The sequence below is a fragment of the Pempheris klunzingeri genome, chromosome 20 (genome assembly GCF_042242105.1).
Source record: "Pempheris klunzingeri isolate RE-2024b chromosome 20, fPemKlu1.hap1, whole genome shotgun sequence".
In the NCBI taxonomy this organism is placed as follows: domain Eukaryota; kingdom Metazoa; phylum Chordata; class Actinopteri; order Acropomatiformes; family Pempheridae; genus Pempheris; species Pempheris klunzingeri.
In genome coordinates this window covers 14,203,592-14,444,002 of record NC_092031.1, presented here as the reverse complement: position 1 = coordinate 14,444,002, position 240,411 = coordinate 14,203,592, and the positions used below count along the sequence as shown (strand labels likewise).

The window sequence follows — 240,411 nt, the reverse complement described above, 5'->3', positions numbered from 1 at the left end:
ATAGACGAATCTGCATAATACAAATATCATGGTTGGCCTGTATTCAGGTTTGACTGTAAACCCTTACTTTCTATCTTACACATACAGTAAAGAAAACATGTTTCAGAAATACAACTGTGTAAACACATTCGAAGCATACGCATAATGGGCCAGAGAGAGCAGGGGAAGTACATTATTTGTTTTGTCTGGGCTAAAATACTGAAGGTCTGTTTGAGTAAGGCTGGATTACAAAGTAAGCAGAGCAGGCAACTGCCCCAGGCCACGAGACCTTCAAGGGCCCCAAAAACATTCATTCTGGTTTGTGGTAATTTGATTAATTGCAAATTTGCTTGTGAATATGCACCACTAAATCAAATTATCAACTGCTTGCATAGAAATGCCACAATATCACTGACCTTAGCGTGACCACTAAATACAATTTCTTTATTAGTGTCACTGTAAAAAAAAATCTTGCAATGAATCTTGCAGTCATGCTGCAGGCTGCTGACAAATATTTTGTGTCACAGCAATGCCGGGCCTCATGTGACCTTAGATAAAAGTGATTCCAGTCCCACACAATGAGCTGTACAAGTTTAATTTTTTTTTTTTTTAATGGAGCATTAATATCTGATCGGGGCAGCAAAGTGGTGTGGTGGTTAGCACTGTTGCCTCACAGCAAGACGGTTCTAGGTTTGAATCTGCTGACCATGGGACCATTTCTGTGTGGAGTGGGTGTATGTGTGGGTTTTCTGCCGGTTAGGTTAATTGGTGGCTCTAAATTATTGCCTGAGAGTGCGAATGGTTGTCTGTCTCTATGTGTTGGCCCTTTGATTGACTGGTGACCAGTCCAGGGTGTACCCCACCTCTCTCCCAGTGTCAACTGGGATTGGCTCCGGCCTCCCCACCCCCTTCAGAATAGTGAATGGATGGTTAGTATCTGATTGGTGCTCTTTATTGGCACATACCCTGATATCAGAATCAGTATTGGGAGAGAAGCTGTCTTGTTGCATCCAGATATGTTGCCAAAGTAAAGTGTTTGAAAAAGTTTCTAAAACCAATGTTTAGGCCTTTTTAATATCTCATCTATCAGATAGAATAAAAACAACATGTCACATGCCTGACTTTCATATGGACTCAGTGGTGGAAAGTCAAGTACTGCACTCAGAGTGCAATTTAAGGTTATTGTACTTGATAGTTTCCATATTATGATGCTGATCCACTTCGGAGGGAAATATTATAGCCTACTGCACTACAGTATTCAACAGCTACTGCAAATGAGTTAGTGTGGATGCAGTACTCTTATTTGAGTATTCTTATATTGTAGTGTTGTTCAGTAACCTAAATAAAACACCTCTGCACATTTGCTCTATATTTGCACTACTTTGGCACTACATAAATGCACCACACCTACCTCCACTCTATATACTGTTGTTATCAGTACTTCTATTGTTCTGTTCTGTTCTTATTCTTATTGTTGTAGTTGATTTTTAATTTTCTTACTGTACATACAGAGACAAGTTTCGCCGGGGTCAAATTCCATGTTTGCTTGTACAAACTTGGCCACTAAAGTTGATTCTGATAAAGTTGATTCTAATAAAGGAACTGAATGGTATAAATAGATTATAAAATATTACTTCCTCATTTGCATGATAGCTCCCTCTTTAGGCCACTCGGAGCCAGTCCCCCTGTCGCCCTGCCACAATAAACCACGTCTTCAGAGGTGTCTTCATGCTCAGTATAACGCACAGGGAGAGTCACACACTCACATCACAACACTACACGAGGACTTCAATTTGCATAACACCTCTGGTGACGTCACGGCGCCCTCCCTCGCGCTCCTCCGCCCTCCTCATCGGCCCCCTAAACTCCCGGGGAAGTGTGCCGGTGCGCAGTCAGCGCGTCCACCGCCAGCTGCTGCTGCTGCTGCTGCTGCTGCTGCTGCCGCCGAGCGTCCCCCTGCGCACATGCACGGAGTGAGGGTCCAGACAATCCGTGGGATTTATGAGTCGGAGTGACTGAACACCTGGATTACAAAGCATCCGTTGTCATTGTTTTCATCCGTTGGTTATTTTTCACTTGTTTGGTCACTTCTGGGCTGGAGAAACCACCTGCCACCATGTCTCGGGCTCCGGAAGATGTGAGCAAGCTCACTGAGAGCACATACAAGGTGAGTGAAGTCACACAGCAAATGAGGCAATAATTGATGGGTGTTATCCCTGCTTTGTGATTAAGGTTAAGAGGGGAATCATTTTCACAGTTGGGTTATGATTCAGGTCTGTTGCACTTCACCCCTGACCCTAAATCACTGAAATAACAATACATAAAATTACTAGAGAATTATAGTGCACCTGTGCTTTGCTCTTACTGGGACTTTTGCTTTCACACTGTAAAAAAAAAAAACACACCTAGTGGAGCACCTGACACTTTCTGCTGTTGTTTACAAGACAAACAGCTTGTAAAAGTCCAACAATGACAAACGACACACCCTCAGTTACACCATGATTAAACTATTTCAAGACGCTTAAATCACAGCACAGTGCAGCCAGGGCCTTTTGTTTGACAGGAGAGAAGAGGGTTTCCCCTCATCAATCAGCCTGCTGTAGCTTGTCACTGATTTGATCAATAATCATTTGATCATGGGATTTATCTCCAGTCTAGATTAATCTAATCAAGTTTATACCACTGCCTCTCACATGTGACGAGCTGGTGAGAGTGTGTCTGCTTCTATGAGGACCGCATTAAGTTAAAATCTGAAAGGAAAAAGTTTAGAGTAAAAAGTTATTTTGGGGAAATTTTTTGTAGCAACATTTGGGGCTAAGTGGAATGATCTCTGGGGTTAAGTGATACAAAGTCTGTGCATGTGTGTGTGTGTGAGAGAGAGAGAGAGAGAGAGAGAGAGAGAGAGTCGTAGCTGTAGTTTACAGTGTGCCACAGTTTCAGCTGGGAAAGAGAGACATAGACAGAGAGAGAGAAGAACACAAGGAACCAGTTTCCCTTTTTTTTCCCTCTCCTCTGCTCTGTTCTTCATGTAAAGTCATACCTGTCCGTTCATTGTTCCATTGAGGGCGTGCCAGGGGAATAGAGACGGGGAGGTGAACAGCTCTTGATTGTTGTGGCATTTCAATAGAGAGAGAGAGAGAGAGAGAGAGAGAGAGAGAGAGAGAGAGGGAGAGAGAGAGAGAGAGAGAGAGGGACTGGGGGGGGTGGGACGGGGGAGAGGGATGAGGTTCGTGCTGCAAATAGCTGTGACTTTGTGTGGGACTTCGCTCTTTTCAGGGACCTGCAAAGCATACGTGAGGGGTCAAGTTAAAGATTGAAAGTTTTATTGTTCTCACATGGTGGTATTTATAGAGTAACAGCACAAACACTTGCGCTTGTTTTCATGTGTTTCTCTTCTCCACCCACACCCACAAAAATAGCCTTATGAGCTGTATTATTCTTGGCATGCCCCCTTTTTTTTTTTTTTTTTTTTTTAAAAAGAAAGAACTTTAAGACATTTATGAGTAAGCAAAAGAAAAAGTGACTTACACAAATGTGTGAAACTATATGATTCGATCAGGAAAGGATTACTTGTTGCTTGTGTCCACGACATTTAATCTCTGCTCTTTGTTCCAGGTTGTGATGGAGCAGTTCAACCCCGGCCTGAGGAACCTGGTCAACCTCGGGAAGAGCTATGAGAAATCAGTTACAGGTAACCACAGCTTTCCTAAGCCCACACCGATCTATAAGTTTTGCACCTCAATGTCACCAGTATTTCCACTAATCAAAGAGTTTGGTTTGAATGAAGCTTCGCCGGAAAATGATGTTTGTCTCTCTGCCCACGCAGCGATGACTCTTGCTGGAAAGGCCTATTTTGATGCAGTCTCAAAGGTCGGAGAGAATGCTATGGCGTCTCCAGTCTCCAGAGAGCTTGGTGAGTTTCATGCGAGCCCAGGTTAAATCTACCTACAGCGAGAGAATATATTAATATCATTTCTGCTGAAATGAACTGTGAACAGTTAAGTATTTTGTGAAATACGCTTATTTCGCTTTCTTTCTGAGAGTTATATGACAAGATGACAAGATCAATTCCGCTCTTATGTCTGTACTGTAAATAAAGAGCCAGCAGCTGGTTAGCTTAGCTTAGCACAAAGTCTGGAAAACAAGAGAAACAGTTAGCGTGCCTGTCTCAAAAGGTAGCAAAACACACTTATCATCCCCTCTAAGGGCCACTAATTAACACTCTATATCTGATTTTCTAATTCTGCACAAAAAACACTGTGTAAAACTGCTATTATGTGGTTTTAGGGGTGCTCAAATATTTCAGCCAAGACATAAGTCCCTGTAAAATCATGTGTTGTTTCATATTAGTTAACAAACCTGATGTAACCTGTTCACTGGTGAGGTTCAGAGGTGCAGACCTTTGGACAGAGCAATGCTCAGAGGAATCTCTATGCCGAGCTAAGCCAACCTTATATATCGTACTGACATGACAACGGCATTGATCTTCTCATCTAACTCTTAGCAAGGACACGAATAAATGTCTTCCCCAAAACGTGGAACAGATTCTTTAAGGTCACCATGAAAGTGATATTTTTGCTCACAAACATCTTTTCGATTAATGGGAGCTGGACAACATCAAAATGCTGTTTCTAGGCAACTTCTCCATGGTGACATATTTTGTCTGCATGCAACCCTCATCCCAAATACGAGTCAATTTCACAAACATCTAGAACCACCAATACCACTGATTTAATGCTGGTGGCAGAATAGCACCAGATGTTCTTTATTGCCTGCTGTCCACCTCTAGCTGCTGCTTCCTTTCCTCTATCTCCTCTGCCATTGAGCTTGTACGGGTTGTTTTTTTTTATCCAACCTGTGACTCAGGTTCCCAATTATTCTGTTAGTGTGAAAATTTCTCAAGGGGTCTTAATTCTGTGCCATTATGTTTCATCGAGTTGTTTTTTTTTTTCTTGTATTTTGCTGCGTCACCCCTTAAAGTGGGGGTTTACACATTTGCATGTGAGCTCAGGTTGATGTGACAGACAGGGAATCAGAGTAAGGCAGGAAAAAAGGAAAGATAATAATTTATTATATTATTTAGCCTTTGGTCTTTTAAAGACAAACTGAGACCACTGAATATTCCATCCATTTACAGCGTCATACATGATGATGATCGTACATGAGAAGTTCTCTTCTTTGACATGGCATTTGAAATATTTCCAGTCATAAACGTAATTCTATGATGGATGAGGTGAGTTGATGTTCACAGAGGTGTCACTGTGTGAAAAACGCATGATTGGATGTAAGAAAAGGAATAAGGAAGTTAGTAATACATGAACATCACAGCAGCGTCATGTCAGTGTTTGACGAATTAATGAATATATATCGTAAATAAAAACCCAGACATCACCTGTCCCATGGCAGTCATTAAGATTTTCTGCCTTTTCTTGTTTATTTTCTGAAAACTCACCAGAATTATGCGTAAACTGAGCAGACATGTAGATACACAGGTTAGACTAGAGATACTAAGAAGTAAGCTTTTCTTACTATGATTATGATACCTGACAGAAATCTCCATACCGCAAGAGGAAATCTTATTTATGTATTATTATGTTAGTCTGGCACAGTCCTGTGACTGGAGACGCTCTCCATCCTGTTGTGCAATGTTGATTGCAACATCAACATCAAATGTTGAGAGTGCGTGGGGGCCGCACCTGTCATTTAACAATGCCAGTGCTTCATCGCTTCATTAAATAATATGTTCATGTTACATGATTGGTCGGTGAGATTTTTACTGCATACCAAAAACAACCGGGTGAAACTACTTCACAAGTGCCACAGCAGATGCTGCGTCCCTTTTACTTTTGAACACGTAGAACGTTTGCAGCTTTAACTGGAAAATGCTGCATTCCCAAATAAAGTTGTTTTTTTTGTTTAAGACAAAAATACATATATGTAATTATTTCTAATTCTAACTTGCTGCAGTCTTACCTTATGGCTAGAATAATAAGATAGGGAGTCAGACAATGTGCTCCTCCAGTGTCTTTTAATAAAAGAATGAGACATGATCGAAATTTAGTAGAAAATGGATTATTCATAGGGACTAACAGTATGTGCTTGTCACTTCATCTGACCCTAATCACGAGAGTCCATCTCAGCATTAAAATGGCTTCTAATAAAAAGTCACATGAATGATCTGTCAGTTACTCCTTGACTGCCCGGGATAGACGACAGCGAGACAGTGTGAATTCTCTCACACATTTCAGCGAGCAGAGTAGCAAATACACTGAACAAACAGACGAGACAGAGGAGACTGTCTTCCCACCACTGATCCTCCTCATCCCCTGTTCCTCCATCTGCCTCACCAACCCCACTGCTAGTCTTTACTGTCTGTTTGTTGGGGCCAGGGAAGGCTCAAAAGTGTATAGATATAGGGCTTTACTTTTTACCACATTTCTTTTTTATTGGTACAGTATAACGAAACAAAAGACATAAGACAGAGTTAAACAACAGTGGACGTGCCAGAACGTACAGACGTCAACAAAGAACAGCTTTCTTTCTCTCTTTAGGCATAACAGTCAAAGGATTGAGCCTAATTTCCTTTAAACTGCATCACTGTCCGGTACGACAAATCATACTGTGTTGTTATGACTAGCCTTACACTGTAGACACCTGTAAGGATTTATTTCTCTGAGGCGACAGAGTTTTTTTTTCCTTTCCTGGTGAAGGCTGTGGTGTAAAAAGCACTTGCGTCACAGCGGTTAGCAGGTATTTGCAGAAAGCTACCTGAGGCTTTTACTTCATTCCACGCTGCTCCTTTTCCAGGGCTACGGTTTGTCTGCATTTACTCTTTCAGACTGATGCTATGATGAAGGTGAAAATGTAGTTTTAATAAGAGTAGTCAAACCTCACAACTGCCTTTGTGATTTTTGCCTTTGTGTGTCTGAAGCCAGAAAGATGAGTGAAAGTGCATGGACTGGGCAGCGTGAGCACCAGACTGCATAGAAAAAAATTGTTACTTTATCAGCTAGTTACTTGCAGAGTCTCTGATGAAAGCCAGCTTTTGATTACCCCTAGATGAGATTTTTTTCATCTTGTCCCAGCTCCTCCGTCTGTGATCATGTAATGAGCTACCGCTACCACGTAGGCCTATTTATTACCAATTACTCCAAACATTTTAGAGGTTTTTAAAGTTCAGAAACATACCGTAAAGTAGTGTTATGTAACTTTTCAAAGAAGACACAACACAAATTCTTCTTACAAATTAAAAGTTGAATTGCTAAACAATAATTTACATCTTGATAGATACAATATAATTAGGGGTTTTACTGCACTACTTGGTCTGGTATCTCCATTAGCTTGTGTGTATGAATATATATAGCATGACATTAATGAAATGATTTGCTCTTGTTGTCATCCATCTATAATCCAGTGCCATGTCAGTGTGGATGGTGTGCCATATATCACTCTGTGTATTTTATTATTAAGTCATAGTTTTCAGTGGGTGTACAATTAGAAACTTCCTGTGCATTAGTGCCAGACTGGACTCTGCAGGGAGTTGCCATTCCACTCTGAAAAGCAGCAGGTAGTGAGGGACTGAAAATGTTGCGGGAGAAAGAATAGCACGATCCCCACCCCTTCCACCTTTTCTCTGTGCTGTTTGTCACACCTCAGTCGAAATTGTTTTTTGAAATATTGAAGCACAGTCAGCATTTGAAAAATGGTAATGTCAGCTAGAGCCATTTTTTCCTCCCCAGAGAACAAGGATTTAGAACGGAGAGGCCGCTGTTTCCTGCCGATAGCTTCTGCACCGGGTTTCGGCTTTTGTGAGGAGGCATTTATTCTGAAGGGAGGTTGATGTTATAGTTAATAAGACTTCGTGACATTTTAAACATCTGGCTCAGAGCCATTTCACAGGACAGAATTGCCTGTGTCATTGCTACACGATGGCGCTTTATCTTTCATTACAGACACAACATCACCAGGAACATCAGGGAATCATAAATGGTTCCCGAAAGTCAGAGAAGGTACGCCTCTCTTCATTTTTCTCCCTGCATTCTATTTTGTGTCTGCAAACACCCGGAGCAGACTTATCTGTCGGGCCCCAAAAAACGTGTCTGGTGCAAAATTTGTTTTAGAGCTTCTAAGACTATCTTCTTTGCCAGAGTGTGTTGTCAGTGTCAGAAGAACACGCTCATCATGAGTAGCAAAACATGTCTCCATCATGAATAGTGAATCATTTAGACCTGAATTGGTGGTCTTCTTGAGCCTAATGTGTTTAAATGTGAAAACCATGTTTCTTAAAATCATTTAGTTGCATCATTTCTGCACATTTTGTAAAAATCTCAATATCTCAGATGACTTTTGTGACATAAGACATTTTGGAGGCTAATCAGAGTAATGACATGTCATGTTTCCTGAAGTCTCATTAGAGGAGTAGTTTTGAGAAAAGAAGAAAAATGGTGGTGGTTGGAGGAGAGTCCACTTCTCTGGTCACGCTCCACAGGTCTCTAATGATCCTCATACACCCTCATCCTGCATCCACCGTTTAGCTAAAGGCTCTCCAGTACACTGGGTCTTTCCTCCAAGGGACTACACACTCACTTACCGTTCTGTAAACCACGATGTTGGAACATCTGAATCCTTTCAGTCCTTTCACAAAAATCTCCCATAATTCTCTTTGATCCCTCCTTTACTTGCTCGGCATCTGAAGTCGTTTATCGGCTGGTGAAAATCTCTATTTATAAAATCCTAAGACCATCTTTAATTTATCTACACAACATATAAAGCGTACATGCAGTTTTTAAGGTTATTTGAGGTTTGCCTTCAGTTTTATGTATTAAGTAAACAGAGATTTATTGTTGATGCTCAGGGCTGCAGACAGTTTTATGTGTTCTAGTAATAAATTATGTTTTGTGCTGTGTGTGATGGCAGGTCATCGCTCTACATTAAGGAAGCTTTCACAGTTATTGATCTACAGACAACACAACAGACATGTTGAATGACAGTAGACACTCAAATCACTAAACAACAGATTAATGCAAACCAAAATAAGGTCACATTTGATCATCATTAGTGTGATAAACTGATGATCAGTATTCAAGGTGGCATGTTTGCCCGGTAATGACGACTTCAGAGTGCTCTCCATAGTGCTCCGAGCACAAACACATGTCTGTTTAAAAGCCTTTTAGTGTTTGTGTGTGAATGCGTGAATCATTTGAAAGCAAAAGTAGTGATAAAATGCAAAATATTTTATGGTTCCGGCTTTCCAAAATAAAAATTTAAAGGTGTTTTATGCAGTTGTTGACAAAACAATCTCACCTCATGGTCCATTAGTTTGTCATTGGTGAGCTTTCACTCAAATCACATGATCTTCTTCGTCAGATCAAGCTTGCCCAGCTGTCATTTTCAATACATTTTCCTCCATGTTGGCTCATATTAGTTCTGGTTCATTCTTCATCTTGCAGTTTACAAAACAATCTCACCTCAAGGTTCATTTATTGGTCAGTTGGGTGTTGGTGGTTGTTTCTACCATAAGGTTCTGCACAGGCCTCTCCTGTGGGTTGTAAGATTTTGTTTTGTTAGGCTCAAAAAGATGAAGATCATTAAAAACTGGAGTTATAAAGCTTTTGTGATGAAAGTGACTCCCATTTATCTGCGAGGTTTCGCCCTGTTGACAGAAGACTTATCAAGGTCTGAATTCTCTTGGAGCAGCCTGTTTCATAATGACCACTGAGTCCAGGAGGAGTTCAACCACAGTCACCTCCCCATGTGTTTCTACCATTGCGCATTCAGCATTGATCACAGTGACATCATTATGATAACAAGAAGGGAGTAGCTCATCTATGGCAAACAGTTTCCTTCCCCACCTGCACTGGAATGTGTATGATTGAGATACCATTCGATCTTGAGTCATACAGGAAGGTCATCACACACAGTACGAGCACCCAGTGCGCATCTCAGTATCTCCGTGATGACCCCTGAGACCCCTGCCAAGTGACTCAGACGGTGCTTCCACAATAGAGGAAGGATTATCAGCTATAGTGATGAAATAAAGGTGAGCCAGCGACGAGGTGCCAACAGGTCACCTGCCAGGCTTTGCCCTGCCAACGTCACCTCGTAGTGTACAGCTTCCTTATCTAATACCAAGTAGGCATGGGTTGGTGTTGGCACAGGGCACTCCCGGCTCACAAATGACATCACTTGTTCACAATGTCGAAGGCGTTGCTCTGCCTATCAGTCTTGCAAAGCAGGCCTTTGATACAGGTGTCACCAATAACTCATACATTAATCATCTTAACTGGACCAGTTTTTTTTTTCTCCCCACAAACTTTGTTATTAAAAGGCTAAGAAAAAGTCAAAGCACAGTTGGGTTATATTTTAACTCCCTGGCATCCAGCCAGGCTACATGCTTTGGATAGAAAGGTTAATTTCATCTAGGTGTGAGCTACAGTATCTGAATCAGTATACACTGTGATAAACCTGTGGTGAGCTGGGAGGGAGTGTTGGACGAACAAGTGGAGCAGAGAATAGTCAAAGTATTCATAATAATGAATCATGAATGACATGAGTGAATCATGGATGGTGTAGTTTTCCACACAGATCTTTTATCAACCCTGTACCAACCTCTGAAGAAACTCATGTGACCATGGCGTGGTATGTTTGAAATGTTTGAGGTGAGATTAGATTATTTTAGTGCTTCAAATCCTCCAAAGAGAACAAATCACCAGGAACCAACAGAGACAGGAGATAAGATAACCTGAGAAAAAGACACCCTGTGGAGTTGTTGTTCTTTTAAGGAGATGAACCTCAACTTTGTGTTGGCAAGTAAGTTTTATGTACAGTTTCTTATTCACATTAGATAGATAGAATCCATTTTTGACTTTTTACATCTGGGCTCTCACACCTTATTTCCAAAGATAACAAAGCCTACGAGCATCAGGTGTGGGACATCTTTACAACATTGTACTCTGTCCCTCTCAACTCCGATTCACCCTCCTCAGCTGTTCATGTGACAGATTCATGATTCACCGTACAGTCTATATATACCGAGTTGTGATCATTTTCTGTAGCGTTTACCCTCCCTCGGGCAGGCTTTCACACCTTGTTAACCCCAAAGGTGAAACCTGCAGGTGTACAACGGCCTCTTTGAACCCCCTCCCGGCCTTTCTCAGCCTCCCCCTTCCAGTCTGTTGTCGGGGCTGTACAAACAGCCCCTGAGCCCAGCGCCACCCCTCCCCTTCGAAGCACAAAGGCAGCATTTACCAGTACGTTCTGGTGACCTTCAGAGGGCAATGTTGTTGTAGCTGGACTCTGCCTGTCGGATCACAGGAGTACAGCTCCGTATCAGCAGGTCATTACGTTTGTTTGCTCTGAGTGGAGGCGCGAGGGGAGGAATGTCAGGTGTTGGGTCAAATGTGTAGGTGGAGTGTGCTGACATGAGTAACTTTTAGAGATTTTCACCAAAAAAACACAAAGTGAACCAGACCCCTGCACTTTTTTTGCTGTCTCCTGACGGTGTTGCAATTCTTGCAGGTTGTTCACTGTTGCTCTTTTCCCTCACAGTGACACTGTCACATGCCCACATATGATCACGGCCCACTCTGTTTTTACAGGTTTCACCAGAACACCGTGCCCTATAGTAAACCTTGAGTCTAGATTTCACCCCATTGTGATAGAGGTAGCACTATAAACTGCTTAGCTACAATTGTCCACCTCTGTTTACAGTATTGACTCACTCCCATTGTCTCGTGTCATACGCTGCTCTATCTGTGCTGTAGCCTGCCGCTGAATGGAGACTGTTCTGTATCTGACCACACAATACCAGAACGTTTCATAGAGATTACTTATTGACAGCTGTTCAAATATTGAAAGAAGATAAGTCATCAGTAAAATACGGGCTGTAAAGATGCAAGGCTTGATGAAAAACAGGTTACATTTATGCATGAAATTTGGAAGTAGTTCTATTTCATTAATAACACTTCCTTTTGTTGAGCATCTTGGTTTCTGATCTCTGTGTCACCTGCCTCCCTTAAAGGAATTCAATATTTTGAGAAATATGCTTATTCAGTTTTCTTGGCAAGAGTTAGATGAGAGGGTTGAAATCACTCTCGTGTCTGTATGTTAAAGGTTGAAGCTACAGCTCCCTGCTTAGCTTAGCACAAAGAGTAGAGACAAGGGGGAAACGGCTATCCTGTGTTAGCTCAACAGGGTACAAAACCACATATTAGCACCTGTGAAGTTCATTAATTAACATGATAGATCTTGTTCGTTTGGTCTGTTCAAAAATAGAAAAACAACACTATCTGTTGTCAAGGCGCAGTCACTTCCTGTAGTGGTGTCACTCCACTTTTCTAACTCTCAGGAGGAAGGCGAATAAATGCATTTCCTTAAATGTCACATACATTCACAACGACTTTCTCTTTCTTTGCAATGATCTTTGAAATACTAAAAGTTGCTCCTGATGTCTTGGCAGGTATGGTTCTGATGGAGATGGCAGAGGCCCACCAGAAGGTCCAGAGTGAACTGGAGGAGAACGTGAGTGGCCTTAAAATATGTTTGGTGACTTTCTGTGTTTTTGTTACTGTCAACAATCAGAGACCAAAACCTGCTACAAATTGATCGTACAAACAAGTGTGTCCTGTGGAGGCAAAGCCTGATGAACATCCCACATACACCTGCTGCAGGAAATGCGGCACCTACTAACCAAATCTGCCAGTGAAAATAGTCCCCAATAAATGCACAATTTACAAATGTATGAGTAACATTTGATAAAATTTTCAGTGCCCAGCTGTTTGAGGAAATTGTTTAGCATTAATGAAAACATCTATTTGTTACCTGTGTTGTGTCTTAAGTAAGGAATGAGAGCCACAGTCTTACCAAAGTTAGAAAGTATTTAGAGACAGACCAATACATTGATGGTTTTGGTCTTTTCAGAGGATTTGGTGACAATAGGAAAAACATAGATTAGTCTGGTGGTTGAAGCTGTAGGTTGTTGCCTTCATCTTTATTCTGTCTGCTCCAGAATCAGAAAAATGAATGCAGCATTATGTTACAGGAGAAGAGCATAATGGATGTGAAGTCTTCCCTGTGTTGTAATTATGTCATTAAAATAATTTCTTGCATTAATGCATGGGCCACCTGTTGAGCCTGTAGCCATGAAAAATAATCATTCCTACTCTTTTAATCTTCATAAAATAGACAGAGATTTTCCATTTGCTGCGCTGTCCTCTCTGGACACGTGACCTCTACAACCCTTTGAGCTCATTCTTTTCATTTTAGAGAGTTTGAACCCATTGTAATAAAAGGTTAAAGAAAGTTTAACAAGAGTGGGAAAGCTACAGACTCATTCCTGGCCCTGCTGCCTTTGGGTAAAATGCTTCAGATACCTGCTAGTGACAAGAAAAAAACTGACTTGTTGCCAGTTTAAATATGGTTGCCATATTTAAACTGGCAACAATTCAATTTTGAAACATAATATTTAGTCTGATGTGAGAAAAGTGTGAGAAATAACCACCATTTTCTAAAATGTAAGTATCCACATGACTATCCTGGACTGGTGCAATCTACTTCATCTGTGCAAGGGAGAGGTTGTAAATATTTAACCTTAACAGGCTGATAAGAAAATCCCTGGTGGGTGGAATCTCATCCTCTTAGAAACCCATTATGATGCATTCCACCAGGTCACTCCAGTCTTATCGTAACGTTGCCATTGAACCATGTGACTGAGCAGTACATCATGTTTGGAACAGTGTGCATGCAGCATGATGTATGTTGCAATGAATTTGAGGTGTGTGTTTTCTCCCTGCAGTTCAAGAGGTTCCACAGAGAGGTTATTATCGAGCTGGAGAAGAAGACAGAAATGGATGTCAAATACATGAATGTAAGTGTGATCATATATCCCTCATATTCTATCGCAAAGCTTAGATTTGCAAATTACATTCTAAACAATGTTTCCTCAGTTCAGTGCATAAAGGTTTATTTCAAACAGAGAGATTTTTCCATCTTCTGCGCATCTGAGGAACGTTTGTAGAATGAAACTGGCAAGCCGCTCATCACTTCCTCCCTCTCTTGTCAAACATCTCTCGCAGGCCACCTTCAAGCGCTATCAGTCGGAGCACAAGGTGAAGCTGGACTCGCTGGAGCGCTCTCAGACAGACCTGAAGAAGCTCAGGAGGAAAAGCCAGGGAAAGCACTCGTCCAAGTATGAGATTAAGGAGAATGAGGTGAGACTGAAACCGAACGGACCCCGGTCTTTCCCTCCCTTCGAAAACATTGCGCGCCCTTGTCTGAAATGCACGGTGCTGTTGCATGCTTATGCTCTGATGCCCGTGCAAAGAGTATGACAAGTGTATACAATTTGTGTGAGGGAGGCGGAGAGATATGGAGATATGGCCAAGATTGTTCTCATGATAATCACATACTAGTGCAAAGGAGAGAGAGGGAGGTGTGGAGCACATGGGTTTCATGTATGATGAAGGTCCTTCATGAGGCTAACATTCCAGGTTTTGCTTTCCAGCTGTACTTTAATATTACGTAAGAACATGGCATCATTAGGTGCTTTTCCATTCACCTGTTTTTATACGCATTTCCAATATGCGCATATAAAAACATGTGAAAACCCATCAAATGTGCCACCATCACATCGGCAGATTCTCTGGTTTTACATGAAGTAGAATAAGTGCATTAAACCTCGGCTCACTGCGCTCAGCTATAGACAGAAGATTGTGTTTTTGCTGAGGGCGTACACACCCAATATGCATGAATGCTCACGTGCGTGCACGCCATGCTGAGCTCCAGGTTGTATTGGATGCCACAAGTAGGATTAATCTTGACCTCAAGGTTTGTTCCTGGAAACCAAAAATGTTGTTTGTCATATAATGTCCGAGGTCGCAGATCAACTCGTATTTCCAGTGTAACTCGATTGTAGTATTATTCAAGGATGCAATATGGAAGGTGCAGGAGGCAGGTGTGGTACACCAGAACACAGCTGAGACAAATAATCCAATTCTTTTAAATTGAGACCTTGCTGAAAACTCTGCCCACAGATGATATCACTGAAACTTCCAAAACAGGTTCCTAACAGCAGTAAGTCAGTGAGAACAACATCTGTTGCATCTCAAAAATCACAGTGAAGCAACAACCAAAGCCAAAACAAGTGTCACTGCTGAGTGAGCCGGTGTACACATGTGAGCTTTGAGGTTCGCCTCGCTTGAGTAAGTTTGTTGTGTGGCGTTCAGTGACCCTCAGTATATCGGTTAAAGTGCCTGATTCCAAACGCCAGATGAGTGCTGCACACTGTCGGGTGTTTATGTCTTGCTGTCCACCACTTTCAAGCAGCTTTAACAACTCAGACTATAATTTGCTTTGTAAATCAGTGTAGTGGGATGAAGGAGGGACTGCGAAGCCAGAGTAATAATTCCTGTCTGTCTCTTGGTGTCATTTTTTGGACTGTTTTCATGGCTTCACTTTGATGATGGATGGTCTGTAAGCCTGGAATGCTTCAAGAGAATTCGTAAAGGAAACCTTTAATTGGAAATGTAAGATTGCTGGTTGTAAAATGGTTGTTAAGATGCACACTGTGTCAATTCAGAGTCAGTCTCCTGTTTATCCTTGTATTTGAACGGTGCCTTGCACAGTCTTATCTGGGTGGAGCTCGATCGCCTGAGCCTGGCTCTCAGTCTGAACTGAAACTTGGCCCCCTCCTCTCTCAGACGCAGCTTTTCCATTATCTGATAAAAATGACACCAGTTGACTACAAAGGAGGCTCGGCTAACTGCCCAGCTTTCTCATAATTGTGTGCTTCACTGCCAGTGATGAGCTCAGTCGTGTCTGTTTGCTCTCCTGCTTCTCGTCGAGGGCCTGGAAAATTGTTTGTTGTGAAAATGGGAAATGAAGAGCCTTGATTCAGCGTCTGACAGGCTATCAGAGAGCAAGAATGAGACCAGATAGTGGTGGAGGGTCTTTGGCAGAATAGATGTGTCGAGAAGTCACTTTTTCAAGAGCTTGATATGTGAGGTTCAGTGACCCATCTGCTCTGCCTGGCAGGCAGAATCAGCCTCTCTGCGGGGAAGGGTTGTCTGTCAGCGCGCTGATTTGGTGTCCCACTGTGCCTAGATCGATCCACGAACAGCAGGAAAACCAAATAAACTGGTAGCTAAGTGCAGAAACTTTGATTACGAAGCTCATTACTGCTTCGGTTTGTGAATCTGACCTGAGCACACAAACATTGAGTTGTGGCCATGACTTCGCTTCTACTAAAAAGGAGACGTCAAGAGTTTCCCCCTCAGTCGGTGGTGAAACAGCACATCCCGCCTGTGATTCAACCTGTGGCACAGCGTGTACTGCAGAGCTGGACGTGCTGGCAACTGCAAGATGTGCATCTAGTAAAAAGAAGGTCTTACAGCAAATACGTCAAAACAGCAGCTACTAACCGTGTACTAATTAGTGATGGTGCAACTGTGTTAATAATACAACAAACTAAATATCCAAGACCAAAAGAAATCATTAAATTAAACTAATTAAGTTAACATGAAGTGAAGCTAAAGTAAATTAATAATAATTTTATTTATTTATTTCTATAATTTTTCTATAATTTGTTATTCTATTTTTTATTCATTTCTGTTTTTTAAATTTCTATTTATTTTTCTGTCTATTTATATAGACAGAAATATATATATATATATATATACTTTGTGGTCATTTGTGGAAAATCTTCTCCGAACAATATAATAAACTGCAGCCTGTGAAACCTGACTAGTTCCCGTCACATGACTTCCCATCACCGTCTCCACAGTATTTGGAGACCATCTCATCGCGTCAGATGGACATGCAGAAGTTCATCTCGGACGGCTGCAGAGAGGCCTTACTGGAAGAAAAGAGACGCTTCTGCTTCCTGGCGGACAAACACTGCATGTTCTCCTATCAAATCAGCAACTTCCATGAGAAAGTAAGCACTCACAGAAAAGGTAATCCTGCGTTGCCGGAACCCTCCGCGGTATAGACTGTTTACCGCTTCTTTTGGCTTTCCAGGCCAAAGAGACGCTGTCCTCGAAGCTGCCCAGCTGGCAGGAAAAGTGCAGTGACATCACCAAGGTGCCAAGCGGGCTGATGACCATGATCGAGGAGCTTTCCTCCACTCCAGAACAATCACCGCAGGTCGAACGCTACAACAGGGTGAGTTTTAGTCGGTAGGATGTGGATTCATGCTGATTTGTATTAAACCATGAGGTGGCATTAAAATGACACCCATGTGCTCTGTGAGATGTGGCTGCAGTTCAGTTCAATGTTTCATTATGAGCTTTATTCACTTATCTGTTGACTATGTGTCGCTTTTCATCACTAACTTTGATACTCATCTTACTGTGAGATGCTTCAGGTAGAAAAGATCATGTAGGAACGACTGGAGTGTTTTATCTTGTCTTGTTGCTTGTAGTTTATGTTGTGGGCAGCAGGGTGCTGATATCTGATGGAGGCTGTTGTGTGTAAAGTGGCTATCATTATCTGGCTATCAGCCATAGGAAATCCTGTATGTGCTCTTGTTTATCTTTTAAAGTCCACTGAGTGGTTTTTGGCCACGGCTGTTTATTGCTGTGTAGGAGGTGGACCTTTAGTTTCAATCACAGTAAAGGCAATCAAGGTAATGACAAGGACTAAAGGACTTTAGTCATTCAGACAAAATGCTTTGTTATAATGTCATATTTGGTCACATGTTGCACCTGCTAATCATATTCGTTTTCATTTTCTCAGAACAACATGGAGTCATCAGTGCCTCCGCCAGCACCGCCACTAAAGGCACAGATCAGCCCGCTAGCCAACATGTTCAACCCAGACCCCAGATCTCCACTCACCTCTTCTTCAGACCACAACTCAGGTACAGAGGGCGTCTCTGAAGCATAAAACATGAACATACCTGCCAACCACCACTGACTGTGGCTGACCAGATGCATCACCCAGTCAAGTGTTCATTAGTGATCAGTTGACATGCAGGTTTTTTTTTTCTACCAGAGCCAGGCTAGACTCTGACTTCATATTCCCCCCAAAATCAAACTACTGCTTCAAATAAATTAACTTTGACCTGAAGTTTTGACAGGTAACAGATGTTACCACGTCTCTCATCTCTGTCTTTGTGATCCCCTGCTGTCTCCAGATCAGGGCAGTCTTGGAGAGGGCAGTCTGTCCCGGTCAACGTCCCAGTCGTCCGGTCTCAATGTGGGCAGGAAGCCCCGAGTTCGGACCATCTTTCCCCACACGGCGGGCAACAACCACACACTCCTCAGCTTCGACGACGGCGACATCATCACCCTGCTCATCCAAGAAGAGAAGGACGGCTGGCTGTACGGAGAGCTGGAGAAGACGCAGCAGTAAGTTTTGAACTTTTCTCATGTCTGGGATGTGTTGATGGCTAATTGACACCCAGCTCAGTTGACCCAACGTGTTTATAATTTTTCTCTGGAAATATGACTGATTTTTGTTGGCTTTGGCAGCTCTTCGCCTCATGCTGAGTCATCTTTTTTATTCATCTCACCATGTCTGATTTTAAAGGATAAATCTGGTGATAATATACTTTTCTTATTATCCATAAAACATGAAAAGACCAAACTACAATGGAGTGAACCCACTGAGCCTGTGTAGCAAAAGTCTGATAAGGTTTATTCATCTATGCTATAGAGCTCCATTTTTGTCTAATGAAACACATCAGTGGGCTACACTGTTGCACCAGGTGACATGTTCCTTCAGTACCACACACACACACACACACACACACACATTGGCCTGCCGCTGTAACCACTCCCTAATACACAAAATGTGTATTAATCTGATTCATCTGATGAAAATAGTTGATAACAAATGCACAATTCCTCCTGTTTTACTAAAGACTACAATGCCCAGCTGTTTAAGGAAATCATTTAGCCTGTTCACTGATTTGTGATCTGTTTTTAAAGATTTACGTCTTCAGTAGGAACCAATCACCTTGGGTTGACAGCCACAGACATAGTGGTGAAGTCGGTTGTTGCTTTTGGTCTTTTCCTGGATTTATTAAAAAATGACAGTATTATCCTTTAACCGTAAGAACTGGATAGGAATATGAACTTGAAATGTGGAATACAAAGATTCATTGTGAAATTCCTCTCGCACATCCTTGATTTAAATGAAGCTAAATACAACCTTTGGCACACCCGCAAGAGGCAATGTACTTTCATTCCAACAAATATGCAGCAGCACTGACACACAGGCGTTTTTCACATAGCTGAGTTTAGCACCGCAAGTTTCTGCTTTGTGTTGGTGAATATTTTGCTGCGCTAATACATCAGGTAGAAACAGAGTATGTCAGGTATGTTCAACATGACAGTCGTAAAGCTTCTCTCTCTCTCTCTCTCTCTCTCTCTCTCTGTATCACGCCCTGCCCAACAACACCAAACACACATACAAAAAATCCAACTGCACACACAAACAACAGACATCTGGTCTTTTATATTTCACTCAATAATGAACATATGCTTAACTTTTCTTCCCTCTGACATGATAAGGAGTGCACAAGATTAATATGTCAACTAAATAAAGCAGTTAAGCAATCCATGTCACACCTCAGGATGGCAGAGGAGGAAAAATGTTCCCTTAATGTTCTCCTATACAAACATAGGTCGCACCTGTTAGCTTTGTGTGTCTTGTTTGCTCAAATTAACAGGTTGGAAAATGTTTATGTACAAGAAGTCACTTTGGTAAATGTAGCAACGGCATATCCGATCCATGAAGTAGCCTCTGAGTCGTCTGGGCAATTACAGTCATCTTCAGTTCCCCGCCAGATCAATTAGAACTCATAATGCAGGCGAAAGGATTACGGAGTGCTTACAGAGCCTCGTGTCGAATGTTTTTTCATTCCCACTTTGAGAGAAATTAACGTAAGCCCTATCTGCTCCGTGTTTGTGTCATTAAGTGGCCTTTTAGATTGAAGGGGTTTTAATGCAGTCGGTGGCAGTTTGTCAGGAGGAGGACATGTTGGGATAAATCACACTGCATTCTGTTTCTTAGCAACAAATCCAGTGCATTGGTCTGATAAGCCATCTTTTTCTCTAGACGTGACTTGGAGACAACTTTTGAGTCTTAGTGAGCAAAGTCTGTCTCTCTCTTATATAGCCTACGTCTGGTATGTTCGTCTGATCGTCTGATCCTCTTGCAGTCTCTCGTATGCACACAGAAAGGTGAAAGTCAGTGTTTCTGCTCTGATTCTTTTATATGACTAATTATTGACGTCCAGCAACTGAACATATTTCTGAAGTGGGATTCATCATTTTAGCAGAATTGATTTTCTGACATATTATCATATTATAATATAACCCACCCAGGCTGAAAACATTGATGCAGAGTCATCATCTGATATTCTCAAACAGATTTATATTTTGGCTAAATAATAAGTGGCAGGACTTTCTGTGAAATATATTGTTGGAGACTCCAACACCGAGAAGTAATCTGGAAATTAACTCCATAAAACAAACTCCATAAAACCACAACATGTCAATTTTACAATTCAGCTTTTTTGCAGATTATACATATGAGTTATAAAGTGCTTATCAGTGAGCTGGGAGGTGGATTTTGTTACCTTTGGACACCACCAGGCCAGCTGTTTTGCCTTGTTTTGTGCTAAGCTAAGCTAATCAGCTGCTGGCTGTAGCCTGTACAGGCAGGAAAACAGGCAGCTTCATATTTACTGATTAATCTTTAGACATATATATAATCTTCTCCTCTGACTCCAACCATGTGATGGAATTGTGTAATTTAAGTATCTGTTAATGCTGTATGTATGTTAGATTAAGATAACAGCGAATGGGTATCCAAATAATCAATGAACAATAAAGATAATTGTTTATGTAAAAGGTTTTTATGGTGTTTCTGATATTGCGGTGTGTTTGTCTCTCCTACAGGCGGGGCTGGTTTCCCTCATCTTACTGCAGGCCTTATAGTGAGCCGGTGATATCTATGAATAGGTAAGAAAACATTACAACATGCTGGAAAGCTGATAAATGATTTGGTTTACAGCTTGTGTTCTAACCTCTATGTCATATGTCTTTGCAGCAATCTGGGCACGCCGGTGCGTAGACTGAGTGTGGCCAGTGTGCCAGAGCAGGAGGAGGAGCCGGTGCTGCTGCCGCCACCAGACTACAGCGACGACGCCCCCTCTAGCCCCGTGGTCTCCTCAACACCCTCGCCAAAGAACATGCACAACATGGTCAGTCTCGGCACCAGACCAAGCTTACTGGCAATTAAAAAAATGTTAAAAAACACTTTAGAAGCCTAGATACTAATGAAAACTAAGGATAATCAAATCAAACAGAATCCAAGTACATAACAACTAAAGCACACTACTCTTTAACATGGATTCAGTGTTGGTGGTTTGTCTGTAACACTATTTCAAGCTTTTTCACGCTGCTGCGGGAAGACACGAGATGCTGTCCAGTTGGTGTTGTTGGATGTGTATTACTTAAAAACATTATTTACTTTTACTTTTTTTTACCTCACCCATTATATTACCTTTAATCCACAAGTCCTCTTTGTGATGAGAATGCTAGTTTTCTTTTCTAATAACATGGAAGTACCTAAAAAACCTGCAAACCTAAAACCAAACAGACAGATAAAGTTAGCGGTTACCCAGATATTTCCCTCTGGCTGGAAACTAAGAACATTGCAAAAAGGAGAGTGAGTATTGGACATACATCCACTAAATTGAAAGAATATAACTCCAAATGAATGCTCACATTGCTTCATAGCTGCTGGATATGTAATTAGGCAGCTTTTTGCCAGCAAGTTCTCCGTGTCAACTTAAAAGATAATAATTTGTCAGCTTTTTTTTTTTTTTTTTTTCACAACTTTTATGTTGCTAACTGCAATTCTGATTTAGCTAGCTAATTCATATTTATGCTATTTATATAAACATTTTCCTAATGAGTTTGTGGACTCAATCGCTAGTTTTAAGTCTTCTTCAATACAGCCTGATGTTCATTTTGCACATTATTCTCTCATTTAGCGTGAAATAGATGATAATTCGGGGTATGATTTAGGGCGGGGCTTCCCTTTGACTAACCAATCAGAAGTGAGTCACGCCTAAACCTAACCAATCAGAGGTGGGGGGAAAAAACTCATCGGTCATTAGTTGCTCCAATATCAAGATGGTGATGGCCATAAGCAAAAATGGGGATTTAAGAATGCCAAACTTGAGGTTTCAAAATGGCAGTCCACCAACCAATGAATGACCAATGAATGTTGGTGCTGTTTCATTCAGTCTGTCGACAGCACAGGAGCTACATCCACTTCTTATATACAGTCAGTGGGTTGTGCTAGACGGCTGAATGTCTATGAACAGGCCATCTCATGTTCCAGAAAACGTTGTATGGTTCCTGATAGCTTTACCGAATTCATCCCAGATTCCACAGTCACACCGCAAAATGCCATCACACACGTCGAACTTGTAGTCTGACTAATCACGTCTTATCAACATCCTCCTCCTTGCTGCATAGTCATCTGCTCCACACCCTCAGAACAGAGCACAACCAGAAACACACCTCAATTCCTGTAACCAGGAAACGTGTTATTGTATATGTACTATTTGTCATAGATGATCATTTCCAAAAAAGGAAGCGTGAACCTGTAAGATGTTGTGTTTGCATCTGACAGGAGCCTCTTTTGAATTTTGCTCCTGATGCATATTTACACTCTGGAAAAGTGTGAAACAAACCAGAGAAAAGAAAAATTTTAATTCGTGTGAAAATGCTCTCAGTCAGTTTTTGTTCAGGACTGAAGAGATCAGAGCAGGAGAGAGTTATAAAGAGAGACATAGAGGAAAAGAGGGTACACGCACAGTTTAATTTCATGCCCGCACTGTGTCAGCTGATTGAGAATGAACTAGTAGCTGTCCAGCCGGCAGACAGACCCAGGCACACCTCCCTCTCCCTCATCATCACCTTCCTCACTGCTCGGTCTGTACTCAGTGTCCTTTATAACTGCTGCCTCAGGCTTTCACCGTGAAATAAATCACAGTGAGGGACATACCTTCCCAACAGGAGGAATCCCGGTGCTTTTCACTCCTCTTTTCTCTCATCTCAACCTCATATCACTCTAATGAATGTTCTTTTTAAAATTGCAGCCCAGCATGGACAGAAACTTTATTAATGCCACATACAAAAAGTCCTGACGATTTGTTGGCAGAGTGCTGACTGGGCTCTTTAGGTCTGTTATTGTGACTGTGGGCCAAAGGTGGACCTTGACACCGCAGCTCAGGAGACTTTTATTCCCTGAGTTGAGCCTCCCAGGCACCATTCAGATCCCTTTTCCTGCCGAGGGGAACCTAAATTCAAGTGTCTCAGTTTCAGTGATTGGCTTTTTAACTCAATATTTTTTTAGTTTGTTGTACAAACATTTTTTTGCAGGTTTGGAATGTTTTCAAATCACTGAAAAGAGTTTTCTGAATTACATTTACATATTTCTGGCAATTTCACTAGAGACAGACTATGGTAATTACAGACTAGTGTATCCCAGTGGAAGTTAACAAGGATTCTCAGTAACTCAGTTTAAGCTCTTTAATGCTGGGAAGCCAACAATGGCTGTAGCTGAAATGCTGCTACGCTTATGATTTATCCTTAAATGAACACTGTAAGTTTGTGGAGGGCAAACACAACCCTGTTGCTCTTATCAATATGTGGCTGCATTTCTGGTTACTTTTGGATGTTGTCTGCTCTCTAATGGAAGAGCAGGGTAATGCATGTTTTTTCTGCAATTATGAATGCAATGACCGCCTTTCCTATAAGTTTTATAACAATGGTAAAGTGTAAAGATTTGCATCTCTGCAGAAGAGAATAAAATCAATTGATATCACTGTAGTAAATATGTATCCTTGTCCTTGTCATGCACACTGAATCAGTTCATGATAAAATCTCAGTTTAGATACATGGTCTCATCTGATCTAAAACGAAAACAAGATCCTGAACTACAAAATCACAGGTCGACACTAGTTCCTCTGACATGTTTTGTAACCGCTGTTGCCTCCCTATAAACTTTATTTACAGCATTTCAGAAGCAAATGGGTGCTACAGTAGCACTGAGGGTTCATTGCGCAGGTATTTATGTTCCTCAGCTTTATTGTCCCCTCGCTCTCACCTGGCTGAGGCCATAAGCTCATCATCGTCCTCAGGTGAGAGAAAAAGAGGAGTGTGTCTCTCGCCGGCCTTTCTAGATTGTCAAGATTCCAGACCCGCTGAGGTCTGAGGCTGCAGCTTATAAGTATGTGTCAAAGCTCTGATTAGGAAGGAGGGACGGGGGCAACTGTTGATGAGAAATCTTATCAGACCAGTCTGGCAACACAGACTTTCTTCACAGCTGGAGCAAGGGTGTGGTTTCTTGTTAACTGCGGTGGTGTGTGCTCAATGTTGTGTGTGGTTTCTCTTTGTCTTCTGGATCTTTAAGGGTCTTTTTTTCTGTGTTTCTGACAACAGGTTTCTTTAGTAAATGGGACTGCAAAGGCTCCCTTTCTAGGGTGAGTGACCTAACACAACTAACAAAAACTTACATTTTCCCACATTTGTGTGACTTATCAGAGGCTGGTTTGTGATCAGATGATGTAGAATGTGAAGTCGTTATACCAGCATTATGATTTTTACTCCTTGTTTTCTTCCTGTAGAGGAGGGAATCCGTTCGCCACGGTCAAGCTGAGACCAACTGTCACGAATGACAGGTCGGCACCTAAGGTCTGACACAGACGAGGAGGATTTTACACCGCTGCCATGCCCTCAGGGCAAGCATGCAACATGGGACCCCTGCGACACACCGAATATCACCCCAACTCACCAGCCTGCATGCGAGCCTCTCTCAGTACCAGACTGATCTATTAACAGGATCCATTGTTTCTCAGCACAAGTGTGTGTTTTACATTAGCCACGACACAATTAACACACAGAGAAGCAGTATTTTTGAAAAGTTTTGTAGAACTGTACAAAGAAAATGTTTAGTGCTAAAGTAACAATTCACCCCAAAATGAAAATGTATACTTTATCTATTCACTGAAAGTTGTAACTACATTGACGAACACTGTGTTTTGTGTAGCTGCTTCACAATAAAAGTCACCCTGAGAACATTTTCAATGTGAAGCAGCAGGAAATTTTATTGCAGTTCTCACCCAACTTAAAGACAGTTTCCAAAGTACAGAAAAGGAGCTTTGAAGCTAATTGACAGTGGAAGTGTAAAAACCAAAACCAGTTTTCAAGCTTTCTGGTTTCTCTAGATTTCCTCAAAGCACCCTTCCACCACAAACCACAACAAAACACTCGTTGTGTCCTTTTACTACAAATACTGGGGCTTATTGTGCTCTGACAGTCCCACAGATACCAGCAGAGTTTCTGCTGACATGTTAACACGGATTTAAAACCTGAGTCTCCATTTTTGGGTGAACTGTCCCTTTAGGAAAGGAGAGCGATGCTCGGACAGTGTCATAAGGTCTTTCCAGACTTGTTTGTGCTGCAGTCAGTGCAGTGTTTAAACACAAAATGAAAGGATCCAGATGTAGATGATAGTGACCTGATGCTGATGAAAAGGACCAGCACCCAGGCTGTCTTCCTGACCTGTCTATAAACTCTATTTTTATTTCTATTTTTACCAATTATTTTTGTCTTTTATTTTTTTCAAGCGTTCTGATATTAAAAGGTTGTGAGAATGAAGGGAGAATGACGTGTTGGGGAAAAAGGGGTTTGTCATTTGAGTGGAGGCAAAACAGTATGTCGCTGTTTAAAATGAGAAGGTTATTTATATAGATTTAGTTTGTATGAGATATTTAAATAAGATATGTATACAGAAGTCCATTCTGTGCAGACGCCCGCTTGAATACGACAGCCTCTGTGCTCATGATCCCACACTGGTTTTGATCTGACTGCTGGTATGTAGTTTAAATGGGCAAAATGACCTTTTGATGAAGGGAATATTTTTCACTCCTCATAGTTTCACTGTTGTTTAACGTGGATTCTGTGTACGATGCACAGTGGATGCAAAATTGAAATGTACCCTATTTGTAAACATCTGTATGAATCAAGTGGGTCATTATTTGAAATCTGCAAAGTATTAACTGTTTTGTGAGGAAAATGACCTTTTTTGGCATGAATTTGCTTTACAGAATGTAAATGTATGATGAGGAACTGATTGATGAAACAGTTTATTGATCCTGGCCGACCCACTGATATTAAGTATGTAAGTGAACCCATCGTACTGACAGTTATTGCCTCATGCTTTCTTCAGAGTACCTTGTCACTGTGTTGACCAGTGTAGTCTTCTTTTCTCAATAAAACAGTAAAAGTCTGCATAATTAATGTTCATTTTTTTATTTGTTTATTTTTTCCTCTCCTTGGGTTTTTTGCTTGTTTTATGGTAGTTTTGATCAGGATTTCTAATGTGTTAGCTGTTACCTAGATTCTAAGAAACTCATAGAGACATCCAAAAGCAAAGGCATTGCATGCATCAAGGATCCAAAAGGAACTAATATAAATAGGTGAAAATATACAAAAATAATACACAATCATCAGGAGCCTGAAACCAGCAGGGGTTAGATGCATCCTGCAAGACAATTTCATAAGACTCTCTCATGGTTAGAATTTATTCTTACATTCAACCTTACAATTAGATTTTGTTTTTTCCCCCCAGTTTTTTATTCCAGAGTGACCCTGGCCCACATTTTCTACTTTTCTCTGAGGATGATAAAGATGTTCTCCTGCTGTGAAATGTTTTTTGATGTATTGTGTAAAATATTAGCAGTGATGGGAAAAGTATTCAGATCAGTTACTTAAGTAAAAGTAGCAAATACACAATGCAAATATTCTCTGTTACAAGTGAAGTTCAACATTCAAAACTTTTACTTGATTGAAAGTTCTTAAGTATTACAAACAAAATATATTAAAGTATCCAAAAGTATCTAGAATGATGAATTATGGTGCTTTTTTATTTCAATCTTATAGTATTTTGTGTTCACAAGCTTTTCTGTTGTAAAACAAGATCCTTAATTATCATTTTCAGAGCTCTCCTGTTAGTTTTGTTGCAGGATGGACAAGTTAAAACTGTATCATCCTTACTCAGGTAAAGTAAATGCCAACCAGAAAACTGGTAGACAAAAGCAAAATTCTTAAAAAAAAAAAAAAAAAAAAAAGATAATCAAGACATAAGACTTAAAATAACGCACACGTTAAAATATAGGAATAAAATGCAATATCTAAAATAAAATATAATACTTTGGTAGGCAACTATACAGCAACTGTAAAGTAAGTACAGTGTAATGTGAACAGGATTTTCAGTAATGTATATGTGCACAATGAGAGCTGGGAAGGACAAGAACAGAATATATAGAGGTAATGTAATAATAAATACATACATTACTGTTGTATATACTGCTGCAATGGAGAGTAACTTGTAGCTATAGATATTATCTACATGTGAGTAAATTGCACAGTATTCCCCTCTGAAATGCAGAGTACAAGTATAAAGTAGTAAATTAAAAGCAGTGACTAACGTGAACTTAATTCAGTCTGTGCTCTGAAATATGGACCAGCAGCGCCTCCTGCTGGATCTTAGAGCTACTGCAGCCGCTGAAAACAGCCAATAGGAGCCCAGAGCCAGCAGCACTTCCTGTTTCACGTAGGGAAGAGATTTGGATGTTTGGATGTCGGAGAGCACCGGGACACATTATGATTTAGACAGCTGGTCATTCATTTCCACCGGCTGAATGAACAGCGGGGACACTCCTCCGGCGCTGTCTGAGTGTTTATGAGAGGAAACTCAAGGTTGGTGCGTTTGAACGCCGTTAATTTGCTATTTCTAGAGGGCTTAGCCTGTAAGCCTGCACCAAAAAACAAGCTGTCGTTAAAGCCCAAAGCTGGTTTTACTGCACAGTTTGTTTAGGGGCATTTTACAGCTTATATCCACTCCTCTAACATTCATACCTGCAGTGTATTATTCAGGTAGACTCATTTGTAGCTCAGTGCTAACACACCGTGCTGTACACCAACAACCATGACGCATATATAAAGATATTGCTGTTAGTGTTACTCTCCTGGTTGTGTGTATGGTGTGAGGTGTATGTAGCCTCTCTGTTTCCACTATTGTAATTATTACCCATATGAGCCGGGGGTAGGTGACAGAGGATACGCCTCTTAGCAGCAGCATCACTGCCTGTTACGAAGTGTTGTGAAATGGAGACCGGCTTTTTGCAACCCCTGCACTGTTTACTGTAGTAACTGGCAGTTTCGCATTTGCCACGCAGGCCTAAACACTGTGATGACATTGTGCCATTGTGGGATGTAGAATATGGGTCAGTAACTTGGAGGTATTAAGGCTTTAGGGGCAGATCTGAGAGGTGGAGCACAGGTGGTGTCAACAAACACAGTGAGCATGGATCTGTGCCACCTCAACACATGACCCTGATAACAGTGGACAGTTTTAAAACACTGATTTAACCACTTTATCCATGATTTACCAAAGGTATGTGGGCACACAGTCATGTACATGTGTTGTATTGTCATATACAATACACATGTTGTGCTGTGAATATATCTCTTTAATCTTTGATGGACAAAATGGGCCTTTTTAACACGTCACAGTAAGAAAAGCACACGTGTGAATGATAGAACCAACGACGGCTGCATTCCATTTAGCTGCTTCAGTCACTTTCAGAGGCTCTATGGAGGCTCACAAGTCAAGCTGCCATCATTGCTTTTCCTGCTGCGACAAGTCAGAATGTCAGCCGTGAAAAAAAAAAGGCCCATTCTGCCGACAGCTTTCTTCATCTTTATCAACGCTGTAAGAGAAGAGGAAGCACAGAGGTCGGTTAAGGTGGTTTAGCGGCCCTCACACATGCATCTGGGTCAGTGTGTTAATGTCCCGGAGAGCTGCACTCTGTCATACCATAATATCCCCCTGGGTAGCCGGGTCATCACTCTGTTCTACTAACACTGTGAATATTTGTTCAACACACCACAAATGTATGTTATTCTGTGACAGAATTAAACCTAATGCTTCCCCTTAATTCTTAATCATAACATTTCAGCCCCTAATATGTTTTTATGGCCTATTAAATCTAGTTTGAGCTCTCTGTCAGCCTTGTGTCACATGACAACCTGAATGATTTTATCTGACACACTGTCGTGATGCAGCTATAAATAATGGATGTATCTGTAAATCTCCATTCACGTCCTCTCCTCTCCTCCTGTTCTGCAGGTTCCCGGTGCAGCCATGCCTGTCTCCCTGCTATGGGCGGTGGATGTGTATGGGCGGGTCTACAGCCTGTCCACAGCGGGGCAGCAGTGGGAGCAGTGCCGCGACGCCCAGATGGAGTTCAAGCGGGTGACGGCCGCTCAGCAGTGCTGCTGGGGCATCGCCTGTGACAACAACATCTACCTGAACGTCCACGCTTCAGACCTGCCGGTCCGCTACCAGGAGGAGACCTACGAGAATCAAGTGTGTGTCGTCAGTCATTGTTTGCCTGTGGGGAAAAAAAACGTTTTGAAAGAAGATACTTATTCAAGTCCAGATTATAGACAAAGAAAGGAAGCTATGGTATTTTAGTCAGAAATACCTTTATATTTTTTACTGTGACAACCCCTTATTTCCTGCACAAAGTATCTACGGTGAAATAGAAAATGTGGGGTTCCCCTTGAACTTGTGCTATGTGTGATTGAGAAACTGAAAAAGTAAAAACTATCCTCATACAGGAGATTCCCACTTCCTCTGTTGTAAACTTCAGCACACTGTCAGCTGTTTGCCACATCAAGCAAATTAGAAGCATGTGGAATCAGTTTTTAGCATTACAGTAAAGGTTTACTGCACGTGGAGCTCAAATGGTAGAAAAAATACTGATTAGATTCATGCTTTCTGTGAATGATTGCAAACATTTTGAACCAGCAGGTCACATAGCTGTTGTGTGCAGGTCTTGCAACTTCCTCTCCAGGAAACATCAGTGACAGTAAAATTGGGACAGGAGGCGTTTGGATTGGATTACGAGGAAAGGACACAAGGGGACAACAGGTTACTTTGACTTTTTTGTCTTGACCGTCTTTCTGTCTCTCTGTCAGCGATGGAATCCCGTCGACGGTTTCTCGGAGCGTTTGTTGCCAAGCGACCGCTGGCAGTGGAGTGATGTCACGGGTCTGCAACACCAACCTCTGGACAGCTTCAGGCTTCCCTCCAGCAGCTGGGAGTGGGAGGGCGACTGGTATGTGGATGAAAACTTTGAGGGAGAGCCCACAGAGAAAGGGGTGAGTGTCCAGTAATTTTTCCTGCGCTTGTATCTAGTTTGTGTCTTTTTTATTCCTGCCTTGTTTTAATGATTGACACGTTCATATCGCCAGGGATGGACCTACGCCATTGACTTCCCTGCCACCTACACCAAAGACAAAAAGTGGAACTCCTGTGTGCGTCGCAGGCGATGGCTCCGCTACAGGAGGTACAAAGCCATGGACACGTGGGCGAAGGTGAGTGTTATACTGAGTGTTATACTGAGTGTTATACTGTGTGTCATACTGTGTGTCATACTGTGTGTCATACTGTGTGTTATACTGTGTGTTATACTGTGTGTTATACTGAGTGTTATACTGAGTGTTATACTGAGTGTTATACTGTGTGTTATACTGAGTGTTATACTGAGTGTTATACTGAGTGTTATACTGAGTGTTATACTGTGTGTTATACTGAGTGTTATACTGAGTGTTATACTGAGTGTTATACTGAGTGTTATACTGAGTGTTATACTGAGTGTTATACTGAGTGTTATACTGAGTGTTATACTGTGTGTTATACTGTGTGTTATACTGAGTGTTATACTGAGTGTTATACTGAGTGTTATACTGTGTGTCTGTGTTTGTGTGTGTGTGTGTGAGAGAGAGAGAGCGCTTTCAGTCTGTTCAACTGCATCTCTCTTCCTGGGCGTGCTCACAGATCCCCTCGCAGCAGACAACTCTACCAGATCCCTTCAGCGACATCAGCTGTGGAGGTTGGGAGATCAGTGAGGAGCCCAGAGGGCGGCTGTCACTGTGGGCTGTGTCCCTGCAGGGCAAGGTACAGCGCTCACACACACATGCAACACCCACCTTAGCCTTTGGTATCCTTGGAAACGTCCTTCAAGTCTTAATTACTTTGTAATTTGCACATATTAAGTGAGTGACAGCGTGGAAAAACACTATTGTAACGTCCTCTCCTGCATACTGTGACACATTTTCGGATTTATATTTACTGCTGTATCAGAGCAATAATATCTAAGAGAATCCATGTTAAGGTTTTCTGTTATATACACACATACTAAGGATGTGTTTGTGTGTGGTTTTATTTTTTGACCTTGTTAAGGACCATAGCAAGGTCACACACACAGTATTTGCATTTCTTGATACAGTTCTCTTACTGTCTTACATCACGCTCCTTTTCTCTCCAGGTGTGGTTCAGAGAGGGAATCTACCACCACAATCCTGAGGGCTCTTTGTGGGAAGAGATGCCTCTCCCTGGGGAGGTGGTCCAGATCAGCTCTGGCCCCGGGGATCTGGTCTGGGCGGTGCTGTGGGAGGGGCAGTTCATTGTCAGGGAGGGCATTGGCCGAGACTGCCCCAAAGGTACACAGGAGCCCTGTTGGGAGCAGGATATTGTGTGTGTGTGTGTGATTGTGTTTATTGTCTGTGTTGAGGGTGATATTTTCTGCCTGTCAGGCACCTCCTGGGCGGTGGTGGACTCTCCCAGTCCTGATGTGGGAGCCATACATGTAGCCGTGGGAATCAATGTTGTCTGGGCTTTGACCAAGGACAACAAAGTAAGAAAACCCGTAATGAACACAATAAAAGACACAGTAGATGTTTATAATGCAGCTGCAAACATGTAAAAAAAAAAAAACTCTAAAATATCTACCAGCTGCCTTCAGTAAAAAAGCCATCCCAATGAAGTACTTCTTGTTTTATTGTTATCACCATTATCCAATATCTTCCATGATTATTACATATACATTACATATTTTACATACATTTCCATAACTGTGTACATTCACTCTATAGTCATTGAATGAATCTCCTATGAAGCACCTTGCCATATCATTACCAGACACTATACAGTATCTGTTTCACCAAACAGCACTTTTCTCCTCACCCTCCTCTCTCACTCTGCCAGGTGTGGTTCAGACGCGGCGTCAACTCCCACAACCCCTGCGGCTCTGGCTGGATCAGCATGGTGGGAGAAATGATCATGATCAACGTAGGACTCAACGACCAGGTGAATTCCTGTCACATGACATCACATCCTGCATAAAACTGTAACACACCAAGTACCTTCCTCACTGGGTTACTTTTAGTGTCAAGTTACAGGAAGTCTTTTAATACTGCTACTGTTTGTAGGTGTTCGCCGTCAACTGTGAAGATCGGGCGGTCTACTTCCGGCAAGGTGTGACCTGTAGTGAACTGAGTGGGAAAACCTGGAAGGCCGTCAGCGTCCCTCGAGACGGAGACCGATCCCACTCCAGTGCCAGCGCAAACAGCCTGCAGAGGTGGAGAGGCCTCAGTGGACACACACACACACACACACACACACACACACACACACACACATACACACGAATGTAGACTGATTTCAGCCATAATTTAAATCATTTATTTAAATTTATATAATCAGGGTTCTATAATTCTTTACCTATTTGGATACTTCTCCTGGAGTCCACACACACTAAAGACATGTAAAACAAAACATATAACACATGTAAAAAATCTCTAAGAACACATTAAGAATAAGTACGAGTCTAGTAAAAAGAAAAACGGAAACAAAGACAGACAAAACAAGCAAAAACAACATCATAACAGGTCGAATTGCATACTCATGAGAAGGCACAGGAAGTGTTTTAGTTTAGGCATGTCCACACATATGTGATATTAAAATGTTTGCTGGGAAAACGGCATTAAATTCATTCAGCTCCTCTCTGTCCATGTCACAGCGCTGGATGTTTCTTCTGTGGTGAGGTTCGTGCTCAGTCAGTAGTGAGTGATGTGGAATCGGACACAGAAAAAGGATCCACAGATGGAGCAGGCCTCCTTGTCACCTCCTCCTCCCCAGAATCCTTTGTTGATGCCCCCACAGACCAATCTGACCAACCTAGTGAGGCCCCCAAACCCCGCATCCCCAAAGTCACCAGCGACAGCTTCATCTCTGAACTCGTCTCTGACCGAGAGCCGGGAAAGACCTCAAAAGAGGGCGGGTCTGCCCGTCCGGCTGTTCTGGAGGAGGAAACCATTCCCAGTGAAGGAGGGGTTAAACCAGCCTCTGCTGGTGAAGCTATTTCCCAGAGCAAGTCTGGAGGTCCTCTTGACCCCCAGTGGAGTAACGTGGATCTGGAGGAGGCGCAGGGCCAGCGGACCCAGCAGGTCCAGACTGGAGCAGTGATGGACTCCGCTGACACCTCCAGCTTGTCATCAGTGGCCACATACACTCTGGCCATGGAGGACCCCTATGGAGCAGATGAGCACCCTCTGTGGGCGTGGATCAGTGGAGGAGGATGCTCTGTGGACAGTCACTCCCAACTCAGCTGGTTCAACTACTCCATGAACACTTCATGTGAGTTAAATAAGAAATTGTTTGTATCAATTGTTTTAGTATAAGAGTGATTGGCAATGTGACACCTTAGCTCCAAAATCAAGATTAATTTATTAATTATATTTCTGCAGGAAACCTGTGGTGCAGTTAAGGTCAGATGTCAGTCCCATTTTGTTTCCCTGTTATTGATTTTTCCTTTCTGTCCTTCCCAGCTTTGGTCCAGTCAGTCCAGTCCATGAGTCTGTCTGTCACACCAGCCCAGACAGCAGCCTGGCGGAGACAAATCTTTGAGCAACTCAACGAGAGGACCAAAAGAGAGATGGACAACTTCAGACATTATGAACAAGCCATAGAACAGGTACATGCACTAAAGGGAAAGTTGTAGCGCGCCTGGCAGCAGGAGCGTTTATACTTAATCTTCTACTTATTTCTGTCTCTGTCATTGTGTCATATGTCTTACCTTCCTCTTTTATTTATATTTGATTAAATGCTACAATGCAGTCTGTGTGGGTGAAGAAGGGGACCATGCAGTGGTGGAGAAACTGGAAGCCGCACAAGTGGGTAGATGTACATTTTGCCTTGGAGCAGTTCTCAGGACCAGAGGGCAACAAGGACGGCATCCTTTTCATCTATTACAACTTTTATGAGGAGAAGAAGGTGAGGAAGAAATGTGTGTGTGTGTGTGGAATAGTTGTCGTCATAATTCAGTGCCAAGGTCAGATAGTCACAATGCCTGAGGCTGGTATCTTCTGGCAATGGAATGAGTCATTCAAATGAATCAGTACTGCTGCTCCTCTCCTGCACTCGTTACCACTTCTTCTTTCTTTCTCTGTTTACTTTTTATTACTTTCTCTCTACTTCCATCTCCGCTGTCACTCTCTTCAGTACCTGCATGCCTTCATCAACGAGGTCACCATCCTGGTGCCTGTGCTAAATGACTCCAAACACACTTTTGCCATCTACACTCCTGAACGGACCAAACAGAGGTGGCCAATCAGACTGGCAGCAGCCACAGAGCTAGAGATGCATGACTGGGTACGTACATCTTTTATGTACTGAAATAACTCCTACAGGTTGTCCAGATACCCACACAAATGTCCACACACATTTCTACCATTTCCCTTTTTATTACCTTCTTTCTGTCTCTTCTAATCGGTTCTCATTTGTCTCTCTTTCCCTTTCCAACCCAATCTGTCTGCCTTCACCTCCCTAATTGTCTCAAGCTGGCGTTGTTGAGTGTGTCATGCTGTGACTCCAGGGGGATCCAGGGGCCTCCCTCCAAACAGGCCATCTGGTCCATCACCTGCAAAGGGGACATCTTTGTCAGTGAGCCCTCTCCTGGTCTGGAGGCCATGCCTTACCCCACACCCTGCGACCAAATGTAAGAATGATCGTCACTGCAGGTGCTGAAGTTCTGATAGTTAAGAATGCAAATGTTTTTTTCTTTCCTGATATTTGCCACATTGTTGTTAATCACTGAGCCTTTATGAAGCATGTTTACCTTTTTGTCCAGGTTCTGGCGGCAGGTTGGAGGTCACCTGCATGTGGTGGAGTGTAACAGCGTTGGCATAGTGTGGGGGATTGGCTACGACCACACTGCCTGGGTCTACACCGGGGGCTACGGAGGAGGCTTCTTCCAGGGACTTGCCAGCAGCACAGATAACATTTTCACACAGACGGATGTCAAGAGTGTCTACATCTATGAGAACCAGAGGTGGAACCCTGTCACGGGCTACACCAACAGGTAGAGTACTTGCTCCAGGCAGCGCTGAGATTCAACTGAAAGAGGGGAGTTTAAACTTTCACATCTGGCAGACATGAAAAACATCTGCCTGTTTTTTGTCATTATAGAAACGGTTGCTGTGATATTTGATTTCTTTGGCAGCAGAATTGCATCGTCTCCTACACAGAACTATTTTACTGACTGTGTGAAATGTCTAATGTCTGAATATACACCAGGGAGCTTACAATAATTGGATTTAAGAACTTTGATGAAATTGCCGTGTCTACACATTTCTGATTTTGCTGTTTACCGTTAATATCTGGTTAAAATAAAGTTTGACAAATACTGTCACCAGACCACCTGTCACAGCAATTTGATGAGATTCCAAGAGTGTTTCACATCTCATTTTATTTCCTCTAAAAATAGAAAACCTTTACCAAATTACTAGAATGTGACACACATTACACAACATTACTACTACAGCTAAAGTACATGTTGTATTCTTGAATCATTTAAAGTGTGTTTCGCTTGTTTTAGAGGGCTACCTACAGACCGCTACATGTGGAGTGATGCATCAGGACTACACGAGTGCACAAAAACAAATACAAAACCACCCTCCCCTCAGTGGACATGGGTAAGTCCAGCTCCACACACACACACACACACACACACACACACACACCGGGACATTCCCTGTGGTGAACTGAATAATCACAGATAAGGTGTGTAACCGAAAACACAGATGCATTCGCAGCGTTTCACTTCCTCGAATTTGCTGTTTTCAGGTGTCTGACTGGGCTATCGACTACTCCGGGGGTACAGACAGAGAGGGCTGGCAATATGCAGCTGATTTTCCAGCGTAGGTTTCATTCGTCATTCCTCAAACTTGCGTGCTGTTTCTGTTGGTTCAAACTATGCTGCTCTTGTAGTCATGACATTTTATTTGTTCTTGTTTCCTCTTCCCCGTCTCTCCATGCAGGTCATATCATGGCCATAAAACGATGAAGGACTTTGTGCGTCGCAGGCGATGGGCCAGGTACTATAAAAAGCAACAGTGGCGTATTAGTCTCTCCAATATATTTGCTCAGCAGGTACACGGTGGTCAGAGACTGCACTTGACATTTGCTGTTTTTGTTTGTGAGACTCAGAATAAAGACGTCTGACAGGAGAAGATATGTTTTATGATTAACCAGTGGGCAGTAATTAGCAAAATGTATTAACCTGCTAATAACAGAAAGATTTATTACTATAGATCCAGAAATAGTAGTGAATATGTGACTGATATTTATAGATGTTTTGATGCAATAAAAGCTTTTCAAGCTCTATAAATTGTGGATAGGTGATGAATTAGATTATATAACAGTGCACAGCTGTTGTTGTTGTTCTTTTACTCAGGAACAGGTGACCGTAGCCTTGGAACGTGGGTATTTTGTCATGTTGGCTTGTCAACAGAAGTCGGCTGGTTAATTTCCGCTGCAGATCTGGGCTCCATTCTTCATACAAAGATAACTGAGATACAGATACAGATTATAATGGTGAAAATTTGACACAAGTCTGTATTTTTGGTTTTGTTTTTTTTGAAGCTGGTTTATAATCCGTCTGGAAATGCTGTCCGATCAGCAAGTCCTTAAACCCAAAGCTGCAAAAGCACAGTTTATGGATAGTTATCTGCATCATGACCAAGATTTACAGATTATGTTCAGATGAGAAGATTTTCAGATGCACATGGATGCACACTCACACAACAGAATGTAGTCTGAGAAACTCAACTCAGAGACTGATAGTTAAAGGACTAACAGAGCCAGAACATGTAGCATTTAATTTGACATTAAAGTGGGAATTTTAACACAAAACTTGAGAATAAAGAGGATTATTTTAAACGTATTTTGAAGCATGTTAGCCTGAATTAGACACATTTGAAGAACATGATTCTGCTTCCTCTAGCGCACCTCATACTAGCAGCATCTTTAGCGTTTAGTGTTCAGCATTGTGTTTTTCCTCCTGCACAGGAAGTGTAAACTGACCACCACAGGACCCTGGCAAGAAATTCCACCCATACCACTGAGTGATGTGACCATCCTGCCTTGTGCGGCTCAGAGCAGTGTGGACGTGATTCCTCTGTGGGCCATCAGCAACAAGGGAGACGTGCTGTGCCGACTGGGTGTCACCGCACTGACACCTGCTGTGAGTAACGTTTACTGTGCGCATGCAGACACCCCATGAACAGGTTTAACACCATGTGGTGAGTCACCCTGCACATCCAGAGCCTCTTTCCTGCTCTCATTGTAACTGTGCAGAGCAGCACCACATCGTCCTTCCTTGCTTTGGGCAGTGTGTGGAATTTTTTTTTCTTATCTGTAGGGCTCATGGAGGCATTTCTGACCCCGCTATCATTCATGACTTTGATAAAGGAGTGCAGGATGACATCCTAAGTATGCAAAGATACTTCTGCAACAAAACAATTTAAGAAGCAGTTATTCCAACACCCTCTGGTTGGTTTCTCAGGGATCCTCATGGCTCCATGTGGGAACCGACCAGCCTTTCAAGTCCATCTCAGTCGGAGCTGCCAGCCAGGTCTGGGCCATCGCCAGGGACGGTTCTGCCTTTTACAGGGGGTCTGTCTCTCAACAGAGCCCAGCAGGTCAGTTGGACAAAATGTGGGATTCTGCATGGAAGGACAGAGAAAATCATTCATGCCAGTGTCAAAGTTGATTAAAAAACATTCTAGTCAGCCTCTGATCCTGCAACCAGATGATTTTCCCTCATACAGTATCATATATGTGTGTGTCTCCCTCTGCAGGTGACAGTTGGTACCACATCCCCTCGCCGTCCAAGCAGAAGCTGAAGCAGGTGTCTGTTGGGAGGACATCAGTCTACACTGTAGATGAAAATAGTAAAGCAATTGCATTTGTGTTTTACAGCTTACATAATATATCTGATATTCATGCTTCTTAGTAGACAAATTCTGTTTGATGTGGCTGTTTCCTGTCCAGGTAACCTGTGGTACCGTCAGGGTGTGACTCCCAGCTACCCTCAGGGCTCCTCTTGGGAACACATCTCTAATAATGTACGCAAGGTCTCCATAGGGCCTTTGGACCAGGTCGGCAACAGGATTTACCTTTTCTGACTGTCTCCATCAAAGTGAATGTTAGATATGGATGTGATAGCCATCATAGTATGTATTTCTGCAGTTCTGAGCCTTTTTTGTTTGATGATTCCACTTTTGTCAATTGGATATTCTATGTTGCTTCACAGAAAGACTGGGTTGGTAAACATGAGCATGCTAGGGGCAGTTTATAGATTGTACCTCATATTTTCGAAACAATCATTACATGTTTGGTGATTCATTTTTGTTGTTGTGGGCGTATAGGTGTGGATCATAGCGGACAAGGTGCAGGGCAGCCACAGTCTGAGCTGTGGAACAGTGTGTCACCGACTCGGAGTCCAGCCTATGGAGCCTAAAGGCCAGTCGTGGGACTACGGCATTGGGGTAAGGCACCAAAGAAACTATATATAAGCACTGGGTTCAGTTTCCTCCAAAAAGGCCTCAGAGGGTATTAAGTTTACTTGCAAAAGTCTTACATACTTTATTGTGCATGATGTCGGTAGTAACGTTAGTTATAAAATGTTTGTGAATCATATTGCAGTCTGTCAGGAGCCGTTACATACTTACAAACTAAGAGTTGGATACTTTTGACAGTAGATTGTGCTGCAGGTGGCTGTTCGATCCTTAACTTAAAGTCAGATAGTAGATAGGTTGACCTGCCTGGAGCTGATCTCTCCGTCCCTCCCTTCCTGTCTTTTAGGGTGGATGGGACCACATCACAGTGAGAGGGAACTCCATGGAGCCACCACAAATCCGTCTTCCCTCTCTAACAGACCCGCCCGCCTCGGGCCCCCAGAGCCCCCTCCCTGTCAGGAACATGGAGGTGAACAGCAAAGCTGTGGGAAGCTAGAAACACACATCAACACGTGCACAAAGGTGCACATATGTTGTACATATACATCCTCAACCATTTTGCGTAGTTGTAAAATTTTGTTGAGAAGTACTTTTTAGTTTTAACTCTAGAGTCGACCCTTAGTGTTCAAATCACAGAAGTCAGTGGGACAGACAGTTGTGACTTTTGGGTATCCAGAACGATCTTAAAGGCTGAGCTGAATATTTTTGCTCTCTGGAGAGTTTTAGTTTTCTTTACTGACTTTTGTTTATTGTACCAAGCATTCCTCTCTTCGCCACCATTTCTGTCTAATTTTTGCCATTGTTGATTGTCTGGACATATTTAACCTGATGGTCTTGATGCATTTTTGTCTTATTTATTCAACAGGATGTGATGTTTCTGTCGGTTTATGTGGTTTCAGTCTAAAATACCATGCGTAAGGTGAGGGTGGAAAGGGTAATGTTTTTTAAAAGATACTTTAAAAAAAAAAAAAGGGAAAGTTAGTGCACTTAAATTGCCGTTAGCTTCTGAACTGTCAGCTCCGGGGCTTGTACATTTCATCTAAGCCTGCAGGCGACAGGTTGACATGGTCCAACAGAGGAAAGCCTGATTGTTTTGGAAACAAGAAAAATTGATAGCTGGATAGAGCGGGCTGGACAATGTTTGATACCGATACCACAGACTGCGAAAAAACAGGGCTGGTTTCTCATTTCATGGGTTTCTGAAAGGACTTCTAGAAGCCTAAATTTCGGTTTGTTGCGCGCAGCAATCGTCTGGAGCCACAAAATCTAATTTAGGGTATAAAGTTGTGAAACCTGTGTGAAGCTGCGTGGGCTGAGACTTCTGTAAGTTAAGGCGAGCAACCTAAAACACAATTATCTGCAAAAATAGTGACATTTTTGAAGCCAGCATGTAGCACCTGTAACAAGATCTGCACTGGCTTCATCTACCTGTGGTGGCTGCTGCTAGCCTTGTACAAACATTTGAGTGATATTTTATAAAGATTTTAATGTTATTTTCTAAAAAAAAAAAAACTGATGCTGTCGTTATTATGTTATTGTCATGGAATATGTGCAATGGTTAGCGTTGAAATAAGGGAAAAGCGTGGAGTACTTGTCTTGTTGTTGAAAAACTGATCCTTCCTCTTTCTCAGGAGAACGTTTACACTTGCATGCCGTCTACTTCCTTTGGACTGATGGTTGTAGAATGAAAAATTATATTTTTGTTATAAATCTGTAAGATACTGGTATTATACAGTAAGTATAGTGGTTGCTGCAGTGGTGATATAATAAAATGGAGTAGTGTTTGTACATTTGATGAATTGCATCAGTTCAAGCATTAATTTATGCTAATAGCTGCTTAAATTCCCCCACATCATAATGTACTGTCTAAATATCAGGCAATATTTGGAAATGTTTAAAGTGTACAGAGATCTGTCTATATTATGTGTGAATGACTAACGTCATGCCGTGCTACTGTAGCACATTGGTGCTGTTGACATTGTGGAGTGCATTTCTCAAGTGTTGTGCATGATCAAAATAACAGTCCTTGTCAATAAATAAAATGTGTTTATTGATAATAACTCCTCAAATAGTTTATCTTCTCCTTTTTTTCAACGACAACGTCCTGCCTCGAGACACATGGTGACACAAAAAGTCAATCAACACATACTTCAAACATCATCGGGGCCTTCCAGCTATGGGTGCACAACCTGTAAGAGAACAAGTAAATCGTGTTCTCAGATTGGCGGTAGATTATCCTCGTGACCAAATGAGCAAACACACTTTCTAGCTTCAACATTTCAATATTTATGGCCTGTTGCTTGCTTTTTTCTTTTTTTTTTTTGCCCTTCCTGGATGTGACAGTTGTGACCAGAAGCTACACTCAGCAGGTTTCTCAACAGAAAACACACAAGAAGATCACAAGATAACACAAGGGAACAAGTTCCTTCCCCGGCTCAAACAGTAGATGAGAAATAAGAGGCAGGCTGGTGAAAGATTAGCTCTTCCTCCTTCCTGAGCACAATAATAAATGAGTCTTTTTCACTCTTGATCACCATGATCCATCTGGTTTTCACTGTCCAGTCTTCAGTCTTTGTGTGCTGCTGCAGGAATGGTCCTCAAATCATATAAAACCATATTTTGCTCAAGTTCACGACAGCTCACCTTTTCTTATAGCGAGCATGGGTTTATTACTGGAGGTCAGCGATCTGTATCAGCACCCAGTTCCTACAGAGAACACCACTTCTGACCAGAATCCAGAGAAGTGGACTGGATATCATTTGAGATTTGGCCCTAAAAGACCACCCACACCTCTCTTCTGCTTTGGATGCAGCCTCCTGGTGGCTCTCCTTGCAGCCACTTTGCAGCCGCTGCTAGCTGTGCTGGCTGAAGTTGTGCACGTGGGTGAGGTACTGGGTGAGATCGTCCTCCCCGTCCTCCTCCAGGTGCTGCTGGTAGCACTGGAGCAGCTTGGCAGCGCTGGCCTCTGACGGGACCCCCCCAGCGGGCAGGCAGGCCCCTGACATGTCCAGGATGATGGTGGTTAAGGATTTGATGTAGTTCTTTGCCAGGGTCAGTGTCTCGATCTTGGACAGCTTCTTGTCAGTCTTGACGTGGGGGATGGCCTCTCTCAACGCTTGGAAGGCGTTGTTGAGTTTGTGCATGCGCTGGCGTTCCCGCTCGTTGCTCTCCAGTCGCCGGACGCTGCGTTCCTTGTTGCTGGAGCCGTGCTGCCTGCGCCTCCGGCCTCCACCCGCTCCTCCTTGACGCTTGCCCGCCGCACCCCTCAGCGACCCCCTCCAGGAGCCACCGATCCGGACCGAAGCCTCTGAGCCTTCCTGCTCACTGGAGCCTGGTTCTGCTTCTGTGTCTGGTTCCAGTTCTGGCTCTGGGTCGGACCAGGTCCTCCTGGATGGTTTCACAGCCTTCCCTTTGGACTTCATCCTGCAGCGTAGATCTCACAGCTTCAAACGAAAAGGATAAACATGTTAGAGAAAGGAAGAGAAAATTGAACTTGTGTTTCTAAAATATACAAAAGTGGCATTTTAAGTGTTTTTCTTCAAGCAATCCCCAATTATTTAATAAGCCTCTCTCCAATTCAAACAGACGTGCATCCTGTTGTATCTAATCAGCCTCTTGCAGTGTGAATACTCCATGATGTTGGACTGTTAATCTACGCCTTTCTTATCCCCACGGCCCTGCGATAATTCCCATTTCAAGGTTACACTCACAAAAACGCAGAGACCAGCCAGCACTCGGCTAATTCACCTCCAATGCTCTTCCACTTCACTTTAACCAGTAGACGTTCAGCTAATACTATTCATTCGATGAATGAATTTCAGTCATGCTGAAATTGGCTGTAGCTTTAGTTGTGGATTGATTGATTGCTCACAAGCAATTGAAATGCCTTTATCAAATATGTTAATATGCTGAAACTGCAAGAACTTGTAAGATAAAGTCGTTTTACATATTGGAGATTAGTGCGCACAATGGAAAGTATTCCTCTATCCCTCTGTATTTTCCTAGTCAAGTTTTATCACCCTAACGGTAGTGTGGTAACTGATAGGCAGGCAAAAGTCAGCTTCATCCACCGTAGTAATGATCACACACACACACACACACACACATACACACCCAGCAATCCTGAGAGTGAGAAACAGGATGATGATATTACAAAAGAAAAAGCCTTACCTTGGAAGTGAAACTAACTTTCCTCCTCCTGAGTGTTTACAGACTGATGGGCAGCATGCGGCTGATCGTTCAGAGCACCATCCTGTGAAGCGAAGCGCGGAGAGAGCGGCGCAGCAAGCGGACACACGCTCACAGATAACTGTCACATGTGAGCTACCTGTGGCTGACTGATGTACACGTAGCGCTGCTGAGCCAATCAGAGGACCGGCCCACTCCTCCAGCTGTGTGAGCCAGCGGGCTGCTGCTGCTGCTGCTGCTGCAGCGATGTCACAACACTACAAAAACTGCATCTGACAGTGACGATCAGTGCAGTGCAGCCTGGAAACATGGAGAGAGTGACTTTTTGTTTTTTAGTGTATTATTTGGTACTTGGTGGATGGATCATTTTCTTAAACTAAGTGTATATATAGCAATGCAACACTATTGAAATGCTAGAAAAAGTCTTGCATTCAAGTGTAAAAGTCTCATCAGCGTCATTAATATTGATGCAGTAACTTTACTGTTGCAAATTTGAACTGCCGTGCATATTGTGGGTTAGTTTTATTTGTGTTCATGCATTGCATTTTACAAACTGGTGCAATGTTTGTGCATACAATCAAAGTGCAGTAAAAGTGACATAAAATGGAAAAAGTCAAATGAAATACAAGTGCCTTAAAATTGTACTGAACTACAGCACTTCAGTGAGTAAGTTAGTGCTGGTGAGCAGCATAAAAATCTGCATAAAATCCAAACAAAATGCAATGATCCTGTGTATTCCCTCCACATATCATATATATTATTTCTGAGGGAGAAACATGGCAGCATTATATTAACACCACGGTGTGATATCATAGTGTTTGTCTCCGTTGACTGATGTTCATTTATGTGATTTGCACCTCTTTAAAAGAAAATGAAGGCAACAAAATGAATTTGCAAGATTTTGAGAGAGAAAATGTCAGAGGGTGTACCTTATTTTAAATTCTTTTTAAAAAAAGCAATGCAGGCCCCATCTGTGCTAAGATGAAATTGTGTCTCTCTATGTCCAAAGTTACATTTGAAAAAACAAATGCTGTAAAAGTGTAGTATTTTATTCCTCAGTGCTCCTCAGCTAAACATAAAGCTTTTCTTCAATCTAAACTGATTTCTCGGACTATTGTAAGGTGTAAAATTATGCAGTTACCAGAGTGACACCGCCTTTTGGTTTCCTCGCCCTCCTATAACACAGAGCAGTTAACATAATTTCCACTATGGCTTATCACCTTCCACTGCTTCATTTGAATACAGTCCTCCAGGCTACACCTGAATGTAACGAAGCAGGGCCGGGTCTCATTTCTCACATTATTTACTTTTCACCAGACAAACTGTTTTAAAGCTTTTTGTGCGGCCCTGTTGTTTTCCCTGTACGCAGAGTACAATATAGACCAAAGGATACCTTCAATCTAACTGAGCAAAGATCCCAAACAAGAAAGGACAGAATGTGAGTAACAAAATAAACCTTTCTGAATAATCTTAACACCCACGTGTCTGTTTGACCTGGGGGCCCAAACACAACTGTTAGTGTTTGGGATTATTGCCCTTATCTACTGTTTAGGTCTTTAGACCTGTTGTAGGCTGTTTTTTTCCACATGTTTATTCTTGAACTATCACAAGCCACATTTACAACTTCATATAACTATATAACTACTAGACTTATCATATATCTATTCATTTCATCATAGGACTGCAATTAAGGTATTTTTCAAAGTAAAGTTCGCTAAACCTCTAACTTAAAGAAAGGAAAATTAAAGAAATATTCATTTTTAGAAAAGTAACTATCATAGGTGTCATTTGTCATAATTTAATGAACAGATTTTCTTCTTAAATTGTTTCAGAAATGCTTTTAATTATTCTAAACAACAAAGGTTTTAATGCTACTGGGGTTTGAAGCTAAGTGGCATGTTAGCATAAAGGAAAACCAAGCAATTTTTTTTTTCTAGAATAAAAAGAAGCATCAGAATGTACTCAGCCGATAATAAAAACACACTTTACGGTTTACAAATTAAGAATAGGACGTGACACTGGAGTATTTTATGAGCAAATTCAAAGAACACCTGTGTTATTCGGTTATTATCATCGGTTATTGGCGCTGAATATCACAAACTTGTTACAACAATAATGTGCAGGTGTGACGCTCCCAGCTTTTAGGGGCAAACACTTTAACTTTTGGTGTCCTTGAACTTTGTGTATGTGTGTGTGTGCGTGTGTGTGTGTGTGTGTTTGTGTGTGGGCCTGTGAACACAAGGACTAGTCCTGCCAGGTTTCCTTTCCTCCTCAGGTACACTGTATCTAATCAACCAAACCTCGCTGATGCTGGCTCTGTGGAAACATTATCTTTTACTTTTAGTTTGTTCAGTTTCTGCCTCCACTGGCCCTGAGGCTTACACTGTTTATTTAGTCGCAGCCCCTGATAAATTCTGAGCTGAATACACTCCAGTAATGAGGCAAGCAAACAGGGCCTCCACAAGCATGCTGTGTTTGAGCAAAACAAAGTGGATAAACAACATGAATTACAAGATTAACCTGGAATTTGTGGAACACAAAAATGAAAAGATATAACAGGTTTTCAGACACAGATATTTTATTAAACTCATGTAATCTGGACAATATTGATGTTTCTGCTTCACAGCTCAGGTCCAAGGACACAACCTGGCATGGAGAGCAGCTTCCAAAAACGGTTTTCAGCTGGAAAGGTACCAGCGCTGTTATGTAACTGGCTCTTTTATTGCATCATAATCATGAAAGCCGAATACGCTGTCATACAGTCCTGCGCGGCTGTGATGTCATGAACGACAGGTGCTTTGAGTCCATTTGGAGCAGAAAGAGAAGAAAAAAAAAAAGCCATTAAAATCCCTGACTCATCATAAAAGAGGAGGGAGGTGGCGAGATGAGTTAGAGGTGAGGGAGACGAGATCTGGATGATTAGTCAGTTTTTCCATGAGGCCAAGGCTGGCTGTCTGAAAGGAAAACAAGTGTGGATGTCACATTAGGCCACCGTGACAGTGAGGTGGCCTTTGGCTGAATGCAGACAATTTGATAGAAAGGTTGCCACCACTGTGTCATAAAAATAAGCACACGCACCTCAATATGTCTGTGTCACTAACCCTTTATCTCACAGTTCAAGGTCTGACTCGGTGACATGGGTGAGGAACAGGCAGGTTTGGGGGAGAAAGAGTCTCTCTGGCCTGGACAGAGCAGTGCAGCTCTGTGTTGGCAGGGAAAGGGTGTAGCGCTGAGATACCGAGTCACACTGAAACACAGGGACGCACTGAAAATGGCAGTTCTTCTCCAAAGCTGAAAAGTCGTCTTCCCACTCCAAGCCTGCAGGTAAAACCAACCAAACACACATTAGTGACAAGGGAGTGTCAATAGCCTGCAGAATCTGGGTTTAGCTTAGCTAGAGTCACAAACATCAACGTTTGCGAACCCTTGTGGTGTCCCGCCCTGATCTTGTTACATTGTCAAAAGCTTTTTACTTTGAGGTGATTGAAGCAAAAATGAAAAATAACTTTGTAGTTTCCAAATTTTGGTGTCAAAATGTATCTTACATATCAATAAATGACAAAAATATTATCTTTCTGGGTATTCAAGCTTTAACGGTAAAGTATTATGTATTCCCAACCAAAAACACCATCACAAACTTTTGAGCAAATTAAATCAGTCAATCAGAACAGTCTGTCTTTTTAAATAGTGAAATATCTCCTAACATCATGTTCCAGCATCCTGTTTCACCTAAAAATCCATTAGAATATTGAAGACGTGTGCTGATCTTAATACTGACACAAACTGAAACCACTGACTTCCAGAGAGGAATCAAAGTTATGCAAATGGTACGCTACAACACATTACTTGAGTAATGTTACTTTCTATCGGTCCAAAATGGTCAGCACTAATGTAAAGTATGCACAATGTGTAGTCAGTGTGGTAAAACATGCAGAATCACTAGTATAGTCCTTCAAAATAGTACCAATGTCTTCCATTGAGACATCTGGCTGGTTGCAGGAATAGCTGCTTGGCAGAGATGTGCAGGGCCCAGAGTGCAGCTCCACCGTGGGGCTCTCCTAAGAAGAGTAACAGTGGACAGTCGGTAGAAATTAAACAGAAGTGTCATATCCTTAGTTAGAATGATCAGTAAGTATTTAACCTTAATATCTGCAGTGCAAAGCAAAGCCCAAACCCACTACAGTGTAAAGACAACAGGAGAAGAGTACCTGATCAAACAGGTAGACCAAGACATCATCATCAAAGGACACGCTCTTCCTCTTTTTTACATTCTTGTCCCTCCCAGAGAATACGCCAGGAGCATCATAGATTTGACAGGATTTCAGAAGACCTTTAGGGTTGCATGTGTTAAAATCGTCTGTGATAACCAGGTCGTGCTGAATCTCTTTAGAGTTGTTGACGTTGGGTCCGTGGGGCCAATAGGCGGTGGAGCTCAAATGGCTTAACATGTTGTTACCACCGCTATGCCAACCAGTATCCTCTACAAACGTCCTACAGCCCTCAGTGTGGCAAATCTCGCCAAAACATTGAAGTGGTATGTCCTCATCACAGAAAATGATAAACCTTTTATGTGGATCCATTGTAACAGTGTCCTCTTGGGTCCCAATGTTTAAATCCCTCTTGATCCAACTAAGAATGTCCTGCATATTTAAAGTAAGTCTTGTCCACGGGGCCTTCTTTGGGCGCTCTGGAAGACCACCGTGTCGAGGGGGGATAGAGAGGAGTGGAGACCGTGTTACCAAGCTTGATCTACAGTCACTGTTCCTCCATAACTGCCGGGCTGCACTTCCTCTTTGGTCAAGGATACAGAAGCAGGTGATCAGCTGCAGCTCCTCATCAGCCTGGATCATCCGACCTGAGGACATCAGCACCTGGAGCTCCGCATCCCTGTACGAATGATTCACAATGACTCATTGAGACTCCATTGTTCTTAAATTGATCCTGTTCATCATCTTGTAATGAACAAGTAAATGAAATCAAGCTCATTTTGGTAATTTTAAAGCTAGCCTTTCTGTACTTGCTGTGGTTGTGTGTGCACACAGGATTTCCTATCATTGAGGGATTGACATTTCTGGTGTGCTAATTTTCTGTTTAACTGTGATGATCTCGTAAAACCATTGACTTACACCTTTTCTGACTGTCTTAAAACTCGTGTTTTGTTGCCACGATGGACTAAGTTACAGTGATGTAAATGTGTTCACACCTTACAGCAATTATTGGTAAGTACAAAGTTAATATACCCAATAAAATGATGAGCAAAATTACAGAAATGAGACACCAGTAGTATTAAATCAGAATTTTACTTCAAAGGCATGACTGAAGCAATGCGGAAAATGTAAAACAATGCAATAATGAAAAAGGTGTCACTTGTAGATGAACCTACAGATTTATCACCTGAATCTGCAGCTCCCCTTGGTTTTATGGGCTCATCGTAAAGCTGTTTGGCCCACAACTCCACTGCCTTGGTTCATTCTCACAGCTCTCATCGCGTTGTTTTTAGCTGCAGCAGACTAGCTGTTCTCCGTGGAAAAAGCTCTAAAAACCCACTGTGCACTGCCTGCTCAGCACCAAATAACAGATTCAGTTAGTAACTATCTGGGGGACATTGTGGAGCTTTAAGCATCTTAAGATATTGCCCTCAGGATTTGGTGGAGACCAAAAATCGAGCTAAAAGAGAGTCAATATTGAGCGTAGCGTCATTAGGTGGCCAGAAACATGACTCCAAATGAATGTTAATGTTTCTCTGTTACTGCTGAATGTGTAAATAAGCAACAGTTTGCTCATGTTAGCCATGTCAACTTAAAAGGTGACATGTCACAGCTTGTTTCTGCTGCCATCAAGAGGTCATAAAAACAAGCTACTGCAGGGTTAAACGTAAGAAAACAAAAAATAGTCAAATACATATGAAATTTAATATTACTGAGTCTCACAGCCTACACTGGCTATGTTAACTTATATTTAGCTTGGTCATCTTAACTAGCTTAGTTACCATTAACATATCAAACATATGAGAGCTATAAGCCATACGTTTTAAATGGCACCTGCAAATGTAGTTGTGTTTCGACAAAATGCTGTTTGTACATTAACAGAAATATAGAGTCATACCACTAGTCACTGGTGTTGGTGACATATATTACCTAGTATTCTGGCAATAAATGCATTTTTAAGTATTATGCTCAATACCAACAGCAGTTTACATCTTTAAAGTGACTGATCAGTGCCTGGCCAAAGGGCACTTGATTGTATTTTGTGTAAATGTGCTCGTTTGGGGATGGAGAGGCTCAATAATGACATGGGCTCTGTAACATGGAGCCACCAGTTAACCACAATTCAACAAGCATACATTTGGGACACTTTGACCTAAGCTATTATGTAGGCCTTGTCTAGAGGTAATGTACTCTTACACCCCAATATAACCCCATTTTAATGTCTGCTTTGCCTTTTTTTAATCCACTGGACATTTTAGGAGGTCAGCTACAGTGCACAGACGGCCCTTCAGTGTTCACAACAGGATGTACTAAAACTGATTTGTCAGCCTTTGTCCATTGGCTGACACAGTGCACACACAAACGCATGCATGCACACAAACACATAGATTATTTGGCCACTCACTACTGAGCCTGAATAAATATCGAGACCCATCCATCCGCGGAGACAAAGACGCAATAGGAAACTTTCACCACTCTGCAGTAACCAAGCAACCGCTGGATGAGTGACTCAGGAAAGGAAGAGAGGAGCTGACTCACAGCAGCTGTGACGTAAAGGATGTAAAAGGACACACACACACACACACACTCACCACTGTAGGGTCTCACGCACACACAAAAACACACGCACACATGTATGCAGTAGGCCGTGAAGCCTGAAATCTGCCCTGTTTCAGGTAAATTGACACCCCACTGTGTAACAGGTGGAGGAGCTCAGGGGAGAGGCAGATTATAATAACTTCTCCAAATAGCCAATACACAAACAGACAACCTCAGGTGCCAGCACCACAGGAGGGAAGAGCACGAACACATCAAACATTCAAAGTCACCACAGGGATAAAAATCAAAATAATACCGTTTCTGGATTCCTTTGTCACTGCATCTCCTTTTAGAAAGCCAATTCAAACCATCCAATGAAATCACCACTGTAGCTCCATCCCTGAAGTATCTTAACTCTGTTTAAAGAAAGAGAGGAACATGCTTATCAGCTGATATGCATTGCTCCAAAGCCTTGCTGCATCATGACGCTGCAAAAAAGTGTTGCAACATGCTTAATCTCTCTGCATCCACCACGCATGACGCCAGCACATTTGTTTTCCTACCTTGCATCCTGCGAGCCGCACTCATTCCCCTGGCTTTGACTGTGCGACAGAAACCTCATTGAGGGCATCGACAGAGATGAGCTAAACATATGGAAAAGAAAGAGGAGAGGGAGAGCGAGATGCACAGAAAACGAGAGGGCGGTGGAATCGGATAGAGGATGGAGGGTGAATGAGTGAGGGGGGGAAATGAAATAAGGGGAGTAGATCAGAGGAGGTAACAGGGGATGAAAGAGGAGCAAAGGAAGGTGATAAAGAGGATGAGATGAGAGAGGGTGTGAGGACAGACAAAGGACAAAGAGCTCGCATATACAGTACAACTCCCTGGAGGCTGCTGGCCTTTCTGCAGCAGCAGAGTGCAAGATGGGGATCAATAACTTATCTGGTCTAATGTAACAGAGCTGCCTGAATAGCTCACAGCAGAGGGGATGTCACAGTGACACAGGCAGCAGTTCATGTACATTACCCTTCATAATTTGACCATATATGCATTATACTTGGTGCAAAAATGAATCCACTTAATCCAGTAAAACTGACGGAAGGATTCTTCTAATTTATTGTGCATCCTTTGCCATTTACAAAGTTAGATTTTTCTCTTCAGGAGCTCCTCCATACTGTTTGAACTAACAGAAGATTTTAATAAAAGAAGGGTATGCATTGTGATATGTACAGTGTCACGTCATGCCAATAAAGCCCTCTGAATTATTGACAGCTAAATCAAGGACACATATGAAGCTGATGTCATTATTATGATATACTACAGAGTTGGGAGGCAGGATGCAGGAGGTCTGATGATTCTCAGTCAGGCTCTTTTCATCCAACAAATGATATGAAGGTCAGAGGTTCTCAAAAGGGGACCCAAGGTCCAGCAAGGGTCCTCCAGGATATTACCTCGGTAAAACGAGTTTTGTTGTTGATGTGAATGGTCATTTGATTTTGAGTCATTCTGAATCTAAATCTGGTGTTACAGTGTAAGATCTGCCATTTTAACCCACCTTTGACATAATTAATCAAATTTAATTTGAATGCATCTTTAAATACACGAGTGCAGCCTAAAGGAACATCATCATCTTATCTGATTGTAATTCATCGTCCTGATCGTGAAAATTAAGTAATCAAATGGACGATCACATTAATATAATGTGATCAGCAGCAGAATATGATATGAATAACAGAATATGTTCAATCCTTTTGCTTCCTTTTAAAAATACAATTCCGTACAAGTCAAACAAAAAAAATGTTCTTTTCAGATAAGGTTTTGTGGTCTCTAAGTGAGTCTACTGTATAGGTGGGCTAAACCTTTGGGAAGCCCCTCAGTCCATGTTGTCATGTATGATCTCGACAGCTGAAACAGAGAGAACATTAGCTCTCTCAAGAGGCTGAAAGTAGAACTGCAGGAAAGAGAAATAGGAGATATAATATTTGAACACAATTTAACCACAACTGTTACTGTAGAAATAGAAATAATCCTATTACTACTACTGCTAATACTACAGCTACTGTACATGCTCCTTTACTTCTGCTGCTTCTGCTACTGTTATATTCGTCATCATTATCATCATTATGTAACTTCCCGCTGCTATAGTCCTCCCCCTGGCAACAAAATCACTGATGCTGGAGTTCTGCTTTACACACCCAGACAGCATCAGGATGTTGTTCCCAGGAGGCAACAGTGTCACCATTCAGTCCACCTCTGGTTCCCAAGAGAGGGGCAATGAAAGAGAGAGGAAGGGTACGGAAGTGAAAGAGACAGGAACAGAAACGTAGAGATGGACAGATGGTGTTTCCATTCAGAATGAGGAAGGTGACTGCATTTCTCTTCTTCTTTTCCTCATTTTGCTTTTTGGCCACCTCCTCCCTTCCCCCCACTTCCTCCCTGCATAGTCGTCCGGTAACCTGCACCACACAGACCCATATCAGGTCAGCCAGGGCAAGCTGACTGCTTACAGTACAGTGTTCCAATATAGTCAACTCTTTTTTTCACTGGACTGAGCAGTACATATGAGGATGTGATCGGAGCTGAAAGCCTTCTCACTGGCACAAAATGTGAGCGTGTTCCGGTCTGTCCCACTTTCTATTTTCACATTGGAGTTGTGATTGATGCGTGTGGTCTGAGTTGCTCATAATCTGATATCTCCACAACTTGCATCCAAATGTCAGATGAAAGAGTGGTGCATCTTTGGTTTCAGGCCATCAGACTGATTGGGTAGAAGCTGAGGAAGCCTAATAGTTGTATTTTATTATCCGCTGTAGTTTATTTAAGCAGGATAAAGCAGTGAATATCATTTCTCCACTGATCTGATCTGCTCCTTTAGTCAGAGGTGCTGAAAGCCATCCAGCTGGCTAATTTGGTCTCCAACAAGTGGTCCAGCCAGCCAGCTCTCTCGTCATGCCTGCAGAGGAACGGCTCAATCCCACAATTCTCTGCAGCACACAGGGAAACCTGATCTCAAGGGGCATCACCAGGTGAACTAGAATAAAGAATGTGTTTGTTTTTGCTGAAGAAGGTGAGAACAAGCCCAACCACCGAGGTGACACTTCAGCTGGAATTTTTCAAACCAATTAATCGGTTTTGGTCCTGCTATGTCCTACAGCTCAGATTGAGTTGTAACGTGCACAGTACATGCCAAAAGAACTGTAGAACTATCCTTTTACACTGCAGCCGCAGAATCATCATATCCAGCCGGCAGACGGGGGAGTGACACCAAACAATCCATGAGAGGAGTGTAATTGGAGATCATTGGGCTTATTCTGAGCATGCAGAATACACCATGCTCAAGGCCTGAGGAAGGACATATGGAGTCTCTGAAGTCACTGTCAACCACCAATGGAATGGGACACTGCAATGCGCTATGGGTGATATGGGAAAATGAAACATCCAGTCAGGGAGCTGTTAGTTCTGTTTGCAGCCTTAATTTGGACACAGCAGGGTCTCACGGCTGCAGGGGCGAGGGGCTGAGAGGGGGGTGAAATGTGACACTAAAACATACAGAGTGGTAAATATGTCACTGTTGTGTACATATTTATTCAAGGTGCGTGGCTTTAACGGTAATAAAACTGTAATGATCTCCTCTGTAAGCGTGTAAAGGACGCTGGAGAGCTTTTTTTGCTGCCTTTAGCCTTTCAATAGTAGAAGTCAAGGAGCAGCTCTGCATCTGGTTGTGAACTGAGTGACTAATTAGTTGCAGATCAGCACTAGTAGTGTTGCACAACGGTGAGCCGCGCCACAAACTCACTTTGTAGGGAGAAAAGACTTTCCCATCGGCAGGAGATTACAAGGTCTCAAAGGTGTTTGCTGACAGACAGTCTTTAATATGATGACATAAAGTGTAATCCATCTCAGATCTCTGGCTGAGTATTTATGAGCCTCTGTTGACAGCAGTACACCTGCTCTTCCCCAGTCCAGACTCGGGAACACTGCCCGCCTGAACTAGCACCGCTGCTGCCAAGGGCACTGCCATATTGGGAGAAGTGTGATTGTGTGCGAGCGTAAAGAGAGGCGGAGTGTGTGTTTGTATCAAGGTGTAGAGAGAGAGAGCTGTGTGAGGGGGGTTAGTGTTGGTGGGTGGGGTAACATAAAGGGAGTAAGTCTATCTTTAAACATTTCCTGGTGCCATAAGAACACAGCTTACTGAGAGTCACTTATTACTCCATCATTCACCATATGGAATCCATCTCATGACAGAGGGGGACATAAATATCTTGTTTAAACAGAGTGTGTCTGACCCGACAGAATAAGACCCTGGAATACAATGAAAAAAAGAAAACGCTCGACCACAAAACTGTTGTTGTAGAGAATGCATGTTTTTTACAGTAAGCTATTTGTAGATATATATATATAGTATATACACCGTGTTAATACATTTTTGATTGTGTTTAATAAAATATGAAAACTGTAAGAATTTCAAAATAAAAGCTTGCATCACGTTCAAGAGCTGCACTTACATTGATGGTAAGTGTTTCTGCATCCAGATACTGATGCATGCAAATGCAAATGAGTCCGTCAAAAGCAGAAATGTTGTTATTTGATTAGCCGAAACCTTTTCTGCAGCACAAGTCGTTACAGTTTTATACCACTAGATAGCAGTAGAGTGTAGCAGTTGGCCTCATCGGGGGAAATGTAGTTACAGCTTTCACACACAAGCACTCACTCCGACTGTAAAACTTGTTAGGAAATATAAAGATACAGCAATGCTTGAAGTCCTCTGCACCAGCAAGACAGACGACAGGCTTTAACACTAAAGCGTTATACCAGTCTGGCACCAGCGCCAGTGGTGAAAGGCCTGCGTCTGTCTGTCAGCTCCATTTCTCTCTCTGCACTTGTGCCATTTAAAAGCAATGACTGCGACTTAAACACTTACCTCACTCTGTCCTGTAACCAGACCACAGCTATAAGAGCAGGTAAGCAGGGCGAAATCATATTTCAACGGCAACATTAAGTGAACACATGCACGACGCACGCACACACATGAATGGGGAAAGTGTCAAAAAGCGGGGGCCGTGACCTCTGACCTGCATGAACACACTCGCATAGGCACACACTTTTGAGCACATGCAGGACGAGACAGCTGTGGGATATAGTTTAAAGTGTTTATGGTGGAGCTGAGTTTGAGCGCTCGTTGACAGAGCTCTCATTTACACACACACACGCACAAGTCCGATCAGATAAGAGGAGATCTGTTTCAGCGGCTAATCTTAAATGTGATGAGGTTTACAGGAGCCTGTGGCGATGGAATATACATAAATATCTTTATATGGGCACTGCCTGGAGTTATATCACTACTTCACACTATATATACAGGAAACAGGACACTATGCTTTAATGTCAAACCCTTACTTTTATATGGAGACTTCTTTTGGCTTTTAAATCAGGATAAGAATATGGCCTCTGAATATTTTAGGGACGATCTTAGCTTGATGGTATATCATTGTCTATCGTTCCCAGACATCCATCGGTTCAGCACACCTTGAAATCCATACCAAGACTCTCTGCCTGACACCACTATCTTTGCTCCAAACCCCCCCACCGTCCTCTCCTCAGAGATGCCCGAGGGAGTCCCTGACTCACTCCCCCCCCTAACTTCCCTCCTGACTCTCCCCTCCCAAACCCATCACCCTGTCTTGTCCCAGCACAGATCCTATTGCTTGCATCTTAAGCTGGCTGGTATTCATCAGGCCCTGATTCAGTTGCACAGCAGCGACTACATTTAAGTCAAAAATGTAATGAGTCAGGATTACCCCTTAGTTACGGCTCAAACAGATAAGAAACAGAGGGACACATAAGATAGAAATGGCTACAACGTCTCTGTGCATTTCATCTTTAGTTAGTCTTTTATGTTGAGAAGGACCAACTAGACAATGACAGTGACAGATCATTGCTGCCTTTCGCCAAGGCTGCAACATACAAGCACATCTGTTTCTGAGTTTTTTCTACTTTATAGGAAAAGTTTTAGGAAGAGGTTTTAGGAAATAGTCTTATTCTCAAGATTCATACATACACTCTCATGTCTGCGTGCTAAATATGAAGACCCCAGCTGGCTAATGAAGCTCAGCATAAACACTGGACACGGGGAAACAGCTAGCAGGGGGTTATGTACCAGACTATTTCTTGGCCTGGACCAGTAACTTCCTGGAGTCTCCCCCTGATTGTTTGGCAACTGGTCCCGGCCAAGAAATAGTTTGGATCATAACCCCCAGTAAAACAGCAACTTGTTGTTATTTTTACAGTTGTTTTTTTTGCTATGGATTAAACAAACAAGAGACATGGTGTTAATTAGTGAGCTTTAGAGGTGCTATTTTTGCCTTTTGACAGTGCCAGGCTAGCTGTTTCCAGTCTCTGTGCTGAGCTAAGTCAGCTGATTGTTGGCTGTATCTTCATTTTTACTGTAACTGTAACATACATACATGAGATTGATCTTAATCTTGTCAGCTGTGGTAACTCCCAGGAAGAAAACTCTAAATAAATGCATTTCTTACATTTTTACAGGCCTTTTCACATAGATTCACATCATACTTTTACAGTATTTGAGTAATATTTGTGTTTATGTGAATACATGTGTATCATTTGCACTCATTACTACATTTTACTTTTATGGTGAAGACTAAAATTAGGTTTTAGATCTGCAGATTTTGCCACAGGTGGATCTGAAGTATGAAAATATAAAAACTGGTAAAAACAGGAACTAAGGAAAACCGGGGGAAACCCAAAAAATATAGTCAGTATGGCATGGTTAGTTCAGGAAACTACCTTTTGCAGGGTTTTTTCTTATTTTATTTTAGTGAACTCAAAGGCAGCGAAATGTGAACTGTAGACACATGCACTGACACACAGTCTTGCATACATGAACAAAACAGATTCATGCACAGACGCAAACTCACACACATCCAGTCCCAAGTGATTCATGTCAAAACAAAGCAGAAGGGAGAGTCACACACATGCACAGACACACTGAATGCCACAGACAACCACACAGATTAAAAGACTGGTGCCAGACCAGAGGAGTGAGATAAAACTGTTAGCGAGAGTGGAGGTTGGTGGTGGAGGGTGGAGCTTAACGTGTGTGCCGGTGGGGGTATCTTGGCTGAATTTGAGAGCATCACTGGCATGCCCACACACAGCTGGTCAGTTAGAAATAGACGGGGCAGTAACTGACCCCAGAAAAAAGGAGGAGCGACCACTTTCCTCAGGGATTCATGCAGGGATGAACAGGGTGCCTCTCTTCTTCACTGTCTCTCTGCCAGAGAAGCCAAACATTTCCGACATCACAGGGGGGATTTAAAGGTTTAGTTTAGCGGAAGATTACGTCTAACCTGATGACATTAGCATCCATCTGAATTAAAATGGCTTTCAAGATAAATTGTTTCTACTTAAAGGTATTACACAGAGTGACTTTTTGAAATCTGACACAAGCAATTCTCACCATCTTTTATATTTATTCTTTCCGCACAGAGAAGGTTAATGGTCACTGTGAAAACATCAAGGACAAGGCACGATATGAACATCGTGAAGGTTCAGAAAAATGTATTCACTGATGTTAAGAGCTTTTCCGTGATGCAAAGATGTTATCCAACCTGAGGAAAGCAATCCCCCATCATCATGTGACTTTTTTATTCACAGTGTTTGCAAAATCACATGTGACAGCTTACCAACAGTTAACAGATTAGACTGGTCAATTATATGAATAGAATGAAGCAGCCAAATGTAAATTATGTCGCAGGAAACCAAAGCTTAACACCAACTGAATTCATAATAAAAGTAGTTTCTAAATAAATGTTTCTTTGGAGTAGAAATCCTTATCCAAGGCCAAACTACAGACGTGGCCTACAAATAACCCAAAAGTTATTCAGAGCAACATTTGGAGCTAAACTAGTTTGGAACTGCTCATTAAACTGACTAAATGGTAAATGGGGTGTAATTTAACCTGAGATGGAAAAAATAATAAAACCCAGCGATCTTTATGGTTGTTTATTACTGATAAGAATCCTTTGCTTATTAGTAATGATAAAATGATGACTGGCACTACAGGGGGAGAAAATGCCCTAAGCCAAATCTCACAAAGAATTCCCACAAAAGCCAGTATGTATTAATACATTTATGATACATCCTGTGGAAGTGTCCTGAACATATACATCTACTGTAGATATATAGATATAGATATATACAAATACATACATGTATATGTATCAAATTATGAAACAATACAACTGTCATGTTCTTTTATTTGTGTAAAATCCAACTTACCATCTGTTCATGTAATACTTACCTCTGCTGGTTTCCTCACCACGCCAATTGTCCCATTGCTTAGTATATCCCAAGAACAAAAACGGAAAGTTAGGCTCTAAAGCATGTAAGAAACAAACCTCCAGGTCCAAGTCTGTACATGATTTCTATCTATACACATAATGCACTTATTACTCTCAAATTAAGCCCAGTAGCACAATAGGCTACTCCCTGTCTAATTTGCTGAGATTCTATCTACGCAGAAGATTTGTACTGAAATCTTCCCTGTTCTCAGACTCTCTCACCACTGTCTGTACCTGTCACAGAACCAACCAGCGCATCAAACTCCCCCAAATACTACGTGCACAGGACCATCACCCCATCGCTATCCATCTCTTCCCCTGTCTGTCTTTTCCTCTCTGTCCCATCCCCCTCTTCCTCCTCTCATCCACCGCTCCATCACGCAGGAAGCCTGGTCTTCCTGAAAACAAGCATGGGAGTGTGGAAAGGGACAAGGCTGAGGGGGGCAGGTATGTGAGGGGGAGTAGAGGATGTTTTTGTCGTTCCTCAGCCCCTCTGGTTACTGCAGGCCTGACTGTCGTCCATCCTGAGGAAGCAGGCTCACGTCACTCTGGCCAGGCCTTGGGCCCACACGTGCTGCCTCTTAGGGCGGGTATGACGCAGTAGCTACAGCGCTCCTGCAGCCGCTCACACATGGGAGCTATAAAGACATATGCGGATTGAAACTGTGGAAAACACTGCTTTTTCAGATTATAATGGCATTTGAAAGCAGGAAAAGACCACACAAAATCACAGAGGGCGTTCCAGTTACACAAAGGGGGTCAAATGTGGTTTGAAGAGATACTGTGGGGAGGGTTTGTGTTTGGCCAGAACAAAAGTCCATAACTTTGGCCGCTAACCACACTCCATTTCCAGTCTGTAATAGTTGCCAAACCACCTGCATGTGTGAGAATTCCTCAGCGGTTGTTGTTTTTTTTCTAGTTTTCCAGAGACTCCCATCAAATTATTTAGAACATATCAAAAAATGTATGTATACCTCTTGTAGATGCTGCATTTTGTTTGCAGTTTCAATATGAAACACTGAACAAAAGACATGGCTTTGCTTTCCATACCAACATGGCGATACTATAAGATGTTGCCATCAGGTAATACCTTTCACTTCCAATCTTGAAGTAAACAAATAGCTGGTGCATCAGTCTTGAAAAAATATCTGATAACTGTATAAATGATGCAGATGAATGATAATTTTCGCCCACTATGTGTGGGTGTGACTGACTTATACATTAAATGTGGGAACAAGGTGACTGTGAGTTAAAACCGCTCTGTGGAACCGAGCCTGTAAGAGACAGAGGCCATAATAACAGGATGTTTACAGCCTGTAGAAATACTGCCAAAGATGACCACGAGCAGGCAGCGAAGAGGAAATGCCGGCCAGCCAGGTTCCCTCCAGATGCACCAAATATAACCTCACTGACTTGCTCTTTTGTTTACAGACAGACGCGACCCGACTGTTGTCTGTTTATGAAGATTTAAATCCACTATGGCCTCTGACCCCTGGACTCTAGAAAATACAGTTTTGCAAAGACTTTAAGCCTCGCTTTTCACACACAAACACACACACACACACAAAGTTTGCTGAAGTGGTCAGCTGCAGGTGACAGCAGACAGAAGGACACTGGTGGTTTCTGACACCAGTGGGGGGATTGAAGCCTATTCACTGTCACCAGTTGATTCTTTCTGCCCATCAGTGGTCACACATCTCACCAGGCTGCAACATCCACCACAACAGTCTCCACCACCATGGCCATCACCGACTTTCTTGCTGCCTCGGACATCACCTCGGCTATTAATGCTTGTAAAGGTGAGCAGATATATGTGGGATTAAAATGAATGTGTCTAGAGTGAAATTTGCGCTTCTTATAGCATGTAAGCCCTTTATTTTTTGCATTTCTCTGTTGGGGCATTGAACCTTGAAGTATTTGTTTTTACTGACTGAATCATATTAAGTCTTGTCTGTGGTTTTACTTTCAGCAAAGGATTCCTTCAGCCCGAAGATGTTTTTCAAAACAGTGGGTTTATCCAAGAAAACTCCAACAGAGATTGAGAGGGTATTTAAGATTTTGGACCAGGACAAAAGCGGCTTCATAGAACAGGATGAGTTACAGTTGAGTTCACAGAAAATATCCCATATATGAATTTGTACACTTCTGTTCCATCCATAATTCGTGCATCAAGCTGGATTTCACCAAACTGTTTCCTAGTTGTTATTTGAGTTCATTTTTTTCTCAATGTGGTGCTTCATCCCTGCTCTTCGTCAGACTATTCCTGCAGAACTTCTCCAAAGGAGCGAGGCCCCTGACTGCAGCTGAGACCAGAGCTTTCCTGCTGGAGGGAGACTCAGATGGAGACGGGAAGATCGGCTGGGAAGGTAAGCAGGTCTGAGGGGCACGTAGCCTGTAGATGGTATCAGGGATCAACTTTTTTCTCTGGTTTATCAGACATGGGTGTTTGGTTTTTCCTCTTGGGTTGTCATGAAGAGCCTGTCAGCATTTAGTCTTTTTTTTATTATTTTAAATCAAATATCAAAGAATTACATATAACAATGTTTTCAACTTAAGAGAAAAAACTCCTTGCTGATTGTGAAGAATAAGACACATTTATCAAGCCATTTATTACTTTTTACAGTAAAGTGTGGGAATAAACCTTTAAGAGCGCCTCAAGGATTATATGACACCTATCATATTGTTCATTCCTTTCAAAGAAATTCTCACATTTCACTCAGTGATATCTTATTCTGAAAATAAGTGAAGCATGTAGCAATTGAAATGTGACATTAATAACAACATGTTGTATTTATTGTATAGAACAATGCAATTATGGAAGAGATAACAGGATATTTACTGACAAACAAACAAAAACACCACAGGAAAAAAGAGATAATATGAGAAATTTAGTGTCTCGGCGACAACGTGCAGACAATGAAAATGCACTGAAAGTCACTGCAAACAAATTGAGTGCCAGATTTATTCATGCTGTTTGTTTGCATCAGAAAGGACCAGGCTCAACCAGCATATTAATAAAAACTGCAACAAAACCTTAAGTTGTAAATAGTTATAGTTATACTTTATTGTAAAGATGCAAGCAAATGGCGAATGGTGGACATAAAGTAGAAGAAAGTAAAGTAGCCTCCAGTCAACACTCCTTCACCCCTAGCTGTGTTGCTAGGCAACTTAAGTGCAGCTACAACAATCACCTCATACAAAGTGTCACTACCAGAGCTGCACACTTCAGTATGATCGGTGTGGTTAGTAGATGTTGAATTCACTGAAAAAGGAGGATGGTTATTACCAGATGAATGTGAAAGGGTCTAAGATTCTGTCATTCTTTGTTTTTCAGAGTTTTCTGCACTGGTCAAGTCCTCGTAAACCATGTGGGATCCCTATGATTTGTCATATGTTGATAATCTCAGGATGGACCTCTTTTTATAATGAAGAGAAAGAACATGGACGACTCATCCGGGGATTCTTATGTCTTTGTAATAATATAGATTGTAGTTTTAATAGCAAGTAATTACATAAAGTACAGCAATTAAAGTAAACCATTAATTACATCTTGCCTCTCTGCTATGTGTCTTTCCCTGCCAGAAGAGTGTATGAATAAATATACTTTTCTCCACGAGATGTTCGTAGTTTCCTGCTGCTTCTATCCAGTGAGGCTTGTGCTAACAGAGGAGCAGAATCCTCTTGAACTCGTGTTATGATGTTATATCGAGCACTGGGACAAGTCCAGCCTGTCCAGGGGGGCTGGGACGATCTGGTTTCTCCAATTAACGACATGAGCAACTTTCCACTGTGCAAATGAAGTGTTTGTCATTCTGGCAACCCCAAATTGACACCTTAGATGGAGTAATTTGGTGTAAATTATATGTTTACAAAGAGACAACATGTACACAACATTTAACCCGTTTTCTTTGAAATATTTTTTTAGAACTAAAACATGTAAATTGAAAGATCATAAAACTAAATCAGTTTACACTTCACTCGTGCCGGCTTGATATAATTTCAAACAAGCTCATCATGGCCAGAAAACAGTCACAGCAGGAAACCCAAGTGGCACAATAACACAATTCACAGCAACACAGGTAATGGGCAGCATAAAGCTGAATACACAGCAGAACCATAACTAGAATATCTTCATTTGTATAGCACCTTTAAAAACAGAGTTTACAATGACAAGCAAAGCAAAGCAGGATACTTAGAGGGCAAAATAACTACAGAAAGCCAAATAGTAAGGCCAAAGAAAAACAGACAAAAGTTAAAAAGTTAGGGACGGTAAAAGAAAAGACAATAGAAAACATTCGAATAATCGTATAGTATAAGGACCCTGGTGGCAAAAGCACAGTCACCTTTAACTTAAACGACCTGCAGGGATTTATGGCTGTGAACTGGCTCATATGACGTCAACATTTCTGCCATGTAGCTCCTCCAGCTCAGAGTTTGAGAGCAGCTGTTCAACTCTGGAGGCTGGAGACTAATTTGGAGGAAGCTGCATGGGACAACTCTTTTGATCTGTGGTTTAAAGTTTAGATCTGAATCAAATAGTAGACTTCTGGCAGCGGGCTTCAGAAAAGGGACCAAGGCTACTCTGAATGAGACTGATCCTGTTTGGGAGACTGAACAATAAGATTTCTGATTTAAAGTTATTGAGTTGAAGGAGATTTTGTGTCATCCAACAGTTGATCTCACTGAGAGCGTCAACAACAGCAGCTAGACTTTTTAGGTCACCAGGTCTCAGGGGAAGGTATATCTGTGTGTATTCTTTGTGAAAATAAAAATTGGACCCAAAATTGAACCTTGCGGCATACCACAGGTAATGTGAGTTATATAAGATGAGTAATTACCCATGGTGCCCAAGTAGGCTCTTTCTACAAGGTTACACAAATATCTACAAGAAAAAAACAACACTGCAGTGTTCTTAATGCCAACCCAGGTTTTAAGATGGTCAGTTAAACTGTCTGTCTCTGACAGGCCGGCACACAGTCACCACCACCATCCCCTACTTAGACATAGCATGTCCTTCTTGTGTTTCACTCAAAGACCGCATGAGTTAATATTCATTAACAATGCATTTTACATCATTTTATTACAATACTGTGAAAGACTTCTTGTTTTAAAGTATAGCAAGGAAAGATGTATTTTGGAGAACATAGCTTATGTTAAATTAGTATGGACGGACACAGGTGATAATTGTGAGGTTTTTTTTTTTTACACCAGTTTTATATTTGAATGTCAGACAAAATACATTAACTGTAATCTGTTGTAACTATAAAATACTCATTTACTGAAGTAAGAGGAAAAGTGTTGGCAACAAAATGCATTTAAAGTGTTTCAGGTAAAACTTTTTGTTATATTGTGTTATTATTATTATCTTTTTGGATTGTTATTATTGATGCATTAATGTGTAAGTGGTGGCCTATGTTGTAGTTGTGAGATGGAAGTAATTTTACTTTTACTTCTTAGTACTGATGGGTAGTTATCTCAAACTGCTAAGTATGTGTAGCAATGTAAGTATGTAAGGAGGCAACAATATATTTCCCTCTAACATGTAGTGGAGTACAAGTGTAATGTAGCATAAAATGGAAATACATGTACAAGTAAGGTACAAATAGAGATTAAATGCCATCAAGCTTTCACTCTTTTTTTGCATCATATTTCCAGGGATGCGATTTATTTTCCTGTAGCAGTAAATAAATGGCATCAGGACAGGATTCACTGGATCAATACTACACCGGGCTCAACCACTGCAGCCCAGAAATGTTTATTGGTGTTAGTTGCAGATCAGTGAGGCGGCACAGGCAGGGGGACACAGTTGGATCACAGGCAGCTCTGACAAACAGACAAGTAGCTCTGTGACGGGAAGACTGGCTGGCAGAGGGTCAGCAGCGCTGGCCTGACGAGTACTTGCAGCGACCCGACAGAGGAACTCTGGAATGGGATAGAGTTTCTGTGCCAGTACATTTACAGGACTTCTGTCAATGAAGCACATTTATTTGCAACTTTCTCTCAGATGGCAAGCAACGGAGGCAGAGAATATAGGTCACTTCTATTTCTGCTGCAGCATTAGCATTATTAAAATACGGGATATTACGGTTTAGCTTTCTAAATATTCCCCAAATTTATTTAATATACATCTCAAATATAAAGTTCAGAATATGGTGGGGGATCATCGTTCGCTGTCTCAAATTACAGACGTTCATAGCCTTTGATGGGTTTCATCCCTGCTGTGAGATATTTGTAATTTAAGCTTGATATTGAAGGAGGGCAGGAATAGTTCTAGTATCTATGGTCGAGTCGTTTGAGGTGAGAGACCTCATTTGACCACAGCAAATGTTAAAGGCCGAAGATTATCTTAACAGAGCTTTTAAGATCAGAAGTGGAGAAGAAGTAGAGGGAAAATCTGTATATACACATTTTGTAAGTACTCTTGCTGGCAGCTGAGGCATCACACACCTGAAACCACAGAGGAGAAGAACGTGAGAACTTAGACAACATATTGAAGATTTTGAAAACATCAGTTTATGTACAATTGAAGCAGTTCAAAATGAGAATTTATTACAGGCCCATATTTTGAAAACTGATGGTTTTCATGAGGATTTATACAGATTACTAAAACCTGCTAATATTTAAGTATTACTCTACATTAAGCCAGTCACAGGATCTGCTCAACACTGCCGCCTGATGTACAATGGACACATCACAGCCCATGGTGGGAGCAAATATGGGCATGGAAAGGCCCCTGGACAAGTTCCTTGTCTAATTTGATTTGATTATTTGGATGCAGTGTGAGAACTCGGTGTGGTTATGCAATCACACAGTGCCGCACCGAAGTGTGATGATAATGACGTTCATGATGATGATGATGATGATGATGACGATGATGTTGATGATGATGTTACTTTTCAATGTTTCCTAAAATAGTATTACAAATAGTTTCATCGCCATAAGGAGAAATGGTTTGAATGGGTGTAAGAGAACCAAAAATAAAACCTGGCAGATGGTCCTTGGATGCATGCACTGTGAGTAGGTTGTAATTATGTACTATTAAATTAAAGCATCTAAATGAATCCCACTGGCTCTCCTCTTTTGCACTGCAGCTCATAGTGAGCTGTTAAATGATCTGGTTTCCGTAATAATTATCATATTTCATTTTTCCCTTTTACGCTATCTCACAAAGACTGACTTTACGTGAATAAAGATGCATTAAAGAGCCATCGAGCGTTATGCACCTAGAAAGAATCCATTCCAGGCTGCAGATTTGCAACATCTGAGCAAAAATATGCACAAACTTTAACAACACAATATGACAATAAATAAAAGGTCATGAATCCTGTTTTTCTTTCTTCACTTGTGCAGCTATTGCTTATTTTCTGTTTGTAATATCCCAGTTGGTCAAGTAAGTTTCATGCAGCTTGGTGTCCACAGATGCTGGCATTATACTCGTTCAAACACAAGACCAAATAAATGTAAGTTATTGGATAAATTCCTATTATTCAAATGAATTAAAACATGTAAACATAAGACACCAGTCTAAAAGTCTTCTAAATTGGTCACAAAATTACCGTCGCCTGTGATAATCAATTACAACAACTAGACATTTCTGACACTGGAATGCCAGCAAAGACATAGCAGACATTTTACGCACGCCGATCGCGCTCATGCTCGTTTTCACTAAAAGCGTTAGGTAGTTAATCACCATGAGTGAACAGGGTGTAAAAGTACAGGGTAACTTGAGCTTTGCTATTGGTCACATAATCAGAAACAATGACATTGTATTTTATTAATACTTTTTATTATGTAAGTCTCTCAGCAGTACTTGAGGAGACATGCGTATTTGGCTAAGAAGGCAACATGAACTGACATTTAAAAGAGACATGCAAAGATTATATTTTACACACATCCCAAAGCTGATATTTAAAAGCCCGATTAGAAAATTTGGGCTTGGCATTATAAAAATCTTTACAATACTCATGAAAGAAGCCTTGAATGTAAAACACTGATATTAAGGCAGTCTCAGATACTAGGTTCATAACAACAAGGCAACACAATTATTACTAAACAAACCTGTCTGATAACAGAATATATAGCTGTAGTAACTCAAACTCTGAAAATCTGCTTGATCTGTCTGCTAAGTTGTAGCACACAATGTAAAAGTTTACCTCATTCTCCACTCCGTGGTGCTCTGCACAGTTTAACGGATCAAAACTACATGGCTGCAGAATACGTTTCACCCAAATCAGCAGCGTATATTATTAGCCATATGCAATATCAAGCACTTTTGCATAGGCCCTACACTTAGCCTACCATTTAAGCATCTTCATTTATGTGCATATAAATAGAACAGCTCTGTCTACTGGACACATTTTTCGACCGACTGCTTTGACTGCTTTGCACACAGTGTCTATTACATCCAGCCTATGCATCATATTTCGGGTGACTGAAGGTATATAAGCTTGTGAGACTCCCAAAGGGCTTCACTGCAGTGAGCAGATTCATCTGAGCGAATCCTCTCTAGCCTTAGAGATAACCCCAAGGTGAGTTTCACTGAGGAGCTGCAGACCTTTAGGCACTACTGCCTGACCCAAAGGGTGTTTCAGGGCTTCAACCTCATGCAATTGGATATAAATCGAGGAAAGGGCTGCACAGGGCCAGATTCTGAACATCAGAGGCTCAGAGTTTGGCTTTGGACTAACTAAGGAACCAAATGGGAAAAAATCTATGTGCCAACCAACCACAGCTGCAAAGGATATTTGATCTTTTGCCTTGGAGAGCTTGGTTTTGGAAAAATTGGACTACCTTTTCTGATCATTTGTGCCTTGTCTTTTGGGGCTGCCAGAGAGGAATACTCACAGAGAGGAACTGTAAAAATATATTGCATGGCATAATGGAGATCACATGTAGCTCTTTAACTTTGAATGTTGTATTGTGAGGTGCAGAGAGGGAACTTAGCATGCTTAGATTCAAAGTAAAACTGCTTCATCCTGTCTGACTTGCCCCAGCTGACCTGTCCTCTGCTCTCCTCCCTCAGCTGAAAATGGCATTCGCAGGAATTCTCACCGAGGCTGACATCACTGCTGCCCTTGCAGCTTGCCAAGGTACACCCCTCCGTGGAAGTGACACAGCATGCAGTATTATGACTTAGGAAAGCATAGACGGTTGCTAGATGTGCACAAAATCAGACCTGCTTCACAAGGAAAGGACCCAAATTCTTACTTTACTCAGTTGTAGTTTAATGCCTTGCAGATTTCAGTTAGAAGGTGCTGCAGGATTGTCTTGGGGCAAATATGGGTGAATAGTGCAACAAACATGCAGAATGGTACTTGGATGTGATTTCTGCATTTCTTGGCAGCAAGCATTTATTATAATTTGTATGAGTGTAGCTACTATAAGAAGAACACCTCTACAAATTAAGTTAAAGTGCTGAAAGACAGTCAGAGCAGAGGTTGGGACCAAATAGCAGCCCACTGCCGGGCCTTGTAAACCAGAAGCAGTGCAGCTGCAACATATACCTCAGTGTGTGTGTGATATATCTACAGCGTCTGATAGGATCTCTTCTCTGCCCCCTCACAGCTGCCGAATCTTTCAAGCACAAGGACTTCTTTGCTAAGGTCGGCCTGGCTGCCAAGAGCGCTGATGAAATCAAGAAGGCCTTCGCCGTCATTGACCAGGACAAGAGTGGCTTCATTGAGGAGGATGAGCTGAAGTAGGCACCATCTCTTAGATTTCACCTCAAGCTTCTCTGAGCCCTGGTAGTGCAGGGATCGTCTTTCTTGGGCCCACACTGAATTCAGAATGATGTCAGTGCCCCAAAGCACCTGAGAAGCTCCGGCTACCGGGTGCTCTCCTCAGGAGTAACTCAATGCCATCTCCCTGCTCTGGTGTCTCATGAGCAAAGGAGAAAAAAAAAAAAAACAGGCATAGCCATCTTGGAATTAAGTTCCAAATTAAATCAATTTTATAGAGAAATCCCAATTTATCTAGAACTCAGTAGAATAAAAAGGATACAGTGAGTAATCAGTTGGAGATTTTCTGAGAGATGACCTCAACAAAACTATCAAAACCAGTAATTCAGAGCAAGAATTGCACTGTGACAAATATTTACAGGCCTCTTTCTGGTCTGAAGGCATATTTACTGCATTACTCAGTATCTGTTTGTGATCGTCCTCTCCAGGCTGTTCCTGCAGAACTTCTCTGCCAGTGCCAGAGCTCTGACCGACGCCGAGACCAAGGTGTTTCTCAAGGCCGGTGACTCCGATGGCGACGGCAAGATCGGAGTTGATGGTGAGAAGATGTCTATTTCTACGAGAAGATTTTACCTGGAATTTGAACGGGCTTCAAATAAGCATGAAGCCGCTCAAAGGTTTTGAAATAACACTCAAAATTCTCTCTTTCTTTGTCTCCTTGCAGAGTTTGCAGCCATGATCAAGGGATAAATGAGTAAACTGACCAACATCTTTCTTCACTACTCTAAAGGAACAACTTGAGCCAAGACATACTCCTCCTCTCTTCTCCTCCTCTTCCCTCTCACTCTCTCTTCATCTCTCCACACCACTTTTATACACTTGACCTTTCACCCCCCTGGCCGTAAACACACCGCTCCCTCGCTCTCTCTCTCTGGCCGTGCTCACCCCATTTGCTGTCCACGATGAATGTACCTGACTAAGTGTATAGCATGGTTGACTTGTGTCTTTCTCTCTCTCTCTCACTTCTGTCGTCGTTTTACTACGTGACTTTTGCTTGTGATCAGTGATGATGCACTTTTATGGTAAACGGACGGACGATGAGAAAACAATAAAGGTTCTTTTTCAATAACACAAGTCTGACCTGGGTCTTCTATATGGTTGTGATTCAGCAAATCAAACAGTCACAAAGAATGGTTCTGACAGTAAAGGTAACACACTGAACCACTTAACACCTTAATCTTTTAATCTACCAAATGATCACATCAGGAAGTGTCCAGAAGTAATTAATCTCTCTCTATAGCATTTTTTCATGACAATCTTTGAGGTCACTGATAACAGTAGTCACTGTGCCTACAAGTGACAGTAATGCTTTATGCAAAACATTTAGCTGAAATGCTAATCCAATGTAACAGCAACACAAGTGGAGAACAATTGTAAAGTCAGCAATTATATAGTTAATTAATACAGCAATATTTACCTAAAGTTTGCTAACATTTGCCACCATAAGCTCCTGGTCACACCAGACCAAGTAAGGCTGCAGCAATAAAACCCCAGAAGGTCTTGAGCTAAACAATGGCTGAATTTGTTGCTCATGAATTCAATTTTTCATTCATAAGTGTCACTTTAAAAGTTGCTTTTATGCTGTTAACAGGGAGTCCAGCTGAGGTGATGTAATAATATGTGACAAACTTCTTAATCTAGACTCTGATGCACAACACACAGTTGCCAACTCCTGCCCTACGTAATCCAGCTCTCATCTCATACAGCATGTGATGAAGCTTTAACTCCCCCACATAATGTCCCCCGGTAAAGACGGCTCTGCATTGATGGGAAGCAGCCACAGGGTGGCGCCTCTGATATGTCAATAAGTCAGGAGGGTTTCACATGTTTGATGGCTTTACATTGCAAACTCGGAGCCTTGGAAATGTAGTGAATTTGTTTTCTGAGCTTCGCAAGTTTAATAGCTCACTTTTTCAGCACAACAAGTAGCTGTGAGAATACTGAAAACGGCGTCACTCACAAAGTGTTAAGTCAGAGGTTCACAGCGTGCGATACTTCAAACAATAATGAGATTTATTCCCTTGGTTCTTGTTACAAAAAGCATCCCTCCCATCTCTGCTAATGCCATTAGTGCTGACTGGATTCACAAGAGACGCTGCTGTGTCAGATGGTTTGAAAGGCTTCCCTTCGCAGACAACAAACTCAGTTTAGAGTGACCAGTTGTCATGGTGACCAGGTGCGAACCCCTCCCTCCTAAAAAACTCAACCAACCCCTCACCTTACAGCAGGCCAGGTGTGCACTGTGCTGTGTTACAGCATGAAAACCTTCATAAGACAAGAAACTGCTCGTGTTACACATTCATGGATGAAGAATGATTTGAGTTTATGAGTCAAATGTTTTTTGTAATGAGATGAAAACAACAGTGATTTAACTCAACTACTCATATTATTTTAGATGATCTCGTTGCTTTTGTTATATTCATCCTCTATTTTGATGAAGTGGTTTGCTTTGAAAAGTTCTGCTTTTAGTGCAAAATCAGTAATCATATTCCATAAAGTATTTCCCATTTTCCCCTCTTTACAGTAAATATATCAAAGCATTTTTCACTTGCCGTAGTTCCCAGATACACTTTAGGTTAATACAAGTTTTACTTCAGCTTAAATAATATGCATGCCAAAGTTGTCTTTGGGCCTGTTAAGCAGGCTTGTGGGTAAATAGAATACACCCAGGCAGTGAGCTTTTCAGTCCTTTGTTTTTACTGGCTGCAGTTGTAATATCAGTGTGACACATATTGTAAGATTACTGATGAGGATAACAGTCCCCTGGTGAGTCCTAAGATGATTTATGACCTTCTGCTCTCTATGTTCATCTGAACTTAGGAGATTATTCTCTAAAACCAAAGAGAGAAAAGGGGCCTGATTAAATTTGAGATGTGTGTAAGCTTCCATGTGCACCTGCAGAGAGAGAGAGAGAGAGAGAGAGGGAGAGAGGGAGGACGGGGAAAGGGGAGGGAGGATGGGGAGAGAGAGGAATGTAACACAGGGGAAAAGTTGATTGGACAAAAACCACAGTTTTATGACAGTGAGGGAGAGAGGGGGAGAGCAGTGCGCATAGCGGATATAAACAGTAAAGGTTAATTGGGCAGGTGAGCAGGTGAGGAACACGAGAAGGAGCCTGCAGGCTGCGGGAAAATTTGATCTGCAGACAGGTTGGAAACTCAAGCATCCGTCGCGCATCCAGCCCGGCCTATATAAGACTGAGCCAGCTGTCAGCAGGCATCACAAAGCCTTATCTGCTGCTGCTTTGGACCTGGACAGAGAGGAAGCCGAACCAACAGCGGTGAGTCCCACAGCTGCATGGGGGGGTGGGATAGAGGTGCTGGCCAGGTGTGCCACCTGTCTGCTCTGTGGAGCTGGCAGTGGAAGCATGTAGCCTATAATAACTTTTATTTTTCAGTTTTGCAGGGGTTTGTACACGTTTTAAAGAGTATTTGCCTAGTCTGAAATCCTTTGTTTGTCAAAATGAACCTGATCCTCCAACCAATTTAGTGATTTAATGATTAATGTTCTGGGTCATTAATAGGATATGTTTTCTGGTCACCAAACATTTATTCCTTTAAGATGATGAACTTGACATAGGGCATAAAAAAACAGCACACATAAAAGCAAGATGATATTTGAACTCCTCAAGCTTTAAGGGACTGAGTTAAAATTATTAGGTGGTGGCACAAGGTCAGAAAAGTAATGTATTGTTGATTTAATCTAAAGGGAGAGGAGTCTATATCTATTTGGAGAGCAAACTCTGATGTTTCAACCTTTACTGATTTTTTTTTCATTCAATCTGGGGTAAAAAATCCACCAAAAGAGGCATCACCAAAATTAGAGATGGGTTGTATTTTCATTCATTTGTTTAAGGGGGAGGTCTGATAGATATTAATAACAGTATTAAGAACCTTTTTTACCAATATTTCTATATGTTTAAATACAGGCTTCACCCCCCCCTCCACACCCCTATAATTTGTGTACAGTCCCTAAGCGACAATCATCTTGCACAGCCCTGCTGATCCAATTAAGTAGCACTGGGGCAGCAAATAGCAGCAGTAATTAAGAGGATGCCTAATGAGTCAGGTATAGTTCATGAAAACAATTTGCCAAAATACATCCAAGTTTGTGGTTTCACTGAGTCTCTATATTTACACTTGACAACTGGACCATATTTGCCAAACAGTACTGACTGGAGTTTTGATGGGATCATAATATTAACCCAGATACATCTGCAAAATCATACAGAATAATAATAATAATGATAATCCACTTGTCCACAAAAATCAACTGGGAGCAAATCACAAACCCTGATGAGGAAGAAGAAATCATGTGTCAGAGAGAGAGAGAGAGTCAGAGAGAGCGTAAATAACTAACACAGTTTTTCTTACTTGGACCCCACAGAGTCAACATGTCACTCACCTCCATCCTTTCATCTGAGGCCATTGAAAATGCTGTCAAGGACTGTCAAGGTAGCATCTCCACTCACACACACTCACACACACACACACACACACACACACACACACGGACCAAGGACTGTCCTCCCTCATTATTCATTTAAATGGCACCAGCTAATTATACAGCATGCATGGCTCATCTATCCATGATTTCAACATTATGATAATATCTTCACTGGATCAATTGCTTTAACATTAACTAACTGAATTCACACCTAATTATGATTAAATGCACAATAACCCTCATCCACGATTAATAAATCGACCCACTCATAGTCAGCGTTGCATTCAGTCACTCTCAGATCTTAAAACACTCTCCTGCAAAAGGTGCATAATCTTCTCTATGCCTGCGTTGTTTCCTCTCCACTAAAGTCGTCTCCAGCTTTAACTGAATGGTGATGAAATGTGAATTTGAAAAGGTTTCCAATCATCTTGTCTGAGTCAGCAGAGGCATGTGTCCACTGGACTTAAAAGATAAAAGCAGGGCTGGAAAATCTCCCACCTGGACAGCAGCCACCTGTTTTAATCTCCACATCAGCTCCCAACACGGTGTAGCTGGTGGGTCATCTCTAACCCCGTCCTTCCCTCTTCTTGCCCTTTGTGTTTGTTTTGTGTTTCCAGCTCCGGACTCATTCTGCTACAAAAAGTTCTTCCAGCTTTGCGGCCTGTCCTCAAAGACGCCCCAGGAAGTCAAAGACGTCTTCCAGATCCTTGACGATGACAACAGCGGCTTCATTGAGGAGTCTGAGCTCAAGTGTGTGAAACAGAGAGTCAGAGAGTCAGGATGTCAGAATTTAGGATTCCTTGGGACACTGTGCCTAATCCTAACTCCTCTTAATCTCCTGTATATGGACCATTATCCTAACTGATGCTGAAATACTTATGTACCTTTGTTCCTACAAAGAGCTGCTTTATTTTTTCATAGAGATTTTCATATAAGATTATTTTTAATGAGTTGCAGAGTTAAGTAGACAGTTTGTATGTATTTGTGTGAGTCTGTCAGAAATAGAGATTTAGTAAAGTGATATTATTGGGATGGCACCATTAAGCCGTTTCCTAATAATCCACTATGGGCAAATAGTCACTATTGCATTTGTGTTATATAATACGCCTTCATGTAATTGTGTGACAAGAGCTGAGGGTCAATGGGTCGACTCAAACTGTGCAATTTAGGAATTGGTGTGGTTTATGTGTTTTTAAATGCATATCTGTGTGTGTGTGTGTGTGTGTAGGTTCTTCCTGCAGCGGTTTGTTCCCGGGGCGCGGACACTGACCGATGCAGAAACCAAGAGCTTCATCTCAGCAGCTGATGATGACAGTGATGGCAAAATTGGAGCAGAGGGTCGGTATCTGATTTCTCAGATTGCATTTGTACAAACTCATGATGTGGGCAGAAATGATCTCATTGGTTGGACTAAATCTCAGTGGGTGGAGTCAGCCAACGGCAATGTGTGTCGACCGAGAAGAGCGCCTTTAACTTGCAGGGAAAATGTATGTTATGTAAATATATTTAAACAAAGGCAAACTACAATTTAGCTGGTGAGAAATGAAGCAAGTAGTTAATGAAAATGATGGTGTTTTGGATCTGATCATCAAAGTTCCTACCTAAAGTTTTTTTCTATGTAGCGGCTAGGCCTGCAGAAGAAAATGTTAAAGGAAAATCCAGTTTGTAGCTGTAGCACTCAGGTGCAAATACAGGAAACGGTGTGAACATTTAATAAGGTTTTAAGGTTTTGTTAAGATTTTCTCTTCAGACACTGTTGACCCTGATAACAGACTATGAAATAAGTATAAATCAGGTAGTACCTGGTGGTGCTTTGCTATAAAGTCTGTGGACTGATTTAATCTTCAGTATTAGATGCATAAGACCAGTAACACAAAAGAGCAGCAACTTAAGCAATTTTCCTGCAGAGGCTTGGTTAAACCCATTTCTTGAGTTCAGAGTTAAAATAATAAAATGTCTCTTTAATGTTTATTGGGTGCAGAGAGCACCTGAAATGGTATATGTGTCTTGAGGATCTTTGTTTAGCCATGTTGTTTAAGGTTTATCAGTGTAAAAATGACCCCCAGATGCTCGTCCCAGTTTTGCCCATCGTCCAGTTGCCAGCAAAATCTGAGCTCAGCTGTCTTATATAATAGGAGGAAGGATTTGGACAATCCAAAAAACGAATAATTTTTTGTCTGTTTCTTTTATTTTCCAGTGGTTGGTCAATTAAATGTTTAGAGCTTATCCCAGCGTATCGGTCTTAAGGTTGAAATTTAATGATTCGTGGCTCATTTCAGCCTGTTTTTCTCATTTCTTTTCTAGAATTCCAGTCTATGGTCCTGTCCTGAGGTTTACAGATGAAATGTCTCCAGGTCTTCAGTTCTCTCCCCACCTCTGGAGTCTCCTGATCCCAGCCTCCTTCTCCAGTGATTTCTTTTGTTTTCTACTAAATTCTGTGTGCATTAATTGTTTTTAAATGACCTTTTGTCCATTTAAAGACAACAGACTTATAATTTGTCTCTCCACTGTGTTGGCCTGTGCTTTCTTTTCTGTGTACACCCCACCTCGGACCTCTGTTGTGAACGATGAGATAAATAAATATGTGGAAACACTGATCAACTGTTCATGGGTATTTCTTTCTAAATTATGAACAATGGGTGAACAAATTCTTTAAGAACTATTCCTCATATTATATTCCAGCAAAAAAAAAAACCCAGATTTATCTAAAACACTAATGCATTAATGCACTGTAAAATAAAAACTAGTTGATTCCTCTAGTATAAACCACATGAATGAGATTAAGAAATAAAAGCATCATGGGAGAATTTAACAGTGTCGCATGCCTGAATATGACACAACCAATGAAATGTCATTGCAAGATAAAGTATACAGTCATTTTAGATTTTTTCCCACTTGAAAGTTATCATGCAGCATTTGCTTCTTAGTGGAAAATTGAACAATTGTAGATATTGTGATCATCACAATTTCTTCAAAGTTCTTCTATACAAACACTAGAGAAAATTGTGTTTAGAGAGAAACATGGATGGAGACTAATGTTGTTAACAGTGTAATGCATATATATATATATATTTATATATATATATAAATATCAACTACTTTGAGTAATTTGAACTTAGTATTAGTGTAATCAGTTTATACGTTTTGTATGTGTTTATAAATAAAAGATACATGAGACTGATGTGAGAGTACATTTGTGGTGAATAATACATAACAATAAAGGACTGAAGGTGGAGAATAAAGCAACAAAAGACCAATGCAGTGTGCCATCATCATCCCCAGTGTGCAGTGAAGAGTTGCAGAAAGATATCAACAAGGACAAACAAGATCAGGCCCATGATAAAATGAAAATTAGATCAAAGACATGTTTAACTGAGTTAGGGGGAAGTGGACGAAATTTGTCGAAATCTCTTTTTTTTTAATTTAAATTAACAGTGTCATCATAATCCCCAGTGTAAAATGCTATCTGAAAACTATTTACAGCGTCAAGTGTCTCTTTAAAAAAGCATTTTAAACCAAACACTATTGTATGAACATCATTGCCTATTCCAAGTCCATTTAATGACCCAGAAGTTTTTCTACAAAACAACATAACTCCCTTCATGCTCCCTTTAGGAGCTCGGAACCTTTATTTGACGTGAAATCGATTGCACCCGAACAGTTGAACTTGTGACACCGCGCTGTCAAAAGCAGGAAGTTAAGATTGTATGTGTAATGTGTGAAGTATGCGGCATCTCCCCTCATTGATCCCATTTCCTTATTTCTTATTTTGGTTACTCAGTCTCTAACCACGAGCACCTGAACGTGGTGGGTTGTGCTCCGTAAGGTGAGTGTTGTCGTCGTGTTATTGTCTTTACAGTCGCGGTTCACTGAGCTTTTCTCCGCCTGGATTTCTGCAAACACTCCTCCACTGCTAGCATAGCCGGCTAACCAGCTAGCTGCTCTAACTGACAGTAGCTTCAGTAGCGTTAGTTGTGCCACAGACGGGACCCGGTGTGGTTAATTCTGTAAGTCGTGACTTACAGAAACCAGCCAATGTGTAAAGATGGAGGGGATTTTAGCTCAGGACGCACAGACTTCACGCTTAACGACAGCAGTTAAGTTGCTAAATTTAGTGCATCACAAGTAACAAGTCGCACTAAACAAACGTGCCTCTTAGCTAGATGCAGAATCAAAAAGTATGGAAGGACACTAGTTTCAGTGCTATACTTAAGTAAAAACACGTTCAGCTTATTCCTCCAGTGAATTTATTCAAGATCAGATGTGATTTAATGTTACATTCAAACATTCAATAAGCTCATATAATGTGAATGACCTGGTTAAACTACCTGACACTGTTGTAAGTTGCACTGTTCATGTAGTAAAACGTACATGAATCCTAAAAGGGGACTACTTTTGCTTTTAGTACCTTCAGAGCATCATCAGTTTCCAGCTAAAATCAGTGTAGTCTTAACACAACAGCCCCTCCTTCATGGGTTATAAATCTATTCATAATATATTAGTTTAGTGCTGACATTTTGAGGATCTTCTCTTGAGGAACTATGTGATATTGCTACTTAAACACTGACTGACATTATTGCTCCACCACTTTTCCACCACTGTATGAATTGGAGATGCACATATCTGGTAATGCCTATTCCATTACCACTGCTACCATTATGATACCAGTGTTCACCAGTTTGACCAAATCTAAAATCTGTACAGCTCTCCGCATGGAATTATTTTTCTGTCATGTAACTCGAGGCCATTGTCGCCTTCCATGACTGAATGAATGCAACAGAATTTTGACATACTGTTGCTACGTAAATTTGCAATACCTGATCCACCTAATACGATCAGTATTGGGGAATATACCGATCGGACACACGAGATCAGCATATATGCTGTCCCTTTCAGCTTTGCCCTCATTCACATCAACTACACTTGGTGTGTGTGGAGTATCCAATTATAAGTCAATGGTTATTATCTCTATACTTGACTTGCTTCAGTATATGATGTGCTTGTCTTCATTCTGCAGGCACACGGCATGATAACCAAACTGCCTGTGGAGCAAAAGAAATCCAGACACAAGTTCCACTAATGCTCATGATTAGGTAAGGCGTTTTTTTTTGTGGGGATCCCGGGCTGACATTGATGTAAACTGAAAGAAATCTAAAGGTCTTTGATCTGTTTTATCTGAGTCTGTCAGCTGTCTCTTTGTGTCTGTTACAGTCCCAGAATGGCCGCAGGAACGCAAGAGAAACAGTACAAGCCATCTCTGCTCAATTTTTTCGTTTATAACCCGACATTTGGACCCCGAGAAGGAGAGGTTGGGTTGATTAATGGATAAAAATACATTTTGTAGCTGCACTGGTCGTTGATTTTGATAATGTCATTGCCTTGTTAATTCAAGGTGTTATTATTTTTTTTTTTTCAGGAAGAGAAGAAGATTCTGTTTTACCACCCAAGCGATGTGGAGAAGAATGAGAAGATCCGAAATGTCGGCCTTTGTGAAGCCATTGTACAATTCACCAGGCAAGGAGTTGATTACTGTACTTGAAACATCTTGCACAGACTTAGTGTGAATTTCTGAAGTGTCTAACATCAATTACATGGCTTAGTTTGTGACAAGTTTTAAAGAGCAGACGAAAAGGAAAGTGACTTTTCCTTGGTCAGATCCATACTGATGCATATGTAATGTCTGTACAACCGCAAACTAATGGGCTGGTCTTCTTGTTTGTGTGTGTGTGCTTTCTTTTCACGGCCTTGACTTTTGTCTCCTAGGACGTTCTGTCCAACAAAACCAGCTAAATCTCTGCACACCCAGAAGAACCGGCAGTTTTTCTTTGAGCCCGAGGACAATTTCTGGATCGTCATGGTATATTTCCGTGTACATTACTTATTCAGTGCTTGCTCTGTTTGTATAGACTTTGTTGACCTTGAACTCTCTAATCTGCTGTTTGTATTTCACTCCTCAGGTGGTTCGAAACCCAATGATCAAGAAACTAAACAAAGATGGCAAACCTCCAACAGTAGAGTATCAGGAAGAGGAAATGCTTGTGAGTACTGATGGATCATCTGTATTTCTCTCATGTTGCCAGTTTAAACCTTTACTGACCATGTCCTCTTGCCTCTGTAGGACACTGTGTATGGTGCAGTGGTAAGGCAATGCTACAGTATGTACAAGGTATGTTTTAGAATTTGTCATGCTTTTAACAACTTTGTACTTTTGCACATGTAAAGTCGGATATTTTACGGATATTAAAGAGTTGTACTTTTCACAGAGCCATATAGATACACTCCTACCAATGTCAGGCCTTTATAATGCAAAAAAGATGATCTTCTAACTGTGATTATTTTCCTTGCGCTGTAGCTCTTCAATGGCACATTTGGCCGAGCAATGGAAGCCGGTGGCGTGGAGCTGCTCATTCAGAAGCTTGAGAAGTTCTTCTACAGGGTAAAAAGTTCTTGCGGATCATATTTCTTCCTTAACATGTTGTGCGTATTTGGCCTTGCTTTGACAACACGATTCGTTTTAATTGAATAATGATATATGTTGTTGTTTATAAAAATCCAGTAACGCCTGAAAGTCAGTGTTTTCACAAGGGCTAGCCTCCAGTGATGACACTTAAACATACAAAGACAGTGTTTGTGTCTTCGTAAATACCCCTGGGAAAGCTGTCGTGAAAGAAGCTTGCAGCCATGCCTGATTTCTTGGTCATTATCTGTGTACATAAGCTGTCTTCGCCTCATGCTACAGTCTCCTCGATAGAACGATAAAAGCTGAAGCAAAAGTATAAAAAATTCATTTCTAATTAGGGAATACCCTTCTTAAGTAACACAGGCTTCCCTCCACTGTGTAACCCAAAGACGTAGAGAAAGAGAGAGGTTGCGGTGTGCCTATCAGAGGTTGAATGCCACCGTGTCTCTGCTTCTAGATGATGCAAGCGTCTCAAGAGCATTAGAGAGTTTCTTATTCCTCTGTCTTTATTGCACTGTAAGCAAGCACTTGTTGGTGGGTAAACTAACCCCTTTCTCCTTTCCTTCTCCTGTGTCTCTCCCATTATTTTCGGCGCGTGTCTGTGTGTGTGTGTGTGTGTGTGTGTGTGTGTGTTTTATTCTGGGCTCCACAGTATCTGCAGACTCTCCATTTGCAGTCCTGCGACCTGCTGGACGTATTTGGAGGCATCAGCTTCTTCCCACTGGACAAGATGACCTATCTGAAGATCCAGTCGTTTGTCAACAGAGTAGAGGAGAGCCTCAGTCTGATTAAATACACGGCCTTCCTGTACAACGACCAGCTTATCTGGTACTGACTGAAACTTTGCTTTGTTTGAAACTTTGCGTGTGTCTGTCCCCAAACTCCACCTGTGGCTTTCTAATTTTCTGTGTTAATGCACAGCCTGTTGTAGGCCACAGGGCAAACAGAGGTGGGTATAAGCAGACCTGTAATCCTCTTTGCGTTTAATGGGCTCACTGACAGCCGCCTGGCTCAGTGTGTAAGCACGGGCGATTACATGATTGGTAATGTCCAAAGAGCAGTGGGATCTTTCATTGTGAACTGTCAATAGACACAACACAGAAGAGCTGTTTTTAATTAATATCCAAATTAAGGTATTGCTTTGGAATATTCATTGTGGTGCATGTACAACCTCTGCTGAACAGTAACTAGCACCAGGAGACTGTTTGGGTTAATGCCCAGCCCGTGACGAACAACACGATCGACAGCACTCTGTGAAATACTGTACACGGCCACGCATTTTGGTTCCTTATTTTGATTGAGTGTGTTGTGAAGGTCATAAGGTGTGATGGTGTTTATTTTGTGGTTGGGCCTGCAGGAGTGGACTGGAACAAGACGACATGAGGATCCTGTACAAGTACCTGACCACCTCCCTGTTCCCCAGACACTCTGAGCCTGAGGTGAGGAGGTGGGAGTGCACAAGTGGCAGATAAAAAGGAGAGCTAAAGGAAGTATGGGAGAGAAGTGGGGGATGTAATGAAAGAAACGAGGGAGCAGGGGATGTTTGTGTTGGATGGAGACAAGAGGCTCAACTGTACTATGCTTTTTCCCTGATGATATACAGTGTAAGAATGTAATGTGATCTAAACAGTTTTTTATATTTATGATACAGACAGAGACTACTGACCGGAATATGAGCTGTAGATAATACTTGCAAAGCAAGGCCACACATTTTCACGCTAATCCCTCTTTTCTCTCTGTTCCCTTTGTTTCCCCTCAGTTGGCGGGCAGGGACTCTCCCCTGAGGCCGGAGGTCGCAGGGAATCTGTTGCACTATGGAAGGTAAGTCCCTGACCCCATGTTTTTTATTATTCTGCAGAGGGAAGGATGTAGTACAAGAGGATTTGGATTTTGGTTAAATGTCTGTCGGTGCCGTCAGTGGAATAGTGTCAACTAGGGACAAGGTGTCAAGAAGACTACTCTGGATGTGCACATGAATGTTTGCTTATGCATTGTATGTGCAAGCATCGCGTGGTTTCGACCCACTGACAGTAATGAGCTTTCCTTGCAGTCAACCAAATAATTTAAGACGGTTACTCCCTTGGCTAACAGAGTATCACTGCAGCCTGTGGTCTAGAAACACTTTCTGTTCAGTTTCTGTGGACATATGTAACAAGCAACGGTTTACTCATGCGTTTGCTTTCTGGCAAAATGTGCCTGCACGATGTGTGAGGTAACTAGTGTCTGAAGGTTAAGTGGAGCTGCTGCAGTAGTTCACGTCTGACTCCTGGTGACATGTCATGGGACAGGAACACAGTTTTACAACTCTAATTGGATGACACAAAGTAAAAAGAATGTTTGGTGGAGGCCAGAAATGGTTAAACTTAAGATAAAATAAAATATAAAATGCACTTGGATATCTCTGCCACACAGCAGAGGCATATGTAGCACAGTCATGTCTTTCAATGCAAATGGTTCCACTTAATATTAAGTGACATCCTTGGAATCCAGTGTATTAACAGTCCAACAGTGAATCCCTTGTTCAGTCTGCGGTCTTATCTTGTGTGTGAGTCATGGAGGAATGAGTGAGCGGCCTCTGATCCATTTTAGAGCTGAGGAAATGAATCTGTTCTTGTCCTTTCATGCTTTGTATCCTAATTGCTTGATTAAGTTTTGTTCAGTCCCTCTGTCGTTTTGGTCCAACATGTCTTGATAACTAGTGGCCGTGTTGCTGTGAATTATGGTGTGAATCTTCGTGGTATCTAGACAATGCTTTGGACACCTTGGCAGCCCCCTGACCTCTCCTCTCGTCACCATCAGGCCAAACCCTCCTCCTTGAGAAACACTTAGATCATCACATGATGCCATACAAAATAACAAAAAGCCTGACGTCCCTGCAGTTTGCTGTAGATATTCAGGATGAATCCAGAGCGGAAAAGATTTGTCAGTTAGTTGAATTAAATTAACTTTCAACGATTTTGATAATCAATTCATTGCTTGAGTCATTAATGCAAAACTTTAAGAAAAAATCTCTGGTTCAAGCCTCTGTTATGGAAGTATTTGATGAATTATTACATATAAATTGAATATTTGGGTTTGGATTGTTGGTCAAACTAAATATGACATTTGGACACAGCACTTAGGGTTTAGGGAAAAGTATGGTTTTATATTTTACAGTTTTCTGACATATTAATATAAGAAAAGAATTGGAAGATGAATTGATAATGAAAGTAGTTGTTGAATCTACTCCCTTCAGTCAGAACCAAGTTTCCACTTGTGTGCAAAGAGTCTACAGCCAGTAGGCGCAGGAGTGCTTTGAGCTAAATGCTATCAGAATGTCATCATGTTCACAATGATGATGATGATGATGATGAATGATGATAGCATCCCGATGTTTAGTAGGTATAATGTTTACCATGTTAACCATCTGAGCATTAGCACGGTAGCACGCTAATATCTGCTAATTAGCACTAAACACGAAGTACAACTGATGCTGATGGGAATGTCATTAGCACTGGACAGACTAACATGCTGACCTGCTGGTGGCGCCAGAGGAAAGGTCGGGGGATCGCTAAAGTCGGTATGCTTCATCCCCTGGGAACCATGAATATCTGTACAACATTTCATGGCATCCGGTGGTTGTTTGGATGCTCGGCGGCCCGTCATCGCCAAGCTCACAGCCAGTATTGAGTACTTAAACCACCCTTAAACCAGAAGATGGGGACACCCTATCAGCTTTTCTCTTGTGCCACCATCAGGCCAAAATGTCATCTTTTTTTCTACCGTATATATATTATAAAACAGTAGATTCACATGAGTTATTTTGATTTTGATTCTTGTTTTGTGACGACTCTCTCTCACCCGCTCTGGGAATATTTAGCCAGCCATGCCCTCCTCTTGTCTCTCCAGGTTTTTAACAGGACCCACCAATCTCAAGGATCCAGAAGCCAAGTTCCGATTTCCAAAAATATTTGTCAGCACAGAGGACGGCTATGAGGAGCTGCATCTGATTGTTTATAAGGTAATGTAGAGTAAATATTCAAATCCATACAGGAATTTCTCTAATGTATTATAATGGAGGGGGGGGGGGTGTTACTCATCTTTTAGGATGATTTTCATAATCTGACTGAAGGATTTGTTTATGAAGGGTAGATTTAGGATGAAGTATTTCACTATCACACGATATGGATTTTTGGGATTAAACAGCTGAATTTTAAAATGATGAAGGTCGCCCCACGATGCTTATCATCACATTAATGTAATTTCTAACCTGTGCGACCTTGATTTCGCGTTTAACCGGCACTGATCTGCTCTTTTCCAGGCGATGAGCGCGGCAGCTTGTTTTATGATCAGTGGTAAGTGTGCACCCAGTCACCACCCACTTAAATGATGGGGTTAACTTTCATTTCCCTTTTCCCGGTGAATCTAAAGTTTCGTTATTTCAGCATTTTCTAGTATTTTGGCTGCTCATATGAAGCTTAAATATTACTTTCTCCTCAGCTCGTGTCCCATAATGGCTGACTTTCTTCTCTCCTCCGTCTCTTTCCAGCCTCTGTGGAGCTGACGAGGGACTTCTGTGAGCAGCTGGACAGCTTGGTGGGCCCTCAGCTTACTTTGCTGGCATCTGACATATGCGAACAGTTCACCATCAACCGCAGGATATCAGGGTCAGTTGAGAATCCACCGCCCTCCTAATTACCAAGTCTTGCTGCTAACTGGTGCTGCTCAAATTGTGCTCTAATATTTATGTTTTGAAGATGCCGTCATGCAGGTTTATGTCTTTTCCCTGATAACACGCTTACGGCTGTAAGGCTTGAATGTTCCACATTAAAAGAGTGCTGATGATCCCACAGTGTAAGACATGCTGTGCAAATGTGTTTCCTGGGGTTGAAGCTAAATCTTGTCATGTGTTTTCCTGCTTTATCCCCATATCGCTTGTTGCTGCTCACTGTCTAATTATGGTTGCAACTAATACCATAGAAATTGTCAAACAATTGTGAAAATTAGCCGGCTATGTTTAACATTTAAATTACTTGATAGATATGTTTGTTATCTATGAAACTGATGAATTTATCAACAGAAAAATACACTTTTTAATCAATTCTAATTAGACAACAACGTATTCTCTAGCTCCAGCATCTTAGTTCTAAGAAATGACTTGACTTTTCTTTTAATTAGTTTTTTTTTATTTCAGCACTACATTATATACACAAGTATAGACTGTAGAGAGAGTGTAGAATAAGGGCAGTCCCATTATTACAGTAGCCATTCAGTCATCAGTGTGCAGCCAATCCTTCGTATTAACGCCTCTTGGCTGGCAGCGATAGATGAGCCTCTAATACCACTGGATATCGTCAGGGCACTACTTAGGGGTAACTCAAGCAGTGTAGCTTTAAAGACTGGCATCCTGGCCCGCTCTCCTTTAACCCCAGCAGTTAGCTTCACATGCGTCCTCGTCTGTAATCCAAGACAGGACTCCCTGGCCCGGGCAATTTGATGGGCTCCTTTTTTAATCACCCTAGTGAAGAATCCACTGAATAAATAATGCCGTCCCAAATTCCTCAGCTGGCATTCAGGTCTGTGTCCTGATTTGGCCTGGTGGAACTGTAAATAATTAGACGCAGCATAGATAAAAATCTGTTGCATGGCCTGATTGAATACATACATTCTCTTCCAGAGATGCAATTACATCTCAACTTAACATGGTTGGACAATGGAGAAGGCTTAATTAAACTTTTTGGTGGATGTTATTGTCCAAAGTGATTTTATCATTTATTAATGATTTTACTTGCCCCAGAGAGACCCGACACTTTGAACTGGACATTGTTTATCGCTTACGAAGTTATACAGATGGAAACTAACTTTTTGGTTAATTCTGGCATATTAACAGCAGTGTCATTAATATGCACTGTACCTGTTTAATAAATAGAATTAATACATGGGCCACGGGTCCAGTGTCGGTGATAAGCAACAGCAAGATGAGTCTTTTCTCCAGATCTGGTCCAAATTGTGATTGTAACTTCCTCTCTTGCTTCATATGAGATGAAAGCAGCACCTCAGAGAGCTTTGTCAGTGTCCCCCTGAAAATAAAGCAGCATCCTTCAAAAGATGCATCATTCTTATCCCTCAAACACTCATCCTTGTTTTTCACAAGATGTTGGGCATCCTTCACTTGTTTAATCATTTTTGGATGCGTCTGTTGTTCAATTTCGCTCCCGTTCAGGCCGGAGAAGGAGCCCCAGTTCAAGTTCATCTACTTCAACCACATGAACCTGGCGGAGAAGAGCACCATCCACATGAGGAAGACCATCAGTGTTTGCCTCACCTCCGTCCACCCCGACCTCATGAAGATCCTGGGAGACATCAACTGCGACTTCGCCAGGTACAGCAGAGAACGTCGGCTCTGTAAAACCGTAGCTGTGTTTTCCTGCCATTAAAACCATCTTGAGCTCTTAACCAGCAGCTGTTTTCACATTTCACAAACACAGGAAATAAAAGCTGTGTGTCTCCAGCTGTGTCACTTTCGTACATATTGTGATGCCTGTGGTAACTTTTGTAAACACGCTATGTTTTGAAGCAGACATGCAAGCAGTCATGTGACATTGACATTCAGAGCTTTTATTCCAGTATCAATATCAGTTCCTTTTTTTGTACACATGCTGTCTAGATGCTCTTCCCTAACCAGCACACGCAAAACATACTCGTTGCAATTTTGGCAATGTGGTGTGAATCTCATTTGCTTTCATATGAAATGATTTACTATTTTAAGTACATGTGAGACATTCCTGACACAAACAGTAAGAAAGATTAAATTGTAGTACTTTTATAACTCCAGTTGCCCACAAGTTACATAGTTGCCTTTATTTGGTGACGCTTACCCCTCCGTCTCTCTGCTCTAGGGTGGATGAAGATGAAGAAATCATCGTAAAGGCTATGACAGACTACTGGGTAGTCGGCAAGAAGTCAGACCAGAGAGAACTGTACGTGATCCTGAATCAGAAGAACGCCAACCTGATCGAAGTAAACGGTATGTCTCCACCACCTGGTAGTGAGTAAATCTGTGTTATTACAGTCCGCCCTGATATTTAATCTCTCCTTCACCCTTAATGCCCCTTTGTCTTTTCTCTGCTACAGAGGAGGTTAAGAGGCTTTGTGCAACGCAGTTCAACAACATTTTCTTCTTGGACTGATGCAGCAGAAGACAGACAGACAAAGACTGTTTCAACACACTAAAAACTGTCAGTGTTGCAGGGTATCATGACAGCATCAGCGTAATGCAATAATTGCATTGTAAAATAATAAAAAAAAATAATAATAAAATGCTCTCTCACCAAGTTTTTTTATTTAACCTATAAAAATTGTAAGTTTCTCTTGTAATTAAGTGTAAATCCAGATTTTTACTGTACATGTACTTTATTTTCTTTCGTTTTCTTTGTACATACAGGTTTTGTTTCTTTCAAGCTGCAGTCTGTTCATGCTTTTTTGTTAATGAACACGTCACGGCAATGTCTCAAATTAATTTAAAAACTGACATGCACAGAGCTGTTTACTCCGGGTTCCTTTGGTAATCAGTGATGGTTTTAAAATAAGATGTCACCATGTCACAAGTAATATGCTTTGTAAAGAACTGCTTTAACTTTAAATAAATTGAAAAAGTCATTTTACTTAGTGCAAGAAATGTCTTTTTTTTAGTTGAAGATGCTCATTGAGTAAAAGCTTCGACACCCGTCCAAATGGCAACCTCAGATCATGTTTATCTGAAACCTCTGGGACACATCTTTAGATCACAAGAATAAAACTGGACTCTGAAGTTTTACATTATTAGAGCTGTGGTTCATCTCTGTCTACCAGTGGGCATCCATGTAGCCTTATTTTATAGACAATTTAATTCCTGCTTTTGTTCTGGGATCCTTTTTTAGAGGAATGGTGCATTTTTTTTTTTTATCATTGCAATATATATGTCTGTATCTAAAACAGGCAAAAGGCCAAAAGAACTAATTTGAGGAGTGTCCTGAAATGTTTCGTTCCGGGGCTCTTGAACATGCCAGGACTTGAGTATTTCCTGTTTCAGGTGCCCGTTTGAAATATTTTGCACAAGTCAAATCTTTTGTTTTCATGATGGATGATCTTAAGTCAATTCTGTAAGATCACAGCGCAAAATTATACCACAGGCCAAAGAATTTTAATTTCAACCCATATTATCCCGTTTGTCAGAATGCCTTTCATTTAACCAAGGCAGAGTAAATTTTATAGACTGTAAAAACAAAAAAAAAGTGGACATAACCTTAAATCACCCCTTGGTTTGTGGACAGCCGTTTTGAAGCCACGAGTTTCGATCAATGGGCGTCACCAACTTGGTTATTAGGAACTAGATGTGACGTCAGTTCCACAAAGACCGCCTCTGGTTGGTTAGTAGTCACAACACAGTCCCGCCCTAAAACATACCCTAATTTATAGTCTATTTTCCTCTAAATGGGACCATGATTTACTAAATGAACACAATGCAGTGTTGAAGAAGACGTAATAGTAGCGACGGAGAACATAAACTCAACAGGAAAGTTTTTACTGAGGTAATAAATCAAGTGAGAATTAAGATAATTTTCCCATAAACTTCTATATAACCAGAAACCTTTTTCGCAACCAGCATAGCTGCGTCCTGCTGACACTTCCGCATTGGCTTCACTTTACAGACCCGGAAGCTACGTCTACTTCTTCAAATAGTCTATGAGTAAATTATAGACAGAAATAATAAACAGTGATCAAATCCAGCACTTAGTGAAAAAAAATACAGATGTAAAATGCAAAATTTTGGGCAAAACAGTAAAAACTGTAACAGAAATGTTACAGAGAAAATCGTGCCAAACCCACTACAAGTGCTAAAGTGACTCCAGACTGCTGGGGGGCATTAACTCTTACCGTCGTTACCAGCCACAAATAAGCCGAAGAAGAAGAATTCAACCAGCCAATCAGCGCTCACCGTTCCTGTCCGAGTTGCAGCCAATCAGCGTCGCCTTAGATGATTTTCAAAACGTCAGGCGCCATGATTGTTGTGTTTCTTTAGTCCGTCCGTTGCGCAGCAGATAAACTTCTTTACGGGACGGACAGAAAAGGAAGTTTGTTTTTATACGTGTTGTTTTTTTTGGGGGGGAAGAGCAAGGTAAGACATGTAACTAATTACATATAATCTAAATAGCTAGTTTAGTTCTTTGGCTGTTAATTGAACAGGTATCTCTTAGTTCTTCGTGATAATCGGTGAGGTGGTGAGCTAGTTTTGATGGCTAAGGTGTTAACACAGCTAGCTAACCTGGGGTTAGTGGACGAAGTGAAATTGTGATAATATGGGCTTTGATAAACAATGTGATTACTCACATTGTGGCCCATTTTCTCCCCTTCATGTCGGTCCTTTTAGTATCGTTTGGTTGATGTAACGTTAGTGGCGTTTTGATTTTTTACTTTAATTCATTAACTTCAAACCAACTGTTTGCTAACTAAGGTTGGAGGCAAATCTCCCAGGACAGAAACGAAGCTACTTTGTTCAACTTTTAACACAAGAAGTCCCGTAATTAGCGATTATTGAAGATCAGTAAAATTAAAATTTTTTTTTAGACCGAGCTGCCTTTTTAATGCCATTTCTGATGTTTATTTGCCATTAGTGTTATGACTTTTGTTGACTAAAAGTAAGTGATCCTTTGTTGTGTTATTTTTGTTGATTTGTTTTTCCTGTCCACACTCAAGAGATATTAGAGTTGAGTTGTAGTGGAAGACCTTAGTTCAAAACAGATTTCCACTACAACTTTAGTTTTTGACTCCTCACTTTTTATTTAAACCCTGTTCACTTTCATGTTTGTCTCTTTGTTTTGTGCCAGGTGGCACAACCACTATTACTCCAATATGATGTACCTCAATGCCTCTAATAACTGTCATATGCAGTGTGTCTACTTTATCCTCCTCATGTTCCTCTTCCTAACAATTCCAGATACCTGAATATGGAATCCAGATTTGCCCACCTGCGCCAGCGGGATGCTAGCGTGTCAATGCTGAGGGTAAGAATGTCCCGTAGGAGGTCTCAGTCCCAGAAGGAGAACCGAGAACGGGCCATAAACACACGCAGGCAGCTAGACAAGCTCCCAGAGCTGGAAATGTCGTGCCTGGATGCTTCCATCGCGATGGCCAACATGTCGACCATTCAGGAAAAGACGCAGAACAAAGGAAAACCTGCTAAAAGTAAGGCTTCATCTTCCACCACAGCGACAACTCTTCAAACATCTTCACATATTAAATGAGGCACCCACAGCAATAACCATTTAGATACGGTAGTCAACTGGCTACTCTGCTTTTTTGTGCCCACTGCTCTGTTATTTATGTCTCATCTCACACCTGTTTCTCCACAGATGTAGCTGGAGAGGAGAGGCTGAAACAGCTTGAACGCTGGAAAGAGCGTAAGGCTCTTGAGAAGGAGAAGGAAAAAAGAGAAAAGCAGTGTAAAGGGATATTTAAGACTGGCATGTATCATCCAAACGACACCCGTTCACTTGTCTCTTTGCCTGTTGTGCCAGCTGCCTCAACCCGAGCTAAGGAGGTGAGGGAAGACTCATCATTAGACTAGTATACCGTATTTACTGTCAGTCTATATATTCCAATGTTCCGTTTGTTTCTATTGGATATGATGACATGAGTTATAACAGAGGAACACCTCTTTGCTTCACTAAGTTGTAATGATGAATGACCCAAATGATCAGTATTTAATGCTTTTTTTATCTCTCAGATAAATGTGCACAAGGCTCCATCCCAGAGTACCAGAGTCACTCGTTCAATGAAGCAGCAGCAGCACCCAGTGCAGAGGGTACTACTTTCTCTATGGTGGCTTTCTTATATGTTCTCATATAAACTCCCATAAAACTGAAAGCTAATATGCACTTTTTGCAATGCTTTTCTCTTGCCAAAATTTCAACAGCCCCTGAAGACGCAGGATCTAAATCCTGCTGCAAGGAAAGGTAAATTGACTGCATGTCTCTTTTTAGTTCAAATACGGCATACCATCTTCTGCAACCTGGTGTGTTTTAGATCTGACATCTCACCCCTCCTATAGCTCAGCCTGCTGTAGAAAGATCAACCAGGAGTCGGGCAGCTCCTGTGAAGCCAGCACCAGCTATGAGCAAGACCAAAGTTTGTGCAGGTGACTAATGAGAAGAAAAATCCTTGTGCATAACTTGACCGCCTATCCTGTAGGTTTCACCCTATTGTGTTTCCTCATTTGCATCTCAATCTTTGTCTCTGTCATGCCATCCTACTGTAGTGGAGCCTGTCGTACGAGCTTTGTCGACCAGATCAGCCAACAGGCCTCCTGTAGCAGCAGCAGCTCCGATGGTGAAAGACAAACCTAAGGACAAATGTGCAGGTACACACTGAGCCAAGACCATATCCGTTATTTATTATTTGGCATGGAAACTAAAAGCACTGGAGACTCATCTATTCTTAAATGCCTCTCCTCGCCCTCAGATGTAAGAACCACAAGGAGCAGAGCATTTGTCAACGTTGTGGCCCCCTCTTCTAGCAGAGAAAGGAACAGTAAAGGTAGCGTTAAATATTGACAGCAACATCCAATTTCAGAGACTGTGTCCTACATAAACAATTGTTTTAATTTCTTCCATCATTTTTGTGCATCTCTCCTTGTAATATGCAGTAACTGTCGACAACACTGTCCAGTCTGCTGTGCCCAAGGTGAGCATTTCTACACTCAGCGTGTTGAACCCACGACCGCCTTTTTACCAGTAACTTATTGACTGATTAGTTTGCTGTTTCTATCCTGTGTAGGAGCCCGAGCTGAAGAGGCCTGAGATGCAGGAGCCAGAGGAAGAGCCTCGTCCCCCGAGCCCGGCACCCTGCCCTGAGGAGGAAAACATGGAGGAGGACCAAGCTCCAGCTGACTCTGTCCCTGCCGTGGATCCTGTTGAAATCCAGTCTTCTGTGTCTTCTTTTGCTCCAGAGGGTTTCATCTTCCAGGCTCCCAACGGCTTATCTTCCTTCAAGTTCGAGCCTCTGACTCCACGCTCAGCAGATGCCTTCCTTACGCCAAGGTCTGTCTGTCCATCCTTGTGTTTTATTTTTTTTGTTGATGTTATATAAAACACTGGAATTATTAACATTGTTGCATATCGATTTGCATATAGATTTTTGCCTTTAGAGCCTCAAATGAAATGTGTGTGACTAAAACCTAAGTCGTTTCCCATCTCAATGCCATGCTGTCGTTCTTCCCACCCAGCTCCAGCTTCGTTTTGCCACCACCCCCCACATTCAACGCTGAGCCTCAGACTGAGCTAAGCGAGCCCTCTCCCCCTAAATCCCCTCGCCGCTCTCCTCCTCGTACATCTCCCACAGTGGCCCCCCCAACTCCAGGCAGCCCCCTGGAATCAAAGCACGATGTACCATACTTCAGGTGGCGTACTTTATTTATATGTGGAGTCATCTATTGTTCCAATTTCACAATGAATTTTGAGTTAATGCGTTAGTGTTTTTTTTTTTTTGTACATTATTCAGATTGGAAATTGCTAAAGAGACTGACAGACTGATGGCTCTGTCTGTCCACTGGGAGTCTAGAGTGGAGGACAAGTCTATCCCAGAAGAAAGTGAGTGTATTTTGAATATGTGACTATACTTCAGTACTAGTCAGTACTATAGAGAGTGGTGGTGTTCATACCTGGGGAAATAATACATTATTCAGTAATTGAATAATTGTAATTTAGTGTCTTTCTTGTTCTTGTCTATTTAGTGAGAGACCGTATGCGAACAGCGGTGGGCCAAGCGAGGCTGTTGATGAAGGAGCGCTTCAACCAGTTCGGTGGTTTGGTGGATGACTGCGAGCTGGGCCGAGGGGAGAAGGTCACCACCTGCACTGACCTGCAGGGATTCTGGGACATGGTTTATTACCAGGTGAATGCCTCATAAGAGAGGAAGAACATGTGGTTTCAGACACCAAACATGTAAAGAGAAGGATAACTGTATATTTTGCACTTCTCGCCATCTCTCAGGTAGAGGACGTCAACAAGAAGTTTGACGCTCTCAAAGAAGCAGAGAGCCGAGGCTGGGTGGAGGAACACAAGCCACTGCCGCGACAGAGGAAAGCAGTGAAGGTGAAGACTCTTTTGGTGTATATATTCTTTTTCATCTTTAAAACAGACTATACGACTACAGGTACCAGCTATCTATTTTCATTTGGGGTCGCTGTGGGTGGGGGAAGTGTTGTGTGAACATAAAGACATTGTGCCTGTCCTGTTCTTTTGGCAGAAACCAGCAGCTGCACCGGCCAAGCCAACGGGAACCAAAGCAGCAGCCAGGTCTCGCCTGGCTGCTGTGAAGGCAGCCATGAAAGCCAAACAGCAGGCAGCCGAGGCAGAGAAAGCAGCAAAGGATGCTGGTAATGATGAGGACAACGCCAGCCTGAACACACAAGAAGCACAACCCCAAACACAGCCTCAGCAGACTGACACGGTGGTCTTTGATGGAGGCTTCTTCCAGGTGGAGAGCCCACTCAAACCATCAGGTGAGAGGCGTCACTTTTCACATCATTCATTAGTGTTTACTTGTGTACTTTCCCCTGCTGTTAGATTTAAACCAATAACTATGTCGTGTCTGTAGGTTCAGTGAGGAGATCCAGTCGTCTGAGTGCTGCTGTGCTGCCTCAGGCCTCTCCCTGCTCCAACTACCTCTCACCTCGAAGAGTCACTCGACGATCCCTTGCTCTGACTCAGACCCCCGTTCAGGCCGTTGCCTCTCCTGCTCAGCCCCTCCGTACTCCTGCTCAGTTCTGTCTCCCCCTCGACCAAACCCCAGCACAAGCAGCAAAGTCTCAGGGTGGCACTCCTCAGCCATCCCAGAACAGAAAGGACACTGTAAACGTCTCTCTTTGTTTCTCACCTGTCACGAAAGTGCTTTCAGACGACGTCCAGGCTGAGGAAAGACCTGCTCACCAATCACAAACTGAGGAAAACACCACCTCTGCTCTTGAATTGAGCACACCCGTGCCTGTACATTCACTTCCATCCATTTCTGTAGTCGAGGAGCAAGAGGAACCAGCTGAAGCTGCAGATGTTGACCTCCCCGCCTCTCCAAGACTCTCCCTCTCTCCATGCAAAACACCTCTTCCAGGCTCCCAGGCCCCTGAGCCCTCATCATCTCTGAGTTTCACACTGTCACCCTGTGTAACACCCAGCCAGCCTCCCATTTCCCTCCCTGCTGCTGTGGCCCAAGAGTCCATGTGCCACACACCAGACAGCTCACTTGTTGAGGTAACACACATTTTCAATAGAGTTATGTTTCTGTATTGAAAATTACCCGCCTCCGTTTTCTCTTGCTCCACAATAAACAAGTTATTCTCTCATAATTATAGGAAGTTCCTGGGTTGGACTTTGAGCGTTACCTCCAACCTTCACAGAGATGCAGCATGTCACCGAGGGAGCCAGTTGCCATAGAGACACTGTCACCCATGGCAGTGGATGTAGAAATGGAGAGTCCCAGAGGTCAATCTGAGGACCTGCTTGCTCAGCAAGAAGCAGGTATGATTGATGCCCACAGGTACTGTGCATGTGGACACCTGGGCTTTCTACCATAACAACAATAATATATTTTAAAGCTGCAGTGACAGGAATTTATATTGAAATTTGTTTGAAGCAAACAACATTATAATTTATATGGAAGGAATTTGAGTAGTGGTGGTTCTTAAAGAGCAACTAATGGTTTTACTTTAATAAGTTGTCAGTCCCAAAATATCCTGCACGCTGCAACTTTAAGAGAAAATGTTGTGATTGCCTGATTATAGGGGAGGCACCACACTTGGTTTTCTTCTGGAATATTTGAAACTGATATTACAAATATCACATTTGACTGTCTCTACTCACTGTTTTGCTCACTCTCTCACAGTCACCACAGCACTGCCAGCGGTGCCTTCAGTATTAACTCTTCAGTCACAGCAGGTCAAGGTCTTTCCCTTTTTTAAAATTTCTTTACTTCCAAATATTGACTTTTTAATCCACACCGAACCATTATCTAGGCTTTTAACTATTACTTTTATTCATTGCTGAATCTTCTTCGTGTATTTTTCAGGTGGAGACAGCCGAGTCTGCCCTGCTGCTCTTCACCCCGGAGCTGAAGAACCGGATCCGCCAGTCTGTCTGTCCAAGTGACCTTATGGTCTTCACCCCTCCCTCTAATATGTAACAAAGACTAAATCTTTTTTTTTTTTATTTTGACGCATATTAACTACTTTTGTTACCTTTTAAAAAAAAAAAATGTATCTGAGTGATTCTGACTTATTTTTAGATCAAATGGAAAATAGTTTTGTCTCACAAGACAGTCTAATTAAAGTTCTAGTTACAAGGACCTGGCCAGTACTCTTCATTGACATCCAAGCACACATCAGCACTCAGTGTTTTTGTTTCACTTTATTTAAAGGCTCCAGACATTTAGTTTATTTTTGTACAGTGTGGATAGTTCAGGTAGAGAAAAGTTTATCAGGTTTCTGTGCTGACAACATTACTGAATCTTTATCATCTGGTCATTCATCAGCCTCCTAATGTCCGTTCTACCTGTTACACAAAAGAGCACTACACACGTCTGTGACACAATCCTGTGAGTAGACCAGCTGGAATAAAAGCTACAGGGAGAGGAAGTGATTGATGCCACCTGGTGGCTGTGTTTATGCTTTAAAAGTATGGTCTGAATTATCAATACGAACATCAACATAACATAAATTGAAACACTGTAATGTAATGCTGCTTTGAGTCTGACTGAGCCAACCTAAATGGATGTTGGTTATATTTACACAGTCAGAAAACGCTGCACATTTCCACCTCCGACTATTTCTACTAATACTCCTAAGCGACCTGATAGAAATCACTAAATGTTATCTGTTAATTGAAGCTTCTCTTCCTTCATGTTTCTGGAGACTGTCTGGTTATATTCAAATGCAGGAAAGAAAAAGTGGTTGAAGAATTGATGGATCGCCTGGATCCTCAAGTCCAGTTCATGGTCTTTGGCCTCGGTTCCTCTGGTTTGCACTCCCCATCTTTCACCTCCTTCTGTGTGCTCTACAGAAAATATGACATTATTTTATGAGTCAAAACGTAATTTATTTGAAGATTATGGTTTTCTAGCCAACACTACCTGACCTTTAGACGGATGCACTTTCCCATCTCCATAATGACTCAGCATGACTACAAGTTTATATAGTCAAGGCAATGAATTTTATGTGCTTTAACTTTCTAAACATATCATGCTGACGTCCTTTTCCCTTCCACAATTTATACACTTACGTATATAGGGACATGGACATACATTTAATACATCATTTGAAAGAATTACCAGACAAAAACCAACAAAACAAACCTGTAGGCTGGGTTCTCTCATTGACTTTAGTCTTGACATCTTCCCGAGCAGCAGATGATTCTTCTGTGCTACTTAATTCTTCTGTCTATGATAAGATAAAACAACAATTATATGTTATTAAAGATTTCAAAGGTCATGAGAGGTTTGGGAATGGGTCTGACAGACTGTGAGGTGCTGTCTGTAGTAACCTCCACCTCAGGCAGATCCTTCCTGGCCTCGGCTGCAGGGCTGGACAGCGACTGGCCCTCCTCCAGGCCTTCAGAAGCCTGCTGACACTTCACCTCAGCAGAGCCAAGTAGTACCTCAAAAAACTCCAGGAATGTAATCTGCAGTAGGACGAGTGGGATGACGACAAAGGTGATACAGAGGCGGAAAGAAATACACGCAAAAAGGTTGAGTAGATTAGCGCCTATCCCTCAACAGAAAATAATGACAGCCAACAGGTGTGAACAGTACAGGCAGACCTCCAGATCCAGACAGGACATGTTGCTGGGGTCACGGCTCTCTGCAGCGATGATCTTCAGTAATCTAGCTGTAGTCAAGTTATTATCCAGCAGATGGAAATCCTGACAGGGGTTGCCAGAGAGAAAAATTAAATGTTGGTAAAGGTTTGCTGTCTTCCCAATCATATTTTGTGGATGTAATTCTTTCATCAAGTCACTCAAAATAGGGCAGCCCTCTGGTTTCGTCAGAAACTGCATCCATTTCTTATGTTGAGTGAGTAAAATATAGAAGAAGCAGTTAGCTATCATGCATGGTGATCTTGGTGTTAGTCTGCTGCACCTTGAACATCCACAGTAGCTGTCGGTAGGTCACGGTCTTGTCTTTGCAGTGGGTCTTATAGGCTTCCCAGCACTTCTTCAAGTAGTTGACAGCCACCACTGCACAGTCTGGCTGCCGAAACAGGAAGCCTGGATGAACACAGCTACAGTTAAAGAGCATGCGAGGAACCTGCAGTGCACTCAGTCATATTAAATAACTGAGTTCCCCCACTTGAGGCTTCTTCTCCGGTAATAAATCAGTTTGCAGGTTCCACTGCCATCTAATAAGTGTGTGCACATCAGCATAATAGCACCTTTTACATTCTTAGCATTAGGAAGGATGTTGTCTGTCATCAGTTTGGAAAAACAGGCAGCCAGAAGTTTCTCTTGTGACCTGTGAAAAGAGGAGAAGTGATGTTTCTCCACTCAAAATCAGCTACCAAGGATAAAACAAGCATATATTCAGTCGTGTCTTTGTGTTATTCCTTGCTGGGGTAGTTGTTCTGTGCGCTTATGTTGCTTTTTGATTGAAAATCTTGCAATGATGAATGCTTGATACATGAAAAAAAACGTGCATTTCCAGCCGTGCTATGAGCTAAATGCTAAAGTCAGCATGGAAACATGCTCACATTGACAATGCTAACATGCTGATGATGTTAGGCAGGTTTAATTTTTGCCATGTTCACCAACTTAGTTAAGCTTGTTATGATGCTGAGTTTTTTTAATGGGCACAAAACACAAAGTACAGCTGAGGCTGATGGGAATGTCATTAGTTTTTCAACAATTGGAAAACATAGTTTTGACAATCCATCTCATATTTGTTAAGATATTTCATTCTGGACAAAAGCAGCAGACTGATTGGGATTGCCAGGCTTGTTGAGTGAGTTAGTGGATCATTCCTTACACCATCTCCTCATGGTAGATATGATAGGCCACAATCACCAGACAGCTGAGGAGTCTACAAAGAAGCATGGGAGTGAACGGAGAGTGGATGTCCGCAGATGTGGCGTCCTCTGAGACACACAGAGTAAAAACACTCACTGTCCATGCCTCTAAAAGTACTGTAATTATGAAGTTATCAATGTCTTGTATATGTGAGGTGGGTTGAGTGTTTAGGAGAGACTGCCGGTCCTCCTCACCTCTGGTTAAGTGGTCTATCTGCATCAGAGTGATGCCGTGATGGTGGATGTTACAATCTTTGAGCAGGCGCCAGAGCTGCAGGCGGGTCAGCAGGAAGGTGTTTTCTGGGCAGTGGACACGGCCGAGTCTGCTGTAGAAACTATAGACAGACTTCAGCTCTGTGATGTGCATCAGCACCACAGACTCCAGCTGTTACACGTGAGACATAGTAGGAACTGGGGTGAAAATAAGGATGTGGGGGAGGAAAGATCATACGTTCAATTTTGCAGCACAAAGCAGGACCAGACCTGTTCACGCTCAGCGTCCTGCTGTGTCGCTGGTATTTTATCCAAAAGATATTCAGTATTCAGAGCCATGTCCGACCCCAAGGAATCACTACCTGACAGAGGAGTTACACCTGTAACAAGATGCAATAACATAAGCCATTGTACCAGAGGATTTCAGACTGTATCACTGAGCATTTAGAATGGAGCCACAGTACTGTAGTGTGTTTACCGCACAGAGGACTGGGAACTCTGTGTCCATCCTGGTTGTGTGTCATCATCTGATCGTCCACAAACTCTCCCTCCAAAACATGCCCATCCCTACAAGTGAATTTTCCCTGTGAACCGCATTGTAAAGCCACTTTTAGAATCTCTTGCGATGACATAGAGGTGTATCATGGGTGTGTTACTGACTTGGAGTCCAAAGAGCGGCAAAAAACATTTCCAAAGTTACCTACAGAATCATCCAGAGAGAAAAACATAAAGCTTGCAAAGAGTGCCGCTTTCATTGTGATGCTAGATGCATTTCTAAAGCATTAGTCAAAGGTGTTTGCCACTTCCAAGAAAGCTTTTTCACTTTGATATTCACTGAATTTGCGTGTGTGTGTGCATCAGCTGTGAAAGGCACTACTGTGTTATTGATTCACCTTTCCATGTTTTTTATTGTTCCTCCATTCTCCTTCATAGATGGCACCACCAGCGTAGTAAAAGGCCCCCTGTCCGTGCCTCTGACCCTGAACAAAGTCCCCGATGTACTGATTGCTCAGGGAATACTGGGATCCATCCACTCGCTTCAGGATCCACACGTGTGTGCCTCGTCCATGCTGCCAGAGAAGAGAGGTGTTTTAAGGGGGCTAAAAATCTGCTGTCCTGGAATTAGAGCTATGTCTGATATAAGATAATGAACACACTGTGACACTTTGGCTCTGCTAGAAAAGCTGTTTTGAAGAATTTGATGAATGTTTCAAGCTTTGTTTTGGTATCAACAGCTGGAAACGTTGATGTCAATAGTCTGGGAAAGGGCCGAGATAATACCACAGGAAAACTTTCATACCTGGACTCCGCTCTTCCACGTCCCAACATACTGCTGTTCCAGTTTTAACCACCTCATTGTGCCCTCTCCGTCTCTCAGGTTGTTCTTCCACTCACCACAGTAAATGTTACCAGAGGGGTAGCTGTTAAGACACAGACATCACCCTCTGGACTGTTCAAATTCAACAGATTCGATACTCCATACATACCATCTCACTCCCCATCCCTCTCTGGTGTTCTTCACCCAATCTCCTTTGTACCAAGAGCTCTTATCCTGGTTATAATACACTTCCCCCTAAAACAAAGACGGCCGATTGAAATTAAAAGCTTTAAAAGAAGACTATACCTGATATAATTTGGTGGATCATACCTTTCTGTGCCTCTTGCCCTGATCCCACTGCCCTCTGTATAACACTCCAGTTTTTGCACATTTGTAGGTTCCAGTCCCTTGTCGTATACCATTGTACACCTCCCCCTCATAGGAGCTGCCGTCCGGCCAGGTGTAGGTGCCCCGGCCCATGGGCAGGTTGCACACAAATTCCCCCTGTTAGGTTAGAAATTCACTACAAGATTAAGTTGACAATGTCGATATATGTATACAGCATGCGTGTTTAGAAATGTTACGTACACACGGGTTATTGTAAAGCACTTTGAATCTAAGTTAATTACCGTTATTATAATATGTCATGATTGAACTGTACCTCATATTTTAATCCACCTGCCAGTGTGAAGACACCAGGTCCATTCATAAGTCCACTGGAAAACATCCCCTAAGGGGAAAAAAAGTTTTAAACATCCTCATGGAAGTTGGAGCAAAGGACATTTAAATGAATTTCTGGTGCGCTCTCAGAATATATTTGTATTTGTCTTCGCATCAACAGCATGACCGCTGATTGTAGTAATAGAAATATATTACAAATACAATTTCAGATGGTTTCAAATAATTAGAAAAACTAATTGGAATATATTATTATATATATATATTGGAATTATGGAATTATTTTTAATGTGTTTTAAACCATTTGAGGTTCATAATCCCATTTTCCATTCAAAAAATGAACAATTACTAAACATTGTAGGACTGCAATAGGCTGAAGAGTGCACTCACTGTGTTTTTCTATCAAACATATCGAACCAGTGTTGTGTTGTTACTTTGAATTGTACCTTGTACATGTGGCCTCCTTCAAAACAGGCGACCCCCTCTCCATGAAGCTGGCCTTCACAGGTTTCCCCTTCATGTCTGTAAAGGATACAGCAGAGCTTACTGTTCAGATACAGCCAGTCTGCCTAGCTAGTGTTTCTGAGTGATGCTTTACCTCAGGATAACTAAGGTAAACAGAGTGGGGAGTTGATGGGTGTCCTCTGGCGGGTCGTCACTGACAGCACGGCCTCCGGTGCTGCTTCGGTTCACTTCCGCTGGATTCACCTTTAAACCAGCGGGGCAGCTCGCTGCCTGTTTTCTCTCTCTTTCCCCCGCTGACTGCGGCAGCTCTGCGTCTCCGCACCTTTCCACGGTTCCACCGTTTTCTATCGCCGTTTTCTCCTCTTTCCCCTGTGTCATTTTGTGCTGTTTATGTGGCGTTATGTCTCGGCAAAACTGGAGTATCTCCATGGCAACGGCAAAGGACGCCTGCAACTACGGGAGCCTTTACCAGTCAAAAAGTCAAAGAGGGTCATTCAGGGAGTGATATCATCTTAAACAGTATATAACTGAACGTCTAGTACTACCTGTGTTAATCAGTAGTGGGATAAAAATAAGTTTGTTTGCTTGGGCTTTGAATATTTTATGCAACTTACTTACTTACACTTACTTTACACATACTTTTACTCCTCTACTTTTGCATGACAGCGTTAGTTACTCTTCAGATTACAATTTTTCAAACCCTTCCAACTCAAACCATGAAAACTAGTTTAAAACCCTCGTAGTCACAAAGCGGAAAACAGGGCTGTTTTTCTCAGCTCGTGAAAAGTTTTAGAGAGCGACGCCACAAACATATGATGATCTTATAGACCATGATGTGTTGCTTGTATATTAACCTACCCAACAAAATACATTGTTAAAATTAAATATAATAAATACTTTTTCTGTATAGCAATTTTGAATGCAGGACCTTTACCTTCAGTGGAGTATTTTCACAGTGTGGTATTAGTACTTTTACTTATGCAAAGGATCTGAATACTTCCTCCAGCAGAAATGTGAGCAACCCATGTTACGATTTATCTTGTTTATTTGCCCCATTAAATGGGTGTTAAAGTATAAAAAGTAAAATAAGAACATGTCAGATATTAAGAAAAACACACTAAACAGTCAGATCCAAACATCTGAACCATACAAATATACAGCATCTATGGTTTGGATTCAGGGGTGATATCTAACAGAAATAAAGTGGAAAGAAAGCCTGTCCCAGCTATATAAAGCCAGTCTAAAGTGTGATTCTCCGACACTTGAAGAGATCAGTCTTGTGAGATGATGTCCAGGTTGGCGAGGTGTCTCATGGTGGGCCGGCCGTGAGGACAGTTCCACGGATGCTCAATCTCCCCCATGTGAACCAGGAGCTTCTTCATCTCACTGACACTCAGAGCAGTGCCGATCATCACCTGAGGAGGGACACAATAGACAACAGATAACAATATTATCTTATGGCAGGAAAATAGTGATGTAATATAAGAAGTGGTCTTATTGTAGAGGACCACAGAGGTTTTGCATTTTAAATTACAACAAATCACAAACACCTTACACTACAGTAGTTTTCTTATCATTTGATATTCCATGCAGCCATTTGCTTTAAATTCAGCTTGTAGAAGTTAAAAAGATTTTTGAGATATGTACAGATCTACATTCAAATTTACCATTGCAATGGCAATCGAAGTAACAGCACACATTGAATTCAAATCTGTGTTCAGTAATTGGCTGTAAACTGTCTAAATATCTAAAGACATTTGTGTTGGCTGTGGTAGAAATACAACATTCTGATGATGACTGCTGATACTAATCTAAAGCCAAAATCTGGTCTGTGTAAATATTAGAGCTGATTTATTGATTAGTTATCAGCTATTAAATTGATAGTAATCATTTAGATGGTTTAAGTAATTTTTTTAAGTTAAAACGGTCAAAATTCTCTTAAATATGAATATTTTCTTGTTTCTTTACTTCTCTATGACAGTAAACTGAATATCTTTGTGTTGTGGACAAAAAAAAGAGATTTGTGAACACTGATTGACATTTTTCTCCTTTTTCTAACATTTTACAGAACAAACAACTAATACATTAATTGAGAAAATATGCGACAGATTAATCGACAACGTAAGTAATCATTAGTTGCAGCCCCAAATATCTGAAACTGCTTCAAAGCATCTGTTTATGAGCAGTGTAAACTCACAGATTTTCGACAGGCTCGGGAGGCAAACATCTGCCTGACGCGGGACGGTCGGCACATGACTCCTGGGCTGTCACTCAACATAAAGATTAGCTCTTCGATGTCAGCTGGGCCAAATGTCCAGTTTTTACTGGTGGGCAGAGACACCAGCTTGACCCTCTCCATCACCTGAGCTGCAGTCACAGTAAAAAAAATAGTTGGTTTAGTGTAAGTGATCATAAAAATGGGAAATAATCATTTTGCACTAGAGCTTAAATCAACTCATGTTTATTCACTCTTATTTAAAGGTTAAATGTTCATACCGTCCTCGTCGACAAGAAATTCAAAGCCATTTTTTCTGAAAATCTCAATGTTCTCTATGAGCACATTTTCACTGACAGCAGGGAGGTGAAGCTTCTGAGGGCTGCAAGCATGAAGGAAAAAACAAAAACAGATCACTGACCAGTAAAAAAAAAAAACTCATTCTGAACAACACAAAGCAAAATTAATCGACTGATTAAGATTCTTACGCTATGAGTTTCTGTCCCTGGAGCACAGTGTGCTGCTGCAGCATCTCAAAGTTGTATTTCTCATCTGTGGCGTGCTGGTCGATCATGAAGATGTCCGAGTTGAATTTGGTGATAATGAAGCCCAGGTTAAATTGTCCGATGATCTCCATCTCTTTGAACGTGTCTTTACTGTAGGGATGAGAGACGGACAAGTTAGGTGTTGTGCCAATTACACTCCAACACTGACAAATTCAGTCAGTAAAATCTGACCTGATCTCTTTCTTGAGCTCTTCCTCTGCACTTTGGTTTTCTCCAGGGTTGATCTTGGCCCTGAAGCGTCGATAGCACAGATTCTCACTCTCACTCCTTTTCCGCCGCTCCTGTAACCTCTTCACGTTGGCTGCCAGCTCTTGTAGAGAGAACTGCAGAGGCGTCGTCCTCCTCCGTAGGCAGACTGGAACATCCACCGTCGAGGAGGATCTCTTATAAGCGTTTGAGAAAGTGCTGGATTCGTGTTGTGCGGGGAAATGTGGTTCCTCTGTCCTGGCCCTCTTGGCGTCCGGGCTCACAGTACGGCCCTCGTTGGAAGCGCATGGCTCAGTCTGTAACTCTGGAACCTCAAGATCAGTGTGACCGTCGTCTGACTCTTCTTTGAATGTTTTATTTTCTACGCTGGGTCCGTCAGAGATCGGTTCGGGAGAACACAGAACATCTGCTGTTGCCATAGCAACATCGCGACTGTCTTTCTTGGAGTCTGTGCCCGTGCATCCGTACCTGAACCCGTCTAGCACCGACTTTCCCACTGGGGAGCATGTAGCCAGGTCTCTCCTGGATTTCAAGGGAGATTTTGAACTTGAGTTGCAGGCGGGAGGTTTGACAGTGCCCTTAAAAAAAGACTGCAGTGTTTTTTGTGTCGAGCCACTTTTGGCAGCACTTGTCACACTTGACTTGCTCCCAGAATTGGAGCTGTGATGACTTGAAAAAGCCGCTTTTAGACCAGCAAGGTTTAGGGAAGACTTTGGGCTCCGAGTCACTGGGTCCTCTCCAGGCTCTGGCATGTTCTCATTTGACGAGACAACCTTACAGAAATCAGATGTTGCATCTAGACACAAATGACAGACAGTCAACATAAAAGCACTCAACAATATCTACTCTGATACTGATTCCACTCTCATATAATGTCAGTCAAATGTGTTGCTATGCAGGCTGAACTTGCTGTGCTTACTGGTGCTGGGTATGGGTATATAGTTCAGGCTGATCTTATTGACGCCAGCCTCATACATGTTGATAAGAGAGGTCTTTAGAATAGCCAGCAAGAGTTTCTCCTCCTGAAGGAAAATCTGACGTTTGTCTGGAGTTACGTTCACATCCACACACTCTGAAATAAAACCACAAAAATGCTCATGTAGTGCAGAAAATCAGCAATGAGTTTCAGAGACAACTTTGGTTCAGCAGGTTTCTTACCGGAGGCAACAGTTATGTTCAAGGCGACAAATGGATATTGATGTCTGTTGTACATATGATACACTTCGTTCACAAGTTTGGTCACCTGCAAGTTGGGAATAACTAGAGATTAGATTTAAAACTTAATAATACTATTATTACTATCCACCAATAACAGCTTAAAATGTCTTTAAAAACTAGATTATCGTGCATCATAAACCACTCTTAAATGTTTCCTATGCATCAAACAAAAGCAAACATGAATTACCTTAAGGGGATCACACGGCCGGTTGTTGATGAAAAAGAACTGCCTGTCTGTGGCACTTCTTCCAACACCATGGTCTGCTCGTGATACAAACCCTGTCAGGCTGTCAACACAGAGATTTGTTACGTTTTTTTTGTTATTTAGTTCTTTTAAAGCACACAGATAATTCTATCTCATGTGTCTATCAAACTTGGAAGATACACCTTTGACATAAGTATATTACTACTACTACTAGTACTACTACTATTGACTTTAAAAAAAAGATGTTTTGTTTGCAGAGAAGGCCTGCATAGGACATCCAAGCAACAATGTCACTCACGAAAAAAGCTGTTTGGGTAGATCTGCATCTTTGAGTCCATATTCCTCAATAACATTTTCTGTAGGAGACACTTGCTGAAAAGGTAGAAGAGTCTGTAGCTGCAAAACAAACAACAGACAGTGAAGTTAGATATTAAGCGAAACAAATAAGGTGACACAACAATTGGCATATTTTATATCATATTTTAGACCTTCTGCAGGTTGCAAATAAACAGTATATTAAATTAAAGTGTGAAAGCAATGTTCCAACCTGTTTTGGCCCATATATGGCCCCTATGTTGTCTCTCATACTCTGGCTGCCACTGGTGCTGACGACTGTGCTGCGCTTTCCCTGCCCATTTTGATTGGAGCAGGTAATGCGCACTCCTGTAGAGATGATACAGTAGGACTGCAGGACGTGTATCATTTTGGCGTACTCCTGAAAATACAGAATGATGAAATGTTGGGGATTAAAGATGAATAACATAGGAAGTTTAATTAGCCACTGATTAGCTCTTGCCAGAGCGATCCTTTAATGACGAACCTTCTTAATATTGCGTTGGAACTCCTTGTGTCGAACGGGCAGGGTGTAGAAGAGCTGCTGCAGGCTGACTGTGCAGCCTTGCTGCCGAGGATGGGGTGACTGCTGCACTAGGTGGCCTTTGTGGTCAAACACCAGCTTGGTCCCCACCTGGCTGGACTCGTGGCATGTCACTACACTCAGGTCACTGGAGCAGGGGGTCAGAGGGAATTTTAGCCGATGAGGTGACAAGTAATTTAATGTTCATGTGCCAAGTTACTGTGGCTGTTGAAGCGTTTTACCTCAGAGCACATAAAGAGCTGAGGGCTTCACCTCTGAAGCCAAATGTCTCCACATTGATGAGATCAGAGAAGTCCCTCAACTTTGACGTGTGATGCTTCAATGCTGGGGAATCGATACAAGAGGTGTCAATTAACCTAAAGATTGGACAGTCCTTGAATAAGAATAATTAGATGGACAAAGTTGGCACTTACTCAGTCCTTCAAAGTTGGCCTCTTCCACTCCTTTGCCATTGTCTGACACTTCCACCAGTTCAACTCCGCACTCCTTCAGCCTGACATCTGAAACATACAACGATGTGATACTGAACATAACATAAATCAGTATCTACTACTCTACTGACCTATAAAACAAAGACATCTGGTCATTTTTACAAAGATAGGATAGGATCATTTTGACAGCACTGACAACTGAAGCCCTCGCAGGTAGGCCAGCATCTTAATTGGAAAACCCCAGCATCACACTGTGTGCATCATAACTTACCAACACTGGTGGCCCCTGCATCGATGCTGTTTTCCACCAGCTCTTTGACAGCTGTGGCCAAAGTCAGCACCACCTGTCCGGAGCAGATCTGGTGGACTGAGTGCTTGTCAATGGCCTTGATGGCTCTGGCAGGTTCACCGCTGCTGAGAAGAAAACCAGCACTCAGTGACAATCATGGACCACTTTACCTTCTGCTAAATTTATATTACAGCAACAGATTTATGCATGCACAGCTAGCTGGAAAGCTGAGGACTGTGGGTATACCAGATCGGCTGTATAACTGGTGTTGTAAGAGTGTTTTTTATAATACAGTGTGTTTACTTGGATAAAAGTCTGGATGCATAATGCAAATGCGCTTTCAGATTTACCACTGAAGAGGGGACGTGGGGTGTTAAATGCAGTAAATGAATAGCAGGGTAGATTTGCATGATGTAAATACGCCTGCAGGCAAGGTAAATGAATGTAGTAGTTGCTAACTTACCAAGCTTCAGACATTTTCAAAGAGAGAAAAGCTTCAGGGGGAAGCCATTTCTGTCCGCAACAGTGGAAGGAAGAGACACCTTCTAGTTATTCGCCATTGTCAAAAAGCAGCTACTTTGTTCTCACTAGCTGACATTAAGGCATCATGTTGTAAACACAAAATTGTACCGCGCGGACTACGCAGTTCGTTCGCGAGCGTCACTCGTGCGCAAAAACTGCGCCGCTTGAGAAATAAAAGTAATAATATAAAATGTTGAGTGTGTCAGAAAAAACAACAACCTTATGAAACGCAGTAGTGATAACAGCGTCAAACTAATCACATCGTTGTAAATAAATAAATATAATCTAAACCGTTGCCTCAAACTGTTCAGATATTTCATCACCGGAGACTTTCAATATTAGGGTACATGTACAAGTATGTGACATTGTAAAAAAACGAACAATTAGCTTTTTGTTGCGGGGTCGTTGCAAATGCTTTGATTTGAAGCTTTATACTCATATTCAAATTAAAATACTATATTATTTTGGTTGTTTAATGTTATTTTGAGTGAAATATTTTTTTCCTATCAGTTGGTCTTGTGGCAGGTGAAGCCCTTACATTGTCAGATGGTCCCTTACTCTCCCCCCTGACTGCTGTTGAATCATGGCTGTCTGTTAGCATGACCGTGTGGGACATCGACCGAGCGAAGCTTTCACTACCTCTCCTGTGAAATTCATGCCATGCAAACACTTGAAAAACCCGGTGTTTAACGTAGTTTGACACAGCCTACCGCAAATATGACGTATCTGTTGTGAAATGGGCCGCGTTTTAAAACAAGTACTTTTTTTTTTTGACAAGTCATCGTTTTTACAGAAGCTACAATAATGTACAGTTCAGCAGCCAACAAGGGACTCCTGTGGCCGGAGGGAAGTTCTGGCAGCAGCAGTAACCTTTTAGTCCGCCGCAACATTAAACCCATCAGGAGAAGTGAGGATGAGAGTAACCTTAGTCTGTTAAGTTTGGCGAGCGAAGAGGACGATGAAGTCCAGTTTGACAGTAAGCAGCTTTTCTTCTTGGGCTTAAACTGCGTTAAGTTACCTTTAACTCATCCCTACTGAGCACACGTGGATGGCAGCAGGCCCACATTACCTGGTGTCATGGTGCCACAATAAAACGTCTAATTTCGAGTAGTTTTAAGTGTTTGGCTCTCTCAACACTGAGAAAGTGGCAGGGGTGTAGTTAAAGGTGAACATCATGGTGGCTGAGCCCCCCCCCCCCCCCCCCACCTCTCCTCCTGCCCCAGCTGAGGTGTTGATCCCACCCATGAACAACAACCATGTGCACGTGTCAGACCACTTCTTTGCATGCCAGTTCATAGACTGTGTAGTTTGTGCAGGTGTGACAACGTGACATCGAATCAGGTAAATGGTTTCATAACAAAGAGATTACATTTTTATAAAACATCCAAACATCTGCCAGCATCTGTGAAACATGAATTTAAACAGACTCATTCCCAACATACAGATTACAGGGTTATGACACCAGCAGTCCCTCATACAGAGTCTCTAAAGCAGGACAAGCTTATCCAGTTTGCACACACACACACACACACAAACACACACACATATATATATAGCCACATTTTATTGCAGTTATATTAATCATCTACTAGCACACTTATCGTTGCACCATGTTTTTGTGCTTGTATACTTTAGTGTAATACTGTTTTAATACCGGTATGGTGTTGGTTTTTACTGCTTTTCTGTTCATGCATGTTTGTTCCTGAGCTAAGGACAGTCTGTTTTCCTTCACAAGTCACGATCATGTTCTTGGGTAACCCAGACTGCAGACTACAAGCCTCTAAGGATCCACTTATATCATAGAAATAACCTCTTTGGACAATCAGATTATGCCAGAGATGTTATAAACGGCAACTAGACAACTTGACACTTTTTCCATTTCTAAACAGATATGCAGTATTTACCACAGTATATTGATATATACTGTTGTATAAATTATTCTTAGAGGAAGGTGGTATGGGTGCTATGCTGTTTCTTTCTATGCAGCCCAATCCTAACCAACAGGCTTAAAGGGGTACTCCAGCAATTTGATATTGCGCATTCGTAAGGCAGGAGAACTTGTGCCAGACGGATTGAAAATAGAATATTCAAAATTGAAGCAACAGATGCCTGGACGTTTTAAGTATGAGTCTAGATTCAAAATTGGTGGATCCTACATTTCCCATAACACAACTTAATAGCGACCAAAATGTATCCAGCATGAAGTGGTGGAGCAGCCCCCTTTTTCTCAATCTGGCACAGTGACGGAGAGCCTCAGCTCGGTCATGTGTTTCTACAGTACAGTAGGTGGAGGAGGCTGGGACGCGCTGTAACAGGCAGATAAGCATTACTGCTGTGCACACCCCCTTATGTATAAACAAGATGAGCTGCCTTGGAAGTGAACAGGATAATCATTAGTTCAGTTTTTGAGTGCTTAATATTGGACCGAAAGTGTTTTTATACAGAAAATGGACCTAGGAGATAAAAACATTGTTGAAATGATAGCAAAGGTTATTGAAGAAGGTAAGGCTTTAAAGGAGAAATATTATCATTATTTGTGTCTGCGGTTTTAGTTGGAGATCAACAAAGTCAAGTGTAACCTAGAAACTGTTGCTTAGTGCCACGATCTCCAGTTTGAGCCTTTGAAGGAGAGTTTTCATTGTAAAAATGATTTATCACAGCTTCCTCTTCCTCTTTTTTTCCACATTCAGCTACCGACACCGATGATAACCACGAAGTGTTAATGGCTGGTAGACATTACCCATCCATCCAGGAGTTTGCCTCAGCGATCCCCAACCACCTTCTGCTGGGGTCTCTCCTGGAGCACCTGTGCTTCGTCTATGAAAGCAATCCAGCACGCTCCCGTATGCTCTTTAAAGGTATGCTCTGAGATTTTGCTCTGGAATTGGAAAAAACACCCCCGCTAAGTACATAAAGCTTTGTGAAGTCGTTTTTAGATCATTGTTTGTTATTAATTCCAAGTTTAATTATTAATTAATTAATTAATTAATTAAAGTTATGCTGCTGTTCCTCTGACAGTCATTGGCCAGCGTTTAGCCGCCATGAACCTCCTCTCTCCTTTGGCCATAAGTGATGAGTTCAGCACCGTCAGACTGCAGCACAACCGGGCCTTCACTGAGCTGCTTCACGGTGCCAGCTCCTCACTGTATCCACAGGTGAGATACGTCTTGTCAGATTTGATGTTGGGACTAGTTTAATTTATATGCCACGGCGCCGATGACAGCCATAATTAGAGGCATTATTTTTTCTTGTTGTCTGTATGTCCATACGTCTGTCTCTCTGTCTATCAGCACCATTCTCGTGAAGGCGGTATCTCTTTCTTAAATTTGGCACAGACTTCTACTCGACTCAAAGATTAACTCATTAGGTTTTGGTGGCCAACGGTCACTGTGACCTCACAAAACACATTTCTGGCCATAACTCAGGGATTCATTCATTGATTGTGACAAAATTTCACACAGACGTTTACTATGATGAAATGTTGATGTAGTGATTACAGTTTATATTCTAAAGGTCAAAGGTCAAATTCACTGTGACATCGTAACACTTTTCTGGTCGTTATTCAATGCCACAGCTGAGGAAAGCAAGATTGTGACCATATTTTACATTTGGTTGGATATTTTTAATTCTTCAGACTGTACAGACAGTCATGTAAACTGCAACTTGACTGTTTAGCCGAGTCATACAACCGCAAGGTGGTAAATCCCGTTTGAGTGAGAATTTATATGAGACATAAGCAGCAAACTAAGCGTACAGTTACTACCTGATACAGTCTTGTGTTATGTGTTATCACGTCTACAGTGTTGTCACTGTGTTTATTCTCATCTCATTTTACAGAGCCAACAACGCCACAGCTCAAATACGCACAATCCTGCCTTAAGGTAGGCTGTGCCCTGGATAGTATTTAATGTTGAGTTGCTTCAAAGGAATATTTAAGTGTTGTGTAAGAGATGTTTGTGTTTGCCCTCCCACAGACCAAAGGAGGGACTGTTTCAAGCGCAGACGTCCCGCTATGTTAGTGAATTTGAAGAAATATGTAGACTTGGGAAAGGATCGTATGGAAATGTTTTTAAGGTATTTTATTTTGTTCTACTCCTCTACACTATTTCATAACACTAACTCCACTAAAGAAGAGCTTATGTTTTGGTGGATAAATGCCGTCATGTTATCTGTGATTTTGTAGGTTATGAACAAACTGGATGGACAGAATTACGCTGTGAAGAAAATTCTCATCAAAAAAGTCTCAAAGGATGACTGCATGAAGGTGAGCCATCAGTGTTTTATCAGTGGATCCTTTCTACGCCCAAATACAGCGATATAATAGACTAAAGACTGTTTGGTCTAGACCTGCTCTTTATGTAAAGCGTCTTGAAATAACGCTGTTATGAATTGGCGCTTTATAAATAAAGATTGATTGATTGATACAAATTCAATTATGTTACTGTGATTTAGGTCCTGAGGGAAGTCAAAGTGTTGTCTAGCCTGCAGCATGAAAACGTTGTGGGCTATCACACTGCCTGGATGGAACATGTTCAGCCTACAGCATGTGAGTATTTAACTGCTCTCCTGCCACAAGTCGGGCTGAAATTAGTGAAATGTAATTACTATTCATTGAGTTAATGAGCAGTGACGCTTACTGTTCTTACCATAAGAGAAGCTTTATGTGAAAAATTACTGTGTTGCAGATCCAGAGTCTCTGCTGCCTGCACTGGAATCACCGGGACAAGACAGGTGGGATCCAGCAATAACTGATCATACATTCATTGTTATGTCACTATTATCTGGGAACCGAATGATCTTCAAGAAAATAACCATCATGTTACAACAACACTACATCTGTCTCTGCTCTTTCATTCACAGCTCTGATGAGAGCTCTGACAGCTGCAACAGCTCCTCAATAGTTTTTCAAAGCCTCAGTGAAGCACAGACAGACACTGCTTCAAGTGCCAAAATACCCCTGAGGGAGACCCAGCTGATCAGAGATTTGGTTCCAGCCCAAGAGAGGGGCCAGGTGGTGTGTCCCAAGACGATGCGGCGGATTCCCAAGAACTACGTCCCCTGCGTGTTCCTCGGACAGCGAGGCGCCGTGAGCGCACAGAGCTCCAAATGTCCTGCTGTGGGTTTGGACAGTTCGCCGCTGCTAGAGGGGGAATCCAGCAGGAGCAGCATCGAACTGAACAACAACTCCTGCATCGACAAGGACGGTCAGCAGTGGACGGACATTCGCACAATAAAGCCCTCCAAAGAGGTGGGTGCTTCAAGAGGCTTTTAGTGATCAGACAAGTTATAAAAAGATTGCCATTTGTATAGCTTACTGAAAGTGATTTTGTTGTTAGAATGTGTTAAAAAATGTGAAATGTGCATTTAAAAAACGTGAAGTTTTCATTTATGTTTCGGCTGAATGTGCAGGTGCAGTTCCACCTGATGCTCTACATCCAGATGCAGCTATGTGAGCGCTCGCTGAAGGACTGGGTCTCTGACAGGAACACCAAGCCCAAAGAAGAGCAGACCTCAAGATGTAAGAGCTAAACGCACGCATTATTTTACAATATTGTAAAATTTTCAGATTATATTCATTAAAAGCACACAGCTAAAGACTGGTAAGCAGTTTCTCACCATTTACAAGTGAATGCTAATGTAATTTAAATGAAATTATTCAATGAGAACTAATTATTTTTAAAATAAATATATTACTTGTATGTTTTCAGGTCCTTACGGGTGTGTTGACAGCGAACACACACTGTGGCTGCTAAGAAGGATACTGGAAGGAGTGGAGTACATTCACTCCAGAGGAATCATACACAGAGACCTGAAGGTAAGGTGCTGTGAGAGATTTCATTACATCAGCATATGTTTGAGGTCAGCTAGGAGTAATACCAAAAAAATGATCAAAAGAGTCCTGTTCATCTTCTGTCTCAAAGGAAATGTCGTGCACATCCTCCCAGTGGTTGAATATAAAGTCATATAACCTCTCAGGCAGGACTTTTCTCAACTCATCTCTCTTGTCATGGACATGTTTTAGATAAATGTCACTCTTGCAAATATCCTGAAGCCTCCTCGGCTGCTGAATGAGCTTGAGGAGCTGGTCTCTCTGTTTGAAGAAACATGGCAGCTCCAAGGTAGAGGGCAGATGGCCGCTCTGGTTGTAGACGGTGAGCGGGGAGGTCAGACAGAGGAGTTTGACCAGCAGAGAGCTGTTCCTTACATTTGGCCTGTGGTTCAGGAACAGGAACAGACAGTTCTCCCCTGCTTTGCTCAGCTTATTGATGTTGGCCCCATACCTGAGCAGCAGGTCCACCAGCTCTGTGCTGCCCATGCTGCACGCCTCCTGTAAAGGTGTCATTCCGGCTTTGTTCACTCGGTCGACCTCGGCCCCCCGCTCAAGCAGCTCAGAGATGCAGCTGATGCTTTCCTCCAGGGCTTTAGTGATCTTCATAGCCATTGCCTCAGCGGCTAAGTGCAGAGGAGAGTTCCCAGAGTGCTTCACTCCCTTGAAAATAGTCAAGAATTTACATGACTTTAAAGCAGGACAGATGTAGAGTCTAATTAACTCATTTCAACACCATGAAAAGCACTGAAAGAACAGCAAAGGTGAATCACTGGATGAATTCGTGCATTTCTATTCACAGAAATTGCATTCAGACTTTTGCGTGTGAAGATCTTTGTAGTCAGGATCACTGATCGACAAAAACATTAAGCACAGGTTAGGTTGGTCTACCTCTACATACACTGTGGATGATTTGCTTCCAATAAGCCATCGTTTTTGTCTGTAGGCAGGCACATGTCCTGGATTCAGCATTCTTTTTTTTTTTTTAAATGCTTCAGTTTCTTTCTTTCTTTCTTTCTTTGGTCTGCTGTAGCAGAAACAGTACACATGATACTGATAACATTAACAACCGCATTATCCAAAAACAGAGGATGAACACGAACCGTGTTGATATTCGCTCCCTGATCGATCAAGCTGGCTATAATGTCCTTATGGAGGGTCCCAGCAGCCATATGCAGGGGCGTCATCCCACTGCTGTCCACAGCATTAACATCAGCACCATAGATGGCCAGAATACGGACAGCAGACAGAGCCAAGTAGCGTACTGATAGGTGGAGAGCTGTCTGGTGACTCTCCCCCTCCACCTAGACAGGAACCACAAGAAACACACATTTGGAAAAAGACACAAACAAAAATCGTAATATCTGTCTGAATTTCACAGAGAGGAGCTAGACTTAAAGTAGCTTAAAAGATTGCAGTAAATGTTGATTTGCAATATTAAAAACTTCATACCTCCGCATTGACGTTAACGCCGTGCTCACAGAGGAGACGTAGACAGGCCTCTGCCTGTCTGTGCATGCTCATCACAGCAGCCTGGAACTTGGAACCTGGTTTCGGCTGAGTGGTCAGGATGCTCGGCCAACCGGCGATCACCAGGTGCAGAGTGGTGCGACCGAGCTGGTCCCTGTGACAGAAGTAGAGACAGTGGAACTGGAGATAAAAGGAACCAGCGACATACGTGTCGTACTCAGTTCCACTTTGCATGAGTTACACTCTTACTGTAAATGTGACCTTATTTGTTTTAGGAAACAAATTAAACTCAGTTGAAATTAGTTTATTTCACCAACTCAAGTTTTTATTTTCATTTTATGAGAAACTAAAGCTACAAGAAATGTGGCTCCGTACTATCGATGGGTGCCGTGTTTGGTGTCAGCGTGTATGTCCAGACCTCATTTCAGGGTCTGCCCCCACTGACAGCAGGCTCTGCATGCTCTTTACTCTTCTGTAAGAGGCAGCCAGATGAAGCGGAAGGATAGCAAGGCCCTGAGGCAAGACGAGACATTACGAAATAAAACGGAATTCAGTGCAACACAATTACATTGTAGTCTAACACACAAGTACTGCTCTATTGTTTTTTGTTTTTCTTTCTTTTATTGTCATAAATAGAATGATCACAGTGGAGCAACAACACACGACAGTAGTGAGTAATCATTGAGCTTTTTGAGGTTATCGCCATCTATATGCTTTTTGATTTATAGATGATTTGGCGATATTATAATAAGTAAGATGGTATGTCTCTGTCAGTGCAACAATCTTTTTTTTACACGTTTCAATTCTTTTAAGTAATTTTAAAAAATGGTGCATTTACCTTCCAGGAAACTTGTCCGGACACACTGTCTTGTATCTTGATGAGGAAACTACTTCCATACTTTTTTGACATGTCTTCTATTCGTCCCAAGTCTTCATCCATGATGGCAGTATAGAATTCATTGTATTGAAACTTTATAATGTTTCTGCTTCTATCCTGATGCTCCTTCTTACCCTTCAACATGACCAGACACTGCAGCTTCACTGGTTCCAATAAGTAGTTCTTCAGAGGATGTGTGATGGTTGAGATCTGGTTATGCTGGTTTAGTGTGGCAAACCAACATAGGCACATCAGGTAACTTGGCAGTCTGAGGAGGGAAAATTGAAAATGGCCATCAGCTACTTCTGTTTTGGTGGCCAGTCGTATTTCATCATGTTTGTTTGAGAGTGTCTCCTGTCACAGCTGATAACATCTAGCTGCCTGTGAGGCCAATTAAGGGGACCAGTGACACTCCTCTGAGTTATTTACAGGTTGTTCATGTATTTATGGCACTTCAGTATTTTACTGTTAGGAAAGCAGGGAATTATTACACAGCAAAAGCTCACATGCTCACAAATCACTCTTTTTACATACAGTATTTCCTCATTTGAACAGGGGAGTTTATGTGATGTGGAAATAGTTGATTTCTTCCCTCAATATGTTGTATGAAATATTGCAATCTCTCATGCTGACACCGTAGACATCTGCTTTACACTAGTGACAGATCCTGTGGAACTAATTAGAACGTCTTTGTCTTTTTTTTAATCAGCCAAGGAACATTTTCCTCCATGGTCATGACTGCCATGTTCGGATTGGAGACTTTGGTTTGGCCTGCAAGGATATAATAATGGATGGCCATAAAAGCACCAGCTCTCCCAGCAGTGGTAATACTGTACCTCTGAGCTTTGACACAGTACCTCACAGAATCACCAGTAGATGGTGCTGTTTGCTTTAAAGTCACTTTTCTGGTGTATTGCAGATTCCTCTCATACCACAGGTGTTGGTACATTTGTATATGCAGCACCAGAACAACTGAAGGGCTCTCATTATGATTCAAAGGTAAGCTGTTAACAGGATGACAACCATATAATGATGAATTCTGACTTGTTTTTTCAATACAACACAAACATTGGTGCATTACTTTATTTCATCATCAGTTACCAACTTCATCGTTGTCAGTCTAAACTTTATTTGTATTGTTGTTGCTTTCTCAGTCAGACATGTACAGCATCGGCGTGCTGGCCCTGGAGTTATTCCAGCCCTTCGGGACAGAGATGGAACGTGTCCGGACCCTTGGGGACTTGAGAGAAGGGAAAATCCCAGACTCATTCTGCCACAGATGGCCAGTCCTGTCTACGTACATCCTCAAGCTGACGAGTAAAGAGCCCAGTGTTCGGCCCACGGCGAGCCAGCTTCTACAGAGTGAACTCTTCTGCAGTAAAGACATAGTATGTGGGCATAAATGAACACATTTGAGCTGAAAAAAATAATTTCAACAGGATTATAATCATACCTACATAAAAAGTATGCAACTATCTGAAAATACAAAAATAATTTCATCACAAATGCATCTCCAGTAAAGCTCTTTAATTAATTTTAATAATACTTCCCCCCCCTCAGGTGATCCATGGTTTGCAGAGAAGGGTTGAACAGCAGCAGGAAGAGATCATGCAGCTGAGGAGACAGATTAGTCGACTGCAGAGCTCAGAAGTCACGGTTCATTTCTCTGAGTCGGACAAGACCTGAGCCTTAAAAATCCCAACAGTCAACAAACTGTCAAAACTTGATTTATTCAACCACTTCTGTACTGTGTTTTGGTGACTTGGTACAAGTGGTAGAGCGTGTGTGTGTGTGTGTGTGTGTGTGTAAGCGTGCGTGTAAGAATTTGAGTGTACACCTGGATGTAAGGGAGCAATTATTTATCTTCATTCAGCTGTTCAATAAAACCTATTTCTGCTATGTCTGATTTCTGGGATGCAATATGTAATTATTGATCATTTCAGATGTTGCTGTGAACGTATCACAATTATAACAAATTGAAAAACGGACCTACAAGCAATCAGCAAATTGAAAAGCAATTGTGGACCCAATAAGTTTTGATTTTATACGGACATGGGTGCATTTATTTCTGTGCATGGATGTTCAAACTATTTTTTTTGTTCTCTGGCCTTTACATGTGTCTGATGGCAGTTTAAATGTGGAGCTACTGGTCACAGGGAATGCTCTCTGTCATATTCCCAAAGCCTTTACAAGGGAAAATACTGTGTGGGCATTTCAGCCTAGAAACAGTCAATCTGACTGTCAGGTTAAAGCCAAATTATTGTGATGGATCCACCTCTAGTGTAACTGGGGGTATACAGCACACAGTCTTGGTAGTACAAGATGTACACAAAGGTCAGAGGTGTGTACATGCGACGGATCTTCCCGAAACACGTTCCTCACAGAGAAACTGCGAATGGGCCAATCAGAAGCCTCGTTTCATCACAGGTACCCGGATGTACCCGTGGGGCAATTAGCTACGTCATTGTTCACCGCCGGACACCCGCTGGAAATAAGGAATGGATTTACAACCGCTATTAACGTATTCATAATAGATTCCAGGTAAGTGTGTTGTAACTTTCGTGATTGAGTGGCACTTTAAGTGTGTAGCGGTGATATTTCCGACGGCCTGAGCCGCTGAGATTTGTTGTAGTAGCCTTACACCGGTTCTCTGTCATGTCGGAGCGAGCAGCGCAGTGAGCACACACGGCCGCCGGTGTCGAGCCCCTCCTTTCTAAGCTAGTTGGACCTGCCATTACTCGGGCCCACGCACTGTAAATCTAATTCATTTCGAGGTGGAAACAAAATACTACCATTTAACAACTATGTTTCACAGTTATGTTGCTCCCCGCCATGTCGCTCAGCCTCCATCGTGCCGAGCTAGCTAGCAGCGTTAGCATCAATGTAATGTTAGCTCGGCTCGGTAGCTCTGTGTTACGTTCGCCGTTTCCATGGTGTCGGTGGCCTCTGGAGTCACTGGGTCCTCATCAGTTATTCTCTTCCAGTCCTCGGCCAGAAAAGAGAGGTTTTAAAGGGTGCTCCATCTCCTACACCGGCCACCGACGGGTTTGACGCGTGTTTTATGGAGGTTTAGCGGCGCTGCGTGTGAAGGGCCTAGCAGCCGTCTGCTAGCCAACATGAGCCAGTCTGCCGGAGCAGGTGGGAGGGAACAGCTGCTGTTGTAAACGTGCTTCCGACCAGGACATTTCCTCCTTCGGGCTCGTTCACTTGGTAACTTAAACACGGCGAAATAAATTTCATGTTAGGTCTCACAAGTTTGTTGATTTGGACATGTTCAAACTAGAAGAGAATAGCTTGACATTGTCTTCTGACGTTTGCTTATTTCAAAGGAAACCTTGCAAAGTGCTTATATATGCTTTCAACAGAAGCTGAGTGGATCTGGTTTTTAGAAACAAGCGGTGGCTGAATAATAAATATTACTAACCTAGTTTCAGGCCCTGCTATTGTTTTGTTCAAAGCTTTTGTAAATTGATCCGCTTGCTAAGTGTGATCAATCAGCCAAGACTTTTTCTCCAACATCAAGCCACTACGTCTCTTGTTTAGTCCTAGTATAAAATTCTAGCGATACTAATAGCATGCTGAGAGATTTAGTTATTCCAGCCTGCTCCCACTGACTTTGTTATATGAGTAATCTGCAATACAGTTGCTGGCACTTTAGTGTCCTCTGGCAATGTAGGATATCCCTGACATCCCAAGGCATCTATAATTTAGTGTGTGTTTCATTTATCCAGGACAGTCGAAGAAGTTGAGAAAATATTATCATTCTATATATTAATTCAGCTGGTCAACACCAAGGCATTTAGATTGTGTCGTGTGCAACACACAGATATGTCTGCATATAGAGCAACAACAGAAATGTAAAAAACAAAACGAAACCTTGGACTTGAACTGTATTTTCTGCCCCTCATACAGCAATGAACAATGACCATAGTTGACAGATCTTCAGAAAAGTCTGACCACGAGTCAGTCGGGTGTAAGCGATCTCCCTTCACCAGTGGAGACGTGGGGATGGAAGGCAGCTGTTCCAGCAGCTGGGCAATGGGTCCCACCATGCCCAGTGACTCTCCGAGGCTGAAGGCTCCAGGAGGCTGCCTGGGCCCAACGCCCGGAGCTGCAGTCTACAACAGTACACCCTCCTCTGTGGATCGGCCCAAGGAGCAAGGTAGGAGCAAGGGTTTTTATCAGCTGTGTATTTAATGCATGTGTCACTGTGTTCTGGGAGGAAACTATTTAGGATGTTGGCTGGTTACACATATTCCATTGCGTGCAGACCTGGGCTCAGCCAAGTTATACTCTCTGCTTTATTTATCCTTCACCCCTCACCCCCTGTTATCAAAGAGTGATGTTGTGAAGACTGATGTTGACTTTGTGAGTTCTCAAAACAAATGCAGGTTCAAAACATAATGTTTTTTACCTGTGGCTATCTTAAGTAGTTTTCACAAAAAAGACCATGTTGCTAATTTCCATTTTCTGTTGCAGAACAGGCTGTTGTTGGTTTTAATAACACACTCTTGCAAAGCTAATTGTTATGTGGAATCTTACACATAAACAATACAAAGCTGCGCTAATGAAGCTAAGCTTGTTTCTACTGTTGAGTGTGACAGAACCGTTTAGTGGGTGTTGTGCGGCTGCTTTCACTCTACTTTCATTCATCCAGTTGCATAACCAAGCCAGTTTTAAAGTGAGAGCATGATCAATCAGCTTGTGACGCAGTTGGTGTTTTGACATAAAGATCAGCAGCAGAGTTTAAGCAGGAACAAAAGAGAAAGTAAACTCTATCTGGTCTTAACTTCTTCAGCTGGTTTTACAGTCAGAATCTCATTATGTAACTGGTTAGACTGATAGCTATGCCTGAAAGGTTCTGATATTCCCTTACTACGTGCTGGTGTGTACTTAAACAGGCACTCGTTGATGTCCTTGACCTGGCAAATGCATTGAATCTAATTTTAGTAATGATGTTGGCTCTGTGTGTCCAGTGATAAGCAGTGATGACGGCATTGACTTGCCCCAGAAGGTCCTCTTCCCTGCAGAGCGGCTCAACCTAAAGTGGACCCAGGTTCACCGCATTGGTGCTGGCCTGCAGAACATGGGGAACACTTGCTTCCTCAACTCAGCCCTGCAGTGTCTCACCTACACCCCTCCGTTTGCCAACTACATGCTGACGCGAGAACACTCAAAAACATGTACGTTTGTGTTTTATGGTGCTTCTTTGTGCAAAGGAGATGATTGTGTAATTGTACAGTCATGTAATAATAACAATAGTGTGTATGCTGTGTTGCAGCATTCACACACATTATTGCATCTATCTTGGTCACTTCGGCACTATCTATGAGCTGCTTTCTCGCATGATTCAGGTCTTACTCATCAATATTTTGTCCATCTGTCCTGCTGCAGGTCACGAGCCGGGATTCTGTATGATGTGCACCATGCAAAACCACATCATTCAGGTTTTTGCCAACTCTGGGAATGTTATTAAGCCCATTGGTGTGCTCAATGAGCTCAAAAGTAAGTGGTTGTTTGTGGATCTGAAACACTGAAGTGGCACCTTTTTTCTAAAATTGTTTACATGAAATGAATGACAGGAGGCGCTGTGTAGCTGTTTACCTTTTTAATTTTGGAGGGAAATTTGGTGGTGAGAGTTTGTGGCTTGAGTTTTTAATTTTCTATCTACATTTAAGTAAAATACATTTATCAGCCTCTTGCATGTCTCACTAATGTGTGTTTTTTTCTCTCACAGGGATTGCAAAGCACTTCCGCTATGGAAGCCAGGAGGATGCCCACGAGTTCCTGCGGTACACAGTGGATGCTATGCAAAAGTCCTGCTTACCTGGAACCAAGTAAGTTTCATCCATTTGTAAAACCATACACAGCTTAGGATAACACAACTATATGCTTACCTGGCTTTTCTTTAATAATTAGTTATTTAATTTTCACATTGGTCATAAACTGTGAAGGGTAATAATCATATATTCCATGTATTCCGTATTGTGCTGATATAAATCTTGGATGAAAAAACTATATGTAGACACTTTCGTGTTTTTCTGCTGTCGTGTATAAAAATCAGTGTAGAGTCATTGCCGTCTAGGTTATGTACACACATGAGGCACACATGCATGTTTAATAGACATACTCACCACTGTGGTTCTCAAGGGACGTGTAAAAACGGATTTTAGGAACCTCAAGTATCAGGTCGATCCTTATTCTGTAGTAACAGGTGGCCTCTCAACTAATTACTCTTGCTCTAATTCCTCCCTTCCTCACTCCTGCTCTCTGGCCCGTAATGTGCTGTGACTTGTCAATGAACAATACTGTAAAGTGACATTGCTTTCTCTTTAGTCAGAGAATATTTGTTTGTTGGATTAATAAAGCAACCAATTATATCATTGATGTCACTGTTTTTTTTTCCCCTCCTCATATTTGTCTTTGTGAAAGATTGGACAGGCAAACGCAGGCAACCACTTTCATCCATCAAGTATTTGGCGGGTATCTAAGGTCCAGAGGTAAGTTATTAGTGTTGATTTGTTTTCTTCATTCATCTTTCTACGTGAGGTCTTGTTTTTTATAAATATAAATACTGTTTTTTTTTTCTTTTTCAGTTAAATGTTTAAACTGCAAAGCAGTCTCGGATACATTTGACCCTTTTTTGGATATTACTCTGGAAATTAAGGTAAATACACCAAAGTCTGTCATCTGTGGGCCTGATGTCTCTGTTTGCTGCAAATGTGTTACAAACTGATCAAGATATTTTTGCAAGGATGTTAAGAACAGTATCAAAATCACATTTTCTCTCTGCGCAGACGGCTCCCAGTGTCTCCAAGGCTCTGGAGCAGTTTGTCAAGCCAGAACAGCTGGATGGAGAAAACGCCTACAAATGCACCAAGTCAGTTGTTTTACAGACAAAAAGAATTTACCAAATAAAACAAGAAAGAGCCATTTATTTGATTGTTCATATATGTGCTTGCCAGCTAGTTAACTGAAAATCTGTTTCAGGTGCAAAAAAATGGTCACAGCCTCAAAGAGATTTACCATCCACCGCAGCTCCAATGTGCTCACCCTCTCACTCAAACGCTTTGCAAACTTCAGTGGAGGCAAAATCACAAAGGTAACATGAATTGACTCTAATATTCAGAACCCATAATTGAGGGTAGCTTGATATTAATCTGCAGTTTTTTGGTCATCAGGACGTGAAATATCCAGAGTACCTGGACCTGCGGCCCTTCATGTCTCAAACCCAAGGGGAGCCCCAGGTCTATGGACTGTATGCTGTGCTGGTCCACTCTGGATTCAGCTGTCATGCTGGACACTACTTCTGCTATATTAAGGTACTGGCACTGATACGGACCACTGTTCTTATCTGTCAGGGCGTTCTGCTGCCAAGAACACATACAGCACATATATCTCTCAAACACTGGGTTCTCACTGTCATGGAAAACTTGGAAATGTCATGGAATTTCAAAAGCTTGTTTTCCAGGCCTGGAAAAGTCATAGAATTCATAAAAACCTTGAAAGCTTTGGAAAACTCATGGAATTTGTGAATTGACATCAGTTGTTTTAGAAATGATCGCAGATATACTTCTATGTAATTTAACATAATGGCAAACTCATTTTCCATAGCTGTAATGTAATGTCTTTGAAGTGGCTTTCATATAATGTTAGACAGAGACTCTGAAACAATGCCAAAATACAGTGTATCACTACATAGGCCACAGAGGACACACCTCCTGTATTTTTAGTGCTTGTTGTATTTTACATTATTTATTGTGGAACATTCCTGTTTTAGTTAAGTAGTTTCCATATAATGAGATGCAATAAGTCCAAAGCACAGGGCAATATAAAGAGATGTCTCCTGTTTGTCCAGTGTAGTAATAATTTCTGACTTCACATAATATGGAAATTTTATTTTGAGTCTTTTGAAAAGTCAATTTTGAATTTGTGTCAACACAAATGTGTGGGAACCCTGATAACATTTGAATTCAGTATTCCTGTGACTCTTAACAGACCAAGGTCTTAGTTTGAGTGTGTACAAGCATACAAACATGAGCATTATTCTGTTACGTATATGTATGATAACACATTTATATATGGTGACTTTTGGACAGTCAAAAGTTCTGATATTTGTAACGCCTCAAAGCCAATTCAGAAACTGAAACGGAGAAAAGTAACATTTGCGTAACAATGATGAGTCTGTTCAGCAAATATGTTAAAACCTGCCAACTGTTGTGTTGTGTCTAACAGGCAAGCAATGGGCAGTGGTACCAGATGAACGACTCCTCTGTTTCTGTCAGTGACATCAGGTCTGTCCTCAACCAGCAGGCCTATGTCCTTTTCTACATCAAGTGAGTAAACTGTTCTTTTTTTTTTTTTTTTTAATGTTGTGGTCATAAGTGAACTTGGATTCAGAATTAATGGGTAATAAGAGAATTATAATCAAAGCAATCATGTAGTGTCTGTTTGCCCCCTCGTGCTCAATAAAGTTTAAATACAGTTTAGCGTTGAATGATTCTTTCAATTATCAACTTTGTGGTAACATTTCAGCTCAACTACTCACACAACTAATATTGCAATACATATCCGCCCCCCGTTATTGTTAATGAAACATTAAAGTCTCAAGATCTGTAACATGAACCCTGTCACCCAATTAACATTGGTCATTTAAAATGTTTCCTATCGCTAATGTTCCCGTTTTTATTTTGTGTCATCAGGTCCAGTGACGTGAAGAAAACGGGGGACTACAGCCACATGAGCCATAACCCAGGCATCCCTGGTCAGTCGTCTCCACGACCGGTGGTGATACCACGCATCAACACCACCGTCCACCACAACAACATTGGCTTCATAGGTCCCCAGTTGCCGCCACACATGGCCAAGGTACTGCACACTTGCTTACATCTAAATACATATTTGAATGCTATCAATTAAAGGTGTATAGTCAGTGTTTGTCCTGAACACTCAATCAATGTTCTTGTGTCCTTTTTGTTTCCTCCTCAGAGCACGCTGCATGTTAATGGGAATGGATCTCTGAGGGACTATCCCACCAACTCCAAGCCCAGCACCAGCAGCAGTGTTGTGGGAAAGCCTAGCCATGGACTGGCCTCTTCCTCTTCCATCTCCCACTCAATTAGCCGCCCCACAATGATCCCAGACCACGACAAACGCCAGAAGCTTTCATTCTTCATTGGACAAGGCAAACAGAACCGCCCATCCTCCTCTTCGTCCTCTTACAGCCAGCCGTCCTCTGCCAGCAGCAGCAGCAGCTCCTCCTCCTCCTCCTCGTCCTCCTCCTCCTCCTCCAGCAGCAGCTCCTCCTCCTCCAGCTCTTTATCCTCCTCACAGTCTACCTCAGACGTCCACTCAGACATTCGCTTTGTTCCACGTCAGCTAAACCACGTTAACGGCACATCTTGCAGTAATGGGGGTCACCACGCTGGAGGGAATGGAGCGTCATTCTTGGTGCCATACGGCCAAGAGTCCTCAGAGGAGTCGGACCAGGAGAACTGCGGCACTCTGGATAACGGCTGTTTAGCCAAGTCTCACCTTAATGGAAACAACAGAACGGGAGAGGTCTTTGATAAATCTCCTCAAGCCACCAACGGAGAGTCAGGAGTGCACCACAATGGTAACAGACTAAATGGATCGACCTATGGCCTCTCTAAATCCAGTCAGAACGGACACCATTACGGACACCACAAAGTGAATGGACACAACAATCCTGATAAAGTAATTTAGAATCTTTGTGGTTTTGCTAACTTCTAATAATATATTGATGAGATCAAGAGCCGTAGTTGTGTGTCTAAATTGTCTCATGTTTTTGCTCCTCAGATCTCTGGCAGTAATCACAGCAGTTCATCCTCTGTGGCTACTGTTGCTGCTAATGGACTAGACAGTGACCATAGTGAAACAAGGTAAGTTCACTTACACACTGTCACTGTCACACTGAGCTGGAAAAAAGTGAATAATCTGTCAACCACATATTGGGTAATTAATCTTTGAGTAGTGAGCTTAGGTTACTGTAATTGGTTTCAAACTAGTTTATTACTTAAATCAGTTTCAATGCACCTAAAAGTGTGGTAGTAGGAAGTATTTATACGCTTGTATGTTCTGTTTGTTTTTCCAGCAAAGAGACACGTACATCTGGCTCATCCCAGGCCAGCTCCTCCCAGAGCAACCATCCTGCTGCTAGTGAAAGCCAGCAGCTCTCCACTCCTGACACAAGGGCTAAAACTGTGTCCGAACCGCTGCCTCAGCCTACAGCATCCCCCGCTGTTAGCTCTCCACCTTCAGCTACTGCTACAAAGACCCATTCCGTCACAACCAGAGAATCTGCTTCCTCTTCTGCTCATCATGGCAGCATCAGTGCGGCCTTATCCATCCAGCCAGACTGCTCCCAAAGCACCACCTCTGCAGCTCCACGGAGGCTCAGCAGAAGTGGGGATGAAGCAATGGATCCACCACAGACCAGTGGTCCGTCAGCAGGGACTGAAGGGCGTACAGATGATAAAGAGCAGCACCAGTCCAAGCCCAGTTCTAGAGGCAGTGAAAGACAGTCTTCCCGAGACAGGGAGCGACACAGACCGTACTCTGATCGGAGCAGAGACAGGGAGAGACACTACAGGGACAGGAGTCAGGAGCGGGAAAGTGACGGTGATCGTTACCGCTACAGACGGGACTACCGAGATTCCAACCAGTATCATCGCTCCCACAGGGATCGTTTGCCTCCTTACAATCGTTACTACAGGGACTGGGAGCCTGAGCGTCGCTGGGAGCGGGCCGTCGTCTACCATCCCAGGGAGCGCGATCGTGACAGGTGCTCTCACCATTACCACCACTATCACCACCACCGGTCCAGAGAGGACTGGGACCGTGAGCGGAGGGGGCACCGCGAGGAGTCTAATAGTCGCTGGAGGTGGCAGGAGGAGAGTCGAGAATCCCGGGTGATGAAGGACAAGAGCAACGGCAGGGAGAGGGACTTTTACCAGTCAAAAGAGGAGACTTCCTCGCCTGCCACAGAGCCAGAAGCCTCCACGAAGGCCAAGGGCTCGCCCCCTCAGGCTCGTCCCTCCACGCTTGAATTGGCTCAGAACAGGGAGGATCAGAGTCACCAGAGGACTGCTGACCCTCTGAGCAGGGAGAGCGACGACAGCTCTGAGGCTCGGCGCTCTAAAAAACACAAAAAGAGCAAGAAAAAGAAGAAGTCAAAGGATAAAGACAGACACCACGAGAGCGGGTGGGTGACACCTTCATTCTGTAGACACTTCTTTGTGTACGCTTTGTTTTAGTAATATTTACCATTTTTCACAACCATTCAGTGTTGGAGGATCACTGTCACTATCCTACATTACAACATGAATTGCATGATTTCATTCTCATTATTTTGGCCCCAAAACAATTACTTAATTATTCAAATTCTTGTTTTAGCACATTTTCAATAGTGGAAAATCTGCTGAGCATTTTTAACTTTTAGTTGAAGAAACAAGACATTTAAAGACTTTATCTTCGGCTCTGTGAGGATGTTATTTGGCATTCTCTCACTATTTGATATTTTCCAGCCCTGTTGTGTTTTTTAGATGATGACAAAGCCTCATTCGGGTTTGGATTTGATTGGGATTGTGAATAATCATGCTTCGTGTTCTGTCTTCCCCCAGAAGCTCTGATGTGGATTCAGGGCGAGCCACTGAAACAAAAAAGAAGAAGAAGAAAAAGCGGAGGCAGCGGGACAGCGAGGCCGAGCAGCACAGCCCAGGAGCAGCTCAGAGCCACAAGAACAGAAGCAGCGAGGAGAGGGAGAGCCGCAAGCGACGCTACTACGACACAGAGGACGCTAAACGCGACAATGGTCTCTCGCCAGAAAAACGCCGGCGCACAGACTGCGCTGACGGCAGCAGTGACCATCTACTGCTCTCTCACCACGCCTCACCCACAAACGGTTCAACACACCGCTATCTCAACGGACACACAGGTACGATGGGTTTTTCACATTCAGTCGGCCTCAGAAGTCACTAAAGAGCTGAAACAAATGCTGCTGTGGAGCTTGTCCATCTAAAGTGGTTTTTTGTTGTTGTTCTTTTTCTTCCAGGAAATGGTTACAGCCAAACCAATGGCGACTCCCACAGATTCTCCAGTGGCTTGAAACACTGACTCTGTGAGTGGGCGCCTTTTTTAATGATTATCACAGTATGTTCTAGTACAGTCACTGCTAATGAATAGTAGGAAGTCATAGCTGTGCAAACCGATTGTATTGAAGGCCTCTTCTTTTTCGTTTCAGACACATCAACACCATTTTAACAACAGCAGAGGAATGACATCAGATTTTTGACGTGGTGCTTCTTCATCGGGAATATAATGTATTTTTACCACAACTAAAGTGTTTTAAATGTTCAAAAATCTTTTTTTTTTAAGGCATTGATTTGTTTTGCGTAATTCTCCTAACTATGGTTAAAAAAAACTGTCACCTGTTGAACATTTATGATGAGAAAAAAAAAAAAAAAGAAGTTAATATATACTTGTATGAACACAAACAAAGCCTGGAGCTTAAACATCTCAACTGCTGCTGATCAGTGGAACTCAGGACTTGAAAACTTGTTAACATCCATCACAGATATCCACCTGCTTCAAATCAGAGCAAAACAAAAGGGAAACGTTTTTGCCTAAGAGAAGAACTGAAAGGCATCATGTTGGCTGCAAGTTTAAGATGTCACCATATCTACAGAGCCGATACGCTTTTGAGTTTTTGATCCCACTGGGAGCGGACAAACTAACAGAGGGAGATCTTCATGAATTGGACAGTGCAGTGGTGGAAACAAGGCTTCGCTGACTGATACCTCCACGTTAACCCTGGACAGACTTGAGGACATTTCCCAGCTTCTTTTTGTTTTTTTCTCATTTCCATGTTGCTCCGAAGCCTAAGATTCACTCTCTGTAATTTTTAAACTTTTTTACAGAAGCGGAGGTTTTTCTCTGGATCACGCCTCTCCCTCCTCTCACATGTTTTTTTCCTTTTTAACATTTAAAAAAAAAAAACACACATCAAAAATTTGTCATTATGGCTGTGGACCATTTGTGTTTGCTTTTTAATGAAAAATACAGTTTGTGTCTTCTAGCGTCATAAAAATACTGTGAATTTAATTTTGAACTGTACTATCAGTTATTTTTATATGTAAAAATCCTGTATCAGGGTTATCAGTAGATGTTTTGCTTTGTTTTTAGAAAAACTGTTAATTTTGACCATATTTTCTGGACAAAAATCTGTAATGAGTATGATTTTTTTTTTTTTTTTTTTTTTTTTTTTTCTTCAACTTTAGACAGAAGTTGAAAAACTGCTGTTATATCTTTAGTTTAGCATGTCCGAATTTATACATTGTATAAGGTAAAAGCCTTAAAATACATTTGTTAATGTCAGAAATTGTAATTTGTTCCAGTTTCTTTTGACTTCATTTACAAGCTGCGTTGAAACGAATGGAAAAATGCTGATTGAGTTGCCAGGGATTTTTGAACAGCTCCTGTCTGCCTTTTGTATTATGTACTAGGAATAGATTGATTGTATTCGAGCCTCTTGTTGAACAAGCTTTCCACTGCAGTTAAATTATGTAGATACATTACGTGAGGGTGGAAATTGAGAGCACTTCTGTATTCAGGTTTTGTTAAATACACACACTTTTCCAGCTATTCTGATCAGTTAGACTGCTCAGCTTGACTACCTTTTATTCACAGCACTGTTTCCATGTTAGGAACAACCAAAGACCGGGTAAGTTTAGCGAGTCAAGCTAAGTTCTCACTAAATTTAAATGTACACAAAAACTTTTTGATCAGCATGAATTTTTATTCAAAGTCTTCATCAAAGTATTGAGGAGCTGTTTCCCCCAAACGGAGCTCAAACCATATTTAAACCTCAAAACTCAGCTGCGAGCTGGCTTGATCAGTTTGGGGAAAAACAGTTCTCAGATTCCAGTCAGCTTTCACACAATATTTAAGGGTGTTTTTGAGCCTGTCTGTGTCCTGTGCTCTCCTGTCGAACTCGGCACAGAGCGTTTCCTTTCATATAGCATCATGTATTATCTGATCTCCAGTAATAACAGTGTGAGGAGGTCTCACTGCTCCGCAAAGAGCTCCGCAAAGTCCCTCCTCCACTATTGTAAACTGTCAGCTGTTAAACTAAAAAGGTGAACGGGTATAGGCTACGGCCGTTATGATTTACATGCTACATAAACACAACAAAGGGGAAATAAAATGGTATGTACATCATATACTATACATGCATAATGTAAATCGTGGGGCTGCCTCTTTTGTTTAACAACTTAAGAAAATAAATACAAAAGAAATGAACTTGATCACAGAGGTGGATCTTCAATATATAAGATGAGTCACTTAAAAGGGTCATTACACTCGTTATTATGTAAAGTATTATTCCTCAACCTGCATCCATTTCTTTGCCTTCTATGAGGAAATAAGGGAGCGTACTCTAAATGAAGTATGAGTTTCATTTTCTAGAATAAATCTGAGTGTTTGCATATACAGATTCAGTCACTTGAGGGTTAATCAGACCAGCTGATTTATGAGCTTGAGGCTTTCTGTAGTTGCAGGATACTACAAAACATTGTTGGTGTTGGCAGTTGTCAGAGGACATTTGAGGTGAAGATAATAAAACGTTGACTGGCATCTGGGAGGCTCGCTGGCAGGTGACCAACCAGGCGAGCTGGTCTGGACGAAAGGAATGCCGTGTGATGAGGGTGGATGCTCAGGTTTCAAATCCTCATCCTGCACTTGCACAGTGCAGGAGATTTGAATCCTTGTGCGTCCAGCAGAGGGCACTCTTGTCACAGCCGCTCCTTTCCTGTGGCTGCGTCCATTCCAGTCCCGGCTGTTCCTCCAGAAAACTGTAGTCCTCATCCTTTTGTTCATTTTTCATCGTCCAGCCCAGTAAAGATTATGCGCACAGTTCCCAAATGGCACATCAGTGTTCAAAGTCTGTGCCGGATTGAGTAAAACCTTCATATCAACTGAGAATTGCGGCGCAGACAATCTTCAGGTGGCAATAAACCTGATCCATTGCAGTCTGAAAAACTCCCACCTGTGTCTGCTGCTTGTCCTCCAGCCCTGACAGAACAAACGGGAGGCCTTCATAACACACACACACACACACAAAACGTGAGGTCTCTGCTGGTCACAGACATGGTGGCGATGCAGATGTGGCTGAAGGTGGGCGGTCATCATTTCTTATTGGCTATCCTCCGCTTCCTGGTGGCCAGCATGTCGTAGAAAGGATCCCTGCTGATGCTTGCTCTGTGGAGAGAGGACAGGAAGTATCGGATCACAGATCGACCATTTAATCCTGCGTTCGCTGTCCAGATTATTTTGTCGTAAACATCGAGGACAAGATGTATTTTAAATACAGAGATTCAGAAACGTCTATTGCTATCAAGAGATGAAGAAAAACACTGTAACACGTGATCAGTTTGTGATGTCCAGAGCACTCCGAGACTATTTTGGGATGAAGTCCAGTAATTTCTCAGTGTACTAACTTGACCTTAATCTGTCGTGTCTCTATCAGTCAGTGCATCTTACCCAAAACGCATCACGTCTTATGTCTGCACTGCATTCTGCAGGGATGTAGAGAGAAACCTGTTTGATTCAGCGTGATCAACACCAACACCTGACATTTACTGTTTGTTACACCTCTCAAACCTGTCCCTCAATCAAACCCCTCTTGCTACACTATAAATAGTTCCAGACCTCATTCTTCATGTCATCCACAGAAAAAACAACACACCAAACAACAAAACCCACTCAATGATGCAACAAATATGGCTTCGACTAGTCAGTCGAAAGCCGTCTTAGAGGAGAAAGCTGTGAATCGAAATGTACGAAGTAAAAGAAGCCTGACAGGATACAGTCGCTGCTGATTTGTTTCCACTAGTGTCTCCATGTCACTATGACTGCTTGTTTGTTAACTTTCAGCCCTGCAGATTTCCGGGGGGAGTGCACACGTGATAGTGTGCTAGTTCACGGAAAGCTCTGGTCACCACAAAACTCTTCTTTAAAGTACTATAAAGAAAAAAATATAAATGCATTATTGGCTGCCCTGACTCCATAACTGGGATACTGACACATTAGCAACAATAGTCCCTTTCCTTTCAACTCTGCTTTGGTCTCCACCAGCCCCTGAGGGAAATATGGGGCTAAATGTAACATTATGTTCACCAGTTGCTGACTTTGCCTCCTGTTTTGTGTTTGTCAAGGTTTTCTTCCTAAGAACTGTTTAGCCAAAAAGCAACTCAGTGACAGTGGTTACAGTGAACCACAACAGTGAGCTAAAATACTCCTGAGGAGACCTGCAGAGTCAGATGATCCTTATTTGTCAGTAAGAGTTACACAACTTTTACTTTACAAACATTTGACACACTGCTGTTATAAAAGCTCCATCTGAGCTGCTTTAAACTGCTTCCTGTAGGAAAGCTCCACACCCTAAAGTGTCGTCACTGACACACACTGAGGATGGGAATAACGCTGAATAACAGGCTGCTTTCCCAGCAGCAGAGCTGAGGTCTCCAGTCTTTTATGTGTGTGTGTGTGTGTGTGTGTGTTCACAGAGAACAGTCACCACAAGAGCAGTTTCCAGCCTCACAGATGAGTCAGGTGGGACTGTGTGGATACACCGTGTGTGTGTGTGTGTGTGTGTGTGTGAATCTGCTGACCACAGGACAGTCTGCCGCCCCAGCAGCTGAGTCAAGTGAGAGTGTGTCTGAGGCAGCACAGCTCCGTCCCGCTGAGTCCAATCTGTGATCCCCACCGATCCAACAGTGACGGGAAGAGACTACATACTGCGATATGTGGCTGGACTAAAACACACTCCTGGTTCACACTAAAAACGCTCCGAGACCTGCATCAGGGGTGTGAAACGTGTAGTGTCGTGTGAAGGTCAACCGACTGGATCTCCCAAACCTAGAAAAGTGACCACCTCTCTCCTCTTTCCAATCACTTTAACTGCACATGAAGCAGCCTCACCCGGACAAGATTTCCAGTAACTTCTCTGAAAAACCCACTACTTTCATTAATGGATACACATATGTCAATGCAAAGTGTTTTTTTAATATCATTAGAGCATGGAAGCATTGTGTAATATGATTTCTGCTGTGATATTGATCATATTTGCCGGTGGAGCTGCAGCTGAGTGGATGATAACCAGCCGGCTGATCAATTTCCCACTGGGTCCAATTTACTGACGCACCTCCACTCTCCTTCCTGGTTAACAAGGTAGCTTTTCCACTGGACAGATCAGGTGTGCGTGTTGCCAAAAGACTTCTAAGAGCGCGGCAGCATAGCAGCATTGTGCCTGAGTAGCTCTGTGTGTTTGCATATGTGTCTGTGTGTGTGTGTGTTTGCGTGTGTGTGTGTGTGTTTTTCTTTGCTCTCTGAGCCCTAATCGAAGGGAAGTGAGCTTATCCAGCAGAGCAGAAATCACCTCTGTGTGTTATCTGTGTGCAAGTGTGAGAAACGAGTCACGTTTAGTCACCAGCCTGTGTGTGTGTGTGTGTGTGTGTGTGTGTGTGTGTGTGTGTGTGTGTGTGTGTGTGTGTGTGTGTGTGTGTGAGTGTGTGTGTCGAGGTCTCACAGTCAAGGTCAGACATGAGAAAGTCCCACATGGGAGCAGCCCGACATTGGCTAAGTGCCCTCTCAGTGTAAATGGATCCTCGCTAACACGCCGTCCCTTACTTGATGGATTTGATCCACTCCTCCTTCTCCTCCGGTGTGGGGGCCGATATCCTGTACACTACGTGGTTGCCCTCGACGACTCGCCCGTCCGCCTCTGTCTTGCAGGCCTTGATCACCTGACCTTTGTGGTTGGGGTTGTAGAGCTCGAAGCAGTTCTGTGGAGACAACAGGAGGCAAAAATAACATGTCTGAGAAACATTTTTGGGTTTGTTTATACAAAGCTTATGTTCTCTGTGTGAACTTCAAGGTGATTTAGGGGGACATGACTGTGTCTGGAGTTTCTCCTTACAGGTTTCCTGGGCTCATCCACCTCTCTGATGCTGAGGTTCTCCAGAGGAATAATTCCACGAGGCTCTTTATCCTGGAAAAAACACACACATATACAGAGAAAACACTCAGCACCACATTAGTCATTCACTACGTACATGTCTCTTAACCACCGTCCAAGATGGGAATCAGGACAAAGGACAACATCAGCATGTAATGAGGCCACAGTGACACATAATTAAGAAAGGATCCAGCCAAGATAAGGGCATTCCTTAAATGAACAGATCATTGTCAAATTAGTTGTGATACCTGTTAATATTCATGAGTAAAACCATAGTTAAGATGATGGGTAGCCTCTTGATCACACCACTCATTACTGCTCATTTCTCAGAATTTCCCATGAACGCCGTCACCAACAAGACATTTACTTCTAGATCTTCCTTTGCCTGACTTTGTCCAAAACGTACCCAGTATTTTGGTTTATGACCAAATACCCACAAAACTCCGCTGTTCTTTGTGTTCAGTGCTGAAATGCTTGAAAGACGGTGAACATGGTAAAAACATAGAGAGTCTAACATTATACCTGCAACAAGCATGTAACAAGTATGTTAACATGCTGCTAGCGAGGCTGCAGACTGTTAGTCAGAATACAATACAATACAGAATACAAAAGCAGTATGTGGTTTTTAGCGTCATTTGGTGTTAAAATGTGTTGGAAATGACTGATTTTATTACTTACTATTATTATTATTGTTGTTGTTGCTCAAAGCCATTTTAAATTACTATTTATAACAGCTACAAATTAGAAGAAAATAATGACACAAAGTTTTTCAGTGCGACATGCAGCACCTTTAATCTCCACTGCGGTGAAGTTCAGTATTTTACTGTTATAGTTTCTACTATATTGCACCTGACAGCACCAAAGTAAAAAACAAGGTGGTGATGAAAGCACCCTGGAGGTTTTTATTCATCCTGGTCACGTAGGGGACAGCACCCGAGGGAGACGTAACCCTACACTCTCCATCCTCCGGCGACTGCCATTGTGTCGGCAGGGCCAGATGTGAGGTGTGTGTGTGTGTGTGTGTGTGTGTGTGCACTGAGGGGGACCTTGAGGAACGGCCCTGTGTCCTGCTTGTCATCTTCCTACTAATGAGGGGGCACAGCGGGGGGAGGAAATGCCCTGGGACAGCTGCTCACAGCTGGCTGTGTGTGCGCCTTACTGAGCGCGTGTGCCCCCGCTGCAGTGTGCACGTGTTCGTGCTGAGGGATCAGTGCCTGTGTGTGTGTGTGTGTGTGTGTGTGTTTGAGGGGGTGGGGTGTTCTCAGAAATGGGGGTGCTGGGGTGACAGGCAGCGGGTTGGGGGAGGCACTTAGCTTGCGGCTTAGTGGGGCCAGATGTGTGCCGTAGACTTTGCAGATGTTTCCCATGATGCCTCATGTTAATTGCTGGAGTGAGGTTCATTCAGGTCAAAGGGGCTGCATCTGTTAAAGAGGCAGAGCTGGGGGCAAAGACCTCTGTGTGTGTGTGTGTGTGTGTGTGTGTGTGTGTGTGTTTGAAGGTGCATGAAAAGATAAAGATTACATGTGCGCTCTTTATTTTTTTATGTTTCCACTTCACTTACAGTCCTGTCGCACTTCACCTGTACCATTATATTTACACATCAGCTATTCCACACACTTTGCTAGACTACCAATATTAGATTAAATATTTAATAAATATTAAATATTAAATATCACAGCCTGGAGACACAGCCACATAATCCCCTGAAAACCACATAAACGTTAGTTCAGATTGTACAAGCAACATGTAACGTGTTAAGTAGTGAACATCAGAGGTGCTGGTAAGTACATTTCTTTAGCTTCAGACACAGCCAGGCTAGCTGTTTCCACCTGTCTCCAGTCTTGATGCTAAGCTAAGCTACCCATCTCCTGGCTGTAGCTTCATATTCAGCACACAGATGTGAGAGTGGTGTCAATCTTCTCGTCTAACTCAGCGAAAAAAAGCAAATAAAACAATTTACTTTATTCCTATTACTATTTCTTTCACATCCACTTCATTAAAAGTTTTTTTTTTGTTCTGATGGTAATCTGCAATAAATATTTGTGTAATATGCATTCAGGTGAACAACCAAACCCAGATTGAGTTTGCAAGCAGCTGTCATGTGCATACGATACAGTCGATCCACTAACTTACCGTTGTGTATTCAAAGTAATAGAGGCAGTTGTCAGTCAGGATGAACCACCGCCTCTTCCACGTCTTCACCCTGCCGCCTGTGGAGAGAAGCGCACACCATTTGAGCTCAAACTGAGGAGGTGATGGCGTTTGTGCACGTAGAAGCTAACCTGCAGGAGACCTCAGCTCCACGTGCCACATCTGGTTCTGATCATCAGCTCTCTGCAATATTAGGCTCAATCAGAGGCCTCGTAGTCCTTTCTGCACACTCCCACTGCACACTACAGCACCCCCCCTCCCAGTCTCAGGAGATTGAGGCCTGAGGGCTCTGCAGCCGAGAGTCGGGGTGGGGGGGCAGCTTGTAAAAAACTGTTCCCTCATATGTACACGCCACACAAAATACATGTGACGACTAAAGCAGGAGTGAGTACAATTAAAACGTCTGATTGTGGGATATCCTTATGAGAGACGCAATCTCTCCATCTGCCCCCATCATCAGATAAAAGTAGATTATTGGGATTATTGGATTTTCTGTTAATTACACCATCAGTGAGAAAATTTACCTATGTAATCAGAAAGGCATAATGTGGCTGATGTCAATGTACAGTCTGCAACATGTGCACCATAATAACACGTTTGCTGACTTCACAGAACGAGCATGAAACAGCCGTTACTGATGTAATCAATATGTAATGTTCACTTGACCCAGATTTTCATTCTATACTGCTAGCTGGAGTAAAATCCCACATCTCCATTATATATGAGCAACGTTTGTTGTTCAGATGCATCGGCTGCATTTTAGTCACTGAAATGGAGTGAGCTTTTAAAATCTAGTTTAAATTGTTGGATAAATCCAAAATATATGTTTTACTGCGGTCAAACAATATGGCAGTCTAGGTAGCTATTTATCCTCCTCAGCCATGTTAAATTTTATCCTCAGAACCTGACATTTATCGTGTGCTTTCTGCAGCACAACCATCCGTGTTTGCTTGTTTCTAAGGCAGATTTATCATTCTGTTGTTTGTTTATGGACACCAAGGAGAGGGAGTGCAAATAAATGTGAGGCGGCTCAAAAGTGCGAGGGAGTCAGAAGTCTTGCATCACTCAACTTTCGGAATTTATATTATGGGGCAGGATAAAAAAAAATATTCCCCATGAGTGTAATTTAGTCAAAGTTTATTTTGAGGATGAATCTGAAGTCCTCACATGAAGAACTCCACACCGACAGCCATTTGTCTAATATGAATATTAATTAGATGGTATGATGGTATGTATGTCAGTGTACACCAGAGTCTTAGCCATGTCTCTGCAGATCTTATTCTTCTGAAATATACCGTGAGAAGGTTTAAATAAGTGGCTTTTATGACATGCTGTTCACACTGAATGATGATGTATTCAGGCACAGCAGCAGGCTCAGCCCTGGTTAATAGTGTAGTGTAATGAGAGCTTACAGAGCTTCACAGTCTCATAGCAGTGCAGAAATATGTCATATTCAGCCACCAGACAGGCCAGCAGAGTGCTTCATTAAAACAAAAAAAAAACATCTTCTCTCATTAAGCAGGGACTCCTTTGATGGAGCTAAAATTAGCATGGAATTCACTAATGGGAGAAATTGGACCTATAATGATGTGGCAAGTGAAGCTGGTGGGATTGAGAGCAAAAAAAAAAAAAAAAAAAAAGAGGGATCTGTACTGGAGGAGGAGAAGCAGCAGTGTGGGGTACTGAGGCCTGTAGGACAGGAACAGAGGGAGAAGAATGAAAATAGGCGAGGGTCTCCACTATTTCACCGCATGACCAGCCACACAGTGGTAGATACGCATTCCCACAGCGCAGACTCAAGCAGCCCATTCACCGAAGCTGGAGCATGACTGTGTTTCGTGGCAGATAGCTACACAGGAGCTGTACGACACACAGGACGGTCTCTGATCACCTCAGGGTGTATCGTGGAAATCTACGAGGAGGCAAAGCTCATTTATGTGGAAAAAATATTCCAAAGCATGCTGCGGTTTTCGTCATGAAGAGTTCGATTTAGTCAGTTGCTTGACTCGCTCTGTTTTAATACAATTTGGTGACTCAACAGCTTTAAAGTAAAAGCATGAAATTCTCAGAAATGCACTTTTCACTCTCTTGCAGAGAGTTAGCTGAGAAGACAATCTCAGAAACCATCAGCTATCGTCTGACCACAACATAGCCTCTGGGGACGTGGGACAATTTTTCGGGACTAAAATGTGATTGATCAATACCACTTAGACTACTAATGGATTATAAACAGAAACCAGAACACTTGTGCTACTAAAATCTTACCCTTTGGCTCAGATTCTGTGTTCATATGCAGATATTTGTTTCCCTCTGTTTCCAGATATTGTGCTAAGCTAAGCTAACTGGCTGCTAGCAGTGTTCATATTTACAGTACAGACATGAGAGCTGTGTTCATCTTCTCATTTAACTCTTAACAAAAAAGTGAACAAGCACATTTCCCCAAATTTTGCGCTATTCCTTTAAACAAGCACAGTTTAAATCAATTGTCCTGACCAATATGGAAGTGAACTCGACGGTGGAAGCACCCATTATCTCCAGTATAACTGTCCATTGCACGACATGCACGGCAACGACAGTGAATACAGAATAAAGTAATGTTCACCTTCATTATTAAGGGGTTTAAATAACTTTAATCACTGAGGGCTTGTTTAAAACTCACCTGATCACTAATGATTGTGACCTACTATTGCATATGCTTACATTCATGCCTTTTTCTTCTTTATCCCTTAATCATTGTACATCTTTGTGAAAAGAGGAAGGGTGATAAAGGGGATGTACTGAGTGGTACTGCGGTTTGTTGAGGTGAACAGTTATCCTGTATGCTAAGGCTTCTTGGGATAAAAACTTGCGCTCTGTATGCGCACCAACCGAGACGAGACCTGTGTGTCATCCAGCACCTCCGGAGCCTCAAGAAGAGTGCAGCCAATCCCCATGCAGAATGAGAGAGATCACTGACCTCCAGCTCGCCTTTAAATGAGATAACCCATCACCTCACGATGCTGTTCTTTTTTGGCCCAATAACATCTCTGATACAATAAGCCAATTAAATGAGGTGGCTAGCATGTTCAGGGGCCCGGTGTGCCAGGGAGATAATGGCAGCCAGTATGAGGGCACTCTGTGATGAACCGGGAGGATGGAGGAAGGAGTGTTACCTACCTCCTAAAACAGAGATTTAAGAAGGAACGGCCATCACAGAACAGAATGAAAGAGCAGAACAAAAGGTGAAAGGTTGAAAGGTTAGAGAGAGGAAGTGGACTTCGAAAGACACAACAAGCACAAAAATCACCATGCCAGAGAGACAGAGAGAGAGAGAAGGTGAAAGTGTAATCACGCAAAACGAGCATGCTTTAATCGAGAGGAGAAGGAGAGGAGAGACAGTACGAGACGCACAAACAAAAACGAGAGGTCACACGATGAAGGACAAAGAGACAAGTCATTTTGCAGCTGCGTCACAGATCTAGCAACGTAACACCATCGAGAAGGTGGGCAGGTTTCAGGTTGCGTGGGCAGAAATCATGAGCTAATCCAAATTTGTTGTTTCTGTAGTTTTGGCGTTGTTACCAACATTTAAGCCTGGTGAGGCAGGGGTTTTCCACATTTTACTATCGGAGACAGCATCACCCGTTTCTTGAGAAGAAAGTTAAATGTCAAGCTCTTAATCGGTGAAACTGGTGTTATTCATGCATGACATCTGTCATTGTGTCATTTTACTAATAGAAATTAGTAATAGAAACATTAATAGAAATGTAGCATACAGAGACAAACAGGGACTTAATGTTTAATTCTATTGCAATTGACAAATTCTAAGCTATGTAACGGGTATTTTTCAGCCATTGTTGCCCGAGCAGTGTCGACCTCCAAATGGCCGCCTGAAAGCCCATCAAAAACATGTTAAAGGCAAAGAAACAACAAAAAAACACTCAACACCAGGGAAATGAAGAACACTGCTCATCAAACTGATGTTGAGGCTCTGCTGACATAAATGAGCACAATCAAGGCCACTTTTGTGGCTCTAAATGCACATACCGAGCTTTAAGAGCCAGCCTTCTCTATCGGGGTTGAAGAATGTGTGCGTCAGATCGTTCCCATCATCCTCTGGGATTTTGAAGGGCTCATTTTTGATGCTGTCGTAAAGATTCTGCAGACAGAGGGGAGGAAAACTATTAATCAGAAAGGGAAACAGTGGAGAAGATGCCTCATCCGTATGGGGTGGGTGCAGCAGAACGATCACAGAGATCAATCATCACACACACAAACACACACACACACACACACACACACACACACACACTCATTACAGATAAATCCTCACCCTGAGAAGCTCCTCTGGTAGATCTCCTCCTTCATTAATGCCTCTGTTCATGGAGATAAAGCGCTCTACAGGGGGCTTGTCTCTGACGTTGGGGTTATGTAGGCTGGTGTTCAGCATGATGATAGCGAATGACAGCACATAGCAGGTATCTGAGAGAAACAGTAAGGGATTCAGATGCGTTACAAAAGTCTGTCCTGCCATAAAGACCCCATTTATACCTGTTGTTACCCACATATTGCGTGTTATTACCAGGTCTGAAGAGATCAGAGAGTTGCACAAATTACTCAATGCAGAACACTGGATAGGCGGAACGAGTATTAACAGATAATGACATAAGCTGCCCACCAAGACCAAAAATAGGACACATTTACCATAATTCCCATAGTCACTGTATTATCTGCCAGTGGCACGTCCTTTCCTCATAAGATTTATAAATAAAAATAATAAATACATATCAGATCATTCAAGTCCAGGTTATTGGACAAGTTTTTATTTTCCTTTTACTTTGTAAATGGTGTAACATTTTGAGGTTTCAATACATATAAGAGGATGTCATCAGCATATGGTGATATTTTGTGGTCATTATGACCTTTTGTGTGTCTATTAGCCATTTGTTTTTGTAATTGATTTAAAGGCATTTTCTCAGTGGCTGGTAGAGGTGAGAAGCATACAGGCACAGGTTTAGTCTTTCTCTCTCTCTATTTTACAAGTGGATTACTTTTAGACTCCTGCAAACCATTTTTTTTAATAATAATTTTGAATTTATACTGCATTTGAAAAAGTGTGTGTGTGTGTGTGAGATCGAGAAAGCAAAAGTAAGGGGGGTGGGTAGCAGTGTTTTAGTCTCTCCACTGTGTGTTAATGTTCAGACACACACGGGCCAGTGGCTGCCTGTAAATGAATCATTCATTCTCGTCTGTCTGTCTCCTCTCACTGACACACTTTGGTCCTGGCTGTCGCGCGCTGCCTATTGTCCGCCCGCTAACACACATTCTCTCTGTGTACTATGGGGCGAGAGGTGCTGGTAACTGCCAAAGGAATGCCAGCGTAATCAAAACATTGATGAGGACGATGGATGAGGCACTGACAGAAATGCTCCGTGCCCCTGGTAATTAAAGATCCCTGATCATTTTATGTTTTAATGGGCTGACTGTGCAGTTACTGTTACACACATGGTTCAAAGCTGCTGCTCTGCCCTACAACCACAACTGTCGCACACACAAAGATACTGTACGTGCCTGCACAGACTGTCAATGAGACTTTATGAGGCCACTGACAAAAAGAACACACAGTTGTGTTATAGTTTAGAGCAACATGGCCTATGTGGGTGTGATAGTTTGAAATATTTCATCATCAACTGAAAAATCTACAAGTCGTGTCATTTCATCCTGTCCCTAGACAATCCCATATCTCTAAAAAGTCCAAAAAAATCTTGTGTGTAGCTTTACCATCACACATCATTAAATTTTGAGATGGTGATCCATCACCTGAATTGACAAAACTTGGGAGTATTCCCTCCACGGAACCACATGCATCCTCAACAATTTTGTACGCAGTAGGTTGCTCTCAATCGTCTTTAATTATTTACTGACTGTTGTAGTTGCAGGATTTGTTTATCACAACGCCATGATCACTCAGGCAGATTGAGTCTTCCTGAATAATGGATACCCCCTGTTTGTTGCTGGTTGCTTACTCTGAACTCATCTGCTGCGATCTGTAGTTACTGTAATCTGGTTAATCCTCATTCTGCTTCACTTACAGTAACTCATATGGCTTAATGATTGAAATGCATTAAAAGAAAAAACAGGCCATCGCTCAATGCACCCTGGACCCTCGGGCAGTACTTCTGTTGGCACATTAGACTAGACTGCTCGTCAGTACATTGACTTTTCGCAGCATAATGGATTTCACACTTTGCTCATATTGTATAAACAACTCAACAATTGTTGACCACTGATTCCCAACATGGGCGACTTCTCCCAGGGGTAACTTCTGCAGTTTCCAAGGGACGAGTGGTAAGATTGGCTCGACTCATTTGAAAAAACTGAAGTTACGAAGAATTCTACATTGGGTCGACATCATCAACAGTAAATGGTAGTAGAACGAATGCAAACTTGACAAACTAAACACTGACTGTTAAAAGATATACATTTTCATATTATTTTTTTTCATACTATTAATAGTGTTAAAATAGTGTTATATTTGAAGTATGAGGGCCAGTGTCGATGAAGGGGCACTGGAGCTCATCTGACAGGCCTGTGGGGGTTCATCTGACAAAAAGGTTGGAAACCAGTGATTTACGCTTCAGTAGCTGGCTTTGTGTCTGACCTGTCGACTGAAAGACTCCTGGGTTGCACTGGCAGTACCGCGAGGCGAACGCCTCCATCATACGGTCGATCTTCTGGGCTTCACCTGGCAAACGGAAACTCCACAGGAACTGCCTACAATTAGAGGGAGAGGAGGAGGAGGATTTAATTTGCGATGCCACAGGGAGGACATAGTTGGTGTAATTAATATTTGGGTTAATCTGTCTGCTGACCGTAGTGCTTGGACAAGGTTCAGGTCTGCAAATTCATGCAGTTCCACGAAAGCCTGCAGCACCTTGATGTTGAAGTCATCCCTGGTGATTGGAAGAAAAAAAAAAAGGAAAATCAGATTTCCAATATCATTCCAACTCTAAGCCAGAGTTGAGCATCAAGGGCATATCAAAACACCTCCGGGTGGATTCCTCTGACTCTGAACACAGTGTGAACCCAGAAGACGGGGTAGAGAAAACCATATTACTTCCAAGAAAGCATTTCTCAACCTGAATTCCTGTTTCTCAGCATTCCTGTCATATTTGTGCCCTTATTCATACTGGACAGAGAGTCTGGAAGCAGTTTAAACAGCTGGCCAATGCTAAGTGTTTCTCCACCCTGAGGAGGGGAAAACGACTGGTTTGACTGATGAAAAACAGTTCAAACCAAACCCACACAGGCTCCTTTTTGTCAGAGGTTTGTTTGGCCATTGGAGGGGTTTTGGAGGAAAAGTCAACAGCTGCTCTCATGCTGCGGTTACAGCTTCTCTCATCGTGTTTGTTGTACATCAGGGTCCATGATCCCGTTCCTGTATCGCCTTTAAGCTGTGTATTGTTCAAATGAAACCAGGAATTTTCAGACTTAGCGTTTTGTGCTTTTTGTGGAAAGACGCGGTGGAAAGGTTGGGAGAGTACAGACGGTGTCGGCTTACAAGAAACAAACAACAAAGTCGTATTGCAATAACATTCTTGGATTATTTGGACGATGACTTGGGGGCTTCTCTTCTCCACTGAGTGTTTGTGACTGCGTTGTACCCTATACTTGCGTCTGCAGCCAAATAAAATGAATCCTGTCCTCTGAGGGTTATATACAGTACAAGGTTATTGCTATAGGTTACATTGTTACAAAGAACCTTGAATGTGGCCTTCTGTTTGCAAAAATGAAATAAAAATTGCAAATGTACGTGTCTCAGTGGGATAACAGTGAGTGTATTGTATGTGACAAACAATGCTGAATTATAGAGGAACAATAAAATGAACTGGTGGCGTAATTTAGGAATCAATCATCCACTCAGTCTGCATCTATCTCCCTCTATCTACCCTCCTTCTGGGCATTTTTCCTCTTCCACTGCTTCTATCTCCTTTCCACATGTGTCCCTCTCTCTGTTTCCCTCCTGTTCTCATCTCCCTCTCTGCTGAGTGTGTAATGATAGGTTCCTGCTCCTTGCATAAGCTCAATTAGTGATAATTACCGTGTGTAAACCCCTCAGCCTGTGTTTAGTGTGATTTCCACCGGGTAGGTGGCCTCTTTGATGATCCTCCATGAATAACGCCTCAGAGTCCCCAGAGCGCCCCTCCCCCAACCTTCAGCCTCATTCACAGAGTGTGTGTTTCTGTGTGTGTGTGTATTGTTGTTGTTCATCTGTCAATCGATGCACAATCAGCTCCTGTACTCAGGTAAGATAATGCAGACAATAGCTGATGTGATATCCTTTTCTTATGCTACCACGTGTCACCAGAAAAAAAGACCAGAAATTCTGTATTAATGAAGATCTTTATAAGACTTGGCCAGATGTTTGAGATTCATATTTTCTCTGTGACATTTTCTCTTGTGACATTTGGGGTGCTGATCACTCATTGGTGTTGTGATTCTGCTCCACACTTCCAAAAGATCGCCTGTCAGTCAAAGAGTGCAGCATGCCTGTGATGTTTTTCCCCAGGACAGTTTCTGTTGATAAAATTAATGCTTCCCTCAGGTGACAGTACTCACGCTCAACTCAACACAGATCCTCTGATGTATATTCAAAACAAAGCAGTGCTAGATCGATTATTTGGTCAGGTCAGCACATCGGCTGATGTTGGCTTATTGTTAAAAAAAACCAAAAACTTTGAGGGTTCCTAAAACTGAGTGCAGTACCACACTGTAAACTGTCCATAAGAGCAAACCTACTATAAGTTGACTGAATCATTGCTTTGTGTTTTATCAAGTGAGGATAATAATGACAAAAGGGAGATACTGTATATATAAAATACTGATACGTTCCATATATTATGTTCAGTTCATGATATAGTTGTTTCAAAACAAATCCAGACGAACGATAAATCAAGCTGTGAATTTGTGCCTTTGGGACACTGAACCTTTGATGCACTCACTTCCCCTTTCATGATTTGATTCAGTGTATTTGGTCCCTGTCAGCCTCATACAGTATGTTTAACCATCTTATCTCACCTTCAGATAACACCATCTATCTCACTATCTGCTGGACTTCCTTTCTTCTTCATTATCCCGCGGTCTGGACTGAATTATGAGAAGCTGGATGGCCCTTTTACTACCACTTATAAGCGCGCATGGGTGGACCATGACAAGACACAAACACTGGCTCAAAGATTCATGTCGGAGGGGCCAATCATGTTCTCCCTCTTAAATCAATAAATCCAGCCCATAATTTCCTTCTCTAATCACAGAGGGAGCATGAATCTCATGTAAGGAGGACGTTCTGCTGCAGCCAGATAGATGCTCTGTCTCACCGCTCGCCCAAGTAGTCTCCGATGACGGTCTTGTTGAGGCCCTCGCCTTTGTAGAGGAACTGGGCGATGTCTTCGGGGGTGTGCTGCAGGAGGTCGTTCTCCAGCAGGAACTGGATTCCCTGGAATGGGAAAAAGGGAGAAAGCAATTGATGATGGAAAATGACAGAGTTTCATGGCCGAGAATGGATCGCTCCTCACACCAGCTCTGAAAATCATTCCTTTAAAAGGCCAAAGAGACGCTGGGGGCTGTTGTAGAAACACACAGCGTACCTTCTTTGGATCCATGTTGAATTTCTTCCTGCCCATGGCGATCTGCTTGTTTCTCTGGGACGTTTTACTGCAACAGAGACACATGAATGTAGAGATTTAACTGGGTTACTCCACTTATTTACCCCCAACACTGAAACACACTGTCACCCACCAGACTATCAAATACAACAATACCCTTTATTTATAGTCGCTGCTGACAATATTGTTTCCTGTCACATCTGTTGTACACAGTATACGTGTACATGTTTGAGGCTAATCTGACAAACATATGCTCACACTCAAACTTTGATGTGTGTGTGTACAACGTAGGTGACAATGTGACAGATGAGAGGACAAAGTCTGATTGGTTAATACTGGGCACATATGCTGCACATTGACGGTCACTGTTTGTTTTCTGCAGCAGTTGGCTGGACAACATACAAGTACTGTGTAGCCAGGCTGTTGTATATTGCATATGCCAAACAGCAGGTGTAATAAATCAATATTTGAATTATACAACCAGGTAGATAAGACAACCTCATATTGCTATCATACAGCCATGACTATGTCAGCCTATGTTATCTAAAACATGTGTACATGCACACCTTTGTAATCTAACTGTTTTTTTTTTTTTTACATCTCTGATATAACGTGCAAAGCCCAACTAAGGCAGACACACTGGGTCAACTAAGAGCCATGATTCTGGCTGCAGGGGTCTCAGCGGGTACATCCTCTGTATTAGCCTCTGGGATTTAGGGGATTTTAGTGACTTGAAAAGCTGTTTAAATTCTACAAATGAAGGTTACTCAAGATTTTTAGATCAGAATCTCAGATGCGTTTTTTTAGGGTTCAGTATTTCCCCACAATATATGTATTGCTGCCGATATGCAGAGAGCTCTAAAACAGCCTTTAGACCATCATATAGAGAGACTGTAGAAGACACGCTACTGCCTTTAAATGAATAAATATCACTGATACAAATAAAATAAATGTACATGTAAAATGCAAAAACAGCATTGTAAGACTGTTACTGCTTTGCTCCTGTTTCATAGTGTTTCTGAGGAGTCACGATAGGCACCGATAGACTTGTACAGTCTAATGCAATAAAACACAGTCGCTCTGCCTACATTCTCATATGATGTTCAGTTTTTGGTAAAGGCAGTGTTATAATGGACTTCTCCTTCTTCTTGTTGACTCAACGTCACCAAAACGTATAATTTGAAGCTTCATAAGGGTTGAATTCATATCAGAGCTGTCCCTCTTGCATTAGATTGTACACCTGTTCAATCCATGCAGCACTTCAAAATGCAACGCTAGCAGTATATCAGAGATGTAAACGTCACATGCACAAACTGCATCTTCACCTCTGCGACTCACCTTTCTCCAACACAAGTCAGCTGCTCGATCTCCGTCATGACCTCTGCTATCTCAAACTTCAACCTCTGAGGGAAGAGTGGGACACGTCACAGTTGGTTTCTTTATTCCGAAACAGTGCGGAAAAAATCTTTTACAGTGGAGAATTCATCACTTTTTGTGAGCAAATTGGGTGTCCAAAGATATACTGTAGGACTGTAGGTCGATTTGCATTACTGACGGTATGCAAATGGAGCTTGCAGTGCTGCAGTAGATAGGCATAAACCGAAATTCAAAGAATATACTGTGCCTTTCGAAATTCCTCCCGGTTTCACACTAAAATGATCTGCTATCAATCCAGTACATGATATTTATCAGAGAAAGCCATACAAAAGTCCATAGTTGGTGCACTGCTAATGAAGGGAGGCTTCAGCTACTGTCCAACCACGCACCTCAATATCATCGAGCAGCTCTCTCTTCCTGCGTCGGATGTTTGACAGCTCGTCTCTCTCCTCCAGGGACAGATCCTCAGGAACTGAAACACATGATGGAGAAAACACAGCCGACCTTAGCTCTCATTTGTACACCACTCACATCGCTATACCCACTCAGCTCACTGCAGATGAGGGAAAACACAAGTGAGAAGTCCAATCTCGTACCCTCAAGTTCTTCACGGGTTCAAACAAGAGGTGGAAAATGGGCTAAAAAAAAAAGATTCATCCTCCTCATACAGTGATGTGATGGGCTGCTGCTGAATTGACTGTTTGAGCTTGTTCATACTGGAGCAACACATATCAAGAGCCCGCATGTTCGTTTTAATTAACTAGAGGAAGAGAGAAGGCGAAGGGTCTTAATTATTCCACTTGAAAGTGTTTTGCCCCTTCTCTCCTTCTCCACTTGGCTCAGGGGGAAATTCTATTAATAAAACCAATCCAGATTAACTTTTCTTTCATTAAATGTGGATTTGGTAATTTAACACGGCCTACGACCCTGATTCCACGGCCGTGAGGGTTTCAGAGCTCCGGGCAAAACTGAGTACAAGGAGAGGATGACTCGCTCTCTGTTCAGTGCCCCCCCCCCCCCCCCCCCCCCCCATTCCTCCCTCTGACTCTCGGTCTCAATCTTGGTATCCAATCGTCTACCCCTCTTGGTTTGATTCTCACCCACGCACACTTCATTTCTCAATGTTTCTCATTTTTCTGAGGCGCAAAGAGCCTTTACGATGCCATTACCTCAGTTTAGAGGCAGAAAATGCAAATCTCTCAACAGGAAAATGACACATCTAATATCACAGCCACAGCTTTGTGCCTACATGTTGCTAAAGCAGCAATATAAAAAAAAAAACCCACCACTTGTTATTTTCCCTCACAGGCAGGAAGCTGCACCAATTAAAGTAAAACAAGGTCACTGGGCTCAAGAGGAAGCATTCATCCCACTTTTAATTGAACAGCTTGTAAATGAGTTGCGTTCAGGGGAGACAAGTATTGTTATAGATGGTATTCACATTAATACTAAGACAAAAGGTGCTTCCTAACTTAGTTATTTAATCCTAAAGCACAGCGATGGGGGTCAGGTAAACAGCGGGAGAAACAACTGAGGGATTTCCTTGGTGGGACACGTTTTTAATAGACAAGAGAGGCTGATTTATAAAGGCACCCTGTTAATTAGCATTGCTAACCTCCAGCTACCTCAAAGCAATTATGCAATACAACTGTGAGAGCTGTGGAAGTAGCTTTAAAGAAAAACCTTTCAAGGTTGTTTTACATTTTCTTTTAATGTTCTTCTTGAGGAATGTTAATTTCAATTTTGGGGCATACAGGCAATAAAATTAAAGAGGAGCTCTCAAACATAGCAAAGTTTAACCCTGGGGAAAGATATGTCATTGTCCCGGCGTTTTAAGCTTGAAGTAACACTTTGACATTCGGGGAAACACTCTTATTTGCTTTCTTGCCAGAAGCTTGCTGAGAAGATCGATACCGCGCTTAGATCAGCCGAGTAAATATTAGCCAGCAAGCTAATAGCTTAGCCTAGCATAAAGATTGGAAGTAGGGAAACAGCTAGTAAAGAAAACCCTACCAGCACCTCTAAAGCTTACTAATTAAAATGTTATATCTTGAGTTTAATGGAATTGTGTTCAGAAAGCCAAGCCGTTCCTCCTTGTTTCCAGTCTTCATGCTAAGCTAAGCTAACTGGCAGCTGGCTGTTCATATCTAACAGACATCAGTTCTCTTATCTGACTCTTGACAAGAAAATAATTACGGGTATTTGCTCATAATGTTGAGCTGTTCCTACTCGCTGGGTTACTAAGGTCATTGAAATTAAATGTCAAAATGTTTGACTCAGAAACAACCAGTTCCATTTTGACGAAGCCTGCAGGGTTGATTTGCTTTGACTGTGTGCTGGTTTAAAGACATGCAGAAAGTGACCGGCCTGAGGAGATACTGTAATTAAAGGTCAACATTTCAAACTTCAAAAAGTCATTACATTATGAAATAGTAAAACTGAGTTATTAAGCATCTTGGTACTAACTGGCCCAAGATTTAAGCACATCATATTTCAATTTACTAATGGATTAGTGTGACAGATCACACACAAACTATTCTATAGTTTGCAGAGCTGAGACATCATTTAGCGCCATCACCAGGTCAAAGGTTAAATTTTCCTTCTGTACTTCAATTTATGATTAATACTTGCAAACTAATGATATTACAGCCTTGTATACTGGTAGCAAGGATCAAATGAAAAATACAGCTTCTGTAAATGTTAGTTTTTTCTGTCTTCTACGACATAAACTTGCAAGTATTTAATACTACTTAATACTTTTTACTTTTACTTTTGTTTTTACTTTTAACTGTTACAAGCCATTTGATGGGCATTTCATATTTTCCTGATATAGACCAAACCACCCATTAAAGTTGAAAAAATAATCAGCAAATTAATCAATAATGGGAAATAAAACATCTTTGGCTTCCTGATATTCTGGTTCTTTGTTCCTTTCTTTGAATATGTTGCTCAGAGGAAGATGATTGTAAGAAGCAGACAGCTCCATGTTTTCCATTTGCCCGAGGCAGTGCATTAGCTAATGGAGATATTCACTGGCTGCAACAATGTGCTTGATTACAATCTTGATTCATTACAAATCTAATGAAAAGCAGAGGATGTTCCCATTAATAAAAGCATTTCCATTATCCTCCAATGCAGGTCTCTCTTACTAGATATACCGTAATATATGTCTTTCTAGACAGAAATTTCAAAGTAGAGAGGACTATAAACCCAGTGCTAAGGTCTCTGTTCCAGTGGATAATCTTGTTTAGTGATGGTGAGGGGGGGGGTGCTCTTCTACAGAGGTGGTCCACCAATTACATTATTAACACACTTCCCCCTGTGACCTTCTGTGACTCATTCAGGAAATGAGTTTAGTGTCTTCAGCAAGCACAGAGGGAGTCGTGAGGCCAAAGCTGGTCCGTGCCTCCATGTTGGCTCAAACCAAACACAGCGACGCTTGAATGATAATCTACTAAAATCAATGTGGGTGTGAGTCATTGCTTCATAGTAAACAACAGACCTTGGGAGGGTCAGAAAGTGGGGTAGCTGTGGTTGGTGAGGCACTGGTATAAGTGTTTGAGTGTGAGCTGAATGTGCAGAAAACTAGACTTGAAGCCCATTTTAACCTCTGTGACTTTTGAAAGAAATCTGGTTTATGAAAGCTCAGAAATCAGGCTGTGGGTTGAGAGGGTTTAAACTCCAACATGTGCACCACAGAACAAGAGACTCCAGTAATTTCCCCCTAAAAACAAAATCCCTCAAAATCTACTTTTAAGAGTAAATCCCCTCCGACTCTTCACACCCAAAACTAACAACTGTCCCTGGCCACCCACTGAAACCAGAGGCTTTGATGGCATTTAAACTAATACGGGGATGCTTTGGGCACACACTCCACACCAGTCCGCATTAACCTTCAGTTTCATAGGTATATGTTTAAGCCATTTGTTGTAGTGGACAGATGGAGGATAAAAAAAAAAAATCCAATTTCCAGGCCTTGAGAATTGATTTAAGGACTTTCATAAAACCAGTATTCATACCAGTTGCACAGGAAAAGCAGCAGGAGAGCACATGGAGCTCAAAGTGAAAATCCCACGCTCACTTAGCACTGGCTGTGGTCCCAGTTTTCACTGACTCGTGTGAGGGAGAGAGGATTTGTGCAGATCTACTGGCTTTAAACTAGCGACTTAAACGGCTGTAATGTCCTTTAAAGTGGGTGAGCTTTAAAAAAAGATAACCCTGTTACCCTGGCTGGCCGTGCAGCACACAGGGACATATGCAAGGAAGCAGGAAGGCAGCGGAAACCTCCTCTGGATCCTGACCTGAAACCCGCTGCACTCAATTCCTCTAACTGTAGACGATGACATGCTCTGCATCACAGCCTGGGTCACACATAAAGACAGACATGTGGATTGAGCCGCACATGAGAACATATACACTGAGGCCAGCTGGCGCTAATCTTACGCACTCGGCCTCGCTGCCTCTCTTTAAGCCATACACGAGACTGCTGGAGCGGAAGCGTGATGTATAACAGCGTATACACAGATGTTGCTGTTGACCAGGCGCTGCTTGCCTTTAACCTACTTTGCCTCAGTGATGCCGGATGAAATAATGTGACAGTTTGTGTGGCAGCACATAGTCTGGCATAGCTGTCTGCAGAGGAATGCTGGGACGTCACCTCAACGGCCAATGTGAGGAGGGGGAGGTTATGATATAGTTTGCATATGCAAAAAGCATACTAGCATAAAGAACTCTATAGCCATCAAGGAAGGAGTCTGTGTGTGTGTGTGTCTTTCACTTTTCTCAACAACCATTCATTCGATCTTCTACACACTCGGTGGGTGTACGGCTGAGGAACCCAGGAAGCGCAATGTCGAGTGTGAAGTTGTTTGGATGTGAACTGTTAAAGATATCATTAAAAAAAAACATTTAGCGGATCCTGACCTCGCCAATATGACGACCGCAAATACCACCTCTCCAATATGGCAGCCTCTCTACTCAGATGTGTGTGCACATCTCCAGAACAATCATTCATCCAATCGACTTCCCCCTTGGCCGGTGTATTGCACAGGACTCAAGGGAGTGTGAAGTTGATCAGATGATTGTAGACAACGCTGCAAGCAGCACAACTGAGTGCCGAGCAATCGGCAGCAATCGAAACTTAAGGATTCTGTTGCAAAAACAAGAAAATCACATTGACATTTGTAATATTTCAGCCCTGGAACAAAACACCAAAAGTTATGTTGTGTAGTTCACTCCATATATCTAAATGAGGCTATCACTAAATTGTGATATTCTTGTTTATCTAATATGTATGTGTAGAAACATTGGGAAAATTACATTAATACAGAGCATTGGTGAATATCAGAGATATGGATGAAAACACACTGCCACGCATGCAAATTGGGCAGGATAACATTTATTTTTTAATTAATCATTGTTTAAGTTTGAATTAAATGCTATTTGACTTTATACGTGCCGTAGAAGATGCTCATTTGTCCAGCAACATGTTGAATTTAATGAGGAATACAACTAAATCTTTACATTTTATTCTAGTCTCCTATAAATTCAATCTAAAAAGTGTCTTTATTTCACGTAGGTGGTGTTCTTTCCTACGCTTGTTCAGCCATGACGGCTTTAGCTTCTAACAATGAGTATTCACTCTGGATCTATTTACTCTGGTTTGCAATTTTCTCTTCAAACTGCTGTTGCTGCTGAAAATGCAACTAACAACTATTTTTGTGATTGTATCATCTGCAAAATTCAATTTCCTTTTATTTGCTTTGCACAACAAAGAGAAATAACAACAGAAAGAAAGAAAGAGAAAAAAAGAAGAAAGGACAGACTTACCATAGAGAAATCAATTAAGGCAGAAAAGAGGCTTGTGTGTAAGCTGAATCATTATTGTGCCACATTAATTAGGTATGGGGAGTAGAATGAATCTCTAGATATATGGACTCGTTTGCGTTGTGTGTGTTGTATCTGCGCCTGTGAAATCATGAATTATTATAGTACACTGTGCTGCAGCCTGTTCACTTATAATTTAATATCAACAGTCCTGGCCGTTGCGTGAGAACAGAGATTTGGGAGGCTAATATGGCTTCTAGTTTTTAACTACCGCTGGGGTCACGAGGAGAATCTGGGGCTCAGGGAGCTAAAGAGCCCTCACGCTGATTGCTGGTTAATCTCCAGTTTTGGGGAGGGACCCCCTGGTGTGAGTGCATTTGTACAAGAGTGTGATTGCATCGGAGGTGGTCTGCACACGATGTCCTCCCTGTACCACACATCTGCTCAGCATCAGCACTGTAACAACACTGGATTCAATGAACACCGCCAGTAGAGTCTGAGGGGCTTCCACTGCCATATGCTGGCGGCCAAAGTAACCATAATCTGATGATTTGATCAGCCTGAGAATGAATTAGATGGATGCTGTTTCTCCTGGCATCCAGGCAGGATGAGGGGCTTTTACGGGCTGAGAGCAGTCCAAGTAGTTCTGTTCATTCACTGCAACAGATCTCAGATGGTCGTACAGCTTTTAACAGAACTCAGAGGGAAGCTGTAAAAGCGTCTATGTTAATATCTTTCACTTTTATTCTATATCAACAAAAGGTTCAACAAAAAGAGGTTACAGCCTCTTTACTGAGATCTGCATCTAGTTCTCAGTACTTGTTTTTATGCTGCACTCACGCAGCGTTGGCAGACTGAGAAAAACAGGAAAATCTCATGTTTGTCTGAGTGTTCACAGATTATTCCAAGATAGTAACTCGTACTGCCAGCTTTGTAGTCACACCAATAAGTAAACTGCTTCTTGCAGTGTTGCATATTCGGGATGAGAGCCGACACAAACAGTGTGCAGCTCCCTAAATTCACTTAATTAGCTTAAATTATTGTTTAAATTAGATTTAATTTAGATGTGACTGCTAGCGACAGCAGCTTTGCAGCCATTTTGCCACCGATCGTCATTGTCAGGAATTCCCAATATCTACAGATCTAAATTACAAATTGGAGGCTGACATCGTGGTTTTTCCAACTAAGTTGGAATTTCAGTCTATATAAACGTCTTGTATCCGATTCACAACTTTGTTCCAGATTAAAAAAGGATCTCAACTACTACTGCTGCTTGGCTTTGGTATAAACATTCATGCATACATTTATGAACCTCAACATTTTGTATTTCATGCAAATTATGTAATATTAGCATACTATCTCACTGAAGAGGAGTGAACAGTATACAGTCCTTGTTGAACAACACTTAGCATTGTCGTTATGAGCATGTTAGCCTGCTGACTTTAGCATTTAGCTTAAAGCACTATAGTGCCTAAGTACAACCTCATATGACTGCCAGCACGGTTGTAGACTCTTACGCTACGTTCACACTGCAGGCAAAACTGGCTCAGATCTGACTTTTTTTAATGCTCATTCTGATTTTTTCTGAAATCTTGGATGAAATCTGCTTCTGTGAAGCCACACACGTCACAATCGACTGCACATCAATTTATAAATGATACCGTGTACTCTGACATCTGTGGCCCTTATGTTTACTTCTGTATGACAGCATGTTGTGTGTGACCTCCCTTTTTATTGTTCTATTATAGGCGCAGGTCATTTCAGGACCATAACCAGATCACACTGGAATCTGATGTTGGTCACATTTGAAAAATAATAACATGAACAGCCAAACAAACAAGCTCATCTGACCAATAAATCCAAACTGAGCACCAGCTCTTATTGTGTGAACACAGCCGTAGTCTTGTTTTAGCATTCCCTTGCTTTTATAGCATCAAACCTAACTAGGAAATAATCCTAGTCTCAGCAAACAAGGACGGGCGACATGGATGTGACGATACATTTTGAGAGGCAGCATTTGAGAGGTTATTTCCTGACAGACGCTGCTGTTGCTTCCTGCAGGTGTCAGGTGATTGACGGGGAGCAGAATGAATGTAACTCTTTATCTCATGCTAACACGCTCCCCTCCGTTATTGTGATAGATATCTTGCTGGGGGGCAATTTTGAAAACTGTACCGGGTGCTTTTCATTCTGTACACAACAATGGATGACAGGAAATAAGTTTTGATATCCTCTATGAGCAGCGAGAGGATCAACCTGGATGACTGGCTCTAAGATCAAACCTTTCGGTGTGCAGCTCTGTTGAACAGAACATGGAGATCCATGTCGGCCTCCAGCCTGATTGGAGGTTCAGGATGTTCCTGTGATGCTTGTGTGCCTGCCTGCAAAAACACTGGCTTTGGCGGACCACCCCGCTCCCATTCAAAATGAGACCAGAGCTACGTTTGATCAAAACAACAGAAACCACCCACTCTGTTTAGATATTTATTCTCTCTTGGCTCTGGGTTCACTACAGTTCCCTATAGATGGATCATGTTAAATAACAACCTGTCCCACGGCTACCTGCTGGATCAAAGACCTCCAGTGAAAGCAGCTCTGTCCTCACCAAGTCTTTTTGAAACAGACCAGAAGAGAAAATATATACTTGATCATAAAAAAAAAGCGCAGGAAATGAAATGAAAAAATGCCAGGACGTGTTATTAAGGTGAGAACGAGCTGGGCGTTGGTGTGGTTCTCTATTTCTATTGAGCCAGAAGCCAAGAAACACACATCTACCCTCCAGCCTCTGTGAGCACCCCCCCCTCCTCATCCTGTCTGTATGGTCAGCTGGAGCCTGTTTTCTCTGAACCCTGCTTCCACTGACATTAGGTGTGGATTACTCAAACACAGTACATCTCTGCTGCCCTTAATGTTCCTCCCCGACTCCCGCTCATTTAATTTGCCGTTTCTTTTGTCTCCCATCTGCTCTTTGTCTCACACTTAAAGGGCTTTCCCTCTCGACAGCTCCGAGCAATAACTCCAGGCAAAGAGTACCTCTATTCACAACAGCAGAAATGCCGCCTTGTTGACAAACCACTACAATGTCTTGTCTCACACACACACACACACACACACACACTACCATGGTGATAGGAACATGTCAGGAAGCCTCCCCAGTCTCTTTCCTAATCAGGTCCATATGTAGTCTTCTGTCTCACACTTAAAGTAGTGCAGTTTGTTACAAGCAATGCCTGTACATCCCGCGCCAGCACTGTCTGTGTGTGTGTATTTGTCTTATTGCATGTTTAATCTTCTAATGTTGCCCCACAAAGCCCATAATCTTGGCAGTCAAAATGAATTTCTGTTCTTTCCAAATCTCCCCTTAAGCCTTTAAACAACACAGCCAGTCTGCTGGGTCAACCGACCACATTGTAAAGAGTACATTTTCGCACATTTTTTGGCATCTGTGTCGACACACATAAGAGAAACGTTTTGTCTAAACCGTTGCAGACATTCATTTTAGACTACTGGCGTGTTGCAGGAAATCTGGAAGTGGTGAATTCAGTCTAGCTCCCTGTTTTTTATGCCCAAGGGAAAATTCTTTCTGCAGCCAGGTGAATAAAACAGATGAACAGTATGAAAGACGTTCACATGAAGATGCACTTATGTGTCACCATGCAGCACGGTACTGTTATTGGTCAATTATCAATTCAGAGGAATGCCACTCTCTTGTCTATCTGGTAATGAAGTGATTTTTTAGCACAATAGAAAAATGACTGGACTGGAACATATGAAGTTGCAAAAACAAGCTTTAGCCAGTTTTTATTACCTTTGGACAGAACCAGGCTACCTGTTTCCCCCTGTTTCCAGTCTTTATGCTAAGCTAAGCTAACAGTCAACAGGCTGTAGCGTCAAATGCTCAGATGTGAAAGTAGTCTCAGGTACCTCGGCAAGAAATACACATATTCCTCAAAATGTCAAACTATTTCTTAAACTACTGACTAACTGTTGAACTGACTTTTCTTGTTTAAAAAACAAGCTAAACAAGCTTTACAAGCTAAAAATGTCACGGTCTGTTATTTTATTTCACACATTTCCTTAAGATAGTCTCTTTTCTTCCACACCTTAGAAACAGAGTAAATGTTGGAGGGAAAATATGGAAATGCAAACATCACCAAACCATACTACTGCATTTGTAGCACAATTTTATTACACATGGTAGAAGGACTGAACTACTATTAATTGTTTTCTTGATTGATCGATTATGTATTTGATGTATTTAACCTAAGAAATAGTGAAAAATCCTTTTGATAACTTCGCAGAGCCCATGCTGGCGTCTTCGGTGGTCTTATTATGTCGGATCAACAGTGGAAAACCCAAAGATATTTATCTCACAATCATAAGAGCAGACCAATAATGAAGGCTGATGTCATTGTCATCTATGCTGTAAACAATTACTTAAACACATGCAGAAACTGTTGCAGATTCATTTTCAGTTGATCAACTCAAAGTCAGATTGTTTCATCTCTAACACGTTTAACCTATAAGCAAATTCCACATGCAGCACCGCAGCACGTCTATAAGGTGACACAGATGAATGGATGATGACACAGATGTCTGGGCACTGTACTGCTGCTGTCTAGCCATTCAGCACCAACCATCCTCCCAGGGCGAAGTATAGTTAGAGAGCAACCGCGTCTCGCCTCAAGTGACTGTCTCGTGTCCTCCCACACGCTCACACTACAGCCACAACAAAGGCCGTGCCCTAATCACACCAACTTCCGCTTCTTACCAACAAATCCCCCTCAGAAACACAGCACTAGACGCCAAGAAATCATGCATATGGTGTGTTTATTCAGGTTTTCCAAAATCCCCCCTTAGCTTGGGTTTCATGCCTGCTGGGGTGAATGTGATATGAAATAACTTCATACAGACAGATGTCCATTAAGTTTGAGGAAACAATTGCAAAAAAAAAAAATGCAGAGAAGAAAGGGACCATTTTTTTTCTTCAAAGGGAGCTATTTCAATGAAAGAGAGGACCAAAGGTATGCATTTATGATGGTGCACACAGACACAGCCATGTGTGCACCATGAAAAAAGGCCCTTTCAGACAAAACAGTAGTGCTGCAGTCGGATAGGGTTTGTTATTTTAGCACACACTCACACACTCAGCCCAAAGAGAATAGAAGAATTGAAGGAAAGGCCTTTTCCATTCATTTTTTTCCCACGGTCAGATACACAGAAGAGTGTTGGGTTATCACGACACTCGCACAGGAAACATGGTGAAGGAAACCTCACAGGGGCACAAACATTTTAGCACATTTTTCATGGTGTCAAACACAAGACACGCTCTGTTCAGGAGCCTCAGTCGTCACAGGCAGCTTTATTCAGGTGCAAGGAATTTTTAAAAGCTGACTTCTATTAATTTCCACGTTTTAATACCCCTAAAAACTCCCATAACGGCCATTTACTCAACTCATGTTAATCCCCTGACTGAAGCATCACAAAACTGCTGTAAAGGGGAGAAAACACAAGAAAGCCAAGTGTTAAAATTCATGGCCTCCCTCCAGCCGTTCAGTGTGCAGCTTCCCAGCCAATTTCTGCCTCTGTGTTCTTTCCACTTCTCCATCCAGCTATACAATGATGCTGAAAATAGACACATGAGTAATAAAAACACTTAGGATTTCAAGCCTGTTGCTGATTTTCATCCATTTTGAGGCCAGGCCCTGTCTGCTCTGTGGCATGTAAACCGAGCGGAGAAGCGCCAACTCTGATTAGCGAGCGCAGTAAACATGTACTAATGAATCCCATGCTACAGCTGAGCCCCGCAAATAATGCACAGTGGTACACTGTATAGTTTCATTCAGTGTAGCTAAGGTTGGCTATAAATTATGGACACTATGTTCAGGTTAGGCTCCTCTTCTCCCAGCGGCACCATTACTGAATCCCTTACTAAAATGACAGGATTTCCATTGTCGATAGAAAAATATTGATCATAGCAGCTTTAATGTACACTAATGTAATCAGCAACTCAAATGCTCCCCGTATACGGTTTCAGCCTCATGACAGGCGGCTTGTTGGACTCCTAGATGTTCACGTAATTAGTATAGTATTTATTAATCCTACAGCATATCATGACATCTATTGGCTGTTTTCTCTGTTGTTCTCTTATTGGTTCACTGGTGCAGAACAAATTATAGCCCCAACTTTGAGCATATGTTGTGCAGTTTGCATGCATACTGTACATGCAGGCGTGAGAACGCAGTGCCTAATGAACACAATAAGGGCTATGGGCACATTTGTTGACATGCTAAAAGGGCTTTAAAGCATAACTTGTGACTGGATGGATTCACAGCCACTAAGCTGAAAGGTCCCAAGCAATGGCTCTGACTTCATAAAAGATTTGCTCTTATAGGGATGTCCCAATCTGATTTCTTTAATACTGGGTTACTTACAGGCACTTAATTTCAACTACATTTGACACATCTTATTTTTCACAATTTACTTGGTCCAAATACTGAAGGTCCTAAATGAAACTTTAAGAAGTTAAATTATTCATGTCAGAATGAATGTCAGAGGGAAGACTAATCACTCTTGATGAAGCTGTAACTTTGACATCAGCTGCTCTAAGTAGCTGGTGGAGACAAATTTAGCCCTGAGTGTCTGTGTGTGATACCAGCGTGTCGAGGTGTTCATGTGAGCAATGTTAAGTGATGCAAGTGTGTGAGGTGGGGAGAGTGTGGCTGAGCGAACGGGAGCTCTTAATTACTTTAACATGTATGGTAAGTTATTTTAATAATTCACACATTGCAGAGTGCTGCACGTAAGCTCTCTGAGTTTGTTGGCTTGTGTTTCCTGTTTGATCAGGGAGCGCGTGCCTCCGCTGCTCTCTGACATGTTGTCACATGATTCAGTGACCGGTGTCTCTGGGACTGGCCTCGTCTATGGAGAGCACACTGAAAGGACATGTGGTGAACTGATTTTTGAGATAATGCTTCTCTAAAGTTGACACTTTTTTTTAAGTATAGATAATGAAATCTCCAAAATAAGAAGGGTTTTTCCTCCCTGTATCATGAACGCGATCAGTTTCATGGTAATTTGCCCTTTAGACTTACATTTCTTGCACACAATCTCTGCCCAAAGTTCGCACTGTAGTGGAAATGTCAGGGAGGCACCAAAAACCCCATGACTCATCCTCTGGGGACCATGAATATGCACAGCAAAGTTTATCCAGACAGGGATGATTACTGATACTTAAGGAGAAGGTTCGGTTTCTACACCATATCTCCTCTATGCACAAGTATAAATTAAAATCACTGAAACAGGCTTGTTCCCGCTCCCACTCATATTCAGGGAAAGGCCTCCTGGTTTAAGTTTATTCAGACACGAGAATAATGTGGAGGGAAAAAAGGGAAATCCAGATGAGGGTCTGTCCTGGCTCTGCTAATCTGTCACAGTTTAACTGTCAAATTGTTATCAGTCTATTTGTGTACACTACACAGCCTTCGAGGCCTTCAGACCACAAGGCGGTTTGGATTATCTGCTCAGAAACGCACCGCGTGTGTGTTTCTACGACTCAGCCACCATGTGAGCGGTGATCAGGGTTAGACATGCAGCTGCACTGGTTCAGTTCATTCAGCTTTATGACTAAATCAGCTCTGTGGAACCAGATACTCTGATTATAACCACTTCTTCTTTGTTCTGATCATTTTTACCTTCTGTGGCTGTTCAAATACTTACTATTGGGAAATAAAAGCTTCTATAAGCAACTCAGCGATTGCATTACCTTATTGTCCTCACAGGCACTTCCTCTCTTTATAATACTTCGTGATATACACTGACAGGTGCATTTAAAGTGATTTTTGGTTGATTTTCGGAACATCTAATATATGCAATATCAATGCAATATCACATTCAGTACAATTTGCAGCTTTTGTAATAAGCATGATTTATAGTGGTTTAATCTCCTGCAGCATCATTGTACAACTTAAATAAGACTATAGGCACTTCTTTTTCTTTATTCTTCAAATATTTTTGTTAAAGGATGTAGATCCTGCTTGGGCTCCCCTCCACATGGAAGGCTGCCAGTCATATCTTATCAATGGTCCACCAGTTCAGAGCTGAATGAGATAGTGAGAGCAACTTCAAAGCCTTACATCAAACAGATGCAAAGGGTGCATGCATGATAAAAAAAAATGCCGTTTGGGTTTTAAAAAAAACAACCAAATAACAAACCTTGACTTCAGCGTTTCTAAACATGTGTCTGTTCAGGGACAATCATTCTGTTTCTAACCTGCAAAGCGACCGCGTCGCACTGTATTTGTGTGAAATGCTCCTTTAATGACAGGTTTCAGATCATGACAACAGACTGGCTATTTTTTTCTAGATAGGTCTGCAAAAAAAAAAGCTCTACATCCTGGTTCTGAAACACCTCCGTGTCCCCTGACTCACACACATCCATCCATCCATCCCTGCACACGGGCTGACGGGGAGAGGAGACCAGTGTGAAGAGAAGGAAAAACAGCCTTACCGTGATTGTCTTCATCCATACTGACTGTAGCAGTGACAGGGCAGTCCGGCAGAAGGTGTGTCCGGTTCAGACCCCGCGGATAATGTATTTTGCGGAGTGTTTTTCACCAGGATGGTGTTTGCTTTCCCCGCTGACACAGTCGGAGCCGGTGCGCTGACAGACAGATGGGTGAAGGGATGTCAGCGGCGAAATGAATGGAGAAGGTGAAAAAAAGAGGAGGAAGCAGGAGCCAGGTGGCGATTAGAGGCAGGTCCTTATCTGGAAAAGGAATATTTCAGAGGTGTCTGACCGCGATGTGACACAGCAGCGGCGGTTCTCCCTCTCTGCTCCATCCTCAGCTGCTCCGTCTGCATTCACATTAACTCCACTGCAACCACCGGGACGTCATCAGGCCCCGCCCCCGATAACCCCCCCCCCCACACACACACACACACACACACACACACACACACACACTCACACACTCACACACTCACACACACACACACACACACACATATACACATAAACACACACACACACACACACTCACACACACACACACACACACACACACACACTCACACACATATACACACACACACACACACACACTCACACACATATACACACACACACAAAGTAGTTGAATTAAAATATATTGAATTCTAAAATGTTGCCCATGAAATACCAACCATGCTGACATTTGATTCCTTAATGTAAACTCACCTCAGATTCCTAAAAAAGGGGCAACTACTGTTGCAAAAGTGCCCCCTTGGGTGCCCCTATGGTAGCTATACGTAAGAAAACTGCCCTTTAGGGCGGCCCAATGTGCAAGAAAACATGAAAAAGTGCCCTCCAGAGTCCCTCCAGTGGAGAACACACAGTGAGTGGCTGCACCACACGCTCCAAAAGGGTTTGGAACCACGGTGCCCTTTTTTATTTTGTCCAGTTTTGTCTAATTAACTTGTTTGGAAGTAGAACATAAAGGTGAGTGTTGGGCTGATTATTACCCTGTCAAGCTTCAATTGGACTCAGGTAACTTATTACAACATGTTATAATTGGTAGATCACCTGACCTCTTCATTAGAGGTGTAAAATGATGCATTGTGCATTTCAATTACTCCATGTGATGTTGTGCATTAATGATGATCCAATATTTTGACTAACATCAGCATTAAGTATGTGGGGGAAAAACTCATCACAAGGTGTATTAGTAGCTGATCTGGAGCTTTCTATTATTTCACACAATCTTCCTCAGCAGCACGGGAAAAAAGTCCATAGAAATTTGATCATCAGAAGCTACAACTATTGCTTCAGAGGTCAAGAAGGAACCTTCAGTCGCAGCTCACCATTTTTGTAGTTTAGTAGTTTTAAAAAGCTCACGTCCATAGTTACTATACATGTGCAGTTGTTACACTGTGTTTTTCATTTTAACAGCATCGTCATACAGTGCACAACAGTGCCTCTTAAAATGACTTCATTTATCACCTCCCTGAAGAGTAACTCATTAATCTGTTCGGGCAGAAAAGCATTGTTGACCTCTACGGGCTGAACTTCTGACCTCTGAGCTGAAGCCACCAGTCGGTAAAGCCTCCATTTCACTGTTTCAGACTTAAACAGATTTTACTGTTTGTCATTTGTGAATTACTTACACCCCTTGCCTCCCAACTTCAACCATAAACAGTGATAGATTAACAAGCTCTCCGTAATGCGGCGCTTAAGTAGCGACTCTGATCCACGATTTAAAGTGTAGATATCAAAGCGGTGAGGAAACAGCCAAGAGGTAGATCGTTCAGACTCCTCAGCCTGTGTTTAGTTACTCTTCAAGGTCAAAGGACACTCCTTAGGTTCAGTCAGGGGTCAAACCTCTTAATCAATGAAAGAAGGTAAACTGATAAGCTTGGGAAACATGCATTTGCTTTTATTGCAGATCAGATTTAGCTGGTTGACTTCTTGTAGCTGCTTAGTCCGTGCATGTGCAGTCAACTTAGATTATAACGCTGTATTTACATTGTGTCACTTTAACATTGTCCATTTACAATGAAGTTTTCCGAATTTGATTATTTGCTTCATTTGCTTCAAGGCGGCAAACAGGCTTCCTAAAAACACCTTCAGTTTACCTCTAAAAATCTACGTCAAAGGTGCTTTTCTGATTCTGACCTCATACATCCACCCAGTTCTCCGTATAAGCGGTGAAAGCATGAGGACATCTCTGAAGGCCAAAGGAATCCAGCTTGTGTCCTTCCTGTCCGTCCCTGCCCATGTGAGCTCATTATTCACGGAAGCTTTTCCAGGGAAGATCCCGGCCACACCAGCAGTGACGTAGTGCGGGAAGGAATATAGAGGCCGGACCCAGCGTGTGGTCCAGAGTTCAGGAAGGGAGTAGTGCTGAGGACTCATTGTGCTGCTCTACAGGGGGACAATGGAAGAAAGTTACAGAAAAGGAAGCAATGCGTTCGGCCTTCACCCTGACCACATGATGAAACCTGGTCTGACCCGTGACACTTCAATAACAGAGGCAGAACATAAGTATATTAACTCAATTGCGCTTGTTTTTAACTTGTACTTTACTTGAAATGCTTTAATGCTACTTGATGCCTCCAATCTGATAGAATTCACATGGAAAAATTCTACTTTTTACTGAACTGTGTGCAGTTTGAACAAACTAGACTGAACTGAACAAACTAGAAAGACACCTTGAGAGCACAATATATACTACAGTTGTTAAGATATTTAAACAAGGTTTTGACATCAGGCAACATCAGTCAATAATACTTATAACTTAATAGTCGATATTGCACTTAATTCATGTACATTTGCTAATGAATCAGTTTAAAAGTCTGGAGTTCAGGGCAGTTGCCGTCTTTGCTCCAGCATTCAATGTAGGTGCTTTCTTTATCAAAAGTTTTGCTTTATTATCAGCAGTACATGCATTTAAGGTAGCCTATTGTCACAAAATGTTGACTTTTATATGATCTAGAATCTTCTCTGGAGGGTTGAACACAAGATTTATTAACTTCCCATTTGGTTTTCTGCTTCTCGTCTGTGTCCAGCACAATATTTTTCTTTCCGGGCTTTAAGAAAGCTTCCTCCCTGCAGCAATAGCAGCAGGATGCTGCTAATGTAATATTAAACTAAGTTTATCCACTTGAGAAGTTTGCTTTCTGTTTGGAAAGCCGTACACTCACAGACAGAAAAGAGCATCATTACTCATCAGCTACAGTATCGAAGCCAACTCAGCTCTGTTTTTCCACGTTTTACAGTGTAGTCTGTTCATTTTTTGGGTTGAGTTACATCTTTTGACTCAGTTATTTCCATTCATTACGACTGCAAGTGGTTAATCTTAACATGTACGTATATGCTACACCTTCAGCAGGTAGACTTTTTTTTTGCGGTGAATTTTACAGGAGAGTTTGAATACATCGGATTTCCCTTTTGTTCATACAAAGCTTGAACTGTTATGCAACAATTATGGAAACAGTACGGCCACACTGACATAACTGATGCATTGTTTCATACAGCAGGAATGACCTCATATTACTGGAAGAAGAAAAGCACAAACGGACTAAATTTACACACATTTCCAATCAGTGCAAATGATGTAATACTGAGTGAAATACACTTAAAAATACATATATTTAGAACTCATGAAGTGTAGTGTTATTAAAGGACAAGAGAAAAAAAAGGCTAAAGTGATGTTTCCATAGCCTATAATGGTCAAATGATCCAATGGCAAAAGCTCAAAGAGATGGTGTGGTTTAATTACCTTTAAATATCAATTGGTCCAGTCTCAAAGAAGAGGATCAGTCTTACGATCTAATCATATGTTACAGATACAAATGCTGCTCTCCCCAGGGGCATAGAGATGACGCTTTCCTGCATAAAAAGTTTCTTAATTAAGTGTTCTACTACGAATGCATGGCCACATACTGTAAAACCAAAGTTCCCCTTTTTCCTAAAATAGAAAATTAATAGTCTCACATGTTTTTCCCCTCAAAAGGTCCAGGCATAAACAAATACTGACTCCACAGCGTAGTTACAATTCATTTGCGGCTTGTTCCCATAAATTCCTTCTCACATATCCTCAAAGGCCTGCTTGCAGCCAGCAGCCCAAGAGAGTGGGGTTCATCGGCTACAGAGAGACTTGATGGAAAAGATGATTGGACACATGACATCATCTCCATCTTTTTCGCTTTCTGTATCTTCCTGACGTGCACAAAAAGTAAAAAGGGCGAGGGGTTTGTATGAGGGAAGTGAAGGTCGTCAGTTTTGGGAATAATCCAGTGTTATGTGCAGATGTCCGGACCAGAACAGGAAGTGGCTCCATTTCCATCTACGACCAAACGGGTGTAGTCCAGCGAGAGCTCTCTCCCTCCTGTAATTCAATTACTTCCCTCTAATCAATGAAATGTTAGAATCTATTCATCTGCTGTTCACAATGTGCACAGAGTTCACCGGGATTTGGGGCATTTGGACGTGAAGCATTTGTCTTATAATAATAATAATAATAAACCAAGATACATGCCAGCAAATATCTCATCAGAGTCAAATTGAGGCTGTCTCATCTCAAACATCAAGTGAATTTAAACTAGAAACAAAAAGAACAAATGATGCAAGAGTCAGCTTCAGCCTCAGTCTCCCTCTAGAGATTAACCTCTAACCCATAAACCTGTCCTCAGTCTGACATCATTTTTACCAGCACTAAATGTAGTTTTATTCATTTCCCCAATTTACCAGCCAACAGAAAACAAACTTTGCATGGATGCACTCAATAGTTCACTTGAAGCGGGTTCCTGTGAGGCAGCAGATGTCAGCCACATTAAAACGTGTCATGTGTGGGGCCGGGGAGTGGATGGACTGACCCAGAGCTCTGGTGAGTGGTCACAGATGACCGTTTGCATGTGCTGCAGCGTGATTAACAGCACACATATATATACACAAGACTGCATGCATGTTAAATCTATAAGGTTAGACTGATACCTTTGTAGTTTCAGTGCTAATTTCTCCTCTACTGTCTGTCGCCTCCATAGACCAGAATGCAATGTGGCCTCAAGACGACTACATTCTGAGTATGTGAAAACTCTCTTTATCTTCACTGGGAAATAAGATAAGAGTCTACAGCCATGCTAGCATCAGCGTGTTAACATGCTCAAAATGACAACGCTTAAGATGTTGATGAAACACAGAAGTAAACACAAAGTACAGCTTAGTCTAATGGGAATAGGTAAAGTATTGGTTATTCCCAAAGTTGTTAGCAAATTTAATGGAAATCAATCCAATACTTGTCGGGACATTTCACTCAGAGCCTCAAAAGCCAACCTCATGTTGGTGCTAGATGAAAAGTAAGTAGGGCTCACTGTCTGGGAAACATCAATGTCTGTACAAAGAGGAGATTTTCCTCTCCCCATGGATAAATGTCTAAATGTAGAACATCATATGTCATGTTGAGATTTTTGCAGTTTGGTAGTTTTATGCTTTCAGAGAATGTGGAGTCTCACTTTATCTTCAGTGAGAAAAACATCCTACTGTTACAATCACGCTTAAGATCGCACCCCACAGGAAGAGCGTGCAACAAGTGCTACTCTCTGGTGGCTGTTGACAGTTTTTCTATGAAATGTGTGGGATCTCAAACCTTGAGGGAGAGAAGGCACGCCACATAAATTACCACAATTCATCAGACCTGGAGTCTCAAAGAACACTTACACACAGAGACACTTACACGTGCATGCTTTCACACACTCTTCCCAGTGTGGAGGATGTCTGCACATTACCACTTCATTGTAGTAGTCATCCTTTTTTTCCCCCTGTCCTCCGAGCAGACTCAATCCCTGAACTTTTGTTGCACTCATCAAAGAAATGACCCTGTGCAGCGTGGAGCCGGATTCATCCAGTGCATCTCTTGGCTGCAGTTTTACAGCAACAACGTTATAGGCAAATAACCTGCCTCATGACCCATACTGTTATAATGAGGTAAATGTTGAGCCATACAGCTTCAGAGTTTCAGTCATCTGTATTAGAGTCTGATTTGTTTTGATTGAGACACGCTGATTATTCGGTGTCTTCTCAGCCCTCCAATATGTCTGTTTGGCACTTTGTTCCTTGAAAGAACGAGCTTCACATTAAAGCCATAAAGTAACATGCTGTATTGATCCTGGACTGTGTTTCCCAATCAGGCAGAGCCAGATACACTTGATTTATCACCACTGCTGGGTCACTAAGGATGGTCTATTACTGGCAGTGACTGTCAACAACAAATTTAAGATTCTTTTGAAAATATAATGTCTACCCGAGAGGATAGTTAGCCTGTCGAGTTTCTGAGGAATTTCTGTGAAAACCATCTGCAACAGTCCCACACACATTCCTGCTAATACAAACACCCAAGCAATGTGACACACTTCCTTTCTCACAATGGTAGAGAGAGTGAAGCAGGCAACATCGGTGAAGAGCGGAAGAGAGGCCGGAGAAAGAGAGACACAAGCAGAAAGAGAGGGCGGACAACGGAAACACGTGGGACATCTGGCTGGAAACTTCCCATCACATCCACTATGGCAGCATGTGACTCATCTCAGGGCTCTACAGTCCATACGTGATGCGACTCTGATTGCAAGATTGCCATGAAAATGGCTCATTGTTAGAATTGTCATCAGAACAAAATTGCCTGATGAATAGTTGCGACTGGACACAAGTAATCACACAGAGGTCCACTTTCATGTGATGACTAAAGCTCTGCGTATGCTGCATGCCACTGTTAGTGAAGAGTGAGGACTTCTTCAAAAGCGCAGTTTATTTTTAGGCTGGCTTCACATCCGCTGCCACCGGCTAATAAACAAGCTGCACAGAGCTGCCTGAAACCAACCTGAAGTAAACTGTACATCCTTCTGTCACAGCTCAGCGTGCAGTCGAATAAGCATCTAGAGGCAGCTTGAGCATTTTTGTGCATTTATGAGCTTACATGTGTAGTGAGTGCGTGAGTTTAGTAGAAAGGATTTCATGGGTGGCAAAATATTATTCTTTGGTGCAGCTGTGACAGTAAAAAAACGCTGTTATGAAACTCAATTATCCAATCAGAAACACACATTAGCAGTGCCCTGATCAAGCTCGCCTCTACAGATAAATTCTCTGGAAATCCCTCAGATATCAGCTGCTGAATGATTCATAGTATCTACAGGATCTTATTGAATATATAGGCTCGATTGATCATGTGGGAACTAGAGATAGCAGCAGCACAAAAGCCAAAGCCTCAGCTGGGTTCAGCCATCTGCTTTATGTGCTCAGTTTAGCTGAAATGAAATGATGAAATCCAGGGAGTAGCTGGCGAATACTCTCATCGTTTAGCTTTCACTCCATTAAAAATGTTGAGCTTCTCCACACTTTGTGATAGCAGACATCCCCTGCACTCGGCTGTGAGTGCCACCATTACAGAGCACATTCTGGCGGTTAAGTGTTGATTGCCTGCAGACCGTCAATCTGACTCCTGTGTGAATGAGAGCACCATGACAAGGGTCATTAAATTCTTGGTGATTATTTAGAGAGCTAATGGTTGAGCGTAATGATCCGATGAAATGACTTTCCGTGCTGCAGCTTGAAGGAAAGATGCATGTGGACCGAGCGCGACAGGGAAGCAGGAGGAGAGACGGGCGTGACAGTGCATAACAGAGCCTCACCAACAAAGTTCTCTGTAATAGTTGTTCTGGCTTGTTGAAACCTCTTTCCCCCCACCTCTGATGTGAAGCTCTTGTACCAATCCTTCTTCCAAAGTCAGTTATTTACAGCAAAATTACACAGAAACACAGAGAATTAGATATGATATATCTATCCCTCTGTTTTTAGTCTTTATGCTAAGCTAAGTTAACCAGTTGCTAACCATGTATGTATGTAAGTGCACCCATACAATCAAAAGCAATCTAATGCAACTTTTACATCAACATCTGTTAACATAATGTCTGGTAGTCCCGTGCAATGCCTCCTTTAACAATGACTAAAGCAATAAACATACAAATAATTATTATTTATGTGTCAGTAGAAGATCTCAGAAATAACAACAAATGCCACCAAACACAGACACACTGCACTGAAAAGAGGAACTAGTATAAATGTGGCACTATTCAGCGTGTTACAGTAGATGAAGGGCTGATAAATGCTGCTGATTAGCAGTCTGATATAATCAACCCCCAGTGTCTGTGAAACTCATCCAAGACATACTAAACTCTAAGATGTATTTTCTTTTTCTGGAGATGTGTGAACACAGTTTTTCCTTTTAATGTCTTTTCTCAGTTTGACATCCTATTGTCCCGCGGTGTGACTCCACAGTGTTATACAGCCTCCCTGATGTGCAGCGACAGGACTGCTTATCCTTCATTAATCTCTCTCCTCTGCCTTTAATGCCTGCCTATTAATGTGTTGTTTGCTGGCAAAATCCTCCAATAACATAATCCAGAGTCAACGTTACTAATGTGTTTGTCTCCACTGTGTGTGTGAGTGTATGCATGCGTGTGTGCAGGATTGGTGCTATACTGCGTGGTAAATGACTCCATGGAGTCAGTGATCAATTGATGAAGAATAAAAACCATGACGAAAATGATCGTCAAAGACATCAACCATGAGAGAAACATTATAGAACCTAGTAATCTTTCTTTTAACCCTTTATGATTGAAAAGGGGGATGAAAGCTACATATATTTAAAGAGTAATTTTGAAGAAATGTAACTTAAGAAGTTACTTTTTGAACAAAAACATTTTACAAGTTACCTTAATGAAAAAGTGACTTTAAACAGTTACTTTAAGAAATTAACTTTTTAGGAAAGAAGCTTGCAAAGATAAATGAAGTGTGAAGTGGCTTACATGCCTCGGCCAATCAGAGGGCTTCTCTCTCTCTTAGCCAATCAGAGGGCCTTTCTCCTTCAGCCAATCAGAGGGCCTCTCTGTGCTTGACGAGCAATGTCATGATCTGTTTCTTCATGGGAGAATATCATTAAACTTTTGTGTGCTTCACATACAATCATTGATCCATGATTGACTTCAGCGACCGTTGGACCAGTATTGTGTTCATGATCTTTAGCGTCTATGTATAGTCTACTGGAAACCTCTATGTGGCCTAATGACACAAAGTAAAGCTGTTTCCAATTAACTTTTAAGATTGAAATGTCGTCTATTGGCTTGGCAGATGAAATAAAGTGTGGTTGCTAAGAATTTCATGTTGGCCAAACTGAGTAATTACAATAATGAGTTAATGAGTGGCTGAAAACTGGAGATGTTGACCTTAGAAAGTTTGTGATGTCCAGAAATTCAACTATTACCATACATACAGAGATACAGGGAGAGTTTGTGTATATAGGTGTCTGCATTTTAGAGTTTCCAATAAAGATGTGGACAGTATCACAGGCTGTGGTTTTACAGGAAAACTATAACACTGTAAAATGCTGCCCTCTCATGTTCACATGCAAAGCTGCAGAGTGATTGTTCTGCAGTGTTTCACGTGAAAGGAAGAAGTGTACAATATTCATGTCTTACTAAAAGTAAAAGTAAAAGTAAAAAAACACAATGTGCAAATATTCCATCCACTAAAGTATGGTGAGCAAAATATACTTATACTCATTCCTCATTATGCCGAATAGCTCTTTTCAGTGTTATACAATTATATAATTGGATTATTAATATAAATACATTTAATGCTACGGTTGGACAGTGTGGGGCTCATTTTATTTACTTTATATATTATTGGAAAATGAATTAATCCCATTTAATAATTTGATTATATGTTTTGAATGTAAAATTGTAATTTGTAAAGTCACCAGTGACTATAGCTGTCAGATAAATGCAGTGGAGTAAAAAGCCAATAGACAACAGCCGATGTAGAAGTATGAAAAAATACAATACTTAGTAGAGAACAGGTGTGAGTTTACTTTCTCCAACAGATTTTTTTTCATTTCTTCTTTTTTATTTCTTTAGGGCATTTAGCATTTGAAATCTCCCTCTTTTCCACAACAACAATTAAGAGAGAAAATCCTTGAACTTGAGAACAAAATAAAGATCTATCACTGATGAATTAATATGACCAGGTACTTTGCAGAGGACACGTTTATACTTTACTCTGCTTCCGCTTCAGCTACAGCAAGAGTTACTGCTCATTATCAATAATGAATTAGCTCCACCTTTACTAGCTGCAACATAAAAATTCCTCTCACATGTCTATGCATCATTAATGATTATCCAGGTAGATCAGATATAACTATGTAACTCTGACAGGGGCAATTCTATTGCAATAAGTACCCGGTAGTGGAATATAACTAAATACATTTACTCAAGTACTGTACTTAAGTACAAATTTGAGATAAGCCTACATAAACTTAGTCTTTTGTTTTTAATGCTACTTTTTACTTCAACTCTTCACTCCATATCAGAGGGAAATATATTTTACTTCCCTACAACTATGTGACAGCTTTAGTTACTAGTTGCTTTAGAAATGAACATTTTACACAAAACACACAAAGAGCTTATCAAATATGTGTTTAGTGACAGATTAAACTACCCTTACACAGCTGAAACAGGCAGTCGATTGTTTGAATGGCGTTCATTTCGATAACTATTGTGTTATTTTTCATGTTAAAGCATCTAACGGTTCACTGCTCCTCCTTTGGATTATTTCTGGTTTTAATAACTTTGAATTTTGTAGAGTAGTATACTATTGTCAGGTACAAAACAAGCACTGTGAAGGTGTTTAGTTGCAGTCCTATATGAAATAGTTAGAAATGAGCTCCATCTCAACCAACAACAGCAGTAAACTCGTGCTTTTACGTTAATGCATGAGCAGCAATAATATAATTACATAATAGCACAAAAGCCACAGGTGACATTTTTATAATCATGTGCATTTTCCTGATTGTACTCACATATTTTTACTACTGCAGGACTTAAACTTGCAACAGAGAATGTTTACAAAGAAGCAGGTAGATAGATAGATAGATAGATAGATAGATAGATAGATAGATAGATAGATAGATAGATAGATAGATAGATAGACGGATAGATAGATAGATAGATAGATAGATAGATAGATAGACGGATAGATAGATAGATAGATAGATAGATAGATAGATAGATAGATAGATAGATAGATAGATAGATAGATAGATGTACTATTGATCCCAGACTGGGAAATTGTGTCCTTACAGCAGCATCCACAACGGATATAGTACAGTTAAATAAAACAAGTAAAAAAGTAGAAGGAGGAACATATACTACATCAGTAAATGAGGTGTTGGTGCTTTCTCTTAAAGGGTCTGAATACTTCCAGCTATGATCATTTTCTATGGCTGTTACCTGGCCTGTGCGGTCCCTGGGTGCTGTGAGCTGGCCTGTGCAGCAGGCTGTGAGGGGGGTGCATGACACCGCTCAGTCCGGTGGGTGTCAGCCTTTCACGGCGCTGCTCGGACCGGATGTGACTTGCAGGGATCTCAGAGCTGCAGCTTCCAAACTGTGGGCGTTTTTCCCTCAATCTTGACTCCAGGATTTTTTTTTTATGGGTGTTGCCTGTGTGGATTACAACTTTGGAGTTTCGCCGGGCGTTGCTGAGAAGGACAGACAAGCCGGATAATTCCTCTAACTGCAACATTTACCAACTTTCCGCCCCGCAGTCGAGGCCCTCTCACTTTGTTCACGTTGTACTTTTTTAAGCGGAGCAGCAGTGGTTTACTTTAGCCGTTAGCTAGCTAAGCTAACCGAGCCTGAGCTGCGCTGTTAGCTGCTATCGAGAGAGCCGTCCGATGCAGGCCATTAAGTGTGTGGTGGTGGGGGACGGGTAAGTTAAACTACCTTTTTATCCTCACTTTTTACCCCTTTAAACCCCCCAGTTTGACGCGAACAGCAGCGGTTGTAAGGTAACACAGTTGCCGTCGTTGACCCAGTTACCAACAGTTGGCTAGCGGCTAACTAGCCTCGGATAAGATGCCAACTTGAGCGACAGCTGTTGTTGTGGCCGCTCTCCGGTCCAGCTGGGTCAGACAGATTTATCTACATGCCCCGGTGAGGTGTGACCGGACGGGCCACAGCATGTCCGCTATCTCACACACACACCACCCAGGCTGCCATGTCGACAGCTATAACTTAAGTCATCTGCTCCTCAGCTCGTCCTAGTTAGAAGTTTTCAGGCTTTTCGCTATGGATTAAATTTGTTCTGTGCACTTAAGTGTGTTTTTGTAGCTGATGACCTATATTTGGACTCGATAACCCAAATAATCCAGCCCGTTTTGGGTCAAGTGTTTGTAGGCAGAGAAATGTTTGGTATCTTTAAATTGTTGGGTTTTTTAAATATATTTTTGACAAAACTTACATCACATTTAAAGTACAAGTTTTAAAACAGCATGTAAATAAGTTATTTTTCCATAATAATAATTTAACCTGTGTTATACGTGTGAATTTGTCCCCATAAACTCAATTGACCTGAAATATACATTTAGACATCCTTATGCATACTGATCATTGATTTCTGGTAAAACAATGTTTTAAGACTAGCTTGTCATCATTTTCTGGTGACAGAAATTTTCTGGTGGTTTTGGTCTCCGGTAGTTCACACATTGTGTCAATGGATGAGATTTAATCTTGCCCCCAGGAATGTAATGTATTCAGACAGATATTACTACTGTGTGGGATTAATACTTGATCCGTTTAGTTAAGACTGTAAACTATTTACTTTTGTAATGTAACATGTAGGTACCCCCCTGCCATTTTGGTGTTAGCTTCTGGTATCATCCCATGGAGTAAAGCTGCATCATAGGACAGTAGTGTGTGTATATATAGTATATATAGGTCAATGTGCCGACTGCTAGTCTACGACATCAGTTTCTTAAACCAAAGCTTAGAGCCAGTGAAGTCAAGTCAGGTCAGTTTTATTTATATTGGCCAATATCACAAATCACAATTTGCCTCAGGGGGCTTTGCAATCTGTACAGCATGCGACACCCTCTATCTTTAGACCCTGGATTCAGATGAGAAAATGCAGAGCACATGCCCCCACAATGATTATTCATTTTAAGTTTCAAGTATTTGTTGAAAATAAATTTTCTTTTTTAGGCTGAGGTGGTGCACAAAATTGTGCCCTCTCTTGGTGTTGTTACTGTGTGCACATCCTGCAGATATATTAATGTGACAATAGTGAAGGCTAATACTAGACTGCACAAACCCAGTCCTGACATACAATTAAAATTGTCAAGTAAAAACAAATTCATTGATTACATGCATTTGATATAAAGTGTATTTTGTATTGCCTTAATTTCAGTGAAGAATATAATGATATTATCAGAACTATGAGCATAAATCAGGAAGCAGTCTTCAGTTCTCATCATTGTATTTTCTCCCTGCCCTCTGTTCTGATCCCAGGGCTGTGGGGAAAACATGCCTGCTCATCAGCTACACTACCAATGCCTTCCCTGGAGAGTACATCCCCACAGTGTAAGTAACGCACATGGGCAGCTGTGACATGGAGATGGTCAGCAAATGGAAATGTGGCAGGGTTTAGGTGATGAAGGTGGTCCAGGAGGATCCTGTTAGTTGAGAAATGTATTAACATCTATGCACAGCTTTATCTCTTCCCCATTCAAGTGTGTTTCATTTGGAACTTAATTTCCACCTCCCTTCTTGCAGGTTTGACAACTACTCTGCCAATGTGATGGTTGATGGGAAACCGGTGAACCTGGGCCTGTGGGATACAGCAGGACAGGAGGACTACGACAGGCTCAGGCCTCTGTCCTACCCACAGACAGTACGCACATCTGCATTCATACACAGTAGTAACAACTGCTTGCCTCAGACCACTGCTGTACACAGACTAGTATCAGCCAGACAATGTTAGCACCAACACTGTTTTCACTTTGCCAGCATTGATTTGGAGTTATTCACTGGCCTGTAATGCTTAAGACGGAGTCTTTGCACTCAGCAGAGTAGAGCCGTGTATCCACAGTACCTATACACTGTCTGGAGGACGGCTGGAGGAAGTGAAAGGGAGCTCTTGTTTGCACTCTTTGTCCTCTCAACAAACTGGCCTCTGTGGCAAAGACTCGCAGGGAGCTCTGTGAACCCTCAAATCTGAAGTCAATATTGTGTGCTAGCTGTCTGTCTTCAGCAGCGCAGCGTTGATTTATTTTAACGATAGCTTGTGGTTATTCTTTTTAAAGTTATATTAACATTTATCATTTATCCTCCGCAGGATGTTTTCCTGATTTGCTTTTCACTTGTCAGTCCAGCCTCCTTTGAAAACGTCCGTGCCAAGGTGAGAACAACCCACTCTTTATGTGCTTTGCATTTTGTTACCTCCGCCAGTAATGGCGATATTAGATGGACTGTTTTCACTGAAATGTCGGGGCCAGGTCAGCTTGAATTGGAGTCATTTATTATCTCTCCAAATATATAGATATATTATGATAGAAATGCTTGTCTTACTTAAGGGTAATGCATGATTGTTTCTCTTTTTACTTCTTCAGAGGTAATGGTTGAATTGAAGGGGGATTCACTTTGTAAAGTAACTGGAATAAATGTTGTTCATGACTGAGAATTGTTTGGAAGTTTTTGGTCTGTAGTTGCCCCTGAGTTCCTCCTAGGTCACATCATGTTGAATTTGGATAAGAACCAGGACATTCTTTTGTCATCCCACTCACATTTCTCTCCCCTCCTCCCCCAGTGGTACCCTGAGGTGAGACACCACTGCCCCAACACGCCCATCATCCTGGTGGGCACCAAGCTGGACCTGCGAGACGACAAGGACACTATTGAAAAGCTCAAGGAGAAGAAACTCTCCCCCATTATCTACCCTCAGGGCTTGGCCATGGCTAAAGAAATAAGTTAGTGTAACGCTACACGTACACAGATAGAAATGTTTAAATGATATCACTGTATGTTAAGGTTTCAAATCGGTGGAAAGGAAGACAAAACTTTTATTAGGGAGCAATGTGTCTGGTAGTTTTCCCAACTCATTATGATTGCGCTGTACAAAAGAGTCGAGGCCAGAATTTACCGTCACATTTTTGTAATTACAACATCATGGAAATTGAATTAGGGCTTAAAATCAGTAGCATATCTTAAATTCAGCAACATAGTGCCTAATTTGTTTACCATTATTAAGTTTTGTTTCAATGAACTGTAAAATTAGATCTGTATTTCAATTCTGCAATATTTCCTCTCCAGAGTTGAAGGTAAATTCCATTAACTGGATCATTTTCAGAGCGCTTATGAATGGATGTCCTGTTTTCTGTTACATTTTAATTAGAGTTGCTGCATTTGACGGATCGTCCCTAAAAACACACTCTCTTTCTATACACTGACTTATTTCTCTGCTTTTTCCATTTTCCTCTCCTGTGCCCTCCAGGCTCTGTGAAGTATCTGGAGTGCTCAGCTCTGACGCAGCGCGGCCTTAAGACGGTGTTTGACGAAGCCATCAGGGCGGTCCTGTGCCCCCCGCCCATCAAGAAGAGGAAGAGGAAGTGCAGAATATTGTAATGGAGAACGACAGGGAGCAGAAAATACAGTGGCAGTCAGAACTCGCCTACTCAGAGGGAAGAAGATGATGGCTGGGTTCCCTGAATATCGATTCACCCCCTGTGTCCTTGCTTACATAGAAGCTCTGGTAGATGTGACCTCCATGTGAAAGAACTTCACAGATTTGAGCAGCGCTGAGGGTTTTCCCCTCAGATGTGGTGTCTGGTTGCTTACATCTGTTTGGTCCTTTCAGATGGACAGGAATGAAGTGACTTTGCTAAGGCCTTTGGGAAATGTGAGGGTGGGGGTTTGCTTTGTGATCTGGGGTTGGTGAAGGAGACAGAGGGAGGATTTCACACACAAAAAAAATGAAATTTCTCTCAAGACATTGTGAAGAAACACTACTTGAACGTGATTTTTATCATGAAATTACCGTAGATGTAACTCCATACGAGAAGGAGGCCCTGCGCTGCACTCTTTCCCCTACACACTAAGAGATTCCTGCTGCCTTGATGAAATTTTACTTAAGGAAAACATGTTTTTTAGAAGCTCTAATTTCTCCTTTTTTTTTTTTTCATTGTCAGTCTCTTGTCAGCTGTGGTTGACGGACCGTTTGTTTACATGTGTCATCTGACTAGACTGAGGTGCTGCCAAAACTCAGTCGACAGTCATCACTTTGCAGTCACTCCATCAACACTAAAACGTCGTTTCTCTTCCTTTTTAATTTTGTTTTAATCTGTACAGGACGCCATCATGGTGTCACGTAGAAATGGTTTTACCCTTGAACTTTTAACAATTGTTGTAGCAGCTGCTAAGATAAGTAATAATTACTCTTTACAATTAACAACTAGATAGTGAACAGATAATTTTCTTGTGTTGTTCCTAAAAGCTTTCTAGACGAATCCACTGCTCTTCTCTCACCATGTGTTGCGTAAACACGCAGTATTCTGTGACTGACTGTCGGGCATGTGAAGGCACAGTGTAGCCACTGGTTCATCCTCTATCTGTTCGGAAGGTTCGGAAAGTGCTTTGAATATTCAGGCTTTTTTTTTTTTTTCAGTATACGATGTTCATATTGGTATCATGATGGTGTGTAACCATAACATTTTGACCCCATCTGTACTGTGTTTTGTGAAGTCTACGAGCCAGTGTATTAGCACTCTAAGATTGTAACTGACTTTATTGTCCTTGGTGTACAATATGACCTTTGAGCGGTAACTATTCAGAACATACAAGTTATTTCGAAATGAGCAATGATCAAATTGCATGTTTGCCCTGAGGAGCCACTGTAGATCTCGACTCATTTTGTCAGTGTTTCAATGACGCAGTGGAAGTGCACACTTGGATTCACTTTCTAGTTAAATGTGGTTTCATTTTCACATAGTTAATATGCTGATTTGTTTTGTTTTTTTTCTTTTTTTAAGCAAATAAATTTATTGGAAATGCTCTGTTTTACTTTGTATGCTCTGTCCAAACATGCAAGTTCAGGGAAATAATATGGGTTTACAATAATTTATTTCCCTCAAAAAAAAAATGTCCATCACAAATTTTTGTTTTCACCATTTTTTAAACATCAAGTGGATACAACCCAAACATTGTAAGAACGATGTGAATACATCAACTTAATCAAATATGCCCCCACTGTCCCGTAGCACCACCAGGAGGTTAAAACTTGCCAATATCAAAACTAATGACTTTCCCATCAGCCTCAGCTGCGCTTTGTGTTTCGTGCTGATTAGTGAATATTAGCATGCTTAACATGCTAAGTTTAGATGGTGGACATTGTACATTGTAAGTACGCCAGTGAAACATCAGCATGCTACTGTTAATGTCAGTGAGCATGTTAGCTTTAGCATTTAACCCAAAGCACCGCTATAGCTGTAGACTGTCAGCTTTGAGTATTGATAAATTGTTTAATCAAATCAATTATTGAAATTATTGGTGATTAATGTTTTGTTGATTGCCTATATGATTAACAAACAATTTCAGTATGAAATAGACAGTTCTGTGGAAAAGTTAGGGCTTTCCAGGGCCAATAAAGTAAAATTCATTTAGACTGTAAGATATTAGTTCTTGTCCTTTCTTATATTGCCTTGATCTTGGTTGGCTTGTGTGCCATAAAGGCCAAACGGGGGGGGTCAGCCTTTAAATACATGGCTCCTTCAGGATTGGCTGGCTTTGGCTTTCCATTGGTCAAACACCAGCTGAGCAGAGACCGCATCTTCAACTCCCATTCCTGTTATTGTAAAAAACAAAGCAGGTCGAGGTTACACCGAATACTATGATGAAAATGTACTGACTTTGAAAAATAAATGGGGGGGGGCTTACCAAGGGATTTGAAGACAGTTGTTTTCTCTCTGTGGGCTGGTTTTATCCCATTAATAACGTCTCCAAGCTCTGCGAACACCTCAGCCTAAAAAGAGATCCACAATCACATTTTTAGACAAACGCCTCAGTTACCTCATCGAGGCAGTTAGAGAGCATAATGGCAGACTGACCCCTGAGAGGATGATGTCACCGGACTCAGTCATTGCTCCCTCCCTGCTGTCGACGTACACCACCGCCTCCTTCATCAGCACGTCGTCCAGCTCCCGCCAGTCTGGCCTGCAAGCCCCCACCGCTGCTCAGCAACAGGAGAGGAACACAGTGGGAAATACTCATTTTATTTTCAAAGATGCTCAATAAGTTCTGACCTTTTTACTGGGTGCACATGTAAAAAAAAATCTCACCTGTACCCATTCATTTCTTATTTGTTCATTTGTGTGATAATGATTTCTTCCTACCTGCCACATGGGCTCCTGGTTTGACCCACTGACCAAAGAGCACCGGCTCTGTAGATCTGGTTACCGTCACTATGGCATCCGCTCCCGTCACCGCCTCCTCCACTGAGGCGCATGCTTTCACTGGACCACTGACAGACTGGCAAAAACTCTCTGCTCTCTGTTTTGTGCGGCTCCACACACGCACCTGATAGAAAAAGGAATAGTTCAACATTTTGGGGAATATGCTTATTATTTGCTTTCTATCCACCACCACTACAGTATCTGTAGTATTGGTACCAGTTTTTTTTGTCCTGTAATCCATGCAAACTAAAAAAGGAGGAGAAAGAGTTATAACATTCTGATGCTCTGCTTGGTGCCAGATTTTGGTGCCAATTCTTTTGAAGTCTATGGGAGATGCTTTGTAGAAACACACTAAAACCCAACTTATCTCCACCGAATGAAAGAACACACTTCCCAGAACAGAACACTGACTGATTTTTCCAAATATGTGCATTTATGTATCTGCTGTTGGTCTCCAAATAATATCCAAACATGATTATAGGCATCAATTGTTGCACCAATGTACGTTCACACGCTACACAGTGTTGTAATGGCCCTTCCTTTTCTAGTTTCCATGGAGACCAACAGCAAATAAGTAACTTCCCCATCTGGAAAAATCAGTCAGCGTTCTGTTCTCTGAAGTGTGCTCTTTTATTTGGCACCGTCTTCATCAGAGGCAGACCACGCAGATATGCTGGGTGTCTCTACCGAGCAGAGCATCACACCGTTAGTATGAAGATCTCATGACTCTTACTCCTGATTTTAGCTTCCTTGTAATTTTGTTGTTACTATGAGGTTGCCAGGCAACCAGCAGAGACTCCATAAAGTCACTGCAACCCGCCAAAAAATCGTCCGTACATGACCCCTTGTGAAAACACAACCTGCTGCAATTACAGTTAGTTTTTTTGGATAGATGAATCAAACACGATATAATGTGTTTATTGGTGAGCTTCAGAGGAGCTGGTAGGTGAGTTTTGTTGCCTTTGGTCAGAGCCTAGCTAGCTTTTCCCACTTGTTTCTAGAGTTTATGCTAAGCTAAGCTAAGTGGCTCCTGGTGTTAGCTTCATAGTTACCACACAGAAATGAGAGTGGTATCAAACTTCTCATTTAACTCTGGGAAAGAAGGCCAATAAACACATTTTCAACATTGTTTTACTACCTTTAAAACAAAATTAAAAACAGGGAGACTTAATAAAGAAGGAAAACTTGTGTTTTTTTCTGTACATTTCATGGACAATCTGTGTTGTCCCACTCAGTCAGTCCCATGCAGACACTGTGGGACACTCTGGGTGTTTATAACAGCCTATAGATCCCTTAGGTTCCTAACAATTATGTGCTGTGTTAGGAAACACTGAGGCACAAACACGAGAACAGTGCCCCGCTTATTCTTATTAAACGTACATTATATTGCCCTAAACCGAGAAATGCAGGCTTCTGTTCACACTTGCTATCAATACATTTACAACATATGCTTGCAATTGTACCTCTTTAAACGAAAACATTTCTGTGAAGACGTTGTAATGGCTCAGGGCCTGTTTGCCGGTCCCCAGGATGGCCAGGACCTCTGCTCCAGGACGCATCAGCAGCTGCAAAGCAGAAACACACCAGGAGACAAAGTTAGAACAAGAGTGCAGGATTGCAGAACAGTTAGTGTGAGCAGATGCTGAAGTACCTTAGCAGAGATGGCTGAGACTGCAGCTGTCCTCATGCCTGTGATCACCTCTCCATCCATGACCTACGGGACGGAAACATGCCCTGTCTGGTCTGACTGACTGAGGCTGTTAAACTACACGATTGGATGCTTTTAATGTAGAGTTACTAAAGCCAGGCTGGTGCAGCGCTTGTGCATGTGATACTCACAGCCTTCACATTGCCATACTCTGGATCCAGCAGCACCACTGTGGCTTGCACTGCTGGCAAAGTGGAGCCATCCTCCCTCTTGTAGAAACAGACAAACTTGGTGCACAGGACTCCGTCGTTCTCCATGTATGTAGGCATTAACCCCATGAAGCTGTAACAGTGAGCGATTGTCAGCCATCAATGTCGACAGATTGTTAATGTTTCATTTGTTATAACCACGCATGAAGTCCCTCACTGGCCTACCCGCTGTGTTTCTGCAGAGGCACCGTGAGGCGCACAGGTTGGATCACCTCCGCGCTGTCCCGTCTGGAGAATTTCCCCAAAGCGTCCTCCAGACGGGGGATCAGCTGTCTGTAGCACAACAGGCTCTCCACCTCATGCTCCCATATGATAACAGGAGGTCCAGCCATGGCTCTTGCTCCTGCAGCTGCAGCTCAGAGGAGTCACTGTTGAACTGGTCTGCCCAAAGTTCAAACCGCTGACTGTGTGAGCGAGCTGCATTCAAGAGCCGCAGGCCTCTTTAAACACCGCGCTAAGGGGAGTGGTACGCAGGGAGAGGGCTTTAGTTCATGGTGAAAACAAACGAGTTAATAGACAAATTATAGTTTTTCAAAGGAACTAGCTGGATGGAGATTCAGAGATGTGTATATCCTTTATGAACACATGCGCAAAGTAAAAGAAATAAAAAGAAAGATCTCTACTAGTGAAAGTGACAGTGGAGTGCATTAGTAATATAAGAAAAATGTACGTCAAGTATGAAAAGAAGTTATGCAGAATCGCCCCTCTCACTGTTACATAGGCCAGTGGTGGGAAATGAGTTAATACATTGAATGAATGAATGAATTTACTGCAGTACTGTGCTTAAGCACACTTCTGATTTCCAGTTTAGACTCCTGTACATTTCATAGGCAGATATATTTTTTATGCCACTGAATTCAATGAAATGCAATGGTTACCACTTAACAGATTCTAAATAAGAACATTTGTTATCACTATCAAATATAATGAAATGCTTGAGTTGGAACTATGGTTTGAGATTTCCCCCCTGAACTTCTGAAATGGGTGTATTTAAATAACCCTAATCTAGTTGAGTAACCCTAAACTATTTGAATAACCCTAATTGTTTGCAATATGTCACAAGCAGTTTCAAAAGCAAACATTTGAGAAGAATAAAAAGATGACTTTTTGTAACAGGACTTAATGTTTTAACTTTTCCTGCCCCATCATCTCACAACCCCCCAGATTCATTTGTAACCCTCTGGAGGGGCTCCACTAAACTTAATCCACTATAGGGTTTTAATACAAGCTCCACCTCAATGGGCTATAGAAGTAAAATGCTATTATGCATTGATACATTAATATTAACAATAATGTAATTTATAACATCAGAGGGGCAAATTCTGTGTAATTAAAACTTTTACATTCTGTACTTTAAGTACAACACTGTACTTTATTTGTACATTGTTGCGTTTGTATTTTTGAGGATTTGATGCTTCAGCACTGATATATCTGTATAATTAATATTCTCAAATCTAATATATTCAAATAAGAGTGACTGAAATGTTATTATTCTGCTAATGACAAACATTTCGACATTTCATCCAGGGAGCAGCTTTCCTTGGCACGAGTCAGGCAGAGGTTTGTAAATCAGTTTGTTAGTAGTCTGATGAACGTGCCAGCAGCACCTCATGGTAAAACTAAGTACTGTTGGAATCGGTTGCTGTGAAAACATGCCAACTATGTGCACAACACATTGCCCAACCAAGGACTTTTTCCTCCTTCAATGTCTACATTTTAATATTAATTACAAATATCTGAATGAAACTACAACAAGAAAAACCAAAATGAACACCAGGCTTAAATAAAAAAGTTTATTATGAATCAGGTAATGCCATGGCAAACTGATGCAAGTGGACACACTGTCCTAAAAAGTAAAAAAGAAAAACATCTGCAACTGTTTATCAAACAAGAGACAAGATTATTTTCAATCTGGAATTTATGTTCCCCTTTTTTCAAGGAGGCTTTATCACAACAGTGCAAAAAAAAAAAAAAAAAAAAAAAAATCACACGAGCAGTCTCTCAATAGCCATCTGGACAGACTGAATCTGCGGTTTGAGCTGAGACCCCTCCTTTATGGTGACTGAGGTAGCGATGACGGGGCGCGACACCCCACAGGCCCGGCCCAGGGCCTGCTTAGAGCGGACAAACACGTACGGAACGTTCTTGTCCTCGCAGAGCAGTGGCAGGTGGAGGATGATCTCCAGTGGTTCAGCATCAGCGGCCATCACAATAAACTCAGCGATGCCTCTGTTCAGCGTTTTAGTGGCTGGGGAAGAAGAGGATCATGGTTAGTAATTACATCATTTTAATATCGGGTTTAGCAGCTCTCCAGTGGTAACCTTCTGGTTTTAGAACAAATTCTGAGATACAGCATCACCACTTTGTATCTCTGAGCCTCTGGACACACAGACGACATCCCTCTAACAATCAAAGTCTTTGGGACAGGACAGACTTTACATCATACAGAAATGTATTATATTGTGCTAATTGTTATTATTCTTCATTTGATTTGGCTTTATCCAACCAACTGAAGCAATTTCTCATTTGAAGAGGTGCACCAGCAATTATTTGGTATTTTAGCAATAAAGATGACTCAATCAAAATAGCTAGAAACAGATTTTTTTCAATCAACAAACTGATTATCGTTGCAGCTCTACAATGATTAAAATGTGTTTATGACCCACGGTTAAGCTCATATACACACTCAGTTTTAAGAAGACCCACATGTGTTTGTGCTAATGTTAACCTGAATCACAGACTTCTCTGCTGCTACATCACCTCAGGACCGATCACAATACCGGCTTGTATACAAACCCACAGTCGCACATTAGTAATTCTGGTTGGCTGTATGGTTGCTCACCTTCATTAGCCCCCTTCCTCAGCTGCTTGTAGTTTGATGCTTGCTGCACCAGGTCCAGGATGGTTTTGGTCAGCGTGGCGTCGGCCAGCGGGTAGGCCTTTGGGTTCACTTGAGCTTCAGTCTGGTCAGAGGACATCAGGAGGAATAAACACACATTAACCACAGGAAAGCAACACACGCAGTGAACTAAAACTAGGGTGCTGGGAGTAAAGAAGGTAAGTTCGCTCTGTTGACTACTTTCTTTAGCTTGCTAACAGTTAGCTCGTCTGCTAGCTTGATAACGTAGTTCATTCAAAGCCAACACTCACCATTGTGAATTGTTTTTTCTGGTATTCCGGCCCTCTCGGCGAAATGCTTCACGGAGGATTTTCTTTCACCTGAGTTTAAAAGTGCAAGACGACACAATGTGTATTTTATATAAGTTATACGGTTTCCTGTCGCGCTACAAACTCTACAAGCTCTGTCGCATGCAGCAGGTCCCAACGTTCACCGCACGTGTGGGGTGACGCGCATGCGCACTGGAGACACCAGCCTAACACGACCGGAAGTATAAAAATAATAGTCCTGATTCTTGAAAATATAATAATAAGTTAGAAGTATTTAATATTTTAAGTAGGGATTTCATTTTACCAGTTCACAGTGTTATATGTATTGTATGTTCAGTATCTTTTCTTATACAAATTTAACTTCTGCTTTATATTTGAAATAGGGCGACGTGAACACATTACTCTATGTTTACTTAATGTTTTTGAATATTTGTTCATGTACTACATGTATTATATTTTGTTTTGTCTCAGTTTTACTCCTGGTACTACGGTTATTGGTGCAAGATTCAATAGCATTGGTGATCGGCTCATATTCTTTATGGAAAACAGAAGAAATGAGACTTTGTATGAATTTTCATCTATGTATTTTAAAGTTAAGATTATCATGAGGAGGTTTTTAATGGTGCTGTATAACACAGGAGCCTAATCAGTATATTTATAGAATAAAGGTCATTAAATTATTCCTCATTAACGTCTCGCCACATTTTCATCTCCGTGGCAACAGAGGGCGCTCGTTCATTGGCTCAACGGCTCTTTTGCGAGCCAGGGAACGCGCTAGGCATTCTGGGTAGGGCACTTTCACGCCGCCATATTGGTTCGTCGTCCTGAGTGAAGGAGAGAGGGGAGATGAAGGGGATCCGGGGAATCAGTCAGCTATCGGTAAGGACTCAGAAACCTCATCCTTTATATATTCATATGTGAATATATATCTCCGTGTGTGCCGGGACAGCTGGCGAAGCATCAGCCGCGCGTTTCAACCTTTGCGTGATTGTCTGACGGTGTGAAACATCAGGGTCGTGTCAACAGTAGGTGTGATGAAGAACAGACGAGGAAGCAGTCAGCTGAAGCTTGTCACGACTCTGAGCTCAACCAGCATTAAACCAGCCGATAACGTTACATAATGAAGACATGGATGAGCATTTAACTCTTGTTAAACACAATTCACCCAGCTGGGGGTCTACTAAGGTGCCAAGTCAATGTTGGATTGGTTAGCTTCTTGTAGATTTAGCATCCTCACCTCAGCTAATATAATAATGATTTGTAGCGAAGCATGTGCGGCTCGCTGACGTGACATTCATCAATTATTACAGTATTACCCCTAATGTTCAACGTTGCTAACATCTGAGACCTGTGTTTGGCATTACACATCTCCATTATCATTCAGAAGAAAAACAGACACAGTAAATCTCTGTTGTAACAACTCAAACTTCATGTTTTGAACACCAGGATGTTCATTAACCTATTGAAACACAACATAAATCATAAATTATGTGAGTGATTTTACATTTGCTGACAAAAGTATGAAATCATTGACCTTAAAAGACCTGAGCGTCCATTGTAGTTAATTAACCATGAGCTGACCATAATAAGTTTGACCAGTTAATACATTAGCTGATATTAATGTTGCTTTTATGCTAGAGTGTTTGTATAAAGTATAAAGTATAAAAACATTATAAAGCAGTAACACAAGTTGAATTGGCGCACAAGAAAGAGGGCATGATGTAGATCTGTGCATCTTTTCACACAGCAGCACCGAACAGCGGACCATTCCTCTGTGTCCGACGCAGTAGTACATGGAGCTCTCTGTGAGCTCTCTCTGTTTCACAAGGCAAATCTAACCTTTCCAAATGCTCAGGACAAATGCTGGCCGACGGCGTAGAGGAGACTTTTGGACCGAGTTTGGTGAGACAAGGCCTCCACTGCTTGTGGAGAACCAGAGCTCGCGCTGTGCATTTCCTGTGAGGCGAACAGATCCACCTCCGCTCTTGCGAACCTGTCCCACAATGTTTGAATAAGTGTGGGATTCTGCAGTATTGTGCATGGTATAGTAGCTGCAACAGTGTGGAATTAGAAGACTTACAAAATTTGAACAGCACCAAGGAGGCCCTATAGTTTGTCCATGCGCGTCACATGTATGACATGAGGAAGTATGTACAGACTGAATAAAAGCATTAGTTTTGTTCTGTTGTGTAAGAGAAGCACATGTGGACAGAAACCATCATCAGAAAATAACGCCCTCTATCCCGCTATTTCGCAATGTTTCACGCCTCTGATCCGCTTTCTCCTCAAACTGCTGCTGAATCAGTCAGTAGCACATTAGTTGTAATGTCCCGCCTTCCCATCTTCTCTGTTTTTCCAGAAAAGGCTTTACGCGGCCCAGGCTGCCCGTAAGGTGGAGTTCACTGGGGCCACTGAACACGTTAAGTTTCAGCCGCAGGATGTGCAGGTCAGTGGTTGCTAACATGTCTTTCTCCTCCACAGAGACGCTTCTATGCGGCTGCCAGAGCAGGCCATTCCCTTGCCCAGCCCCTGGCTGGCCTCAAGCTCTCTCCAGGGGCTGCCCACTCCTACCAGGACGTCCATGTATGTTGGGGGGTGATGCTGATGGCTGTGCTGGGGTTGGCTGGGTCCAAACACTGTGGTTTGGGGTCTGAGATTAAAGATTAGTTGGTTTATTCTAGAAAGAAGGCATATGTTGCTCATTTTTTATGCTCTGTCTCTTCTCATTATGATTGGTTTAAAATATCAGATCTCCTAACTAAATGTTAAAGATGGCCCTTAAAGTGTGGCTGACATGCTTTAACTAAATCTCTATCCTTGATGGATAAACTGAAGGATATCTCGTATGTGTCCTTCTGTCCAGGTGACCAGACTGCCCAGTGGACTCGTGATCGCCTCCCTGGAGAACTATTCCCCAGCCTCCAAGATAGGAGTGTTTATCAAGGCCGGCTGTCGTTATGAGACCCCTGAAAATCAGGGGGTCACCCACGTCCTCCGCCTGGCCTCCAACCTGGTATGATACTGAGTACTTGGTGTATTTTGAGTTTGGTTTCAAACAACTGTTAATAATTTAGCACTGATGTTGTTAATGTTTTCTCCCCTGTTCTAATTTAGTATTATTCTTATAGCTCTAAAGCACATGAGCAAGAATGTAGCCAATGTTTATTTTTGAGCATGATTATTTGTGGTGTTGTCTTGGCATCAGTCAACCAAAGGAGCTTCAGCCTTTAAGATATGTCGTGGTGTGGAGGCAGTGGGAGGCAGCCTGAGGTCAGTAAAGGAACACAGTCCCAGCTAACCTTTGAATACAAGTCTCCTCCTCGATCAGTGTTCTTATCTGGATATCTGCTCGTTTGTTTCTCTGCAGCGTGACTTCATCCAGAGATAACATGGTCTACACCGTTGACTGCTTGAGAGACGATATGTGAGTCGGATTAACTTTTTCACATTCGACCAAACGATGATGGTCCTGTGATTTTTAGGCAGCATGCTGGCTATGTGACAGTAAAAAGAGGCCTGATGTGTGTCATCCCTGTCTAGCCTGCCGTCCGGCCACCAACCCATTTAAACTTGATAGCTGTAAACACTTGTAGTTTGCTTCTCCTCATAGATCTGTGGCTGAGGTCAGCTCGAATCAAACGTCAGTTACATAAGTGTGACTGTATAATGTGTGATCAGTCTCTCTTACACCATGGTTTTGAGAAACAGTGACTGTTCAAAGGAATGCTCACTGGAGCGGCAGAATATGGTGCAGGAGTGGTTTTGTTTTCCCGTTTGATGGTACAGTTTGAGCACTTCACGTCACTAACACGTTTTTCCTCCCTCTTCATTATTTGTCTGCAGTGACACAGTGATGGAATATTTGATCAATGTGACAACAGCCCCAGAGTTTCGGCCATGGGAGGTGTCAGACCTCACTTCCAGACTGAAGATGGACAAGGCCCTGGCTGCACAGAGTACTCAGATAGGTGGGCCTTTGATTTCCCTTGTAATGCACACATACACTACTCACAAAAAGTTAGGGATATTCGGCTTTCAGGTGAAATTTCAGGATGAACCTAAAATGCATTCTAACCTTTCCAGGTGAACTTAATGTGACCTTCTCTAAACCTTTGAATGCACATGTCCAACTGTTCAGTGTCTCAGTACTTTTTGCACAAGTTGCTGTTCTCTAACAAGAAGCTTAACAGCAACATTCACAACAGGTTTGATCCATGAATCCACCAATACATTTCCTGCTTCAGTTAGAATTGGTATTTAAACAGTCCTCCTCATCATGCTGTTCACATTCTGACATCATGAGACCAAGACGACACCTAACAATTGATCAGCAGCACCTCAACACTGGAGGCTTCAAACAGGAAGTCCTCAGACGGAGGTGTTCACTGAGCTTAGAGGGTCACAGAGTGTCATCAGGAGGTTGTAACAGTGATACAGAGACTGGAAGAGTCACAGAAAGGAGAGGAGTGGACGTCCTTTGGCCACATCCCAATTTATTGAGACACTGAAAATCTTTTGTTGTGGTATACCCAGCACTGTTGTTAGATTTTCTTTCAATACATTGTTTAAGATGAATAAAATTACCATTACATGCTTCTACTTAAATGCCCTACTTTCATGATATAATATCACTGTAGCATTCACTTTTTACATTTTCCATATATTTCACCTGAAAGTCGAATATCCCTAACTTTTTGTGAGTAGTGTAGATATTTGGCATGCGATAATTCGACTTTGGACCTCATTCCAGATAATTTCGGTAAATTACTTTACCCACTTTTTTTCTTTTCCCACTTGTATGCTACAGAACATAACCTAATCAATGACTGAAGGTGACACTTTGATTAGATTCCACACGTATCTGTTGATTGGATGTCCTATCACTGCATCGTACAGGGAGATATAATGATTTTTCGATAGAGAGGACGTCGCATATTACAGCATTAACATCAGAACATTGCAGTTAATGATCACGCCTCTTCTCCAGGTATGGTTGAAGGTCTGCACTCAGCTGCCTACAAGAATGCTCTCTGTAACTCTCTGTACTGTCCTGACCACATGGTTGGCAACATTCAGTCTGAACATGTAAGTATTTTCCAGTCTTGAGGGACACTTGGAGCTTCACAGTGTTAATATACCTTTTTAAACTCTGTTTAATGTTTGGTATTTTTCTCCAGCTGCACCAGTTTGTCCAGAACAATTTCACAAGTGCAAGAATGGCTCTTGTCGGACTCGGTGAGCACCATAATACCTCTGACATAACCCATAAAGATATAAGTGCTGTTCTAGCATGACTTCTTTATGTGATACTATTAATAGAAACGGACATCAAACCTGGTGTTATCCTGAACGACCAACAGATCTTAACGTTTATGATGTTGGTCTTTCCCTCAGGGGTCGACCACACAGTGCTGAAGCAAGTTGGGGAGCAGTTCCTCAACATCCGCAGTGGGGCAGGCACCACAGGGGCCAAGGCTCAGTACCGTGGAGGTGAGCTGAACCCACATTGTTAACCATGGTCACACACCACATGGAGTTTTACTTGGAATTTAAAATGTGACACCCAGTACTGCTCCCTGACTGCCTCTAGGTGAGATCCGTCTGCCTAGCACCAGCAGCATGGTCCACTCGGCGGTGGTGAGCCACTCGGCAGCGACGGGCACCAGCGAGGCTCTGGCCTTCAGTGTGCTGCAGCATGTACTGGGAGCTGGTCCGCATATCAAGAGGGGCTCCGGCCTCTCCAGCAAACTGGTCCAGGGTGTTGCCAAGGCAACTGCTGACCCCTTCGATGTGAGTTGTAATACAAACTTGTAAAAGATTTCATAGAGGAGGGCTTTGAATGGCTTAATGCAAGACTACGGCTGTGTTTCTGTGCATCTTTACCTTGAAACTGCGACACCTTCTTAATAAGTGTGTTAAATTATAACTGCAATGCTGCCTGTAAAATGATAATAAACAAAATCCCCTTTTCTTTCTGAACAGGTCAGTGCTTTCAATGCAAGCTACTCTGACTCTGGTCTGTTTGGGGTCTACACCATCTCCCAGGCTGCAGCTGTGGGTGATGTGAGTATGCTCATAGTCAGGAGAGGAAATCATGTTCATCAAAGCAGCTGCAGTCCTTTTTTCAAAATCAAAGGAGGGAGGGTAAAATGTCTAAATGCTATGTCTGTCCTCCTCTGTCTCCAGGTGATGAAGGCTGCTGTTGCCCAGGTGAAGGCTGTTGCTGATGGTGGAGTCACAGCTGAGGACCTCACTCGGGCCAAGTAAGAGACATAGCCGAGAGGCAGTTGAAGGAAAAGTGTTGAGAGTTAGATGAGAAGATTGATACTACTCTCATGTCTGTGTAGCACTTAACCTCCTTTTTACAGTGTGATGCTATTACACATCTGTCTTTATACAGATTAACGTAACGGGACAGAAAGTTAATCGGTAAGCTGTAGAGAAGCTGGTAGGGAGGTTTTGTTACATTTGGACAGTGCCAAGCAAGCTGTTTCCCTCCATTGCCAGTCTTTATGGTAAGCTAAGTTAGCCTGCTGCTGGTGGATTTATGTTTTGTGTACAGACTTGAGAGTGGGATCTGTCTTTTCATGTAAGACGGCAAATAGCGTAGCTGACCTTTAAACAGTATAACAATATTTGTCTGCTGAGAAAAAGTGCCGTTAATAAAAACATATTAGACATTTTATTGTCTAAATTAAATTACTTTTTTTTTTAAAAAACAAAATCTCATCCTCACTAATGGCATCATGTAGATTGGTGTAATTAGATTGTCTAAGTGTAAGTCTGGTGTTGTATGTACATTTATATGCCCACAAGAGCTGATAAACTGAAATCTAAATTGTCTCATGTCAAAAAGTTTTTTTGCTGTTTCCAGTTCTTGTTCATGAAACCATCACACACGGTACCCGTTAGTTTCACCATTATTTCTTTTCGTATGACATTGGGCCAAACTCTTAAAGCACATCTTAGCCTCTGTTCCCCCTCATACTTAACATTCAGAGGAAAATGAGTCAAACGTCACCTAGTTTACACTATTGTGGCTTTCTGTCAGGGCCCAGCTGAAGGGGCAGGTCCTGATGTCCCTGGAGACTACAGAGGGTTTACTGGAGGCCATGGGCTCTCAGGCTCTGGCCACCGGATCGTACTGCCCCGCCGAGGAAATCTCCAAAAACATCAACAACGTCTCCTTGGCCGACGTCTCTGATGTAAGACATTTGGCTCTTGTCAGATAAGCATTTTAGGATGTGCTGAATATTTCATTTACTGTGTGAAAAATGTGTTTCATAGTCAACAATGGTGTTCTGAACTTTGATTCCCAGGCTGCCAAGAAATTTATGACTGGCAAGAAGACCATGGCGTCCAGCGGCAACCTGATAAAAACACCCTTTGTGGATGAGATCTAAAGCCCCCACCGTCGCCTCGTACAATATCTAACTCTGACGGAGAAGAAGAATTTGTTTCCAGAAACAGAACAAAAGCAGAAGTCATCATTACCCTTTGAAATGCTGTGGTACTGAGAGATATAATGTCATAACACCCGTGGTTATTTATAGGTGTAACAGTATATTTTCACACCATCGTGGTCCACTCATCTGTCCACATAAACTGTATAGCTGATGTAAAATAATGAATAAATTCTATCTACCTTACAGAGTTAAAAGTGTTTTGCTGTGATGGTCTGTGTTTTGGATATTGTAAAATGTCTGATTTTTAGTGTGACTATTAATTCTTGACATCGGAAACTTATGTTCTTATGTTGATTTGGTCGAAAGCTCCAGAGCAAGTAGACATTGAGTTAGGATTAGTGAAGCATCAAGTCAGCGTGAGTGAGAAGTCCAAGAAGTGGAAAGTTAAAACACACACAGTCTGGTAAGTTAGAAAACAACTGGAAGCTTTTAATATAGTAGAAAGCTCCACAGCAACTAAGTGGACTTTGAGTTTCATTTATTCTTTTTGCAAGTTTTGTGTATGAGCTCTTTTGTGAGTGTTCAGGTGTTCCTGTTCTCAGAGGTGTTTTAGCTACTCATTTACAAGAGTCCCTTTGCATAATTTATAGTAATGCACAAGAACCAGGAGTGTCGGCTATTTGCGGATGTTCTCGCGAGAGTTGTCCACTCCAGACATGGAGGCGCGAGCTGGCGGAATTTTAGTTTCCACTGCTGTGGGAGGACAGCAGCGTCCTGCAGGAAACACCCCTGCTGTGCGGTCACAAGGTGCTTCATTGCTTTAAAGGGCGGTATTCAGCACACCAGAGCGGAGGCTTTCAGCTCCAGAAACAGGCGCTTTGATGTGAGCATGGGCGGCGTTTTCCGCCAGTGTGCGTCCAGAGGAAAGAAAAGCGTCCATATGGGGGGAGAGGGAGCTCCGGGGCTCCGTGTGCGCTCAGGAAATAAGTCGACTGCATGCGTGAATCTGATTTCACAGCAGGAAGATTAATCAGCCATCAAAGCAAACCATTTTTTCTTTTTTTTGCAAATGTCACCTGGATGCGGTGAAGCATCCGGAGCTTGAATAATCCATGAGCCCGGGCAGCGATCCTCTCCTCCGGGGCTGGAGGAGGGCCAGCGGGTCGGGCGTATCTCGTCGCCTGGGATCAAACACAACATGCGGACACATCGCGGATCAAACAGACCCCTTTACTATCCCCGCAAGTTCCCCGGCGCCGGCTGGGATGATGGGACACGAGGTTTAGGCTGCTGACTCCCAAATGTCCCGCCTCCCTTTGAGGTGAGATCGAGGCGCACAAAACCAGTCTGACCTCCACCTGTGCCCACCGACATGGATAAACTCACCGTGATATCAGGATGCCTCTTCCTCGCCGCAGACATCTTCGCCATCGCCAGCATCGTCAATCCGGACTGGATCAGCACCGGAGATTCGGCTGGTAGGATGTTGTTGATACTTTTTACTCTGAAAAAGTGTAATTTTTTTGTCTTTGACAGCCACGCGAGGGTCTGTGTCAGGAGTCAGAAGAAGCATCAGTGTGCTCAGACTGTGGACACACAGTGTTTGCAGCTGATCAGACAGTATAAAGCCAACAGCTGCACACAAACATTGCTAAATTGTTAAAGGAGAGTGTCAGAGGAGACCTCCTATAATGAAGAGAAGCCATCACAGGTTAACAGTGAATTTCCTCTCTCTGACTTCTCTGAGGAGGAAAAAAAACACAAATTAGAGAAAAGTCCTGACTCCAGGTTTGGACTGACAGTTTTAATGAATTACAGAGAAATGTATGAAAACAAAAAAAGAAAGCGATATATTTACTGTCATAATTCAGAGGGATGAAAAGCCACCGCCTCAGTACAGCAAAGGTCAAGCAAGACAGCATAAAGTAGGGAGTGTGGCCCCCACAGCATCAGGGGTCCATTTTGTCAGTCAGCTTCTTGTTGTACATTTAGTCTTGCATGAACAAAGCGGTTTCTTCCAGTTTGATTAGTTTTGGTTATTTGACATGAGAGGTTTCACTGTTTGTGTTTGTATCTGTGCTTTTCTCTCTGGTTGTAAGTGGGCTGGTGAGGCAAAGTGATGTCACACACATTCACCAATCAGGATTTTACTCAAAATCTGATGACAGTTGTTGCATAATGCTGCCAAACTATGCTCAATAACATCTGATCAATTTCTGATCGGTTTTAAGTGTTCAAAATAGTGCTCTACAGGTCAAACTACCATGGACGGTAAAAAAATTGACGCAGCAGAACCACAGGTATATTTTTAAAAAGAATTTAATTTTTTATTCCACATTTTTTTTGTCCTTGGTGCCTACATTACCCACAATGCAACTACAACCCCTGACAGCTCTATTGGAGATTCAGGTGTGTTATGCTAGTTGCGGCTGATGTAGCTGCGAAATGAGCTCACTTCCTTATAACTCCACGCCCCCAGACTTTGCTCATTATGAAACCCAACCAAATCTGACTCAAGTGACATCACTTGAGGACATTCATCAGGCTCTATTAGAAAGTTAGAAAGGGATAGTTCGGATTATTTAAAGTCAGGTTGCATGAGATCCATAGTCAATGTGTCGCCTACAGTAAATGGCAGGCAGCCTGCTACCAGTTTGGAGAAACAGACTAGAGTCCAGACAAAGACACAAAGCAATGTACTGCTGTGGACAGGGGGAGCAGAAATATGGATTTTAACCACTTTTAAAAGACCCACCTAAAAAAAGATCAACATCAGTTGAAGTGGATGCTACATTTAGAATATTTTTACCATTTTAGATTGCCTTCAGACAGCCCTTTCCGACGGGGAGCCTTTTCTTTGCAGGCTTCAAAGTCACCAGACTCCATTCATAAAAACAGTAATTTTACCTTGCAGAACATGGGAGTGTAAGTGTGGCACTACCACAACAAGTAATACACTAACTGTGGAAAAGTACCTCATACAAGCCCACATCAAATAATCCAAACTATCCATTTAACTTTTAATAGATGATAACTACGGATGATTTTCTGAACCTAAGATTTGAGATCATGTTTTCAGGGCCTTTAAACACATGAGTCACTGGGGACAAATGATAGTGTCTGAAAGGATAATCCTGATTTACATCAGTGTCAGCAGCTGTTGTTCTGGATTAACTTAAATGGTTAGTTAGCCCCAATATGATCATATTACTGCTACTAATGATCATTTTTAGGAAAAGGCGTATTCCATTGATTGAGCAGTCAGTCCTTGAATTAAAGGGTTGACTACAGACGTTGGCCAAATCCCACAGTCTTCTACTTAGAGCCAGCCCTCTTGGTTATTGCAATAGAGTGATATTCAGATGCAAAGTCCAAAAGCTAAACATTGACTAAAACTGATGCAACAGGCAAACAAACCAGTACGATGTATATCCACAGCTGCCCGGAGTTCTTGTCAGCCTCCATCCTAATGCTACAGTGGAGCAGAGATAAGCACCTAACTGGCATGCTGAGTGGTTGTTACAGGATTTAATTTGTTGTAAAAAAAATACTGACTGCAGCTGCAAGTTGAGTACGTAACAGGCAGTGTTTTTGTTGCATAATTAAATGTGTAACCATGCACCAGATCCTTTTTTTCACTCAATTATTACAGTACAAAATGGACTGAAGTTCAGCTCAGTGTTCAGATTTTACCTTCCTATCAGTCATGGTAAACGATGGTGTGAAATCACTGTGCTTAATGCACTAAAAGCCTTTTGTTCCTGTTTAATTAGCCGAGTAGTAATCGCCCGAAGGCAGGAAGTGTTGTTTGGGAATGAAGATGTGTGACTTGTAATGAGGCCTCCTGGGCGTGTAATGCTTTCCACCTGGAGAATTAAAGCTCCTCAGGTTCAGTTGTGACGTATTTTATTCTGGCTGTAAGTCAAAAACATAAAGACAATGGCACGTGCCCCGTGATTTTTTTTTTTTTCTCTATCTGTGCGTCTGCACTGATAAATGGATAACTTGTCACTCTACATTATTTTAAACAACCAGAAGAACATGAAGAAAATCAGAATAAGCTTAGAACATTTCTTTCTCATCATTGAACCGAGGCTCACTGTGAATATGCGCTTTGATCACTTCGTATTAGTTATCGTGCTCATTTCCAAACGCTGTTATGTTAAAGCGGCTGATCAAACACAGGAGTTTCCATGCGCTGCTCTGTCGTCCCTCGTGCTTTGGCATCTACCATAAGATATGCATGCCTGTTAGTGTGTGTGTGTGTGTGTGTGTGTGTGTGTGTGAGAGAGAGAAACCGCACCAGTATGAGCATATGCACTCAGTGTGTTTGTGTTCTTAAGTGTTATGCCGAGAGATTTGAATCAGCAGGGAAGTGTCTGAGATTATGAAGTGTTCAGTAAGTGCAGGTTAGCAAGGTTGGTCACTTGTAAAACAAACGCACACACACACCACGTATTTGGTGAACATCTGATGTCACAGCTTGCAGGCTAACTCAGAGGTAAACATAAAATCAAAGCCATGTAGCACTTTTTAAAGAGCAGATTCAGGATCTTTAGCAGTTTGTAAATTCTGCATTGCAATATTACAATTGTGAAGAATACTGGACAATGACAATGATATTCAGTATGAAAAACATTAGTTTAAAAAGTAAGAAGGTTTGTTTTCATAGTATTAACTCTGGAATAATCAGAACACATTTCAAGTTGTACTTCCTGGTCACCAGCGCTGTCATTTGAGTCATTGGTAACCAGGAAGTACTACAATCAGCCTGTTCTGCTGCGATGCGTTTCAGTGTGGGCAGTTTTTGTTGAGTCTTGTTTATGTTGTTTTTGAGCCGCATGTGGCCAAGCCTGAGAGAGCAGAGCTGGAAAAATTGGTGGTCGGGAGTCAGAATCTTGCGTGCAATGCTGCATGGTAAATGTAGGCAGTGCTGGCAAGTTGATATAGCACACACTGAGGTATTTATTGCTTCAGTGGACTACATTTACCATCAACACTGATTGGACCTCCACAAAAAAAGTTTCCATTTGACAACTGTTTTACATTACATGTTGTTGTGGTTCTTTTCTTCTTTCACATTTTCTCATTTTATTTTGAAGGCTTTCATTCACAGTCATTTTTGTTGCTTTTAATCATCGCTTTCTGAACCACATTTCATTAAAAACAAAAGCTATTTTCCACAAAAAACACACTTTGGTCGGACGCATGGCTAGGTTGTGTCTTTTGGAGAATGAATGCACTATGTAGGTTGTCCCCCACCCTGCGGTATGAAAGGATGTGCTGAGGGGGAGCAGGATATCCTGTGTACAGGGGGAATAGGTCAGCCTGCAGGAGGATGTGGTTCAGGCCTGATGTTCCCCTCAGCCTGGTATCATCACCCAGCACTGGATCCATGACCAGGAACTGAAGCCATTTCAAGCCACTGATAAATATTTAAAGGGCCGATTTTACTTTCATGGCGTGAGGGATATGGGAGTAGCATTATGTAGAAAGAGGCAGAACGTCTTTTTATGATTGTCTTGTACTGGAATGAGCATGTTGTGTATTTTTCTAAACTCCATAATTTTACTTGTGCATCACTGTAGTTTAAAAATACTGAACAGTTAAATGGGTTTTAATAGCTTTAAGTACCAGCAGCTTACTTAATTTTCCTCCTAATTACAAGATGTTTCAGTGCTTCCCTGTTGTTTTCCTGCGCTCATTGTGATATTGGTTACTTGTAATTTTGGCCATCATGACAATTATGTTAATTCTACAGCAAGTTGCTTTAAATTGCCCTGAATAAATCCATAAATCCATAAAACACACAAAGCTCCTCTTTCTTCACTGTCTGCTTTGCAGGCACTAACTGCTCGCTCAAGATAATAAGTAAGAAAAAAGAGGCAGACAAAAGAATAAATGAAGGTGTGGGAGGATTTAATTCAGCGTTTATGTGCTCTGCCTCGTGTGGACGCTTCTGTGTTGTCAGAATGGATGCAGAGTTGAGCTGATGCCGTCTCTGTTGGGCTCCAAATGTGTGTGTTATACGCAGAAGCCCTCCTGCCTGACATCCCAGCGCCTGCCAGGTTTTGTGAAGCAGGAGACCGTCAGATGACTTGCCATCTGATGTAGGGGTCATTGATCTCTCCATTTCCGTCTTGGCTGTTAATCTTCGTTTCTCTGATGCCAGGAACCTGAACCTGTTTGATGTCATACATGAATCACTGGGGGGTCAACGCTGCCGCTGGCACGCTGCCCGCCGGAGTGTTTCCATACCAACAGGTTCCTCGGCCCCCGGTCACTGTGGGGAATCCAGGGACTCCTGGGAGGTCATCATATCTTACAGCTAGAATAACATATGGACAGATGATGTCATACTGTTTGTTGCTGCTACTGTGTATTAGACTCTTTGTCTTTGCCAACTACCAGTATGCTACAAGCTACCTTTCATATACTGATTTTAATGTGCAGTAGACTTTGGAGTGTTATCCATCTGGATGATGTGTTGGTTACTATGGTGCCAGTGTTTTAATGGTTTGTTTCACTCTCATGGCTCTCATAGGGTCTTTTTTAGCTGAATGAAACAGCTGATTTCAGTGAAAAAAGCTCTAAAAATACTACCTGCTCAGCACCGAACCGGAGACAGACACAGCACCTAGCTGGCTGGTATTTCCCGCAGGAGATGGTAGAGACCAAAAATGAGTTACAGGGAAACATTGCCACATTTTATGTGGACGTCCAGACAGTGATGTTGGTAAATATTATCCATAGAAGAAATAATACCTCAGTGTCTGCTATATTGACCAAGAAAACAGAGCTATCCTGCTGCAAAATCTGTTGTACTTCCTGCTCACCAGCACTGTCGTCCGAGTCATCGTGACCAGGAGGAACTACGGTCTCTGTCAGCTCGGCTAATCGGTCTGTTCCGCTGCTCTCCATTTTAGCATGGGCAGTTCTTATTGAGCGTTGTTTTTCTCGTTTTTGAGCAGTCTGTGTGCGACGCCAACCCTGAGAGAGTGGAGTGGAGAGGATTTAGTGGTTGGGAGTCAGATGCTTGCGTGCAATGCATCATGGTAAATGTAGGCACTGCCATACGTTTCCACAAACAGGAACACTCAACTTTGTCGGTTGATATAGCACAAGCTGAGGGGTTTATTGCTTCAATGGACTTCATTTATCATCAACACTGGTTGGACATCCACCCTAGTCAGTATCAGACTTGCATTTGCCGGGTGGCCAGAAACATGACTCATTATGATATGATAATGTAGCTCCATAACTGCTAGACATGTAAATAATCAAACATATCAACTTATATGTCAGTGATGTGTTTAAAATTACTAAATAAGCAACAATAAACATTTTTCATGGATCAGAAAGGAAACATTTTTTCCCCTGTGTTCTCCATCCAGGCTCTCTGACCGTGGGTCTTGTCCAGCAGTGCCAGACCATCCACGGCAGAGACCGGACCTGCAGCCCCCCACAGCTGCCCCCAGAGTGGATCACCACACTCTTTTTCATCATCCTGGGCATCATCTCCCTCACCCTCACCTGTGGCCTGCTGGTGATGTCACGCTGGCGCCGCGAGGCCGCCCGATACGCCCGATGGATTGCCTTCACAGGGAGTAGGTGTTCACAGCCAGCTCTTCTCTTATTCCACCCACAAATGTGTCTCTGCATTATATCTTTTGTGTCTTTTTCCTTTGGTATAAAGGATCAGCTACCTGCAGCTGCCACATGGCAGGATTTATGAATATCAAAGTGGCCTTAATTTCACGGTAAAACCCTGTAGCTGTTAAGTACCACGTCAAGGTCAGAAATTAGCTGCAGCTCGAGGCCAAAGTGCCCATTATAGTTTATAAAATGCCTGAGCAAGTAAAAGATGCTGCTTTAGAATCTCCCGTGAAATAAATGGAGCTTACCTCGACACCACCACTCTGAGTTTCATCTCAGGAAAGCTTTTAGTCTGGTAATTATGAGCATCTTGACAAAGTGACTGCCGACGAGCTCTAATTGATGGGTTTCTATTTTTACAGCGAAGACACGGAGTTTGTCTGTTAGAGGGGCCCACGGCAGGAGGAGCGCTTCACTTGGCTCTAAATATAGAAAAATCTGAAGCAGGTTCCACAAGAGTAGACTACGGGAGAAGATTAGGGCCACATGTTAAAAAAATGTATTGCAATTCTGACTTTATCCTCAGGATAATAATTTTTCACATATGGCCGTGATCCAGGGACAGTTGTTCCACTCACATTTTAATACCTGAGAGCTGCCTTGAAGGGTCTCCACATTATGACCAAGTGCTTCATGGATGACATGAAAAGCCAAATATTTAATCTGTCAGCTAACTATTTGAACCATTTATCCACGGCTTTAACCACCTATTTTAACCCATAAGTGATTCATTGTAATGAACAGTTGTAGCTGTTATCTGTTACCTTTATCTGCTTTAACCATTTTATCCATTACTTTATCCTACTCACCATTTATTCATTATTTAATTAGATTTTAAACACTTTATCCATTACTCTTAGCTAACATAAATATTTGTCTGTTCCATCCATTTATCCATCACGTTTTTGAACTGTTAAAACTCATCTGCTGGTTTGCTGTCTAGTTTTCATCCACATGGTGTTCAGCTAACTGTTTGGGCATATTTTTAAGATTTAAATTATAAATACTGTTTTTTTTTTTTTTTTTTCAAATTCGTAGAGCTACTCTGCAATTTTTCCTCATGCTCTCTGGTAACCGCAGAAGTACACCCGGTTGGGAGTCTCTGGTCTAAAGAGGATGTTCATGTTTTTCTCTCTGTTCTTGTTTTCCCTCCGTCACAGTGGTCCTGTTCTGCATGGCTGCTCTCATATTCCCCATCGGCTTCTACATCAACGAGGTTGGCGGACAGCCATATAAGCTCCCCAACAACACAGTGGTGGGCTCCTCCTACGTGCTCTTCGTTCTGTCCATATTCTTCACCATAGTGGGACTGCTGTTTGCTGGGAAGGTATGCTTGCCTGGCTGACACGCCCCCCCCCCCTCCTCGTTTTTGTATCTCTGGAGAAACCCCACCATCGGGGGCAGGTTTTGTTAGACATGACTCTTCCGTGGCGGCGCTGGAGGTTTCATTCAAGTAGAACAAAACTGAGACGCACTTGTTTGTGTTTTTTTTCCTTTTGGATGATCCTGTTTGTTCGGTGACTGAGCAGCTCTGAAATCATCCGTCCCGAGCGAAGAGGTGAACAGACAGGAGAATATTAATAAACAGGATGGAAATGGATTCAGGACTGTCAAGGGAGGCCTGCTGTATTATATGTCATCTTAACATTTACTGACAGATGACCCTCGTTCTTCTCATCCTGTCAACCAAGATGCACATGTTGAGATTGGACTGATGTCAGGCCTGATACCGGCCAACGCACCCAGTATGATCCAGTCACCTCCAATGTGACGGAGGTTCCTCTGTGAACACAGCTACATGGAACAATCGGTCATATATACCATGAAGTTTCACTTTCTTGGCACATTTTATTTATTTAAATGTTCAGTTATGGTTTTTTTTTTTTTTTTGTAAAAGCTATTTTTATTAAAAAGGTATCCCAGAGTTTCCCTGCCATTAATGAGAGGTGGATCACTTTGCCTTAAAGCACTGTTAACCTTAAATTGACTATAATGTTGTTGAGTTTCATGAGATCAAATCTCAAATTCTGGATACATCAAATGTAGGATGATGGAAAACTGTTTGAACTGGAATGTAAAAAAAAAAAAGCAAAGTTTGTACAAAATGACAAACACCATGTTGGTCGACATTGAAAAACTTGTCAGTTGAACTCTTGTACATGATCGGGGGGGTGATGTAAAGATGGATCCATGGAAGAGCTGGTCTCTGATGCTGTTGAGCTAAACCTTCGACAGTAAGAATCAGCAGCAAGACTCAAATTAACAGGTCAAACCTGTTGTGGTCTCTCTGTCTCAGCTTTGTTATTTTCTAGTGATGCAGTGAATGTATAACTCATTCCCTGGTGTTTAAACACCGTATCAAGAAATGAGTCAATCCGTGACTTGTTTGTTTTGTACATTCGGGACGTTGATGCTTCTCCATTTCTGTATAAATGAACAGACGGCCAGTCTGCGTCGCTTTCTAGAAGCACTGTGATGGTCTTGAATGAGCATGGAAGATCTCATCTCATTAAAGATGAATCATTGGCGAGCCGTCTCGTCGATTTGTTTTAGAAGAGCGTATCACTGTAATTATTTACAATCAAGAGCAGTGTTCACTTTTTTTTTTTTTATGTCAGCTGAAGGATGGCATAGTTTTTTCTGAGTTTAACACATTCTTCGACCTCTTGGGCTCATGAAGCGTTTCCACATTTAATAAAGTCAAAAATCTTATGATCAGAGCTAAACAAATTATTTTTTTGGACAAACATGAAGCTCATCTGATGGCCAAAATGAATCTCTCTGCAAATGCTTTTGCCTTCAGTGCTTATCTGCAGCGAGGCAGAGCTTGTTCAGAGCACTCTCACACCCACTTTTCATCCTTTGTCTGAGTGGATGCACAGGATGTTTAGGTTGCCATAGGAACGTCTTAGAAAAGTATTTGGTGATGTGTTTGTGGTCTTCTGAAAATATCCATTAAGCTCTGGGCGATAGCTGCAGGAACCTCCGTCATGTGTTGAAGGTCACATCCCAACGTGTATCGCTGTCTTTTAAACATCAGGTGTTCTGCATTGGACGGAGCAGCATTAGATATTTTGTCTTTTTGCTATAAAGCAGCAGCAGCTTTGCTAAACATAACTGGCCTGTGTCCAGCTTGCAGCGGTTACATGACAGGACTTAAAACTATTGAAGCTGCAAAGTTACTTTCATAAAAGTACACAAACTACCTTTAAGCTTCAAACCAAATCTCCCAGCCACAAGTACTGCTACTTTAAGACATTTTAAATAAAATAGTTTTGTGTATCTACTTTGCCAGTGCTGCAGTGGAAGGAGAGAGAGAGCCTTTAGTTCTTATGCTGGACTACAGAGTAAGGAGTAGTTTCTCTCTCTTTCTCTCCACTGTGGAAAATTTAAATAACCAACAATGACATAATTGGGAAAAAAAGACACAGTTGACATATTCTTTGGGGACATCAGATCAGATTCATGTTTAAAAAATGTATTCCACAAATGCGTAGCACAAAGAATAAAGGTTTTAAGCAAAAAACAGACAGACCTGCTCAGGCCTAAAATGTGAGAGCATGTTTGATGCACAGTATAAATGTATCTAAAGCTTTAAAGTAACATGTAAGGATCTTAAATGGTGAGGTCGTCAACTTAGTTTGGCACAGATTTAATTAGTACAGTGTGACAATCAGCCTGGTCAAGTGCACCAGTGGTGGATATGAGGCGCAACTTCAATTCTAACCACAAGAGGGCGTGATCGGTTAAATTTAACTCAGGGAAGTCCAGCACTTCACATCTTTAGTTCCACTGTTGTATTATGTCAAAGCCTTAATACAGTCCAGCTATTGTATGTTACAATGCTCTGAGGCAGAACCACGAGGCAGCAACGCACCCAGTCCAGTCCAGTCCAGTCCAGTCCAGTCCAGTCCAGTCCAGTCCTCCGCTCTGAATGTGTTGGATCCACTGTGGATGATTCTCTCAGGCCATGCTGTTACTGCTGTGCTGCAGCCTGGCCATTCGGGCGGCTACGAGCAGCAGCGCCCCGACGAGGAGCTCCAGGCCGTAGGAGAGCCAGGCCAGACCCAGAGACCAGCCGAAGGACGTGTGGATATAGGCCAGGCCCTCCGGCCCCACCAGCCTCTCCGTCTCAGCCAGGGCCTGGTTCGAATAGACGATGTAGAGGCTCACGCCACACAGGGTCAACAGACCTGGAGAGAGATGCATCACACACACACACACAGAGTGGGTTTCTGAACTCAGCTGGACATTAAGATTTGTAGAATTAAAGACCACAAACTGGCCTGTTTTCATGTTTTGGAGGGAACCTTGATACTGATTCATCACAATAATGGCCTTATTCTATTTTGGTGCTTTATACTGTACATTAAAAAATGTTCATCCAAGTGGTTTCTCTGGGATGCAGAGTGGAACTGAGGACAACCAAAACCATCTATTAACCAAAAACATTCTATATAGGTTGTGTTTTTAAGCACAAGCAATTATAAAGCGGAAATTGGGACCACTCAGAGCTCCATGCTGAGAGCTCATCAATGAAACCAGCAGTGACATCAAGTCATTACCTAATCAAAATCTCATATTGTGAGAGACAGGAAATGTAGTGACGCACTCGTTGCACAACATCCCAGTCGTCAGAGACTCGCCTGAGGCACACGAACACACACAGTCCCCACAACTTTCACAGTGTTGCCATTGGAAACACTTTTTTAAAGGGGATGCAAGCGGAGCGCAGAGGCTCCCCAGAGCGGGACTAATAATCGTTTTATTGCGATTACACCCCGAGGTGCTACGAGCGCACAGAATGATGAAGAAGCTGCATCTGATTCTAATGCAACTCGCCATGAGGAGCAGAGAAGCAGACTGTAAACTGCCTCACCTACTGCACATAGAGGAAGGATCACTACTACTATTCCTCTCCCTCCTCCTCCTGTGACGGCCGAAAATGATTGCATTGAGAGAATGTTAGCAGCAGTTTTGGTGAACAGTTTAAGCCAAAAATTGGTGGCAGCTTGAAGATTTATTGCTTTAAAAAAATAAAATCTTCTATGATAGAAAAGTAACATGTTTGGGGTTTGAACTGATGCTCGGTCCGTCTGTCGGTTCACCACTTTGGTCCCAACTGAAATGCCTCCACAACGTTTTGATGGATTGCCATGAAGTTTTTTTTTTTGTCATTCATGGTTCTCAGAGGATCTACCTTCATGACTTGTTTCCCATGTATCCTGTGTGCAGCTAATTATATATAATTACGTAATGCTAAATGTTAGCATGCTACAGTTAGGTAGCGAACATGGTTGACATTAGTGGCACTACAATGTAGACAAGGGCAGCAATAAATACAATAACACTTGTGCTTTTGTTGCTAGTGTGGTTTGGTTTTGAGAGTAGAAGCACTTTGTAAATGTTCTCATTTCAGAGGAAAACTGAAAGTGTGCTGAGAATGAAGCGAACAGGGAGAAATTAGAGCGGCCCTGCAGGAAGTCCAGACACTCATTAGACTGTTTAATGGTCGGGGAGGAAAGTGGTTGCAACATTAGGACGAAGACAGAACAAAAATCTGTTATATGAACATATGTATATATACACAACATACACACACACACACACACACACACACACACACACACTGTTTGGTAATAAGGCATGACCTCATTTACTTTTGCTGTGTGTTTGTGTTGGGATTTATTAACACATTACATGCTGACTAAAAATGAGTATTTATTAAATGTTAATACACTAAAAAAAAAAATTAATCGTATTTGGAGTCAAAGACAACAAGACAGAAATGTCTGGCTAGGAGGCTGAGGGGGGGGGATTTCAAAAGTCGGACAGTCAAAAGGTTCACAAGACAAGTCCAATCTAATTAAAGTCTTTATCCCATTCCACACATTTCCATGTGCTGCTTATTAAAGGGAGACTATAAAGAGTCCTTTTAAGTTGGTGTTTATCCATCACAAGGCCCTCTTTATGGAGGTCATAAGGCGCTGGCAGGAGAGCACCAACACACCCAGAGGGAAGAGCTGCTCAGGCACTAAGTTCAAGCGCTCACGAATAACTTCATTACATTAAATACACCAATCAACATAAGAGCTTTAACATGGTTAACGGTAATCTAACTCTATTCTAACATTTAAATGATTTATTTGATGGTAAAATACGTATAAATATGAGTGTTTTTTTTTAGCTTATACAAAAAAAGAGAGGAATGGAGAGACACAAGCAGCTGCATGTAGTTTTCTGTGCTATTAATACCATTTTTATGTTGTTGTTTTTTAAGTGCCAAAAAAAGGTTCTATTTTTCTGTAACTACCAGCTGTCTCTCATTCCCTTTTTTTTAGGGAGCTTTTTTTCATCCAGTTTATTCTGTTATCGTTGTGGCACAGATTCAAAATACAGATCAGAAAGTTTAATTTGAGAGATTGGTGACTAATCCAGCATCATTAACCAATTTATTCTATTTAGATCAGATAGCCAGGTTAAGTTTTTACAGTGTAATATATAATGTATTATGTTAATCTTTATATAATAGTCAGTTGACCTCATTATTATCCTTTGGTGGGAAAGTTTAGTGGCGCAGTATTGTTACATTATTGTTCAGGTCATTATTTTAAAAACATTTAGTAAGTATAGTAGTTTTTCCAAACAAAATCTAATTGAAAATTAACTTTAATTTAATTAAATTAATTTTATTGTTGAATTCTTGAGTTTTCCACACTCAACATATTTATTCTATAATTAAATATATAATTTTGCCATATTCTGACATGCATCAATGTTAAGAGATGTGATAATAATGTAAACCAACTGCTACAAACTACCAACTACAAACATCGTCTTCTTCGTTGTTCGTATTGTACGACCAAGTTGCCGTCCCAGCGGGTGCAGATTTCAGGAGGACTTTACAACTGCTAACCTCAACTGTCCCACACAAACAACGTGAAACTAAAGGTGGAATGAAATGAAACACGGGCTGGTAAATGAATGCAAATTTGGGTTGCAGTCGCTTCCAAGGTGCCTCTCAACAGACCAATAAAGCTCTCAGAAAGCATCCAACCGTATAGGATGAAGTACTTCTGATGTGGCCACACACACACACACACACAGACAGAGACAGACACACACACACACACACACACACACACACACACACACACACACAGAGACACACAGAGACACACACACACACACACACACACACACACACACACACACACACACACAGAGACACACACACACACACACACACACACACACACACACACACACACACACACACACACCTGCCCATTCATGCATACTTAATCAATCTGGCCGGACTAAATCATCATCAGTCCCTTTGGCCACATACGGTCAATAACTGTAACTGAGGTCAATTTCAGCCCTGCACATAAAGTAACGAGCTCCATCTGCTCAAACTAACCACATGGCCTGACTTCACTGCCTCATTCCACCCAAATATGCTTATACAGTACTGTGCAAAGGTTTTAGGAAGATGTGAAGAAATGCTGTACAGTAAGACTGCTTTCAAAAGTATAATTCTTTTATCGATTTACAAAATGCAAAGTGAGCGAACAGAAGAAAAATCTAAATCAAATCAATATTTAGTGTGACCACCCTTTGCCTTCAAGACAGCATCAATTCTTCTTTTTAAACTTGCACACAATTTGTGAAGGAACTTGGCGGGAAGGTTGTTGCGAACATCTTGGAGAACTAACCACAGATCTTCTGTGGATGTAGGCTGATATTGTCTGTATGTTTGGGGTCGTTGTCCTGCTGCAGAATAAATCTGGGGCCAATCAGACGCCTCCCTGATGGTGTTGCATGATGGATAAGTATCTGCCTGTATTTCTCAGCATTGAGGACACCATTAATTCTGACCACATCCCCAACTCCATTTGCAGAAATGCAATGAACCTCCACCCTGCTTCACCGCTGCCTGCAGACACTCATTGTTCCACTCTCCAGCCATTCAGCGAACAAACTGCCTTCTGTTATAGCCAAATATTTCACATTTTGACTCATCAGTCCAGAGCACCTGGGGCCGGTTTTCTGCACCACAGTTCCTGTGTTTTCATGCATAGTTGAGTCGCTTGGCCAAGTTTCCACCTCGGAGGTTTGGCTTTTTGGCCACAATACTTCCACGAAGACTTCTGGCCAGACTTCTCTGGACAGTAGATGGTGTACTTGGGTCCCACTGGTTTCTGCTAGTTCTGAGCAGATGGCACTGCTGGACATCTTCTGATTTCGAAGGGAAGTAAACATAATGTGTCTTTCATCTGCTGCATCTACAGTCCTCAAGGTTGCCTGTTTCTTTGTGCTTCTTCAAAAGAGCTTGAACAGCACATCTAGAAACCCCAGTCTGCTGTGAAATCTTTGCCTGGCAGAGACCTTGCTGATGCAGTTTAACTACCTTGTGTCTTGTTGCTGTGCTCAGTCTCGCCACGATGACCTATGACATGAAACTGTCTTCCACAACATCACCTCGGTAGCAGAGTTTGCTCCTCACCATTTCAGTTAATGGCTGTGTTTCAACCTACATATTAAATTGATGATCATTAGCATCTGTTTGGTATAACTGATTGATCATACAGACTTTGGGCAGGTGTACCTAGAAGAATTGAAGCTGTTTTGAAGGCAAAGGGTGGTCACACCAAATACTGATTTTTCTTCTATTTGCTTGAAAGTATTGTTACTTCACAGCACTTCTTCACACCTGCCATAAACATTTGCACAGTACTGTATATCTATATATATATACATTTTTGTAAATGTCTGATGAATGGAGAGTAAATAACCACCACAGTGCTGAAGCCCATTTTCTAATACAATCCAAAAGGATAATAAGTTTCCATCCATCCGCTGATGCACTAAATGTATGAGGAAGATGGATGAGAGCTTTTAGTGCACTCTTATGTATTCTCTTCCTCACCAGACAGAGTTAAAGGCATGTCAAGATAACTGGATACTCTCCTCCGTAGCACTGATTCATCTGAATGCATGATTGCCACTTGAGAATGTGTTTTTTCTTTTAATGGATCTGTGTACCACAGTGCCACGCACAGCATTTCCCTCACAGAGTTACGGACGCCGTGTGGAAAAGCTTCATCCGTGGACCTGATCTTTGCACACCTGAGAGAAGGAACTGAACTTACTGCAGACGAAGAAGAAGGAGGCCGTGCAGGTGAGGAGGACAGGGCTCCGAGCCAGGGAGCTGACCAAACCACAGATGCCCCCAAACAGCAACAAGACCAGGCTGAAGGGAAGCAGCACCACTATTGCACTGTGCATGTCTGCATATCAACACACACACACACACACACACAGATTGATTAGAGAGCATTGCTGTCTTGACAATAAAACTTCATTACCAGAGTGTGTTATGAGCAGCACAGGGTTTAATCAGAGAGACGAGGAAGAGGAGAGGCTCACTCTGCATGTGCAGCTCAGTCTCAGAGTATCTGGAGTGGTCAGCTGTGAAAGAGTCAATGGAGTCTGCTAACGTCCTCCCTCCTGGATGTCACGATTGAAAATGAGGAAAAGCAAAGTTATTTTCATATCTGACATTTCGCTCAAATCTCATTCATTGTGAGTAAAAAAAAACAGCCCACCTTCGTTGATGCTCCACAGTCCCGAGTGGGAGCTCATGTCCTCTAAATCGCTCGTGTTGGTTGGGTTCATCTCTATGATGTACCAATAATCGGTTCCGAGGGAAGCCGCCAAAAAAGCGAAGCTGAGGATACCGCAGATGCCGGCAGCGACCACCACAGCGCCAAAGGTGACCTTCATCCTGCACAGGTGAGGGTTTAACTCACGCGTAACGCGGGCTCCCTAGTGTAGAGCCACTCTTTCATACGCGCTCATTGCGAGAAGCGGAGGGCGCGAGAAAGGCGCATTACGGTGCCAAGATTGTCCAAAAGCTTCCCTGTGGAGGCAGTCAATAAAATCTACAGAACGGAGATGGAGATCAGCTCATCCCTGACTGAAAGAGTCGATTCACAAAAGCTGCATGAGGATGATGACAGCAGCTTGTGACTGGGAGGGACTTGAACTTAACCGGGAGGCGCACACGTTTACGCACAAAAGAGAGGCAGAGAGTAATGCAGGGATGTGGGGAAAGTTTACAGCCAGCAGTAGAATAAAAACAGATATGATGAAAAGTTAACTGGGTAACCAAGTGAAACAAGTTTAATGAATAAACACAACAGAACAGAAGACAGATACACAGTATTACAAAGCATATGAAGGAAGAACATGGAAATGAGCGCAGTGGGAAAGGAGTCAGACCCTCTCAAGCTACAATTAACATCTCACACATGAATCATCTCATTCATCAGCCTCCTGTCACTCTTCGCCCATGGCTGTCTTGATGATATCGGCTCTTCTCAATTTGGCTGCCTCTTCAAACTTGGTGATGGCCTCGTTACAGGATTTGTTCTGCGAGCGGAGGAAATGAGATCTGGATCAGAAATGATGCCAAGGTGCTCTCACAGGAGCTCACAAACATTTCGCAAGCATTACTCTCGTTGTGCAATAAGCTCTTTTTTCAGACGTGCGAGTAAACTGGATGATGATGGGGAAATGATGTTGGGAGCTACATGGTTTTATCAACTGATTACATTATGTATATGAGTAGTTTGACAGTTGGAGTCGGCTGAAGAACGTACAATGAGGAACTTGTGCCTCTCCTTCTGTAGTTTGAAGAACTCCTCTACTGTCAGCTCCTCTACTTTCTTCTTCAGGGCGATGAAGTGGCAGGATGGTGAATGAGATTTGTGCTCTTTTCTGGAAACAAAACAAAGGAGGGATGAGCGTCTAATTTAGACGATTGTGTGCAAATTATTCACACACACATCTGGAAAGAACGAACATTGTACCACGCAAAATGGACACGAGAATCACTGCACTCTTTTTTCTTCATCATCCACAGACAACAATTATTTGGGAAAGGTTTCTGCATGGAGCAAACAGTCTGTGTTTCCAACACAAGTCTTCCCAGCTGGTTTAAACTAACACTAAATAATACACAGCCTATTGTCAAGGTCAGCAGCGGTGACAATTTCACAGAAACTCAAGCCGAAATGTTCTCAAACTTACAGAGAATCCAAATAGTCTGTGCCTGAAGTGCTGCTGCATCAGTCAAAAATATTGAAAAATTACATAACTGGACGAGGAGGAAAATCTTGTGGATTATAAGAACATAAGTGGTAAACTTAACTAGAAATGGAACAGCGGTCACAAGCAAACTCTCACAAACATCTAATGAAAGTACATGTACAACATTTTCAACTACAAACATTAATGTTGAAAGTCCATGCTTTTTTTTTTTTTTTTTTTAACAGTACAGTACTTCAGTTATTCTGTCAAATTGATTTATCACTACAACTCTCAAAAATAGAAGATTTTATTACCAAACTGTCAAAGAGGGGAAAATGTCCCCAGGTCAAGTGAGTCGCCTCAAAATGTGTGTGTGTGTGTGTGAGAATCATTTTGTGCTATTTAAGGCAGAGGTTTGTCAAAGACATTCCATTGATTTAACACAAAAAACATCAGTTTATTAGACTGCAAATACTACAAATGTTTAACAGAATGTCTGTGTTAAAAACTGGTGGCGTTTGAAAGATGAGGCTGTTTACCAGGCACATCATGGGACATTACAGGATCCAGTGATTTTGAAGCTTGACCCGTGATAAGAAAAAAAAAAAAAGGCCTCGGTATATACAAAATTTGGCAATTCTTTGTTGAATCTGTCTCTTGCAAGCCACCTAACTTGAAGAGAATGCAATATCAAACAATTACTGATAATTTCTTTTATCATATGCACACTATAAACTACAATATCTGCTTTAACAATTTTATCATATAATTTGTTTTTATAGCTCTGTAGTGAGCCATTTGTCTTTTTACCCCATTGAATGACATTACATTTGTTGCTACACCATTCTATTTCTCTAGGGCATTAAGACTAATGAGATGAACTTAAATCAATAAGGAAACGAGGCTGCGCTAATCTCCGGTCCTTTTATTTGTATTTCTGACCCATGAGCTGAGTAATGTGGTTATCTTACACTGGGTCATCCTCTGGCTCCCAGCCCTCCAGCTCTTTGAGGCAGAAGAAACACATGGCGATGTCTGGGCTGTTGTCTGAAGGGGTGTGAATGAAGCCAGCTTTGGCCATCTGGAGAAACAAACCACCAGACAGACAACATTAAAAAAAAAAAAAAAGCTGTTTCTAACCATTGCAGCTCTAATGCTGAAATGGTCATTTGACGAGGTAAGACACAACAACTTTAGCGGTCCATTAATCTTTTATTAACAAGCAGAAATCTCCACAACTGCAACAAAAAAAACCAACAAATTAACTGATTAGTTGATCCACAGATAATTAATTGGCAACTATTTCAATAATCAATTAATTGTTTCTTTGATTTTCTGAGTAAAAACCCAAAACACTGAGATTCCAGGTTTCACATGTGAGGAATTGGTGCTTTTCTGTGTTTTAAATCACTGTAAACTGAATGTCTTCAGTCAGACAAAACAACACTTGAAGATGTCACCTTGGGCTCTGGGCCATTGTGATGGACATTTTCTGTTATATTGTGGGCATACTGATCAATGGAGAAAATAATTGTCAGATTAATCAATTATGAAAATAATGATTAGACGCAGCCCTAAAAATGTCCATTGTTGGCTGCTCTTTCCTGCTCTGAATTATTGTAAATAAAATATTTTTAGGTTTATGGACTATTTGACAAAACAAGATGCTTTGAAGACATCGCATTAGACCCTGGAATATTGTGTCTGGCCCTTTCCCACTATTTTCTTAAAATATGAACTAAATGGTTTATCAGACTTGGAAACATTATTTAGAAACTATTCAACATGCATACATTATGAAAGAAACTCCCTGACTTAACCCAATCATGTGTCTGAGCTTCAAGATATGCTGGTAATCGTTGCCAATCACGGTAACAGTATCCACAATACTTGCTTTGTCAGTTTACTTCAAATAAGAGCGACCTTTAGTTCCGTTATTCGACCACAGCACTTTTAATATTTAAAAGCAAAAGCCTCACTGCTTAAAGCTAACTTCAGTCCTGACGTTTGAATCTTTGTGACAGCTCAACACTGAATTAAAGTATTTAAACCCTGAAGTGCTCATCTCCTAGCGGTAAACCTACAGCTAAACTCACACATGAAGTTACAGCACATTTAGTTTGAATGTTAGTGGTTTTCTTGCTTTAGAGCTAATTGTTGTTATGTTAGCTTGCTAGTGCTAACAGTAGCACAAGCCAACCGTTTAAACGTTCACTCACGTTCTCCGGAGTACACGAGCAGTCTTCGTCAAACGGCCACCCCTCGAAAGTTTTCAGCCTGTTCTCATAAGAATACATTTTGACATCTTCTTCGTTCAGTGGTTCCATTGTATTTAACACTAAAATACGTGTCAATAACTTTGCCTTAACCGGTTTGTTAAACCACCTAAAAACACCGAGCGAAAGGGCGTTTTCAAATTTCGGTGAGTGTTGGCTTCGACGGTTTTGATTGGTTGATGCGGACCAATAGCGTCACGGATTTTCTTCTTCGTGGATCTTAAACATGAAGTGTACAAGTACGCCACCCAGTGTCCTCTGCTGTGTGCCCTACTACTGGCGCTAAACTAAAACAAAAACACAAATTAATACTCATTAAAACGTGTTTTTGGAGAAAGATAAACCACAGTCCTCTTCCGCTCTTCTGTCCCCTTCCATGAGTCCAATCGACTTTTAAACACCTAACTCACACTTGCCGTCTGGCATCATACTTCCGCTTATTTTTCATGGGTAATGTAGTTCTTTCCGGTTTTTATCGAAAACACCGCGCGCAGAACTTTGTCAGCGCTCATGTCCTGTCAACAACCGATTTAGGATGGCCTCGTCCAATTTTGCCACAAACTTTCACTTTTAAACACCCGTCACTCATCTGAAAGTATCAACAGTGTGCCTAACGTTACATAGGCGGGATGCTCGGTTTCTTCTTCGGCGGTGTTGTGACTATGGAAGGACGGTGTGCTGTTGAGACTTGGGCAGAGTTTGGCTTTTCAGGAACACCGTGCACATCCAGGGTCAAGTGTGGTGTTGGGACAAATGTGCTCTTCTGCACTGGCAGCGATGAGGTGTCTGTGTTCAGCACTCAGGAGAGAAGAATCATAGTAAGTAGTGTAAATACTGAAGCTACATCAGGAACCCACACTGCAGAGCTCCACTCTGGGCTGCTCTGGTGCAAAGTTAACCCTGTGGTCATCTCTTCTGTGTTATGTTGTTTGCAGGCTGTGCTCAAGTTTCCTGGTCCTGTGAGTGACCTGATTCAGAGTCATGACAAGCAGCTCCTCTATGTAGCCAGCAGGAGCGGAGTTTATTGTGTCAGTTTACAGTTTCTGCTATCCAGGTATGAAGCTTAGCACAGGTGATCCAATTTTATTGCATCCACAGATAGATCAAGCTCCTCAATAATTGCTCATTTCATGTATGACATTTGTTGAATTCAGTGTCTCCTACTTATGTGACCTTTTACCTCTGCAGATCTCAAAGCTCCCCAGCTGATGCATTGTTCCATCCAGCTGAGGTGAAAATCTCCTCTGAGTCTCTTGTTGTTGAAGAGGAAGGAGTGTTATCACTGCTCCTCGTCGGCTCTGTGCTCCTGACTCTTTCCCAGAGAGACACGTCCTGGATGTTGATTCTGCACAATTCTCCTAAACAGTCAGTGTCCAGCCGCTGGGGGATGCTCAGGTCATTCAGTCTGCCGCTGGACTCAACTGTTGTACACACAGGAACGAGGAGAAGGCCTGTGCTGATTTGTGTTCATTCTATTGATTCAGCACCACCGCCTTCCTCCTCCACCTCCTCATCTGAGGCGGCTTTAACTGACGACCACTTCCACCTGGAGCCGGTCCTCTTCAAACTTCTCTTTGGGATCGACGCCGCCCTCGCCAAATCACCGGTTATCCTTTGTGGCCTGCCAGACGGGTGTCTGTGCTTCCTCCCTCTGCATCTCCCAGGATCACGGCTCCGAGTCCTCCATAGCCTGGAGCAGCCAGTCGTATTTGTTGGAGCGTCTGTTGTCATAGAAACGTGCCCGGGATATGCACAGTGTTTGGTGGCAGTGGGTGAACTGGGGAGAGTAGTGCTGATGAAAACGGACAGGGGAGGACCAGACAGAGGGGACAACATAGCTGGCTTTATTGAGAGATGCGTACCGGGGCCTGTGATGTGTGGCTGTGTGGATAAAAAGTATCTTTACTACAGCACCGGGTCAGACCTGCTGGTCCTGAATCTCTCAGAGGGATCATCTAGGAGCGAAAGCCAAGAACGAGTTGAGGAAACATCCAGTAAGATCTCTGCCCCCCAAAGCCCCATCAGTTTAAATGTGTGTAGAGTCATTGCCTTGGCTGAGCCTGCATGCGGCACTGCAGGTAAGCAGAGCGTAGAAGTGTTGTCTGTGCAAATGTCTGCCATAGAATGATTTCCTGCCTTCAGTTCATAGCACGACTGTAGAAATGTGTGTGAGTTAGGCAGACAGCGACTGTTTTGGAAACCTTTAAGTGTGTTCAAGCGCATCTGAGTCGGCTGCTGAACGGCAACTTTTTTTGAATGCAAAATCACCAAATAAAAGTGATATAAAGGTTCACAGTGATTGATGGTCGGCTGTCATGCAGTAGTGGAAATATTAGAAACTGATAAGACTGAGAGATCTGTGTGTTTTTCTTAACTATGGAAATCGCTCTCACATGCCAGGTGGAGTTCAGCTGCTGGGTCTGACAGGCAGAGGGCAGCTCCAGAGGATTACCTTACCTCAGGGGGGAGAGGATGCAACATCGCCTAAGGTGCCCTCCACACAGGTGGGCCGCAGCGTCAGGGACCTCCTGTCTGCTATTGGGGATGTTTGTGAAAGGTAAAGCCAACATGATTCCTGTTAACACTGAAGGCTCAGTCTGCATTTATTGTAGTTGACATTATCTTTATATAATCAGGATTGTTCTTGCTTTCCTTCAGAGCTTCAGCACTGAAAACTGCCATCAAATCCAAAAACCAAATTCTAAGGCACCTGAATCAGGTGCTTAACATCAGCTTCCTGCTGATAGACTCTACAAATAGTGAACAGCATCTTCCCGTCCAGGAGAAACCAATCAGATGTCATGCCACGACCAGCTGGAGCAGATTACTTCAAACAGACTCCCTGAACCTGATTTGTGTCCTGGATAATTCAAGTCCTTATGTTTTGGAACGAGGCTGGACACTGAGCATCGCTGTATTTCCTCTGTCCTGCTCTCCGAGGGCGGGAGGGGAAAGCTCCTCCACAGTTTTTTCATTCCCGTTCCACAACCTGCATCCAGGGGAAACATTAGAAGTCACACTTCCACTAGCAGCTGCAGGCGACACACCCTTCCCGGTGACGGTGAGCTGCTCCCTCGTCTTCTCACTCTCAAGCCTCCTGGGAGAAGAGGCGGCAAACGTTTCTGGCTCAAGTAGTTGCATCAGTTTGCCCTTGAACACGCTGACGGTGGACGGGTTGCACGCCCTGCGGGTGAACAGCCCTGTAACCACCCACAACAAGGCCACATCTCATTGCAGAGACACCAGAACAGATGCTGTTCAAGCTTTTTTAAGCTCATGCAGGACTGGGTGCAGTGGGAGAGGGGAGGGAGGGGGAGAGAGCGTTTCAAAGCAGCAAGAGCTGTATTCAGCATGTATACGGGTGTCAGCAGAGCTGCTGAGGGAAACACTGGTGTCGAGAAGCTCAGATCTGGAACCTCCTCAACACGTGTGTGTTTCTCTGCTGGAATGGCTGATGTCTGATGATCCTGGAGGAGTGAAGACGGCACACAGAGGCGACAAGTTTTCACTCAGCAGCTCTGTGGTCCATGCTCGAGCTCCAAACGGACACATGGTCAAACTGATGGCTAAAGAGGTGAAGAATGATCTAATGTTATTTAGACTCAAGTGTACCCTGTGTTGTTATATCTTGTATTATTGGAATAAAACAGTTCTCCTTGTGCTCCCCAGGTGGAGAGCATGAAGACGGAGGAGTCCATGACCACAGTGGACGTTCAGGTTGAGAGCTCGTCTGTAGCAGCAGTGTGTGAACTCCACCATGCTGTGCTGCGCCGGCTACAGGTACAAATACACACACACACACACACACACTGTGGGCTGTCCAGCATTTTCAGAGACACTTACAGTAGGTTGAGCTTTATCTGACATTTGCGCAACTTAAAGTTAAGCTTTGATTTGCCACGACGAAAAAGTGCACACAAACTGTCTGGTGCAAACTACAGATTGAAAAAGGGGGCAAGGAGAGGAAGGAAACTCTGTTGGTTATTAAAGAGCAAAACTGATGTCAAGGTTGATATTTCTTTTCTTCCTCCTTCTGTTGAAAGTCAGTTTTCATTGGTTACTGAAAATGGTAGCATCCTCAGCCTTTCACGTACTTCAGGATAATGGAGAGACTAAGTCTGCTCCGTTCCTCTACACAGACTCTGTTGCTGAGGGCTCCTGAGAGGGCGGCTTCCACAAAGAGGATCCAGAGTTTAGGTTTAAGACAGGCACTGCAGCGGGCTGAGGTAAGACTTATGCGTGCTTCATTGTGTCCATTAGAGCTGCAAGTTTTGGCTCTTCTTATTACCTAATCGTCTGTGTTTTTTTTTTTGTAATCAGTTACATGAACAATTAGCGACAGCCAAGAAAAATCCTTGTTATTCCATTTCCAGTAACATGACGGGAAGAAAAGTAATTGAATCTAATGGCTGGAGAAACTCTGAGCACTAACCTTTTGGTATTTTTATTATATACACTAAATTGCTTTTCCAGTAAATCCAGACCACAGGGAGGCACCCAGTATCTTTTTGTCTTCGATTGTATTTAAATCTAAAGCATCTCTGTGTATTTACTTCTTGAACTCTTTTGTCTCTCCTCCTCCTTCTCTCTTGTCAGCGCCTGTTGCAGCAGATCCAGCAAAGTCGAATCTCAGCTGCCCTCGGCGCGGGCGTGTCCACAGAGCAGACGACCCGATCTCGTCTCAGCGTTTACAGAGAACTCAGAGAAAACCCTCTCTTTATAATTTAATGATTTATCCGGCCGAGCATGCACAGCTGCCCTCGGCCTCGTTCGGTGTTACGTAACCTGTCTTTGCAGCTGCCTGAAAAATAATGCTCACCGCTACCGTTTACTACTCCACAAAAAGAAGAATTTAAAGATGATCTTATTTTGATGTACAAGAGTGATTATTTAGTTCCAGTCACATAACAATAAATTAAGTCAAGATCTAGTGTATTTCTGTGGACCTGTCGTGGTTCTTCTCACGAATCTCATCATTTCCCATGATGTGTTCTACAGCTCTGATAACAGTGGTCACCCAGGTTATCACTGGTGAAGGTCTGACCTGTAGGTGTAACAGTGATGCAGGACCTGATGTCTTGTATCTCAGATGGGCTTGGCTTTAGAGTTCTCTATCTCTCTCTATCTATATATATCTGTATATATCTATATCTATATCTATATATATATATATTTTTTTTAAACCAATTTTCATTTATTTTATTTGACATAAAGTTTAGCATAGACAATATACATAAATGCTTTGCTGCTCGACCACTACTGACCTGTGTTATCTGAGTCTTGTGATCAGTGCGACCTGTTAATCTCAACAAAAACTCTGTTGCTGTGACACTGAACTCAGAACCTCAGCGTAACTGTTTTATGAGTACTGCATGCTGACCAATTGTGCTGCTGGAGCCTGTTCAGGTTCTTTATTCACTACTGAATAAGTGATTTAAAAATGTTGGCTAGTTAGTATAATGTGATCACAGAGTTTAAAGAGAATTTTGTTTTAGTTTGAACATCAGTGTCACACACACTGTCATTAGTCATTGAATAATCAGTCAGCACCTTATATCATCATTGACTTACTTTCCTTCAGGGGTAAACTCTGCTGCTCCAGGTGAGGCTTGAACTCAACCACAGCATCACTCTGCAGGTTAAGTCCTGACTGATTGGCCCACTGGAGCCTGTCGAATTTGAAATATTCCTGGAATTTTTGACTGATTACTTTGGCCAGTTTTTCTGATGTCATCAAAATCAGAGGCCTGATTAGGCAACAAGTGAAAACGCCCATGAGGAGGAACTATGGCAGGCTGTTGGAGGGGGCTTAGCACTTTGCTGCGGTTTAGAACGGCTAAAGCATTTGGATGTATTAAACATACATATAAGACATACAGGATAAACAAAAGACATATATGTATATAAGTTTTCTGGTGTATGCATGCATCAGGCACGCCATCTTTATTGGACCGTGTAGGTGCCATCTTGGGGTCCATTATAATACATCCAGCTGAACCAGAACTTGCAGGGATTTAAAATGTGGCTGTGTGAAACTGGTCATGACTGCTAACTGCAGCTAAGCTGAAGCTAAACCAGATATGCAACGATGTTACCTCAGGAGGTGTTTCAGAGGAACTGAACATCATAATGGTCAGTCTGACAGTTGTTCATAAAGTGGGAGCTGTTGTTCCCCTTGCTTTTGGGCCACCAAGTGAATATGAAAATGTGAGAGAGCGTGAACATTAACCATCTAAACCATGACTAGAAGGAGAGGGTGACAGCTGCTTTAGTCGAAGAAGCATCGAGGTGTGAGCTGCTGGTGCCAAAAGCAGCAGCAGGCCCTGACTTGTGGAGACTCTCAGGTGAAGCCTCTGCTTCCTGTACAGACAACGGGGGATCCATGAAACAACCAATCTCAGCAGAACCAGACGATGAAGAAAGAATGATGCTCCAGTGGTAAGAATCTTCCCTCCTCAACAAAGTCAGACATTAACTTTATCACATTAGTAATAATATCCAATCAACTTTTGATACTTTGGGTACATTCTGCTGCTGATACTTTTACTTTGGTAAATTGTAAATGTAGGATTTTTACTTTCAGTGAAGGTTTTTATGTTGCGGTTAAAAAACATCTTGTTCTACCATTGGACAGTGTGCTGTTAGTCCACTATGACTGTTTTGAGACTGATTTCCTCCTCCTACGTATCCACGTAGCGATCATGATGCAGGAGGACGGTCACCAAAACATCCCAATGAATTATTTACCTGTCAGCCACAGACTGACAGACAGACTCTCAGATAAGTTTGGCCATGTTTCCTGAATTCACGGTAAAATTATTAAAGCAACACATAACCAGCCAATAAGGGGTATTTTGTATCTTTATGTTCATAAAAGAAAGAAGATATGTAGAAAAAAACACATATCAGAAGCACAAATGAAAAGTCCACTCATGTCAAGTTGCAGGTCGGACGGATCCTAATGGTGATGCTACCATGTACATGAGTCTTGGCTACAGTCTTCTACTGTTTCTACAGGTGACTACTGGAAACCCAATCATTCTTACCCATTAATAAACATCCCCAGACTGCAGCTTCACACTCGTGACTTGAAGTGGTGACCTCATTTGCGAGGGTGTCTGTCTCAAATGAGTGAAAAGTGTCACCACAACATCTGTATCCCCACTTTGTCGCCTTGCTGTCAGGTGGTAGAAAGGCTGCGAAGACGAAGGCAAGGACAGAGGGGATGCTGGGAAAAGACAGAGCTGTGTGTGTCAGTACTGAAAGGAGGTTCAGCTTCAAATGCTCATTGGAGAAACAATCTAAAAGAACAACACAAAAACTCTAATGTTCATTCACACAAATGGTCTGGTTTTTCAGTATCAACCAGTGACGCAAAACATTGTTCACTTCATCAAGCCTTTCCTTGGCTCAGCTCCTCTTCTCCCCCTGAATGAGTCTGTGAGCTGTCTGCTGGGACCTCTCTGCAGCAGGAAGGAGGAGAGGAAGTGGGATGAAATCAGTACAGGTTGTAACTCGTCACTGTCTGAGTCTTTCACCTCGAACTGCCACAGATTTTAAGTGTAGACGAAGCCTTGATGCCGGCCCTTAATTGGTGAATAGCATCTGATCAAGTCAGGTGTCAGGTTAGGACTAATGTTGGATCGTGTTAATACTCCCACAGGGCCGAGCTGCTCAGGCTGAGTCCGTCTCCCTTCAGCGTGCCTCCCTGGTCTCCACGCAGGTATTTGCCGTTCTTGCCACGGATGGCGAGGCGACCATGCTCCAGAAGCTCCAGAGAGAAATCTTCAGGGACCTCGCCGTCCGAGCACACCAGGCCAGCGCTGTTCACATACCAGAACCGGCCATCCACCCCTGCAGGATTTAAAGGGTAAACACACCAAAGTCAGACAGCGTAGAAATCTGCTGTGTTTAAGCTGGTCTTTAAATCAAACTGACAATTCACGTGACAGGATTTACTTTATTATTTACTTTTATTTTGGGTTTGTCTTGCACATGTGATGATTTGTTTCAGAGATGGGACAAAAAAAAAAAGCAGGAATCAGTCTTGTTTGAGTGTGCACACCCTGACCTTTAATATGGTAGGCCCCATTACTGAACTGCAGGTTGAAAATGTCATAGACTGATCTGCTGGCGTCCAGCGTGTTGGAGTTCTTGTGGTGGCAGATGAATCCGTTCTCTCCTCTCAGGATCAGCATGGGTCGGTTGATGAGCTTCAAAGTGAGCTGTTCGTCCTCACCTGACAAAAGGAACACAAAACACAGCACAGGGAACACAAGAGAAGTCAGAGGCAGGGTTTGACTGAGGACGTACATTAGTGAAGACAGAGGAGGAGCAGAACAAAGCCTGAAATGGCCTCTTACCTACGGAGTCACTGACAGCCAGCAGCTGGCCGTTCTTCTTAGTGCAGATGTATTTTCCATTGTTAGCTTTCAGTGCCACTTTGTGGCCAAGCCACTCCACTGCAAACATGGTGTTCGCTGACCTGTTGTTGTGCATCACAAGAAAAAACTGAAACATTCATCGCCTCTAAGTGCTTTTGGAAATATTGTGATAAGACAATATTTAACTTAACATAACTATAGATTCTATAAAATCAGATGTGCAGAGATATCCTTATGTGGCTGAGCTCTTTAAACCAGTAATTTATCACTATGTGCCATTATTTGACATGCATTCAAATGGCGTGCAAGCAGTTGTCTCTATTTTCACTCTTTTAGTTTTAGTTGTCAGTCATTTCTGTTTTTTAATAGATTTATATATTAAGTCTATGGCTAACCTGCATTGTTGCAGGATTCCTTACATTAATATCTGCCATTGTGTTGTGAAATTCACCTTATTTCTTATATGGCATTCATGACGATTTGCATTTATAACTTATGAACTCAGGAGTCAAAGCTGTATGTGGAAGGCTGCATATGATTAAAGGAGAACAATAATGTAAAAGTGAGGTATCAATAATAACATACTGTCATGGTGCAGAACAGTTCCTTTGGTAAACAAATAGCTGTGATTATAAATGTAGAAATGACACATACAATTGATGATAAATTCATTTTCTGTCTGCACAGTTGATATGAAAGCATTCACTCACACTTCAGTGGCAGTACTCTGGATGCCTCCGTGGGCCACCAGAGCCCAGTAGTTCCCCTGGCTGGTGCGGAACGTGCACTTCCTGGTTTCCTTGTCTATTTCCATCTGAAACGTCTCCGTGTCTGTCTCATCCTCCTGATTGGCCGCGAGGCTTACACCTGGGAGGGGCATAGCAAGCACAGCACGTCCTGTCATTGACACTTGAGCATGAAAACTTGACGACTAGTTCAGTGTCTGGAGAAGTCCATCCATTCAGTGCTGCTCACAGGTTTTATTAATGGTCACTTCCCATTTGTGATATAACATTTAAGACTAAAGCACAGACGCAGGTTTAGTGGGGGGGGGGCTTTTTCACATCAGCTTCCGGTCAGTCTCAGCTTAGCCTATTGCTTTTGTACAATTAAAATATGGTAAGAAAAGTATTCCCTCTTCTAATCAAGGGGTCTTCCAGATCAAAACGGTAGCAGTTTTTTTTTTTTTTGCGCAATGGTCTGCTGACAAGCGGGGAACACGCAAGGCCTTCCACGGTGCATGGAGCTCCTCTGAGAAACATTTCTTGCATGTTCTCATAGTAGAAATACTTGGCTTGGACGTTAATACCAATTTATCACCATAACACGTGAAAGTTGGGGAGAAACAAAAAGTCTCAATGCTGTAGTACTGTTGTTATAGTGCTGAGCATTGAACTTAAGGCAGCATCAAAATGTCAGTTCACAAAATGCATCTGATTGTGTTGAAAATGCGTAACTCTACAGACCTCCTTTTCCTCTGTGGATCCTCAGTGACAAGCCAAAAACCCAACAAAGCAGTTTGGGAAAACCTCGACACAGCAGCTTGCTAATCAGGTTGTATTGTTATGTTTAGCTTGGCCCAGCATGAAAGGGTTGGTAATCACGTCTGATCCTGGGATGTTAGGCTATTTTTCAGGTGGATCCATCTTAAACTGATATGACGTGCCAAGCATATACCTTCCTGAGGGTAAATACATTTTCACTGACTGTGTTTGTGGATGCATGTACGGACAGAGTAATCTGTAAATAAAAAAGATATACTGAATATCTCCATGCAGGCAAATCTCACACAGACGAGCTATCAGACGTTACATGTGTAGAATGCATGTTTCTCACAGTAATAGGTGTCATCGGCTATACTGAGATACTGAGATAGCACTCTGACTGTGAAGCTCAGCAACAATTACACTGAAACTACTTAACAACCATACAGAACTGACACCTTTGGTTGACAGACATTTTATAGAAACCACTTAGACACCATTTGCTTTAGCATTTTCATTGCAAATACTTGAAATGGTGTGGTGAGAATGACAAATGCAGGGACATGGCATCTCTCGCTGTCTGCTTTGACTGGTGGTTTGGCTTCCAGGAGCAAACAAGCAGTTTTACTGTTAACCTCTATGTCAGAAGCCTTTGTGATGTACAGGCCCTGACATTAAAACAGGTCAAATATTTTCAGCTATTAGTACTATGAGAAATGTTGGCTGAGAAGAAAACGATTGTTCTTCGCCACCAAGAGACAGATTGCAAAGAGCTAAATCCCTCATTAGATGCATCCCAGAATATCCGCAATATATTAATCCTTTAACAATGCTGACCTCACCTACCTCTATCAACTACAGCTCTCTTCTCTGGTCATACTTCTCTACCTTCCTCCCTTCCCCCATCTCTCCCCCCTTTTACCACTGACCCCCTCAACCCCCACCATCATCCCACCTCCAGCCCTGCCTATCTGCCCTCCTCACAGCGGGGCTCTGATATAATCAGCTTTCAAGTGCTCCCTGTCCAATCCCTCAATCCTCTCAATAAAAGAATAAAGGAAAAACAGGAAAAGACCAGAGGATTTTATGGCCGACACTTAGCAGGATGTTCAGATAATTACTACCCCTCTCAACCCTCAAGCTAATGGAGCTATGGATGATCAAACATACAGAAAACATGCCAATAAATTGCAAATTGTAAATGCATTACATTTTAAGTATGCTTATGTATCAAGGGGGTGTTTTTCTTTAACCATTAAGAGCTGTGCTCTACTTGATAGTGCCTTAAAAAGAGATACAGAAAAAAACATTTAATCTTCCAGAACTATCCAACAAGGGTTGTACAGAATGATACTGTTGAATTAGAATTTAATATGACCATAGAATGTTTCAGGCCTTCTCAAATAAAGTTACTCTCTCCTCATGAACAGAATATGTCTATCTGACCTCCACAGACGTGGCTTCTTCTGTATTGTTTTGTGAAGAAGATAGACAGAATGTACCAGACGGACCTTGATTGTAATAATTTTGTTGTGCTAATCATATTCTAAAGTTATGATTAGAGATACACGCCTACGCAAACAACATCCACAAGTGTTTGAATATTATATGATCACACCAGGGATGCACTATCTGTGACGCACACACTGAAATGGCCAGTTAGAGACAGTCACGTATAGTACTCGGTCCAGCCAACCCTTTAAAAAGCATATGCATGAAAGAGTCGGGGCTCACTGCCAGAGGTCCATGAGGCCTCTGTCACTCCGAGCCCAGCGCTGTATGTACTTTACCTGTGACTTCTGTGACTGGAATAAAACTGCTATTGGGAACTGCAGAACTCTCCGGCTGAAATCCTCGGACTGTCAATAAAAGAACCGGGAGAATCTAACAATACAACAAAGCTGGATGAGAGTGAATTTGAATCTAACAGTCAAGACCAACCACACTAATGATGCTTTGATCTCATGCTAACGTAGGCATGCTAATGTCCTTAATAGATGAACAAATCTTCAATGCCACCTTTACCATCTGAATTACTATACTGAATCAGCGTTGTTGCTGAACGAATCACTTGCTTTAAGCAAGTTACACTCTTGTTAAAAAGCTCGGGAGTGTTTTTCAAACATTCCTACATAACTCGGATCGTTAGCGACCTGCCATTTCTTTAATGCAGATGAGGTCGTATATTAAAATCATATTGCTTGTAAACTTTTCTGAAACCAAAGACTTTTAGAGCATCCATCAGTTTCTTTTCTACATCCTCGGCCACAACAGCTGAAGGCCAAGTTTTTCCAGGAAAGTGCGACACTTGTGAAATCATTTGGCTTCCCAAGTTGGATATTTGGCGAGGAAAACTGCTTGCATGTTTATGACAGCAAGGCTGAGGCAGTTGAAGTAACTAGACTGTGTGAGGTTCATCAGTCCAAGCTGGATGGTGTTTTAACTGTTGTCCCACTCAGAGCTCATGCCGACTCAGCTGGCTTCGTCGTTCTCATGCTCCAGTTCTGCTTTTAAATAACCCAATTCAGAAACTCTTTCTCAGGAACAGAGCTTCTGTCATTAAAAGCTGAACATTCAGACACTGCACGTCATGTTATTGTGACAGTAAGCTAATATAACAAATGTTTTTATCATTGTTTTTATGCATAGTAACAATGAGACAACAGCGCCACCATGAGTCCAAACAGGAAAGCACAGCATTAGATGCTGCTTGTATAATAAAAATATAATAAAAAAATATAAAATTCTTACAAGTGTCAGGTCTCTATTGATGTTAAAGCATTCAACTATGCTTTTATCGTTACTGACATTTTTTAAAAATGAATAGTTTCAGGGGTACCAGGGACTTGAGTGCTTAGTGAAATAAAATGAATTGCTAAAATTATTTGCTAAATACTCAAGTCATTATTTAAGGTTTGAAAAGACAGAAACAATCATGATGTGTCACAAATACTTGGCTGCTGATTTTTTAAACCTTATGTGCAGGGTTTGTATAGTTTTGTCCTGAACTGAACGTAACAGCTTGAACAAGCGTCAGACTGGAAGTTGAATGTTATAACACTATGAACCATCTTGTGTTCACCAACTGTTGCACCTACTGAAGGATGTTTGAGCCGTATGGAAGAGTACTAGGACCAAGTATATTGTATTCATTTTGCAATTTGTGAATAAAGTCAAACTCACTATTGTGAAGTAAGTTGACATGTTGCAACTTTATTCTCAACATTTTGACTTTATTATTGAAATACAAAAAATAAAATAAAAATAAATGACTAAAAAAATGAATGAAAATAAAAACAATGCCTGGCCCTAATATTCTTCCATAGAGCTGTGGCATGATCATAGTCAGTGAGTTGAAATCTTAAAACTTAAATGAAACAAAATTATTCAAATCAACACTGATTTCTGATTTCCACTTGATGATTTCCCACAACATTTAGATTTTTTTAGCAGGTATGATATTTTAGATTAAGAATTATACCTATTGATGGCTTTAGACCTTTTAATGGGGATTGTTCCAGTAGTTGTTGAGATATTTCTGTCAGGTGGAACAACTGACAGAGCAACAGTGCCATCCCTAGAGCCATGCTGCTAACATGCCTAAAAGCACCACAAGACAAAGGTTTGCATGTCCTAATTGGGTTTTCTCCTTCGTTTTATGGTGATGTGTTCTTCGGGTTCACCGTGATACGCTGCAGCAAGTGGTTTGAAGCTGCTGAGGGATGCATGCATATAAATTACATCTGCATAATCCAACACAGATGCACATACACATGCCAGTTTGAGGGGCCTGGTTACAGTACAGTTTTATCATAGGAAAAAAACCCTACAATTTCAACTACATTTTTATACCAATTGTTCCACCCTAGCTCATGGCTGATGACAGTGTGAACCCCATCTGTTTTGGAATTCTTTTGAGGCATGTTGGTTTAATTTGATATGTGACCGTAGATACAGACTGCAGAAGAGAGAAAGGGGATGACATACTATAAAGATGTCATGGTCACTGAGCTACCGGGACACTTTAATCATCTTATTCACACCCGATGAACTAGTTATCATGAGGTCTTACAATTGGTTAAATTATCATTGATCTTAAGTGCATTTGAAGCATACATTTCTGCCCCTCTACTCCGCACCTATGCCTGGGGGCCCATCACTCTCATTCTCTCTCATCCTGACTCAATGTCATGCTTTGTCTACCTATTCCATGTGTCCATTTCACACTAATTCAACCCAGAAATGATCCTCCGACAGGGCTCAGCTGGGACCTCACAGCCGCTATCTGATAGATGAGAGGAGAGGAGACAGAGGAAGGGGAGAAGGGTGGAGGAAGAGAAAGAAACAGAGAACAGGGGGAGAACGAGATTAGAGATGCTGAAATCCAAGCCAGCAATCTGAGGATATCAATAGCTGTGTTGATGACCATCTTTGACACAGCAGTTGGTCAAGCATACGAAATAAGATGTTGTCAACATCGCCATGATCACTGATAAACTATGCAGCATAGAGTCCTCGTCAGGACACTCGCCGGGGCATCTGCACAGACACATTTTGGATCAGACCCCAGATCCAGCTCCACTTTCTGGTGTTGTCCTACCTGCAGCCTGCAAGTGGAGCAGGCCTAACTAATCCATCAGCGATAGATGGCTCTGACATCTATTATTAATGGTAAGCTGATGCCACTATCCCCCTGTTCCTTATTTTCCTCTTTCTCCAAATCCTTCATCCTTCACAACTGCATTTCAGTTGTTTTTTTTTATTTCAGTCTATTCTTTTTTTTCTCTCTAATATGTTCTTGGTGTGTGTGTGTGTGTGTGTGTGTGCGTGCGTGCGCGCATCATGGATGTATTTGTGTGCATGTGCACATGTGTGTTAATGGAAAGTTTGTGTCTTTCCACTATCATCTCTTTTTCACTTTCAGGGCAGAGTGGACCACTTAGACTTGAGGAACAAAGGGAGGTGATTAGAGACATGATGACAGATCTACGTGACATCTTAACACACACACACACACACACACACACACACACACACTGCAGGCAATAAATAACAACTCAGGATAGACAGAAAATACTGCATCCCATTGCTGTCTACAAAACCTCTCTTTAACACTCCTTATGTAAATTCATGCTCAACCTCATAACAGCTGACCCTCTTTCATTACTAACCCATTTACTGCGTTTGTACTGGCTTTAAAATAGATGGCCAACATGACTCCTCTGCACTAAATGGAGCAGAAACAAAGGTGTTAATTTATGTGTAAAGGCAGGTGACATTAGGGGGGATGAAGAGCCCACCTGTCTCCTCACATGCTCCTATTGTCCTAATTTCCTTTGAGAGTTGTGTCCTCCCTTCTCTGCTCTCCATTTCCCTTCTCCTTTAATCATCATGTTGGACCCAGAGAGGGTAACAGAAGGTAACACAAGGTGTACTTACCCAAGTACTGAAGAATTTTGAGGTACAAGCATGTAAGGATTTTTCATCCTGTACTTTTGTGCCACTTTTATTCCCACTTAACAATTCAAGCTTTGTTGTTGTTTGTTGCAAACTGTCATCCATCCTCATTTACTCGTTCAGTGTTACCACACTGCAAGCAACACAATGAGCAAATTGCTGGAAAGTTTGGAAAGGCGGCTGATGTATTCCACAGCCATTTAACAAACTTGTCCACTGATGAGAAAAGTTGGCAGTTCACTAGCCAGCCTGGTGTGAATGCAAGCCTCAGTGGTTCCTAAACAGGTGGAGTCATTTAAAACTGAAAAGCCATAACAGCGAAAAATATATGATGATGAGAAAAATCTTGTACCTCGTCATATGTGGCTAAAAGTAGCATGTTGAACAGTTTGTTTCCTACATTTTCAGCAGCACACCAGCCTTGACTCTGATGTGCAGGGAGATGGGGTGGCATGTTAGAGTAGCAGGTTAGAGCAGGACTCGGAGGGCAGAAGCTTTGGCCCCAGGTGAGAGGCAGCTTGGGTTTCTGAAAGCAGACTCCCCCTTGCCTTCCAGGAACAGGGGCCAACTTCATCAATAATTCAAAACACCACCTCACCACTCGCCGCAGCAGGATGGTATGGTTGTGTGTGGGCGAGTGTGTCGGAGACAGATAAAGCTTTTGTTTGTGCAGAACAAGTGTAGGGAGAGAGAGAGAGAGAGAGAAAGAAAGAGAGACGGACAGTAACGGAAAAATGTGTGCATGCTGTAAGTATTTCTGTCTGTGTTTATATTTATACATGAAGCTACTCTGTATACTGTACATGTGTGTTTTATCCTGCACCATATCTCTCCTTCCCTTTAACCAATCTGTTTACAGTGCTCACAGTTGTTTGGTTTCTGCCTGAAGCTCCTTCTGCTACCCAGGAACAATGTCCACGGAGAGATTCAGTTACAGCGCCCAGGGCTGATGTAATTTGACCCTGCAGACAAGAATCTGCAGCCTGTGGATGGGTGTCATGGCCGAGTATGCTGACAAGTACTGTTGGTGTATGCTAATCCACCCCAAATCCAGTTTTAAATCAGACCAGCAAACCGTTTCAACCATCAGCAACTGAATGCTTGGCAAGTCCTTCTAGTGCACTTCTGGTTAGTTGAAACGTTACCCTCACAATTACAAATGTTCTAGTTTTTACTCCGATCAAAGAAATTTAGCCCTGTTTTTGAGAAAAAAAAAAGGAAAGCATTGATGCCTATGTGGAGCAGGTGTAATCCATCAGTATAAGAGTGTGGTGTCATGCCTGCATGCTGATCAAATAACGCACTCCAACAGCCCTGCCGCAAGTCCGAAGAGTAAATACATAATACAGTATATAACTGTATATTACTGTACAGCATATAGGTTACAAGCAGCTGTGTCAGCAAGTCCAAGGGGCAAAAGTGAAGAGTGTTAACACTATTACCCAACAAAGCCAGGTGGTACGTTTGACATGGAATGAAAAAGGACTTTTAAAAAGATTGCTGTTTGCTATGGTGTTTGCTCCATTTCATAACGGGGTATCCACCATTAAAGGAACACAACACGTTCTCAGACGACATTCATTTTCAGCACAACGTTAAAGCTCTTAATTGGTGTCGAGAAATCTGTTTCTGTAGTTATTCCCAACATTGGTGTGCAATATATATGTTATTTCACCAAATTGCTCACTACTTTAAGACTTAGAACCAACAGTAGACTAACCTAAATCAATTGCAGCTCTAAAACGAATGGCGTATTCGTCTCAGGTCACCCAGATGAGACTGATAGTGTCCCATATCAGCCTCATCTATCTTGTTTTCCTGGAAAGATGCTACTCCCCAATGTGATATCGATGCATGTTGATGTGCAGACTACATTACCCATAATTACAATGCATCTCTTATCAGCTGTCAATCACTAGAGAGTGGCCGAACCATGCCTAATCAGCATGTCCACAAGTTAATTCACTTCCTGTGAATTGTAAGCTCAGTTTTCTGGGGGCGTATCAGTGTACAGTATGTACTGTATATAGGCTAGTAGTAGTAACCGTAGTAGTTGTAGTATTTGTTGCACCGCTGCTTCATTATGTATGTGTGTAGGTCAGTGTGTGTCAGCTAAAAGCTCATGTGACCACCAACAGGGGCACATAAGGTCAGTCTTCTTCCATTTAATTAGACATTTAGTATTCTGTAGAAGACTAGGAAGCTGAAGGAGTTTGTGCAAGAATGCACTGCTTCAGATTTGTGACAGTATCATCTCCTGCTGATATGTTTGTGTTTTCCTACCTTGTCGTATGGAGACATATCGCCCATTGGCTGCCATCAGAACAACCTGTGGGTGGCTCTCCTCTAGGTCAAACAGTTCATCTTTGCCCGGCTTGGAGCACCGTCCAGACCTCAGGGTGCCTGTAGGCCCCATGGGAGACAAATACTTTCCCTCACAGTCTTTAAAGGCCAGCTTCCCACACTTCAGCTCCAGCGTGTACGCAGTAGCTCTCCCGCTCTGCGTCATGAGCTTCCCATCGTTGCTTAGGAAGCGGCTGTCGCAGGTCTTCAGGCAGTACTTCCCCTCCACGTAGACAAGGGTCAGGAGGGATGCCACACCCCAGGGAATGTTCACATCCACAGCGATTTCCCCATCCTCCATAGAGAGGTGGGCGTAACGCTTGCGGGCCACAGATAGTAGGTTGGCCTGTGGATGAAGAGCCAGGTGTACTGCCCAAAGCTCAGCATCTGTGATTACCTGAGCAAAGCAGGACAGGTAATCCCGAGAGCCACCGAAGAAGCGGAGGTGCTGCTCAGACTGCAGGGCCCAGCGACCATCTGATTGAGCCACGATGAGGAAGCGGCAGTCTGAATTGTGACCATCAGCCTCACAAGTAACTTTGCCGTCCTTGTCAGAAGCCAGGTATCGTCCCAGGTGGCTGCGCAGGTAGACCACCTGGGTGTCCTGAGAGTCTTGCTCTAGCGTCCATATCTGCTTCTTCTTCAGGCTGGGTGCTGACGCATTCACCTGACAGACAAGAAAATGTTCCAACAAGGAGCATGAAGGCTTTTCATCCTTACTCTCATAATCTATGCACAACAAACCTGGCAATTTAATGCCTGTAGCATCTGCCTAATAGACTATCCTGTACACCTCTATGTCACCAACAATCATGCACATATGTTACAGTTCTTCTTCTACTTTGGCATGTTTGTACCTTGAAGCCAAAGGCCTCAGCAGTGAGGTAGCGACCCTCATGGTTGATTAGACCAAACTGCAACTTTAAGGGACGGTTCCCATTAGCAGGCATCTTCACCTGTGGATCCAGGAAAGTGAGACACAGAGGGAGACCAAAGGGGTGAGACGAGTTAGGAATGGGGGTAAGAATGGGAAAGGAGAAAGAAAGTAGCAGGAGTGAGGGATATGCCTAAAAAAATGGGGAAATATGGGGTTTTTTAAGAGATGAGGAGTAAGGACGGAGATGAAGTCATGGAGAATGATGAAATGAGAGTCCTAAACACAGGAAATCAAGTCATTAAGGTACAGTATATAAAGCACTCCCAAGACCACAAATTCCTTCCCCCGCCCATGGCTTCATTATACATTTTTCCAGCTACAGCCTCCTAATATACTTACTGCGGTTTTGTGGCTTCCCCTTTGCAGATTCTGCGGCTCTAATTCCAGCTCCCAGATTTAAGAGGGTTCTTTGACAAATCGCTCTCTTGTAATTCTTTCTCTCTCCCCTTCTCTAGCAGGCTCTCACTTCTGTTAAACGGGTCTCCCGGCTCCCCTCCACCACCACCTCTCCTCACCCTAATCAGGTTAGAGGCACCAAAGACTTGAGTCAACCTTGATCTCTCTTTAGTCCGGGGTACGGCATCAACCTCTCTTTCTCTGTAGACTAATTTTGCTGTGGACTGCTTATCTCCTCTTCTGCAGTCGAGCCTCTACCTCCCTCTCTCTTGTCCAGCCGCACTCCTGCTCTTGCTTGACTTGTTATTCACCCTGAAGGCTCACTCACCTGGTCTCTCCTGACTAGCTCTCCCTGGGGTTTTGCTTTTGCCCCTCCTTTGGCTCCTTTGCCTTCTATTTTTGGATCACATCGAACACTCAGACTCTCTCCTTCACCTTCCTTGAAGTGCGGGTTCCTCGTTTGTCAGATGAAAGTTTGATCAGTGAAGAAGAACATCCTCAGTGGTCCTGCAAATTCTATGGTGTGGCAGTGACGGACTCCTTCACTCGTTCCCTAAACATAAGCCGTCCATCACAACTGAACTCAACAACAAAGGGTGCTTGCCTCTGTAATCTTAAGCCTCTCTCTGTCGCTTTTTCCTCCCATCCTCTCCTTCTCTCTCCCTGCCTTTCTCTAACCTGCCATGTGTATAATCCTGCCTTTCTCTGGCTCTGCGCTTTATTCTGAGCTCTGCACTTCGCCTCTTTCTGTGACACATAAAGACAGGTAAGTAGAAACAATGCACACACACATACACACACACACAGTGCTGGGTAACCAGAGCACTCCCCATGCCTTTGGGGTAGTTGCCTGAGTGCGTCTCCACTTACTTGTCTTTGCTGGGGGTTTAGTTACACATCTTCTCTGATTGCAAACTCTCTGGGTCAGTCCTAATGGGAAATGTGTCCAAGAGACCGAGGGAGTCAGACTTTACATCTGAATTTGGGAGATGAGCAAAGGGAAAGGAGATGGCTGGTGTTGTAAAGGCAACAATAATAAGCTAATCAACATATGGGCTTTTGAGTGAATGTGTGTGTGCAGCAAGTGTGCCTGCGCACGTGTGTGTGTGTGTGTGTGCGTGAGTAATCAACCTTGCCAATCAGCCTATTATAAGACTTCTTTGCAGAGTAAACAGACGTGTCTGTTCCTGAATCCATCTAATCCTCCACCCAATCATCCCAACCTGGCTAATCTATCAGCACTACCCCTCCCCTCTCCCTTAACACACACACACACACACACACACACACACACACACACAAGCTCCCCCTTCTGCTTGTCAATGGCCATAAACATACACATAGACTCACTGACCCATAGCAACATACATTTCATCACCGCACTCACACACACAAACACGCACACACAAGGGTCAGAGGAGGGTCCCAGGGTTCATAGTAAACACCACCCACCCAGAGATTTACTCCTCCTGACCCAGACTTGAACTGCTGCGCTTTACACAAAATGTGATAAACAATGCGTGTCACACACACACACACACACACACAATAACATTCACACACACAAACAGAAACTGAAGGGCATGAGGGCTCTAATTGAGTGTGTGAACAACAAACAGACGGACATCCCACATTTGTGAGATGCTGACTTGAGATCTTCTTCCCTGTTTTGAAGTCTGAAATAACAGTAAGTAATAGCACCGACACAGGTAGTGTACTTCCCCACAGTAAGTAAAATGTATGTAGTAAGCAGATTTCAAAATTACCTTTCCAAGTGTCTTAATCCCATAAAAATGATCACTGTTACTGTCACAATATTTAAACAGGAAACATGCAACTGCTTCAAAATCTCCTAAAACCAATAGCGGGATCAGACATGAATCCAGTTTGTGGCTGTGGTTGTTTTTGTCAGTGTTACTTTACTGACATGAATTCTAATTCTAGTTTCATCAGATGCTGTGATACCATATGCACTGACTAATTTGGTCTCTTTTTAATGATTACAATTCACAAGTAATGTTTTTCACAACAAAATGCAATGCAGAGTTTCAAAGGCCCAGATGTGTGTGTCATGTTTATCAGTGGCCAAATAATAATGGAGCATGTTTATTAAAACGTAGACTCTTCAAATTAGTGTAGAAATTTGACTGTTAATATCTAAATGTAAATATTTAAGGACACTCTGATTGGTCAATATATGATATACCAACTATACTACAGGTTCATGTACGACATAAATCTGACTTACTTCACACATTCATAATGTTTCACACGCACTCCATCAAGTCCATCAGGGCAAAAACATTTGAAAAACTGTCTAGTCTACCCTTCTGTTCATAAAAACATTTAATGATGTGGACAAATCACTTCAACATAAACATTTGCTCTGCTTCTCCCCTCAGACGAGCCATCTGATCTCCTATTGGTAAGAGGAGCTGCAGCGTGTGTGTGTGTGTGTGTTTGTGTGTGTGTGTGTGTGTGTGTGTGTGTGTGTGTGTGTGTGTGTGTGTGTATGTGTGTGCGCGTGCAAGAACTCAACACTCCTTATCTTTAAAATAACGCAAATTAATTGGAAATCAGATCCTCACATTTGCATACTTAAAATCCTCCTCAAAGAGACATCCTCATTCTCTCCCTCTGTCTTTCTTTTATTAAATAAATACAAATACACACACAAACATGCACGCATACTTACACACTTCCACACACACACACACACACACATAGAAAACACTGCAGACAGACAGTAGGAGAAAAAAGGAGGCAGGAGGAAGAGACAGACACATTGCTCACAAATCAAAAAAGTCATATACTGTTATTGTTATCAGTGCTATTATTTTCATTACTATCACTATTATCACTATTACTGTACTTCCTCCTCATATGTATCCTATCCCACGCATCATTAGCTCGCTCTCTGTGGCCCCTGGGGGCTGCGTCATCGTCTGCTGATGTGCCGACACTCCTGCTGCCGTCGGCACGGTGACGCCTGTCGATAGTGAGCCAGATGTTTTTTTTTTTTTTTTTTTCCCGCCTCCAATTCTGAGACGGCGGCTGTGCCAGGTTCACCGTGGCAACCGTGGGATGGTGCTTTAGAGGCCATTACAGCGGTCCTCTGATGACACTCAAATAGCTATCATTACACCTCCTCCAAGGAGGCTGGGAGGGAGGGGGGAGGGAGGGAGGGAGGAGGGAGGTGAGAAGGGAAGAGAGAGATGAGGCAGGAAAGGAGGGAGGATGGATGGATGGGTGGGTGGGTGGGAGGAGGCGAGGGTGAGGGTTATTGGAGGAGAGGAGAGGAAAGGACATGAAGCGCAAGAAGGAGGATGTGAAAGGGAAGGGGAAACAGCTGAAAGGTGAACGTGGGAGACGGGTTAAGGGTGAAGGGAGACAGAGACGCAGGCAGACAGGGATGAGAAACCAAGTTAAAGATATAGAGGGTATGTGGAAGGAGGGATGAGAGGGAAGGGGGTGACTGAGAGAGAGAATGGGGAATTCAAAATGACCGTTTCAGAGTTAACAGCCTCCAGCCTTTTTTCTACCCTATTAAGTTCTATTCTGCCATTACTTGGGACTGCAGGGTGCTGCCTCGTACCCCACAGTGTCCCCCTACCCGCACAGACACCCCCTCCTGTACACACACACACACACATCCACAAATACACACACACACAGACTCCCATCCTCTTTGCCCTTTTTTCCCCTTAAGTCTTTCTCCCCCCTCCTCCACCTCGTACTCAGTTCATTTCCAGAGGTTGCGAACTGAATGAAAGAGAGATCATCTGGATCAGTCTTTGAGTCCGCCGGTTGTGTCCTTGCCGTAGCAAGACGAAACAAGCTGTAGGAGGTTTTACTGCTGTCTCGCTTTGTTCTCGTCTCTGTCCGACTCCTTCCTCTCCTCCCTGACGTGTTATGAACCTGCTCCAGTGAAGATCAACCAGAAAAGTGAAAAACATGTTTGAGGTAAAATGCTTGGATTGAGAACACCTGACACTACTTATAGCTCTTACTTGTTCACCCAGAATTCAATCTGCATACTTTTCCAGCAATATTCGTAATGAGAATACAAAACTTTTGCAACTTTTGTGAGAAAATCAATGGAAAAGTACATCATTCCCTTTTAGACGATCTTTTCTTGCAGTCTAGTGCCGTCTCTGGCATGAATGGAGGTGAGAACTGGTGAAAATTAGGCTGAGGAAGCTGTCATTTGCAAGAGTTTGCAGTGACTAGAGAAACTGCTATGTGACTGAAATGTCAGCGAGAAAAGGAGGACATCTTTCAATGCAAATGAATCAAAGACACACACGTTCCAGCCTGTTTCCAATAAAGAGGCTGCAGGAGGTTTTCACACGTGAAACCTGCCCTCGGCGTCCATCAGTCTCAGCCTTACATCTTCCTCTTCGCTTCTTATCTCCCTCCACTTTTACCTCCCTTCCTCATCATCACACTTCCATTCCCTTGCCCACTCTCCTCTATCTGCCTCTCACACACTCCTCTGGGACGGACAGGGAGAACGAAAGTTGCTCAGGCCTCTGCTGCCTGTTGCTCTTACATGCACACACACACACACACACACACTCTTGTAAAAATAAAGCACCCATGATGCATTGGAGATCTCAGACTTTGACAAAAAGAGAAATTTGACCTGCAAAATAACAAAATGATGTTGCCATAATGTTCACAAACAGTTAAGTTTTATTTAGTTAAGTTAAATTAAGAAGTGCAGTAAGAAAACAAACGTTTTAATCACTGTTTTTTTTTTTACTTGTACATGTTAAAGTAGTTCACACACACACACACACACCTTGATCTGGCACAGTGACACTTGTAATGCCCAAAGTCACCACTGAGGGGCGGTGTCCGCCTTCTGCTTCAAGCTCCTTTATGAGAGCTTTGCCTATATGTTTTTTGGAGGTTGGAAAAAAAAAAAGCGAGAGAAGATTGATGCTTGGTTTGTCAGTGTTGGTGCCTGTGTGACTGCATAGCGTAGGAGGGAAGGACTTTAGTGCTATTTAAAATGGCTGCTTTTAATGTCTACTGGGTTTTTTTTTAGGGAGGGGGGGGGGAACTTCGCAGAAACTGAAAGGCGTCAACAACACGTGAAGCGTTATCAACTGTAAAACATCAGGGCAATTAAAAGGAGGAGGGTGGGAGGGGAGCATCTCTCCCCCCTCCTGGTCCAGTCATTTCCACTCACCGTACCTGAGTGTGTTGCTCTGTCACTCAGCGCAGGCTGCAGGCTTCATGGCATCACAGGAGCAGGTTTGACCCACAGTTTTGGAGCCTGGATGTGTGAATGTGGGTTTTACCTCACTGCTAAGCATGCATCTCTCATGTGCTTTTAATCTCATTGCTTTTCTTGCATGCTGATTTGATTATAATCGGGGCAACACGCGCGCTTAAAAGGCTGCAGCGCTGCTCTGCCCCCCCCATGTGCTCCAGTATAGTCCACTATATTACTCTCGCTTTTCTTTAAATGTGTCTGAAACGAGGCTTTGAAACAGTCCGGATTAACTGATGTATCGCGTTTCTAAAAACAAACCGCCTCTGAATCATTCATTAATTCACATTTGGCTATTACAGTGCGGGTTTGTGTTTTATGGGCAGAGCAGCGCCTCGCTGTGTGGTAGGAAAGAGTTAATAACAACGGGCTAAACGTGATGAGTGAGGGGACTCTGTGAAAAGCAGCAAGCCAATCCGCGTCGAGATTAACACCTTGGGCGTTCGTGATTGGCCTGCAGCCCGGCCGTTGTTGACGAGGGCTCAGAGCCCACGTGGGGGCGCGGACCCTTTCGCGTCCTCTCATTGGCTGGGACCCCACACTCTAGACCCGCCCATTGGGGTTCTCGCTGCGCTATTGGCCGAGCTGCCACAATCACCCCCTCTCCTTGTTTTTCCGTCCGAGAGGAAGGGAAATATCCCTCTCGCGAGCTCCGTGGGCTCCGCGCGGCCGCCGCCGTCGCTTCACATCTATCAGGAGGCGCGCGAACTCACATCTGACATTTTCGCACGGATCCTCTTAACGGGCCGAAAATACGGAAAAACACGATTACCAGATATGATATTTAACTCAGCGTCTGCGGCGGAGGAGCTCCACGTTAGTCCGCTTTATCGCCAGTTTCCCCGAGACGTTTGCTCCGTCCGTCTCTCTGTTTCTTCATTTTCTCCACACAAAGCTGCTGCAGCCGCTCCGCGCTGCGCTGCACCGGGCATGCAGCGCAACACACACACACACACACACACACACACACACACACACACACACACACACACAGATGCTTGTCTCTGTTCATATGAGCAGTTTTGCAGTGACATGACCATTCACCTTTAATGAATTAATCATATTACTGAAAATTAACAGGCAAAAGAACTTAATCAACTTTGGTGTGTCAGACTATCTATCTATCTATCTGGTCTGCACCACTAAAATGTCTTCTAAAAGTGACTTATTAAAATGTAAATGGCTCAGAATATGCAGTCACAGGTAGGAAAACAAAGTGCACAATTTAAGCTTTTCCAACAGAGATGCTAACAGAAGTTTTTCAGTGAGGCAGCATCCAGTGCAGCTGGTGGCAAAAATCTAATCTGAGTTCATGTCATGTTTTAAACCTAAAGAGGTTCAGCAACACGGAGCAGTGTGTGCTGATACTTAGTGGTCTCTTGTGTAGCACATTGTGATTGTAACACACATTTACCTTTCAAATCCTGTCAGTAGCCAATGCTTTTGCACTTTCAGGACATCTACCTTTCTTCCAAGAAAAAAAGAAAAGAAAAATGCATTGAGCGTAAAAAGTGAGGCCACATAAGAAGCTCCGAAAAACCTGTGGAAGTGGTGATTCTCAGTGCCGAAACATGCAGTGTGTTCGCTCCTAACAGTTAAAAAGCATTTGCACTGGCACACTGTCAAAAGCTAATGGGAGCTGTGGTGGGAGTTGTTGAATGCTGACAAAATAATTATAGCTTATTACAAATGATGTTCAGGTATCATTAGAAATACAGTCGGCTTTGAAAATGGACAGAATCCTCTCCGGTATTTTAAGTTTCTAACCTCCATGGCGTGGACCAGAGGCTGGAAATGAAGCCGGCCAGCAGAGGGGCAGGATTTTAGTCAATATTTGGATCTAATTTTTGCCACAAGGCAGCTGAAAAAAGACAAAACAACTTGATATCTGCAACCGTATTACAAGACAGCATTTTGAGTCAAGTTTCTGGCCACCGACATTCGCTCTGCTTTTTGCTCTCCGCTGGTCTTGGCCATGGTCTTCATCAACCCCTGGGAAAAACATTTGTTTGTCTGCCTATTGGGAAGACGAGAGCAGGTCAGACAGTAAATATGTGATCAGCAGAATGAAAAAACAAACAATGAACCAAGAGCAGCTAAAGAGCTGTGTGAGAGCTGGAGAGCTTGGAAATAGTTCTCTATCATTTTAGGATTATGAGCGACCCTTCATAATATAATAGCAAAAATAGTTTGAGAGGCAGACAAATCACCAAATATCAGAATCAGGCTTATTGCCAAGTAAGTTTTGGAATTGAAATATTGCTACAAAATCATGGCTCCTAAATATAAAAATATAAAATAGAGATATTTACAATACAGAATGTGAGGAAAAATGATACACTTAAAAAAATGTACACTGTCTTTTCTTTTTTTAAATGGATGTGTAGAGCATCCTGTTAAACTTTTCTGTTTGAACATAGATAGGACTGCTTGCTTCTTGATGATGAAATTGTGTCCTCCATGCAGCTAGCGATACTTCATGGGCCCCACACAGCAGCCACAGAGACTCTTTTTGGGATTTCTGCTCCCAGAACATCCCTTACCCTTCCCCGTCCTCTTGAATTGTTCAATAATGCTGCTAAACTCGGCTCAGATTGAATCTCCTGTCCATTCAGTTCACCTCAGCGTCGAGATCAGTCAGCTTTTCCTCGCCTCATCCTATGCCGGAGCCGTGCTGCGGATTTAGCTTGCTTCTGATCCAGCAGCAGCAGGCACGGAGGCCCTCGCTGTGCGATGGCTGTAGGAGGGGAGCTGGGCCAGCGGGGAAGGGGGATACCCCCTGTGTGCGCTCGGCAATTGTTGTCGTGGCAATGGTGGCCGTAGTGGTGGTTGCCAGGGAGATGGCGGTTGCTTGTCTGACCCGTCCCCCTCGTGCTGTCACCGGCATTATTGATGCACGCCGCTGCTTGGCATTGTGGGAGTGCAGGAGGGAGGGCGGAGAGGACAACGGTTAATGAGTTCAGGAGGAACAGGGACTCTCCCTGCTCTCTCTCTCTCTCTCTCTCTCTCTCTCACTCTCCTTTCTCTGTGTTCCTCTCTCTCACTCTGTTTCCTCATCACCTCTCTCTCTCTCTCTCTCTCTCTCCCTCCCTCCCCCTCTCTGCCCCCCTCCTCCCCCCCCCCTCTCTCTCTCCCCTTCATTTCTCATGGGTGTCTGTCTTGTGCGAGTGTGCATTAAGAATGTGGGTCTCTCATGATCCATCATGGCAAAATGCACTTTCTCTCTCCTTCACACACACACACACACACACACACACACACACACACACACACACACACACACACTCACACACCTAAACGGCATACGGACGGTACACTCACAAAAACATGTTCTCCCACACCTTTACTCGAACAACGTAACTGACTCATTCGCAGCCACTCCTTTCCCTCTTACACACACACACACACACACACACACACACACACACACAGAGATGCTGCCCTGCTGTTACGCCTGAAGCTAGGAGAGCTAGCAAGATTAATAATGACCCCTGACTCCCCATAGACAGACCCAAATATACACAGTTTGGAGAGAGAGGGAGAGAGAGAGCGAGCGAGAGAGAGAGTGAAGGTAAAGAGAATGAAGGGAAGAACAAGGTGAGGCCAAATGGTGACTAAAAATACACAGTTTAGAGACAAAGAGAGAGAAAATGTATACAGTTTAGAAAGCGATAGAGACGAGAAAAGTCGGAGGAAGAAGAGGAAGAAGAGATGGGAGGCCGAACATGCAAAATTGGACAAGAGATGTAGTGGTTGGAGGACAAGAGAGAGCAGGTCAACACTAACCAGGCTATGTTTGATTTGTCTCTTCTCTTGACGCCTGAAAAGCAAGCTTTTGGAAAACTGAGCCTTTAAGTGTGGTTATTGTCCTTGTGTGAGCTTAAAGTCTGTGGTTTACTCAAGCTTAAGACATTTTAAAGTTTTGTTCTATGGCATAAAATAAGCCAGTAAATACCCCACGCATGAACTTTGAGGCTTTTACGTGCTTTGCGTTTGGATACTAACTGGCGGCTACATGAGACTACAGATATTTTCAATGATGTTACACTGAACACAGAAATTCATCTACTCACGAGTCTTTACGCCTTTACAGCGTCTGTTTGTGTTAATGCTCACGCTCTTGGGAATTATCTTAACTCAAACTTTCCAACTTGTAGATTTAACAATATATAGTGTTTTAAAATCATATTTTCTTCAAATAGTGGTGTTGCTTAGTGGTGATGAAGTCATGCATCTGTGGTGTAATTCGTTTATAGCCTAAAGTTAGCTTTTTACTTCTGATGATTCATTTGTGATGATTATCTTGCTGAACAACTCGTAGATTCATAAACTTCCAAAAAATCTGTGGAAAATTCCCACCGGCTTTTTGTCGAGGGAACCAGGGCGATGCTAACTTCTGAGTTGGTCTCGGTCCAAGTCCAAGCCAAGATCAGACTTTAGTCAGCTCCCCCAGAACCACAGAAGACAAACACCTGGCTGAGTATTACCTGTGATGTCTAAACCGATGTGTAAAATCTGTGCGGAGCCAAGCTAGCTGTTTTCACCTGAATCCAGCCTTTGTGCTGAGGGAAGATAACCAGCTGCTAGCTCCAGCCTTATATGTAGTCTTACTTGTGAGAGCAGTCTTGGTGCAGGTATTTAAAATTCATCTGTTTTTTTATGTTCATTTTCTCAGACAACATC

At 42.3% G+C, this 240,411-nt stretch overlaps 23 protein-coding genes and 1 long non-coding RNA gene across 29 annotated transcripts; 13 read left to right on the top strand and 11 right to left on the bottom strand.

Annotated features, from left to right (window-relative positions):
• The first annotated feature begins 1,975 nt into the window (after positions 1–1,975).
• On the top strand, positions 1,976–26,290 carry baiap2l1a (BAR/IMD domain containing adaptor protein 2 like 1a). The gene is made up of 14 exons (XM_070851238.1): positions 1,976–2,146; positions 3,595–3,670; positions 3,806–3,892; positions 12,437–12,498; positions 13,772–13,843; positions 14,052–14,186; positions 16,757–16,909; positions 16,993–17,136; positions 17,710–17,833; positions 18,110–18,323; positions 20,883–20,945; positions 21,034–21,187; positions 24,444–24,484; positions 24,629–26,290. The coding sequence occupies exons 1-14, from the start codon at positions 2,096–2,098 to the stop codon at positions 24,699–24,701; spliced, it is 1,449 nt and encodes a 482-aa protein (XP_070707339.1). The 5' UTR covers positions 1,976–2,095; the 3' UTR covers positions 24,702–26,290.
• A 1,355-nt stretch (positions 26,291–27,645) lies between these two features.
• tecpr1a (tectonin beta-propeller repeat containing 1a) lies at positions 27,646–40,316 on the top strand. Of its 2 annotated transcripts, XM_070851236.1 has the most exons (24): positions 27,646–27,764; positions 29,197–29,436; positions 30,051–30,233; positions 30,327–30,449; positions 30,913–31,032; positions 31,403–31,577; positions 31,671–31,771; positions 32,122–32,223; positions 32,346–32,494; positions 32,936–33,552; positions 33,744–33,889; positions 34,033–34,188; positions 34,417–34,566; positions 34,755–34,912; positions 35,045–35,275; positions 35,792–35,888; positions 36,040–36,113; positions 36,234–36,290; positions 37,264–37,438; positions 37,760–37,895; positions 38,055–38,147; positions 38,248–38,354; positions 38,625–38,744; positions 39,061–40,316. In XM_070851236.1, exons 2-24 carry the CDS (start codon positions 29,212–29,214, stop codon positions 39,208–39,210), a joined length of 3,645 nt encoding a protein of 1,214 aa, XP_070707337.1. In that variant the 5' UTR covers positions 27,646–27,764; positions 29,197–29,211; the 3' UTR covers positions 39,211–40,316. The 2 variants fall into 2 exon arrangements, with proteins under 2 accessions (XP_070707337.1, XP_070707338.1); XM_070851237.1 differs by lacking the exon at positions 27,646–27,764 and having other exon boundaries at positions 29,209–29,436; positions 31,403–31,771.
• Positions 40,317–40,746: 430 nt separating this feature from the next.
• Positions 40,747–42,970, bottom strand: bhlha15 (basic helix-loop-helix family, member a15). The gene is made up of 2 exons (XM_070851239.1): positions 42,885–42,970; positions 40,747–42,157 (listed from the first exon to the last, which is right to left on the bottom strand). The coding sequence occupies exon 2, from the start codon at positions 42,134–42,136 to the stop codon at positions 41,567–41,569; it is 570 nt and encodes a 189-aa protein (XP_070707340.1). The 5' UTR covers positions 42,137–42,157; positions 42,885–42,970; the 3' UTR covers positions 40,747–41,566.
• A 2,492-nt stretch (positions 42,971–45,462) lies between these two features.
• LOC139219669 (uncharacterized) lies at positions 45,463–46,953 on the bottom strand. The gene is made up of 2 exons (XR_011585734.1): positions 46,867–46,953; positions 45,463–46,220 (listed from the first exon to the last, which is right to left on the bottom strand). It is a non-coding gene; the product is annotated as an uncharacterized lncRNA (long non-coding RNA).
• On the top strand, positions 46,172–61,424 carry LOC139219668 (parvalbumin, thymic-like). Its single transcript, XM_070851600.1, has 5 exons — positions 46,172–46,226; positions 59,698–59,810; positions 59,981–60,113; positions 60,268–60,377; positions 61,346–61,424. The coding sequence occupies exons 2-5, from the start codon at positions 59,750–59,752 to the stop codon at positions 61,372–61,374; spliced, it is 333 nt and encodes a 110-aa protein (XP_070707701.1). The 5' UTR covers positions 46,172–46,226; positions 59,698–59,749; the 3' UTR covers positions 61,375–61,424.
• A 4,962-nt stretch (positions 61,425–66,386) lies between these two features.
• pvalb3 (parvalbumin 3) lies at positions 66,387–68,822 on the top strand. The gene is made up of 5 exons (XM_070851598.1): positions 66,387–66,539; positions 67,034–67,100; positions 67,576–67,708; positions 68,177–68,286; positions 68,413–68,822. Exons 2-5 carry the CDS (start codon positions 67,040–67,042, stop codon positions 68,436–68,438), a joined length of 330 nt encoding a protein of 109 aa, XP_070707699.1. The 5' UTR covers positions 66,387–66,539; positions 67,034–67,039; the 3' UTR covers positions 68,439–68,822.
• A 1,974-nt stretch (positions 68,823–70,796) lies between these two features.
• pvalb9 (parvalbumin 9) lies at positions 70,797–74,791 on the top strand. The gene is made up of 5 exons (XM_070851599.1): positions 70,797–71,028; positions 72,135–72,202; positions 72,812–72,944; positions 73,423–73,532; positions 74,499–74,791. Exons 2-5 carry the CDS (start codon positions 72,142–72,144, stop codon positions 74,522–74,524), a joined length of 330 nt encoding a protein of 109 aa, XP_070707700.1. The 5' UTR covers positions 70,797–71,028; positions 72,135–72,141; the 3' UTR covers positions 74,525–74,791.
• A 1,105-nt stretch (positions 74,792–75,896) lies between these two features.
• On the top strand, positions 75,897–86,297 carry ccz1 (CCZ1 homolog, vacuolar protein trafficking and biogenesis associated). Its single transcript, XM_070851733.1, has 17 exons — positions 75,897–76,020; positions 77,212–77,287; positions 77,406–77,502; positions 77,611–77,708; positions 77,958–78,051; positions 78,152–78,232; positions 78,313–78,360; positions 78,547–78,630; positions 79,307–79,482; positions 80,012–80,093; positions 80,414–80,475; positions 82,543–82,654; positions 82,955–82,988; positions 83,183–83,300; positions 84,857–85,015; positions 85,533–85,660; positions 85,768–86,297. The coding sequence occupies exons 2-17, from the start codon at positions 77,274–77,276 to the stop codon at positions 85,821–85,823; spliced, it is 1,443 nt and encodes a 480-aa protein (XP_070707834.1). The 5' UTR covers positions 75,897–76,020; positions 77,212–77,273; the 3' UTR covers positions 85,824–86,297.
• A 1,420-nt stretch (positions 86,298–87,717) lies between these two features.
• dlgap5 (discs, large (Drosophila) homolog-associated protein 5) lies at positions 87,718–94,008 on the top strand. 2 transcript variants are annotated; one of them, XM_070851740.1, is made up of 19 exons: positions 87,718–87,790; positions 88,610–88,857; positions 89,025–89,212; positions 89,399–89,476; positions 89,588–89,627; positions 89,723–89,809; positions 89,930–90,031; positions 90,133–90,207; positions 90,317–90,354; positions 90,448–90,710; positions 90,896–91,069; positions 91,171–91,259; positions 91,403–91,563; positions 91,662–91,763; positions 91,918–92,173; positions 92,269–92,918; positions 93,020–93,185; positions 93,550–93,602; positions 93,733–94,008. In XM_070851740.1, the coding sequence occupies exons 2-19, from the start codon at positions 88,620–88,622 to the stop codon at positions 93,844–93,846; spliced, it is 2,874 nt and encodes a 957-aa protein (XP_070707841.1). In that variant the 5' UTR covers positions 87,718–87,790; positions 88,610–88,619; the 3' UTR covers positions 93,847–94,008. The 2 variants fall into 2 exon arrangements, with proteins under 2 accessions (XP_070707841.1, XP_070707840.1); XM_070851739.1 differs by having other exon boundaries at positions 93,550–93,608.
• An 84-nt stretch (positions 94,009–94,092) lies between these two features.
• On the bottom strand, positions 94,093–99,770 carry rsph10b (radial spoke head 10 homolog B). Its single transcript, XM_070852275.1, has 17 exons — positions 99,526–99,770; positions 99,374–99,473; positions 98,911–98,979; positions 98,580–98,753; positions 98,419–98,504; positions 98,232–98,352; positions 97,825–98,001; positions 97,410–97,515; positions 97,202–97,311; positions 96,914–97,103; positions 96,679–96,787; positions 96,089–96,168; positions 95,797–95,924; positions 95,478–95,579; positions 95,208–95,339; positions 95,014–95,098; positions 94,093–94,715 (listed from the first exon to the last, which is right to left on the bottom strand). Exons 1-17 carry the CDS (start codon positions 99,768–99,770, stop codon positions 94,525–94,527), a joined length of 2,205 nt encoding a protein of 734 aa, XP_070708376.1. The 3' UTR covers positions 94,093–94,524.
• Positions 99,771–100,476: 706 nt separating this feature from the next.
• Positions 100,477–105,949, bottom strand: pms2 (PMS1 homolog 2, mismatch repair system component). Its single transcript, XM_070851559.1, has 15 exons — positions 105,864–105,949; positions 105,383–105,522; positions 105,094–105,180; positions 104,902–105,004; positions 104,624–104,807; positions 104,351–104,518; positions 104,102–104,199; positions 103,786–103,885; positions 103,539–103,623; positions 103,300–103,452; positions 102,345–103,176; positions 102,096–102,263; positions 101,889–101,989; positions 101,590–101,759; positions 100,477–100,807 (listed from the first exon to the last, which is right to left on the bottom strand). Exons 1-15 carry the CDS (start codon positions 105,875–105,877, stop codon positions 100,664–100,666), a joined length of 2,547 nt encoding a protein of 848 aa, XP_070707660.1. The 5' UTR covers positions 105,878–105,949; the 3' UTR covers positions 100,477–100,663.
• A 554-nt stretch (positions 105,950–106,503) lies between these two features.
• eif2ak1 (eukaryotic translation initiation factor 2-alpha kinase 1) lies at positions 106,504–116,002 on the top strand. Of its 2 annotated transcripts, none has more exons than XM_070851719.1 (15): positions 106,504–106,898; positions 108,613–108,780; positions 108,941–109,077; positions 109,760–109,803; positions 109,897–109,996; positions 110,106–110,186; positions 110,375–110,468; positions 110,608–110,653; positions 110,783–111,170; positions 111,332–111,440; positions 111,631–111,737; positions 114,806–114,920; positions 115,016–115,095; positions 115,251–115,484; positions 115,657–116,002. In XM_070851719.1, exons 1-15 carry the CDS (start codon positions 106,727–106,729, stop codon positions 115,780–115,782), a joined length of 2,001 nt encoding a protein of 666 aa, XP_070707820.1. In that variant the 5' UTR covers positions 106,504–106,726; the 3' UTR covers positions 115,783–116,002. The 2 variants fall into 2 exon arrangements, with proteins under 2 accessions (XP_070707820.1, XP_070707821.1); XM_070851720.1 differs by lacking the exon at positions 106,504–106,898 and adding an exon at positions 108,311–108,424.
• On the bottom strand, positions 111,675–114,326 carry LOC139219767 (ankyrin repeat domain-containing protein 61-like). The gene is made up of 5 exons (XM_070851721.1): positions 114,058–114,326; positions 113,638–113,732; positions 113,202–113,373; positions 112,853–113,053; positions 111,675–112,412 (listed from the first exon to the last, which is right to left on the bottom strand). The coding sequence occupies exons 1-5, from the start codon at positions 114,238–114,240 to the stop codon at positions 111,783–111,785; spliced, it is 1,281 nt and encodes a 426-aa protein (XP_070707822.1). The 5' UTR covers positions 114,241–114,326; the 3' UTR covers positions 111,675–111,782.
• Positions 116,003–116,565: 563 nt separating the features above from the next.
• On the top strand, positions 116,566–126,463 carry usp42 (ubiquitin specific peptidase 42). Its single transcript, XM_070851984.1, has 18 exons — positions 116,566–116,637; positions 118,009–118,258; positions 119,073–119,279; positions 119,491–119,601; positions 119,834–119,933; positions 120,529–120,596; positions 120,693–120,763; positions 120,894–120,976; positions 121,087–121,198; positions 121,278–121,418; positions 122,332–122,432; positions 122,799–122,964; positions 123,085–123,813; positions 123,916–123,998; positions 124,211–125,320; positions 125,739–126,052; positions 126,170–126,235; positions 126,359–126,463. Exons 2-17 carry the CDS (start codon positions 118,018–118,020, stop codon positions 126,229–126,231), a joined length of 3,699 nt encoding a protein of 1,232 aa, XP_070708085.1. The 5' UTR covers positions 116,566–116,637; positions 118,009–118,017; the 3' UTR covers positions 126,232–126,235; positions 126,359–126,463.
• A 1,428-nt stretch (positions 126,464–127,891) lies between these two features.
• LOC139219867 (cytohesin-3-like) lies at positions 127,892–159,752 on the bottom strand. The gene is made up of 13 exons (XM_070851865.1): positions 159,638–159,752; positions 145,692–145,774; positions 145,264–145,328; positions 143,908–143,974; positions 143,638–143,756; positions 141,133–141,213; positions 140,922–141,034; positions 138,594–138,742; positions 138,308–138,419; positions 134,264–134,340; positions 132,092–132,163; positions 131,803–131,957; positions 127,892–129,372 (listed from the first exon to the last, which is right to left on the bottom strand). Exons 1-13 carry the CDS (start codon positions 159,654–159,656, stop codon positions 129,300–129,302), a joined length of 1,185 nt encoding a protein of 394 aa, XP_070707966.1. The 5' UTR covers positions 159,657–159,752; the 3' UTR covers positions 127,892–129,299.
• An 11,317-nt stretch (positions 159,753–171,069) lies between these two features.
• LOC139220399 (ras-related C3 botulinum toxin substrate 1-like) lies at positions 171,070–176,528 on the top strand. The gene is made up of 6 exons (XM_070852496.1): positions 171,070–171,415; positions 172,993–173,064; positions 173,257–173,374; positions 173,819–173,881; positions 174,290–174,449; positions 174,974–176,528. Exons 1-6 carry the CDS (start codon positions 171,381–171,383, stop codon positions 175,102–175,104), a joined length of 579 nt encoding a protein of 192 aa, XP_070708597.1. The 5' UTR covers positions 171,070–171,380; the 3' UTR covers positions 175,105–176,528.
• An 85-nt stretch (positions 176,529–176,613) lies between these two features.
• crym (crystallin, mu) lies at positions 176,614–180,188 on the bottom strand. Its single transcript, XM_070852495.1, has 8 exons — positions 180,009–180,188; positions 179,766–179,916; positions 179,578–179,640; positions 179,390–179,491; positions 177,867–178,050; positions 177,582–177,703; positions 177,412–177,496; positions 176,614–177,319 (listed from the first exon to the last, which is right to left on the bottom strand). Exons 1-8 carry the CDS (start codon positions 180,173–180,175, stop codon positions 177,246–177,248), a joined length of 948 nt encoding a protein of 315 aa, XP_070708596.1. The 5' UTR covers positions 180,176–180,188; the 3' UTR covers positions 176,614–177,245.
• Positions 180,189–181,721: 1,533 nt separating this feature from the next.
• On the bottom strand, positions 181,722–183,179 carry LOC139219883 (NHP2-like protein 1). Its single transcript, XM_070851887.1, has 3 exons — positions 182,994–183,179; positions 182,686–182,806; positions 181,722–182,091 (listed from the first exon to the last, which is right to left on the bottom strand). The coding sequence occupies exons 1-3, from the start codon at positions 182,994–182,996 to the stop codon at positions 181,829–181,831; spliced, it is 387 nt and encodes a 128-aa protein (XP_070707988.1). The 5' UTR covers positions 182,997–183,179; the 3' UTR covers positions 181,722–181,828.
• A 623-nt stretch (positions 183,180–183,802) lies between these two features.
• On the top strand, positions 183,803–190,671 carry uqcrc2b (ubiquinol-cytochrome c reductase core protein 2b). 3 transcript variants are annotated; one of them, XM_070852218.1, is made up of 15 exons: positions 183,827–183,890; positions 185,371–185,403; positions 185,493–185,594; positions 185,875–186,024; positions 186,217–186,281; positions 186,379–186,435; positions 186,855–186,979; positions 187,999–188,096; positions 188,189–188,246; positions 188,406–188,501; positions 188,602–188,801; positions 188,994–189,074; positions 189,198–189,274; positions 190,063–190,216; positions 190,331–190,671. In XM_070852218.1, exons 1-15 carry the CDS (start codon positions 183,858–183,860, stop codon positions 190,412–190,414), a joined length of 1,413 nt encoding a protein of 470 aa, XP_070708319.1. In that variant the 5' UTR covers positions 183,827–183,857; the 3' UTR covers positions 190,415–190,671. The 3 variants fall into 3 exon arrangements, with proteins under 3 accessions (XP_070708321.1, XP_070708320.1, XP_070708319.1); XM_070852220.1 differs by lacking the exon at positions 185,493–185,594 and having other exon boundaries at positions 183,803–183,890; positions 185,371–185,457; XM_070852219.1 differs by lacking the exon at positions 185,371–185,403 and having other exon boundaries at positions 183,804–183,890.
• An 806-nt stretch (positions 190,672–191,477) lies between these two features.
• On the top strand, positions 191,478–200,166 carry LOC139220005 (uncharacterized protein C16orf52 homolog B-like). Its single transcript, XM_070852043.1, has 3 exons — positions 191,478–191,895; positions 197,812–198,024; positions 199,234–200,166. The coding sequence occupies exons 1-3, from the start codon at positions 191,790–191,792 to the stop codon at positions 199,416–199,418; spliced, it is 504 nt and encodes a 167-aa protein (XP_070708144.1). The 5' UTR covers positions 191,478–191,789; the 3' UTR covers positions 199,419–200,166.
• Positions 200,167–201,657: 1,491 nt separating this feature from the next.
• On the bottom strand, positions 201,658–207,919 carry tmem235b (transmembrane protein 235b). Its single transcript, XM_070852383.1, has 4 exons — positions 207,685–207,919; positions 207,506–207,586; positions 207,229–207,366; positions 201,658–202,266 (listed from the first exon to the last, which is right to left on the bottom strand). Exons 1-4 carry the CDS (start codon positions 207,860–207,862, stop codon positions 202,037–202,039), a joined length of 627 nt encoding a protein of 208 aa, XP_070708484.1. The 5' UTR covers positions 207,863–207,919; the 3' UTR covers positions 201,658–202,036.
• A 315-nt stretch (positions 207,920–208,234) lies between these two features.
• On the bottom strand, positions 208,235–211,574 carry birc5a (baculoviral IAP repeat containing 5a). The gene is made up of 4 exons (XM_070852140.1): positions 211,390–211,574; positions 210,142–210,251; positions 208,741–208,858; positions 208,235–208,510 (listed from the first exon to the last, which is right to left on the bottom strand). The coding sequence occupies exons 1-4, from the start codon at positions 211,495–211,497 to the stop codon at positions 208,418–208,420; spliced, it is 429 nt and encodes a 142-aa protein (XP_070708241.1). The 5' UTR covers positions 211,498–211,574; the 3' UTR covers positions 208,235–208,417.
• A 397-nt stretch (positions 211,575–211,971) lies between these two features.
• On the top strand, positions 211,972–216,367 carry faap100 (FA core complex associated protein 100). The gene is made up of 8 exons (XM_070851973.1): positions 211,972–212,264; positions 212,382–212,500; positions 212,635–213,524; positions 213,847–214,003; positions 214,105–215,020; positions 215,116–215,226; positions 215,586–215,672; positions 216,043–216,367. Exons 1-8 carry the CDS (start codon positions 212,076–212,078, stop codon positions 216,172–216,174), a joined length of 2,601 nt encoding a protein of 866 aa, XP_070708074.1. The 5' UTR covers positions 211,972–212,075; the 3' UTR covers positions 216,175–216,367.
• Positions 216,368–219,094: 2,727 nt separating this feature from the next.
• Positions 219,095–230,064, bottom strand: fscn2b (fascin actin-bundling protein 2b, retinal). Its single transcript, XM_070852310.1, has 6 exons — positions 229,972–230,064; positions 229,055–229,781; positions 220,541–220,697; positions 219,810–219,931; positions 219,518–219,685; positions 219,095–219,300 (listed from the first exon to the last, which is right to left on the bottom strand). Exons 1-6 carry the CDS (start codon positions 230,062–230,064, stop codon positions 219,095–219,097), a joined length of 1,473 nt encoding a protein of 490 aa, XP_070708411.1.
• Between the last annotated feature and the right edge of the window lie 10,347 nt (positions 230,065–240,411).

Bases quoted from the DNA above. Each gene is read 5' to 3' on its own strand.
- fscn2b (XM_070852310.1), bottom strand. From the start codon at position 230,064: ATGCCTGCTAATGGGAACCGTCCCTTAAAGTTGCAGTTTGGTCTAATC. The intron at 220,698-229,054 runs GTAGGAAAACAC...TGCCCCTCCCAG, and splicing joins ATATGTCTCCATACGACAAG to GTGTAAGCCTCGCGGCCAAT. The intron at 219,932-220,540 runs GTGAGTGAATGC...GCACAACAACAG, and splicing joins CAGAGTACTGCCACTGAAGT to GTCAGCGAACACCATGTTTG.
- rsph10b (XM_070852275.1), bottom strand. From the start codon at position 99,770: ATGACACAGGGGAAAGAGGAGAAAACGGCGATAGAAAACGGTGGAACC. The intron at 97,516-97,824 runs GTGAATCAATAA...TGCGGTTCACAG, and splicing joins ACAATAAAAAACATGGAAAG to GGAAAATTCACTTGTAGGGA. The intron at 95,580-95,796 runs GTGCAGCAGACT...AACCCCTGTCAG, and splicing joins AGCTACTGTGGATGTTCAAG to GATTTCCATCTGCTGGATAA.
- faap100 (XM_070851973.1), top strand. From the start codon at position 212,076: ATGCTCGGTTTCTTCTTCGGCGGTGTTGTGACTATGGAAGGACGGTGT. The intron at 212,501-212,634 runs GTATGAAGCTTA...TTACCTCTGCAG, and splicing joins TTACAGTTTCTGCTATCCAG to ATCTCAAAGCTCCCCAGCTG. The intron at 214,004-214,104 runs GTAAAGCCAACA...GCTTTCCTTCAG, and splicing joins ATTGGGGATGTTTGTGAAAG to AGCTTCAGCACTGAAAACTG.
- bhlha15 (XM_070851239.1), bottom strand. From the start codon at position 42,136: ATGAAGTCCAAAGGGAAGGCTGTGAAACCATCCAGGAGGACCTGGTCC.
- pvalb9 (XM_070851599.1), top strand. From the start codon at position 72,142: ATGTCACTCACCTCCATCCTTTCATCTGAGGCCATTGAAAATGCTGTC. The intron at 72,203-72,811 runs GTAGCATCTCCA...TTGTGTTTCCAG, and splicing joins TGCTGTCAAGGACTGTCAAG to CTCCGGACTCATTCTGCTAC. The intron at 73,533-74,498 runs GTCGGTATCTGA...TTTCTTTTCTAG, and splicing joins TGGCAAAATTGGAGCAGAGG to AATTCCAGTCTATGGTCCTG.
- tecpr1a (XM_070851237.1), top strand. From the start codon at position 29,212: ATGCCTGTCTCCCTGCTATGGGCGGTGGATGTGTATGGGCGGGTCTAC. The intron at 36,114-36,233 runs GTAGGTTTCATT...CTCTCCATGCAG, and splicing joins TATGCAGCTGATTTTCCAGC to GTCATATCATGGCCATAAAA. The intron at 37,439-37,759 runs GTGAGTAACGTT...TTGGTTTCTCAG, and splicing joins TCACCGCACTGACACCTGCT to GGATCCTCATGGCTCCATGT.
- LOC139219668 (XM_070851600.1), top strand. From the start codon at position 59,750: ATGGCCATCACCGACTTTCTTGCTGCCTCGGACATCACCTCGGCTATT. The intron at 60,114-60,267 runs GTTGAGTTCACA...GCTCTTCGTCAG, and splicing joins ATAGAACAGGATGAGTTACA to ACTATTCCTGCAGAACTTCT. The intron at 60,378-61,345 runs GTAAGCAGGTCT...TTTGTTTTTCAG, and splicing joins CGGGAAGATCGGCTGGGAAG to AGTTTTCTGCACTGGTCAAG.
- LOC139219883 (XM_070851887.1), bottom strand. The intron at 182,092-182,685 runs GTGAGCAACCAT...CTTCTTCCCCAG, and splicing joins GAGGAAGGGGGCTAATGAAG to CCACTAAAACGCTGAACAGA.
- LOC139220399 (XM_070852496.1), top strand. From the start codon at position 171,381: ATGCAGGCCATTAAGTGTGTGGTGGTGGGGGACGG. The intron at 171,416-172,992 runs GTAAGTTAAACT...TTCTGATCCCAG, and splicing joins TGTGTGGTGGTGGGGGACGG to GGCTGTGGGGAAAACATGCC. The intron at 173,375-173,818 runs GTACGCACATCT...TATCCTCCGCAG, and splicing joins CTCTGTCCTACCCACAGACA to GATGTTTTCCTGATTTGCTT.
- crym (XM_070852495.1), bottom strand. From the start codon at position 180,175: ATGGCTGGACCTCCTGTTATCATATGGGAGCATGAGGTGGAGAGCCTG. The intron at 179,641-179,765 runs GTGAGTATCACA...TCCGTCCCGTAG, and splicing joins AGTATGGCAATGTGAAGGCT to GTCATGGATGGAGAGGTGAT. The intron at 177,320-177,411 runs GTAAGCCCCCCC...TTACAATAACAG, and splicing joins AACTGTCTTCAAATCCCTTG to GAATGGGAGTTGAAGATGCG.
- tmem235b (XM_070852383.1), bottom strand. From the start codon at position 207,862: ATGAAGGTCACCTTTGGCGCTGTGGTGGTCGCTGCCGGCATCTGCGGT. The intron at 207,367-207,505 runs GTGAGCCTCTCC...GTTGATATGCAG, and splicing joins GACTGAGCTGCACATGCAGA to ACATGCACAGTGCAATAGTG. The intron at 202,267-207,228 runs GTAAGTTCAGTT...ATCTCTCTCCAG, and splicing joins CTCCTTCTTCTTCGTCTGCA to GTCTGTTGACCCTGTGTGGC.
- LOC139220005 (XM_070852043.1), top strand. From the start codon at position 191,790: ATGGATAAACTCACCGTGATATCAGGATGCCTCTTCCTCGCCGCAGAC. The intron at 191,896-197,811 runs GTAGGATGTTGT...TTCTCCATCCAG, and splicing joins CAGCACCGGAGATTCGGCTG to GCTCTCTGACCGTGGGTCTT. The intron at 198,025-199,233 runs GTAGGTGTTCAC...CCTCCGTCACAG, and splicing joins ATGGATTGCCTTCACAGGGA to TGGTCCTGTTCTGCATGGCT.
- pvalb3 (XM_070851598.1), top strand. From the start codon at position 67,040: ATGGCATTCGCAGGAATTCTCACCGAGGCTGACATCACTGCTGCCCTT. The intron at 67,101-67,575 runs GTACACCCCTCC...GCCCCCTCACAG, and splicing joins TGCCCTTGCAGCTTGCCAAG to CTGCCGAATCTTTCAAGCAC. The intron at 67,709-68,176 runs GTAGGCACCATC...CGTCCTCTCCAG, and splicing joins ATTGAGGAGGATGAGCTGAA to GCTGTTCCTGCAGAACTTCT.
- pms2 (XM_070851559.1), bottom strand. The intron at 103,624-103,785 runs GTAATTCATGTT...CCCAACTTGCAG, and splicing joins GGCCGTGTGATCCCCTTAAG to GTGACCAAACTTGTGAACGA. The intron at 101,760-101,888 runs GTATGAACATTT...CTGTGACTGCAG, and splicing joins ATTTCTTGTCGACGAGGACG to CTCAGGTGATGGAGAGGGTC.
- usp42 (XM_070851984.1), top strand. From the start codon at position 118,018: ATGACCATAGTTGACAGATCTTCAGAAAAGTCTGACCACGAGTCAGTC. The intron at 119,934-120,528 runs GTAAGTTTCATC...TCTTTGTGAAAG, and splicing joins TCCTGCTTACCTGGAACCAA to ATTGGACAGGCAAACGCAGG. The intron at 122,965-123,084 runs GTACTGCACACT...TTTCCTCCTCAG, and splicing joins TGCCGCCACACATGGCCAAG to AGCACGCTGCATGTTAATGG.
- dlgap5 (XM_070851739.1), top strand. From the start codon at position 88,620: ATGGAATCCAGATTTGCCCACCTGCGCCAGCGGGATGCTAGCGTGTCA. The intron at 90,711-90,895 runs GTCTGTCTGTCC...CTTCCCACCCAG, and splicing joins GATGCCTTCCTTACGCCAAG to CTCCAGCTTCGTTTTGCCAC. The intron at 91,070-91,170 runs GTGGCGTACTTT...TACATTATTCAG, and splicing joins CACGATGTACCATACTTCAG to ATTGGAAATTGCTAAAGAGA.
- baiap2l1a (XM_070851238.1), top strand. From the start codon at position 2,096: ATGTCTCGGGCTCCGGAAGATGTGAGCAAGCTCACTGAGAGCACATAC. The intron at 17,834-18,109 runs GTACAGAGGGCG...TGCTGTCTCCAG, and splicing joins TTCTTCAGACCACAACTCAG to ATCAGGGCAGTCTTGGAGAG. The intron at 20,946-21,033 runs GTAAGAAAACAT...ATGTCTTTGCAG, and splicing joins CCGGTGATATCTATGAATAG to CAATCTGGGCACGCCGGTGC.
- uqcrc2b (XM_070852218.1), top strand. From the start codon at position 183,858: ATGAAGGGGATCCGGGGAATCAGTCAGCTATCG. The intron at 185,404-185,492 runs GTGGAGTTCACT...TCTCCTCCACAG, and splicing joins CGGCCCAGGCTGCCCGTAAG to AGACGCTTCTATGCGGCTGC. The intron at 188,097-188,188 runs GTAAGTATTTTC...ATTTTTCTCCAG, and splicing joins GCAACATTCAGTCTGAACAT to CTGCACCAGTTTGTCCAGAA.
- ccz1 (XM_070851733.1), top strand. The intron at 77,709-77,957 runs GCAAGGAGTTGA...TTTGTCTCCTAG, and splicing joins GCCATTGTACAATTCACCAG to GACGTTCTGTCCAACAAAAC. The intron at 79,483-80,011 runs GTACTGACTGAA...TTGGGCCTGCAG, and splicing joins TACAACGACCAGCTTATCTG to GAGTGGACTGGAACAAGACG.
- eif2ak1 (XM_070851719.1), top strand. From the start codon at position 106,727: ATGTACAGTTCAGCAGCCAACAAGGGACTCCTGTGGCCGGAGGGAAGT. The intron at 115,096-115,250 runs GTAAGCTGTTAA...TTGCTTTCTCAG, and splicing joins GCTCTCATTATGATTCAAAG to TCAGACATGTACAGCATCGG. The intron at 115,485-115,656 runs GTATGTGGGCAT...CCCCCCCCTCAG, and splicing joins TCTTCTGCAGTAAAGACATA to GTGATCCATGGTTTGCAGAG.
- LOC139219867 (XM_070851865.1), bottom strand. The intron at 143,757-143,907 runs GTACGCTGTGTG...TTCCCATTCCAG, and splicing joins TCAACATGGATCCAAAGAAG to GGAATCCAGTTCCTGCTGGA. The intron at 138,420-138,593 runs GTGAGGATTTAT...CTCTGTCTGCAG, and splicing joins TACCAGAGGAGCTTCTCAGG to AATCTTTACGACAGCATCAA.
- LOC139219767 (XM_070851721.1), bottom strand. From the start codon at position 114,240: ATGTTGAAGGGTAAGAAGGAGCATCAGGATAGAAGCAGAAACATTATA. The intron at 113,054-113,201 runs GTATGAAGTTTT...GTTCCTGTCTAG, and splicing joins GCGTTAACGTCAATGCGGAG to GTGGAGGGGGAGAGTCACCA. The intron at 112,413-112,852 runs GTTCGTGTTCAT...ACTATTTTCAAG, and splicing joins AGGGAGCGAATATCAACACG to GGAGTGAAGCACTCTGGGAA.
- birc5a (XM_070852140.1), bottom strand. From the start codon at position 211,497: ATGGAACCACTGAACGAAGAAGATGTCAAAATGTATTCTTATGAGAAC. The intron at 210,252-211,389 runs GTGAGTGAACGT...TTGTTTCTCCAG, and splicing joins GCTCGTGTACTCCGGAGAAC to ATGGCCAAAGCTGGCTTCAT. The intron at 208,511-208,740 runs GTACGTTCTTCA...CTCCGCTCGCAG, and splicing joins AGAGGCACAAGTTCCTCATT to AACAAATCCTGTAACGAGGC.